The 276872-nt window shown below is 45.9% G+C and overlaps 22 protein-coding genes, 2 long non-coding RNA genes and 1 pseudogene across 40 annotated transcripts in view; 10 read left to right on the forward strand and 15 right to left on the reverse strand.

Moving 5' to 3' along the window:
- Positions 1 to 1719: 1719 nt before the first annotated feature.
- On the reverse strand, positions 1720 to 8204 carry LOC101168462 (protein FAM57B). 2 transcript variants are annotated; one of them, XM_020705004.2, is made up of 6 exons: positions 7768 to 8204; positions 7342 to 7425; positions 6327 to 6552; positions 5865 to 5960; positions 3660 to 3764; positions 1720 to 2743 (listed from the first exon to the last, which is right to left on the reverse strand). In XM_020705004.2, the coding sequence occupies exons 1-6, from the start codon at positions 7884 to 7886 to the stop codon at positions 2504 to 2506; spliced, it is 870 nt and encodes a 289-aa protein (XP_020560663.1). In that variant the 5' UTR covers positions 7887 to 8204; the 3' UTR covers positions 1720 to 2503. The 2 variants fall into 2 exon arrangements, with proteins under 2 accessions (XP_020560663.1, XP_011476009.1); XM_011477707.3 differs by having other exon boundaries at positions 3660 to 3769; positions 7768 to 8200.
- Positions 8205 to 10059: 1855 nt separating this feature from the next.
- Positions 10060 to 18459, reverse strand: LOC101168711 (serine/threonine-protein kinase NLK2). The gene is made up of 12 exons (XM_023957238.1): positions 17712 to 18459; positions 16584 to 16979; positions 15076 to 15205; positions 14937 to 14992; positions 14654 to 14760; positions 14470 to 14555; positions 14190 to 14399; positions 13783 to 13884; positions 13598 to 13684; positions 13313 to 13511; positions 13151 to 13244; positions 10060 to 12486 (listed from the first exon to the last, which is right to left on the reverse strand). The coding sequence occupies exons 2-12, from the start codon at positions 16889 to 16891 to the stop codon at positions 12438 to 12440; spliced, it is 1428 nt and encodes a 475-aa protein (XP_023813006.1). The 5' UTR covers positions 16892 to 16979; positions 17712 to 18459; the 3' UTR covers positions 10060 to 12437.
- Positions 18460 to 18669: 210 nt separating this feature from the next.
- Positions 18670 to 23938, reverse strand: LOC101168955 (myc-associated zinc finger protein). The gene is made up of 8 exons (XM_023957239.1): positions 23342 to 23938; positions 21974 to 22124; positions 21278 to 21648; positions 20946 to 21202; positions 20810 to 20873; positions 20457 to 20628; positions 19820 to 20254; positions 18670 to 19449 (listed from the first exon to the last, which is right to left on the reverse strand). Exons 1-7 carry the CDS (start codon positions 23372 to 23374, stop codon positions 19929 to 19931), a joined length of 1374 nt encoding a protein of 457 aa, XP_023813007.1. The 5' UTR covers positions 23375 to 23938; the 3' UTR covers positions 18670 to 19449; positions 19820 to 19928.
- An 821-nt stretch (positions 23939 to 24759) lies between these two features.
- Positions 24760 to 27972, reverse strand: cdipt (CDP-diacylglycerol--inositol 3-phosphatidyltransferase). Its single transcript, XM_004071085.4, has 6 exons — positions 27799 to 27972; positions 26909 to 27043; positions 26679 to 26832; positions 26523 to 26604; positions 26372 to 26453; positions 24760 to 25932 (listed from the first exon to the last, which is right to left on the reverse strand). Exons 1-6 carry the CDS (start codon positions 27839 to 27841, stop codon positions 25790 to 25792), a joined length of 639 nt encoding a protein of 212 aa, XP_004071133.1. The 5' UTR covers positions 27842 to 27972; the 3' UTR covers positions 24760 to 25789.
- Positions 27973 to 28176: 204 nt separating this feature from the next.
- Positions 28177 to 53682, reverse strand: LOC101169206 (serine/threonine-protein kinase TAO2). Of its 2 annotated transcripts, none has more exons than XM_023957234.1 (20): positions 53235 to 53682; positions 48732 to 48872; positions 46710 to 46781; positions 46536 to 46637; positions 46100 to 46145; positions 45938 to 46034; positions 45624 to 45737; positions 36085 to 36176; positions 35922 to 36015; positions 35754 to 35835; positions 35507 to 35677; positions 35012 to 35221; positions 34815 to 34943; positions 34391 to 34627; positions 34186 to 34314; positions 33917 to 34120; positions 33602 to 33841; positions 33303 to 33524; positions 32448 to 32630; positions 28177 to 32377 (listed from the first exon to the last, which is right to left on the reverse strand). In XM_023957234.1, the coding sequence occupies exons 2-20, from the start codon at positions 48861 to 48863 to the stop codon at positions 31514 to 31516; spliced, it is 3420 nt and encodes a 1139-aa protein (XP_023813002.1). In that variant the 5' UTR covers positions 48864 to 48872; positions 53235 to 53682; the 3' UTR covers positions 28177 to 31513. The 2 variants fall into 2 exon arrangements, with proteins under 2 accessions (XP_023813002.1, XP_023813003.1); XM_023957235.1 differs by lacking the exon at positions 53235 to 53682 and adding an exon at positions 48955 to 49182.
- Positions 53683 to 54908: 1226 nt separating this feature from the next.
- On the reverse strand, positions 54909 to 57823 carry LOC101169455 (heat shock 70 kDa protein 1-like). Its single transcript, XM_023957237.1, has 2 exons — positions 57694 to 57823; positions 54909 to 57162 (listed from the first exon to the last, which is right to left on the reverse strand). The coding sequence occupies exon 2, from the start codon at positions 57140 to 57142 to the stop codon at positions 55223 to 55225; it is 1920 nt and encodes a 639-aa protein (XP_023813005.1). The 5' UTR covers positions 57143 to 57162; positions 57694 to 57823; the 3' UTR covers positions 54909 to 55222.
- A 6966-nt stretch (positions 57824 to 64789) lies between these two features.
- On the reverse strand, positions 64790 to 67421 carry LOC111947725 (heat shock 70 kDa protein 1). The gene is made up of 2 exons (XM_023957236.1): positions 67245 to 67421; positions 64790 to 66765 (listed from the first exon to the last, which is right to left on the reverse strand). Exon 2 carries the CDS (start codon positions 66743 to 66745, stop codon positions 64826 to 64828), a length of 1920 nt encoding a protein of 639 aa, XP_023813004.1. The 5' UTR covers positions 66746 to 66765; positions 67245 to 67421; the 3' UTR covers positions 64790 to 64825.
- A 9225-nt stretch (positions 67422 to 76646) lies between these two features.
- LOC101170186 (prostasin) lies at positions 76647 to 84664 on the forward strand. The gene is made up of 6 exons (XM_004071096.4): positions 76647 to 76848; positions 78298 to 78318; positions 80540 to 80723; positions 80790 to 81055; positions 81642 to 81772; positions 83536 to 84664. The coding sequence occupies exons 1-6, from the start codon at positions 76800 to 76802 to the stop codon at positions 83803 to 83805; spliced, it is 921 nt and encodes a 306-aa protein (XP_004071144.1). The 5' UTR covers positions 76647 to 76799; the 3' UTR covers positions 83806 to 84664.
- Positions 84665 to 104184: 19520 nt separating this feature from the next.
- Positions 104185 to 129871, forward strand: LOC101156412 (transmembrane protease serine 11D-like). 2 transcript variants are annotated; one of them, XM_023957241.1, is made up of 6 exons: positions 104185 to 104254; positions 122344 to 122364; positions 122554 to 122737; positions 122818 to 123083; positions 123580 to 123722; positions 129424 to 129871. In XM_023957241.1, the coding sequence occupies exons 1-6, from the start codon at positions 104200 to 104202 to the stop codon at positions 129685 to 129687; spliced, it is 933 nt and encodes a 310-aa protein (XP_023813009.1). In that variant the 5' UTR covers positions 104185 to 104199; the 3' UTR covers positions 129688 to 129871. The 2 variants fall into 2 exon arrangements, with proteins under 2 accessions (XP_023813009.1, XP_023813008.1); XM_023957240.1 differs by lacking the exon at positions 104185 to 104254 and adding an exon at positions 107361 to 107457.
- Positions 129872 to 130980: 1109 nt separating this feature from the next.
- Positions 130981 to 135378, forward strand: LOC101156657 (serine protease 27-like). Its single transcript, XM_004071121.4, has 6 exons — positions 130981 to 131263; positions 132072 to 132092; positions 132282 to 132465; positions 132546 to 132808; positions 134042 to 134175; positions 134625 to 135378. Exons 1-6 carry the CDS (start codon positions 131209 to 131211, stop codon positions 134877 to 134879), a joined length of 912 nt encoding a protein of 303 aa, XP_004071169.1. The 5' UTR covers positions 130981 to 131208; the 3' UTR covers positions 134880 to 135378.
- A 1434-nt stretch (positions 135379 to 136812) lies between these two features.
- On the reverse strand, positions 136813 to 148288 carry LOC110015441. Of its 2 annotated transcripts, none has more exons than XR_002290626.2 (2): positions 148196 to 148288; positions 136813 to 137411 (listed from the first exon to the last, which is right to left on the reverse strand). It is a non-coding gene; the product is annotated as an uncharacterized LOC110015441 (long non-coding RNA). The 2 variants fall into 2 exon arrangements; XR_002873620.1 differs by lacking the exon at positions 148196 to 148288 and adding an exon at positions 139886 to 143574.
- LOC101170432 (trypsin-1) lies at positions 143733 to 150641 on the forward strand. The gene is made up of 6 exons (XM_004071097.4): positions 143733 to 143917; positions 148025 to 148045; positions 148234 to 148405; positions 148480 to 148745; positions 149788 to 149921; positions 149997 to 150641. The coding sequence occupies exons 1-6, from the start codon at positions 143863 to 143865 to the stop codon at positions 150225 to 150227; spliced, it is 879 nt and encodes a 292-aa protein (XP_004071145.1). The 5' UTR covers positions 143733 to 143862; the 3' UTR covers positions 150228 to 150641.
- A 2678-nt stretch (positions 150642 to 153319) lies between these two features.
- Positions 153320 to 165063, forward strand: LOC101156896 (tryptase). Its single transcript, XM_023957242.1, has 6 exons — positions 153320 to 153620; positions 157840 to 157860; positions 160995 to 161187; positions 161261 to 161529; positions 162042 to 162175; positions 163691 to 165063. The coding sequence occupies exons 1-6, from the start codon at positions 153566 to 153568 to the stop codon at positions 163985 to 163987; spliced, it is 969 nt and encodes a 322-aa protein (XP_023813010.1). The 5' UTR covers positions 153320 to 153565; the 3' UTR covers positions 163988 to 165063.
- Positions 165064 to 166653: 1590 nt separating this feature from the next.
- Positions 166654 to 170462, forward strand: jmjd8 (jumonji domain containing 8). 2 transcript variants are annotated; one of them, XM_004071098.4, is made up of 9 exons: positions 166654 to 166874; positions 167427 to 167522; positions 167868 to 167916; positions 168142 to 168238; positions 168307 to 168375; positions 168887 to 169006; positions 169225 to 169292; positions 170049 to 170183; positions 170256 to 170460. In XM_004071098.4, exons 1-9 carry the CDS (start codon positions 166783 to 166785, stop codon positions 170334 to 170336), a joined length of 807 nt encoding a protein of 268 aa, XP_004071146.1. In that variant the 5' UTR covers positions 166654 to 166782; the 3' UTR covers positions 170337 to 170460. The 2 variants fall into 2 exon arrangements, with proteins under 2 accessions (XP_004071146.1, XP_011476023.1); XM_011477721.3 differs by lacking the exon at positions 169225 to 169292 and having other exon boundaries at positions 170256 to 170462.
- On the reverse strand, positions 166744 to 167894 carry LOC110015442. Of its 2 annotated transcripts, XR_002290627.1 has the most exons (3): positions 167782 to 167894; positions 167389 to 167590; positions 166744 to 166894 (listed from the first exon to the last, which is right to left on the reverse strand). It is a non-coding gene; the product is annotated as an uncharacterized LOC110015442 (long non-coding RNA). The 2 variants fall into 2 exon arrangements; XR_002873621.1 differs by having other exon boundaries at positions 166744 to 167590.
- A 31-nt stretch (positions 170463 to 170493) lies between the features above and the next one.
- On the reverse strand, positions 170494 to 172486 carry LOC101170927 (annotated as a pseudogene).
- Positions 172487 to 174820: 2334 nt separating this feature from the next.
- On the reverse strand, positions 174821 to 189208 carry LOC101157134 (calpain-15). 8 transcript variants are annotated; one of them, XM_023957244.1, is made up of 14 exons: positions 188257 to 189192; positions 188136 to 188168; positions 187873 to 188057; positions 183733 to 184723; positions 182102 to 182310; positions 181848 to 182031; positions 181529 to 181752; positions 178950 to 179075; positions 178709 to 178861; positions 178302 to 178463; positions 178001 to 178221; positions 177768 to 177913; positions 177176 to 177354; positions 174821 to 176369 (listed from the first exon to the last, which is right to left on the reverse strand). In XM_023957244.1, exons 3-14 carry the CDS (start codon positions 188028 to 188030, stop codon positions 176192 to 176194), a joined length of 2931 nt encoding a protein of 976 aa, XP_023813012.1. In that variant the 5' UTR covers positions 188031 to 188057; positions 188136 to 188168; positions 188257 to 189192; the 3' UTR covers positions 174821 to 176191. The 8 variants fall into 8 exon arrangements, with proteins under 8 accessions (XP_023813012.1, XP_023813015.1, XP_023813014.1 ...); XM_023957247.1 differs by lacking the exon at positions 188136 to 188168 and having other exon boundaries at positions 189015 to 189192; XM_023957246.1 differs by lacking the exon at positions 188136 to 188168 and having other exon boundaries at positions 188578 to 189192.
- A 35-nt stretch (positions 189209 to 189243) lies between these two features.
- On the reverse strand, positions 189244 to 193395 carry LOC101157370 (NACHT, LRR and PYD domains-containing protein 12-like). 2 transcript variants are annotated; one of them, XM_023957251.1, is made up of 8 exons: positions 192875 to 193395; positions 192587 to 192763; positions 192149 to 192322; positions 191784 to 191960; positions 191518 to 191691; positions 191191 to 191367; positions 190731 to 190904; positions 189244 to 190559 (listed from the first exon to the last, which is right to left on the reverse strand). In XM_023957251.1, the coding sequence occupies exons 1-8, from the start codon at positions 193003 to 193005 to the stop codon at positions 190550 to 190552; spliced, it is 1194 nt and encodes a 397-aa protein (XP_023813019.1). In that variant the 5' UTR covers positions 193006 to 193395; the 3' UTR covers positions 189244 to 190549. The 2 variants fall into 2 exon arrangements, with proteins under 2 accessions (XP_023813019.1, XP_023813020.1); XM_023957252.1 differs by having other exon boundaries at positions 192587 to 192760; positions 192875 to 193390.
- Positions 193396 to 196533: 3138 nt separating this feature from the next.
- pigq (phosphatidylinositol glycan anchor biosynthesis class Q) lies at positions 196534 to 207511 on the reverse strand. Of its 2 annotated transcripts, none has more exons than XM_011477723.2 (16): positions 207407 to 207511; positions 205678 to 205858; positions 205354 to 205540; positions 204684 to 204859; positions 204411 to 204607; positions 203505 to 203636; positions 203321 to 203441; positions 203117 to 203243; positions 202897 to 203050; positions 201761 to 201872; positions 201609 to 201689; positions 201415 to 201529; positions 200586 to 200647; positions 199314 to 200511; positions 196954 to 197118; positions 196534 to 196596 (listed from the first exon to the last, which is right to left on the reverse strand). In XM_011477723.2, exons 2-14 carry the CDS (start codon positions 205828 to 205830, stop codon positions 200359 to 200361), a joined length of 1770 nt encoding a protein of 589 aa, XP_011476025.1. In that variant the 5' UTR covers positions 205831 to 205858; positions 207407 to 207511; the 3' UTR covers positions 196534 to 196596; positions 196954 to 197118; positions 199314 to 200358. The 2 variants fall into 2 exon arrangements, with proteins under 2 accessions (XP_011476025.1, XP_004071147.1); XM_004071099.4 differs by lacking the exon at positions 207407 to 207511 and adding an exon at positions 206642 to 206736.
- A 701-nt stretch (positions 207512 to 208212) lies between these two features.
- On the forward strand, positions 208213 to 210384 carry eef2kmt (eukaryotic elongation factor 2 lysine methyltransferase). Its single transcript, XM_004071100.4, has 8 exons — positions 208213 to 208368; positions 208642 to 208704; positions 208780 to 208860; positions 208939 to 209040; positions 209129 to 209262; positions 209350 to 209594; positions 210041 to 210190; positions 210261 to 210384. The coding sequence occupies exons 1-8, from the start codon at positions 208276 to 208278 to the stop codon at positions 210359 to 210361; spliced, it is 969 nt and encodes a 322-aa protein (XP_004071148.3). The 5' UTR covers positions 208213 to 208275; the 3' UTR covers positions 210362 to 210384.
- Positions 210385 to 216685, reverse strand: alg1 (ALG1, chitobiosyldiphosphodolichol beta-mannosyltransferase). Its single transcript, XM_023957253.1, has 13 exons — positions 216369 to 216685; positions 214419 to 214496; positions 214249 to 214349; positions 213711 to 213859; positions 213524 to 213613; positions 212255 to 212362; positions 212072 to 212184; positions 211762 to 211800; positions 211628 to 211687; positions 211442 to 211552; positions 211234 to 211348; positions 210941 to 211016; positions 210385 to 210779 (listed from the first exon to the last, which is right to left on the reverse strand). The coding sequence occupies exons 1-13, from the start codon at positions 216652 to 216654 to the stop codon at positions 210648 to 210650; spliced, it is 1458 nt and encodes a 485-aa protein (XP_023813021.1). The 5' UTR covers positions 216655 to 216685; the 3' UTR covers positions 210385 to 210647.
- Positions 216686 to 217855: 1170 nt separating this feature from the next.
- c8h16orf89 (chromosome 8 C16orf89 homolog) lies at positions 217856 to 222660 on the forward strand. The gene is made up of 8 exons (XM_004071102.3): positions 217856 to 218113; positions 219392 to 219544; positions 219644 to 219794; positions 219876 to 219993; positions 220077 to 220239; positions 220322 to 220426; positions 221590 to 221679; positions 222150 to 222660. The coding sequence occupies exons 1-8, from the start codon at positions 217927 to 217929 to the stop codon at positions 222251 to 222253; spliced, it is 1071 nt and encodes a 356-aa protein (XP_004071150.1). The 5' UTR covers positions 217856 to 217926; the 3' UTR covers positions 222254 to 222660.
- On the reverse strand, positions 222055 to 232235 carry LOC101171914 (tetratricopeptide repeat protein 30A). Its single transcript, XM_004071101.3, has 19 exons — positions 232033 to 232235; positions 231601 to 231666; positions 230381 to 230590; positions 229408 to 229464; positions 229198 to 229333; positions 227681 to 227785; positions 227475 to 227603; positions 226756 to 226805; positions 226042 to 226194; positions 225580 to 225645; positions 225456 to 225509; positions 225312 to 225377; positions 224675 to 224751; positions 224257 to 224464; positions 223897 to 223968; positions 223500 to 223603; positions 223320 to 223398; positions 222966 to 223095; positions 222055 to 222891 (listed from the first exon to the last, which is right to left on the reverse strand). The coding sequence occupies exons 1-19, from the start codon at positions 232078 to 232080 to the stop codon at positions 222755 to 222757; spliced, it is 1947 nt and encodes a 648-aa protein (XP_004071149.1). The 5' UTR covers positions 232081 to 232235; the 3' UTR covers positions 222055 to 222754.
- Positions 232236 to 234274: 2039 nt separating this feature from the next.
- LOC101172412 lies at positions 234275 to 238548 on the forward strand. The gene is made up of 4 exons (XM_004071103.4): positions 234275 to 234430; positions 235967 to 236098; positions 236315 to 236444; positions 237745 to 238548. The coding sequence occupies exons 2-4, from the start codon at positions 235981 to 235983 to the stop codon at positions 237977 to 237979; spliced, it is 483 nt and encodes a 160-aa protein (XP_004071151.1). The 5' UTR covers positions 234275 to 234430; positions 235967 to 235980; the 3' UTR covers positions 237980 to 238548.
- A 29206-nt stretch (positions 238549 to 267754) lies between these two features.
- LOC101157861 (germ cell-specific gene 1-like protein) overlaps positions 267755 to 276872 on the forward strand; it is a 19375-nt gene continuing 10257 nt past the window's right edge. For both annotated transcript variants that reach the window (XM_023957254.1, XM_023957255.1), the window contains exons 1-2: positions 267755 to 268304; positions 274355 to 274402. In XM_023957254.1, coding sequence (XP_023813022.1) covers positions 268016 to 268304; positions 274355 to 274402 — 337 coding nt within the window. In that variant the 5' untranslated portion in view covers positions 267755 to 268015. The remainder of the gene's footprint in view (positions 268305 to 274354; positions 274403 to 276872) is intronic.

A 276872-nucleotide genomic window follows, 5' to 3' on the forward strand; every position in this document is an offset into this window, starting at 1 on the left:
AGAGTTTACATATGATTGGAAGGTCAGAGTTTAACAAACTTCTTGCTCTAAAATGTTCACATTTAAGGTTTTTCTGTATTAGGTCGTAGAATTATGATTGATGGGAGGAGCTTGACGTGACGTCTGACCTTTAAAAGCTTCCGTCTGACGTTTGCAATGTTTATGATGAAGAACTCATCAATATGTTTTCCTATATACTTGATCAATTCTTTGTCCTGTAACCATTTATGCTGAAAATGTCTTTAATAGGATTTTTATCCAAAAACATGGAGCTCCAGATCACAACAGAGTCCTGAAAACATCAAAATACACATTCTAGGACAGAATTCTAGAGAGATTCGGAAATAATCCTGGAAAATGTCTCGTATTTGACTTTAATCCTCTCCATAATCAGTTCAGTTCTGGGATGTTCCTCTGGGTAACCAAGAACTTGTAATTATGGGATGGAATTTCCCTGTAGATCTATGTGTTCTAGAGTTAAAGTCAGCGGCTCCAATCTACTGTCCTGTGAGTCCTGCCTTTGTCAGAAATACGTCTCCTAGAGCCGTAAACCGAATCTTGATTCATGTAGAAACGTCTTCAGTTCTGGTATCAGCTGATTCCCGGGTTCTGGTTCTGGGTGACAGGTCTCCCACAAAAACACAAACAAAACATCAGTTTTGATGTCATTTCCTGTAGTTTTAACAGAAAAACTGTTCAATCTAATTTTTTACGTCCATAAAACGTAATTAGTGTTTATACAACTCAAACTTCTTATTTTATTTATATATTATTTACATTTTTTAACAGAAACGTGGACGACTTTGTGATGAAAAACGGAAAAGACAGAAATTCTGATTTTTGTGAAGAAACTTTTTTTCCGTTCTCAGAAAAAAAGCAAAAGACTAAAACTGAAAATCCTGGATTTCATCTCCAACCAGAAAATGTCGACTCTTTAAAATCTGAAAGTATTTTCATGTTTTCTCTGTTTATAATAAAAGACGAGAACTCAGCAGTCGCCCCGGTAACGGGGCGGGGTGGTGGAGTGGCTTTAAAGCCCGGGACAAAAAAAAACTTTATTGATCCTGATGTTGAGATGAGCGGACAGATGTTCTCGTCAGTGTAAAAGTACCCCCCCCCCCCCCCCCCAGCTTCAGATCGTTGCGCTCCATGTGGGTCGGCTCTTCATCTCCAAAAACCTCCTACTCCTCATCCTCAGACCAGCTCTGATCCGCATCCAAACCTAAAACCACCTCCTTACGACAGCTGAGGCCGGACTCCTCACCATCCTCTTCCTTTTGACCTGAAGGCGACCTTTGACCCCGCCTGTCATCATTCCTTCAGGCGTTCCGCAGGGTTCCGTCCTGGAGCCTCTTCTCTTCATTTCTGTGATGACGCCCAGCTCTTCATCACCACCGAAGTTCTCAGCAGTGAAATCCTGTTTCTCCTCCAACTTTCTCAGACGACCAGAACCTGCGGTTCCTCTGTTATCTAGAACCACACCTCGTCTTTTCCCTCACTTCCTCCGTTCCTCGTCCCCTCGGTCCAGGTCTCAGATCAGAACCATCTCCTGACCCCCCCCCCCCAAAGTGCTGCAGTCTGGTCTCCTCTCTTTTCTGTTTTGTGTGATTTTGTTGTACGGTGTCCCTGAAGACCAAAAGGCATCTCCATCTAACATTTAATATTTATTATGACTGTAGAGAAAGATTTGAACTTTGTTTAAAAATGTTAAAAGATAAAACAAGTTGTTGCTGCTTTTATTTTGAAAATATCCCAATAAAGGTTCTTTCAAAGCTTCGGTGCTTTTAGTTTTTCAATCAAAGCTCCACAGAATAAAAAGTTTCAAGTTTTACTGAATCAGAGACGTTTTTCAGAATAAACCTGATGGAGTCCTTCACATTCACCTGAGTTCAACCTAAAGCTCAAAGACAGCAGGTGAGGTATCACAAAAGGGGCGGGGCATCATCAGGTCAATGAAGAGAGCCTCAAACTGCAGGTTTGACAAACACTGAAAGCCACAATCAGGAAGCGTTGATGCCACATCTTCATCACGCAGGCGCTGTGGTCCACGGCCGGGTCCCCCCTCCCCCGGGGGTTCCTGCGGGTCCTTTTTGGGTCTGGGTCGGGTCTGTACCGACTAGATTCTGAATGAATCTGGATCCCAGAAGCTTTAAAAACAGACGTCTGCTTTACGGCGTTTCTCCTTCAGGGAAAGAATCAAAATCAAAGATCTTCAGTCCGACTTTCAGGACTGCAGGAAGTGGCCAGCGGGGGGCGCCAGCGCCGCAGGAAGTTCTGCTCAGAGAGGAGCTTCAGGCATGAAAGCAGTAAGAAAGGAGTGGGTCATCTAGACCCACTAAACAGAGCTCTGAACCTTTTTTCTTCAATGATCTTCACTGGTGTCCATGGATTACATGAAATCTTTGTCATGGTAGGGAGAACACGTCAATGGATGGGGGGGGGGGTCATCTGGACCCCATAGGGCAGCACAAGGGTTAACAAACAAACCGATCGATCAATAAACCTAAACTTGGGAAAACGCTGTGACCCCCTCCTGTGCGATAAGCCCCTCCTCCTCAGTCCGTGTCAGCCTGCTTGATTGGTCGCTGCCTCGTCTGTGTGTGGGCGTGGCCTCATCTGCCGCAGGGCCCCCCTGCAGATCAGAGAGAACCAATAGAGCTGCAGGGGCCACAGCAGAGCCGCCCCCAGGTTGCACTGCCAGGGGGCCACCAGGGGGACCTGGTGGAGCGGGATGGAGGCGTACCTGCAGACAGAGAGGAGAAGACCCGATCTTCAGAACCTCAGAGGTTCTGGACCGTCTGTGGAGTCGTCCCAAACATGGATGTAAAGTGAGCAGCTCCAGGGCCGGTCCCAGAGGTTTAAATGTTTAAATATTACAATATCTACCTCATAGTACTTTCTTTTTATTATTTATCCTCTCCTGTCTTACTCCTTTAAACTTTTTTATAGCTTTCTAGTTTGGATGAAAAGACACCAACCAGTTTTTACCAACAGTAAAAACTGACGTTTGCGTTCAGAAAACAAATGATGTTTATATTAATATCCAGAAGTGAAAAACATGAAATGTATAAAAAAATATTAAAAAGATCTAGAATGTAAAATAATAATCATTATTATTACTGAGTAAACTAAAGAACCATCAGCCTGACTTCACTCAGGATTACGTAATATCTGGTGCAGCAGAACCCACAGCCTGATTCTCATCCAGAACCGGCCCAAATGATGTCCATCCACCTAAAGCAACATTTACCCGCAAAGTCAGAAAAAAGCCGCCCTAATGAGCGGGAAACCCCCCCCCCTTCTGCTCGCTAACCTGCTGTTGACTGGAATGTACCATTGCTGCAGAAGGACGGGGGGACCAAAGACTCTACATGATCATTCTATTATGCTAGTTCACTATTTCTTTGTTTTTTATGAGTTATGGGTGTAAAATTCATTATGGAAACTTTTATGAAGCGTTTAGCTTGGGGCCCCTAGAGTGTTGGGGCCCCGAGTCTGAGGGTAACTCCGCCCCTGGCTGGTTCTAACCTTCATGAGGCCAGAGGCCCCCGGGCCCCCCCATATAGCATCTGTTCTGCAGTCAGACCCTGATCTGCTGAGACCCAAACCCGGTTCTCCTCCTTCAGCTCAGTGGACCCGCAGGCGGACAGGCGGCTCACCTGCTGTAGGCGTAGTACAGGTACGGGAAGAGCAGCACGCGGCAGCAGAAGAAGGACAGCAGCATGAAGACGCCGTTGGCCCTGTGCAGCAGCGTCCGCTGCTTCCTGTACTGAAGACACAAACACCTTCAGCTGCTGCTGAGGAAGAGGAGGAGCACCTGAACACATCGGCCAATCAGATCAAAGCTCCAGGAAACCTTCAGCTTCACCAGAAAGACTGAAGCTTCTGGTTCTGATCCGATCACCTGATGCAGATTCTTCTCCAGAACAAAAGCCCGTCAGCTTCTCAGCTTAACATTTTAGCCTGGACTCAGACGTGCACGCTCATCAGCCGGTCACGTGCACGCACATTAGCAAGTCACGTGCACATTCATCAGCCGGTCACGTGCACGCACATTAGCAGGTCACGTGCACGCTCATCAGACAGTCACGTGCACGCTCATCAGACAGTCACGTGCACACTCATCAGCCGGTCACGTGCACGCTCATCAGACAGTCACGGGCACGCTCATCAGAAAGTCACGTGTACACTCATCAGTCACGTGCACACTAATCAGCCGGTCACGTGCACGCACATTAGCAGGTCACGTGCACGCTCATCAGACAGTCACGTGCACACTCATCAGCCGGTCACGTGCACGCTCATCAGACAGTCACAGGCACGCTCATCAGACAGTCACATGCACGCTCAACAGACGGTCACGTGTACACTCATCAGACAGTCACGTGCACACTAATCAGCCGGTCACGTGCACGCACATTAGCAGGTCACGTGCACGCTCATCAGGCAGTCACGTGCACACTCATCAGCCGGTCACGTGCACGCTCATCAGACAGTCACGTGCACGCTCATCAGACAGTCACGTACACACTCATCAGGCGGTCACGTGCACGCACATTAGCAGGTCACGTGCACATTCATCAGCCGGTCACGGGCACGCTCATCAGACAGTCACGTGCACGCTCATCAGACAGTCACGTGCACACTCATCAGACAGTCACGTTCACACTCATCAGCCGGTCACGTGCACGCTCATCAGACAGTCACGTGCACTCTCATCAGACGGTCACGTGCAAACTCATCAGACGGTCACGTGCACGCACATTAGCAGGTCACGTGCTCGCTCATCAGCAGGTCACGTGCACGCTCATCAGACAGTCACGTGCACACTCATCAGGCGGTCACGTGCACGCACATTAGCAGGTCACGTGCACATTCATCAGCCGGTCACGGGCACGCTCATCAGACAGTCACGTGCACGCTCATCAGACAGTCACGTTCACACTCATCAGCCGGTCACGTGCACGCTCATCAGACGGTCACGTGCACGCACATTAGCAGGTCACGTGCACGCTCATCAGACAGTCACGTGCACACTCATCAGGCGGTCACGTGCACGCACATTAGCAGGTCACGTGCACATTCATCAGCCGGTCACGGGCACGCTCATCAGACAGTCACGTGCACGCTCATCAGACAGTCACGTGCACACTCATCAGACAGTCACGTTCACACTCATCAGCCGGTCACGTGCACGCTCATCAGACAGTCACGTGCACTCTCATCAGACGGTCACGTGCACATTCATCAGCCGGTCAAGGGCACACTCAACAGACAGTCACGTGCACACTCATCAGACAGTCACGTGCACACTCAACAGACAGTCACGTGCACACTCATCAGCCGGTCACGTGCACGCACATTAGCAGGTCACGTGCTCGCTCATGAGCAGGTCACGTGCACGCTCATCAGACAGTCACGTGCACACTCATCAGGCAGTCACGTGCACGCACATTAGCAGGTCACGTGCACATTCATCAGCCGGTCACGGGCACGCTCATCAGATAGTCACGTGCACACTCATCAGGCAGTCACGTGCACGCACATTAGCAGGTCACGTGCACATTCATCAGCCGGTCACATGCACGCTCATCAGACAGTCACGTGCACTCTCATCAGACGGTCACATGCACACTCATCAGACAGTCACGTGCACTCTCATCAGACGGTCACGTGCACTCTCATCAGACGGTCACGTGCACGCTCATCAGACAGTCACGTGCACGCTCATCGGCTGCTCCAGAACATGAATAGTTATTCCAAAATCTCAGCAGATCACAGACGAGTCCACTTCCTTTTCGAGCACAAAGCTCCAGGAAGTCACATGATGCACAGCAAGTAATCTGATTACTGCACTGGATTACCTGGATCAAGACTTTTCCCAAACAGACAGACGGCGTGCTGAGCTCGGCCAGAAAGAGAACGCCTTGGAAGTAATCACCTTTACCCCGCCGCCACAGCTGACACACACACACACAACAGAGACACAGAGACACACACACAGAGAGACACACACACAGAGGAGGGAGAAAAGGTTTCAGATTACATAACCGGGTCGACAGATGGTCTCATTGCAGAATTTCCAGAATCTGGATTAAACCGTTCAGACAGAAACCGGTGCAGCATCAGGCTGCCTCCAGAACTGGATCTTGCCTGTTTACACTGAGCAGAGATCAACTGCAGGATAATTCAGAACCTTTTAACTTTGCTCATATGGGTTTGGTTCTGGTACTGGCTGCTCTGGTTTCTGGCTCTAGAACCGGTTCTGGACCGGTTCCAGCATCCAGTCAGTGGCTGAACTCCTCCTATGGCGTTGTCATGGTTACCAGGGATGCGGGGAAGCAGAAGGCCACCATGAAGACGTGATGCAGAACCATCAGGATCTCCCGGCGGAGGTAACCCGGCAGCGCGGCCCGCATGGAGAGACCGCCGCGCCCCGCCTCCTCGTGACCTTTGACCTGCATTTTGTGCCAGTAACACACAAACATAGCGTAGATGTCGTACAGGAAGTATGGCGTTGCAAACAGGATGTAGTTGTTGGTCAGCCAGTGTCTGAGGAGCAAACAGAAGGTTTGGATTCATGTTCCTCCGTTTTCTGTCTTCATGCATAAACGAACGTTTCCTCTAAACGGCGGGAAAACAAACATTTCTAATAAACTGGATCATCACTTTAATGTTTTTCTGATTTCTGATTCTAATAAAAATCTTGAAACTCTGAAGTCTTTTCGGTTTTTTTTTCAAACGTTTCTGGAGATGAACCGAAAAAACGGCTCAAAAAGACAAAACTCCAGTTTCTGCATCTTCAAAGCAGGAAGAATCTGGAAAAAATCATCTGGAATAAATCCAGATGTCAAACAGAATTCATGCAGGAGAATTTTGTTTCTGCTCTGGGGAAATGTGGACTTTTCCAACGTTAGACGCTTAAACCAAACTTTTCATGTTGTGGTTACCAACTGACTTGTGGGAGGGGCTTATAAGATTTAAATAATCTCTGCTTTGAGTGTCTACAGTGAATCTTTGCGGTGGAAAGCTCCCAGAATTCCCTGCAGCTGATGGATTTGTTAATCAAACAAGTGGAGGCTCCGCTTTGACTGTAAAATCAGGGAAGACGCCGCCTCCTCCCATCATGCAGTGCAGCAGGATTAGCCACTGAAATAACGCGGCTCAGCAGACAAACTAATCTGAGACGATAATGAGATTAGAGAAAATCAGAGTCTTCTGATTGGAAGCATTTCAATATTCTGACCTTCAAAGAAACATTTTCATAGAATTTATGGATTTAAAAACCGGTTCTGAAGATCGTGAGGCTCTGGGACAGGAACCAAGGGGGCGGGGCCTCACCCGTCCTCCAGGATGTCCCTGCAGGACGAGGCGATGACGCACCCGGCAGACGACGCCATGATGGCCTGCAGGGACGACACTAGGCTGCAGACGCACACAGGAGGCAAACATCAGTGTACAGAAGGCCAAAGTCATCAGGAGACAAAAACACACAACGACAAACACAGAAGAAATGACACAAAAGTACAATAAAAAAAACCAGAAGACAAAGACAGAAGTAAGACAAAAAAACAGATGAGGTGGACAAAATAGGGGTGCAAATAAACAACAACATGACCACAGACACACACCACAATCGTGGAGACACAACTTTATGACATGTGATTCAAAAACCACAACAAAAACAGAAGAGAAACACACACAAACGTGAGGCTGCAGGTTGTGGTTGTGTCATCAGTAGATGCAGTTGTGTGTGTGTGTTGTTACCGTGAAGACACAATCACAGCGTCGCCCTCGCTCCATCCCAGAAGGCACTGCAGCGTCCGCCTGGAGACCAGGAAGAGTCCTGGGAAGAAGACAGAGCCGGCTGCCAGCAGGGCCAGCATGTCGGTGTGAGTGTGTGTGTGTGTGTGTGTGTGAGAGGAGCTGGCGGGTCAGGAGCCGGGGGCGGGGCCTGCCGCGTCACACCGTCACAGGAGGAGCTCTACAGAAGACTTTTGGATGCAGTTTCCAGTAAAAGTAGATGGAAATCAGAGCCACTTAACGTTAAAGCACTAAAGAAAGGATGCTGCAGCGCCCCCTGCTGGGGGGTCACTGCCACTGCAGCCCCCTTTGCACAAACTCCAGCTGTTTTTGAGTTTTGGGGGGGTATTCCAGAAAGCAGGTTCTGCTAGCTCCCACGATAAGTTTGAGGCTAAGGAAGTTAATAACCTCAGCTTTCTGTTCCAGAAATGGAGGTATGTTTCAGGGTATGTCAAGTTGCCATAGCAACTCATGCTCTGAACATAACCTGGTCTGGAGCAGGTTTAGTTGAAGGTTAGTTTGTTTTCAGAGAGGTGCAGCAGCATGGCGTGTCCATTTGAAGATGATTTAGTGGATGAAGAAGCTCAGATAATACTTTTTCCACCGTGAGAGGATGATAAGACCACATATGGATGTTGGAAAGAGAAACTTTTTTACATTGTTGATCTGACTTAATTATTTGCTTCAGTTAAGATTTTTTTTGTTAAGTCAGTTTAAAAATAACACGTAGTTTTCAGACAGTTATTTTTTTTCATTCAAATTAATTCAATTAAGTAGGTGTAACTTTGGTGCTGCTGTTAGATCGGCACCGCAAGGAATTGTGGGATACCATTCCCTTTGCCTGTCTGGACGGATTTGGGTTTAAGTGTGGGTTTTTGACCAAATGTGTTTAGTTGTTTAGCTGTTTTACTGTGTTTTGTCTAGTTATTTGTAGTGTTATGTTTAATTCTTTCTGCACCATGAGTGAGAGGGAGGAAGAGGAGGATGAGGATATTTAGCAGCACTAGTGCAACAGTATGGAAGAAGAACTGAAGTTAAAGTCAGAGTCATGATAATCAAATGTCAGGTATATATTATTGACCATATTGTATCATTTATTTTAATGTTGTAAAAATGAGCAAATCTGCAGCCTCTAACTATGAGAGTTCAAGAATTATTATACATTAAGATGGAAAAACTTTAATTGAATTGGAGTAAAATGACATTTAGTCAGATAAATATGCAAATTTGAGTTGTAGAAACAACTATTGAGTTTTATAGACGTAAGAAATTGGGTTGAATAAATTATACTCAATTACTTGTTACCAATAGAAGTAATTCATTTAAGTTGGATAAGTTATTTATAAATATATATATATATATATATATAAGCGTCACAATGGAAATAAGATCAGAAACTCGTACGTTTACTTTGTTCTTCTACTACAAGCAGAAACTCTTTCTTTTGCTGATGATGCAGCCGTGTTACTTTTTTAAGGACGTATAATCTTCATAGCCGTCATTAAAATCTCAGCCTCTTCAAACATGCTTTAAATTAATTGGGGGGTAGTTTAAAGCACGTTTGAACTTAACTGGATTGGAGGCGTCTGTGTCTCCCGGTTCTGTGGTCATCCATCCCTTCAGAACGTCTCCATGGTGACGCGGCTGCAGAAACTGGTCTCTGCCGTGTTGGAACATTGACACAGAACCTCTGGAGGACGGTTGTTTGGATCATTAATGTTCTGCTCCTCAGCGGGTCAGAACGAAGCAGCTGAAGTTCTGTTTGTGTAAAACGCCCAGAAAACAAGGATCTGCTGCTCTCAGATTATCAGACGTTTCTGCAGATTATCCACAGAAACGTGACTTCAGCAAACTGAAGCAGTTTGAGGAGAAGATTCTGAATCTGAGACCCAGAGGATGTGCAAACATGACATCATCAATAACGGGGGTCTGTCCCACCTCCTTTAAGCAAACTAGGAAACAAACTAATAGATTCAATCTGTCCTGTGTTTATTCATAAACACGTCTAAATCCTTCTCAAGCATCTGTAGATGTGCTGCGTAGGATTGAACTTTGACGTCAACACATCCATTTTCTTTAGTCTGTCTCCATGTTTCCGTCTGACACTCAGCTTCCTGTTTGTTTTTTGGGGTCTTGAGGTTGAAACTCCTTCGGTCTGCTTCACGTCAGGACTGAAGGAGACCACCGGATTCTGGCTTTCAGTGACGGCGTTTCTCTGAAGCTGAGGAAAGATCAAAGATTACCTGAAAGCGCGGCGAGGCTGTGGTCCAGTGTCCGTTCCTTTATTTAGTCATTCACTACTTCAACTAAACATTTGATAAGAAATTCAAGTATTTTCTGGGAACACGAGTCCAAAACCCTTGGAGCTAAAACAGACACAGAAACATCGAATTCAGAAGAAGAAACATCAACAGTTTGCTGCAGGAAACCATCTAATCTCTACAGACGGGGGCCGCCGCCTCGCTCTGCTCGAGCGCACGCCGCGGCCCGTCCCGGGACTGCAGCGGGGAGACGAGACGGGTCGACCGGGTCCAGCAGCAGCCGCTGACCTGAAAGGACCTCATGACGAGGGGGCGGAGCCTGGAGAGCCGAGGGCCTCGACATCATCCGGCGCTCTAGAAAACGATCATTGACGTCTAACCTGATCACAACAGAACTAAAAACCAGCTCCGGGTCAAAGGAACCCATCGCCACTGGAACCAAAGTACAGGAGCGCGGGACCCGCCTGCTGGGGGTCCAGACTGACCCGCCTGCTGGGAGTCCAGACTGACCCGCCTGCTGGGAGTCCAGACTGACCCGGCAGCTCCAGAAGCTAAAGGTTCCTCCAGAACCTTCCTCCAACCTGAAGACTTGGGTTGTGAAAAGGTTTTTGACTGAAACGACTGAGATCCAGTTCTCTCCAAAGCGGGTCAGCAGAGACCCGGTCAGGTTTGGCTCTTTTTCCAAACGTTTGTGAACGTTCAGGACTCAGGATCACCAACACTGGAATAGATCAGAACCAGACTCGCGTCCACAGTTTCAGATCCTGACCCATCTGGAACCCGACCAGAACCCTCACTGTTCAGCTGGGTTCAACACTGTGATAACTTGGAGCTGGATTTCTGAAACCTGCTCCAGAGTGAAGCCAGAGTCTCAAACCAGAGTCGAACAGCGGCCATCTTTGTTTTGACCCAGAAGCAGCTACATTTATGCTAGCAAAGCTGCCGCCGCTACTTCCTGTTAGCTCGACGAAGTTTTACGCTGCAAAGACTGAATCTGAAGAAAGAAAATAAACCTTGTTCTGTATTATGTGAAGAAAATATTAAAGTTTTTCAGTAGCAAAATAATCTTAGTTTGAGAAAAACGTCTTAGTGACTTAAAGGAAGAATTCTGTCTGAATCTGAATTTAGGGCCATTTTAAGCTAAAGCTAATAGTTTAGCTAGAGCAGCTAACTTAACGACGTGGTTGGGAAACATGTGATTGACTGCTGGTTAAACCCGATCAGAACCGGGTTCTGGGTCACGTCCTGCAGTAACGATTGGTTTGAGCTCAAGTTCAGAACACAAAGTTCTGCTCTTCAGTGGAACCGGATCCTTGGAGGACGGGCTGGAGGAACCTTCAGTCCTCGGGCCAAAGCCTTCAGTTCTCCTGGTTTGGAACCACCAGAACCAGAGCTTTACAGTTTCTACAGTTCTACAGCGGGACACCTGAGCCTTGAACTAAACACAATCAGCAGCAGCATTTCACCCACAACCTCCTTCGGTCAGACGCCCGGCGGGCCGAGGCCCGGAGCCACTTTGAGGTAAGTAGAGTCTGGAGGAATGGCGTTACAGATGCAGGGGCGCGTTCGGGGCAGACGCTCCCTGGGGAGCCCCGTGTCTTTATTACAGAGGGTTTGAGGTAACCGAACCGGCAGAGGAGGAGCGTCAGAGGTGAAGGGGGCGGGTCCGGGACCGCTGCAGGTAAAGGAGCTGAGCGGAAAACCAAAACGCCGCCAATCCGGCAGAAAATCGTCGAGCTTAAAGCGCAGAAGAAGCCGCCGCAGGTCGACTTGGCTGCGGAGCAAAACCCGCTTTTCCTGTTAGGATTTTCAAAATAAAACTGCAGGATCCTGGACCACAAAATGAGGAGGAACACCAGCTGCTCTAGGCTGCTACATCTGTCGTCTAGGCAACCCTTAGGAACGCCGCCATGGCGAGAACACAGTGAGTTGAATACTCTGAGAAAACAAAACAAAGAAAAAAAAACTTTGTGGCGTTTGGGTGGTCACATGATCAAAAACATGTTGGCAACAGAGCGCGCTCAGAGCGTTGACTCCGCCCATGGGGGGCGTGTACTGCAGCTGGAACCACTTCAACACCGACGCAGAACAGAAAAGTGTCAGAGTTTCTGCTCGCTGATGGAAGTGCGGTCCGGTCCGGTCCGGAGTCCTGCAGAGTCCAGTCCTTTAACGAATCCATTCCTTCAAGCAGCTGAACTGCTGAGAACCTGGGATCCCGTCAAACAGTTTCACTCAACTAAATCATAAATTAGAGAGAGGGGGGGGGGGGGGTGTTCAGGAGGCGGGGCTTGTTGGGCGTGTCATTTCCCCTCTGGACAAAGGAGGAACAAAAACAAAACAGCCCAGAGTCTTCCTGGTGGATGGGCTCCTTCCTCATCTCTCCTCCTTCCGGGACACCTTGGAGGAGTGCCACGCCGTGGACCTGAGGACAGAACCAGAACCACCTTCATTCTCAGCTGAAGAGTCTGAGATCCACAGCCGCCCCCCTCCCCCGTTTGTCCACAAACCCAGTCAGCTGTTGGTAAACCGTCAGCACTTTAAATAAAGTTGCATGTCACACATGAAAGGCGTTTGTGTTCTGAGGAGCATTTACGGAACAATAAAGTTTATTCGTAGTTCTAGTTTACTCTACTCTCCGTTTACATCTTAACAGTAAACTACAAGTAATCGAGTATCTGTGGAAATGGCATCATAAGGGCGGGGCCACTAGCTGATTTATGTAGGAAAACATCTGTGAATTCCTCAGACAGACATGGGATGAAGGCAGATCCGGTCTGGAGGGAATGAACGTTTCTACAGGAAGTCATCTTTCTCTTCACCGCATATCTGCTGTTCTGAGGTCACAGAGGTCAGACCACCCCGTCTGTGACCTCCATCCCAGCACTCCGTGTTGATGTGGACGTAAACCACCTTTTCTTCTGTCTTTCAGCGTTTGCACTTTATTCTGAAAGGTCGCTTTACCTTAAAAGGCCGTCTAGAGTTTCAGCCGTTAATGTCGGAGCATCTCTGCTGCAGATAAGGAGGTGGTGAAACTGCCGTCACTCCCCCATAGAGGGGGGCAGCATGGCGGCACTCCTCTGCCTCACCTGATGAAGGTCTTGAAGGCGGCGCTCTGAGGGTTGATGCAGAGCGGCACTCTCTTGCCCTGCTGATGCTCTGTGATGAAGCGATGGATCAGCTCTGCGGCAGAAGAGCGGAGCAGCTGAGCCTCAAAGCCCCTCAAAGCTCAGACGTGCGTGCGGCTCTACCTTTGCCCTGCCACACGGACAGCAGGCTGTTCTCGTAGCTGTGGCTGAACGGCCGCTCTGCCACCGGCTCGAAGTCCCGCGTGTAGACCCGCCCACTGGGAACGGAGTAGCAGCACTGACACATGCAGGTGTGGTACCGCAGCCGGCCTTCGTCCAGGTAGGGGTGGGACAGCGCGTCGCTGCCCGAAATCCTCTTGGCCTGAACGGGGAACAGAAGAGCGGCGGAGGCGTCACGGCCACGCCCCTCCACAACAGATCACCTGACCTGCAGGGGCGGGGACTGACCGGGTCGAAGACCAGCATGCGGCAGAGCAGGTGCACGGCCTCGTGCGTGGCCCCGTCCGACAGCATGTACAGCACCGACAGGGACGGCTGAGGAGCAGAGTCAGGGTCAGTGGGCGGAGCTTCCATCCGTTCACAGAAGGGCTGCAGACGTCCAGCTGGAGACACTCAGGAAGGACCTTACGTACCGGTTTGTGGGGCCCCCTCAGGATGTGGGCTCGGGCCCCCTCACAGGCTGACGCCAGCGCCGACAGGGGCGGGGTCCCCAGCAGGTCCGTGATCAGGTCGAGCTGCGGCAGACACATCAGCAGTTCACAGAACCGCCCCAGACCACAAATCTGAACGTCCAACAGAACCGAACCCAGAACGAAGCAGTTCTGACATGTCAACAACAACGGCTGTGAGGTCAGAGCCCGAAGCTCCGCCCCCACAGGGCGTCCAGTCAGACGCTGAGCAGCAGCAGCGCCCTTATGGTCAATCATGTCCAAACTGTTCTGCTTCTCCGTGAATCATAGGAGACACCTGCAGGGTGGAGGTGGGGGTGGGGGGTTCTGGCCTCGCCTACACCTGCACAGAGTTGGGGGCGGGGTCTCACCTGCTGAATGGGGCTCTGAGCCTGGAAGAGGATTCTCCGTCCCAGCAGCTCTGCAAAGATGCAGCCCACCGACCAGACGTCGATGGCCGAGCCGTAATGCCGGCAGCCCATCAGCACCTCCGGCGCCCGGTAGTACTGGGTCACCACCTCCTGGGTCATGTGCCGCGACTGATCGGGCTCCTCCACGCGCGCCAACCCGAAATCGCAGATCTGAGCGGAGACAGAAGAAGGTGGAGCAAAGTGTTCCTGCCAGGAAAGCAGGGGCAGAGGGGAGCGTCACCTTCAGCAGGCAGTTGCTGTTGACCAGCAGGTTTCCGGGTTTGATGTCTCGGTGCAGAATCCCCGCCGAGTGCAGGTACTTCAGACCTGAACACACAAACACACTGGGAGCTCACACCTCCACACAGCTCCAGAACATTTTTAAAAACTCCTCGGGTCTGGAAGGCCTCCAGGAATCTGCTGACCTCGGAGGATCTGGTACAGGAAGACCTTGATGTGGTCGGTGGTGAGCGGCTGAGGAGACACGATGACTTTGTGGAGGTCGCTCTGCATCAGCTCTGTGATCACGTATCTGCGAGGAGGTCAAGCAAAACAAAACCACGACTCCGCCTACGGAGGAAGCTGTGAGGGCAGCCGTGTGATCCGCCCACCTCAGCCAGCAGACTGACCCATCAGAGCACTTCCAGTCCGCCATGGCGCCGAAGACACAGACAGATCAGCGGATCGTCTGATGGTTGGAAAGGATACATCTCCTCAAAGCAGTCGATCTGTGGAGGCTGCAGGATATCCAGAGCCGACAGAACCTGCAGAGATCCACAAACAGCGGGGGCTCAGTCCCCATTCAGCATCAAACACGGGTCGTTCCAGAACTTCTCTGCCGTCTTACGTTGTCGTGTTTGAAAAAGCAGAGCATCCTCAGCTCTCTGAAGACCCTCTTACAGGAGACCAGGTTCTGGAAGACGTTGGGCATCTTCTTCAAAGCCACCTTCCGGCCGTCACGAGGATCCGTCACAGACCTGCAAACCAGAACCAGCTTCATCTGGGACGCCCCACAGACCCAGGTGTGAGATCTGGCCCCCACTTTCACTATAACAGGATGTAGTGTGAACCATCATTGCTGGAAGGTCTGACCAGGCCCAAACTGCTTCAAACATTTGACCCGCTCATGTATTTCAGTGGAGCTAATGCACCCACAGGTGAAACAGATTTGGGTAAGGTGAGAGGCTACCATGCAGGAATCCAGGGTTCGATTCCTGGAGGGGAAGAAACAATGGTACTGGGGGCAATTACCATATCAATGGCGAGCAGTTAACATCACTCAGTGAGGGTCCTTAGGCAAGACCCTTAACGCTACCGCCTCCCGAGTGCAGTTCAGCTGCAGCTCACCGCTCCCCAAGGGGATGGGTCAAATGCAAAAGAATTTCCCCATTGAGGGATAAATAAAGTATCCGAAAAAATGTCAAAGATCTGGTCAATCTTTTTCTGTCTCAGCACTGTTCCAATATATGAAAGACTTGGCGTTGTAGAATACCAGCCAATCACAAACCACGATTATTAATTTCTCCTCCATGATCAATATTCTAACGGTTAGTGACGCCGTCAACACGTAAACACCAAACCTGAGTCCCTGATTGGTCAGAGTTCAACTGGTTTAACTGAAGACTAGGCCTGCACAATACATCGCTAATTTATTGTTATTTTCAATCTGTGCAATGTACATATCGCAAAAGTCAGCAAAGATCGCAATAGATGGTTAACCTTAAGAGTGCTAAAACAATCTAATGGCAGCTTGAAGTATTTAACAAATGGAATAATCCCTTTGAGCATTTGACCAATCAGAAAGAGCTCCTCACGTTGTTGACCAATCGGATGGAGCTTTTATTTATGTCTCCCTCTTAATTAGACGAGGGTCGTTTGGAGAATAATTTAAGGTATTTTGATTCTTTTTAAATTCAACTTTTGCAATGAAATGGAAATGTTTTTGGTTTTTTTGCTATTTGTTTATGTATCGCAAGTTTTATCGTCATCGCACTATTGATCACTAATATCGCGCGTTTTCCTCATTTCGTGCAGCCCTACTGAAGACGGTCCTATAAACTTGGTAGGGTTTTGAACGCAGAAGCACGTGAGTTTCCACAGACCGTTTATTGGAAGTGGTCACTTGAAGAAGCAACAAAAACTACAACGCCAGATACTGATCTATGCCAATATGCCCATGTCAATAAAGTTTCACCTGTACAGGTACACCGTCTGTTATTGACAGACTCACCAGTCCATCCAATAATAGTTTCAGCAGTTCTGCGTCCCACGTGAAGACTTTACACACATTTGACGTTGTTGTTTTCAGAGAAAGCGTGACCGCAACGTCTGAGATTTTCCCGGGAGGAGTCTTACCAAACGACACCGAACGCGCCGTATCCAATGGGTCGGTCCGGTTCCATCTCGGCGGGGCTGGGCACCTCGCTCGCCGGGTTGCTGAAGGGCTGCGGTACCGCCGCTCCTCCGCCGGCGCTTCCTCCCAGAGCGGTGGGGTGCCGCGGGGTCCCCGCCGGGGCGGTGGGTCCGGTCAGGCACGGCGTGGCGCTGAGGCCCGTGGACGGAGCCCCGCAGGAGGAGCTGACGCAGAAATACTTGTGACCGAGCTCAGAGCCCGGAAACAGGTCTCCACAGACGGTCTGCCTGCCGGCGCCGTGAAACGTCATCCTCCCGCCGTACCGAACCCCGAACCGGACCACCGAGCTCCTGCTGCTGGCGAGCCGCGCTCCTCACTCAGCAGGACCCATCAGCTTCCTGCGGGACGGACACCGAACACTTTCATCGCTGCGGAGCGGACATCCCCCCGCAGGAGGTGCAACACCGAACCCAGCACATGTGACCCATTACTACAAAATAAGAGCACTGCCATCACCGCTTTTAATCTGAAAACTCCAGTTCACGGACAACGTTACACAACGAATCACAAAGGAAAAAAACAAACATGTCGGACATGTTCGAGAAATCCACGAAAAATAAAAGTAGCGCTGCGTTACAAAGGAAACGCCGAAAAACGGCTGAATATTCGCATCCGGTCCAGAAATCTGAAGCGATCCAGAATCTGTCGGAACACCGAAGCAAACAAAGCTCGGTGGTTCCTTCTGTGTTATGAAACCCAGAAAACACAACGACCGAGCCGCAAATAAACTCAAACTATTGAAATAAACAGGTTAACTAGTCATAATAATAGTTAGCTTTGTTACGGGGAAAACAAACAAACTCAGCTAATTTATATTGTTTAGCTAACGCTGACGAAAAGAATTACACACGACTCTCGATGAAAACCTTAAAACTGTCGATTAAAATTAACATTTAACTGCGTTTTTATGGACAGGATGAGGAGTAAAACTGTCCGAGACGTAATCCAGCAGTTTTAACTACTTAACGCACCGATATCTGTGACCCACATAGCAGCGCCTGAGCTGACCTAAATAATTTTTTTTTAAACCGGAAAGCCGTCGTTACCGTTCATGACAACCGTGCACCAACCTGGCTCCGTGAAACAGCTGCTGACATGGCACGAAAACGGACTTGAGCGGGGAAACCGGCCGAACTGGACCCTCGACGAGCCGGAGCTAGCCGGATAGCAGCTAGCTCAGACTCAGAGATTTAGCCAGGCAGCTAGCTGCTCTTTAGCCGGCCATCGCGCCATTTTTGTTTCCAATTTCAGGTTTAGTCTCCCTCTAACAGAAAAACAGGATGGGAGCTCGCCCAGCGAGCTCTAAATATTCATATTCTATTCAGCCAAACGGCGGTTCTGGCCATTATTTCCCCCCACCAGCGACGGCTAAAGCTAGCGGAAAGGGAGGAGGAGTCTCGGTGCCAGTGGGGGAGGGGCGCACTGTAAACAACGTCAACGAACTCTGCAGCTTCCGAACCGTTGGACCGGGAGCGCGCCTGTCGGGACCACAACTGGGACCCGGCAAATCAGAAGGTTCCGCTCGGGTTCTGTAACAGCCGAACAAAAGATCGAAATACGGCACAATGCAAATGAGCACCGCGTCATCCAACCATGAGACAAAGCGACACCTGCGGACTGCAGACAAGAGGAGGCACGCGGGGACGGCACGCGCCACACAGGGCCGAGAGGGAAAGCTGATTATTAAACAACGGAGACGGAATTGTAATGCGTTTGTTTCTAGTATTATATAAACATTTTTGAGACAAGATGACAAAGTCATTAAAATGCAATAAAACACATTCATTTGGGTTGAAAATAAATGTATATGTTATAAAACTGAACTTTCTGGAGTTTTTATGTCAAAACTGTAGCTTCTCTCATTTTACTGCTAGTTGCACCAATGGGTTGCCTCCCCTCAGGGAAAACTGCGTGAAATGTGTTCATTGGGGGGGGGGGGGGTTATACTGATCAGAAACTAACCTGGAAAACACACAAACGTTAAAAACAGGTCATCTTCCAACACCACATGAATGTCAAGTAACTTACTGCACTTAAACAAAGGTCAGTTTATTTGTAGGGACACAGAAAATAAAACATTATAATTAGGGTTATCAATGGATTCCAGTTGGTCGGGTTAGATTCAATAGTTCGACTCCTGGGCCAAAGTTTGGCTCGCCGGTCCAACACAACTGAAGGAAAATGAAACAGTCGGCTGCACGGCCAGCAGGCGGCGCTGTTTGGAAACTCACCTGTTTCCTCTGCTTCTGTGGATCCCAGACACACAAAGCTCTCGCTGGCATCCTGCATGCATGTCACTGCCTTTAAATACGGTCACTATGCATCAAAGTACAATCAGAACGCACAGAAGAGTCACCGAGGAACGGACGACACAGCCCGTCCCGGGTCAGACTGACACCGGCGTCCAGAACCAGAAGCAGTCCCGCAGCGACGCACCGACGGCGGTCCGTCCACAGGAAAGCGCCCTCTGAGAAACACGCTGCTGCGTCCAAAGTCCCGCCAAAATAAAGACAACAAATCCGGACGGCTTCATGATGGTAAACAAACATGGATATCGTGGCGTGTGGAGAACAGATGGCTTCACCAAACTACCAGAGAAACACAACATAGCAGCTACAGGGATGGAAACACTCCGGGTCTCCAGAATCCCACAAAGTTCCTCATCATGGAGTCCGGGAGGCCGTGCAGTTCTGACCATGTTCCAGGCGGATCCGGTCCAGAAATGGGTCCGTGGCCCAGAGGCTGGCTGCCTCCGCCCCATCTTCCAGTCAGAAGATCCCTGCAGGACCACAAACGCCATCGCCGCTCCTGTTGGAGAACCACACGGGTCAAACATTTACCTGCAGCAGAACAAGCCCACATGACCAGCCCTCCACCTCTGTGCCTCAACAAACAATGCGGTCTGCATCAGAACAAACGCTTAGCTGTTTGGACCTTTAGCTGCTGCTGGACGGGCCAGCAGAACCTGATGGAGAACAGGAAAACTTCCTGTGCTCCCACGTCTTCCTGCCTCTCCAATACCATCCGGTTGGATGCTTCCCCGTCCAACCAGCAGGTGGCAGTCCACTGGCTTCATTGGTTTACTGTCCACCTAAGCGTGTTTTCCGGTTCCCTCTATGCTTGTCGGATCACAGAACCATCACGACCAACCGGACTCCCGGTTACCTGGTTTCCTCACCTGGACCTCCCGCCGTGTCCCTCTTCTTCTCTTCATGTTCCATTCGTTGTTCCCTCAGCCTCCGTCCCGAGCCCCACCCCACCCCACCCCAGCTGCCCCCCCCAGCGTGCTAGCTGTGAGGCTGGGGGGCAATACTGGAGCAGTCAGTAACCAGCAGTCCCACTGCGCTGGTGCTGGACACGGTGACCGCCACGCTGGTGGATCCCGTGGGCGCCGCGCTGGTCGGGTCAGGGTCGGGGTCGCCTTGTTGGGCGTGGGTGCCCATGTGACCCTGCAGCTGAGTGGCCGTCTTGCACTGGACGCCACACAGCTGGCAGAGTAACACCCCTCCAGCCCCGGTCCCACCGAAGCCGCCGCGAGCCCCGCCGCTCTCCTTCCACTCCTGTCCGTGGTGCTTCTGCGCGTGGACCCGCAGGTAGGTGAGCGTGGTGAAGCCTGAAACAAGGACACACCTATGACGGAGGCTCTGATTGGACCAACCGCTGCAGGGAATGACGCAGCTTTGACATCAAAGGATGAGAGTGGGACAAGACTGAAACTCAATGATGGAGGATCCCAGCAGCTGTGGGTAATGTGACCCGTCATGTGACCCGTCATGTGATCCGTCATGTGACCCGTCACGTGACTGCATTCTTACTGCGGTTGCAAAGGTGGCAGGAGTGATGCTGCGACTGGTTGTGGACCCTCATGTGGTCGGTGATGTACGCCGCCGACAGCAGCTTCCCACATATGTGACACGGCACCTTCTCCTCGTGACGGATCAGGTGTGCACGGAGGCGGTCCCGCGTGGCAAACGCCGACGTGCACGTCTGCGGAGGACAAGAGGAGGAGCTTTAGTGGAGGCGATTGGAGTGGTGTTTCTTTTGTCTCCTCTTTCTACGGACCAACAGACTCTCAGCGTTTTAGGAAAGACCTGACGGAGCTTCTCTGCTCCTCCAGGTGGACATGACCCACGTTACCGTGGAAAGAGGTGGACATGAACCACGTTACCGTGCATTTGAAGGGTCGCTCCGTGGAGTGGACCTGCCGTACGTGGCTGTTCAGATGATCCGGCCTGCAAAAAGAGCACAGATTAAATCGGACGCTGGAGCCGGTAAAGCGGGCGACAGGTGAGCGGCTCTGGGACCTGGAGAAGGCCTTGGCGCAGTGCGGACAGATGTAGGGCTTCTCCACGCCGCCCTGGTGCGAGCGCACGTGGTAACTCATGCGGTCTTTCCTCTTGAAGCGCTGCTGGCAGATGGGGCAGGAGTACGGCTTCTCGTCTGAGTGGGACAGCCGGTGGCGGTTCAGGTGGTACACGTCCCTGAAGGCCTTCCCGCAGGCCTCACAGGCGTGGTTCTTCCTCACCTGGTTGGCGTTGGGGAGGGGGCTGGGGTTGGGGTTCTGGGGGAGAACTGAAGTTTAGGTCGTCACGTCTTTAACCCTCAACCCTGCAGCGGCATCTCAGGCGTGACCCACCTGCTCCATGGACCCCACCACCACCACCGCTTGAATGGGCTGGGGCGCTGCCATGGTAACAGTTGCCGGGGCGATGGACACGGCGATGTGCTGGCCGTCCTGGGTGGCGAGCTGCCCGGGCTGGGACAGGGCCTCCGGGGCGGCAGGGGGGGGCTGTGTGGGCAGGGTGAGCTGCAGGAGGGACAGCGGGATGGAGGGCTTCTCCAAGCGCGCCGCCTTGGCCACGTCCTCCTTCTCCCGCGCCGCGCGGTCCTTCATCTTGATGCCCGTGTGGACGGACTGGTGGCGCCGCAGGTTGTAGCTGTTCTTGAACTCCTTGTTGCAGGTGGCGCAGATGTGGGCGGGCCGAAGGGGTTTGGCGAGCGGCTTGACTGGTGGACGCAGCAGAGATGGCGAGTCATGTTTAAATATTACAGAAACTTTCTAAAGAAAACAGCAGAATTTCATTTTCCAGACATTTTTGCTGTTTTCCGTCTTCACAGACTCAGCAGCGAGTCATCAGTAAAACCCTCCAGACCCCGGCAGCAGTGCACCCTCGCCCTCTGTGGGCCCCCCCACACCCTTCATCCACAGGACGTCTGCACTGTCGTGGTCAAACTCAAACAGAAGCCGTCAGAACCGGTTTTATTCTAAACCCGTGTCTGTGCCACCTCCATCCTTTGTGTTTCAGGACCGACAAACGTGTTCGGCGCTCACCCTGCAGAGGCTCCTCGCTCAGGGCGGCCGTGTCCACCGTGGACGGCGGCGCGATGATTTGCTCCTCCGGGGGACTCTGGGCCGGGCCGCTCAGCTCCGGCAGCAGCTCGGCCTGCAGCTGCGTCTCCGGCTGGTTGGGAGTCGGCGCCGTCTGTGACGTTCAGCAGAAGAACAGACAGACCGGTTGAAAGCACGCGGCGCTGCAGCAAAACCCATCACACCTGGGTTCCAGCTGAACCGCACAGAACCTCAGAGTCGGGATCTGAGCCTCATTCTGTGATCTGCGGCCTAAAGGAGGCAGGAGTGGCCCCCCCCCCAGGACGGACTGAAGAACTGGTTCATGCATTCATCTGCAGCTCATGCAGCTGCGCTCCAGATCCTCTTCCTCCCCGTTTATGAAACCCGATCCCTGAAACGACCCGTTGGAGGGTCAATGTGACACCAACAGCAGCGATGAGGACGATGGCGTCCCCCAAACCATCTGATGGGAACGCCGGGAGGCTTCTCCCTGAGGTCCTGTCACCTCAAACGGAATAAAGCTCAGCAACAGGAACAAAGACCAACAGGAGCATCTGCAGGATTCTGAGTCTGCGTTCTGCATCGGGGAAAAGAGACGGTCTTTATTCTGGAACGTGGGTACCGGAGAACTGGACTGAGTGGCCCCGCCCCCCTGGCGTTCCATGCAGGAAGTGGCTCTAGGAAGCCAAAACCCCGTAGACTTCCATAGAGAACCAAGCAGCTGTCAGTCATTCTATTGGTCAGAAGAACCGATCTGGATCTGACATTTTTCGTAGTTCAAGTTATAAACTGACCAATCAGATGCCTCCATAAAAGTAGGCGGAGCCTGCTGGCCCCCAAGTTAACATATTTGATTGACAGATTTGGTGTAGCCTCCCAACAAGCTCAATTCTGATTGGTGAGAGTGGTTGCCATAGAAACAGACCATCACTTCTTACTGACGACGTCTAACATGGCGGCATCTGTATCACACAAAAAGGGACAGAATTGATTTCCCTTGATCAGATCAGATCAGTCTTGGGGGGTGGGGGGGTCCACACTAAGTGGGTCCAGGTCTCTGATCCAGTCTTGGTTTTGGCCTCGGCTCCTCCTCTTTAACCTCCCATCAAGGCGTTTTCTGCTCCTTCCAGCTTCTCCGTTTGAACCTCCCAGCAGCTGGGGGGCCAAACCAACGACCCTCCCCCGTGTGCTCTGTAAACAACCAGCAGGCTCCCCCACCCGTGGAGAATGGAGCCCCAGAACAGCTGATGTCTTGCCCCCTCCCTCCCCACCGTGAAGATGCAATAACCCGACCGACAGCTTCACCCTGAACCCTCCGTGACCCCCCCCCCCCCCTCCTTGAAAGCTCACCTGAAAGAGGAAATTGCTCCAGGAGGTGTCCATCCCGCCCGGGCCCGCAGAGGGGGAGGGAGGAGGACCGCTGAGAAGCGCTGCCCGAGGCCCGCGGCAGCCGCGCACCTGCTCGGTTCGGTCGGTGTGGAAAGGCGCGAACTCCCGCTCCAATTAAACTCGCTTTGATGTGCCGCCGAGTGGACGCTTGTGGAAACGCGACAAACGGCTCGGCGCCATGGCGGCCATCATTTTAACACAACTTAACGAGGAGGACTGTCATGAAAACTGGTGGCCGGCGTGAGGCGGACTCGGGCTTTTGGTGCGGTTGGGGGGGTCGGGACGTGCAGTCATGTCCCGCTGCGGTCCCGGGCGCGTGCATTCGCGTTGGCTGCCGAAAGGCCGCAGGAGGAGTCAAAGCCTCGGTGTTGCGTGGAGCGCTTCCCCTCGCTAGAGGGCCCCCGGCCGGCCGCGGTCCGTGGCTCCGCCTCGGCGTTTGAATCGGCGGGATGACATCTTTCTGTTTTTTTCAAAATCGCTCCTCTCGCCCTCCCTCCCCGAGTCTTTTCTTTTTTTAACTCCTCTTCGCCCCCTCTGTCCCTCTCCGCTTTAAAGGGAAAGTATTTGGCGCGTGCTCCCTCCTCGCAGGCCCGCGCGGCGCCGTCCCTCTCGCCCCCGCGCCTCCTCTCGGTGGGCCGACAGAAAATGGAATCCCTCCGTTCAACAGTCAACCCCCCCCTCACCGCGAGGACCCCCAACCGGACCGAACCGCGACGGCGGAGCTGTGGGCTAAAATGGTGTCGGGTTCGTGTATAGCGAGGCTTTATCCCGGAGCATCTTAAAGGCAACGATCCGCGCAGGTGCAACAGCTGGATCACGGAGCCGAACCGAACGTGACGTCCGAACCGAACCGAACCTCCCAGCAGCGGCGGCCGCTGGGAGCGAAGGAGAGCCAAAAGAAAAACGTTCAAATGTCTTTTTTATCACAATTAAGTGGACATTTCTAATTTTCAAAAATCAAACGATAAAAAGAACCGCAACGTGACGTCATCGCAAAGGTCTTTTGTGTTTTTGTATATTAGGGTTTTGTGTCTTTAAAACACAACCATGAAAAACAGACTTTGAATTGTTTAATTCCTGGACTCCACACTTCTAAAATGTAAAACAGTTATTAGAAAACATGGCTGTAATCTTTATTACAAACGGATCAGTCACTGAGGTTTCTGCTTCTCTTTGGAAAAAGGTTTCAACTTTTAAAACAGTTTATAGATCAATTGACTCACATGAACTGAAGTGCGTCTCGTTCATAACCCAGAGACGTCAGTCGACCGCCTTTACAGCCTCAGCTCTTCTGGGACGGCCGTCCACGAGGTTCTAGGAGTTCTGGACCGTTCTGTTTTCCATTTTTACCTTAAAAGCAACATTTCAGCAAACAAACGTTTCACGGCTGAAGTCCATTTATTTGCTTCACAGAAACTTCAAACCCACAAAACGTCAACATTTCTGGGGCAAACGGCCGAGCGCTGATGGACAATAAAGTTTTACACATTCAAACAGGCTTCATCACATACAGTAAAGAGGTCTTCCTCAGGTGAACGGAGCCCACAGCATCCCATGAAGAAAACCACCAAAGGGCTTCTGTTCAGAGGATTCTGGGTTTTCCTCAGCAGCGGATCCGTTTGTCAGAACCAGAACCCGCCTCCTATGAAAGCTCACCTGGATCCGGCCGCAGGAGGTTCTACTAGACATGATGTCATGGCGGCAATAAATTAGAGGTGAAGAGGATTACGATCAAATCTTCAAATAAAATCAGGCTTCCTATGACGCGTGGAGGAGGGTTCTCCTCAGGAGAAGCTGCCTGGTTCTGCCGAGGAACTTCCTAAAAGCTAGTGTCCCATCTAACAGATCCCCCCGTTTCCATGGAAACCAGGCTGACAGAGCTCAATGGCTGCAAATGACAACAATGCAAGCAAGAGAACAGGCAAGAACCTTTAGATGAAGGAACGCAGGAAGTCGGCTTCAGATTCACAGCTGCGGTTTAACGGACCGGAAGGTTCTGAGGAAGTTCCTCCATAAACCCACAGAGAAGTGTACGGAAAGAAAGATGCATTCTCAAAGCTCTTATTCTGAAAAGTTCCTCAGTAATTATCCTTCACGGGTTCCCTTAAAGTCAGAGGCTGTGAATCAGAACCGGCGCCGGCGTGTTCTTCCATCTGCATGTTCTCCGTTCTAGTTTGAGCCTTCTCAGCCGCCGTAGGAAACCTCGCTCCTCAGCGGGTCCAGCAGCAGAGGAGGGGGGGGGTTTCTTGGACCTGCAGGAATGTGGAGGAAGTGTGCAGAGCTGTCACTCAGCAGGGGGTCACGCCCCCTGGTGGATGGCAGAACAGGAAGCAGACGTTCTTCGTTTATGCTGGAAAATATTTGGCCAGGAACCTTCAGAGCACTGGAAGCGACCGTCCTCCCGACGCCTCACTGCTGCTTGGCCGCCTTCTCGCGCTCGGCGGCGTCCAGGGCGGCCATGTTCTGGGAGGCGGTGACCAGGTGCAGGACGCTGATGGCGGACTTGAGCAGGCAGATGAGGCCGCAGAGCCCCTGCAGCCACAGGAGCCAGCCTGAAACACAGGAGCGACAGACGTGAAGGAGAGAGGCAGCAGGCTGCAGAGTTTAGCCCCGCCCCCTGTGTGGAAAAAAGACGGCTTTGGTTTTTCTGTTGACCTCACTCCCCGTGAGCGGGTTCTGTCGGCGTGTTTCACGGCGCCTCCTGGGTTCAGCTCCTCCTCTTCTTCACCTCCTTTTCCTTATTTGGAATCGACCTTCTTTCCAAACGCGGCGCCGCTTTGGGGCCGCTTCACTCACATCTATTTCTGCTCTCCATCTGAGCACGCTCAGAAAAGATCAGTGATGTCACCGACTTAAAAAAAAAAAAAGGTGGCCGTCCTCTGAGCGCAGATCCAGGTTCTCCTTCTGATGGACCGAAGGAGGACCTGAGAACCTCCAGGAGCTCTGACCTCAGAGGACGCCGCCAGGCGGGCGGGAGCGGCGAGGACTCACCAGCAGGCTCCTGGATGTGATGAAGAAGGTAGAGCAGGCAGAAGAAGAGCTCGTTCCCGGCGCACATCACGAACAGAACGGGCTGCGGGAGACAGGGGCATTACGGCCTCGCCGCCTTAACGCCACGGCGGTTCTGCTCTGGTGTTCTCACCTTGGAGGTGTAGTAGATCCGCAGGACGGGGTTCCCCGACAGGTCGATGCTCTTATGGCTCGCCGAGCCTTTGATGGTGGAGCTGGAGACCACAGCAGAGGTCACGTGACAGCCGGGAGGACGCGGGGAGGATGCGGCGAGGCCCCGCCCTCTCACCTGTGCAGGTGCAGCCAGTGGCTGGCGACGTCCAGACACATGCTGAGCTGGAACAGGAAGGCGTAGGCGGGGTAGAGCAGCGACAGGTTGACCAGCAGACACATGGTGGCGCAGCGGTCCGTCAGCATGTCCAGCATGGCTCCAAACTTGGTGGCTGGAAGAGACGCAGAAACCACGTCAGGAGGCGACGCCGGCCCCTGGAGGCCACGCCCACCACTGCGCACGCCTACACTGGTTCAGCGCCCGCGCCGCGTGGCCGTCGAAGGCGTCCAGGAGGCCGCTGAGCAGGTAGAAGAAGATGGCGGGCCACGGCCAGATGGGCATCAGGAAGAAGGAGAGCAGCGCCAGCAGCACGCGGGCGTAACCTGCGGACGCACAAAATCAACGTTAAAAGTAATCGAGTATTTCAAGGCTGTTTGTTACTTGGAGGGAAAGTTTCACAGAGAAATTCGCTGTGAAAACAAACAAAAGTATATATGAAGTATACATATACATGTACTAATTATGTCTCATTTAGTGTCCATGATGCACACAGCGGTCATCTCAGGTCAAAGCTGCCGAAATCACGGAGGTACGGAAGCCTGAAGGGAAAGGCGGCCAAACCGCAAAATACTGCAGATATTCAAGAATCCGTTTAATTTGTGATTTTCGTGAAGTTTCAGCCGCAGTTTGGCAGAAACTGTTGTTTATATTCAACTCAGCGGAGTGAAAAATATATATACAATTTATTATTACGACAATCTTTTAAAAAAACAAACGACAACAAAAATCATCTATTTGTCTCTCGAGGCTTCAGCTGAAACAATTAGGTTTAAATTTATATATATTTTAATTTGAATCTAAACCAAATTCTTGACATCTGACAGCAAATAATGATCGTTTATGATCGGAGGTTTTTACGAGAAAACGGAAACAGATCAGAATAGATCTTTACATTAATAAAAAACATTAGCCGAAATGTTCATTTTACTGGATTTTGACTCAAAATCTTTTTGGTAAAGGTAGTCGGGCTAAATTTCAGAGAAAACCAGATTTATTTATTTATTTTTTTTGAACGGAGTTCATTCCTTCCCGGCTAACGCTAAGCTAACACGGCTTTAGCGGAAACGGAGAAACTCACCGATTAAATTCGGAACAAAAAGGAAAATATTTTCCTGCGACATCCTGGAAATCTGCGAGAAAAGGGTTCAAAGGTGAGTCTGAGTGGGTCAGCTCCGGAACGAAACCCAAGAAGAACGTTCGGAGGTAAAGTTCGGGATGGAGTGAACCGGAAACGCGAACCGGAAACACCGGTTCTTTTCAAAATAAAAGTAGTGAGGTTTGGATCCCAATCCTCAATCCTTGTCTTTGTCTGGCCAAAAATGAAACTAATGCACATAGATTACAACTAACTTTGTGAGTATTGTTTCAGTTTCTTAAATTGATATTTCATAATTTAAAAATTAAAATTCTTTCTTAAAATTTCTAAGAAAGAGAACGGAAGACAAAAAGACACAAATCTGTTTTTGTTTTTTATTTCTTCAAAAGTATTTTCTTATGTTTCTGTACATTTCAACTTTCAACAGCTTCCAACTAAATGTCTGCAGCTCTGTGGAACAGACCAGCATCCATCCTCCTCACCCTCCTCATCCTCACAGCAGCCTCTGTCAGTTCTGTCCTGCCGGCCTCAAACATGAACACGATTTCCGTCAAAGCTGCACCAGGACACAGAAACCGGAAAGTGGGGAGTAGATTCACGATAATTAATAATCTCTTTTCCACGCATGTGTGACTAAACCAACAGAGTTCTTTCCTGTTATTGTTTGGATTTCCATCAAACGTTCCCGCATTTCCCTTTTTATGGCAAATAAGCTTTTGGGCCACTTTAACATTTCAAACATGAGTTTGGTTTTTAACTGCTGAACATGTTAAAGAACTGAAATGTTCGACTCCTCTGGAAGCTATAAAACACTGGAGAAAATAAACCAAAATCTGAAATAGAAAAATATTTTAGTGAGTTCTACAAAACAACAAGTGTCTCTGGGAATCATTTTAGGAACTTTTATGAATGGAGTTCTTTGAAACAAATGAGCCGATATGATCCAGATTTAAGGGTGAAAATCATGAAGCTGTAGCAGAAAGTGCTGGATGGCTTCATGAGAACCCGCCTCAGAGCAGAACCCGCTCCAGAGCAGAACCCATCCGTCTCCCGGTGCAGCTTCCACCAGCAGGAACCATAAAACGTTGGCAAAATGAAATCTCACAAAGAGGAACCAAAGTCTTCCTTCAAAGGCCAGCAGGTTCCAAGCAAACATTAGAAAAGGAACCCGAAAGAACGTGAACCGAATCTGTTCTTGAAGCATCCCCAAGTCCCAAACTTTTGCCCCCCGGTGTCCTCGTCCCGCCCACATTTGCACACGATTTGAAAAGAAAGAAAGAAACCACGAAAAAGCTTCATTTCTAAAGTTGACCAAACATTCGTTCACCATCAGTGCAAATGAGGTAGACAGACAGCTGCAGACGCGCAAACATACTACTGCGGATGCGCAGACTACTGCAGATGCGCAGACAGACTACTGCAGATGCGCAGACAGATGAGTGTGGATGCGCAGAAAGACAGCTGCAGATGCCCAAACTGACTACTGCGGATGGACAGAAAGATATTCAGCTGTGGATGTGCAGACAAACTGCTGTATATCCACTGTCAGATAACTGCAGATGCGCAGACAGCCTTCTACATATCCGCAGACAGACTGCTGCAGACGTGCAGATGGCTTCCAGTCAGACAGCAAAGCAAACCGCAGGAACATTAAGTTTTTTAATCAGACAAACTCAGGAAAGGAGGCAACAATAATCAGATGAATAAACTGCATTAAAAATTACGGCTTAAATATGTTTCAGTAAAAATGTGATATTTTTTCTGGTTTCTCTTTAAAAATGGAGGAATTTTGGAACATTTTGTAAAACTAATGTATTAAAAAATCCTTTTTACAGCCAAACTTTACTTTCAAATGACGGCTAAATATTTTAAATTAAAGTTTTAAAGTGACTTCAGTCGAATAGGTTTGCTTTCACAATTGAAATGTTTCTAATGAAATAAATTGCACTTCATTCTTTTGATGTAAACTTTAAATCATCTGAGAGTAAAACAGTTTTAAAATGTGATCAAATAAACTTAATCAAAGTTGAGCTTAAACTCTAATTATCCTCAGACTCAAAAGTTAGAATCACACAAGAGTTTTCCTTTTCCTCACTTCATGTTTTTAAAACTTGTTTTTTTCTCAGACTAACAGACAAGTTATGGAGAATTTTCTAGAACTTCTTTAATAACAGTATAAACCTTAAACACAGTTTGTTCATGTGATTATTTCTGGCTTTTGTTCTGCTGTAACCCTAAAGACTCCAAAGAACCGACGTCTGAACTCCTAAAGTAACACAAAAAAACAAAACATGGCACAAATGTCATGACGGAAAAGTGAAAACGTGTCCGACGCTTAGCTCCGCCTCCAATGCTCAGCGCTTTAATACTGGCTCCAGAGAAAAAAAGATGTTGCAACGCAGCCCTGCCCAGAAAAGAGGTCCCCCACCCCCCCGAAACCACGCTGGGAATGCTGGGAAAGGTAGTCCTCTAAAGAAACATTATTTTAAAAACAGACGATCACAGTAACATTGCGATTCTTCCCCACCTAGTGGTCAAAATTGGCATCAACATCTTAAAAACGTAAAAATACAACATAAATATTCCAACTGCAGCAGTAGAAATAATGATGATGGCGTCTATTCGTCTGAACTCACGGACAAAAGAATCATTTTACTCTAACACAGTCTGATAGTTAGTGCTTCTATGTACACTGGTAAGTACAATGCCAGTCAAAGTGTTGGACAGGGAACAATCTTCATACCTGCTCCGCCCGCAGGTATCTTACATTTATATGCATTTATATAAATAGGTAGAGTGCAGGATTATTCATACAAGCGCTGCCTGTACACCGGCTCCGCCCACTGGACCCGACTCGTCTCTACAGACCGCTGGGCCGATGGAGCGGCGTGCCGCTGGGTTTCCCCTCGGTTGGAGGTTCAGCACAGGAGGGGAGGAGAAAGCAGATGCAGCGTTTCCACGACTGAACCGGGACTTCCTCCTCCGCCTCTTTTAGCCGCCGGTAGCAGCTTCATGGCGTGATGCTCTTCCCTAGTGAAGCCTTTTAAAGCCGCAAACGGAGAATAAAACTGAATGAAAAATCATCTTTGATGAAAAAAAAAGTTGAAATATCCGCGTCTGTTCAGTGAAGAAAGGATTCCTGCCTCAGTGCCTCTGAGCTTAAAGCTGCAGCGGTTCTAAACGGAACCAGACGCTGGACTTTGACTTCCGCCCAGCAGGGGGCAGTGGCGCACACGGGTCAGCCCTGCCAGCAGATGGCAGTGTTTCTACTCTCACTTATCACTACAAAAACCAGGAAACCAGAGTCGACTTGACGAGTATTTACAGTTACAGTGGTTCTGAAAGCACCACCGCTGGAGTGGAAGCTCTGCGACCGTCGCTCAACGCAACGGAACAAAATGTCTGAAATGCCGACGCGCCCACGGCGCCGAGCTCAGGGCCTCCGTCTACGCGTCACAAAACCAACAGGCGGACGCCGGCCTGGGTTTTGTGGAAGAGACGAGGCGGCTCCACGCGTTCGCTTTGTGACACGGCACTCTGAGTCAAATGTGACTCCGCCCCTTTCCGACACACTTCAGGAGACGAGAACCTAAAACCCAAAATGTAAAATGTGGAAAAAGAATGAAATAGTTAGAAACGAAAGCCCGCCTCCCTGAACCGTGGCCACGCCTCCCTCATCCTTGGCTCGCCGAATGATTCACGAGTAGGAGAGGTGGGAGCTGTTGGAGATGTGGGAGGTGACGGAAGTGCTGCGGCTAAGTCCGCCGTCACTTCCTGCCCCTCCCCCCGGCCCCCCGGAGGCGGTCCTCCTGAGAGGCTGCGGGCTGTTCCTGAGCGCCATCATGCCGGGGCCCCGGACACTCAGGCCGCCGTAGCCTCCCTGAGACGATGAGGACGAAGAGGCGGAGGACGGGGGCGAGGAGGACGAGAGGGAGATGGGGGGCGGCGGTGGAGGCGGGGGCAGGAGAGCCAGCGACTGGGAGGAGCCGTGGGAGGAGAGGTGGTGCCCCTGGGGGTGATGGGAGTAGTGGCCCGCGCTGCCCCCCCAGTCCCGCCCGCGCTCCCGGGGGTCGCGGTCGTCCCGGTACAGTTGGGGGGTGCTCTGGTGGTGCTGGTAGTGCTGGGGGAGGTAGTGCTGCTGCTGCTGCTGCTGGTGGTGGTGGTGGTGGTGGTGGGAGGAGGCGTGGCCTCTACGGTTCACGTCATCGTCCCTGCTGTAGCCTTGAGAGTACGCCACCGACTCGGCGCGGCCGAAGCCCCCCCCGCCGTCGTTCTTACTGCGCCAGGAGGGCGTGGCCACCGAGTTCTGCACGCTGTGGGTCCAGTGGCTGCCGGAGCGCGGGACTGGCCGCGACGGCCAGCCGCCGGCGCCCGAGGCCGGGCTCGGGGTGGGGTAGCCCTGGTTGTAGGCCTCGGCGGGGATGCCGGTCAGCGCCATGTTGCTGAAGCCCAGACGCATGCTCTCCGAGTCAAAGGCCTCGATCTCGTGAGCCTGGCGCTCCAGCAGCGTCCGGATCCGCTCGGAGCGCTCGTTCTGCAGCGACAGCATCTCCTCCTCGATCTGAAACACAGCCACAGGTCAGTGCACGGGCGGCGCGGCGGCGGCGGCGTGGCGCCCCGCGGTCGCTCACCCTCTGCTCCAGCAGCGCCCGGCGGATGGACACCCGCTGCTCCAGGTCCTTGATCTCGCGCTCGTGCTGCGTGTCGGTGTGCATCTTGATCTTGCTCTGGTAGGCGTTGAGCAGCTCCAGCTCCTGCTGCAGCTGCATGTTCAGAACCTGCTCCTCGGCCTCCTGCGTCTCGTTCAGCCGCAGCTGCAGAACCAACAGAACCACAATCAGGACTTTGGGGTGAGGAGAGACCGGATCCAGGAGCAGCTTCTCACTCGGCTAGACTTGTAGCGGTTTTAGGCAGTAATTTTCACAGTAACAGGTTTTCTCTGATCTGTTTCACAAAGACACTGAACGTCACACACCAAGAAATGAACTTAGTGCTAAAATGATGCAGGAGTCCAGCTGTAAAAAATGATAATAGAGCAAAGAAAACGTTATGACACCATAAGTTCTTTCTGATTATGAATGTTTCCAGGCTCTCTTTGTTTTGTTAAGCAGCATCTTCATATTTGTATAGTTTTGACAGAGAGCAAAATATTATTTGCTAATAAAGGTTTAAGTTATTCTGGATTCATGTTCCTGTTTTTATTCATACTTATGTTCCAAAAGTTCAGTTTTAAGGTTTTAAAGTTCAGCTGTAGTGTGTTCAGTTAATGTTTATCTTGTTCGGCCCAAAACCTAAAGCGTGTTCTGGATTTAGTGGGACCGAGTTTGACCCCCCCTGTAAGACGAGTTTATAAAAATTCCTGCATTTTTGGTGTAGAACGGCCAAATAAAGACGGATGGGGAACACTAGAGGATGAGGGGTCATGGGGTCACTGGCCCGGGGAGGGGTGAGTGTAGAACACGTTAACCACAGGGGGCGGGGCTTGCCTTGGTCACGGCCTGCGTGGACAGCATGTCGTTGATGGAGTGGTTGTACTGCTCGGACAGGATGGCCAGCTTGCGCGTCTGCTCCTCCTTCAGCCGTTTCAGGATGTTCTTGTGCTCAGACTTGGGCGTGCTCTCCAGCAGGTGGTTCTTCAGGGCTTTGTACTGTCGGGTCTGGATCTTGCCCGTCTCCTGGAACTGACGCTTGATCTGCAGCTCTTTGGACTGGAAGCGGGACGAAGGAACCAGGTCAGGTGTTTGGACCGAGTTCAGCTGCGTGTAGAACCAGAACCGCCTCCTACCTTCAGGCTCTTGGGCTGCTGGCGGGCCTCGGTGGCGTGTTTCTGCTGCAGCTCTTGCTTGCGGCGCTCGTTGTACTCCTTCTGGTTGGTGAGCTCGGTCTGGTGCTGCGTTCGGATCAGCTCGGCCCGGGTCCGCTGCACCAGGCTGAGCTGCCTGAACTCCAGCTCCTGAGTGGACTCGTGGTGCCGCAGCAGCATGGCGCACTCCAGGTCCTTCTGGGTCTGCTTCTTGTTCAGCTCCTGGAAAAGAGGGCAAAGGTCGTCTGAGGATGCCCGGACCCCTGCCGCCGGGCTCTCGGGGCGGCGGGCCGGTACCTCCCGCAGCAGGTCCTGCTCCAGGTTGTGGTGGGCCAGCAGCATCTTCCTCCTGTACTGCCGACACTGCAGCTCGTAGTACTGCCTCTGCCTCCTCAGCAGGCTGGCCTCCTCCTCCGCCTGCATCTGCTGCAGACACTCCTTCTGGCGGACCAGCCACTCCTGCTTCTCCCGCTTCGGCGTCAGCTGGTTCTCGCTCAGCTCCTGTCAGAGCACAGACCGTCAGCCCCTCTGGTTCTGAGGACCTCCTCCGCGCTCCGCTCCGGTACCTCTTTCAGCTGCTCCTTGCGCTGACGATACTGCCGTTTCTGGGAGTCCAGTAAGCCGGTCAGCTCCTTCTTCTGCTGACCCAGGATATGCTGCTGGAACTTCTTCTCCTCTGCCAAAGCTGCTTTGGTCTGCGGGACACGCAGAGGCTCAGAGGCTGAGGCCGCACACCGTTCTGCTCACCGGATGGACGGACGGAGGACGTACCTCTTTCTCCAGGATGGCCTGGTGCTTCTTCACCAGCTTGTCTGCTTCTGTGGAGAAACTGTTCCTCTGGTTCTCCAGCTCCTTGTCCAGCTTCAGCTGATGCTCGTCCATCTCCGCCTTCAGCTTGTTCTCCAGGCCCATCAGCTGCTTCTGGTGCTGCCGTCTCATCCGCTTGTATCCGGACATCTGCTCCCGCAGCGCCGAGCCCTGCTCGTGCTCCTGGATTTGACGGGTCACCTGCAGGAGAGGAACCCGTCAAGAGATGCAGCTACCTGGAGAACCTGGTCTGTGACCCCTGACCCTAGGACATGTCTATGGTCCTCCTAAAGTCTGACGTTTCCGGGGCTCTACTGCTCAGTACAGACCCCCTGGGGTCAGGAACCTGGTCCAGCTCCGCTGAGCTCAGCACTGAGGCCGGCCGTACCAGCGAGGCGGTGCGAATCGTGGCGAAGTGGTCTCTGTTGCGATAGTAAGCCCGGCGGCGTCCAGCAGAGGGCGCCTGCGGCTGCTCCATCTCTGGCTGGTAGGGGTCGTCATAGATGTTGTCCTGGCCCTGAGGACAGAAGGACAAAGTTCAGAGACGGACTCTGGCTCCCAGAAGAGCGGCGGGGGCGGACTCACTGGGGGTCGGTGGATGATGGAGCTGTTGGAGGTGACGGTGTGCTCGCCCTCCTGCATCATGGCCATCTCGCCGCTGCTGTCGTCGGAGGCGTCGGCCAGGCTGTTGACGGAGCTGCTCTGGGAGCTGGCGGAGATGGACATGCTGGGGACGGACTGGGAGCTCTCCATGCTGTTGACGGTCCCCATCTGCTGCAGGTACTGATCCACGTCCTGAAACAGCCACAGTCCTGTCAGCTTCAAGCATTTACCAGGAGACTCAAACGATCACTGGATCTGCTGGGTTTCCTCAGCAGAACCTCTGCGGTTCCATCACTGGGGTCCCTCAGGGCTCTGCTCTGGGTCTACATCAGAACCTGCGTCTCTCTACAGCTGACCTTCATCCTCACAGAGGACGTCTGTTGGCGTTTCTGCAGACTTTGGTCTAATTCCACTAAAGCTGAGGGTTTGTCCACCACCTCCTCTTTAATCTCTCTTCACCTCCACCTTCCCCCTCACCTCCTCCTCCTCCCCCCCCTCAGACACGGGGCCGTTCTGCTGGGTCTCCTGGAAGAGGATCTTCTTCATCTTGCGGTACTGCAGGTTGTCCAGCTCCCTGACGGCATCCTTAGTCCGCGCGATCAAGTCCATGACCACGGTGAGCGGACGCTCGCGGCACAGGAAACGATGCTGCGGGGGGGAACAGAAGGTGAGTGCGGAGCAGAGCGGGCTCAGGGGCGTGGTCTGCACCGGGGGCGGGGCTCACGTTCAGCAGCACGTCCGAGGTAGGCCGGTCCTGGGGAATCTTCTGAAGGCAGGAATCAACAAAGTTACGGAAGGAGTCGGACCTGCAGAGAAGGAGGGAAGCGTCAGGAGATCCGGTGGGAAGAACGCCGGCGTTTCCAAGCTCCCCGTCAGGAGGCGTGGCTCTCACCAGTGGTTGGACTGCAGGATGGGGCTTTCATTCTGCGCTATGTGGTATAAGGCACTCATAGCATTCATGTTGAACAGGGGGGGCTTCCTCTCCGCTGCAGAGACAGAGTCTGTCAGAGCTCCGAACGCGACGGAAACGCGGCGCACAGGTGAGCCGGTCTTACCCAGCTCGATGCAGGTGATGCCCAGAGACCAGACGTCCACCTTCCCGTCGTACTGACCCTCGTCCATGGCCAGAATCACCTCCGGAGCCATCCTGGAGAAGAGGAGGAGAAGAGGAGGACATGAGGACATGAGGAGGACATGAGGAAGACAGGAGGAAGACAGGAGGACATGAGGAGGACATGAGGACATGAGGACAGGAGGAGGACATCAGGAGGACAGGAGGAGGACAAGAGGAGGACAGAAGGAGGACATGAGGAGGACAGGAAGACAGGAGGAGGACATGAAGAGGACATGAGGAGGACATGAAGAGGACATGAGGAGGACAGGAGGAGGACAGGAGGAGGACATGAGGAAGACAGGAGGAGGACATGAGGAGGACATGAGGACATGAGGACATGAGGAAGACAGGAGGACATGAGGACATGAGGAAGACAGGAGGAAGACAGGAGGACAGGAGGAGGACATCAGGAGGACAGGAGGACATGAGGAGGACATGAAGACATGAGGAAGACAGGAGGAAGACAGGAGGAAGACAGGAGGACATGAGGAGGACATGAAGACATGAGGAAGACAGGAGGAAGACAGGAGGACAGGAGGAGGACATCAGGAGGACAGGAGGAGGACATGAGGAGGACAGGAGGGGGACAGGAGGAGGACAGGAAGACAGGAGGAGGACATGAAGAGGACAGGAGGAGGACATGAAGAGGACATGAGGAGGACATGAAGAGGACATGAGGAGGACAGGAGGGGGACAGGAGGACATGAGGAAGACAGGAGGACAAGAGGAGGACAGGAAGACAGGAGGAGGACATGAAGAGGACAGGAGGAGGACATGAAGAGGACATGAGGAGGACATGAAGAGGACATGAAGAGGACATGAGGAGGACAGGAGGAGGACATGAGGAAGACAGGAGGAGGACATGAGGAAGACAGGAGGCCAGGAGGAGGACATGAGGAGGACATGAGGAAGACAGGAGGACAGGAGGACATGAGGAGGACATGACGAGGACATGAGGACATGAGGAGGACATGATGACGGGAGGAGGACAGGAGGACATGAGGAAGACAGGAGGACAAGAGGAGGACAGGAAGACAGGAGGAGGACATGAAGAGGACATGAGGAGGACATGAAGAGGACATGAGGAGGACAGGAGGAAGACAGGAGGAGGACATGAGGAAGACAGGAGGACAGGAGGACATGAGGAGGACAGGAGGACATGACGAAAACATGAGGACATGAGGAGGACATGAAGAGGACAGGAGGACATGAGCAGGACAGGAGGAGGACAGGAGGAGTCTGAACTGAAGGATCCTCAATCTTGCCCGCCATCTTGGTAGCAAGATGGCGGGCAAGATGGCTGACGCGCCGGGAGCTCTCGTATGTGAAGACTGCAAGTCAGATCACTGCCACCTTCTAGCCACTATTCAAAGGCTAAGATCTGAGCTTAAGGAAAAATACAACCTGATTGATAAAATACTCTCAGTTTCCGCCTCACAGTCAAACTATATTACATACCTCCAGCAATCAGTCATCGTGGACCAAGCCAGTCGCTCCCTGTCACAGACTCTTCCATGGTCTGGAGGAAAGCCTGCTGAGGCGGACGCTCATTCCACCTGCTCCGACAGCAATATTGTTCAGCTCCGTGGCGTGACAGACGGATTGGAGCCGACCGATGAGATCCGAGGCCCAGGCAACCCCAACTCTGGAGAGTCAGGTCGGTTTCCAGCTGACCTCAAGCAGGAGAAGGCCGATGCGGGTCTCAGGGACCCGGCTCTCAGCTCTACACCCAAGCTGTCATGGGCAGAGGTGACACGCCGCAGCCGGAGGAGCCACGGGCCGAAAACCGATCCTTCCTGCTCGGCTAAATTGGCGCTTTCCAACCGCTATGCCCCGCTGGCTGAAGATCCGGGACCCACTGTTTCACCAACAAACCAACAGGATCCACCGGGTTTGGGGTTGTGTCAGCGTCGTCCTCCTGCACTCCCATCTCCCACGGCTGGTGCCGGATGTGTTCGGAGGGAGCCTCCTGTCTCTCATCCCTCGGCTACGACCAGGGTTCGGAATCGGGGAGCGAAGTCCACTGCTGCCTCCGGGCCCGCTTCGAATGAGCCTGACCGGTCCACTGCCTCCGGGCACGCCTCGCGGGAGCCACGCCAGAGCACATTCTCTCCAGGAGCTGCAGCGCCGGTCCCGTTGCCTGACGCCGCCGCTATCCCTTCCTTCTCCGCCGCAGGAGTGAAGTGCCGCCGGCTGCTACGTGACGCGGTATCCCGGCGCTCGGGCGAGCCCTTCCGGGGTTTGGAGAACATCCTGCCCGATCATCCTCTGCCAGATCTTCCTCCTAAGCTTCACCCGGGATCGCTGTCTGTCAGGCATTCTGCGGCCTCGCAAAACCCGGCTGTCAGTGATGGGAGCCCCGCACCGGATCCGGGATCAGCGCCCCGTCCAGTTCTCATCCTGGGAGACTCTATGATCCGGCAAGTCGGCATCAAGAGGTGCCACACACACTCCATCTCAGGGGCATCAGTAAAGGACATCCACAATCATCTCACCAGTCAACCCCCCACTGCCTGAACCATCATAATCCACGCAGGTACCAATGACATTAAATTCCAGCAATCTGAGACTTTGAAAGCGGACTTCATCCACCTAATTCATCACATCCAGCAGTTAAATTTACAATGCATTATATCTGGACCACTACCTTCACCCCGTTACAGAGACACAAAATTCTCTCGAATCCGTCAGCTCCATATCTGGTTAATAAGTTACTGTCACTCCCTAAATATCCTTTACGTTGACAATTTCACCACATTTTACAATAGACCAAACCTTTTCAAACCAGACGGCTTACACCCAAACCATAAAGGCTCCCATCTTCTGGGGATGAACATAGAAATCACCCTCCTCTCCTGCACTGCTCCTTCCAGCTGACGGTTCGATCAAACCACACACATTCCCTCCATATCCTTTATTCCAGTACACATCACGAGCAGAGATCACAAACGTTCACATTCAAAGTCAACCATTCCTTCTGTCAGATGTCTCCGTCCTATTCACATAGCACCAAATACAGAATCAAAATTAACTGCAAAATCACTGGTTTCACCTGCCACACTGAACATGGCTGTTTTTAACATCAGATCTCTTTCTAACAAGTCTTTTATAATTAATGATCTGATTGTTGACCATGATTTAAAATGCTTGCTTTTAACTGAAACCTGGCTTGGTACTGATGCTCCAGCTACTCTCACTGAGGCCTCTCCACCTAATTTTAATTTTTTATTCTCTGTAAGGGAAGGTAAAAGAGGTGGTGGAACAGCATCAATTGCTCAACAAGGTTTAAAAATGGAAACCATTATTTTAACTGATTATCCTTCATTTGAGCATCATTCCTTCCTGTTCAGCAATCCACCTATTTTAGCAGTGACTGTTTACAGACCACCAAGTCCTCCCTCTGGTTTTTTACAAGATTTTTCTGAACTTTTATCTGTCATTCTTCTGAGGCACAATAGGATTTTAATAACTGGAGATTTTAATATTCATATTGACAACACGAATGATCCTTTTGCCTCTGAATTTTTAAATCTTTTAAATAGTATGGATTTTACCCAGCATGTGGCACAGCCGACTCACAATAGAGGACACACCCTGGACTTGGTCATCACCTACGGCCTGTCTGCTGGTGTGTCCTCTGTTGTTGACTTGGCTGTGTCAGATCATTATTGTGTGTTTTTTAAGGTGACTGGTTTTATCCAGCAAGAGGCCTCAGTGAGAACTGTGATGAAGCGATATATAACTCCTGAAGTGGCAGAAAATTTTATTGACATTTTAAAACAAACTCCTGCTCAGATTTTACCTTTGTCCTGCGATTCTCTGACTGATGATTTTAATGACAGACTTAAGTCTGCCATTGATTCAGCCGCTCCAATGAAAACTAAAATCTTGACACATAAACCGAAGATGCCTTGGAGAAACGGTGATATTTTAAATCTGAAGAGAATTTGTAGGAGAGCAGAGAGAAAATTTAGAAAAACTAATTTAACAGTCGACTATGACTTTTTAAAAGATCAACTAAAAACCTACAACCACGCTGTTAAACAGGCAAGGACACTTTATTTTTCAAATCTCATCTCAAACAATAAACACAACCCCCGGTTTCTTTTTAAGACTATTGATTTTTTACTAAACAAAGATTTTAATAAATCTATCATGCCTCACTCACAAACTGCATGTGAGGACTTTGCTGACCACTTCAGGAGTAAAGTCAATGCTATTAGATCCAACCTTCAACCGGTACATGACAGTAATCCTAGCAGGTCAGTGGCATTGTCTTTACCTGAGGAAACACTGGAGAGTTTTGTCCTGGTTGATGCAGAGATGCTTGGTGGAGTTTTTTCCCAAGCAAACACTACAACCTGCCTTTTAGACCCTATTCCTACTTCTCTTTTTAAAGCATTTTATAAATTCTTTGAGTCAGAGATTTTAAACATAGCTAACTGCTCTCTTCAGACGGGGGTCTTCCCCTCTGCCTGTAAGACGGCCGTGGTGAGGCCCCTTCTGAAGAAGAGTAACTTGGACCCAAAGATCATGGACAATTACAGACCTGTATCCAACTTACCATTTTTAGGAAAAATTATTGAAAAACTTGTTTTTATTCAATTACATGATTTTTTAAATGAACATAATGTTCTTGAAAAGTGTCAATCTGGTTTTAGGACAAATCACAGTACTGAGACGGCCCTTTTAAAAATTTTAAATGATCTCAGACATAATTATGACTCGCAGAAACTTTCTGTTCTGGTGCTGCTGGATCTGAGTGCCGCCTTTGATACAGTGGATCACCAGATTTTAATTGACAGACTTAGGAGTCGGGTCGGCCTCTCAGGAACTGCTCTTAACTGGTTTCGCTCCTATCTCACAGATAGACACTTTTTTGTAAGTATGGATACTCGTTCCTCAGGAGTCCATGAAATAAGTTGTGGGGTTCCCCAGGGTTCAATCTTGGGTCCAATACTTTTTAACTTGTATATGTTGCCTCTTGGGGATGTCATCAGGAGACATGGCGTTGACTTTCACAGCTATGCTGATGATACACAGCTTTACATCGCCGTGTCTCCTGATGACCTTGAACCTGTCAACACTCTTTTAAACTGCATTTTAGATATAAAGCTGTGGATGGCAGAAAACTTCTTGCAGCTCAACCAGGACAAAACTGAAGTTTTAATCATTGGTCCTGAAGACAAGAGAGAGATGATTTTACCCAAACTTAGGAATTTTAAATCTTCTCAGTGTGTGAGAAACCTGGGCGTTCTTTTTGACTCTGAGCTGAATTTTACTCCTCACATCAGAAACATTGTGAAAATAGGATTTTACCATCTCAAAAACATTGCCAGAGTCCGCCCGTTCCTCTCTCTTGCCAGCACAGAGGTGCTATTGCATGCTTTTATTTTTAGTCGTTTAGATTACTGTAATGCCCTGCTCTCTGGTTTACCCCAAAAGTCGATCTCAAATCTACAACTTCTACAGAACTCAGCGGCGCGAGTTCTGACGAGGACCAGGGGGCGGGAACACATCACACCGATTTTAAGATCGCTGCATTGGCTCCCTGTGCGTTTCAGGATTGATTTTAAAATTCTTTTAATGGTTTATAAATGTTTTTATGGTCTTGGGCCCTCTTATTTAAATGATATTATTTTAAAATATGAGCCCTCGCGGACCCTGAGGTCCTCTGGCACTGGCCTCTTAGTTGTCCCTAAGGTAAGGACCAAGACACATGGTGAGGCTTCATTCTGCCATTATGGTCCTCGCCTGTGGAACAGCCTGCCGGAGAACCTCAGGGCCGCAGAGACTGTAGAGGTTTTTAAGAAGAGGCTCAAGACCCACCTTTTTAGTCTGGCTTTTATATGACTTTGATCATTCCTTATGTCTTTTATTATTCATCTATTTATTAATTGAGGTATTTATTTACATATTTAATTATTTATTTTCTTGTAAGGACTATTATTATCTTTGTTTCTAATATGCAATTCTTTTTATTGTTATTTTACTACGGTGGCCGACAGGGCTCACACTACATACAAATGGAAAAACGCAACGGCATTACCCGAAGCAAGACGAAATTACCCGAAGCACAACGGCATTAAGAGACAGCGCAACGGCATTACCCGAAGCGCGACGACATAACATAACCGCAGCATTAGCATTAAGCTCAGCACAACGGAAGTGAGGACTTTTTTTCCGGGGAAAAAATAAAAGCCTGGCAGATTCAAACTATTCGGTACGACAGAATTTTAGGGCCACCAAAAAAAGTAAAATTATGAAATTTTAAACCGTAAATTTATGAGAAAAAAATTGTATTTTTACGAGATTAAAGTGGAAGTGAGCATACAGGGCAGCAGCAGCAACAAGTGAACGCTGCAAAGCAGCAAAGCAGACTGACTAAACTTAGTTGAACAGGTGAGCTGAATGTTTATTGATAACGTTCCAAATGTCTGGAAGTTTAGTTGTTTGATTTATGATTTATTAATGTTTTATTTTTTGATTGGTGGTTTGGAGGATCTCTGCAGCCCGATGAAGCCGACGGCGACAGTTATGGAGTGTGAAAAATAAAATAAAAGCTGCAGCGGTTCTCTACACCCAAACGTGTCTCTGAGCTCCTTATTTTATATATGAAACTCCGCTTTACTGACACCGAACCCCGGAAAACCGGTTTACACTGAAAATTATCTGATTTGTGTGTAACATTTGGGTGTAGAGAACCGCTGCAGCTTTTATTTTTCCTTTTCATTCACATATCCTGAAGTTCATCTGTCACCTTACGACATGAACCTGTCATCCGAACACCAATGCAGAAGTAAACAGTGTTACATACGCCCCCTCCTCCAGATGAAACGTCCCGTTATAACATATAACAATAAAGAGGAATGAAAATAGTCTGTTATATTAGCATTAGAACGTTGAAAATGCCAGAAAGTGCTCCTCCTCAGACAGAAGTGTCACACAAACGTAGAGATCTGATCTTTAATGGAGGAAGAAAGGATTCAGGTGGACAGCTGCAGGGATACTGTTGAACCTGCGCGATAACTTCTCTTTTTTTCTCTCTGACTGTGGTCGGAAACGCAGGGGAGATTTTCTCCAGGGCCGAAGGCGGATCCTCGTTTGGGATTCACTTTCCCGCTCGGATCGTCAGCCTCCAGAGCGAGTTAATAAGACAAAATACTTCTTCTGGGGAGGGACATCATCTTTTTATTAAGGTTCTCAGTCTCGATCACACAATATAGACGCAAACTCTCCCGCTCCGCGCTCTCACCCCCCTCTTTCGCCCGTGCTCTCACACATGCACGCGGGGTCTCCAACACACACACAGGCACGCACACACACGCGCGCGCGCGCACACTCCATAACTGTCGCCGTCGGCTTCATCGGGCTGCAGAGATCCTCCAAACCACCAATCAAAAAATAAAACATTAATAAATCATAAATCAAACAACTAAACTTCCAGACATTTGGAACGTTATCAATAAACATTCAGCTCACCTGTTCAACTAAGTTTAGTCAGTCTGCTCTGCTGCTTTGCAGCGTTCACTTGTTGCTGCTGCTGCCCTGTATGCTCACTTCCACTTTAATCTCGTAAAAATACAATTTTTTTCTCATAAATTTACGGTTTAAAATTTCATAATTTTACTTTTTTTGGTGGCCCTAAAATTCTGTCGTACCGAATAGTTTGAATCTGCCAGGCTTTTATTTTTTCCCCGGAAAAAAAGTCCTCACTTCCGTTGTGCTGAGCTTAATGCTAATGCTGCGGTTATGTCGTCGCGCTTCGGGTAATGCCGTTGCGCTGTCTCTTAATGCCGTTGTGCTTCGGGTAATTTCGTCTTGCTTCGGGTAATGCCGTTGCGTTTTTCCATTTGTATGTAGTGTGAGCCCTGTCGGCCACCGTATTTTACCAATGATTCTTAGGTTATGTTTTAATCACTGACATTTTTATTTTTTTTATTTTTTAATTACTAACATTCTTATATCTTATTTTATTTTTTATCTTTTTCTATTTTTATTGTTGTTATTTTATGATCATTTTTATTTTTTATTCTGATGTTTTTTTTACTCCAGTGTTTCCTCTGGGGGATCCATCGTTCTTGGGCACCACCAGCTTGACCTGTAGGGCGTGCCGTTGCTGTGGTGCCCGTTCTGGTTGGGCGGGCTGGGGTCCCACTCTGTGGTCTAATAGCCATGGATGGGGCCCTGGGCTGCCCTGTGTTGGGCGGGCGCTGCGGTAATGGCCCCTGTGGTCCGGCTGGGCCTTGGAATGAATGGATCCCCATGATATCGTTTCCTCGCAGCAGTACCAAGCCAGACCTTCTTCAACTGCAGTTCTTTTTCTGTTCACGGTTCTACTGCGGTAACTGGGTGGGTGGGGGTGGGGGCGGGGGGTGGTGAGGGAGGGGTACCTTCTTTGTGTGATTGTCCTTTGTTTTCTGTTTTTAATAACTTTCACTTTTTATGACTGTTTTATCTGTTTTTATGTTAAGCGCTTTGTGTTTTTAACCAAAATGAAAGGCGCTATATAAATAAATAAAGTTTGAGTTTGAGTTCAAACCCGCTGAGCAGCAGATCACAAACATGAACATCTTCAAACTCTTTGCTAAAGTTCAGATATTTGAATTCTAGCCTCTGAATTTTTGTCGTGCTTCTTTGCCGTTTGGAACACGCCGTCACTGGAAAACTGCGCCCAACGTTCAAAACGCCCCGCTGGACCTCTGATGGCGCCTGTACTGGACCCTGAAAATGGCCCCCTCTGCTGCGTGATCGGCGCGCGGCGTGAAGGCAGCTTCATGTTCAGATGTAGGGCTGCACGATATGAGGAAAACTTGCGATATGCGATATTAGTGATCAATATTGCGATAACGATAAATTTGCGGTAAATAAACAAATAGAAAAATAAACAAAAACATCTTTCCCATTTGATTGCAACAGTTTAAAAATTATACTCCAAATGACCCTCATCGACATGGGGGACAAACGTCAGGGTGGCTAACCCTGGTCCTCAAGAGCCTCAACCCTGTCTGTTTTCCAATTCTCCCTAGACTGCTCGATAATGATAACCAAAATCAGGTGTGTTCAGTCAATCAGGATGTGAAATCACTTGAGTCAGCCAATCAACAGCAAGCTGGTTAAGGAGAGCTGGAAAACAGGCAGGGTTGAGGCTCTTCAGGACCAGGGTTAACATAATAGGCCTCCATCTGATTGGTCAACAATGGGAAGGCGTCCATCTGATTGGTCAAAGCATAAAGGGATTTATTTAATTCGTTAAATGCTTCAAGCTGCTAGAAGATTGTTTTAACACATTTTGGGTTTGCGATTTATTGCGATATTCGCCGTCTTTTGCGATATGCATATTGCAGAGCTGGATATTTCGATAACGATAAATTTGCGGTATATTGTGCAGGCCTATTCAGATGGTTGTAAATGTTTGACCGTTTCAGGCTGAAACCCTCCAGCTGCGTCTGAGGAAGATCGATGAAGACGAAGACTCACCAGTACGGCGTCCCCACAAAGGAGTTGGCCGGCGCCACAATGGAGGCGGAGCCAAAGTCCCCCAGTTTGACCTGACCCGGCTCAGTCAGCAGGATGTTGCCTGCTTTGACATCCCTACAAAGTAAAAGTCAGAGGTTGAAGATCTGCTGACATTCAGGACTGGAACAGGCAACCAGGGAAAGGAAGCTAAACACGTGGAAATGTCTTCTAGGACGTATAGCTGTATCATAAACGTCACCAGCAGAGGGCGCCACACAGCGTCTGATAGAGATTTGTAACTATGGTCTCCAGTGAGGTGAGGAGGTAGAAGTTACCTGTGAATCATGTTGTGAGAGTGCAGATATGCTAATCCCTGCAGTGCACCATGGGTAATGGCAGCTATTTCAACCTCCTGGAGGGGCTTCTTGTGGACTGCAGAGGAAAAAAAGGAGTCAGAGGAGGAAAGAGACAGAAGTGATGAGTTGGACTAAACTGACCTTCCAGGAGGTCGGAGGCTGAACCCAGACAGTACTCCATCACCAGCTGAGGGCAGGAGAGGAGACGGCGTTAGCTCACCAACACATTTCAAACACAGACGTTTATCTGACTCATCTGTGAAATGGATCCAGCAACAACGGAAATCACAAAACCTAAAAGGAATCTGGACAGAGTCCTCTTTGAATTTTGAAAAATCAGACGTTTCCTTTCATCAAAGGAAAAACATGTTCAGGAAATTTTAGTCAAAGGAAGTTTCTGGATTTTGGTCAGGAGAAGAAATCAACGTTTAAACGTAGGTTCTTGTCATCTGTTAGAGATGATAAATAAACAGATTTTATTCTGAATTCCTCCATGACAAACGACCAAAGTGTTGAGGTGACAACGTCTCGTCATCTTTGAAGTGAGGGCTAAAGCCCCTGTGGGGGGGGGGCATACCCATGCGGTGTGCTCCTTCAGGTAACAGCCCCGGTACTCGATGGTGTTGGGGTGACGGAGTTTCTGCAGGAACTTCACCTCCTTGATGATGTCCTGCCATTTCTGCAGAGCAGCACAGAGACGCTCAGTCGGCCGGCAGAACGACAGGCGGGGGGCTGGGGGGGGGGGGCTCACCTCGTTGGTCTGCTTGCCGCTGTAGGACATCTTCTTGATGGCCACCACCTCGTTGTTCCGCACATCACGGGCCTGATGGGTAAAAACTAGTTTCACCGGCAGGAAGACTTTGATAGAAACTCAAAAACAAACTTTGGTGCTAAACGCTAGAATGAAACGACTGAAGGAGGCCCCGCCCCCTTTGTGTTTCTCAGGTAAGACTGATCAGGTTCATCATACAAATAATTACAATTGTTTCCAACAGAAACATCAAACGGAGCTCTAATGAAAACGTTTGAAGGGAACCAACATTTTCAAGACTCCTCTTTCAGTATTTTCAAAATAAAAGCAGAGCTGTGACCGTTTAGCTGAGTCATCTAAAATGACTCAGCTTTAGTGACACGAGGAACACGGATCACCTCAGCTCCAACCGTTAACAGAGCTTCACGCTGCTTTCCTGGAGCTTCTTTTTCAAGCTGAACATCTTCATCCAGAGTCTTCATCGGTGTGTGAAGGTCACATGAGTCCACAGCAGCGTCTTTGGATCCGACACATCCTCGTCACAGATCCGTGGATGGATCAGAACAAAGCTGCTTTCCTTTGACATCCAAACCATCCCAGATGTTGCTGCAGCGCCACATCTGCCATGGAGATGCTTCTGGAGCGCGTAGATTAGGGGGAGGGTTCTGCTGGACTGAGGATCCGGGAATCATCTGCTGCCAGATTCAAACCAGATTGCGGCTTGTTTGGGTAAATTGGCAGTCTGGGTCATCAGAGCAGCAGAAAGTGTGTTCCTCTAATCCAGATTACACACAACTCCTGGTTTTTCATTCCCTTTGTGTTCAGGAGATCAGCTTACAGCAGAAAGCCGCCCGTGACCCTGAAAAACACTGAACCTTCACCTCTGACCCTTTTCAAGGACCCCACCTATTAAATCAGGAACCTTTGATTGTTCTGCAGACCCGGACCGTCCGGATGTTCCTCAGGAATGGCTGAGGAAAGAGGAGTGTTGGAGAACCGCAGACTCAGCAGCTTTTGTGGTCATGTTTTCCAGGATAAAGTCTCGTTTAGACAATCAGACCTTCTGACCTGACTGGGATCATCAACCAGCATCAGAGGGGTTTTTAGGTCAAAGGTGGTTCAGTTCGGCGGAGCTCAGCCAGAATAAACGGATGCTTTTATTGTGAAAAGTTTCTGCCTCGATGTGAACATTTTAATGTTTCTAAAAGAGTTTTTCTGTTAGATCTGCATCACAGATGTCAGTGTGGACCCTCCTGGACTCATGACAGACTTTTTCTTTGGCAAACCTTTAGCTTTATTAACCTCTTGGGGGGGGGTCTGCTGCTCTTCTTCCAGGCTTTTCTGTCCCTGCAGATCCTGGCAGTGAAGAACGTTGAACGCAGAGAGCAGACGGAGGCTTTAGAGGAGAACCAACCGCTGTTCCAGGCAGGTTGTTCATCCGTTCACCTCTTGATCTGAAACGCTTAAGGAGCTCCTCGTCTGAATCCCACACAGGAAGCTGAAGCGGTGCTCCTCTGCTCAGCGCGCTCTCCAGCAAAGCCACTGTTTTTGGAGGCGAGACCTTTCCGGAGCGGCGCCGCATGAATCACTAACAGACCCCCGCCGACCCATAAAAGCTGCTCCTCTGCTGACATCCCCCCCGCTGCCTCCATCAGCAGATCTTCTCAGCGGGACCAGACTCTTCACTGGTTTGATCAGCAAGCTGCTGCTGTTAGTGACTCGGGGAGGGCAGAACCCCCCCACCCCCACAGGTTAACAACTGCCCCTTCAAACTGGAATACGAGGAAGACGTCCAGAAGACGGAGCTCCTCCCCTCTGCCTGTCTGAAGCAGCAGCTACTGCTGTTTGTCTACAGACAGGAGGACACGTTCTTCCTGAACTCATTTCCAGACTTTAATCACAAAGTTCTGGCTCGGATGAGTGACAGCTGTGGGTCCAGAGACCCTCGTGTTCAGGGCGTCCAAGCATGGCTCTCACACGGACCACCGTTCGACCACGCCGGTCTGACGGACTCGTACTCACAAAGTAGACGGCTCCGAAGCTGCCGTGGCCGATCTCCCGGAGGTCGGCGAACAGCTTCTCCGGATCATCCTTGCAGAACAGCTCCGCCGCGTCTGGGTCCTTCTGATTGCCCGTCCGTGCATTGGAGGGCATGGCCAGCTCCTGCCGGCACAAACACAGCCGTCAGTTTTTACCGTCTTTCACAGAAACCCCGCCGTCTCCAGGCCCAGCGTCAAGTGAAGACCTGAAAAACATTTTCAAGTCGAGCCTGGTTCCTTGGATCAACTCGCCGGCTGCAACGATGAATGCATTCTCCGGCACGCTCGGTTTAGCCGCGATCGTAAAGAGCCGACAAGTCGAGACACGAAGACGTTCCCAGGGAAAGCAGGAAGCTCCTCGGCCAGGAACCAGCAAGCGCTCGTGTCTCAGCACTAAAACACAACAGTGGTTCAAAAACCTCATGTCTACCAATAAAATGCTGAAAAAACTGAAAATGAATCTGTCCTCTGGAGACGGACCCCCCCCCCCATGAATCAGAGCAGGAACATGAGATCAACCAAGAACATACGTGACCTAAACGCTGCAGAGACCATGAACGCTCAGACACAGACGTACGGTTGACAAAATGAGATTAAACTTTAAGAAGCTCAAAATGATAAAAAAAAAGGGGAAATGAACAGTTGGTTTGAAAACTTGTAAACGGAAGCAGGAATTTCCTGCAGGAGCTGAAGAAACCACTGATCCCACAGAACAGGAAGACCAGGAGCACAGAGACCAGGAGCACAGAGACCAGGAGCCCGAAGACCAGGAGCACAGAGACCAGGAGCCCGAAGACCAGGAGCACAGAGACCAGGAGCACAGAGACCAGGAGCACAGAGACCAGGAGCACAGAGACCAGGAGCCCGAAGACCAGGAGCACAGAGACCAGGAGCCCGAAGACCAGGAGCACAGAGACCAGGAGCCCGAAGACCAGGAGCACAGAGACCAGGAGAAGGAAGACCAGGAGCACAGAGAGACCAGGAGCACAGAGACGTCTATATCAGCCTTTTCTCACATGGACGGTTAATGATCTGGGATCTACAGGTGGAGCTAACGGTTTCAAACGGTCTTTTCCTCAGGAGTAGTTTGCTTTTTCTCTTTGACCCCATTTCTTGTATTTTCAATTAGAGAAATAAACATTTGGACGTTTTCCTAACTTGGGTAGAAATGTATTCCAGACAAAACTATTCCAATCTGACCTGAATCCATTCAGATTGATGCTGCTGTGGTCACGAAGAAAGAAATATCGTCCTTAAAACAGTTTAAACTGAATACTTGACTGAAAAAGTGACATTTTCTGAAGAACAAGCAGGAAGCAGCGTCTCTGAGCAGAATCTGAATGTCTCCGTCTGATCGTGAGGGTCTGCAGCTTGAAGCGGAGACCTTCACGCTTCTGACAAACCTGCGCAGGAGGAGGATTTGCCGACACGGTTTCAGACAAAGACTGGTTCAATAAACACCAAAGACTTTCTAAAGACAAGCGGTAAAGCTGGAGTCCAAAGGTTTGTTTGGCATCTGCAGATCAGAGCAGCTAAACGCCAGCGAGGACGTCACTGACGGCTCAAATCAAGGACAGATTTAAATAAATCCGTGAAATCCAGAGGGGGGCGGAGCTCCGCATCAAATCATCTGCCGGCATCAGTAATCTGGGCTGCATAAAGGGGTTAATGGGGCTGCTCGGCCTCCGAGGAGGGCCGCTGACATAACGGGGCCTCTGTCAGTCTGTGAATGCACTCGGCCCCGGGGCCCCTGGTTAATGCAGCACCGCCACCTTTGTTCCTGTTGAAGCCCCGCTGTGCCAGGGCACATCAGACGAGGGGGCAGACTTTACACCGTCCCACCCCCAATATTTGACCCAAAGCTTGTTTAAAACTCACTGAACCCATTTCCCATGATGCTTCATGTTCATCCCAGACCTGACGGTCTGGAGCGGCGGGTAAATCAAACACAGAAATCCTCTCAGCCGCTTTCCGTCCTTCAGATATCAAACTACTGACACACAAACCTGCAGCTTCTGCTGCTGCTGCAGGTTTTTTTGCATTTTCTAATGCAAACCTAATGAAACCGAGAAGCTGCAGCAGCCGAACGGCGTGGAGGCGGAGCTTGTTACCCCCATGAAAACATCTAATAAAGCAGACAGACTTCCCTCATTCAGAGAAATTACCAACCTTCACTGACTTTAGTGGTAAAAGCATCCACACCCAGAACCTGCAGGTTGGTTTGAGTCTGATAGAAGAAACGTTTCAGACTAAAGTGAGAAGAATTGAAATCAGAATCAAATCCACACGACTCCAGCAGGAACAACAGAGTTCATGGGAAATTATCAAGAACTCCCATCATTCCTCCTCCTCCTTATCATTTTTAAGTCTCTTCATGCATAATTGTTCTGGTTAAACAGAAGCACAAATATAAATCTGATTCATGTCAACTTAATTAACTTCTATTGAAAGAAACCAGATTAAAGCAGCCTGACGGTTGCCTGTGGGCCTGTGGTTCAGCGTCTGACTGGAAACTACCGTTCCAGGTGATTTATAAATCTGTTTTCTGTGATTTTCCACGGAAAAACATGTTTGTTTTACTTCCTCTGCAGAAGAAAAGAGGAACCTGGATGGATTCAGTCACGTGTCTTCAGTCTGAATCCAGTTTGGTTCATGTTTTCTATGTGAATCTTTATTTAACAGGTTTCCATTTAAAACCACTTTAGTCGTGAAAAACACACAAACGTTGAACTTTCATTATAAAATGATGAATTCTTACGATAAAAACTAACGGAAAGAAAGAAAACCAGTTCACAGATTTGACTATAATAACTCCTGTAGAAGTAAAGGTGGATAAGACAAGCAGTTTCCTTTGAAAGTCAAAAATTTAAGCTTCTAAATTTCCAAACTTGTTTTAAAGAAGTGATGTGATTTTCTGAGGAAATCCCACATTAATTGTTCTTGGCAACAAGCCCCCCATGTCTGCGAGCAAACATCCAACCGCTTTCCCAGTAATTTCCATGATCGGCTGCAGGCGGAGAGCCAGACATGTGATGAAGGAAAACCTCAAACGTCCATTCAGATGTATGCAAACACATGATGTCATCACCGTCTACTGTATGCAGTCCATCTACATCTACAGGAGTCAGGGGTTCTCCATGTGCAGGTGAGCAAACCGCTTTAGCAGACGATCCCAGCAGAGTTCAGACCAATAAAAGGTTCTTGAAGGAGGAAGAACACCGTTCAGACAGCAGCTGATTCTAAAGAAATCTCCAATAAGAAAATTAAAATGTGTTTTTTCACACTTTAGCAACCAAAACAGAACCAAAGATTTTCACCAAAATAAAGACCTATTTTCACACTTTCAACAGAATGTATGAAAATGAATATTATTACTAATAAAATAAACCAAAATATTAAAAATGTTATTAGGTTGACCTAAACTGAAAAGGTGTGGAGGATAAAAGCATCATGTGACTCGGTTTGTGGTTCAGGCTCATAAAGTGTTTCAACAGAAGCAAAAGCTGAAACGCTGGAAAGGTTTGTTCCTCCTGCAGCCAAAGAAAAGCTGCTGCAGACAAGCAGAGAGACAGACAGAGAGAGAGACAGACAGACAAGCAGAGAGACAGACAGAGAGACAGACAGACAGACAAGCAGAGAGACAGACAGACAGAGAGACAGACAGAGAGAGAGACAGACAGACAAGCAGACAGACAGACAGAGAGACAGACAGACAGACAAGCAGAGAGACAGACAGACAGAGAGACAGACAGAGAGAGAGACAGACAGACAAGCAGACAGACAGACAGAGAGAGAGACAGACAGACAAGCAGAGAGACAGACAGAGAGACAGACAGACAGACAAGCAGAGAGACAGACAGACAGAGAGACAGACAGAGAGAGAGACAGACAGAGAGACAGACAGAGAGAGAGACAGACAGACAAGCAGACAGACAGACAGAGAGAGAGACAGACAGACAAGCAGACAGACAGACAGAGAGACAGACAGACAGACAAGCAGAGAGAGAGACAGACAGACAAGCAGACAGACAGACAGAGAGAGAGACAGACAGACAGACAGACTGCAGACCAAATGACAGCAGAGCCTTCAGTTCCTGTTAAACACAAGCGTCATCTCTTTATGACTGTTGTTATGATCAGAATATTAACTAGTAACAGATTAAGTCCGTTTTCAGGTAACATTTTAGCCTGAGTTTGTCCTGCTTTAGAAAAGATTTTGTCCTCCTTTCATAATAATTCCGATTTATTTGTTAATGAAGATGATAAAAACCGTTGATTCTTCCTAACGGGGGCTGTAAACCGTTTCTGGGACGAACTAACAGCTCCTGATCGACATCCAGCAGACTAAAAACCGGAAGCTGGGGTTTGAGGCAAGTTTGGAAGCCAGTGGAGAAGCTAACTAGGTTAGTTAGCGTCCCGTTAGCCGCCGAGCTAACGGGGGTTAGCACAGCAGCCAGGCAAACGGGGCGCAACGTCACTGACTCACCGCGGCTGATCGAGGCTCCGCTCTGGGACGAAAAACAGGCGTTATAGCGGCAGAGCTAGCGGCGAGCGGCGCTCCTCATAGCGCGCGTTGGCCGTCAATGCCGATGCATTCCCCCCGCGGAGCCCTCCGAGATGTGGCGCTCGGTCTGTCGCCTCAGCCTCTCCGCTCTTTCTGGGTGACCAGCCGGAGCTAATCGGCTAGCTTAGCCTAACGGTGGAGCTAAGGTTAGCCGGTGAGCGGGGTGGGGCGGGAGTTTATCCGCGGGGCGGGACCACAAGTCATAATGTCCCGGTGCAGAACCGAAAAGCCGCCCCCAAACTCGTCCCTAAAAGCAGCACCCCATCCTCAAAGTCTAGACCGGTTCTGTCCCCGTTTTGTTTCGGCTAAGCACAAGATGGCCCGGGATTTTGGGGAGGGACTCAAACTGTAACAGGAAACAGAATCGCGCTACTTCCGGTGAAGCTTCCCTCAGAAATAAGACGTTATAAATAAATCGACCTACATTTGGTTAATGATCGCTCCGAGGCGTCACTCGCAGATTATTCCTGTCATACGATTATTTCCAGAACCTGTCGTGTTAATATAATCAAAAATAAAATAAGGAAATCGTTAAAAATATACATAGCAGTATCTTGATTTTTAGGTGAGGATTATATAAAAGCGGCGTTAAACCGTCCAGCAAACTTCGTCTGTCAGCGTGTACCGACAATAACGGACACCGAAAACTGCATTTCTATAATAAATCCTATATGACACGCCTGAGCCTCACTGCTGCCGTAAAGAAACCTTCAGCTTCATATAAGGCTGCACAAATGATGGTGTTACATTACATAAGTGTACTGATTATTTTCCCTCATCTAAATTACATAACCTTATTTTTCTCTTAAACTTTTTTTGCGGTTGGAAGAAAAATCTTCCAAATATTTTTGAGAATACAAACTTCAAATATAGATGTAACTACAGTGATAATCGGACTGTGCTGAAACGCGAATACGTTCAAATGTGACGGTGATTTTGATGTGTTTATTCATCGGTTGGCTGTTTTTATGAAAGTCTGTTTATTTTCGATCGAAATGGCTCAAAGGCGACATCTAGCGGTTGGTTTTAGTCCTGCAACTGAAGATTCCAACAGACTTTTTGCATCAAATGAACCGTTCCCTCATAATTACTGCTTAAGAAAGACATTTCAATTACAAACTAACACAAAAGCCAATGTCAGAAACCTTTGAGTTAATAAACCCTACGATAAGAGAAGCTGTAAATACGTCATTGAAAATTAACATTAAAATTGATTCTATTGACTTCAGTTTTGAAGGTAAAATTATCTTAAATTAACAAATATGTCGTAACCTTTCTTAGCAGAAAAGTTTATTTTAATGCTAACTTGACCATCTGTTTTTTTTAGAGTGACACCCACCTTTAACACTGACTATGATGTGATTATGAGGGAGAAGTCCTGAAACCTTGAGAGTATGATTAAAGAACTTTAACTGAAGGAATTCAGTGTAGTTACACCAAAACGTTTTAAAAAGTCATAAACACAACATCGGATTAGGACTGTTTATGTAATAGTGTTTTAATTAACGGTTGACTCACTGACAGAAGACAAATAACAGTAAAGAAATAAGTTAAACTGTGTTCTAGTCTAAATGCAAGACAAAGAGAAAGAAAAGAGTGATTTTATCTTCTTTTTATTAAAAACAAGTTACAAACATGTAAACATATTCAACAACAATAATTTTCATGACAGGAACAAATAAATAAATGAAAAAGTTAGTATTTTCCATTCAAACACAGGATTTTAGCAGCTGAGGTTCCAAACGTGTCGGACAGAAATGACATCACAGCTTTTTCTTACTTCCCTCAAACATCTCAGTTCAGGTTTTCTTGCAATGTCCAGCAGAGCAAAGTCTGAGTAAAGTTTGACACTTGACAATATTTCCATGTTCACGTCTGTCCAGTCAAGCGGGTCCAGAACCAGGGCCCCTTCAGTCCACCTCCTCAATAGTGGGCCCCTGGCTGTCGGCCCGCGCCTGCTCTCTGCAGGAGCCGCTGGGCATCCCTCCCTGATACAGCTTGCTGATGATGGGGTTGCAGACCTTCTCCAGCTCTTTCTGCTTGTGCTGGAACTCGTCTTTGTCGGCCAGCTGGTTGTTCTCCAGCCAGGCGATGGTCTCGTCGCACTTCTCCACCACCCTCTTCCTGTCTTCCTGGCTGATTTTGTCCTTCAAGCTGTCGTCCTGCGCGCTGCTCTTCAGGTTGAAGGCCAAGGACTCCAGGGAGTTCTTGGCGGCGATCTTGTCCCTCTGCTGCTCGTCCTCGGCTTTGTACTTCTCCGCCTCCTGCACCATCCTCTCGATGTCCTCTTTGCTGAGGCGGCCCTTGTCGTTGGTGATGGTGATCTTGTTCTCCTTGCCGGTGCTTTTGTCCACCGCCGACACGTTCAAGATGCCGTTGGCGTCGATGTCGAAGGTGACCTCGATCTGCGGGACCCCTCGGGGAGCCGGCGGGATTCCCGTCAGATCAAACTTGCCCAGCAGGTTGTTGTCCTTGGTCATGGCTCTCTCGCCTTCGTAGACCTGGATCAGGACCCCGGGCTGGTTGTCGGCGTAGGTGCTGAACACCTGGGTCTGCTTGGTGGGGATGGTGGTGTTGCGTTTGATCAGGGCCGTCATGACTCCTCCGGCCGTCTCGATGCCCAAGGACAGAGGCAACACGTCCAGCAGCAGCAGGTCCTGGACGTTGCCCGAGGTGTCGCCCGACAGGATGGCGGCCTGCACGGCGGCGCCGTAAGCCACCGCCTCGTCCGGGTTGATGCTCTTGTTCAGCTCTCGGCCGTTGAAGAAGTCCTGCAGGAGCTTCTGGATTTTGGGGATCCGGGTGGAGCCTCCCACCAGGACCACGTCGTGGATCTGCCCCTTGTCCATCTTGGCGTCCCTCAGGGCTTTCTCCACCGGTTCCAGCGTTCCCCTGAACAGGTCGGAGCACAGCTCCTCAAAGCGAGCTCTGGTGACGGAGGTGTAGAAGTCGATGCCCTCAAACAGAGAGTCGATCTCGATGCTGGCCTGGGAGCTGGAGGACAGGGTCCTCTTGGCCCTCTCGCAAGCGGTGCGCAGCCTCCTCAAGGCCCTCTTGTTCTGGCTGATGTCCTTCTTGTGTTTCCTCTTGAACTCCTCCACAAAGTGGTTGACCATGCGGTTGTCAAAGTCCTCTCCGCCCAGGTGAGTGTCTCCGGCCGTGGCCTTCACCTCAAAGATGCCGTCTTCGATGGTCAGGATGGACACGTCGAAGGTGCCTCCTCCCAAGTCAAAGATCAGCACGTTTCTCTCTCCCGACTTGCCCTTGTCCAGTCCGTAGGCGATGGCGGCCGCCGTGGGCTCGTTGATGATCCTCTGGACGTTGAGTCCCGCGATGACGCCCGCGTCTTTGGTGGCCTGTCGTTGGGAGTCGTTGAAGTACGCCGGCACTGTGATGACGGCGTTGGACACCTTGTGGCCCAGGTAGGCCTCGGCGATCTCCTTCATCTTCACCAGGACCATGGAGGAAATCTCCTCGGGGAAGAAGGTCTTGTTCTCTCCTTTGTAGTCCACCTGGATTTTGGGCTTCCCTCCTTCTGAAACCACCTTGAAGGGCCAGTGCTTCATGTCGGCCTGCACCACCGGCTCGTCGAACCTCCGCCCAATCAGCCTCTTGGCGTCAAACACGGTGTTGCTGGGGTTCAGAGCCACCTGGTTCTTGGCCGCGTCTCCAATCAGCCTCTCCGTGTCGGTGAAGGCCACATAGCTGGGGGTGGTCCTGTTGCCCTGGTCGTTGGCGATGATTTCCACTTTTCCGTGCTGGAAGACGCCCACACAAGAGTAGGTGGTGCCCAGGTCGATGCCGATGGACACGCTCTTGGCCGCAGACATGTTTGCTGGATGACTTTGTGCTGTAAAGACGCGCAGACACAAACGGGAGGAAACGTTACAAACATGAACTTCTGCAGCCGCTCTGACAGAGTCTAGAAAGAACCCAGTCCAGCATCAGAGCTCGGATTCCTCTAGAAGGAGGATTCAGGCGGTTCTGGCTCACGCTCATCTGCTCTGGTCTCTACTCGGTAAAGTTAGCACATCAAGGCTTCAGGTTTCTACTTCAACCAACCAAACATCTCCAAAGCTTCTGTCGTTCAGACTAAAGCAATAAAGTTTGATTGGCATGAAAAAAAGGTTTCTAATCCAATCTAACAAAAATAAATAAATAAATTTAAAATAGAAAAAGGTTTCTTATCCAATCTAATAAAAGTAAATAAATAAAAAAATAGAAAAAAGGTTTCTAATCCAGTTTAATAAAAGTAAATAATTAAATTAAAACAAAGTAAAAGGTTTCTAATCAAATCTGCCTTTTCCTCCCGATAGTCTGGATCAAAGCTTTTCCTCCACTTTCCTGCCTTTTCTCTAGAAAGAATGAAGGAAATACTTACAGCTGAGTGATGATGGAGTGATCTGTGAAGAGGAAGGATCTTCTTCTCTTTCTTCTCCTCTGGATCTTCTCTGCGCTCTGCTCTCTTTCTCTAACTGTCTCTGCTCTCGGATCAGCCGCTTTATATCTGCGGAAGCTCACAGCCTGGCTGCTTCTAGACGCTTCACGAACAAAACCGTCGAGTCTGCGGAACGCTCCACAGCCGTTTCCGGTTTTGACCCTTCAAAATAAGACGTTTCCTGTTGGACGCGCGTTTCCGTCAGTGAGGCTCAACATTCAGGCGTCTTATTGTGAAACTGGATCGGGACCACGTGACGCAGCTTCATGAGAACTTTCTGGAGTCAACGAGAGGAGAAGAGAAGCTTCTCGTTCACTTTCATTCCAACTAAAGTTCTGCCGGAACAACCGAAAAGACTCAAATCCATCTAAGTTTATTATAAAAATGAGCAGCTGAAGCTGGAATTTGATTGTTTAGTGAACATTATTATATTTTTGTTTCTCAAAATAATCTTTAAAAAACAAAGAAAATCAGGCAGAAAACAAAAACACAGAAACTGGGTTGAAGTGTAACTAATCCTCTAAATTATTATTATTATTATTTTTTTTTTTTAACACAATGTAGTTTATTCTAAAGTGTACTTTGATATTCCAGAAACAAAATGATGAAATATTTCAACAGTCAGTTCAAAGTATCTACAATAACTACCTTAAAGTTTTAATAAAGTAAAAGTAGCCTGAAAAGAAAAGCCTCCGAGATTTCCTTCTGTCAGTCCCAGCTTTGCTTTGCCTCAGCTGCTCTACGTTCAACTGCAGGTCTTTACTCTGAGGAATCATCATCTCACACCAAGAGGATCCGTTCCAAATGAAACAAAGGAGTGCTAACGGTGACGGAAGGAGGAAGGTCACAAAGGTCTTCAGAGAAAAAGATCAGCTCAGAGAAGTAAAGGGAGAAACAGCTGTTTGGGATCAAAGACTGAATATGGGGATTTAGGTTGTTTGGTTTGGATTGTTGTTTACTGTAAACATTCTTTGATGTTTGTCAGCTTCTGGGGCCTGTTTCAGAAAGGAGGTTAAGTGTAAACTCTGAAGGCCCGTACACACCGGGACGAATATCCGCCAGGCGTTATTCGCCAGCGTTTTTCGCCACGTTTTTTGTGTTCACACCCAGGCGATTTTCGCTGACGATGAGCCGAGCGAACATGCAATTTCCTTCCCTGACATTAGATGGCGCTTAATGTAAACAGAAATACTCCTGTACACAAGGTGGCGCTGCGCAACTTTACGATTCTTAAAGTCGCTTTTCACTCAGAAGAAGAGAGCAAGTATTTACGCGCTTGTCAGAATCATACAAAGAAAACATGAATATTTCAAGCACCAGTAGCTCCAACTGGTGCTTGGTTCGGGGATATTTTAGAATGTCCGTCATTATTGCTTCGCGGCTGTGTGTAGACGCTACTTGGCGTCTATCTTCTTCGCTGGTATGTGTGCTCAGCAAGGCAGTTTTGTGTTTGAGCGCCCCCAAGTTGTGTTTTACTGTAACTTCAGAAGCTCCAGACACGTGTGCAAAAGCGCCATTCTTATTGGTCGAATAGATTTCGACGCGACGCGTCGGAAAAAAAAAACGAACCCGAGGCGTTTTTTTTTTTTTGACGCTTTGGCGCTTGGCGTTTTTTCGCCTCGGTGTGCACACTCTCATTGGTGCCCTTTGTTTAGTCACGAGGCGTTAAACGAAATTCGTCCCGGTGTGAACAGGCCTTGAGTGCGTTAACCCTGAAATCAGGGAAACCCTGGGTTTTCCGTTTCAGAATGGGAGGTTTGTTAAACCAGAGAAAGCAGAGTAAGTCAAATCCGTTTCTGAAAGAGAGGTAACTTTTACTCGGAGTCAGAATCCATGGTTACTTATGCTGTGAACCTAACCTGGTCGGGAGCAGGTTTTATTCTCTAAACTCAAGGTTTCTGCCGGTCCCCTCCCCTTTTTAAAGACGAAGCGGCATGTTTCGCTTTAACCTTCATTGCCCACATTTCCGTCACACAGAGACGGTCTAAGTGACAAGAATGGCTTGTCCTGTTTTGGAGGACCCAATAGACGAGGAGGCTGCATTAATTCCTAGAGAATTACATTTACGTCGTGCGAGGATTTTGAGACCTAGACTCGATTTTTTGTCATTTCCCCATACGTTTTTGTTTGAGCGTTACCGTTTTTCGTTGCAGTCAATTACATATATACAATGAAAACAACATTAGATATGTATTGCTATGTAGATGTTTCATATGTCAAATATTGTCAACAAAGCTTACATCCATGACATGCTCACATTTGACCTGATTGAATTATGTTTTTATACTTCATTTTTAGCTGCTGCCATGTTCTTTTAATTCCTGCAGGATTGCATCTACATGAAAATGAAATCAGGGACATTGAATTAGATTAATGTAACAATTACTTTTTGGAAGCACAATTTGCTAGCACTGCTTACTTTCTTAATCCCATATAAACTTATACCACTTGATCAGTACAAAGGTAGACAAAAGTTCACTTTTAAAAACACAATTGCATGGATTAATATTAAACTGAGCAACGTTTGCAAGAGGGGGAGGTTAACAAAAAACTCCTCTAAACATTACCGACGTTAAATGCATTTTCCCCCAGATTGGTTCTGTACACTATGCAGCATTTCATGCATTTACACCAGGAATAACACTTAAAAAGTACACCTAAATATAGCCATTTTTTATTTCACACCTTACGCTTTTTAAAAAGTTATTACAGCCAATATTTTATAACAATGATTTAAATGCAAACTTGCGCATTAACTTGAGCAGCTATGTTTTCCACGCTAACTGTCTCTGTTTTGCAGATGCAGCGGTGTTGCTTTTCTTCTGGAATATCTGCTCATATTCACTGTAACTCTGCAGCAGCACGTCAAGTTCAGCTGGCGAAAAATACGCAGACCTCTTTTTTTCCACGGTTGCCATGGTGACTCGTAATATCTGCGCTCCATTGATAGTGGCTTCTTATAGTCGCGGTGTGGACGCTAAACTCCGAATCAGTCCACTCAGAGTTGATTGACCTAACTCCGATCAGCTTCTCTGAAACAGAAAACTCAGAGTTGTTAATCTCCCGATTGACCAACTCAGAGTTCAAGTTTAACCTCAGAGTTGGTTGAACCTCCTTTCTGAAACAGGGGCCTGTTTCAGAAAGGAGGTTAAGTGTAAACTCTGAGTGCATTAACCCTGAAATCAGGGAAACCCTGGGTTTTCCGTTTCAGAATGGGAGGTTTGTTAAACCAGAGAAAGCAGAGTAAGTCAAACCCGTTTCTGAAAGAGAGGTAACTTATACTCAGAGTCAGTGTCCATGGTTACTTATGCTGTGAACCTAACCTGGTTGGGAGCAGGTTTTATTCTCCAAACTCGAAGTTTCTGCCGGTCCCCTCCCCTTTTTAAAGACGAACGACGTATTTTTCGCTTTAACCTTCATTGCCCACATTTCCGTCACACAGACAGAGACGGTCTAAGTGACAAGAATGGCTTGTCCTTTTTTGGAGGACCCAATAGACGAGGAGGCTGCATTAATTCATAGAGAATTATATTTACCTCGTACGAGGATTTTGAGAAGACTCGATTTTTTTTCACTTTTAGCTGCTGCCATGTTCTTTTAATTCCTGCAGGATTGCATCTACGTGAAAATGAAATCAGGGACATTGAATTAGATTAATGTAACAATTATTTTATGGAAACACAATTTGCTAGCACTGCTTACTTTCTTAATCCCGTATAAACCTATACCACTTGATCAATACAAGGGTAGTGTTGCAGCGTGTGTGCTGAGCGGGGTGCGATCCACGAGAGACAAGGGGACAAGGGGAGGGGCGATTGCAGGTGCAGATGGGGGGGGGGTGAGCACGGAGCAGAGGTGTGTGCGGGGAATATATTGTGTGTTCGGAGGACGGAGCACTTAGTTAAATAAAGATAAGGTGTCATTCCCAGAATAACTGTTTTGGAGTCATTCTTAATCCGCTCTGGAGGTTGAGGGTTTCCAACGGGAAGTGAACCCCGAAGGAGAATTCCCTTCAGCCCTGAAGGAAATCTCCCCTGAGCTTCTGACCACGGTCGGTCGGAAAGACGAGAGAAAAGAAAGGAGAAGTCTTCGCGCAGCGAAAGGTTCAACAGTAGACAAAAGTTCACTTTTAAAAACACAATTGCATGTATTAATATTAAACTGACCAACGTTTGCAAGAGGGGAAGGTTAACAAAAAACTCCTCTAAACATTACCGACGTTAAATGCATTTCCCCCCAGATTGGTTCTGTCACTATGCAGCATTTCATGCATTTACACCAGGAATAACACTTCAAAAGTACACCTAAATATCACCATTTTTTATTTCACTCCTTACGCTATTTAAAAAGTTATTACAGCCAATATTTTATAACAATGATTTAAATGCAAACTTGCGCATTAACTTGAGCAGCTATGTTTTCCACGCTAACTGTCTCTGTTTTGCAGATGCAGCGGTGTTGCTTTTCTTCCGGAATATGTGCTCATATTCACTGTAACTCTGCAGCAGCACGTCAAGTTCAGCTGGCGAAAAATACGCAGACCTCTTTTTTTCCACGGTTGCCATGGTGACTCGTAATATCTGCGCTCCATTGATAGTGGCTTCTTATAGTCGCGGTGCGGACGCTAAACTCCGAATCAGTCCACTCAGAGTTGATTGACCTAACTCCGATCAGCTTCTCTGAAACAGAAAACTCAGAGTTGTTAATCTCCCGATTGACCAACTCAGAGTTCAAGTTCAACCTCAGAGTTGGTCGAACCTCCTTTCTGAAACAGGCCCCTGGTCTCCAAAACAGCAAAACAAACAAAATGATCCCATCAGATTAAATCGGTTTCTTGAAAACATAATTCCACGTTTGACCACAAATTCCTCTGCGTTACAACAAACCAATTCAAAGCTTTTTTTTGCTCCTTAATGCGGCTGTTCGTGACGCTTTCTCTGTTCTTGACCTTCTGAGGATGATCAGCAACAAGAACCAAGGAAACATCCAGTGGAAGTATTTGATCTCTGCTGATTTAGGAAGTTTGCAGTCTGTCATCTTGATGTTGGTTCATTTGAACAGTGAGACGGAAAATCACAAAGAAAATCCTGAAACCCACTTCAAGAATTTATGTACATTTTCCTTTCTTAGAGGGAAATCAGCTTTTGATCCCAGAGTAACCATTCAGAGTTCTGGTTCCCACAGACCAGTTATAGACTCTCCTTATCCACCTGTCACCTGACCTGAAGACACCTGTCTTTTCCTCAGTTGATCACCTGTGAAAAAGACACCTGTCCACACAGTCAGTCCATCCGTCCACCTCCAAACTCTCCAACATGGACAGACTAGAGCGCTTTCAGTGGATCGAAGGGAGAGGATTGTAGACCTGCATAAGACCAGAATGGACTGGCAGGAATTGTGAGTTCTTCTACCTAATTTCCCAGGAGTCTACACAAGAGTGTCCCCATACCAGACCTGGACCAGGACCAGGATGGACCAGGATGGGTGGTGTTCTGGAGCTCCACTGACTACAAATGTCACCACTATTAGTACCACCACTACAAGAACTACATCCACCACAGCCAAGGGTCACCGTTAGTTATGAAAAGCTATATCTAGCCTTTTTTAATTTCTACTAAAAATAAAACTTTGACATAATCACATAAAATACATGTATAGGAAATACCTCTCTGTGTACACATTAGGAGTCCTTAGTGTTTTTAGTGACTAAAACACTGATTTGGTTTGTCTGAATGAGTCCTAACGGCTAATAATGAAAGCAAAGTGGGTGTTTAACGTTGTCTGGTCTGCTGCTGTCTGGACGGGCCGTCCTGAACTCCCGTGGTTTTAACGGCAGTTTGGTGGTCACCGCATGTCAGTGGATGGCGAGTCTACAGAAGAATGGACACCACGTGTGTGGAGGGACACCAGGTTCTCTGGACTGGGTGCAGCGATGCTGGCGGCTTCTCCAGGCGAGTCTCATCCACAGAGGACGGCTTCATGCAGACTTTAGGTCAGTGGGACGGGCCGACGACTTGGACAAACAAGTCTTTCCAGATGGACAACTGTCAGGAACCAGAAAAAAGGTTTCCTACAAGGATGAACTGAAAAGCCTTAAAAACCCTCAGCACCATCAATTTAGAGAGCCACTCCAATGATGTTTTAACATCTTTTTTCATAATGAAGGACATATATAGAAACATTCAGGATAAAATAGCATCCTGAGTATTTCCTTAGTTCAATTGTTGTACATCAGGAGGAGATAAAAAAATCTCGGTGGAAAAACATTGTAGTTGTTATGAATTAACTACAATGGGCGGGGCCACAAACTAGATGAAAGCATTTTTTATTTCTCTAAGAGGACATGGACTTTGGTTTGAAAGAACCTAAAACTTGTATTTCTGTTTTTGTAAACCGCTATGACGTCCTACAGAAACCTCTGTGGGGAAACCTTCGTCTTTATGGAGGTCCGTCTGCATGTGAGAAGAGAAGATGGGCGTAACCTTTGGTATGCGGCATCAGGAAGTCTGATGTCACAGATACAAACTGAAGGCAGCACGAAGCAAAAGGAACGACCAGACTGGTTCTGCTTTGATCCACCAGTTTCTGACCAACAGCCCAGAAGGTTCAGACCTTCGTTTACTCAGAAAACCTGAAGTTCTGAAGAACTTTTGATTGAAAAACCGCGACAGCGTTAAGAGTCTATTCAAACAAATTTTAAAGTTAGATCTGAAAAAAGAACTGTGTTCTACTCTAAATGCAAGACAAAGAGACAGAAAAGAGTGATTTTTTCTTCTTTTTATTAAAAACAAGTTACAAAGATGTAAACATATTCAACATCAATAATTTTCATGAAAGGAACAAATAAATAAATGAAAAAGTTAGTATTTTCCATTCAAACACAGGATTTTAGCAGCTGAGGTTCCAAACGTGTCGGACAGAAATGACATCACAGCTTTTTCTTACTTCCCTCAAACATCTCAGTTCAGGTTTTCTTGCAATGTCCAGCAGAGCAAAGTCTGAGTAAAGTTTGACACTTGACAATATTTCCATGTTCACGTCTGTCCAGTCAAGCGGGTCCAGAACCAGGGCCCCTTCAGTCCACCTCCTCAATAGTGGGCCCCTGGCTGTCGGCCCGCGCCTGCTCTCTGCAGGAGCCGCTGGGCATCCCTCCCTGATACAGCTTGCTGATGATGGGGTTGCAGACCTTCTCCAGCTCTTTCTGCTTGTGCTGGAACTCGTCTTTGTCGGCCAGCTGGTTGTTCTCCAGCCAGGCGATGGTCTCGTCGCACTTCTCCACCACCCTCTTCCTGTCTTCCTGGCTGATTTTGTCCTTCAAGCTGTCGTCCTGCGCGCTGCTCTTCAGGTTGAAGGCCAAGGACTCCAGGGAGTTCTTGGCGGCGATCTTGTCCCTCTGCTGCTCGTCCTCGGCTTTGTACTTCTCCGCCTCCTGCACCATCCTCTCGATGTCCTCTTTGCTGAGGCGGCCCTTGTCGTTGGTGATGGTGATCTTGTTCTCCTTGCCAGTGCTTTTGTCCACCGCCGACACGTTCAAGATGCCGTTGGCGTCGATGTCGAAGGTGACCTCGATCTGCGGGACCCCTCGGGGAGCCGGCGGGATTCCCGTCAGATCAAACTTGCCCAGCAGGTTGTTGTCCTTGGTCATGGCTCTCTCGCCTTCGTAGACCTGGATCAGGACCCCGGGCTGGTTGTCGGCGTAGGTGCTGAACACCTGGGTCTGCTTGGTGGGGATGGTGGTGTTGCGTTTGATCAGGGCCGTCATGACTCCACCGGCTGTCTCGATGCCCAAGGACAGAGGCGCCACGTCCAGCAGCAGCAGGTCCTGGACGTTGCCCGAGGTGTCGCCCGACAGGATGGCGGCCTGCACGGCGGCGCCGTAAGCCACCGCCTCGTCCGGGTTGATGCTCTTGTTCAGCTCTCGGCCGTTGAAGAAGTCCTGCAGGAGCTTCTGGATTTTGGGGATCCGGGTGGAGCCTCCCACCAGGACCACGTCGTGGATCTGCCCCTTGTCCATCTTGGCGTCCCTCAGGGCTTTCTCCACCGGTTCCAGCGTTCCCCTGAACAGGTCGGAGCACAGCTCCTCAAAGCGAGCTCTGGTGACGGAGGTGTAGAAGTCGATGCCCTCAAACAGAGAGTCGATCTCGATGCTGGCCTGGGAGCTGGAGGACAGGGTCCTCTTGGCCCTCTCGCAAGCGGTGCGCAGCCTCCTCAAGGCCCTCTTGTTCTGGCTGATGTCCTTCTTGTGTTTCCTCTTGAACTCCTCCACAAAGTGGTTGACCATGCGGTTGTCAAAGTCCTCTCCGCCCAGGTGAGTGTCTCCGGCCGTGGCCTTCACCTCAAAGATGCCGTCTTCGATGGTCAGGATGGACACGTCGAAGGTGCCTCCTCCCAAGTCAAAGATCAGCACGTTTCTCTCTCCCGACTTGCCCTTGTCCAGTCCGTAGGCGATGGCGGCCGCCGTGGGCTCGTTGATGATCCTCTGGACGTTGAGTCCCGCGATGACGCCCGCGTCTTTGGTGGCCTGTCGTTGGGAGTCGTTGAAGTACGCCGGCACTGTGATGACGGCGTTGGACACCTTGTGGCCCAGGTAGGCCTCGGCGATCTCCTTCATCTTCACCAGGACCATGGAGGAAATCTCCTCGGGGAAGAAGGTCTTGTTCTCTCCTTTGTAGTCCACCTGGATTTTGGGCTTCCCTCCTTCTGAAACCACCTTGAAGGGCCAGTGCTTCATGTCGGCCTGCACCACCGGCTCGTCGAACCTCCGCCCAATCAGCCTCTTGGCGTCAAACACGGTGTTGCTGGGGTTCAGAGCCACCTGGTTCTTGGCCGCGTCTCCAATCAGCCTCTCCGTGTCGGTGAAGGCCACATAGCTGGGGGTGGTCCTGTTGCCCTGGTCGTTGGCGATGATTTCCACTTTTCCGTGCTGGAAGACGCCCACACAAGAGTAGGTGGTGCCCAGGTCGATGCCGATGGACACGCTCTTGGCCGCAGACATGTTTGCTGGATGACTTTGTGCTGTAAAGACGCGCAGACACAGACGGGAGGAAACGTTACAAACATGAACTTCTGCAGCCGCTCTGACAGAGTCTCGAAAGAACCCAGTCCAGCATCAGAGCTCGGATTCCTCTAGAAGGAGGATTCAGGCGGTTCTGGCTCACGCTCATCTGCTCTGGTCTCTACTCGGTAAAGTTAGCACATCAAGGCTTCAGGTTTCTACTTCAACCAACCAAACATCTCCAAAGCTTCTGTCGTTCCGACTAAAGCAATAAAGTTTGATTGGCATGCAAAAAGGTTTCTATCCAATCTAACAAAAATAAATAAATAAATTTAAAATAGAAAAAGGTTTCTAATTCAGTTTAATAAAAGTAAATAATTAAATTAAAACAAAGTAAAAGGTTTCTAATCAAATCTGCCTTTTCCTCCCGATAGTCTGGATCAAAGCTTTTCCTCCACTTTCCTGCCTTTTCTCTAGAAAGAATGAAGGAAATACTTACAGCTGAGTGATGATGGAGTGATCTGTGAAGAGGAAGGATCTTCTTCTCTTTCTTCTCCTCTGGATCTTCTCTGCGCTCTGCTCTCTTTCTCTAACTGTCTCTGCTCTCGGATCAGCCGCTTTATATCTGCGGAAGCTCACAGCCTGGCTGCTTCTAGACGCTTCACGAACAAAACCGTCGAGTCTGCGGAACGCTCCACAGCCGTTTCCGGTTTGACCCTTCAAAATAAGACGTTTCCTGTTGGACGCGCGTTTCCGTCAGTGAGGCTCAACATTCAGGCGTCTTATTGTGAAACTGGCTCGGGACCACGTGACGCAGCTTCATGAGAACTTTCTGGAGTCAACGAGAGGAGAAGAGAAGCTTCTCGTTCACTTTCATTCCAACTAAAGTTCTGCCGGAACAACCGAAAAGACTCAAATCCATCTAAGTTTATTATAAAAATGAGCAGCTGAAGCTGGAATTTGATTGTTTAGTGAACATTATTATATTTTTGTTTCTCAAAATAATCTTTAAAAAACAAAGAAAATCAGGCAGAAAACAAAAACACAGAAACTGGGTTGAAGTGTAACTAATCCTCTAAATTATTTACATACAGATAGAAAGATACTCTCAGGTTTATTTAGCATTGATTTGTTAAATATGTGTTTGGTTTCTACGCTCACATTTATTTTTATAACATTTTTCTTAAATTGATTGAGTTCCAAACAGAGAAACACAATAATATTAAACAGACATGATAACACAATGTAGTTTATTCTAAAGTGTACTTTGATATTCCAGAAACAAAATGATGAAATATTTCAACAGTCAGTTCAAAGTATCTACAATAACTACCTTAAAGTTTTAATAAAGTAAAAGTACAAACAGGAAAAACTGAACTGAGTGTAAATCTTTAACTCCAAATCTTTAGTTCATCATCCACAAAGTTTCCAGTTTCCACAGTCTGCTGCAGTACCGCGCTCTTCCAGCAGGGGGGCACCAAACCACAGGCAGAGACTTCCAGCAGCTCAGAAGGAGTCAGCCTGAAAAGAAAAGCCTCTGAGATTTCCTTCTGTCAGTCCCAGCTTTGCTTTGCCTCAGCTGCTCTACGTTCAACTGCAGGTCTTTACTCTGAGGAATCATCATCTCACACCAAGAGGATCCGTTCCAAATGAAACAAAGGAGTGCTAACGGTGGCGGAAGGAGGAAGGTCACAAAGGTCTTCAGAGAAAAAGATCAGCTCAGAGGAGAAGTAAAGGGAGTCAAGTGAACACTTGTGTTGTTTAATTTGGATTGTTGGTTTTATTTCTTGGTTCTTTTTTTGTCTGGGTTCCATTTAGAAGAAGAAAGGAGACGTGGAAAGAAACTACAGAGGGATCAAGCTGAGGAGTCACAATGGATTTATGGGAAAGAGGGGAGGAGCTAGACTTCAGAGAAAGCAGGACCCAACGTTCAGATAGTCTGGAGCCCGTCCTCATGTTTCCAGTAGACCATCACAGAGACTTTCTATCTGCTTTTCTGAGGGTGGATTCAGCTGCAGTGACCCTTGTGCTATCCTAGGCACTTAACACTGGGAGTTGGGTCATCTAGACCAGTGTTTTTCAACCAGCGAGATGGTCAGGTGTGCCGTGGGAAATTTCCCTCATTAACTGATCTAAAAACATTTACCATCTCCAGGATTTCAGCTCTTTGTTCATCCAAACAGGCCCTGATAAAACACTGAGAAATTAGGAATATGAAAGATCGTAAAACACCTTTTTCTTTGTATTTATTTAATTCTATTAAAGACATTTTGATAAGAATGATGGTACCGCGATTTATCCGCGATTTAGCCTTTTGTCCCGCCCCTTCAACTGTCTCCACCAATCATTTTTGAAGGTTTAATCACATGTCATCAGTCTGACCAATCAGAAGTGGTTAAAGTCTTAACTTCCTTGTTCCAATTTAGCTCGTAAAGTCTCTCAGTTCCAACATAAATACCAGCTAAAGCTCGTCTTTAGCGGTGTAGCTTTCCACAGAATCCGGTGTCAGACCGTGGAACAAGTGGACAATGAAGCTCAGAGACGCGAGTCTTTCTGCCCTTTTGCGGCAGTTTACACTACATCTCCCATAATGCATTTGGTTAAAGGGACAGCGCCTCGACGCGCAATGAGTCGTCCTTGTTAAATGTCTTGAAACCACAACGAACACACATAAAACCGTTTTTTAATTTCTAACTTAACTTTTATTTCATCTTCTAGAAAAAACAGCTGCAACTTCCTGTTTTTTCTGCCACAATTATAAGAAAAATGCATGTGAGATTGCGGGGTGGATCAATACAGACTATGAATCTCTGCTTTTGTTTATTTTTTTTTGGATGCTGGTGTGCCGCGGGATTTTTGTCAAGGTAAAAGTGTGCCGTGGCTCAAAAAAGGTTGAAAAACACTGATCTAGACCCACTAGACAGTTGGGTCATCTAGACCCACTAGACCAGTGTTTTTCAACCAGTGTGCCGCGGCACACTAGTGTGCCGTGGGAGATGGTCAAGTGTGCCGTGAGAAATTGCCCTCATTAACTGATCTAAAAGCAATTACCATCTCCAGGAAATCAGCTCTTTGTTCATCCAAACAGGCCCTGATAAAACACTGAGAAGTTAAGAATATGAAATATAATAAAATTATTTTTTCTTTGTGTTTATTTGATTCTATTAAAGACATTTTGATAAGAATAAGGGGATACCGCGATTTAGCTGCAGCTATAACTGTGTAAGGAAAGTCCCGGCCCTTTAATTGTCTCCACCAATCATTCTTGAAGGCTTAATCACATGTCATCAGTCTGACCAATCAGAAGTGGTTAAAGTATTCACTTCCTTGTTTCGATTTAGCGCAAAAAAGTCTCTCTGTTCTAACAAAAATACCAGCTAAAGCTCGTCTTTAGCGGTGTAGCTTTCCACAGAATCTGGTATCAGACTGGAACAAGTGAACAAAGCCATGAAGCTCAAAGACGCTGGTCTTTCCGCGGTCGGCGGATTACAGGCACTACATCTCCCATGATGCAGTAAAGTGACTGTCTTAGCGCACAATGAGTCTCTCCTCTTAACGTCTTAAAACAACGAACACACATCAGTTTTTGAATCTTTTGACTGTATTTTTAATACATCTTTTAGAAAAAACACGGCTGTAGAGCGGCTGTAGATCAATACAGACTGAGCTTTTTCTTTTTTTTTATTTATCTATTTTTTTTGGATGCTGGTGTGCCGCGGGATTTTTGTCAAGGTTAAAGTGTGCCGTGGCTCAAAAAAGGTTGAAAAACACTGCAATAGACAGTGCTCTGAATTTTTTTTCTTCAATGATTTGTGATCTTCACTGGTGTCCATGGATTACATGAAATCTTTCCACCTTTATCCACCTTTGTCATGGTAGGGAGAACACCTTAATGGAAGGGGTGGGGGGGGGGTCATCTAAGATAGCCCAAGGGTTAAGGAGCCAAAACACACAGAAAATTTAATCTTGTTTTCTAGAAACAGATTTAATCTGATGGGAATGTTTTCTTTGTTTTGCTGTTTTGGATTTTCAGAGGCGAGACGCAGATAAATATCAAAGAATGTTTACCAGAGAACGACTGAAGAATGCACCGTTGACCGTAAAAGCAAACAAACCAAGGTTTCTGTCACACGGTTCAGCTGGTGAACAGATGACCCCAAGATGCATGATGGGAAAGGGATAAGCCAGCAGAGACAGTGATGGGCCTTCTGGACACACTTTGGTAGAAAATCTTGGAAGTGAAGGTTTTCTTTCATCCAGGTGACGCGGTCTAGTCTTCCAGAGAACTTGGAGTGGACACGAACAGACAGGGAAAGTCTTCAATCCCAGAAGGCACTCGTTATGAAGATGAGGGGGAGGCAGACGCAGGAAGTTCATGACGAAAACCGCCTGATGTCAGACGGACCCACACATCAAGACTGTTTCAGCAGGACGAGGCTTCCTTCCGGTTCAGGAGGGGTTTACAGCAGCAGCTGGAGGCGTTAACCCAGTGCTTCTCAGTTATTTTTTGCAAGGCCCCCCCTAGGAAAAAGAAAACGCCCCCCCCCCCCAACACACACACACACATTTGCTGCAGTGACAATATATTGGGTTAGTTTCTATATAAATGTTGTAAGTATAACTAAAATCTTTTAACATTAACAAAAGAAAAAAACAATTTAAATCCACTTTCAACAAATATTAACTTTATTTTGCCACAGAAACCCTGTTCTAGTCTAAAACAGAAAAGAAGCTTAAAGTGCCTGAAATAAAAAAATCTATCAGTATTTATTTAAACTAAAAACATTTTGACCAACTGAACCATTTGATGCAGAGAAAAATAATTCAATCAATAAATAACATTAAATTTAAATTGATCTGAAACATGAAAACAGCAGCACCAATAACATTTTTAGTCTGAAGAAATAGGTAAATACATTGTTCTGATTTATTTTCTAAATATTATTAAAATTAAATATTATATTATTTTTTTATGATGTCATAGAGTGCAGCTGTTTTCCTGCATCACCTGCTGTCTGTATGTCAAATACTGACACCAACTAAACCACAGACAGACAAAGAAAACATTGATGGAAAATAAAGACGTCATCAAAATGTCTACAATAGATCATAAAGAATGACATTATTAGCATGAGCTGAGGAAACTGAAGGCCCAGAATGATCCTGGTGTTGCGCAATAGAGGCATCTCTCCGCGTGCCCGTTCCACCTCTCTGCCTGAGCCCACTACCCCTCCCCTCTCCTTCTCGCACACGCGTGTGACGGGAGCAGCTGCAGGGACGGCAGTCCACAGTTTCAGGCTGTTACAAACTCTGTGATATAAGAGATAAGAGGAAAACAACAGTGGAGCAGATTTTTTTCCAAGCACTGAGCCGCTGGCACAGCAGCCCCCCTTTTACGCCCTGAGCAACTGCCCGTATGACCTGTGCCTAAAACCGCTACTGCTGCACGCCCCCCCTTGCATCGCATCCCCTCAGGGGGGGGCGCGCCCCACTATTTGACATAACTGCGTCAACCTGACCTTCAGTTGAGGATTCGTTGGAGTGCTGGTCCGACACACATGGTTTTTTCGATAATCTGGTTCTACAGTAGCTCTGATTGAGATCCTGGATGTGGTCTCAGGTGAGGGACAGTCCCCTGATGCTCCGTTCACACCACCCTTGCCAACGGGTGTTCAAGTGACCACTTCCAAATTCCACGTAAACGCACGCAAACGTGCACTTCAGGCTTCCACGTTCAAAACTCTCGCGTTCACACGTTGCTACGCCAGTTTTTATGACCTTTTTTGGACTTTGAGAACAAAACACACGGCCTTTCATCAGGTGTTGAAAGTTTAACCAGTTGAACCTTGACCAATCAGAAACTAAGATTTGGTAGTGATGTATAGATGCCGTCCTTTTATTTCGTGGAAGGGCCGACTCTTTAAAACTGATCATTGAGGAGAAATGAATAATTGCGGTTTGTGTCCGGCTGGAATTCTTCGACACCGAGTCTTTCACGTTTTGGAATAGAGCTGTGAAAGAAAAAGCCTGGAGGCAGATTCACCAGATTTGCACCGCTTTGACATTTGACCCCCAAGCCTCTTCCAACTGTGAGGTCAAGCGCTGGTATGTGCTAAATGCTGACAGAGCGCTCAGGAACGCACAGCACATGTCGGGTGTGTTCTGGGTCCCTGTTGACCAGACAGGGTCCCAGCCTGACCTCCATCGGAGCTGCAGCAGGAAGCTGAAAGCTGGTGAGCAGCCTTTCTCCCTTGAGGAAGAGGAGGATGGACAGTCACCAGGATCCTCTGAGTCTCCAGCTGGAACTGCCTCTCAGGACGACTCGTCCCACTGCTGGAGGGCATTCCAGTCCACCTGGTTGCTGGTGGGACACCGGTCTTAGTATAAAGGGTCCAAGTGTGGTTGGGTGGAGCTGGTGTGTGCACGGGGAGGGGCTTGGGGGTGGAATTAGAGGGGAGGGGCTTGGGCTGGACTTTGTCATCTGTGGTTTTTTAGTGAGAGGCGTTTTGAACTGATGGGCCCCGCCCATCAGGTGTTCCAAACAGGTCAAACAGGAAGTGGCTCCAAGAAGCTAAAATCCCCCAGACATCTATAGAGAAATAAACTTCAGTCATTCTGTTGGTCAGATGAACCGTTCTAGATCTGGTACCTTTTTGTAAACATTTTCTAGATAATCTTCATTTTTTTCATGATATTTCTCTGTAGTTTCAGTGATAAACTGACCAATCAGATGCCTCACTATAAGTGGGTGGAGCCTGCTGGCCGCACGTCCAACACTCAATACATTTGATTGATATATTTGACGTAGCCCGCTTCATGGGTAGGGGTGTGGCCTTCCAACAAGCTCACTCCTGATTGGTGAGAGTGGTTACCATGGAAACTCAAACTGACTTCTCTTGTTGTCTGGGTCTGACTAGCGGTGTACGGATCGTGAAAAAATGGCGACTAGATTGGCTTCATTTGGTTGGAGCTGGAATAAACCATTTCTATGAGGGGGGTGTCACACTCAGTCCAGTTCTCTGGTTCAGTCGGTGGTTCTGAATCTTCTGTGTGAGCCGGATGCTCTGTGTGTTTGAACGTTTTTCATTGAACTATTTTTTTGCAAATCTGAACTAAAGAGAGTTTTTTTTGGGAACGTATTTCCTCTTGACGTCTCCTGTGAGTAGAGGAGGGTCAGAACTCACTGGTTGGTGGAACCACCAGGTTCTATGAGGAACAAGGAAATCTGGTTCTTGAAGGTCATCTGAGGTAATCGGGTTTCTAATCTGAAGACAGATGTCTTCTTTGAGTTTCTATTGATCTGATCAGACGGTTCAGTTATTTGCTGTGTGGCTCTGAGGGGTTCAAACGCAGGACGCTTGTCTCTCTGAAGTGGAAATCACGGTCAGAACAGGAATCAAATGGATCCTGTAAATCATAAATTTGGATTCAAAACATACATTTATGTTTCAACATAAACATAAAAAATGACGTATTGGTTTATTCTTGAAACATGTTTCATCTTCACATGAGTGGATTTTTCTGTTTCTGTTTGTTTGGCTTCTCCCTCCTCCAAAGCGGCCACAGGAGAGGCGTTTAAAGACCAGAAGGTGGGTGCGATTTTTGGGTTGCACCGTCATTTTTTGGTTCTGATCCAAATGTTTATTCACTGGAAGTTTGTATCGTGTTCTGAAGGAAACCATCTCTCCTTCCTCTAAAGGAAGATTTGTGACATTTACCACGATTCTGCAATTCACCTGCAAGGAGAACATGGCGCCATAAATACACAAAGACGACCTAAAAACACGCCTTCACTCATAAATCAGGACAGTACAGTGGTGGATAAAACACCAAAGGTAAAGAACTAAAGGTTTTTGTAGTTTTTCGCTGCTTCCTGTCATGCTGTGAGTCTGAATCTCTGCAGCTTTTGGACCAAATCCCAGTCGTAGATGTTTTTACCTCAGCGGTCACATCTGCATTCCGCTGTTTCTTACAGGACAGGTTGTGACCTCACCTGTCCGACTGCCACATCAGCCACGGCAGCCGCCTCACCTGTGACGCCACAGGTGGAACCAGTTGACCCGCACACCTAAATGACCTCAGCGCCTCAGCGTGTGAGATCTTCCCTCCGAGCACCTTCAGGTCTCCTGCAGCAGCTTCTCCTCTTCAGGCAGATCAAACGGGAAGAAACTTTGTAGATTTTCCATCTTCCCGCCATTTTGGAGTCAGATCCGAGCAGAAGATCCGTCAGCAGAGGCATGAAGCTGCAGGGCTGCAGGCAGGAGTGCGGCGGGGGCAAAAAGACTGCTGACGGGAGGAACCCAGGACAAAACAGGGCTGGGGGGCCGTTCTCAGAGTACTGAGGAGAAAAAAAGTGCTAAACACACAAAAACAATAAATCATCAATCAGCTGATTAGACGCAGGAAAGAAACCATTTGGAGCTTCAGTTACAGCCCTCCCTCCTGAAGGCAGCATGGGGGGGGGGTAGACCTGGGTGGGTGTCAAATTTGTCCGAGAGGACAGGAGGAGCTGAAAACCACCGTTCTGCATCAGAATGAGACTTTCATGAGGCCAGAGGAACCTGGACTGACGGCTGGAACTCAGTTGCTTTTCTCAGAGTCCTGTGGTTTTCTAGGAATGCCGCTCGGGAACAATTCAGGAGGTTTTACGAACTTATTACGGAATAACAAGAAACATCTATGCTGCTGGAATAACAGCCACGCCACGCCGCCATGACTCTGACAGGGCGGGGCCGGAGGAATGCCGAGGAGCAGATGGCCCACATGATGGTTCACGGATGAACCGGGTCACACAGACCCAGACAAAAACATCTGGTCTTATATGTGACTTTTTTTTCTGAGGGCGATGTGTGTTTCTTTTTTTTGTTAATGTTTTTGTTTTGGTTTCCAGATTGTAACGTTGTTTTTGTTGTGAAGCATTTTGTGTTCCAAATGTGTGAAAAGTGTTGCATACTTGACATCAAATCTTACTCCTTCTATATTTGTATTTATACAACACATGTATTCATTCAAACTGAATCAAAGTCCATAACATGTGAAGTGAAAATCATTCAAATATCTTAAATAAAAAGTTTTAAGTTTTTTTTCCCAAACACGATTTCAGGAAACAGTGCTGTAAAGCAGTGTGTCGTCAGCATAGCTATGAAAACAAAGGCCACGCCTCCTGATGATGACCATAAGTGGCAGCCCACGTGTATATTCATTAAAAAAAATTGATCCCTTGACCTATAAGAAGAACATATTCATAATCAATTTAAAGGTCTGGACTGTGATTTGTAATCCTCTTGTTGTTTACTATTACCTCCTTGTGACATCATCAAAGGGTGTGACAGAAAGCGGGTTGTTCACGTTTAGCTGCGTATTGCTACACCTGGATGTGTGCATCATACATATATATGTCCTGAACTCAGACAGGTTACTCCAGTGTTCTGCATTTCTGGGTTTTTGTGCACAATAAACATCTTTTTCGGCTGTAACAGCCCCCTGAAACAGCAGCTTGGACTAGAAAAGCCACAACCTTAACCTCAACCCTGAAGACGGATGAGAAGGTTGTCAAGGGAAGTCCAACCACCAAAACTGACTGACAGTGAGAGGATCTCAGTGACAGCAGACTCCTCCAAGTCTGGACGTCCTTCAGGTCGTCAGAAAGGTCACCAGCGTCCAGCCCAACACGGATGGCAGCAACACAAGCTAACACAAGTTCTTTCACCCAGAAAGAGAAATGAAGCTACAAAATACTTTGGGAGCTGTTTGGTTGGCTGTGGGCACCTGACCTCTAGGCTGTAACACTTTGATCTATCTGTGAAATGGAGGTAGAACCAGTCCAGAACCGAACAGATCCGGAAACATCAGGACAGACAGAAGATTCCTCATCTGCTTGTTTTCCTCTTTGCTCTCTGAGCAGAGGAGCTGATTCTTCCAGACTCTAGTGGCGAACCGGCGTCTGAATGTGCTGCAGGATAAGGGCGGGAACAGTTTAAGGTGTGTTGTCTCATGTGTCTGACAGGAGCTGATAAAAGGGCCGGTCGGCAGCAGGTGGACTCACCACAACATCATGAGCTTCCTCACCTGCGGAGTCCTGCTGCTGGCCCTCACAGCTCCAGGTGAGTCATTGAACGCATCAGAGCTTTATTCTGACGATGGCCGGAAAACCCTTCAGTGTCTGTCGTGTTGCTGTTGTTGTTTATTAGAACTAAAGGTGACAGACACAACAATTAGTTGATTTGTTGAATCTATTAATAAAAACCCTGATGTGGCAGTTTGACCTTTTAATCCAGACTGAGTCACGGACCAGAACACGCTAACCAGAACTGGTTCCTCCTCTCCTGAAGAAGAGACCTGATCCAGCATCAGGGTTTCACCCGAAAACATTCAGCCGCATGTGACTTTGTCTCTTTTACAGTTTTCTTCCTTTGTTCACAAAAGGAAGGGTTTTCAGTAATGAAGGAGCAGACGGTTTGTTTGCTCAGATTCAGAAGATTTATGTCTGAAAAAATCCTGAAAAAACCTTTTCATTCATACTTTTGTTGATTCAGATTTCTGTGGCAATCTTCCAGCTGTTTCAGGTTGAGTCCATATCACTGAGCGTGTAAATGGTAAATGTTGTGTTCTTGTGTGACTGGAACGGTGACTGGAAAGCGCTTTGGGCCTTTGAGGAAAAGCGTCACACAAGTAAAGATGATTGAACATCAGTAGAACGTGACGATGGAGGCGGCTTCCACCTCTCTGTACTGGTGGTGGAAAACAAATATTTTTTCTAAAATCTCAACATAAAAAAAGGAGAACTGTTTTATTTTGTCAAAATGTTCTTGTTTATTTGCTGGAGATTTGTTGAAAACATTTATTGTGTTGAGAGATTTTTGGAAAGTAGAAATGTTTTTCATTTTGAGGGACGTTCATGTTAGCAACGATCCTCTGTGGCCGACGGAAACTTTGCATTGTGGTCAGATTTGCTTGCGGGCGTTTTCTGGTTTGTGTCTTTCGCCATGGGCCAGTCCCACCCTGCTCCTGGGGGGTGGGGGGTGGGTGTTTGCAGAAACACCTCTGAGGAATCTACTGTAGGTGGGTCACATGAACAGAGTGTGGTTTCCGTTGCCGTTGTTGACCGGCTGAACTAGAAAAGTAGGAAGACCCAACTTTACGGGATTAATGATCACCCAAACCTATAGGCCACATGGGGGGGGGGGGGCAGGGATGACAACATTTACAGGAGGACTTTGGTGTTTCCTGGATCAGAGTCCACTTTGATCTTTAGGCGTCGCCGTTTCTGAAGTTCAGCAGAAAAACTTCCACCAGATTCCCGATTCATGTAAAACTAGCAGAGTGTCATCGACATAGAAAAAAGCTGAATCATGCAGACGAGTCAGCTGATGCTCACAGCAATGCATGGATCGTGATCCACATCAGCGTCATCATTAGTCTGTTTCACAAACAAACACAGGCTGCCGCCCTCATCTTAGCCCCAAATGTTCGGCTCATTCCTGGAGGCGGAGAACCCGTCTGACAGGTTCCACCGAGTGGACAAACATCTCACCTCTCTGTTCTCTCTGCAGGGGGACGTGCACAGATCGATGGTGAGTTTGCTTTCCTGTTCACTCCTTCTTTGATTTTCTCTGAACCAATCAGATTCAGCCTCTGTGGATCCGGTTTAGACTGTGTGTGAACACCAGAACAGAGATCAGCAGCACTTTGGCTCAAATCCTGCAGAAACGACCAGAGATAAGATAAGACAGGAATTTATTGATCCCCAGAGGGAAATTGAGTCGTTTCAGCTGCCAAACGAGAAATAGAAGAGTTAGAAAACAAATAGCAAGAATAAGAATAAAATAGTAGTAGATCATGGTAGTAAAGGTACACATAAGTAAGTAGGTAAATACACAGCAGTCCCATGTGGTGTCAGTGTCAGTCTACCTGCTGTCCGGTGGTATTCCTGTTTGCACTGAGGGTGCAGCCGTCTGCGGCTGAACGAGCTCCTCAGGGTCCTCGCCGTCTCATACCGAGGGTGGGAGGGGTCGTTCCAGAGGCTGGACAGCTTGGTCAGCACCTCCTCTCAGCGACAGAGTCCACTGAGTCCAGGGGACAGTCCAGGACAGGGCGAGCCCTCTGGACCAGCTTGTCCAGTTTCCACATGTCCCTGTCTGTCATCCCACCCCTCCAGCAGACCGCTGCACAGAAAAACTGCAACCACAGTTTGATAAAAGCAGCAGAGAGGCAGACGCTGAACCACAGCAGCATCACTGACGGCTCTTTAGGACCTAGAGTGTTCTCAGCTTCTTCCAGGGGAGAAAAAAAGAGACATTTTACTGATGGGAGGTCAGAGATCAGACCTTCAGTTCATGTCAATCACGTCTGCTGCTTCAGACCGATTCTATGGAAACGCAGAAAAGCTCGTCTGAATCCCAGCTTTCATTTGAAACGGAAAACTCCCTTTTCCTCCGCTGTCCTTCCTTCTTGCTGCTGAATCGTCTGAACTCCAAACCTCAAAAACCTGCTCATCCTCATCTCGTCTGCTCTTTCCTGTAATCGGGTTTGGGGATTTTCTTCTTCTCTTCTGAGTCTCAACTCACACCAAATTATTTTCTAACAATGTCTGATGGAGGTCGTCACGATGACGTGCGTCAGGTTTAAAGGAAAGAACAGGTTCTGCGGTTGAATCTGTCAATCACTCTCTGGGGGGTTTCTCTACAACCACGGAGTCAAACTTTGATTCTCATGGTTTCATCAACACATTTCTGAAATGTTTGTTTCCTGGAAAAATGTGGAAATATTTTCTGTTTTCTTTTTGTCTCTTAGTCAGAATGTTTTAAAAAGTCGCTCTGAGGTGGAATCTGGATCAGCTTGAAATGAACAAAACCAGATTTTCCATTTGAAAACAGCTTAACATTTATAACAAACAATAATTGTGGTGAGGACAACACCATTAGGGTGGAACATGGCTACGTTGTTGCTATGGCGATGGGCCAGCATTTGTCTTATTTTTAACATTGAATTTAGTTGTGATTTTGCTATTAAATACAGATTTTAAGTTTGAGTGGCTCATTTAACCTGAATGTGGCACTGTCAGGGTTCTGACTTTTTCCTTAATAAAGAGAAGAACCACACAGGAGATGAGAACTTTTGCTAGACGTCTGCAGAAGGAGAATCGTTCTGTGACAGCAGGAACAGAGGAGTTCTGCCTGCAGTGGATCCAGTTTGGTTTTATTGGTGGCCGGGGTTGATAACATAAAAGTAGGTCATTCAGTCAGGCAGTACAGAACATCATATTCTTGTATAATCAGAACTTTTCAGGTCATTGTTTTCTTACTGAAAGATAGAACTCAGACAATCATATTATGGTGATAATAGCGTGTAAGCAAATGAGAATCACATAACCCTAACAGGCACATCTCAAAAATGCAGAACAGCTGATGTCTCAATAACTGAAGCGTTCTAACGATAATTTTTATCCCATAAATTCAACACAAAAACATTAATAACAATTATTATTAATATCAGGAACACAAACAAATGTTATAAATGTTTTTTTCTCAGCTTCCTAAGCGAAACAAAACAAAACTTGGCCCAGTTTAGCTGATCTCACTTTACTTTTATGTTCACGTTTAAAGAAAAGTTTTCTCCAAATCAAAATGTCTATTTCTCTACTTTACAATCTGGCGGCTCTTTCACGCCATCAGCAAACACAGACGCAGCGCCACGCCGAGTCCTTTGTCTGCTGTTTGCTGAAGGTTTCGTGTCACAAATGTTCCGTGTGAAGCAGCCAGAAACAGATCCTGCAGCTTCTCCTGTCTCCTGCAGTCTGCGGTAAAGCTGCCCTCAACACCAAGGCGGAGTCCAGGATCGTTGGAGGCCAGGCCGCTGCTGCGGGGGCGTGGCCCTGGCAGGTCAGGCTGCATATACCGGTGTCCGGAGGGGCGGCTCTCTGTGGGGGGTCTCTGATAAACAGCCAATGGATCCTGAGCGCCGCTCACTGTTTCAGCAGGTGAGCTGAGCTCTGGTCACATGACCTCACCTGCCTGCAGCTTTATTTACATGTTTGTCTTTTCAGCACCAGCACTGCAGGTGTGGTCGTTTACCTGGGAGAGACAGAGATAAACAACAGTCCTAACTCTGTGAGCAAGACGGTGTCCCAGATTATTGTCCATGAGAACTACAACAAGCAAACTCAGGACAACGACGTCTCTCTGCTGAAGCTGACCTCACCTGTGACCTTCAACGACTACATCAGCCCCGTTTGTTTGGCAGAACAGGGCAGCAACTTCCCCGGCGGGACCACCGTCTGGGTCACCGGCTTTGGGACGCTTTCATCGGGAGGTCAGGAGGTCACCTGGTTACTTTGTCACCTCTGAAAGTCTGGAAGAATAAACACTTCATTAAAAAGCTTAATTTTTAAATAAATGTTCCTATCAACATTGTCACAAGAACAGGCAGACGGCTGGATCCAAATGCAGCAGGTTTATTAGCTCAGCTTAAAACCCACAAAGATAAATCAGGGTCAGGCTGGCAGAGGTCAATACCAGACATGAAACCATCAGAGGAGAGACGGGATGGTCCATTTCCAGGCGAGGGTCAGGGCAGGCAGCAGGCAAACAGGGTCTGGGTCAGGAAACAGAAGATCAGGTCCAGATATAGCACTCGGTAAGGAAGGTGGAGTGGCACAACCAATACTTCGCACTGATCTCAGCTCAGTGCAGTGCTTCAGGCTGCTGTGGTTGATTGGGTGAAGGAGAGTCAGGTGTGCAGCATCCAGGAAGTGTGGTTAGAACTCTGGAGATGGTTCCTGATGGTGACCAAAGGGGGAGACAGAGACGTCTGAGAAAAGCTGAACTGATCAAATGACCTGATGGGTTTCTGCTGCCCTTCTAAAGGTTCTTATCTTCATTCTTCTCTTCTCGTTCAGGTTCTACGTCTTCCAGTCTGCAGGAAGTGAGCGTTCCCATCGTGTCCAACTCCCAGTGTAGCTCCTCTTACAGTTTAACCAGCAACATGATGTGTGCTGGTCTGACACAGGGAGGGAAGGATTCCTGTCAGGTGAGTCCCGCCCACCAACATGACCCTCAGATTCACTCAGAGGGTCCTTCAGTCCCCCTTAAAAGGTCCTTAACAGTTCAAAAGACTCTGATATGACCTGAGAAAACCCGTGAGGCAAATAAATACTTTCACTTCTTCCAATCATCGTTTGAATGACATGTTAAAGAGGATCTGCGTGCTTTTGGTTGACAGGAGTGAGGGGAGGAGCAGACAGGTTGATGAGATCTTGTTCAGATGTTATCTAGAAAAGATAAGCGAGTCCATTCATTAGCAAATGGAATGAGGAACAGAAAGTAACTTTTAGGATATTTGTCAACCCAAATCCTGAGCTACATGGCAATCCAAGAGCTGATTTGTTTCAGGTCTGCATTAAAACTTCCTGTTAGTTTCAGACTGTTGCTGCAAAAGACAGAATGATGTCACTGAACAGAGTTACTGCTGTTTTGGTTTGTTCTAAGGGAAAAAATGGCCGTTGCCTTGGAGACGTCACACTGCTCTGGGGTCTCATGTGACTTCTGTCTCCTGCATTTCTGCACACATTCACTGATGTGAAACTAGAACAAACCAGGTTGTTCCTGTAGTTTAGAGACTCCTACTGATGGAGGCTAGCAACCGTCTGTGATGTCACACAGGAATCCATCCAGACCGGAAAAACATCCATGATCCAGAAACCCATGTGAGACACAGAGACGGGTCAGAGAAAACCCAACGGGGCTAAAGCTTCAGTCCCAACGGGCCTTACGGCTGGATACCCCTGTCTGCGGGTGAAAAATGGTCAAACCGAGGCAGCTGTGGTTACCTGGACAAAAGTGATCGGAATAAACGCCTCATCAGAATAAAAATACATCGGAGTACTGCGATCCGATCAGACTCATTCTGTCATGTGCGGGGGGTGGCTCGAGAGCCGGTAGGACCCAGATGCAGAGGCACGAGGATCAGGGACTAGTGGTTTTAATAAACAAAACCGAACACAAAGCGCTGCAGAGCAGGTTTTCAGAACAAAACAAAACTTACTTGATGTGGCGAGGAACAAGGAACTAGACAGCATGACATGAACACCAACACAGAGTTAATGGACCAGCGCAGGAGGAAGGCAGAGACAAGACTTAAATACAGACAGGGCAGACAAGACACAGGTGAACACGATCAGGGCAGATGGGGACCAAAGGAAGTAAAACTCAAGAAACAAGACAAGACAGGAAACCTTTCAAAATAAAACAGGAAACAGAACCAAACAAGACAGAACAAGAACTAAAACGAAAAACAAGACATAACAAACTCAAAACAGGACTCATTCGGATCATTTGGATCATAATTTCTTTCCGATGGAGATAGGTCATGCCGATTGTTGATCCGATCGTGGTGCATAGAAGCAGTTTTTTCCAACCGTGGGTGGGTCACTACTGCTCTGGTTGACGTCGAGCGTAGACGGTGTGGCGCTTTGGAGCGCGAACGGGACCGGCCGGCTGCTCCACGCGGACTCGTAGATTCCTGATTTTGGGTAGTGGAGGGTTCTTTGTTACGGTGTGGCGCTCCAGACGAGGCTTCGGACCGCAGTCCGTCTGGCCCCTCTGTGTGATCGAGCAGCTGGACTCAGGAAAACCGGGTCTCCGAGCTAACGGAGGCGGCTTTTCAACGCAGAACTGCCGGCGCCAAAGAACTGCAGAAATGTTATCTAGTTGGGATTGTCACAGAAATCCCAACTTTCTGACTTTGATTGCAAACAGTTTGGAGCTCATAACTAACATGTCTGCTGTCTGCAGGGAGACTCCGGTGGTCCTCTGGTCAGTAAAAATAATGACACCAGGTGGATCCAGGCCGGAGTGGTGAGCTTTGGAGATGGATGTGCCAAGCCAAACACCCCAGGAGTCTACGCCCGGGTCTCAGAGTACCAGACCTGGATCAGCAGCCGGGTCAGTGGGACCCAGCCGGGGTTCGTCAGCTTCGTCAGCGGCTCCTCCAGCATCTCAGCAGCTCACTTCATCTCCATGGCTGTGCTGCCCGTCCTCTTCTCCGTCTTTGTCCTCTTCTGAGAGCTTTAAAGAAGCTCTCCAGGACGCACAGAAACTCTGGGTCAGAACCTGCAAAGAAGTTCACTTTAGATGAAAAACCCTTGAAAAAGCTTAGTGTCACATTTTCGTCTTATTCTGTAGTTTGGTTCCAGAACATTCAGAGACTTATTTTCTATGAAAGAAAACCAGAAGACGGGAGAGCAGAAGACAAATCTGACCAACAGAAAACATCCTCCAGTCCATGTTTCAGGATTGTCCTGTAAAGTCAATCCAACTATGTTCCAGATGTCTAACAGGGTTCTGGGTTCAGTTCTGGATAACCAAACACCTTAGAAATGTTAAAACGATTGTAATTCCTCAGAGATCTTTGATTGAGGCTGAAGGCTTCACATTATTATCTGAATATCTAAAAACAGGAACTTTAATAGAATCACAGTGAATTCAGTTTGGTTTTAATTTTTCTAATGAACTACATTTTAATTACAAAAATTCTTATTCGTTTCCAGAAACCTGTTGTGTTCAGTTTGTCCCTCTTGAGCTTCTGTACAGAAATGAATCCTACTTTTCTCTGATGTGGGTGTAAATGAAGGGAATGTGCTTTTAGCAGGAATGTCTGCACTGATGAAGTCTGTGAACTCAGGAGCAGCTTTGCTGATCCATGAAACTTTCTGCTCTTTCACTTTGTTTTTCTGCTTATAATTTTAGTTCTGGATGTTTTACTTTTATGATTTATTCCTAAGGAATTTCAGTCATCGCTGCAAACGTGTCATCTCTTGGACTTAAAGATGTTTGTGGTTGAAGGACCAAACTCTGTTTCTTATTTCTTCCTGTATTGATTTTAAAGACAAAACATTCAAATAAATCCAGTTTTTGAACTTCTGGGGCTTTGATGGAAAGTTCTTCTGAGAGTGAGTCATGTTTAGGAGAGGACAACCCAAACCCATCTCAGCAGTGCATTATGGGAGTTTGGGGTCTGGGGAGACTTACTGTCCAGACAGAACTCAGGCTGGACTCAGATGCAGAGTTTAGAGCTTTTAATTCCAGGTAAAGGCTTTTGCTGTGGCACGGGATAAAGGAACACTCAGACTATTTAAGACACAACAGAAGGCTGACAAGACATGACGCTTACTGAGGGCTGTCCGGTCTCTGTATGACCAGCAGGAGATGGTTTGCATTGCTGGCAGTAAGTCGGTTCCTGGTGGATGTTGGATTCTGACAGGGCTGCCTCTTATCCCCAGTTCTGTTCATGGTCTTTACTGAAAGAGTTTCTTGGTGCAGCCAAAGGCTGGAGGGGGTCTGGATGGGGTTAGGGTTACAGAGCCCTACCAGCCCTGGGAACGCCCCAGGGTCCCCTGAGAGGAATTGGATGGAGAGAGGGACGTGTTAAACATGGTTTGATACCAAAACGGAGCAAAGGCACAGACTGGGAGGCAGTCTGCAGTCAGAACATACCATCTCTTGTTAATTGGTGCAGCTGCAGTTTCAATAGGCAATGAATGGGGAGAACACCCATTGGACAATCAATCTGTTAACATCCCCAGTTGCTCACATATTATTTACAATCATCATGGAAACCAAAACTGCATCACATCTTGGTTTAACTATGACCAAAAAAAGAATGTTTTAAAGGTAAGTAGCTTTAGTTTAGTAGCTGGTTTAGTCATCAAATCAGCAACCATCTGATCTGTTGGACAATACTGCAAAAACACTTCACCATTGTTTACAGTTGATCTCACAAAATGATATTTCATATCAACATGCTTGCATGTCTGTCTATTTACAGGATACTTTTTTATTTCTATATATTTATTTCTTATTTTTTTGGACGAGTGAAAACAAGTGTAGAATAACAAAATAAGACAAAAACAAGAAAATTATAAAGACAAAAAAAAATTATAGAAACAACACAAGTCAAAAAGGGAGTGAGAAGAAGAAAAATGCTATTAACTCTCACCCCCTTTACCTTAAGTCCTTACTTTCCTACTAAACCCAGAAAGTCCACCATCAAAGTCCACGGCCCTACCCAAGTGTAGATACGGTTACAGCTGCACATGCAGTTCTTATTTCCAAAAAACACACAAATTAATAACAAAACATATTTTATAAGTATGCAGATTTACAAATGCTGATGTTCTGTATTGTTTTGTATTTGTACATATTTATCAATGATCATATTTATGTATTTATACTTAAATTCTGTTATGTTGGACATTGTTTCAAGTATTTACTGGTTCTGTTCCACAACTTCACTCCACAAACTGAAACACAAAATCTTTTTTTATTTGTATGAGAAATGTTTTTTTCCCCACAAAAGTGTATTTTGTCGTCTCTTTCTAATCTAATAAATAACCTTCCTCGGTAATAACTTGTTTTCAGCCTTGAATATTATTTGAGCTTTACAGTACTCTACTAGATCATAGAATTTAAGTACTTTTGATTGAATGAATAATTTGTGTGCTCAAGGTAACTGACTGTGTGTGATTCATATTGCTCTCTTCTGAAGTATTGAAAGTGAATGTAACGTTGTTAGTGGTTCCCCCAAACCTACACAATAAGAAAAACATGTTAAGACCAACGTACAGAATACCATGTGGAGTGATTTGTGGTCCAGAACCAGTTTAGCTTTATTCATCACAGAAATACTTCTGGATAGTTTAGTTTGTAAGTACCGAATACGTGGTTTCCAGGCTAGTTTTTCATCAATTATGACCCCAAGAAATTTATTTTCATAAATTCTTTCAAGTTTTACACCAAGTATGTGCATGTCAATGTTAATGTTTTTACAATTATGTTGACCAAAAACATCTTTTTTTTTTAACCCTTGTGCTATCCTAGATGACCCCCCCCCCCCCCCCCCCTTCCATTGAGGTGTTCTCCCTACCATGACAAAGGTGGATAAAGGTGGAAAGATTTCATGTAATCCATGGACACCAGTGAAGATCACAAATCATTGAAGAAAAAAGGTTCAGAGCACTGTCTAGTGGGTCTAGATGACCCAACTCCCAATGGTAAAGTGCCTATAGGCACTTTACTTTACCAAATTTAGTGAAAGTTTATTTACATCAAACCACAGCTTCAGTTTTTCCATCTCCTTCTTAACAATTTCTATGAGTTGCTGCAGATCATCCCCATCACAAAAACATTTGTGTCGTCAGCAAATAAAACCAACCATAATGTATTAGAAACCTTAAATAAATCATTTATATATAAAATAAATAATATTGGTCCCAGAAATAACCCCTGAGGGACACCACAAACAATGTCCAAACATTTGGAACAAGCACCTTCAACCTTTACAAACTGCTTTCTGTCGCTCCAATAGGTTCTGATCCAGTCTAACATTAACCCCCTAGTGCCATACCGTTCCAATGTATTAATTAATAGACAGTGGTTAATTGTGTCGAAAGCTTTTTTTAAATCAATAAATACACCGATTACATGTTTTTTCGTATCAATTTCATTTGTTATATTTTCTATTACATTCATCAGGGCCAGTGATGTTGATCTATTTGATCTGAACCCATTCTGTCCTTCGTCCAGTATCTTGTGCTTTTCGATGAAAGAGTTTAATCGGCTTATGAACATTTTTTCTACTATCTTCGATAACTGTGGTAACATAGAACCTGGCCTATATATCAATGCCATTAACATCAGTAGAGAGTTTACCCTTCATTCCTCTCACTGTCAATAATATTTAATTTTCAGTTACTGCGTCAAGAACCACTGAACTGGGATTTCTGTCAATTAATATTTGCACATCCTTTCCAAATGTTCTTTGATCCGGGATTAATTTTTTCTAATTCAGGTCCCACGTTTACAAAAAAATCATTAAATCTTTTAGCAATATCCTCCATTTGATCTATTTCTTTGTACTTACTAATAAAATACTTTGGATAGGAGTCTTCCTTGTTAGAATATTATTAAGTATTCCCCATGTTTTTTTTAAAGTACTTTTGTTTTCCTCTAAATGTTTTCCATAATATTCCTTCTTCCATGTTCTTATGATCTGCGTTAATTTATTTTTGTATTTTTTATATTTAATTTCAACCCCCTTTGGTTCTTTTTTTAAGTAGTTTTTATAAAGGGTAATCTTTTATTTGCATGCAATTTGCAATCCTTTTGTAATCTATGGACAATGGAAATACTTTAACTGGACAATGTTTTTCAAACAACGAACCAAATATCAGTAAAAAATACTCATAAGCCTCATCAACAGTTTCTTTCTGATAAATTGCATCCCAATTATGCTCAAGTAGTTCAGCTTTAAATGTATTGATGAATGTTTCTGTTTTAATTCTTCTGTATCCCATTGAGAAATGCAACCTGTGGTTGACATAAATACTGTCATTTACTGTGAAAACTGGAAGATGGCCACTGATTTCATTAATTAGCAACCCATTAACCGTTTTATTTTCAATATCATTGGAGAATATATTATCAATTGATGTTGCACAACTTGCAGTTATCCTACTTGGTTTTGTAATTCTTGGAAATAAGCAAATACTGTACATGGTATTAATAAATTCCTCAACTGCTTTAATCTTATGAGGATTCAAAAGGTCAATGTTAAAATCCCCACATATAAACATTACCTTATTTTTATCCACAAACATTTTCTCCATCTAGCCTGTAAACATATCCATATTTGAGCCAGGTGTTCTGTAAATACAACTGACATATATTTTTGATTTTCTTGAGATTTCAATTGTTAAACATTCAAGCATATTGTCAACAACAGCCGTCATGCTGGTCACTACTCTGAAATGCAGAGTTTGATTCACATATAGAGCAACTCCTCCACCACCTTTGTTTAGTCTATTGGAATATCTGAGTTCATAACCCTCCAAATTAAAGTTTTCAACTCCCTTCTCTGCATCATGTTTCTGAAATTGCTTTCACACTAAATCGTTGTGAAAAATTACACAAGTATTCCTTAATGTTGTCAACATTTGCATTCATGTTCCTGCTATTGAAATAAACAAGTGAAAACTTATCTTTACATTCAATGTTCAAGTTATATTGCACGTCAGTGTAGTAAGTGCAATAATCTGTGATGGCAGAAAAGAAATGCTTGATTGGGTCAATGTCATTTTCCATGTCCTGTAAATTGTGATCAGTGAAATTCCATTCTTAATCGGTCAGAATAAGAACTTCTGTTTTGGGTATGGGATTACATTTCTGCAATTAATTAAAGGGCGTAAAGACAACTGAGCAGGCGTATTTAGGAACTGAGTGAGTGAACCTCACAACCGCGCTGGCGCAATTCTAACTAAGCGACTCCGTATTTCACAATTGCACGGCTGCAATCCTAACTGAGCAATGATCCTGCTCGGTCAATTCTCTTTTGCGCGCTCACCTGGATTTACGCCCAGTGTTAAGGGGGCTTTTTTGTCACTTGGGGGCAGGAACCTTTCTGGTTGATCTGATTGGCTAAAATTTGCATGCCAAGCAGCGGGGCGGGACTTTCATTTTGGGTCTTTAATAGAAATCGAACGGCTATGACGTGGATTAAAAGCATTAAAACGGTAACAAATGCAGTGAATTTCACATGAGAAAAACTTACAGCACAAAAAAACCCGCTGCACTTTTTTACCTTAGTTTTGGGTTGTTGGTTAATGTTTTAATTCACGTCACATCCGCGTTTTTTTCTATGAATGCCTCTAACAGGTGAGAGGGGGGGCGAACAAGTTTGACACAATGAGCTGACATTTCTAACTGTGATAGTCTAAGAGCCACACCACACACTGAGCTGCCAGACACACACACACACAAACACACAATTAAAGCCATGTTATTTCCCATAACCCCTCCTCTCCTTAAAATACAACAGCACTGGATTAAACGGGGCCGTTTCAGTTTAGTGTTTTTTCTGTATTTAACGTTAACACACATACCAGTGAAACGTGCACGCTGGTGTGTGTTTAAAAAGCCAGCGAGCGCAAAACTGAGTTGGTTGTGATTTATTTTTTCAGTCATCAATCAGTATTTAAAATCCATCAACGTCCTCATCTTCTGCATCTGAAACAGCTGGACTACATCTCTATCAAACCCGCCGGCTTCCCTTTCCTCATCATCAGCGTCCGTCTCTTTGCTTTACGGCTCCAAGGAACAGTGACAGCAGACACTTCAGGCCAAGTTTAAGTCCTGCAGTCCCAAAGTGTGGCGTAACTCGCCCGTTGCTGCGTCCCGGTAAGGGGGGAGGATGGACAGGTTTTCACGGTCATCTGCTGGAGGTAGCAGCGCTCAGCCTCAAGTCGATCTTCCAACACAGGCCTTTCCTTATCCGCGGAAACTCAGCTGCTGCTGCGTCTTCTTGTCTTGTCGGAGTTGGTTTTCCAGCGTTCTCACTTGTGAACCATGGATTCATCATTTTAAATTATCTGGCAGCTGAGGTTCGATAAGTAGAATGATCTTCACAGATTCGGACTTCCTGCTTCAATAACTCTTCTGATAAACATTCAAATGTGTCAGCAAGTATCTCAGTCCTTTTGTATTAACACAGAGAGTGAACCACAAATGCATTTCAAAGGAAAAAGATAGTTGTTTTGCCTTTTAATCTGAATTGTTCGCCTGAATGCAGACGTGCAGCAGCCGGCTGCCAAGGGACCGTCAACAAAGTGCAACCTCTGTGAACTGTGAAACACCATTCTGTAAAAATCAATAATCAATAATCACAAGATCACTGCTCAGTTAGGATTGCAGCCGTGCAATTGTGAAATACAGGGTCGCTTAGTTAGAATTGCGCCAGCGCGGTTGTGAGGTTCACTCACTCAGTTCCTAAATATGCCCGCTCAGTTGTCTTTACGCCCTTTAATTAATGGCAGAAATGTAATCCCATATTTGTGTTCTTGGTGTTGACGGTTGAGGTTGTGTTGACATTTGTCCTGAGGAATAGTGCAGTGTCAGTGTGTTACCTCATTTTCCAGAAGGTTCAGAAATATCAGATGACATTTAGTATTTGTCCAGATCCTTGATGTTCCTGATCAAAACCACCTTAGCTTCCTCTGGGCTCCCATTCAGCTTGATGAACACTTTACAGTTAGTTGTCCAGGTGTTTGTATTTTTCTGCTTTTCTTCAGGTAAGGTGCTTGTTTAGTGATGTCAGCATTGTGTTTTGTAAGATGCTCGTTTACAGAAACGTCTGTTCCTCTCAGCTTTCTGCCTTGTTTGAGCAGAGCAGTCTTTTGCTTTCTGTTGACTAACCTCTTGATAATGGCTGGTTTATCCTTCGCACTTTTTCTAGGCAAAGTATGGCAAACCTCGACGCCGTCACAGTCCAGCTGGATTCCTTTCTTCCATAGAAAACCCACAACAATCCACAACAATCCTCTGGTCTTGCTCTGGCTTCTGGACCCGCCAAACCTTCACCTCCTCGATGGAGTCCAGAATGCCTTTTTGCTGTGACCTGACAGCAGAAATATCCTCTGCAAGGAAATCAAATCAATCGGTTATAGCCTTCTTCGGCTGTCTGGGTTTTTTGGGGACCCATTTGCGTCAGCCTCTGGTGGACGCCACGCCGGGCTGTGGTGAATGCCGCGCCGGGCATTCTTTGCCAGTGCAATTGTACTTTGATTGTCTTCATAGATCAAAGGTTCGTCATACTGATAATCATCTAAATGTTCAATCATCTGAATCAAATGCAAACATGTTGACAGTGCTACAGTTGGCTGCTGTTTGGTCTTCCAGGAAATCAGGGACCATTTTTGCATAGACTAATACGATAACCAGAAGTACTACGTCTGTCATTTATGTCATCAGCCCAGTCTGCATCACTGGAAGCCACCAGCCTTAATCCTTCATCACTTTCATGTAACAAAGTCTCTCATCGTTTGTGCCTTTCAGATATTTCAGAACATGCTTTAAAGTTGTCCACTGTTCTTCTGTTGACTCACTGAAATACTGAGACAATCTGCTAACAGCATAACTCAGATCAGGTCTAGTTAATGAGGATAGGTCTAGGCTCCCTACGACATGGTCACTTCACCATGACTGTACAGAGGACTTCAGTCTTTACTGTGGGTTCTGGATGTTGATGATCACAGAGAGCACGGTCTAGTGTGTGTATAATCCCCAAGCAATGACAGACCAGGGGCCTCATTTCTAAAGGTTGCGTACGCACAAAAGAAGGCGTACGCCACTCTCTACGCAATAGTTGAGATTTATAAAAAGCAAACTTGACGGGAAAATGTGCGGTCCTTCAAGCTCTGACCCAGGCGTACGCACAAAAACGGGTGAAAGGAGAAACGGCGACACCGTCGGCAGATGGAAGAAACACGTGAAAGTGAAAATGACAATACTGCCTCTCAGAAATAACATGAAGACTTCACAAAGCAAGTCTGACAATTAACAGCTACAAAAAAATCAAACGAAAATTACAACAGAAATTCAAATGAACACATATTTGCAGAAAGAAAAGTGAAATATGTTCTGCAATATTGGCATGTTGTGCAATTCATCCTCATAAATAATATAGTTAACAGAATGAAATAATGTGCAAAACTGATATTCTCGTTAATGTGTCCGTCTGGAGGAGCAGATAGAGGTGCGGACGTTCGGACGGATGGACAGACGCACTAATTGTCCACTGGGGAAAGTTGTTTTCATAGTAAAACATTTCTTCATAAGCTATGGAATTATGGTATTCATGCATTTGCCTTTAGTTTTTTTATTTTTGATAAAACAATGTATGGCGTATGTCTCAACCATTCAGAAAGCAACAAGAAATTACATTTGCGCTGATCAATTTCCCATTTCCACGTGGATTATTACCGACATCTGCAGCTTGTCAGATGTAATTAAATGGAGGGAAATAAAATGCCCCATCACAATGCGTAATGACACACAATGGCTGATCTTGCGCTCTTAGAAGATGTGGCAAATGGAAGAATTCAGAGTGAACGCATCTTTAGACAGCAAGAAGACTTGGCGGCAAACGAGGACGAGTGGCTTAGGAGCCGGTTCCCACTTCCTCAAACCGTCCTGTTGGAGCTTTTGGGGGGGTGTCACCCGGTGCATCTGGCGCGTCGGTGTTCCCCCTGCGCCTAAGTCATCACTCCACTTAAAAGGGATTCCCCAATAATTGGCGCCAGTCTCTCATCAAGGGGGTCAGCTCCCCCCCCCCCGTAGCAGACACACTCTGGCGATGGAGCACTAGACGTTTACGCCGATCCAGAGCATCCCAAACATGCTTAATGGGTGACATGTCCGCTGAGTATGATGGCCATGCAAGAACTGGGATGTTTTCAGCTTCCAAGACTTGTGTACAGATCCTTCAACATGGGGCCGTGCATTACCATGCTGCAACATGAGGTGATGTTGTTGGATGTACGGCACACAATGGGCCCCAGGATCTCGTCACGGTATCTCTGTGCATTCAAAATGCCATCAATGAAATGCACCAGTGTTCGTCGCCCATAACATATGCCTGCCCATACCATAACCCCACCACCACCATGGGCTACTCCATCCACAACATTGACATCAGAAAACCGCTCACCCACACAACGCCACACACGCTGTCTGCCATCTGCCCTGAACAGTGTAAACCGGGATTCATCCGTGAAGAGAACACCTCTCCAACGTGCCAGACGCCATCGCATGTGAGCATTTGCCCACTCAAGTCGGTCACGACGACGAACTGGATCGAGGTCGAGACCTCGATGAGGACGACGAGCATGCAGATGAGCTTCCCTGAGACGGTTTCTGACAATTTGTGCAGACATTCTGTGGTTATGCAAACCGATTGTTTCAGCATCTGTCCGAGCGGCTGGTCTCAGACGATCTTGGAGGGACATGCTGGATGTGGAGGTCTTGGGCTGGGGTGGTTACACGTGGTCTGCGGTTGTGAGGCCGGTTGGATGTGCTGCCAAATTCTGGGAAACGCCTTTGGAGACGGCTTATGGTGGAGAAATGGACATTCAATTCCCTAGCAACAGCTCTGGTGGACATTCCTGCTATCAGCATGCCAATTTCACGCTCCCTCAAAACTTGCGGCATCTGTGGCATTGTGCTGTGTGATACAACTGAAGATTTCAGAGTGGCCTTTTCTTGTGGCCAGTCTAAGGCCCCCCTGTGCAATAATCATGCTGTCTGATCAGCATCTTGATATGGCACACCTGTGAGGTGGGATGGATTGTCTTGGCAAAGGAGAAGTGCTCACGATCACAGATTTAGACAGATTTGTGAACAATATTTCAGAGAACTGGTTATTTTGTGTATGTGGAAAATGTTTCACATCTTTGAGTTCATACCATAAAAAGTGGGAGCAATAACAAGTGTTGCGTTTATATTTTTGGTCAGTGTATATACACACACAACTTATAAAACTTAAAAGGAAATCATTCAATTGGTAACAAGTCTTCTTTCTCTTTCGGCTTTTCCCATCAGGGGTCGCCACAGCGAATCATCCTTTTCCACCTCACTCTATCATGGACATCTTCTACCCTAACATTAGCCAACTTCATGTCCTCTTTTAAGACATCCATGTATCTCCTCTTTGGCCGTCCTCTTGCCCTCCGGCCAGGCAGCTCCATCTCCAACATCCTTCTACCAATATATCCACTATCCCTCCTCTGAACATGTCCAAACCATCTCAGTCTGGCTTCTCTGACTTTGTCGCTAACACAGGCAACATGAGCCGTCCCTCTGATGTACTCGTTCCTTATCCTGTCTAACCTGGTCACTCCTAAGGAGAACCTCAACATCTTCATCTCTGCTACCTCCATCTCAGCCTCTTGTCTCTGTCTCACTGCTACCGTCTCTAACCCATAGAGCAGAGCTGGTCTCACCACTGTCTTGTACACCTTTCCTTTGAGTCTTGCTGACACTCTTCTGTCACACAACACTCCTGACACTTTCCTCCAACCGCTCCAACCTGCCTGCACTCGCCTCTTCACCTCTTTTCCACACTCCCCATCACACTGAACTGTTGACCCCAAGTACTTAAACTCCTGCACCTTCTTCACCTCAGCCCCCTGTAACCTAACGCTTCTACCTTGATCCCTCTGTTTCAGACACATGTATTCTGTCTTACTACGACTGACCTTCATGCCTCTTCTTTCCAGAGCAAACCTCCACCTCTCTAGCTGTTCCTCCACCTGCTCTCTACTCTCACTGCAAATTACGATGTCATCCGCAAACATCATTGTCCAGGGAGATTCCTGTCTTACCTCGTCTGTCAGCCTGTCCATCAGCATAGCAAACAAAAAAGGACTCAAAGCTGATCCTTGGTGTAGTCCCACCTCCACCTTGAACTCCTCTGTCTGACCTACAGCACATCTCACCACCGTCATACTTCTCTCATACATGTCCTGAACTACTCTGACATACTTCTCTGCCACTCCAGACGACCTCATACAGTACCACAGCTCCTCCCTCGGCACCCTGTCATACGCCTTCTCTAAATCTACGAACACACAATGCAGCTCCTTCTGACCTTCTCTGTACTTTTCCATCAACATTCTCAAAGCAAAAATGGCATCAGTGGTGCTCTTACGGGGCATGAAACCATACTGCTGCTCACAGATCTCCACCTTCTTCCTAAGCCTGGCTTCCACTACTCTTTCCCACAGCTTCATTGTGTGGCTCATCAACTTTATTCCTCTATAGTTGCTGCAGTTCTGCGTGTCACCCTTGTTCTTAAAGATCGGGACCAGAACGCTTCTCCTCCATTCCTCAGGCATCTTCTCACTCTCTAAAATCCTATTGAACAACCTTGTTAGAAATTCCACTGCTGTCTCTCCTAGGCACTTCCATACCTCCACAGGTACGTCATCAGGACCAACGGCCTTTCCGCTCTTCATCCTTTTCAGAGCCTTCCTAAACTCATCCTTTCCAATCTCTGCTACTTCCTGCTCCACAACAACCACATCTTCCTCCGTTCATTCCCTGTCATTTTCCTCGTTCATCAGCTCCTCAAAATACTCCTTCCATCTTTTCTGTACACTCTCCTGGGTTGTTAGCACCTTTCCATCTCTGTCCTTAATCACCCTTATCTGTTGCACGTCCTTCCCATCTCTGTCTCTCTGTCTGGCTAGTCTGTACAAGTCCTTCTCTCCTTCCTTTGTGTCTAACCTGTCAGTTGGTAACAAGTAATTGAGTTAAATTTATTCAACCTAATTTCTTATGTCTAACCAACTCAATATAAATGTCATATTATTCCAATTCAATTAAATGTTTTCCATCTTAATTTATTGTACTTCTTGAACTCTTGAAGGTTAGAGACTGCAGATATTCTCATTTTTATAACAATAAAATGAATGACACAGTGTGGTTTTACAATATGTAACTCCTAATCAGTTATCATGACTCTGATTCTAAATTGTGATTTTCCACAATCTCAGATTACGAGTGGCGCTAAATAAACTTATCCCTCTATCCTTCCCTCTCACTCATGGTGCAGAAAGTTTTAAACAAATCCGTCCAGACAGGCAAAGGGAATGGTATCCCATAATTCCTAGCGGTGCCGATCTAACAGCAGCACCAAAGTTACAACTACTTAATTGTATTAATTTGAATGAAAGTGAAATAAATGTCTGATAACTACGTGTTATTTTTAGGTTGACTGAACTCAAAAAACATATTCAGCGTAACTGAAGCAAATATTTAAGTCAGATCAAAGTATAAAGTTTCTCTTTCCAACATCCATATGTGGTCTTATCAGCCTCTCACAGTGGAAAAAGTATTATCTGAGCTTCTTCATCCACTAAATCATCTTCAAATGGACACGCCATGCTGCTTCACCTCTCTGTAAACAAACTAACCTTCAACTAAACCTGCTCCAGACCAGGTCATGTTCAGAGCATGAGTTGCCATGGCAACTTCACGTACCCTGAAACATACCTCCATTTCTGGAACCGAAAGCTGAGGTTATCAACTTCCTTAGCCTCAAACTTACCGTGGGAGCTAGCAGAACCTGCTTTCTGGAATGCCGCCTGAACTGCTCATGACATGTTGCCGTTTGTTGCTCTTTTTTATTACTTCTGTTTTCAATTTCTAGCTGTATCTAGTCAGAAAACGGCCGCGCCATCTAGTGGCGAACCTCTGAACAATGCCTCAGTCCACTCTTCAGAACAATCACACTGATCAAAGGTGATACCCCCAGAAATCTTCAGCCTACCCAGGTCTTTCATCTGAAAGTTCCCAGCAAGCATTTCTTTGACATTTTTGAAAACCCTTTCCTCACTGGCAGCTATGACCAAGTCATCAACCCATTTCAATATTATTACTTACTTCACGTTTTAAAAAAAAGGTTTTTCCCCCTCCAAAATAAAATGTCTATTTTTCTACTTTACAATCTGGTTTGTGATCCTGAGCCCAGAGCTCTGGCGGCTCTTTCACGCCATCAGCAAACACAAACTCAGACCTGAACGCCACACCGAGTCCTTTGTGTGCTGTTTGCTGAAGGTCGCCTTTCGGGACACAAATGTGGCGTGTAAAGCAGCCGGAAACAGATCCTGCAGGTTCTCCTGTCTCCTGCAGTCTGCGGTAAAACTCCCCTCAACACCAAGGTGGAGTCCAGGATCGTTGGAGGCCAGGCCGCTGCTGCGGGAATGACGGTTAGGCCAGACGAGAAAATATGAAGGTAAAACTGTTCCAAAATAGACGAGCTTGTAGATTTGATGTGAGAACTTGTAAAATAGAATGGGAGAACTTTTGCACCCAAAATCTGCATCTGTCTGTAAAAATCTTCTGCTGTAAAGTCTGACAAACAAAATCACAACTGACAAATTCCCATTTGCATGTGTTCATTTAGAGTTACAACTTCAAATCTGTGATTCCAACTGCTCAAATGTGCTTCTGCGTGTGCTAGAATGTGCTGGCGCAAATCACAAGTGCGCTACAGCTGAGCTCTGAATTCTGACACATTACTTGCGAAAAACTTGTATCAAAACTGATTTGTGTCCGATAATGGATGGGGGGGGGGGGGGGGTGTCAACCAATCAGAGTGTAGGACTCAGAGAACTTGGTAAAGTTAGAAAGAGCTTCACAGATTCCGACTTCCTGCTTCAATGACTCTTCTGATAAACGTTGAAATGTGACAGAGTATCTCAATCCTTTTGTATTAACACAGAGAGTGAACTACAAATGCATTTCTAAAGGAAAAAGTCAGTTTTTTCCTGCATTTTAATGAAAAATTCTTCTCTTCAAGCTGTAAATGCAGACACAGCAGCGAGACGGCTGCCAAGGGACCGTCAACAAAGTGCAACATCAATCTGTAAAAATCAATCTCTCAAAAATGAATAATGTCTACATTTACATGAGTTGGCAATGAAGACATCTGACAAAGAAAAAACTCAACTGATCAAATAACTTGATGGGTTTCTGCTGCTCTTCTAAAGGTTCTTATCTTCATTCTTCTCTTCTCGTTCAGGTTCTACGGCTTCCAGTCTGCAGGAAGTGAGCGTTCCCATTGTGTCCAACTCTCAGTGTAGCTCCTCTTACAGTTTAACCAGCAACATGATGTGTGCTGGTCTGACACAGGAAGGATAGGATTGCTGTCAGCTCGTTTGCCCACTCTCAATCACCCAGATCCCCCCTTTTGTCTGTGTTGTGTCCAGAGATGGTTTTCAGGCCTCTCCAGACCTCCTTTGCATTCCTTTGCTGTTGTTGCTGCTCCACCTTTCTTCGGTAGCTTTTTACTTTTAGTTCTTTCTGCACCTTCCTCAGCTCCTCTTTGCTCCTTGCTCTTGTTCAGATGTTATCTGGAACAAGCCCCGTTAGCTGTCACGCATGTAGGTGTGGGACATTTATTCTCCTCAGTGGCCCATCTCCCATAGGAGCGGTGAGCTGCAGTAACAGCTGCGCACAAGAACAGGTTGGTCGGGGTTAATACGCAGCCGCGCGCCTAACTGTAACCACAACCTTAACCCTCCTCTAGATCCGTGCAGCCCAGAGAAAAGTTCAGCTCTGACTGCATGTATTTAAAAAATTACATGTGAATAAATATGTTCTAAAAAGGAAAGTAAGGAACTCCTAAATGTGGTCCGGGGAGGGGGCTGTCACGTTTCCTGCCTTAAATGTTTCCCTGCTTTCAAGCCCGGTCAATGTCACGCCCCCAAGAGTCATTTACCCCACTGTGGTTGGTTTGTCAGCTCCGTGCAAGACACTGGAAAAGTGTCATTCATACAAACTGGCGGGACGCACTAAGATTAAACTTTCATGTTAAGGCGGGGGCCGCAAAATATCATCTTGGGGGCCGCAAATAGCCCACGGGCCGTGGGTTTGTGACCCCTGAACTAGAAAAAACCGGGTTGCTCCTGTAGTTTTTAGAAACTCCTACTCATGGATGCTAAAAACCGTCTGTGATGTCACACAGGAATCCATCCAGACCAGAAAAACATCCAACATCCATGATCCAGAAACCCATGTGATACACAGAGACGGGTCAGAGAAAACCCAACGGGGCTAAAGCTTCAGTCCCAACGGTCCTTACGGCTGGATACGGCTGTCTGCGGGTGAAAAATGGTAAAACTGAGGTCATAGACCCCCCCCCCAGTGAACCTGTAGAGAGAATACGTTCATGCACAGCTTTTCTACGTTCATGCCGCAGGCGGCAGGTTGTAGAGACAACACATAAGGCGTGTGGTTCAGATTTTTTTTCAACCCCCCTCAAATCCTGTGGACTGTACAAGGAGCCCGTTAGAGCTGTTCACGTGATACGTGCACGCTCCTCGCTGCAGCCTGACTGTTAGAAATGAAGAAGTTAGACGGTCAGAGTGTAAGCAGACGTCCACACAAACCGTCAGTAAAGAGCCAGAACTCAATCTCATCAACAACTAGAGTGAGACGTAAGGAAACCGTATGACATCATCACCGGTATGTCATAAGTGCATGAAATTCCATTGCCCTTAATGAATAAGGGGAGGGTGGGTGAGGGGGTGGGGGCAGGTTTGTGACTCAGGGAAGACACAGCCTCAGGGTCCCCTGAGAGGAACCGGATGGGGAGAGGGACGTGTTAAACATGGTTTGATACCAATAGGGAGCAAAAGCACAGACTGGGAGGCAGTCTGCAGTCAGAACATACCATCTCTTGTTAATTGGTGCAGCTGCAGTTTCAATAGGCAGTGAATGGGGAGAACACCCATTGGACAATCAATCTGTTAACATCCCCAGTTGCTCACATATTATTTACAATCATCATGGAAACCAAAACTGCATCACATCTTGGTTTAACTATGACCCAAACAAGAATGTTTTAAAGGTAAGTAGCTTTAGTTTAGTAGCTGGTTTAGTCATCAGATCAGCAACCATCTGATCTGTTGGACAATACTGCAAAAACACTTCACCATTGTTTACAGTTGATCTCACAAAATGATATTTCATATCAACATGCTTGCATGTCTGTCTATTTACAGGATACTTTGCCAGTGCAATTGTACTTTGATTGTCTTCAAAGATCAAAGGTTCGTCATACTGATAATCATCTAAATGTTCAATCATCTGAATCAAATGCAAACATGTTGACAGTGCTACAGTTGGCTGCTGTTTGGTCTTCCAGGAAATCAGGGACCATTTTTGCATAGACTAATACGATAACCAGAAGTACTACGTCTGTCATTTATGTCATCAGCCCAGTCTGCATCACTGGAAGCCACCAGCCTTAATCCTTCATCACTTTCATGTAACAAAGTCTCTCATCGTTTGTGCCTTTCAGATATTTCAGAACATGCTTTAAAGTTGTCCACTGTTCTTCTGTTGGCTCACTGAAATACTGAGACAATCTGCTAACAGCATTACTCAGATCAGGTCTAGTCCATGAGGAAAGATCTATTAGGCTCTCTCTGTACTTCCTGGGGTCACTCATCTTTTCACCACCATCAGTGTAATAGAACTCTGACTCCGTAGGTGTCGACCTGGCTTTACAATCTTGCCCGTTAAACCTGTCCAGCAGTTTATCAATATAACTCTGCTGTGAGATGATCACTTCACCATCACACTGATCAAAGGTGACCTAAACAATCTTCAGCCTGCCCAGATCTTTCATCTGAAATTTCCCAGCAAGCATTTCTTTGACAGTTTTCTCTTTCATCACTGGCAGCTATGACCAAGTCATCAACCCATATCAATATCATTACTTTCTCATTTCCTGATTCTCTCTTGTAAACACAAAGATCAAGTGGATTTTGTACAAAGTTGTTTTCACACAGGTAATCATGTAACATTTTGCTCCAATTTCTACCTGATTGTTTTAGCCCATACAATGATTTTTCCAGTTTACACACAATTTTCTCATTTGCCTGAGATTTTACATCATGTCCTTCTGGCTGTTCCATGTAAATTTCAAAGTCAATTGGAGCATGTAGGTAGGCTGTCTTAACATCCATCTGGTGGAGGATCAAGCTTTCCTGGACAGCTTTCTGCATTAACACTCTCACACTGGTTAGGTTAAGGGTAGGAGAAAAAGTTTCTTCATAATTTACTCCCATTTCCTGACTATATGTCTTGGCGACATACCTTGCCTTAAATTTGTCAGACCCATCAACATTAAATTTGATTGCATAGATCCACCCACCCTCCACTGCTTTCTTACCCTCATGCAGAGTGGTCAGAGTAAAAGTGTTGTTCTCCTGCAGTGATTTCATCTCCTCATCCATTGCATCTATCCACTCTCTTGAGTTGGATAAAGTCACGGCCTCTCTGAAAGTTTGAGGCACATCACGCTCTACCCCATAAAACTCTAGTCTTCTATCTTCTATCTCTACTAGGATATCTAATTTCTCCACTCAGAGTATCTGAAGAAAGTGATTCTACTTTGACCTCTACTGACGGCATTTATCTGACTTGGGCTTAACCCAGTCTCTGCAATGTCACAATGCTTGGTTTTGTCTGGGTCAAGTTGGGTTGTACTATGTGGCAGACCAACTTCATCATCATCATCATCAGATGCATAGTCAGTCCCACATTTTTTAAAATTAGGAATGAATTAGATCAGTCTGTATTTCATCACTTTCTTACTGTCAGGATAGTAGACCATATATGCTGGACTGTTCTTATCATACCCAACAAAAATGCTATTGTCAGATCTAGAATCTAATTTCTTTGTGTCCTGTCTATGAGCATAACACACAATACCAAATGTCTGCATCCTAGACACATTGGGTCTCCTTCCTGTCTACATAAAGTAAGGTGTCTGTCAAGTGTGTTTCTTGTGACACCACCCTGCACCGGCATACAGCCATAGTTCCTCGGGTAACTGGCCTTCCAAGAGCATACATCTAGCCATGTCAAAGAGAGTCCTCCAATTGCGTTCAGCAGTACAATTCTGGTGTTTCTAGTATGGTGCTGATGTTTCATCCCTAATCCTATTCCTGCAGAGTAGTGCTTGGCAACCTTGTCCCGTAAGTTGAGTACCATTATCAGATCTGATGCATTTAACTTTACCATATGGAGCTATGTCAGCTAGGAATCTCTCTGTAGCTTTCATGGTGTCACTTGTGTGCTTTAAAAAGTACACAAACACTGCACTGGAGTAGTCATCGGAAAAGGAAAGTGCATACCTGTAACCTTCTCTGGACTCTGGGTTAATGGGGCCTGCCAAGTCAGTATGTACCAACTCTAATGCCAACTTTGCCCTCACATCAGACTTCCTGTTCCTACGTTGAAGGAATTTACCGTGTTCACACACTTCACACCACTTCACATCTGGTGATGTCGCTCCCTGGCTGATAATCGGTACCAAGAAGGCAAAGGTGTTATCCTGTCGCTGCTGCTTCCGACCTCCTCGCCGTGTGTTGCTTTGGCCTTGGCTGTACCACTGCTGACCACGCTGACACTGTCTTGCCTTGTGTCCTCTCTGGCCCAACAGAAACACTCAATGTCTCTGTTCTCTACATTTTTGTTGGGTCTAAACTAAACTAACACTTCTCAACTATATTTGAGCAGGAAGAAAGGACACGGACTCACTTAAAATCTTTTCTCGAGAGAGAGCAGACAGGAACACACTCATGCAATTCTCTGTTTGCTCTGAGCTTATTAAGGTCTGCCTCCTCGTTTTTATTCAAAATTAGGGTGTTTCCCTACATACGGATAATTCTAAAAGGTAGGGGGAAAACAAAGTAGCCCACACAGATAAAAAAAACTAATCTAAACAAACATCTTCAAAGAAACATTTGCTCCTTTGGGACACAGCTTCATTGTTGACCCCTGTGGTTTGTGGCAGTCATATCCTGCAGAGCAAAGGTGACCATCTGTCACCGGGTCAAATGCAGGACAGCTGTGCTGGCTCACGTCCTTCGTTCCCGTAACCCGTTTCGCATAGAAAAGTAATATACATACAATAGTTAAAAGTTCAGAGTAAATATGAGATAACTTATGTACAATTATTCCAACAATTTTTGCATCCTTGCGCCAGACAGGGCACTAGTTTTCTGTGCCTGGACGCCCATGACATTGTTCTTGGCCACAGCTGTGCGCATACATTCAGTGTTCTCATAACTTTGTGTTTTGGTCTTAAAAACTGCAAAAGTGACAAAAATTGAAAAAGGCTTGAATGGTTCTGGCAACCCCTTTAAGACCATTGCAACCAGTAGTCCATCGCTCCAAACGTCTCCAGCATTCCTCAGCGCTGTGATTGAGGTCTCAGCACGTATGAGGTAATCAGTCACACTCACCACTTAACTTTTGCAGGGAAGTTAATTCAGTGTAGAGACTCACAATTGGGGTCTTCCCCTTGCCAGCATTATAGACCTGCAATGTCTTGAGAACGCCACGCCTATCATCTGCAGCCTCTCGAATGACCAGAGAAAAACTTTTGTCATCTAGGAATTGAATCAGTTCAGCAAATGCTTCAGCATTTTGACTGCATCCTCAGCCAGTGTGACAGTGAGAGTGACAGGCAGCCTAACACAAGACGAGACCAACGTGAACTTGTCCTTTCACTCATTCTGCTGGCACTCCAAAAGTTTAAAACAGTAGTTTATCAAACTGTTTTGCTACTCACACCATGTCTGTGCAAACATCAGCGCATCTGGGCCCATAACCTGTTAAACATGGTTCGATAGCAAAATGGAGCAAAATCCCACACTGGAGACAGTCTGCAGTCAGAACAGACTATCAACTGTTTGTTGGTGCAGGTAGTGTTTAAATAGGAAGTGACATGACATGATCAGAGGGAAACCACCTTAGAAGAATTCTCAATAATTGGGAGATCACCCATTGGATAATCAATCTGTTAACAGGAAGTCTGGACATCTTTGCTTAGACTCCTCTGACTCGAGAGGAAGAAGAGAGATGGATCTTCTCTAAAGTCCTCCTATGTTTGTAAAGGTGACATCTGGACACGGCTGAAGAAAACAGTAAGGAAGAGGAAGAAGAGGTGTGGTTTGGTTTTTGTGGTGTTTGAACAGCTGACTGTTCAGGTGTCATCATCGTTTGCTGAAGGTGAACTTGACACTTTCAGTTCAGACAAACAGCAGCATGAAGCTCAGCGGTTTCACCTGTGGACTGCTCCTCCTGGTCTTCTCCTCCACAGGTGAGTCTGATCGTCTCACATCTTTAAATTAGATTTTTCTAAATGAATTTTGCTAAGCATTTACCAAATACCTTTTTGAAAATGAAAAGTCAAATACCATTTACATTATCATTTTAATTAAGTGACAGAATAAGCGGTGTTGAAGAAGAAAATGAAAAAGCGGTTTGGTGGATTGAGTTTTCATTTTAGTTGAGTCAACAAGCGCAACTTTATTGTGAAAATGAAAAAGCATTTCTGGTGTTGATTTTAATCTTTCATTATAAAATAGAAATACTTCCATAGCACACAGGAATGGACCAGAAATGTGCTTTTTATTTAAACATCCTTATCATTTTTACTCTTCATGAGTGGGCCAGATTAAACCGTCTGGTGGGCCTTAGGTTTGACACCCCTGGTCTAGAGGCTTGGAACAAGAGCAAAGAGGAGGTCCAAGGATGAGGTGAAGGACAACATTAGGAGGGTGTATTGGAGGAGGATGCAGATGGTCAGAGGGTTGCACTTTGGCGCCCCCTGCAGGGAGCAGCTGGAGGCCAAAGAGAAAGAGGAGGACCTGCTCTAACCTTCTGTCTGCTGTCTGCAGGGAGACTCCGGTGGTCCGCTGGTCAGTAAAAACAATGACAGCAGGTGGGTCCAGGCTGGAGTGGTGAGCTTCGGATATGGATGTGCTCAGCCAAACTTCCCGGGAGTCTATGCCCGGGTCTCAGAGTACCAGACCTGGATCAGCAGCCGGGTCAGGGGCTCCCAGCCGGGATTCGTCACCTTCAGCAGCTCCTCCAGCATCTCAGCAGCTCACTTCATCTCCATGGCTGTGCTGCCCGTCCTCTTCTCCATCTTTGTCCTCTTCTGAGAGCCTTGAAGAAGTTCTTCAGGACGCACAGAAACTCAGGGTCAGAACCTGCAAATTTTTATTTATTTATTTTTTTTTTTTTAGAAGAACATCACCTGTAACCCTTGTGCTATAGGCTCTTTAACATTGGGAGTTGGGTCATCTAGACCCACTAGACAGTGCTCTGAACCTTTTTTCTTCAATGATTTGTGATCTTCACTGGTGTCCATGGATTACATGAAATCTTTCCACCTTTATCCACCTTTGTCATGGTAGGGGGAACACGTGAATGTCAGGGTGGGGGGGTCATCTAAGATAGCACAAGGGTTAAAATGCCGGGTAGGGAGGGCTGGTGAGCATGAAGGACCCGGAATGCAGAAACGGGAGGCACACAGTTCCAGGGCAAGGGGTTTATTACTTAACAAAAAACGCTATAGAGGAGGAAAACAGAACTAAACTCACTGTGGGTTAACATTAAAACATGGCAGAAGACAGTCAGGAAGAGACGGTATGGAACAGCACAAGAGGAAGAAGAGACAAGACTTAAATACAAACAGGACTGACAAGACACAGGTGAACACCATCAGGAGAGAGTGGGACAAAGGAAGTAAAACTCAAAACCTAACATTACAGTAAACCTTTCAAAATAAAACCGGAAACAGAACATGACAGAAACAAAACTGGAGCAAAAACTAAGGCAAAGACATCCAAAACATGACATAATAAATCTCAAGACGTATTCAGTTTGTCCCTCTTGAGCTTCTGTACAGAAATGAATCCTACTTTTCTCTGATGTGGGTGTAAATGAAGGGAATGTGCTTTTAGCAGGAATGTCTGCACTGATGAAGTCTGTGAACTCAGGAGCAGCTTTGCTGATCCATGAAACTTTCTGCTCTTTCACTTTGTTTTTCTGCTTATAATTTTAGTTCTGGATGTTTTACTTTTATGATTTATTCCTAAGGAATTTCAGTCATCGCTGCAAACGTGTCATCTCTTGGACTTAAAGATGTTTGTGGTTGAAGGACCAAACTCTGTTTCTTATTTCTTCCTGTATTGATTTTAAAGACAAAACATTCAAATAAATCCAGTTTTTGAACTTCTGGGGCTTGGATGGAAAGTTCTTCTGAGAGTGAGTCATGTTTAGGAGAGGACAACCCAAACCCATCTCAGCAGTGCATTATGGGAGTTTGGGGTCTGGGTAGCCTTACTGTCCAGACAGAACTCAGGGCTGGACTCAGATGCAGAGTTCAGAGCTTTTAATCTCAGGTAAAGGCTTTTGCTGTGGCACGGGATAAAGGAACACTCAGACTATTAAGACATAACAGAAGGCTGACGAGACATGACACTTACTGAGGGCTGTCCGGTCTCTGTATGACCAGAGCAAGAGCTTGGCTCCCATAGCCGGCGGTAAGTCAGACCTGTTCCCGGTCCACGTTGGACTCTGGCAGGGCTGCCTTTTATCACCGGTTCTGTTTATAGTTTTTATGGACAGAATTTCTAGGCGCAGCCAGGGACCGGAGGGGGTCTGGGTTGGGGACCACAGGATTTCCTCTCTGCTTTTTGCAGATGATGTTGTCCTGTTGGCTTCATCGAGCCAGGACCTCCAGCATGGATTGGGGCGTTTTGCGGCTGAGTGTGAACGCCTCGAGGTTCCTCCTGAGGGGCTGGAGGAAGTGGGGGGAGCACCTTTGCTTAGACTGCTGCCCCACGACCTGGAAAAGTGGAAGAAGAAAATGGATGGATGGATGGATGGACATGACACCTACTGAGGACTGTCTGGTCTCTCTATGACCAGCAGGAGATGGTTAGCATCGCCGGCAGTAAGTTGGACCGGTTCCTGGTGGACACTTGATTCCAGCAGGGCTTCCTCTTATCCCCAGTTCCGTTCATAGTCTTACTGAAAGAATTTCTAGGTGCAGCCAGGGACCAGGAGGGGATCTACACAAGACCTACCAGCCTTGGGAACGCCTCAGGGTCCTGGAACTGGAGGAAATGGCAGAGGAAAGGGAAGTCTGGACATCTTTGCTTAGATTCCTCCTCTGACCCAAAAGGAAGAAGATGGATGGATCTTCTCTAAAGTCCTCTTGATGTTTGTAAAGATGACGTCTGGACAGAAAACAGCAGGGACGTTCACTTTCTCAACTTCTTTAAATCCTCGCAGAACTTCCTGCAATTCTTTTAGAGTTGTTTCCTTTGTGAAAAGATAAAGAAACTTGAATGTTGAGGGAGAAGAGGTGTGGTTTGGTGTTTGAACAGCTAATTGGTCGACCAGTTTCTCAACTTCAGGTGAACTTGACACTTTCAGTTCAGACAAACAGCAGCATGAAGCTCAGCGGTTTCACCTGTGGACTGCTCCTCCTGGTCTTCTCCTCCACAGGTGAGTCTGATCATCTCACATCTTTGGTTCAGATTCAAACCGTCCTTCATGTCCAGCTAATGAGCTTTCAGGATTCAGACCAACAGTCAAACCAGACGCTTCTCTTCTTGGTTTACGGTCTGGACGCTCCGCTCAGCTCAGACGGGTTTTTCAGGTCTGGTTCTCCATTTGACTCAGTGTCTGTGATTCACTTCTGGAAACTAAAAGTAATAAACTAAAAGTAATAAAATAAAAGTTTAAAAAGTTTAGAAATATTTGAAGAGTTACATTAGGATCTACAGAAAAAGGATTTTATCTGGATAATCTTAAAACTTAGTTTGAAAGAGGTAAAAAATGTAGTTGTTTGAAGATCATAAAGATGAACACAATTATAAAGAAGTGGAATTAATGTTGAAAGGAAAACACAACAACAGAGGTGTTAAGTCAAAGCCTTCATTATAAAATCTAAGATAGTTCAAACTGATTCTGAAGTGCCTGTCTGAATGCTGGCAGAACCGGTGATCAGGAGTGAAACGGCAGATCCAGCAGATTACAGATCAACCAGGAAACACTGAAAATAACAACAGTAAAGAGAAACTCTGAAGGCTCAGACTTTAGAGGAGAAAACCTCCATGAGACTAAAGGCCAGAGCATAAATGTAGTTAAAAATTATTAAATTATTAATATACAACAGTAAAAGTACTGAAATTATGTAAAAGATAAAAGCTGAGTTCTGAACTAACTGCAACCAGGAAAGTGCATTGTGGGAAATCCCAGTGGGAAGTGCGTTGCTGTAGTCCAGTCGAGAAAAGATAAAAGCGTGCACGACCTGCTCAAAAATATTAAAAGAAAGAAAGGGTTTAACTTTAGATAAAAATGAAAAAGAGGACAAAAACTCGATTTTAAAACGAGTTTTTCTTAAAATCTTTGTCCACTATGACGCCAAGGTTGGTGACTGTGGGCCAAGATGGGCCCTGGGTCCAAATACTATGACCTCTGGTTTTTCCTCATTACATTTTAAAAAGTTTCATGGCCAACCAAACTCTGACGTCAGAGTTACAGAATTACGAGATTCTGTGGTTAAATAAAGATCACTAAAAAGTTTAAAAAGAGCAGATTCTGTGCTATAAAATGCCTTGTAGCCTGACTGAAAAGTGTCCAAAATCCCACTTTCATCCAAGAAAAACCTAAAACTAACCCTAACCCTAAACTTTATTTATATAGCACTTTTCAAAATCGAGATTACAAAGTGCTGTACAATTAATGAGACAAAATCCAGATTAAAAACAGTTTACAGTATGCCGTAATAAAACCCAGCACACACACGAAACAGTGATAGCGGTTAAAATCAATAAAAACAATGAAATCAATGAAATCTTATGTTTATATTTAAGAACCAGTAAAATCATTAAAAGCACTCCTATAGAGGCAGGTTTTTAAAAGAGATTTAAATACTGGTAGCGACTCAGCGAGCCCGATCTCTTCAGGGAGACTGTTCCAGAGTGTGGGGGCTCTTACAGCAAAGGTCCCGTCTCCCCTGGTCTTCAATCTACTTTGTGGGATTGTTAAAAGGCCTTTTGCCGAAGATCTAAGATTGCGACCAGGTACATAAGGAGTGAAGGGATCAGCTATATATTTAGGGGCCAGACCACAGAGTGCTTTAAATGCAATCATTCAAATTTCAAAATCTATTCTAAAATGGACTGGGAGCCAGTGTGGGTTGCAGCTGTGCCATAACACACTTTTCCAAAGTTTTAGACACAAATGGCAGCTTTGAAATCGGTCAAAGTTAGCCGGGCATGTTGGATCCAGACCTGTTTTTTAAGTAGGGGTTCAACAACAACTTTTATATTGATGACAGGCTGCCGTTAATGATCTCCCTGACTGGAGAGCCAAGAGTTCAAACCTGTTTAAAATAGCGAGGTGCAACTGGATCCAAGAGAGAAGAAGATGCTTTTAATTTATTATCAATCCCAGTCAGTTCAGACTCTGACACCGACTTAAACTGGGTGAAACCAACAGAGTCCTGCACCAGAGCAGATTTTAAGAAGGAAGTGCCTGAGGAAATATTTGCCCTAATAGCAGCTACCTTGTTGTTAAAAAAGAATAAAAAACATTCACACATCTCATTTGTCATCTGTAGAGTGGAAGAAGGATCAGGGTTACAAACAGAACCAATCGTTTTAAACAGAATGTGGGGCTTGTGTACATTTTCTAAACTAGGCTGGATAAATACTTTCTTTTTTCTGCCTTGACGGTATCTTGGTATTTCCTCCAACAACCTGCAGATGATCCTGTTTCCATTTGCGCTCTGCTCCACGGCACAGACACCGAGCGTCCCGCGTGATTTCATTGAGCCAAGGCTCCTGCCTCCGTTTCTGACGAGTGGCTTTTAACGGAACAACAAAATCTAGAACTTCACTGGATGTTGAAATAAAAGAATTCATCAGCTCTTCTGTGCCTCTGACTGCATGAGGACAATCGTGAGACGGCATCAAAGCATCAAAGAGAGGAGGGAAAATGGCAGCGGTCTCCGTCCTAATGGGGCGACTCACTTTTACATTGTGGTCAGACTATGGTCAGATAATTCATTAGCGCCCACTGAGACATCGTCCATCAGAAAACCATACGATAACACAAGGTCCAAAGTATGTCCACATGTGTGAGTGGGATCAGTGACATGCTGTGTTCAATGAAAAGCCTGGACTGAGTCTTGAAAGTCTTTGACCATTGGCTTCAAAGAACAGCAAACATGCACATTCAGGTCCCCAATAACCAACAGTTTGTCATATTGAGTCAAAAAATGAGCCAAAAAGTTTGAAAATTCACAGATGAAGTTCATGTTGGCCTTCGGTGGCATGACAGTGAGAATATTGGATCTGCCTGCCGTAGGTTAAAACAGCTCAGTTCAAATGAGGAGAAAGACACTGGTGACAAAACCTTGAGATAAAAACAGTTCTTCAGGACCGCGGCTAGGCCTCCACGACCTGTGGTTCATGGAGCATTAAGAAATGTACAGTCAGGGGGTAAAAGCTCAGAAAAGGCGGCTCAGTGCCAGAGGCGTGTCCCCCAAAATTTATTAAATTCACCAATTAGAAAAATGATGCTAAACAATAACTGGACGGCTGCACTGGACTTGGTGCCACTAATTTTATTATTTGTTAGCCGTGGTGTTACATTCTCTGGGATCACCAGCGCCCTCTGCCTTCAGGCAGGTGTACTGCATGCCTCACCTCGTGTATTTCTAATGTGCATTTTTAGTGGATAAAAAATACTAAAGGAAAACACAAACTGGGACCAATGGAGTCAGACAAAATGATAGGAAAATGAAGTTATTAAAAATAAAGTGTCTTTTGTGATAGCAGAAAGACCAAAACAGTAAAGTGCATGCACCAGCTGCAGCTCAGTCAGTGTGTGCGGTGCAGTGTGGCTGCAGCTGTTGCCTCACAAGAAAATTTGTAAATATTTTATTTTTTATTATTACCAAAGAAACATTAAAAAATCATTAGTCATTGTTTATACAACTAATAATCTTCATGTCATTGTTTGCATCATTTTGAAATATTTTAATTGTGTTTTCATGAAAATGTCCACAAATTTTATTTATTCCTTTAACCTTTATTTAACCAGGAAAGTCCCACTGAGATTAAAAACCTCTTTTCCAAGGGAGTCCTGGCCCAGAGGCAGCACATTTCAATACAAAAAATACATATAAACAAACATCATTACTTCCAGTACAACTCAGAGTCTTGCCATCTTCAGAAGTTCTCTGATGACTCTGCTGTTGTTGGCTGCATTAATGGTGGGCGGGAGGAGGAGTACAGGGATCTTGTGGATGAATTTGTGAGATGGTCTGGAGAAAACAACCTGCTGCTGAATGTGGAAAAGACCAGAGAGATGGTGATGGACTTCAGGAAGAAACCACCAGCTTCCCAGCCTCTCAGCATCCTTGGCAGAGAGGTGGCAGAGGTAGAGGAGTACAAGTACTTGGGAGTAATCATCGACAACAGACTGAGCTGGAAGAGCAACAGCACTGCTGTGTATAAGAAGGCCAGCAGCAGACTCCATTTCCTGAGGAGGCTGAGGTCCTTCAACGTGTGCAGCAAGATGCTTGAAATATTCTACCAGTCTGTTGTGGCCAGCACTCTGTTCTTCTCGGTGGTCTGCTGGGGGGGCAGCATACCTGCTAGGGACAGCAATAGACTGAACAAACTGATCCGAAGAGCGGGCTCTGTAATTGGTTGCAAAATGGACACGTTTGAATCTGTGATGGAGAGGAGGACTCTAAATAAACTGGTATCCATCATGGATAATCCTGTGCATCCTCTCCATCCTGTACTGGATGGTCAGCGGAGCTCCTTCTCCAACAGACTAAGGCAGCTTCGCTGTCACACAAACTGCTTCAGGAGATCTTTCATTCCTCACTCCATTGGACTCTATAACTTGTCATCCATGTGCAATAGATAAAGTCATTTATGGTCCGTCTATTTTCTCTCTCCTGATGTGGCATGCAATACGCCGACGCTGCAACAACTGAATTTCCCAAGCTGGGATCAATAAAGTATCTTTATCTTTATCTTATCTTATCTTATTAAAACCACATACATCATAAAAAGCAGTTGCACATCATTGTTTCAGTCTCTGATGCTTTGAGCTTGTTCTTAAAAACATTTAAAGATACCAGATCAGTTAGGCTACGTTCACACTGCAGAGCTTAATGCTCCATTCCGATTTTTTAAAAAAGATTCTATTTTTTTGCAAGGCCGTTCACATTTCCAATTAAATGTGAACTTTAGTGATCTCCTGTGTGAACGTGAAATGACCCAGAAGTGACCCGCATGCAGAAGAGTCCTCAACGATGAACAACATCACTGGTTGTTTGTGGAAGTAGCTAACGTTAACAATGGATGTCGTCAACAGTGTTGTCAACAGCGGAGCTCTTTTTGCATCATTACATTTATTTTCACAAAGAAGCCAGCACAATTACAATCTTCTCATTTTAGGGAGGGCAATGGAGCCAGGATCGACTGTACCCACTGTTGTGGAATGGAGATGTGTATGTGCTGGGGCCGTGCACGTGTGTAATAGAGAGGAGAGAGCGCGTATAGCGCAGGAGGGAGTGACGGGGGGCAGTGGGGGCGCTTTCATGTAGTGTGTTAGGGAGGAAGGAAAACAGTAATAAAAGAAGGTTTCCCCCAGAATAAATGCTATTGACTCTTTATTAACCCGCTCTGGAGAATCTAAGGGTCCGAACGGGGAAGTGAACCCCGGAGGAGGATCCGCCTCCCCCTGCGTTTGGCCTGAATAGAGCTGTCACCCCAAATATGAATCCAATCGGTGACTGACTGGTCTCAGCAGCATCGTCCGCCATGGTTGATGTTTATGTTCTCGTTCCCGCCTACTTTAATGCAGACTGATGACGTTTGTAGCGTATCAATGACGTACGGGTCGGATTCATGTGGCCTGGCCGGTCAGACGGAGGTCGCATTTGAAAAGATCGGATACGTATCGGATTCAGGGCCACATTTCAAAAGATCGGATCTGTGTCATTCAGACTGTCATAAAAAGATCAGATACAGGTCGCATAGGGGCAAAAAATTCGGAATTGGGTCGTTTAGCCTTCAGGGTGAACGTAGCCTTAGTTTCCAGTCATTCTGCAGCATTTTTCAAGCAAAAGGAGCAGAGTGGACAAAGGCTTTTTTCCAGCTCTGTGCAGCAAATTGAACAGAAAGCAACAACTTCAGACTTTAGATCTTAAGGAGTGAGATTCCACACTTCTCCTTGTGATTAAAGAACAAATGTAGGGAGGCAGTGATCCAAGCAAGGCCTTGGAAATAAACGTGTACCAATGTCCCTGCCTCCTATTGGCCAGAGACGGCCACTGTACTCTGGAATACAAGTCACAATGATGCATCATGGATCTACAGTTGGTAAGATTAGATTAAATTAGATTTGCTTTATTGTCATTGTCTGTTGTACAATGAGATTGAAGCATCACCATCAGTGCAAGAATAGCAAGGAAGGAACATTGTAATACAATATCAAACAAACAAACAGAATATACAACTGTGCAAATATAAAACTGTAATGAAGAGTGCCGAAATTATTGTGCAAAATAGAGTGAGCAGTTTGTCCCAGAGTCTGTCCGGGATTATTGTAATGAAACTGTAATCCACAAAGAGCATCCGGACGGTGCTCTGCTGCTGCTCCAGGTGGTTCAGCGTGGAGTGGAGAGCCATGGCTACGGCGTCCTCTGTGGATCTGTTCTTGCGGTATGCAAACTGGTGGGAGTCCAAGTCTGTTAGGAGGTGGTTCCTGATGTGCAGGAGGATTAGCCTTTCAAAGCACTTCATTATTACCGGAGTGAGGCCACTGGCCGATGGTCATTAAGGCTGGTGGTAGGAGACGTCTTTGGCACAGGGATTATGGTTGCTGATTTCAGGCAGGGTGGGATTACTGCCTGGCCCATGGAGAAGTAAAAGATATTGGTAAAGGTCCCTCTCAGGACGGCACGCCCTGAGCACTTTGCCTGGTCCGTCGGGGCCAACGGCCTTCTTCGGGTTCACTGCAAGGAGAACCTCAGGGAAGCATGATACATGGTGTCAACCTTTTTGAGACATGAATATGAGGCATTTATGTACAGAATATCACCATTATCCAACACAGATAGAAAAGTTGCAGCAACAAGATGCTTTTTTACTTCAAAAGAAAAACTTATTACGGAAGAAAAAGCCAAGTTTAAGTTTGAGGGTTTTTTTTACAAGTTTTTCTATATGAGGTTTAAAGGTGAGTCGTCAATCAGGACACCAAAGTACTTGTACTCATGAACCACCTCTATGACATTTCCATCCAAGGTGGACACCATTACAATTGTTTCAGGGACCTTCTTTGAGTTTGAAAACAACATTAGTTTTGTCTTATCAGCATTGAGAACCAATTTTACCTGAATAAGTGAATGCTGGACAGCAACAAAAGCTTTCTGCAGGGTTTCAATGGCCTGAGCAAGAGATGATCCATTACAGTAAATGACTGTGTCATCAGCATAAAAATGTAGATTAGCGTCAGAGGCATTTTCACCCAAGTCATTAATGTACAAAATAAATAGAAGGGGGGCTAGAACTGAGCCCTGTGGCACCCCCCTGTGTACAGTAACAAAAACAGACCGTCATGTTTAATGCATTGGGTCCTGTTATTCAGGTAATTGGAGAACCACACAACTGCATCTCAGACAATCCACGGCTGAGTAATCTTCTTTTTATGGTTAACAGGGTCAAAAGCTTTGGACAGATCTATAGAAAGTGATGCACAGTACAGTTTTTTATCAAGGGTCATTTATCACCTAAATAGTAGCGGTGTTGACACTGTCCTTTTTTTTTTAAAGCCGGTTGAAATATAGAAAGAATGTTATTAGAGTAAAGGAACGAGTTTTGGATAAAACACATAAATGTGATATTGGCCTGTAGTTAGTCACGGATGGATCACCTCCTTCTAATAAATACGGTGGCCCTGAAGTGCAAAGCATTCAACAAATCACTCGATACAAAAACATTTTTAAGATCACAACAACAATTAAAAAAAAAAAAAAAAATTTTAAAAAGCAGCGTTACATTTTAGAAAACAAAACAAAATTTCAGAAACCAAAACTTGAAAAACAAAAATGACAAAAAAAAAACATTTCAGAAAACAAAATTAATTTCCAGGAAAAAAAGAAATATTAAATAATGAAAACATTTCAGAAAAAAAAAAAATTCCAGAAAAAAATGAAATATTAAAAAATGAAAAACATTTCAGAAAAAAAAAATTCCAGAAAAAAAATGAAATATTAAAAAATGAAAAACATTTCAGAACACAGAATGAATTTCCAGAAAACAAAACGAAATCTTCAAAAATGAAAAACATTTCCAAACCGGAAGAGGCAGCTACTATGGGACAACGCTGATTGGATGATGATTTTTGTCAATCATTTGAACTGAAAAGTATTTTAAATGAAGCGATGCCGGATTTTATCGTCCAAACAACAATGTACCATAATAATCCACGTATTTCCTATTTATATATCAAATAAAAAATGCAGCAAACTGTTAATGAACTTTAAAATTATTTTTTTAACATTTCGCCTGACACACGGTCACCCGGAAGTAGTTTGTGAGCACTTTTACTTTGAACGCTGTGCGCTAATGTCTACGGCTGCGAGGTTCACGCTGTCAATCATCTTTAGGTAAGAATCAATTCTGTGGTCTTTTCTTTTGTCAGTCACATGTCTCTAAGAATGTTAATTTTAGGATGTTAAAGTGCTGCTTTGAAAAGATAATTTCTTTTTATCTTGCGCATGCGCAAAAAGAACCGGATGGAGACGAACCGTCTTCACATGATAGCCGTTCCCGTTTTCGGTGACAACATGAGAGAAAAAGCTCCGAGCCAACCTGATTCTGTGATTTATACAGTAATTACAGTAATTATATGGCATCAGTGTTGCTAAAAATCGACTTTAAGACTGAAATCAGTAAACAAGTTCTTATGGGAAATAATATTTAAGTGCATTGTATATTTTAGAACCATGCATATACACATATACTGAAACTTAAAAATGAACTTTAAAGTTTATAAAATACTTAATTGAATTAACCTGATATTTCTGCAGGTGAAGTTTCTCAAAGCGAAGTTCCAGAAAGGTTTGTGCTGCAGAAGAACAGATGGCAGCTCTACATGGGAATACAAAAAGACTAAAGTCATTCATATCATTGTGCAGTGTACAGGCAAGTCACCATGATTTATGTGCAATGTAATCAATAAATATTATTTAACCTTAATATCTAATTTTTTTTTTAAGTTGCAGGTCCTTTAAAAAACGTCTTTAACCTGCTGCATAAGCCTGATTAGTTGTAAATGATGCAGTGGGGAGTGAAAAACGAAGCACAATTCCTGGCTTTAGTGTCCGGCTGATGATCTGGAAATCACATCTGAGGAATCGCATCAAACACTTGTACAACTCCAAACAACTTAATGTTCCTTTAAGCAAAACTCCAGTTTAAAATGTTCATATTAGGCTTGCTTCATTTAGGAGTTTTTCCATGTTTACCATTTTAGGTTTTAAAGCTTTATTAACAAAGATGATGTTTGATTTTCAAAGCTGTTGTTTAGAAATGTATTTTTGTCAATGAAAAAACTGAATGCTGATGTGAGGATTGTAATAATGGATATAAAAATAAACAAATTTGTTTCATAGCAATGCAGTATATTTATTGAAAACTTAACATGAATACGTTATTCAGTAACAGAAACGGTTGTGGATTTTCCTTTATGGGCTTCTTCATGCAGTCAATCAAATGTTGCGCTTACAATCAGCATTTACTCAGCGTACCTGTCAGTCACATTTATTAGAGGAAAAAATGCATCTGGGAAAAGTCTGTTTGTGCTTAACTATATCAAAAAGAGTCATGTCAGGGAAGTTTTGTCCACATTGCTGCTCAGCATCACATCCAGAGGAAGATGCACAGGTAAGGGACGCCAGTTCCTGCTCGTACATGCTTGCAGCTTCCTCTGCACTGGACTCCAGCTCCATTGAAATCCCTGACAGAGATAAATTAATAAATTAAAAATCCCTGACAGAAAAACATCAGCTGCCGTTCATCTTTCATTCAGGAAAAAGTTGAGTTCATCAAAATGAGGAGAAAATGGGTTAAACCAGAAATTCATTAGGGAGGGGTCAAAACACCAAACTCAGAATAAAATACATTATTTCAGTCTTATAAAAAATACATTCTAAAACAATTTGGTATTCCTCCTCTGCCTGAAAGACTAAAACGTTTTTTTTAAAGATTTATTTTACACTACAGACTTTGCCACCTTTAGTTACACACCTGGACGTGTCTGATGATGTGCACATCCAGTCATTTACTGTCATGTTTCTGTGCACTGACACACTCTAAAGTCACAGATCTTAATAGTGTGAATAAGAAGCATTCATAAATGTTATTCTGAGACACAAACTGCTGCAGTTTACCTGACAGCTTTGCTGATTTATGCTGCTGGTACACCTGTCTGAGAATCCTGCCCACGTGACCCCCCCCTCTCCAGGTGATGAGGTAACCTGTCATTAACGTATGACTGAAGGATCTTGGATCTGTCTGTAAACACCCACCTAGAAATCACGTTTAACGCTACATTTATTAGATCAAACAAATGTGCCTCCATACCTTATCTGTGGATGGCGGGACTGCATTTCCTGATGTGCGCCGTCTTTAACACCCGTTTCTTCGCAGCTGCTGCTTTAGACAGAATCCTCTCACGACATTTTGAAACATTTGTAAACCTGGTTGGTGTTGATATTTCTGGGTGCGTTCTGTCATCACATCCGCTAAATATTCAAAGATTAACGTTTATGTTAACGTTTTACCGTCCCTTTCTTTGTTTACCTGCAGAACGGACGTCATCTACACAAACTACTTCCGGGTGACCGTTCTGCTTCAGACGAAATATTCAAAAAATAATTTAAACCTTCATTATCTGTTTGCTGCATTTTTGATTTAATATGTAAATGGGAAATACGGGAATTATCATGGTACATTGTTGTTTGGACGATAAAATCCGTCGTCGCTTCATTTAAAATACTTTTCAGTTCAAATGATTGACAAACATCATCATCCAATCAGCGTTGTCCCATAGTACCTGCTTCTTCCGGTTTGGAAATGTTTTTCATTTTTGAAGATTTCGTTTTGTTTTCTAGAAATTCATTCTGTGTTCTGAAATGTTTTTCATTTTTTAATATTTCATTTTTTTTCTGAAATGTTTTTCATTTTTTAATATTTCATTTTGTTTTTCTGAAATGTTTTCATTTTTTTATTTCATTTTGTTTTCTGGAAATTAATTTTTTTTCTGAAATGTTTTCATTTTGTAATATTTCTTTTTTTTTCTGGAAATTAATTTTGTTTTCTGAAATCTTTTTTTCTTTTTTTTCTTTTTTCTTTTTTATGTTTTGGTTTCTGAAATTTTGTTTTGTTTTCTAAAATGTAATACGCTTTTTAAATTGTTGCTGTGATCTTAAAAATGTTTTTGTATCGAGTGATTTGTTGAATGGTTTGCACTTCAGGGCCACCGTAAATAAAGGCAAAAGTAAAACTGATTTCCAAAATGATGGAATTTCTATAATTTTGATTGAAGGATTAAAAAGAATTGTAAGTGGTTCTGCAGTAAAAGCTGCTGCCAGTTTAAAAAAGTAAGGCTCCATTAAGTCTGGCCCAGGAGTCCAAGGCCCAATGCCTTTAAAGCTTTATGCACTTCATGCACAGTAAAAGGTACAAAGTTAAATGGGTCCCCAGAAAACAGCGGATTCTTTGCAAGAGTTTGTTGCATTTTTGCAGAATCAAACCAGGAACCTGATGATAAAAAATGATAATTGAAGCAATTCAGGACTTCAGTTTTATCATTAACTACGACAGAATCTTTAACAGAAGTAGGAAGTACTTGATCATTTTCCAGAATTTCTGTGGGTCCTTAAGGTTCTCAGTAGTGACAGAGAAAAAATTGTCAGATTTGGCATTTTTATAAGAGAAGTACACTTATTCCTAAACTGTTTGAAAACAGACCAATCAGAGGAAGAATCAGTCTGTCTTTCCTTTTTCCATGCTTTACAATGCTCATGTATAATATCTGCAAGTTCATGTGAAAACCAGCGATTTTCACGTCCCTTAATTCTACATTTTTGCAAAGGAGCATGTTTATTTACGATTTGTAAAAAATGTCCAAGCTAGCTCTACATCTGGCAGTAGACCAATATTTACCCAATGAACTAATGACAAATCATGATAAAAAGCTTGCACATTAAAATGTTTAAGATTCCTCTTACAGACTATACGTGGTTTACATTTAGGAATTTTTGTGTTTCTGCAAACCGCAACAACACAATGATCACTGAAATCATTACAAAAGATACCAAGAGAAGAGAATTTATGCGGCACATTTGTTAAAACCAAATCAGTGATTGTGGACTTTTCTGGACATTTGAGATTTGGCCTGGTAGGTAGATTCACTAACTGAATCACAGAATACTTTAAATTCACTAGAAATTGCATTTAACCAGTTTCAGTCTAAATCACCAGCCATAAGTAATTCAGTGTAATTGACTTTAGTCAAAAGCTGCTGTAGTGAAAACAATGCCTCTGTTGAAGCAGATGGAGGTCTGGAACATCCAACAACAGCAATAGAAAGAGATTTTACTATTTCTACACTCAAAGCCAAAAACTTCATTGTTTGCAGATCAATTGGGACAAAATAACAGAAGCATTGAATCCTGCTTTGACATAGATAACAACACCGCCTCCTTTTTTTGGCCTGTCAGTGCGATAAACATTGTACCGAGAAATGTTGATATCTTCATTAGTAATAGATTTAGTTAACCAAGTTTCAGAAATTATAACAACATCTGCACCTGTAGATTGAACCCAACTGAACCCTGGTTTCCTGCATGTCAGTCCTTCACCTTACCAACCGAGCTACCCAGCCACCTAATAAGTAATGCCATCGTCCACAAATGTAAACACTTATCAGAAGTGAAGAGTACAGACCTCAGAATAAAAACAAACTTCACTGGAGTAAAGTGCAGGCTCAGGCCTGTTAGCTCCAGGAGGATGCAGTCGTCAAATTTCAACCGCATTCATAGATAATAATAATAATAATAATGGATTGGATTTATCTGCGCTCTTTCTTGTTGCTCAAAGCTCTTACAATGTGTCCATTATTTATTATTCATTCACTCCTCATTCATACTTGGTGATGGTAGCTACTCTTTAGCCTCAGCTGCCCTGGGGCAGACTCACAGAGGTGGGGCTGCCGGTTTGTGCCTACGGCCCCTCTGACCATCACGGGACATTCATGCACATTCACACACCAGTGAAGCCACACTGGAGGCCACAACGACAGCTGGCTGGGGGGAGCGGGGATCGATCGCTGACCCATCGGTCATTGGACGACCTACCACCTGAGCCACTGCCGCCCCCACGTAGATCCACGTGTATACAATCCATAAAATATTGACTGCCAAGTTTAAACAGATAAAATGATAAAAAAGATGCAGTAAAAAATGTTAAAAACGGCAAAAACACAGACAGACACTTAACAGACAGAAGAACATGCTGCCATCTTGGATTTGTATGGACTGTTTTATAACTTTTCTTAGGTGAACCTCATACTCTGATGAAAAATAGTATATGGACTATTAGTTACCCCGATGATCAGCCTCTCCTTCACTGTCACAGTGGAACCACATGAACCCCCACTTTACAAGCATGTATAAACCAGGTGTATGCAGAAAACTGCAGTGCAGGGAAGGTCAGCCTCATGCCAGAGGGGTGAGGATGGGTGGAAGAAGTGCCCTACCAGATAGAGAGATTGCTGATTAAATCAGGGCAACCCCTGCAGGTCATGTGGTAAATAATGGCCTCACAATGGCTGTGGGGTCAAAGGGTACAGCCAAATGTTGGGAGAACCATCGTCAGGTCTATTAGTCAGATATTTCATTGTGAGATCAGGGGATCAAACTCTCTACGTAGAAAAAGTGTTGTTCTTTGCATGAAATTTTCACAGATGCATCATGAATCATGTATCACGTTAAAATCACTGAAGAAGTCGGAATAAACCACGCGAAGAACACGTAAACCGGCGCCTCATTGAATTTCTTCACTTTGACTTTCAGAGCACTGAGCAGAAATCAGAAGGCGTCAGCACCACGGTCAGCTCCTGCCAGGCCCCCCCCACATGCCTTGTTTTAAATAAACAGTGGAATTCCCCTGATCCACGTATGAAATGTCTGTGTCTGGTGATCCATGCGTGATATACGTCATCCATACGTGTTTCCTGCGTTCGTCAGTCGTCGATGTGCACAGATGTCCGTCGGGTTTCAGCTGACAGCTCTTTACGGGAATTCGGTTTTGAGTTGTTAAAAATTTGTGGTTGGTTGAGAATTACACTGTTCATGTATAGGTTACATAATTTCTACGCAGTTATTCTGTGAGTCTTACGAAATTGTGTGTGATTTTTGTGAGATGCACACGTAAATTTGTGTCTTTCTACGACCGTTCCACGTTTGTCTAACAGACTTTTCACACATGAACCACCGATGTTTGACTTCTATATCACGTATACGGCGCACATTTCACGTTCTAATTATGTAATTGATGCATGAATCACTAATGAGTTGCATGTAAACAGCACAATTATCACTCACGACTCATGCATGTGAGGAGTAGTGTTTATGAAACGGCCAATCTGTCACTCCTCCAGCAGTCTATGCCGAGTGGGGGTCTCCTGCTCCCCCTGTCCCGTCTCTCATGGGGCGTTGTCTGGTGCAGCGCAGAAGGAGACCAGGTGGTGTGTGGTGGTGGTAGAGTGGGTGTGGATGCGCCGGGCCTTTTCTTGCTGATCTCCCCAGCTGCGGATCGTCTTGGCGTCTCGTGAGGGCCGTGGCAGGAACCAACGACTCAAACACTTTCACTGATAACATTTGATTTCAAAGATCAAATGATCCATCTTGCTTTAGGGATTTGAATCATGAATTACACATTTAGAGCTTCTGACTCGCTTCAGTCATAAAGTGAGTCGCTTTTGCTGGTCATCCACCACGACTTGCAGTTTACAGTTTTGAGAAACGCCTCAGCAGTGATGCAAACTTTAATACTGTTGTGAGAAGTGATCCAAGAAGACTGAGAAAAACTGAAAGGAAGAACCAGGATGGAGAGCATGAGTCAGTTCAAACTGGAGGAACTTCAACGTCTGAACCAGATCTGAGGTCCAACGGCAGAACTGTGTGGTTCTGCTGAATCTGCAGAACTTCCTGGATCTGAATGAATCCCTGAGCTGAGTCTGGACCCCCACCAGGAAAGGCTTTTTCTAAACTGTCTGTTCTCTCCACAGGAGCAGAGGCGCAGACAGACGGTGAGTTCTGTTCACTTCATCCAAACTAACAGCAGCATTTGGTTTTAGACTCTGAATGGACCTGGACCCAGTCCTCTCAGGACGGCAGCAAATGCATAGAAACTATCTGTAGACACAGACATTCAGACAGAAACCTGCTGTGATCCGTTACCATGCATGAGCTCCTGCAGGTTCTCCTGTCTCCTGCAGTCTGCGGTAAACCCCCCCTCAACACCAAGGTGGGGTCCAGGATCGTTGGAGGCCAGGCCGCTGCTGCGGGGGCGTGGCCCTGGCAGGTCAGGATGCTGTTACCAGTAATCGGGGGGACGGCTCTCTGTGGGGGGTCTCTGATCAACAGCCAGTGGATCCTGAGTGCCGCTCACTGTTTCAGCAGGTGAGCTGAGCTCTGGTCACATGACCTCACCTGTCTGCAGCTTAGTTTTTATTCAAATATATAAATGTTTGTCTTTTCAGCACCAGCACTTCAGGTGTGGTCGTTTACCTGGGAGAGACAGGAATATACAACAGTCCTAACTCTGTGAGCAGGACGGTGTCCCGGATTATCGTACATCCAAACTACGACAAGCTAACTCAGGACAACGACATTTCCCTGGTGGAGATGGCCTCACCTGTGACCTTCAACGACTACATCAGCCCCGTTTGTTTGGCGGCACAGGGCAGCGACTTCCCCGGTGGGACCACCGCCTGGGTCACCGGCTTTGGGCAGCTTTCATTTGAAGGTCAGGAGGTCACCTTGTTACTTTGTCAACTCTGAAAGACAAATCTAGATGTTAACAAAAGGTTACTCAAAGCTTGTTTGTAGAGAAAAGCTGCTTCACCTTCAGCAGTTTTAATGTTTTTTAAAAGATTTTTTGTATTTGGTCAAATTTTCTAAAACAAACCTTTAATCCTGAATATTTTAGTGGCTTTAAGAATCATTAAACCGGAATATTTGTCTTTTATCTGGTCCTGCCATCGCCTGGAGACTCATCTAGATTCAACCACAATCCACGTCACACAGCAGTTAAATCGTTCATCTTGGTTATGGTTAATATTGGTTATTTTGGTTTTGACTGCATCCTTCAAATTCTAAAGAGGAATTCAAAGGTTTGTTTGTTTGAATCTGAATGACAGAAGTTCCACTTAGGGCACGTTGGATGGACTTTTACCAGCTGACTAAAATTCTGATTTGGCAGTCCTCACCTGCAGTGTTACAGAGTTTCTCTTCTTTTCCAGGAAGTACGTCTTCCACTCTACAGGAAGTGAGCGTTCCCATCGTGTCCAACACTCAGTGTAGCGCTAATTATGCTGAGATCATGGCGATCACCAGCAACATGATGTGTGCTGGTCTGACAGAGGGAGGGAAGGATTCCTGTCAGGTGAGTCCTGACACTTTCACCATTTGATAACAACATTCAGAAAACCATCAGGACTTATCCACTGGTCCCTTTAGGGTCAGAGTGTGTTTGTGTTTCCTGTAACGAGATAATCATGAATACAAGTACAATGCTGAAGTAAAGGTTGTTGTATTGTATGGAATTACGTTTCTGCCATAAACCGAAAGGGCGTAAAGACAACTAAGTGGGCGTATTTAGGAACTGAGTGAGTGAACCTTAAAACCGTGCAGGCGCAATTCTAACTGAGAAGTGATCTTGCGCGGTCAATTCCTTTTTGCGCGCTCATCTGGATTTACGCTCAGTGTTACGGGGGCGTTTTTGTCACTTTTGGGGCAGGAACCTTTCTGGTTGATCTGATTGGCTGAAATTTGCATGGCCTATCGGCGAGGCAGAGGGGCGGGACCTTCATTTTACAGTGCGGGGGGGGGGGGGGGGGTAACAGGCGGCTCTTGAGCTGCATGCAGCTTTCTGCCTTTTATCATATTTTCTATATTCACTACTTTCACAACCATAAGGTGAAAGTCTTACATTTTCTCCAAAATGTACAGAGCGGCCCTAATGTGTTATTGTGTGACTTCAGTAAAGAGGATCTAGGAGAGAACAGCATGATGACGGTACGGAGAGAGGAGAGGACGTGAAAGAAGACACCCCCCCTCCCCCCCCATAGTACACAGGAGCAGATATGAGCATAATGCAGAACTACTTCGTTTTGGAAACCCTGGAAATGCAAAGAGACACGATTATGAGGCATAGTTTAAACTGCAGCTATCAGCTACGAGGAGGAACACGGGAATAGAGCAGCTGTGGTTCGGTTAAATTAGATCTTCACAGATTCGGACTTCCTGCTTCAATAACTCTTCTGATCAACGTTCCAATGTGTCAGCAAGTATTTCACTCATTTTGTATTAACACAGAGAGTGAACTACAAAAGCATTTTTAAAGAAAAAAGATCGTTTTTATTGCCTTTTAATCAGAATTGTTCGTTTTAAGCTGTGAATGCAAACAGAGCAGCGAGCCGGCTGCCAAGAGACCGTCAACAAAGTGCAACCTCTGTGAAACAGCATTCTGTCAAAATCAGTGAACTTTTAAAAAGGGAATAAATGTCTATATTTATATGAACTGGTAATGAAGACTCGTCAGCATAGTCATGCTACATTATTATTTATTATACTACATTTTGTTAGAAAGTCAACCTCTATTTTATTTCTTATAGTTCTTAAAATTTAATAGAGATATGAATCATAACATAAATGCACTATAGCTCTGAAGATACTAAAGCTTCTGTCACCAAACCTCCTGTACTGACTAATCATGACCTTATTTTCCTACTAAAATAAAGATTATGCAAAAAAAAAAAATTCTAGCATCTTCAGAGCTTTTCAGGATTTTTTACCACATCTGATCCATTTGTAATTATGAAAAATTCCTATAAATAAACAAAGTGAACTATTGACATTCTTTATTTTAGTATGACAATAAGGTCATGTCAAGTTACTGATAACTTTAGTCATGATTCATATCTATTAAAATTTGAAAAAGTATATGAAACAAGATAAAATAAAGATGGCCTTTCCTACAGAATATGTATTGTAACAAGAATATGCTTTATAATATTTTTGTAAAATTATTGATTTTTACACAGTAGTGTTTCACAGTTCACAGAGGTTGCACTTTGTTGACGCTCCCTTGGCAGCCGGCTGCTGCATGTCTGCATTCAAGCGAACAATTCTGATTAAAATGCAATAAAAACGATCTTTTTTCTTCAGAAATGCATTTGTGGTTCACTCTCTGTGTTAATACAAAAGGATTGAGATACTTGCTGACACATTTGAACGTTGATCAGAAGAGTTATTGAAGCAGGAAGTCTGAATCTGTGGAGATCTTTCTAACTTATCGAACCTCAGCTGCCAGAGAATTTAAAATGATGAATCCATGGTTTCCAAGTAAGAACGCTGGAAAACCAACTCCGACAAGACAAGAAGACGCAGCAGCAGCTGAGTTTCCGCGGATAAGGAAAGGCCTGTGTTGGAAGATCGACTCGAGGCTGAGCGCTGCTACTCCAGCAGATGACCGTGAAAAGCTGTCCATCCTCCCCCGGCTTACCGGGACGCAGCGCCGGCGAGTTACTTTGGGACTGCAGGACTTAAACTTGGCCTGAGGTGTCTGCTGTCACTGTTCTTTGGAGCCGCATAGCAAAGAGACGGACGCTGATGATGAGGAAAGGGAAGCCGGCGGGTTTGATAGAGATGTAGTCCAGCTGTTTCAGATGCAGAAGATGAGGACTTTGATGGATTAGAAATGCTGATTGATGACTGAAAAAATAAATCACAACCAACTCGGTTTTGCGCTCGCTGCCTTTTTTAAACACACACCAGCATGCACGTTTCACCGGTATGTGTGTTAACGTTAAACACAGAAAAACACTCAAAACTGAAACGGCGCCGTTGTAATGATAGGAGGGGGTTATGGCACATAACATGGATTTAATTGTGTGTTTGTCTGGCAGGTCAGTGTGTGTTGTGGCTCATTAAATATCACAGTTAGAAATGTCAGCTCTTTGTGTCAAACTTGTTTGTCCCCCCCCCCCCCCCCTGTTAGAGGCAATCATAGAAAAAAAAAACGCGGATGTAACGTGGATTAAAACATTAACCAACGACCCAAAACTAAGGTAAGAAAGTGCAGCGGGTTTTTTTGTGCTGAAAGTTTTTCTCATGTGAAATTCACTGCATTTGTTACCGTTTTAATGCTTTTAATCCACGTTACAGCCACCGTTCCTTTTCTATTAAAGCCCCAAAATGAAAGTCCCGCCCCGCTGCTTGACATGCAAATTTCAGCCAATCAGATCAACCAGAAATGTTCCTGCCCCTAAGTGACAAACACACCCCTGAATACCGCCCCCAAGTGACAAAAACGCCCCCTTAACACTGAGCGTAAATCCAGGTGAGGGCGCAAAAGAGAATTGACCGAGCAGGATCACTGCTCAGTTAGGATTTCAGCCGTTCAGTTGTAAAATACGGGGTCGCTTGGTTAGAATTGCGCCATCACAGTTTTAAGGTTCACTCACTCAGTTTCTAAATACGCCCGCTTAGTTGTCTTTACGCCCTTTCAATTTTTGGCATTTATGTAATTCGATAGTATTGCTGTTTATGTCTGTGAAAATATACATGAATGTACTCAGACGAGAAGGTTGAAGAAGGTTTCCATGTGGGAACAGTTGAACATGGATCAGTGACCCCCACGGTCTGGCTGCGCCTTGGAATAAATGGATCCCCATGTTATCGTTTCCTCACAGCAGAACCGAGCCAGACCTTCTTTAAGCTGCAGTTCTTTGTTTGTTCAGGGTTCTACTGGGGGAACTGGATGGGTGGAGGGAGGAATCTGGTGAGGGAGGGGTCCCATCTGTGTGTGATTGTCCTGTGGTTTCTGTTTAAAATAATTTTCATTTTTTATGATTATTTTATCTGCTTTTATTTGTGTTTTTTTAACTGAAATGAGAGGCACTATATAAATAAATAAAGTTTGAGTTAATCACTTATTAATCATTCATTCACAGAGGTCAATGGATCTAAATAAAATGCACTTCACTTTTTTTTATTTGTTTATTCAATTCTAAACAGACTGAATATTTTACATCTGACACTGATAATAAACTCAAGAGGGGCTACGGAAAAAAAAGAAACAACTGCTTAAAATGTAAATTTGCAAATTTATGAAAACTTAAACTAAATTGAACTTGCAAACATTTGTGAAAATAAGAATTTGGAGTTAACTTCCTTTCTCTCCTGAAACGTCAACATCAATGTCAGGATTCAGCTCCTATGCAGAAACACATTTACTGTCATTCAAGTGAGCAAAACAATGAAGAGTCCAAGAATCTTTTCCTGGTTTCTGCCAAACAACACCTGTCTTCTTCCTGACCTTTGATGGGCGCCATCAGTGACCAGTTCACTCCAACATTGTCCAGCACAGTAACTAGAGAGCTGACTGTGTCATCAGCAGCTGTTGTGTCCATCATAGGAACAAACTCTATAAACTCTGCTGTGACGGTCTCTTTAACACTTCTAATAAATATGCACAGCTGTATTTACCTGTGATGTCGGGACAATTATCAATAGTGACCGAAAATGCAATCAATGACTAGATTTCTTCATTTGGCGCCCAAGTCTCCTCAGAGATGATGAATCTGTAGTCCTAATCCTTGACACACTTATGCTAGCAAAGATCGACGGCTTTTTGGGAACAAGGGGAGGGTGCTTTGTTACGGTGTGTGTTCCGGAAGAGGCTTCGGACTGCAGTCCGTCTGGAGAACCCTGTCTCCCGGGGAAACTGTCTCCAAACAGATGAGCAGCTTTGGGATGGTGTGTGGTGGTTTTTAAATGCGGAACTGCCACTTTGGGCAATCCTGAGCAACCGTGTAAACAATCATGTGAATTTATGTTTCCAGTCAAGCCCAGACAAAATAAAGGCTGATGTTATTTCCATATACTTGCATCCAAAGTGCTCATTTCCCGCACACAGTTTAAGTTTATCCACAGCTAAATGTTGTTAGCACATGTTAGCCTAATGCTAACCCTTCTTCTGGGTACATTCCGCCATAGAATAAAGCACCGGCTGCACGGATTAAGAAAATTATAAGCAAACAGGCCCTTAATTGTCAGGACAAGGGCTGGTGAGCATGAAGGACACAAAATGCAGAGACGGGAGGCACATGGTTCCAAAGTAAGGGGTTTATATCAAACAGAAAGCACTGCCAAAACCCCAAAACAAAAACTCAGTGTGGTAAAGAAGACGAGCAGGGAAAAGAAGGTATGGACCAGCACAAGAGGAAGCAGAGACAAAACTTAAATACAAACAGGACTGACAAGACACAGGTGAACACCATCAGGAGAGACTGGAACCCGGGAAGTAAAACTCAAAACCATGACATGACAGGCAACCTTTCAAAATAAAACAGGAAACAGAACCCAAACATGACAGAAACAAAAAGGAAGTAAAAACCCAAACCATGACACTTAAGAATCATAACAGTAATAAAAGCTGCAGTCCCATCAACACGTCTAGCACGTATTTCGCCGTGCTAAACCTTTGTCGTTGGCTGGTTGGACCAACAACGCAGAAGAAGAGCACTGACATCATCGCCCCGCCTCCCTCCTGGAAATGGTGACTGGAAGTGAATTATGCAACACTTTTCACACGTTGGATGTGAAAACTAAAATGCAATACCCCCTTTGCATTTTCACTTTAATTTAGTAACAGAGAAAATGATGTTGAAGTAGAAATAGAAGAAGCTATTTGGAGGATACATTTTTAATTTTAGTTTTTGGCCAATTGGTGCAGTTATATTGTGAAAACGAAAAAGCATTTCTGGTGTTGATTTTTATCTTTAATTATCCAACAAAAAGGCTTCCATACCCCACAGGAATGGACTGGAAATGTGCTTTTTATTTAAACATCCTTATCATTTTTACTCTTCATGAGTGGGCCAGATTAAACCGTCTGGTTGGCCGGATGCGGCCCGTGGGCCTTGGGTTTGACACTCCTGGTCTAGAGGCTTGGAACAAGAGCAAAGAGGAGGAGGGAGCAGATGGTCAGAGGGTTGCACTTTGGTGCCCCCTACAGGGAACAGCTGGAGGCCAAAGAGAAAGAGGAGGAACTGCTCTAACCTTCTGTTTACTGTCTGCAGGGAGACTCAGGTGGTCCACTGGTCAGTAAAGACCAAAGCAGGTGGGTCCAGGCTGGAGTGGTGAGCTTCGGAGAAGGATGTGCTCAGCCAAACTTCCCGGGAGTCTACACCCGGGTCTCAGAGTACCAGACCTGGATCCGCAGCCAGGTCAGGGGCTCCCAGCCGGGATTCGTCACCTCCATCCGCTCCTCCAGCATCTCAGCAGCTCACTTCATCTCCATGGCTGTGCTGCCCGCCCTCTTCTCCATCTTTGTCCTCTTCTGAGAGCTTTGAAGAAGTTCTTCAGGACGCACAGAAACTCTGGGTCAGAACCTGCAAAGAAGTTCACTTTAGAAAATCTCAAGACGTGTTCAGTTTGTCCCTCTTGAGCTTCTGTACAGAAATGAATCCTACTTTGATTTGATTTGGGTGTAAATGAAGGGATAAAACTGGTTATTATGTACCCTAAGCACTTGGTTGAGTCTTTCATGTTGCACCCACCGAGGCTGGATATAACAGTCAAGTTTAGGAGAGGACAACCCAAACCCATCTCAGCAGGGGATTATGGGAGTTTGGGGTCCAGGGAGACTTACTGTCCAGACAGAACTCAGGGCTGGACTCAGATGCAGAGTTTAGAGCTTTTAATCTCAGGTAAAGACTTTTGCTTTGGCACGGGATAAGACCAAACACACTGGCACGGGACAAAGGGACACTCAGTCTATTTAAAACATGAATGAGGGAATCACAGGTGGAAACAATCAGGAAGGATTAGACAGCCACACCTGTGTGGAAACACCAGGGCAGGAAGTAACAAGGCCTGAAACGAGAGGATAGTTGGTGTTTCAAAATAAAACAGGAAGTCCAGCACGAGAAAACACAGGTGACAGACATTGACCAAAAGTGCACAACTCAGGACAAAATATAAGACTGACGAGACATGACACCTACTGAGGTCTGTCTGGTCTCTGTATGACCAGCAGGAGATGGTTCACATAGCCGGCAGTAAGTTGGGCCGGTTCCTGGTGGACATTGGATTCCAGCAGGGGTTCCTCTTATCCCCAGTTCTGTTCATAGTCTTTACTGAAAGAATTTCTAGGTGCAGCCAGGGACCGGAAGGGGGTCTACACAAGACCTACCAGCCCTGGGAACGCCTCAGGGTCCCCTGAGAGGAACTGGAGGAAGTGACCGGGTAGAGGGAAATCTGGATATCTTTGCTTGGATTCCTTCTGCGACCCAAGAGGAAGAAGATGGATGGATCTTCTCAAAAGCCCTCTTGATGTTTGTAAAGGTGACATTTGTGGCTGGGTAGCTCGGTTGGTAAGGTGGAAGGCTGCCACGCAGAAATTCAAGGTTCAATTTAAGGTTCAGGAATGAACAATGGTAATTACCATATCAATGGCGAGCAATTAACGTCACCCAGGGCCCTTGGGCAAGACCCTTATTGCTACAGCCTCCCTAGCGCAGTTTGTCTGCAGCTTGCCGCTCGCCGCTCCCCCAGGGGATGGGTCAAATGGGAGAACAAATTTCACACACCTAGGTGTATGACAGATACTGGGACTTTATCTGGACAGAAAACAGCAGGGACTTTCACTTTCTCTACTTCTTTAAATCCTTGCAGAACTTCCTGCAATTATTTCAGAGTTGTTTCCTTTGGTGAAAACAGATTTCAAAAAAACCTGAATGTTGAGGAAGAAGAGGTGTGGTTTTTGTGGTGTTTGAACAGCTGATTGGTCGACCAGTTTGTTCAGGTGTAATCATTATTTCCTGAAGGTGAACTTGACCGTTTCAGTTCAGACAAACAGCAGCATGAAGCTCAGCGGTTTCACCTGTGGACTGCTCCTCCTGGTCTTCTCCTCCACAGGTGAGTCTGATCATCTCACATCTTTAGTTCAGATTCAAACCGTCCTTCATGTCCAGCTAATGAGCTTTCAGGATTCAGACCAACAGTCAAACCAGACGCTTCCCTTCTTGGTTTGAGGTCTGGACGCTCCGCTCAGCTCAGACGTGTTTTTCAGGTCTGGTTCTCCATTTGACTCAGTGTCTTAGTGTCTGTCAGTCTGAGAGACAGTGAATGTGTTTTTATCATGATGCTACCACTGCCGTGCTTTACTGTGAGGAAGAACACAGAAATTTCTTTTAGATTTAATCAAAGTAACTGTAAACAGAGAATATTAAAGTGATTTTAATGAGTTCGCTTCAGTGTAAAACATCAACAGTAACTGATTTTTCAACATTATTACCAGAAGTCTCAAAAAGGTAAAAATGTTTTCAAATTTTTTGTAAAGAGCAGAAAGACAATCAGTAGTGATAAAAAAGTGGAATTACTTTTTAAAGGAGAACACCTAAACAGTTGATGGAGGAAGTCAAAGGCCTCATTATTAAAGGTGTTTTATGAAAATCTCTGAAAGTTCAAACCGATTCTGAAGTTCCTGTTAGAACACTGACAGAACCTGAAATCAAGACTCAAACCGCAGATCCACCACATTAAAGAACAACCAGGACACTGAAAGAAAGTGAAAACGGTAACAACGGTAATGTCCAACGGTCCAACGGCAGAACTGTGTGGTTCTGCTGAATCTGCAGAACTTCCTGGATCTGAATGAATCCCTGAGCTGAGTCTGGACCCCCACCAGGAAAGGCTTTTTCTAAACTGTCTGTTCTCTCCACAGGAGCAGAGGCGCAGACAGACGGTGAGTTCTGTTCACTTCATCCAAACTAACAGCAGCATTTGGTTTTAGACTCTGAATGGACCTGGACCCAGTCCTCTCAGGACGGCAGCAAATGCATAGAAACTATCTGTAGACACAGACATTCAGACAGAAACCTGCTGTGATCCGTTACCATGCATGAGCTGCTGCAGGTTCTCCTGTCTCCTGCAGTCTGCGGTAAACCCCCCCTCAACACCAAGGTGGGGTCCAGGATCGTTGGAGGCCAGGCCGCTGCTGCGGGGGCGTGGCCCTGGCAGGTCAGGATGCTGTTACCAGTAATCGGGGGGACAGCTCTCTGTGGGGGGTCTCTGATCAACAGCCAGTGGATCCTGAGCGCCGCTCACTGTTTCAGCAGGTGAGCTGAGCTCTGGTCACATGACCTCACCTACCTGCAGTTTAGTTTTTATTCAAATATATAAATGTTTGTCTTTTCAGCACCAGCACTTCAGGTGTGGTCGTTTACCTGGGAGAGACACAGAGAAAAGGTCCTAACTCTGTGAGCAGGACGGTGTCCCGGATTATCGTACATCCAAACTACGACAAGCTAACTCAGGACAACGACATTTCCCTGGTGGAGATGACCTCACCTGTGACCTTCAACGACTACATCAGCCCCGTTTGTTTGGCGGCAAAGGGAAGCAACTTCCCGGCCGGGACCACCGCCTGGGTCACCGGCTTTGGGACGCTTTCATCTGGAGGTCAGGAGGTCACCTTGTTACTTTGTAACCTCTGAAAGACAAATCTAGATGTTAACAAAATGTTATTACAGAGCTTTTTTGTGAAGAAAAGCTGCTTCACCTTAAGCAGTTTTAATGTTTTTAAAAAGTTTTTTTGTATTTGGTAAAAATTCTCTAAAACAAACCTTAAATCCTGAATATTTTAGTGGCTTTAATAATCATTAAACCTGAATATTTGTCTTTAATCTGGTCCTGCCATCGCCTGGAGACTCAACTACACTCTAAAAAGAGTGTTTGGTCTGTTGTTGGAAACTTTTTTACATTTATCTAACTTAATTATTTAGTTTGGTGAAAACATATCTTTTTTTTTAGTTCATTCAACTTAAAAATAAAACATAGTTGTCTGACATAGTTATTTTACTTTCAATCAACTTAATTCAATAAGTTGGTGTAACTTTGGTGTCAATGCGTCATGACGTCATAACGTAAGGCAGCCCAAGGAATTGTGGGATACCATTTTCTTTGCCTATCTGGGCAGATTGGGGTTTGAGTGTGAGTTTTTGTCCTTGTGTTTTGTTGTCTAGCTGTTTTACTCTGTTTTAACTAGTAATTTAAACTATTATGTTCATTTATTTCTGAACTATGAGTTAGAGTTTGGGGGAGGAGGATGATAAACCCCCTTGGGGGTAAAAGCACTATGTCCCAATATTAAAGACAGAACTCACGATATTTGAGCTCCTGCCCTGTAGTGCATGACATTGCTGGGTCATTTATGTGTTTGATTTGGAAATTACAAGGCCTGTTGGCCAAAACTTTAATGTATATAAAATCAATCAAATCATAGTAAAAAAATCAAATTCAGAAATAAGGACCAATACTAGATGTACATTATATTTAAGTTGTATAAATAGAAAAATGAAGTTAAATCAACATATTAAATTGAGTGGGATAAACTTAATTAAATTATGTGTTACTAATTGAAGTAATTCATTTAAATTGGATCAACTTTGGGTTTTTTTTAGAGCGAAGAGTGAACCACAATCCACGTCACTCAGCAGTTAAATCGTTCATCATGGTTATGGTTATGGTTAATATTGGTTATTTTGGTTTTGACTGGATCTTTAAAATTCTATATAGGAATTCAAATGTTTGTTTGTTTGAATCTGAATGACAGAAGTTCCACTTCTGGGCTGACTAAAGTTCTGATTTGGCAGTCCTCAACTGCAGTGTTACAGCGTTTCTCTTCTTTTCCAGGAAGTACCTCTTCCACTCTACAGGAAGTGAGCGTTCCCATCGTGTCCAACACTCAGTGTAGGGACTCTTACAGTTCACTCACCAGCAACATGATGTGTGCTGGTCTGACAGAGGGAGGGAAGGATTCCTGTCAGGTGAGTCCTGACACTTTCACCATTTGATAACAACATTCAGAAAACCATCAGGACTTATCCACTGGTCCCTTTAGGGTCAGAGTGTGTTTGTGTTTCCTGTAACAAGACAATCATGAGTACAAGTACAATACTGAAGTAAAGGTTGTTGTATTGCTGTTCATGAGTCTGTGAAAATATACATGAATGTACTCAGACGAGAAGTTTGAAGGTTGAAGAAGATTTCCATGTGGGAACAGTTGAACATGGATCAGTGTGTCCTAAGGGTCTAGAGGCTTGGAGCAAGACCAAAGAGGAGGTCCAAGGATGAGGTGAAGGACAACATTAGGAGGGTGTGGAGGAGGAGGATGCAGATGGTCAGAGGGTTGCACTTTGGCGCCCCCTAAAGGGAGCAGCTGGAGGCCAAAGAAAAAGAGGAGGACCTGCTCTAACCATCTGTCTGCTGTCTGCAGGGAGACTCCGGTGGTCCACTGGTGAGTAAAAACGACACCAGGTGGGTCCAGGCTGGAGTGGTGAGCTTCGGATATGAATGTGCTCAGCCAAACTTCCCGGGAGTCTACACCCGGGTCTCAGAGTACCAGACCTGGATCAGCAGCCAGGTCAGGGGCTCCCAGCCGGGATTCGTCCGCTCCTCCAGCATCTCAGCAGCTCACTTCATCTCCATGGCTGTGTTGCCCGTCCTCTTCTCCATCTTTGTCCTCTTCTGAGAGCCTTGAAGAAGTTCTTCAGGACGCACAGAAACTCAGGGTCAGAACCTGCAAAGAAGTTCACTTTAGAAGAACGTCACCCCTGAAAAATCTTAAGACGCGTTCAGTTTGTCCCTCTTGAGCTTCTGTACAGAAATGAATCCTACTTTTCTTTGATGTGGGTGTAAATGAAGGGAATGTGCTTTTAGCAGGAATGTCTGCACTGATGAAGTCTGTGAACTCAGGAGCAGCTTTGCTGATCCATGGAACTTTGTGGTCTTTCACTTTGTTTTTCTGGTTATAATTTTATTTCTGGATGTTTTACTTTTATGATTTATTCCTAAGGAATTTCAGTCGTTGGTGCAAACGTGTCATCACTAAGACTTAAAGATGTTTGTGATTGAAGGACCAAACTCTGTTTCTTATTTCTTCCTGTATTGATTTTAAAGACAAAACTGTCAGATAAATGCATCTAGACAATAAAGAAAAACACAAAAAGAAACCACAACAAGTCTGTTTCTTATGCACAAGGGAGAAAAATCAAATGACGGAGGTCTTCCAGCATCCTTCTCTTTCTCAAAGGACTGCTCCACTCGTGCTCTTTTCATTAAGAATCCAGGTGGGTTACAATTTCCAAGCAGAGACACAAACTGAAAAGTTCATTAGTGGTGTCGTGTAATGATCCATTTGGGAGGGTTTTCAGTGCAAACATCTTTCTCTCCTTATCAGCTAAGGACAGTGCGTTGTAATCCCCCCCCCCCCCCAGCTGGGGGAAGAGCTGGCAATAAAACACAGAACTGTTTCTAAAAAGGTAAAATGCTCAATTTGAGTTCACATTTAAAAATACATTTAAACAATGATAATAATAAAAAACAATTTCTTTCACATCATTCCCTCCTGTTTATCACTGATAAATGTTCAAGTCTCACATCCAATATCACGTCTCTTTTCAGTTTTCTGGGACATCTTCATTTTCATAACACGTTTATCAATTTACACTCAGATGAGAAGATTTTTTTTACATAGTAATTACAGTTTCAAAATCATCACAGTCATCTTGTTCTCGTTGTAATAACAAGTTGTATTCTTTCCTCATTGGTTGTTCTTCCTGCAGATGGATAAGGATTCTAAAAGAACCAAATCCATGTGGCGGCTCCTGTCAGGAGTAGCAGGAACAGTCGACCAAAGAAGCTGTTTCTAAGCCTGGATGGACACCCTATGGTGGAAATGTGCCTATTTTCAGGAGGGAGAGCTTACTAGCACTTTACCTCCTCAAGTCCTCTAACAGTGTCTATTGCAAAAGAGACCTGGTGGGCTTCTTCGCTAAAACTAGGTGGATCTCCGTGCTTCATTGACATTGAGACAAACAGCTTTCATACAGCGGCTTCCCTCCCATTCCCTTTAGATTTTTCACCTAAAACCTAATGAGGTGAAATCTTGTTCTACTTGAATTGATCAGCAGCTTTGTGTTAACGCTGCAAGGTTTCCAGCTGCCCGCTGCTTCCAACAAGTTCACTCCATTTACACCACAAAAAGATTTTTTTCTTTTGACAGTTTTAAAACAGTTCTCAAACCTGTATTCTCTTTTTGAATTCTAGGCCTTTTCGGGACTTGAACCCTTACACAAGTTTTAGGCTACATGACCTTTTAATGTACCTTTTTCAGAATTCTGGGCCACTTTGGGGACTTGAACCCCTAAATAAGCACTTTTATACTTGTTGTGGTCCAACTGGTTCACAGATCACGTCAATCCCGACTCCACGATTGGACCAGTTGATTGGCAGGCGTAGAATTCCCTACGATGGACTTTCTTCCAAAGACCTATTATCATGGGCTGTGCACAGAATTCTATCTCGATGGTCCTCTCCCAGGGACACAGACATGTTGTAATCCGGCACGAATGGACCAAAGAATGTTAGATAAATGAATGTAGACAATAAAGAAAAACACAACAACAAGTAGGTTTAGTGTAATGGTGTTCAATCTGATATTCAAAACACAGGGAGGCCAGTTTATCCAGATCCGTGTCTCTGTTTATTCCCCCTTGTTCATTCTCTTCTAAATACATGCAACAACTGAACCATACTAAACAGACTCCCCCTAGTGGTCGGAGTCAAGCAAGCACCATGCATCACAACCCTCACCCTAGTTGGGGTAAGAACTGGCAAAAAATAATGAAAAAGTATTTCGCAAAAACACTCTAACATCGTGTTTAGGAGACCACGACCCAAACCCATCTCAGCAGTGATATTTACTGAATTCAGAGATAACAGAACCAAAAAAGCTAAGGAAACCTGAACTTCACTAGGGAACCTGGCACCATAAGAGAGAACATGGAAGAAACTGTTTAAAGTCTTAATCAACATGGAGCCTTGAGTTTTGACTTCAAAATGAAAAGCAGCAGAAATCCAGGACAGAAGAATGGTCCTCTGTACTCCGTCCTGAGGGGAGCCGTCCAATAAACCCAGAGGAAACAGAATCCTGGGTTTCACTGAGAGGATGCGTGTATCCACGCTTGCTTTATTCAGGGTGATGGGCCAAACTTGATGACGTCTGAAATAAATAAAATAAAAAAATTAAAAGTGAAGTAACAAAAACAGGGGAGGGATTATCGAAGTTCACTTCAACCCTTTCAAGGATAAATTCCTTTAGAAAAACTTTATATTTAATAGTCTCATTGTTTTATTTTTTGTATGCATAAGAGGTAATGTGCCCGTTTATGATGAAGAGTAACCACTGAACTATGTACAAGTGTATGTGGATTTATAAGTGCTTTCCAATCAATGTCACGATCAAGTTTGATGAATCTGTGTGGATGAGTGTACCACATGTGTATATATATATATATATATATATATATAAACGCCCCTCTCACCCTCCGCAGGTGGTTTCTCCTCCAAGCTCGGGTCCTCCACCAGAGGCATGGAAGCTTGAGGGTCCTGCAGTATTTTAGCTGTTCCTAGCACTACACCCATCTGGACTGAGAGGTCTGAGGTCTTTCCAGGTATCTGTTGTAGCCACTCCTCCAGCTTGGGGGTTACTGCCCCAAGTGCTCTAATTACAACAGTCACCGCTGTCACCTTCACTTTCCATGCTTTCTCCAGTTCTGTATATTATTCCAGCCACTTGATTGTGGCGCTCCATGTATGCTTTCCCTGCCAGCATCTTACACCCTGCAGTTATGTGCTGGATTGTTTCAGGCGCCTCTTTGAACAGCCTACACCTTGGGTCTTGTCTGGTGTGGTAGATCTACACCTTGCGTCTTGTCTGCTGTCACTGACACTGACACTGTCAGTTGGGGCCTTGAGCTTGATGTACTCATGCATCTTGGATGTTTCATCCTGGATAGTGGCTTCCACGCTCACTAGTCCTCGGCCTCCTTCCTTGCGGCTAGCATACAGTCTCAGGTTGCTGGATTTGGGATGGAACCCTCCATGCATGGTGAGGAGCTTTCGTGTCTTCACATCCGTGGTCTGTATCTCCTCCTTTGGCCATCTTATTATTCCTGCAGGGTATATGATAACTGGCAGTGCGTAGCTGTCTTATTTTTGCCAATGAGCTGGCTTCTCAGGACTTGCCTTACTCGTTGGAGGTATTTAGCTGTTGCAGATTTCCTTGTTGCCTGCTCCAGGTCACCATTTGCCTGCGGAATTCCAAGGTACTTGTTACTGTCCTCGATGTCTGCTATTGTTCCTTCTGAGACCCCTCCTGTGTGGACTACCTTGTCTCTTTGTCACCATCTGGTTGTATTTCTCGAGCCCGAATGACATCCCAATCTCAGTACTGTAGACGTCATTGGATTAGCTGAGAAAACTCTCCTAGTGATTTTTTGTCTCAATTGGACAATATTAACCCCTCCCTCAGTGACCTTGAAGTTTTCCCCTTCGGCCCCTATGAGTGCGCATTGTCAAGGAATAAAAACAACATAACAATTAAAATTAGAATTAGAATGAAAGTTTTAACATCAAAACTGATCTCAAACAACTTAATCTACAATTCTATATGTATGAAAAAGAACAAATATCAATGATGATGAAAATTGTAAACATTCAAAACATCCATTATATAACTGAGTATGCTTGTATTCCTGTTTCTTCTAAATTTGAAACAATTCTAAAAAAAGGCAATATTCATATTCCATATCCAATCTACAGTCTCTGTCCCAAATATTTGTTAGTGTTCACTTTGAGACTGCTAAGCCCATCTATTGGCATCCATCTTAGTTCTCCTTAGTCTTCTGCTGAGGCACCATATCAGTCTCATTGAGGGAGGGGTAAATGTTGTCCTGCTGTCCTTCATGTGTCAAAGTTGGCTGTCTTGAGTTTGAGGATTAAAAATGACAGGCTCTCAGGTGTGCTGCTAGCCCAGCACGGGATCTTTATAACGTAGTTCCTCTCCACCGCGGCTCCTTTTTCCTTGAGAAAGTTCAGAGTAGAATACTGCTTTTGGGCAATCTATTTTTGGGCATCCGACATACATGCCCTGCCCATCGAAGGTGTGACGAAGTTATTAGGGCATGAACACTAACTATGTAGGCACGTCTCAAAACCTCAACATCTGGGATACTGTCTTGCCACTTGATGTTGAGAATGAAGCGAAGGTGGCAAAGCTGAAGTCTTGTTAGAGCCTTGATGTGTCTGTGGTAGAGAGTGGAGAGAGTGGTACACCATAGGCCTTAGTGGTAGATAGTATTCTCCGTTCCACTTCCAGATCAGCTGAGTTTGAGTTAGTTAAGGTACTGCCCAGGTAAGTAAAACTCTCTGTTGACTTCAGTGGTTCATCATGGACCATAATCGCCTCTGGGTGTTCATTGGATAATGTGGGAGGCTGATACAGTAGTTCGGTTTTGGAGATTTTAATCTTCAATCCAAACATCTCAAATGCAGAGGAAAAGCAACCTACAATCTGTTGCATATCAGATGCATTACTAGCTACAAGGGCCGAGTCTTCAGCATAAAGTAGTTATTTGACACACATCTCCTGTGTCTTAGTGTGGGAACGAAGACGGGCGAGGTTGAAAAGTTTACCATCAGTTCTTGTGCGGATGAAGACACCCTTGTTTGGGCCTTCTTTCATAGTCTCCAGTACAGCTGTAAGATAAAGAGAGAAGAAAGTTGGTCCCAGTACACAGCCTTGCTTCACACCAGTGTTAACCAGAAAGGTGTCACTGTGTTCACTACCAACTAAAACCTGTGCCCTCATTCCATCGTGAAATTGCCTAATAATGCTGACACGCTTGTCTGGGCAACCATAGGTTTCAAGGACCTTCCATAGAGTTGTACGATTGACTGTATCGAAAGCCTTTGTAAAATCTACAAAGACTATATAAAGTTGTTGGTGCTGCTCTGCTGCCTTCTCTTGCAGCTGTCTCAGAGTGAAACTCATGTCTAAAGTGGAACGACCAGCCCGAAAACCACACTGAGACTCAGGAAGTACTTCCTTACCAATGATCTTTAATCTATTCAGGACAATCTTTGCAAGCACAGTTCCAGCAATGGCCAGTAGTAGATTTACCCCGATGGTTTCCGCAATCTGCACAGTCGCCCTTTCTTTTGTAGATGGTGATAATTAAAGCATCTCGGAAGTCTTGTGGCACAGTACCAGAGATAAGATATCTGTTAAGTAGATCTTACAGAGATTCACACAACTTCTCGCCACCATATTTCAGAATCTCTGATGGGATGCCATCAAGACCAGGTGTTTTACCACTTGCTGTTGATTTCAGAGGGTACTTGAGTTCTTCCATACTGAATTGTCTACGGCTACACAGTTCGTTCTTTTTTGGTTTATTTTCCAGGTTCTGACATGCATTTGACTTTACTGCATCTTCTTGATTTAGCAGCTTATAAAAGTGCTCCTTCCATCTGGATCTGATGTCTTGAAGATCTGTGAATAGCTTATGTCATGGTATGACTATAATTGGGAGTGACCCAGATGCTGTAACCCAGAAGGAGACTCGGACATTAAGGTGAGTTTAGAAGTTTTTATATTGGAAGGTGAGTTTTGGCTTATTTCCAACAGAGGCGCGGCGGCTGGCTGGAGGAAAGCAGTTGCAGGATTCCAGAGGTGAGACGGCGTGGAACCAGAGGACTGTGACCAGGTGAGATCCAGAGTAGATTATTCCTGAGGCAAAGACGAGAGGAGCAATAAGTAACACAGAACTTGGTAAACAGAACAAGAACATGAGCGAGCCTGACTAAGCACCGTGGGAGGTAAAACGAACTGGCACCGACTGAAGATTCAGAAGATCCTTAAGAAGGCAGCGGTGATGAGGTAAGTGGTGGCAGCTGGTCGCGTCCAGAACAGAGCAGACGGGAGAGGGGGAGAGTAGCTGGCAGAGGCACCATGTCAGCTTACTTCCATCTGCTGATCTTACTGGTGCAACAGCGGTGCTTCTTGGGCCATAGAGAGACTTCAGACCGGCAAACAGTCCATGATAATTATGATTATCAGCCATGCTCTGCAATTCCTCTGCTTTCTTCTGCCACCAGTTGTTTTTCAAAATGTTTCAGCTCCTTCTGTTCCTTAGTCTTGATTTCAGAAGGTGCACTCTTGCTCTTAGAATTTCTTATGTAGATGTCTAAGATGTATACGCTTCTTTTCCTCCAGGAGTTTCTCGATTTCACCACCATGTTCACAAAACCAAAACTGAGCCTTTCCTTAAACGGGACCTAGGGTGTTCATACTTGTAGAATAAACTGTTTCTTTCAAATCTTTCCAGTGCTGTTCAATATCCATCTCTCTAGTCAAATTTACATTCTCCAGAGCAGCTACAATTTTTCTTTCATAGCTTATCACAACACGTTTTGTTTAGCAGCTTATTGGTATCCAGTTTCTTGGGCTTGGTACTTGCAGAAGTTTTTCTACGAGGTAACACAATTTTCATTCTAAGTTGACATCTCGCAAGGTAATGGCGAGTAGAGCACTCTGGTCCACGCATTGCCTTTGTACATACATACATCTGCTAAGTCTGATTTTCTGGTAATGACACAGTCAAGCAAGTGGAAGTGACCTGAGCGAGGGTGCTTCCATGTGAAGAAATTCTTATCGGGCTGATAGAAGAATGTGTTGGTGATGGTTAGGTTAAGTTGAGCACAAAGGTTTGAAGAAAATCTCCATTGGAGTTCTTTTTCATCTTTCCAAATTTGCCAATGACACCCAAGTAGGTTTCCTAAGTATGTTACAACTCGAGCATTGAAGTCACCTAATATCAGGAGCTTGTCTTCTTTGGGAACTTTGAGGATTACATGAGTAAGTTCTTGGTAGAATGTTTCTTTTTCGTCATCAGTGTAAGTCATAGTTGGGGCATACACGTTCACCAGAGTTAAATAGCAACCTTTCTCAATAGGGACTCTTAGAGACTTAAGTCTAGGGGAAATTGCTGTGGGTAGTAATACTAACTTCTTAGCAATTGTGTTGTGGATTGCGAAGGCAACTCCAGCTTCTCTAGGTGCTGTGGTCTTACCAACCCAGAAGAAAGTGTACTCTGTTTCGTGGAGCTGTCCCTGAGCCTCAAGACATGTCTCCTGTAGGGCTACTCTCTCAATGCTGCTTAAGGTTCCTTTGCAATCAGAGCTGTTATACGTTCAGGTCGGTTATCATTATCTAGCATAATTCGTTTGTTCAATGTTGCGACAGTCATCTTCTTCGATTTTGAGGTTCTACTGCATTAAAGGAAGTCCAGCTGAATGTGGTTAGCCAGCCAGGTATGGATCTGAGTACACTTTTTTTACCCCACCTTTTCTAGGTGAGCTGCCTGCGTGCAGACATTCTGCTAACAGCTCCCAGCTACTTAGGCCTGCTGTCGACACATGTACTCTATCGCCACAAGTCTTAACACTCAAAACAATCAAAACCCTCAAAACCCAAAACAACTTGCACAAAACCAAAGCCAGTTGGTGTTGTGCCTCCACCAGACTGCCTCTCTGGTCCTCAAACGGCACATACAATGTGGTACACAAGTGTGCAACGTACATTGCTGACGAAGAGGTCGCCCCGCAGGACCAAAACACTTACTAGCTGATGCCATCCTTTGGCCTCAGCTTTTTGAGGCTCACCAGCATGCCATCAGGTGTTAACGCCATTGACTTTTGGCTCATCTGCCATTTCCACCACGAGACATCCTGCTGCCAACGCCTGAACCTGTGACCCTAGGTAGGGAGGCTAGAGGGTGCTATCACTTGCCTAAGGTGAACCCTCAGACTAGTGGAGGGAAGGAGTCGTCTCACTTCTCCATTTTAGACTGGCTCCAAGCTAAGTCTAACCACTGCCCATCACATAAAAGTCACATAGCAACAAAGCAACAAAGACTAAAACAACAGTGGTAACCGTAAAAACTGTTTCTTTGTCTTTCATAAAGTATTCCTGATGTCAGATAGAGTGACGTCTGGAGGGAATTTCACTTTCTCAACTTGATGAAATCCTTGCATAACTTCCTACAATTCTTTCAGCGTGTCACGGGGGGAATGGGAAGTACCCAGGCGCAGAGAGGAGAGGAGGCAGGAGGATGCAGGGAATAGGGTTTAATAACATAAACTAAAGACAAAAACAAAACCACTGCATACGGCAGGCTAGAATCTCGAAACACTACAAAAACACTCAGCTCGAAAAACCGGGGAAGAATACAATATGGACCAGCACAGGAGGAAGGGAAAGACAGGACTTAAATACATACAAGGCAACAAGACACAGGTGGAAACACTCAGGACTGATGGGGCAAGGTCAAACTCGAAACAACAACGGAACAGGAAATACTACAAAATAAAACAGGAAGTGAAACTCAAAACATCACAGAACAAAAGGAAACAAACCACAAGGGCAAAGAAACAGAAACCGTAACATCGCGTTGGTTCCATGGTTGAAAGATAATGAAACCTGAATGTTGAGGAAAAAGAGGTGTGGTGTTTGTGGTGTTTGAACAGCTGATTGGTTGACCAGTTTGTTCAGGTGTCATCATCGTTTGCTGAAGGTGAACCTGACCGTTTCAGTTCAGACAAACAGCAGCATGAAGCTCAGCGGTTTCACCTGTGGACTGCTCCTCCTGGTCTTCTCCTCCACAGGTGAGTCTGATCATCTCACATCTTTAGTTCAGATTCAAACCGTCCTTCATGTCCAGCTAATGAGCTTTCAGGATTCAGACCAACAGTCAAACCAGACGCTTCTCTTCTTGGTTTACGGTCTGGACGCTCCGCTCAGCTCAGACGTGTTTTTCAGGTCTGGTTCTCCATTTGACTCAATGTCTTAGTGTCCGTCAGTCTGAGAGACAGTGAATGTGTTTTTATCATGATGCTGCCACTGCCGTTTAGAAGTTTGAAAAGTTTAGAATTATTTGAAGAGTTACATTGGGATTTAAACAAAAATATTTTATCTGGATAAACTTAAAACTTAGCTGCAAAAGATGAAAATGTGTTTTTTAAAGACCATAAAGATAAACAGCATTCATAAAAAAGTGGAATTAATGTTTAAAGGACAACACAACTACAGAGGTGTTGAAGTCAAAGACCTCATTATAAAATCTCTGACAGCTGAAACCGATTCTGAAGTGCCTGTCTGACTGCTGGCAGAACCGGTAATCAGAAGTGAAACGGCAGATCCAGCAGATTACAGACCAACCAGTAAACACTAAAAATAACAACAGTAAAGAGAAACTCTGAAGGCTCAGACTTTAGAGGAGAAAACCTCCATGAGGATGACGAGGCAGCTGCAGTGTTCACCGTGTCAATCAAAGACACCAGAGTCACAAACTGCGGATCAAACAGGGTCTGAATCCAGATCGCTCTGGGTCCTGGAAGCTATAACTGCTGTCCAGCTGCTGCAGGAAACTGGACCAGAGGGGGAGGAGTCTGTGGATGACGAGGAAGATGAAGGGGAAAGATGTAGGACTGAGGAGAAAGACACATATTTGGAAAATCTCAGAAGAAACTGGAGACTTTCAGATGCTGTGCTTCATTTCTCACAACAGTTAGTCGACCTCCACAACATTTAGACGTTTGTGCGTCATGGTGGCAGTTTCATGGTTAATACATCCAATAGCTAATGCTTTGGGACACAATAGGTTAAGTACAAATATAAAAAATGATCCATTCTGACTTACTTTAGATCATTATTCATGTGACATCATCACTCAGCTTTACCAACAACAGTGAAAGTGTGTCGTTTACAGTTTTATTTGAACAATTTCTTCCGTTTACTAACTGTAACATAGAAAATAAAATTACAAAAATTGTTTTTATTGACTTCCTTTTACTTCTAAATGAAGTCTGTGCGCTGGTCCTTCTGAAGGAACTCACGAATAACCTGTTTGTATAGGTTTTCCTTTCAACAGTTTTAAAAGTCACTCTGTCTCCATGGCGATCACTGCCAGAGGCGTGTCTCCACGAATTCCTGAGATTAGACACGTAATCTTCCATTTAAAAACTGATGCTTAATAATAACTGGACGGCTGCACCTGACTTGCTGCCACTAATTCTATTATTCTTTAGCCGCGGTGTCACATCCTCTGAGATCACCAGCGCCCTCTGTCTTCAGGTGGGTGCAACGCGGGTCTGGTTTATTTCTTTAGTGGACAAAATAGACTAAATAGCCGCGGTTACATGGGCAGAATATCTTGATGGGATCAATGGTCGGGTTAAAATTCACCCGTGCACATGGGATCAGAAACCTTTTTCCGATTAGAACAAACGTTCCCATGGCTCACACTTTCGGTCGGAATGAATCATTTGGGCATGTGCAGTAGTGTTAAAAACTCCCGGATGAGGAAGTAGGTCCCGTTCTAAACAAACAGCTGACACAGACATTTATTTTATGCAGCAGTTCTATAATATACGAGACGATCTTCCAAACGTGCTTTTATTAATGTCATGAATAGTATGAAGCGCCTGTTCGCTCATCGTTTTATTTAATCCGTGTGATCAGTGCTGGAAGAAGGGTTAGGACAGGCTATAAACCCGGGCTAACAACAATTGCCTGATGGACACAAAATCCAGGACCATAAAATGCTGCAATCTGCATCTTGGCTGCACGTAAATGTCTGGGATTAACATCAGCCTTTATTTTGTCGGGACACAACTGGAAACACAAATCCACGTGAGTGTTTGAACAGTTTCTAAGGTCTGAGCGACATTTAATTCTGCTTCCCCAAACTCGCTGTGTGAGCTGGCGGCTCTCCTGAGTCCTGGAGCCGCTAACCCCGAGCGGCGGGACGGTTCGCAGTCTGAATTCTCCCACACATAAAACAAAGAAAAACGCACACGTAAAAAAGCATTCTCCTCCCATCAGACGCGAAGTTATTAATCCAGCTGTTTTGCTCACTCGGGTGCCAGTGGATCGAGTGAGCGTCGGGGGGCAAGCGCTCCTTCCCCGCAACTCCCTCATGAGGGGTGTAAGAGAGGGGACAGCCAGCGGGGCGAGAGCGGAGCGGCGCTTTTCACGGGGCGTCAGCAGAGCAGCTGGTCGGTCCCGTTTGAGCTCCAAAGCTTTATCTCAGTGAAACACCATCTATGCATGACGTAACCCAGAGCAGTAGTGACACACGATCAGAATGACCGTTTACATGCTCCACGATCGGATAAACGATCGGTATAACCCACCTATCTCGATCGGAAAGAAATTCTGATCCGAACGAGTCTGACCGGGGCAGAGTATTCCGAATGGCGCGTTTACATGACGCATTTTCTTTCTGATCAGGCGTTCATTCCGATTACTTTTGCCCATGTAAACGCGGCTAGTGAGTCACAAACTGGCACCAATGGAGTCAGACAGTTGGCAAGATATAGGAAAAGGAAGTTATTAAATATAAAGCATTTTTTGTGATAACAGAAAGACAGAAACAGTCAGGGTGTAATATTAATAAATTATAATAATAATAATATTAATGTACGGTGCAGTCTGGATGCAGGGGCGACATGGGTGGCTAAATAGTCATTGATTTACAACTAATGATCTTCATGTCATTGTTTGCATTACAATATGCTGAACATGTTGTCAAACATTTTGTACATTCATTTTAGAATATTTGTGTCCAGCAGCAGCATCACTGACTGCAAGGACCAGATTGTTTTCGCAGTTAGATTTCTGCGCATTTGAGTGAAAATGCGGGGGGCCACATGTGGGAAAAGTCACCAAAACATGCACACGCCTAAGGACCCGGTGAAAAGGAATTTTCAGTATAGTAAACGAAACCCCACCCATGACGATGACATCACACCGAGCGATAACGTAAAAAAAAATGAATGGGTCGAAATACACGTCATGTCAAAAATCAGTAACCAAACCAGACCACACATGTCGAGGATGTCCCAAAGAAGTTTTGAAATAATTATGGGATGGCAACACGACCTTTGGCTTGGTGGCGATTTTGTGGATTTTCTTTCTTTTCGACAATATGGGAAAAAAACCTTTTTGTTCAAGCGATTTTCGCAAAATTGCACACACATGCCGCCAGCTCGAGTCCACATCTTCCACAGAAGTTTCATCGACCTTTCACCTTGGGAAGAGGCCGCCATCTTAATTTTCCTCCCCAAAAAAACACCTTTACTTCCAGATACAAATGAAAACTCGTCGTTGTGATTTTTATCGATCATCTCCTAACTTCTCTGGTATCAATAGCAAGTGGAAAAAGGAAAAAATGTTGGAATTAGTAATTGTAGATTTTGAACGGCCTTTTCTTGCTGATCTCCCCAGCTGCGGATCGTCTCGGCGTCTCATGAGGGCCACGGCGGGAACCAACCACTCAGACACTTTCACTAATGTAAATGTTTGACTTCAAAGACCAAATGATCCATCTTGCTTTAGGGATTTGAATCATGAATTACACATTTAGAGCTTCTGACTCGCTTCAGTCATAAAGTGAGTCGCTTTTGCTGGTCATCCACCACGACTTGCAGTTTACAGTTTTGAGAAACGCCTCAGCAGTGATGCAAACTTTAATACTGTTGTGAGAAATGATCCAAAAAGACTGAGAAAAACTGAAAGGAAGAACCAGGATGGAGAGCATGAGTCAGTTCAAACTGGAGGAACTTCAACGTCTGAAACAGATCTGAGGTCCAACGGCAGAACTGTGTGGTTCTGCTGAATCTGCAGAACTTCCTGGATCTGAATGAATCCCTGAGCTGAGTCTGGACCCCCACCAGGAAAGGCTTTTTCTAAACTGTCTGTTCTCTCCACAGGAGCAGAGGCGCAGACAGACGGTGAGTTCTGTTCACTTCATCCAAACTAACAGCAGCATTTGGTTTTAGACTCTGAATGGACCTGGACCCAGTCCTCTCAGGACGGCAGCAAATGCATAGAAACTATCTGTAGACACAGACATTCAGACAGAAACCTGTGTGATCCGTTACCATGCATGAGCTGCTGCAGCTTCTCCTGTCTCCTGCAGTCTGCGGTAAACCCCCCCTCAACACCAAGGTGGGGACCAGGATCGTTGGAGGCCAAGCTGCTGCTGCGGGGGCGTGGCCCTGGCAGGTCAGGCTGGATATAAACGGGGCTCTCTGTGGGGGGTCTCTGATCAACAACCAGTGGATCCTGAGTGCTGCTCACTGTTTCAGCAGGTGAGCTGAGCTCTGGTCACATGAACTCACCTACCTGCAGCTTTATTTACATGTAGACATGTTTGTCTTTTCAGCACCAGCACTGCAGGTGTGGTCGTTTACCTGGGAGAGACAGAGATAAACAACAGTCCTAACTCTGTGAGCAGGACGGTGTCCCGGATTATTGTACATCCAAACTACAACAGCGACACTCACAACAACGACGTTGCTCTGCTGAAGATGGCCTCGTCTGTAACCTTCACTGACTACATCAGCCCCGTTTGTTTGGCGGCACAGGGCAGTGACTTCCCCGGCGGGACCACCGCCTGGGTCACCGGCTTTGGGACGCTTTCATCTGGAGGTCAGGAGGTCACCTATTTGGTCAGATATCAAAGTCCTTGTAGGAAGAAAAACAGTTTGTCAAAAAGACTGTTGGAAAGATTTCTCCGTCTTTGAGCAAAAATTTGACCCCCGCCACATGCGGGAAAAATCACCAAAATTTGCACCCAGGACCTGGCGAAACTGAATTTTCGACAGGGTGAACGACACCCCCCCCAGGACAATGTCATGGCAGCGAGCGATAACGTAAAGAAATGAATGGGCCAAAAATTGCTAATAGAGTAAAAAAAAAATAAAAAAAAAAATCAAATACAGTTCCGAACTAAAATACACGTGTCTGGGATATATAAAGAAAGTTTTCAATTTATTATGGGATGGCGACACGTTCTGCGGTTGGGGGCCATTTTGTGCCATAATATGAGATTTAGCGATTTTTGCGTTTTTCCACAATGAACAACGGAAAAATGAACTTTTTTTTGAGTGATTTTCACAAAATTTCACAAACATGCTGCTAGCTTGAGTCTGCATACAGACCTGGAGTTTCGTTGACCTTTGACCTTGAGAAGAGGCCGCCATCTTGAATTAAAAAATTAAAACCAAAACTTGTCCTAGAGGTTTTTATCGATCATCTCGTAACGTCTCGGGCATCAATGGCAAGCTACTGTGGAAATGAAATTGTAATTAGGAGTTGTAGATTTTGAACGTGTGCGTAGCGAGCTCGCTTATTGTCGTGACTTGCATGCTTATCAATGGAACACTGAAAATTGAATGCATGCATCCATGCATGAACATATTGACATTGGTTATGAACATATAAGGAATGTGGCTGGGGTTTTAAAAAAAAAAAGTTTGTCTGCATTACATTTTTAAGATAGTCCAGATATTTAAATTTAAACTTTAAAATTTAATAAAGAGTTTCAAATACTATAATGGCTATAATGACAACAGTCTAAACCTATTTTTTTCTCCTTTCTGTGTTGTATTTCATTGTAACCATCGGTAAACTGATGGGTTTCTGCTGCACTTCTGAAGGTTCTCATCTTCATTCTTCTCTTCTCGTTCAGGTTCTGCGCCTTCCACTCTGCAGGAAGTGAGCGTTCCCGTTGTGAACAACACTCAGTGTAACTCTTCTTATAGTATAATCACCAGCAACATGATCTGCGCTGGTCTGACAGAGGGAGGGAAGGATTCCTGTCAGGTGAGTCCTGACACTTTCTGGCTGTAACATTCAAAGAAGACAGACCTGCTCTAACCGTCTGTCTGCTGTCTGCAGGGAGACTCTGGTGGTCCGCTGGTGACTAAAAACGGCACCACGTGGATCCAGGCTGGAGTGGTGAGCTTTGGAAACAAATGTGCTCTGCCAAACTTCCCGGGAGTCTACGCCCGGGTCTCAGAGTACCAGACCTGGATCAGCAGCCTCGTCAGCTCCTCCAGCATCTCTGCAGCTCACTTCATCTCCATGACTGGTCTTTCCGTCCTCTTCTCTGTCTTTGTCCTCTTCTGAGAGCCTTGAAGAAGTTCTTCAGGATCCACAGAAACAAAGAAGAACTTCACATTAAACTGGAACACCTCATGGAGGCACTGAATAATTTTATGTACTCTCTTTTCTGCAATGTGTTAATAATATTTTAACAGACTTTTCTTGGATGAACTAAATTATACTAAACATCTACAGTTGAACCTAACTATTATTTACAGGCTCCTAAAAAACCCCAAACGTTCACTGTTATTCTTACGTCTCAGTAAATAAGAACAAATCTGAGCAAATGAATGAAGGGAAAATGAAGAGACTCTGCTTTTTAACAAGTTGTGATTTCTACTGTTGTCTTTGTTTTTAACTCATGAAGGCTGAAAACCTTTTCCTGGATTTACTCGGTAACTCTGATTAAATGAAGATGTTTTTGATTGAAGGACCAAACTCTGTGTTTTGTGATTCTTCCTGTTTCTCCAAAGGAAGTGAACTCTCTGCTTTCAGCGGCAGATTTCTGCTGAAGAAGAGACGACTCATCGTGGAGGATCTCCGTCTTTGGTTCACTGTCATCAGTGTGTCACCAAAAACATGCCGGGCCGGATTATTGTTGTGTTTATTCGTTTCATTACATTTTTTTTTATAAACTTACTTTACTTGACTTGACTTGAAGATTTTGGAGCATCTGCATTTTAACGTCAATCAGTTATGAAGGAGCAAAACTCCTTAAACTTGAAATGTTTCCATTCATAATCGACAAAAACCAAATGTGACAGAGTCCAGGATTCAGGAACACTTTACAATCAGGGTCCTTTACTGACGTTAGTTAATTAAGCCTCCATTTACAATTATCCCTTGTGCTGTCTTAGATGACCCCCCCCCCCCTTCCATTGAGGTGTTCTCCCTACCATGACAAAGGTGGATAAAGGTGGAAAGATTTCATGTAATCCATGGACACCAGTGAAGATCACAAATCATTGAAGAAAAAGGTTCAGAGCACTGTCTAGTGGGTCTAGATGACCCCACTCCCAACGTTAAAGTGCCTAGCATAGCACAAGGGTTAGATACATTTTTAACAGCCACTTTTATGCATTACTTTGCATTTCTAAGTGTAGTGGTTAACTAATGTTAATTATTCAGCCTTACTTAATGCATTAAGCAGCATTTATGACAGCTGTTTATGCATTCATTACAAGTTAGTTAACATATTTGTAAAGCTATAATAAATTCTACAGGAATGATTTTCTATGGTTGTTATTTTCTGAGTTAGGAAGCAATCAGTTGGTTCGGTTTTCCGTGAGGTTTTAAGCCTGACCTGACCTTAACAAACGCTTAACAAATGCATTATTTAAGCATTACTTAACCATAGTTATTCATTCTGAATGGATGACTGGAGGCTGTCAAGTGGGAACTAGTATCACTTTGGATTTTCAACATGCAGGAACCCTGATGCCCTCCAGGGATTTGACTGATCCCAGAGTTAAACCAAAAACCCGAAGCAGCTCTACACATCACTGTCTTTCCACCTCCATGCTTCGGTGTTCCTGTGATGAAACTCTTGGCGTATCTGACCACATGACCTTCTGCCAATCCTCCTCTGGCTCTTCCAGATGGTCTCTAGAGAACTTATCATGTTCTGGACATGTGCTGGTTCAAGTAGGAAGTCCTTTGGAGCTCTGCAGGATCTGAATCCACAGTAACCATGGTAACCGTTGTTCCTGTGGCCCCAGCGCTCGTCAGGTCATTGACCAGTCCCCCAGTTAGTTCTGGGCTGGTTCCTCAACGTTCTCCAGATAATTTGTTCCACCAGGTGAGATGTTTCATGGAGTTCCGGGTGGAGGGAGGTTGTCAGTGATCTTCTTCCATTTTCCAAGAATTATTCAAACAGCTGATCTTCTCTTTCCGAGCTGTTGCTTTTTGTGAAATGGGTCTTCCCAGCCCGGTACAGGTCTACGGTCTTGTCTCTGGTGTCCTTCGACAGCTCTTTGGTCTTGGTCATGGTGGAGAGGTTACAGTCTGGCTGTTGAAGGGTGTAGACAGGTGTATTTTATACAGGTAACCATTTCAAACATGTGACATCAGGACAGGTAACAGGTGGAGGAGAGAAGAAGTAGGTTGGGGAAGAAACAGAATTATTTTGAGGATCCACTACTTTTGTCCAGAGTCGTCTCACTGTCAGCATCATCAAACTGGCGTGTTTGCTGAGTCAGCGTTGGCCTGAACGAGTCTCGGGGTTTTAAGGAGCGACGTTTCCACGCTGTGGTGCGGTGGAGTTGGTGGTGGAGTTGACCTGGATGTAATCTTCAGTAGAAGGATGGTTCATCAGGGCCCAAACTGGTTGGCAGTGTAACCTGCTGGTTGATCGTTTTTGCCAACTTTGATCAGGGTTTGGATCAGAACCGGGTTCAGGTTTGGTTTGGTTTCCCTCTTGACTGTCAGAAATGCAAATGTCTGTGTAGAGAACATCTGTAAACCTAAATATCTCCAAAGCACTGCAGACTACTGAATAAACTCCTTCTGGTTTCTACAGAGGATGTTTGGGGCATTTCAATGACACCAATGTGAAGGGGCGGGGCTCTGGGAATTGTAGTTTTTGGTGGATTAAAAATTGTGACTGGAAAACATTTTTTGTCTGGTCATCAACATCTCTGTTTTATTGTGCTTTGACCTGCACTTCAGTCAACCACTGGGGGTCTTTGCAGTCTGTAAAACAGTGTAAGTGGTGGTGCACAGGTGGCTTCTGGGTAACGGCGTTTTCATGCTTCATTTTGGGTAAATTAACACACTTCAATTTTAACAATTGTATGTTCCTAAATTTGTCACTTCAGGGCATAAATGCCACCCTGGATTTAGTCCCGCCAATCATCATCCTCATCATCATCATCATCATCATCATCATCATCATCATCATCATCATCATCGCCTGTTCAGACTTGAGTCAGTTCCTTGACTGAGAACAGGACTGGATAATCCAGACCCCTCTAGTCCATTAAACTCTGTGACCCCTCTGCCCCCCCCCCCCCCCCCCCCCCCCCCGCCCCCAGAGTCACATGACCAACCAGGACACCAGCTTGGCAGGACTGCGTGGTTCATGAGGCGTTTCCACAGGTGACCCTCCTGTATTTGGATGACTGACAGTCAAATGAGACAGACATGGACTCAGATCTTTTACCTGAGCAGATACAGCAGAACCTGACTCACCTGTTTCACCTTCTCACTTTCTGAGAGAACTGCATTTTTCCAGAATCGTGCTTCTCCGTCCCACCTGTGTTTCCCAAGAGGAGCGTCCCCTCAGCTGATTGGACCACAGCTCTGTGGAGTTGCGCTGCAGCTGCATACCTGCAGTCACCCACTTAGTGCAGACACACAACGACATGACAGTCAGAGGCTTCGTCTGTGGGCTCCTGCTGCTGACCTTCACCTCTACAGGTGAGTCTCTGGAGAACATTTTCCTCAGGAATGAGTTAATGTGGACAGCTGCTTCCTCGTCCATCACGCCAAGACGTTAATGTTTCATTGCTCCCGTCGTAAAAACCAGCAGTGGATTAGGAAGGAGCTGCATCTGTTCTGGACAGGGGAGATTCAGTTTGGTTGGCTCTGGTTCTGCGTCTGTTTTATTGAGACTCAGAGCAGCAAAACGCTTCTGACTGGTCCTCCATCTGACCCAAAAGGACAAGAACGTCATCATACCATGATGCTGCCACCGCCGTGCTTCGTGTTATGGAGGATGACCGTCAGACATTCGTCTGGAAGTCAAACATCCAGATGAAGCAAACTTCAATGGGATGTGAGGATGACCTCTTCACCCTGAAGACCAAAAAACTAATCTACATGAAGTTTCTACAACCAAAAACACTAAGACGCTCCAAATATAGAACATTTAGATTTTTGAGTTTTCAGAGAGAAAATCCAAAAATTCTGTTCAGTCAATCAACATTTGTTTGTGTTCTGTACCTTTAAAGTTGAGTCTTTTTGTCGATCTTCAACTGGTCACAAACCAGGACTGAAGTACAGAGATGAAAACGTTCTGATCCATCAGTGAAACTTAAAAAACCTCCAGGATAAAAAGAGACAGCAGAGAAAGGAGGTGATGCTGTTCGGTCCAGACGGCCCCGGTCAGATTGCTCTCTCCACCCCCCTACATGGATAAATGGAGGTTTGGGATCACCATAGGAGTTTCTTTACCCTGGAGCTGCTGGTGAGGCTGCTTTAATCCTGGCTTTGAGGTGCTGTCATCGCGCTGCAGATGACCTCCTTCCTTCAGGAGGAATCCAGCTGAAAACCCAACATCTGAGCTGCTTCGTCCTTCCTGTTCAAATGAGCTGTCAGTTGTTTTTGGAAATCTATTCAAACCGACGTCAGCGGATCAGCAGAGCTAAATCTTACAGTCGCATTAGGAGCTGAAGTTTATTTAATTTGTTTTTTCAATCTGGCTGAGACGTGCAGAACATTTCAGAGGTTCTGTTGAAGCAGAGAAAGTTCAGACGATCATGGAAACCAGACAGACACAAAGAGGGAAAAAAAACAGCAGAAACTATGTGGAAACTGCAAACAAGTGTGAACATGACCAGAGGAAGACGCTCCGATTCTTCTCTCTGTTTGTTTTTCACACGCTTTTTCAGTTTTCAGGGAACCAGAAAAGAAACATGAAAAAACATGAAGGGAGAACAAAAACAGAGTCGGATTCTGTTTGTCCCTGAAAAAAAATCAGCAGCTTTTAATTTCTAATCTTTTTGTTGAATCTTTGCTTTGAAAGTTTTAACTTTAAAACTCAAAGGACTAAAATAAGCTTTTTCTGCTCCAAAGCTGCTTCTGTTTCTGTTAGAAAGTTCATTCCAATGTGCATTTCCTCCTGACTGGTTCTGCTTTGTAGTTCTCTGAAAAACCCAGACTCATCATTGAACTGGTAATCTGTGCAGATTAGGATTAAGCGGAAAGAAAAAAATCAAGATTTTCCCCTTTTAACCTCCCCATAGTGATAATTTACCATGACATCAGCAACAAAAGCTGCTGCTGGCTGTTTTCCCTCCATCAGACAGAAAGAAATCACTGAGAACTTGAAGGAAATAAAATTTCAAAATAAAAGGAAAAGTTCTGAAAAATTCAACTGGACAAAGTTTCTGGTTTTGCGGCGTTTGGCCTCTCATCCGAGCGGCTTCTTCAGTTCTGTCTGTCTGTCCAGTGGCGGTTCTACCCTGAATTACTCCCCGGGCGAGACCCTCCCCAGGCGCCCCCCCCCCCCCCCCCCCCCCCCATGGTCAAAACAGAACTATGTCTTTGTCAACTAACATGTTTTCCGACATGCTCATGTTTTCCGTCTTCAATCCTTTGATTGGCACATTTTTAGTTATGACCTGTTACATTATGTTTTGTCCCCATAGAGTTGCAGTAAATGGTAAATATTCATTTTTAAAACTACCTACAGATTTATGGAAATTCTATTGGCTAAAAATATAACCCAACATTTGTAAAACAAATAAAAAATAAACTTCATATGCAGGCTCAAAATTAACCCCTAAATCCCCAGTTAAATGTCAAAAACACATTGTGAAAACGTTTAGGCTGCCACAAATGATTATTAAATTAATGACCAATCTCAAATTATTTGCCCCATTAGCATCTTATGGCAGCAGCAGCAGCATGCTGTGTAACCATCACAGCTTTTTTAACATTATGAACTAGTATACAACAGCAAAACACAACAAAACCGTTGTGTTACAGCACAGCAGACAGACACATGAATCATAACTAATGTTACAAGTTAAGGCAGAGCAAATTTTTAAGAATAAAATCTAAAAAAATCAATAAAAAATGACACTATTTGCAACATTTGGGCTTGATAGAACGGGCTTGATGCATGTTTTAGAAAAAACATGCATCAAGCTTTGAGGGCTTCCCCTTTTCTTTATCTCTTTTCTCCTCTTCTTCTTTTCTTTTCTTTCTAAATTGGGCACCAGATGGCTTTGACCTTTCTTTCTCCATATTTTAGATGTTTTTGGCGTTTGTTTGGCATAAATGTCCTCACGTCACGAAGAAGGCATCAAGTCCGTCGACTGAACCACCTGTCACCTTAGTGACAGCATTGTTTTGTGTTGCCATTTTTTCATTTGGGCATTTCACATAAAATTAACCCAAAAAAGAAGAATATATTTTTTATACCTTTATTAAAATGTAGGTTATAGAATGTCACCTTATGACTGACTTATAAAAAGGTTTTATAAAGTAGATTCAAACCCCTGCCCTTGTCCCCACCTAGCCTCTTAATTTGGAAGCGTCCCACAATTGAACTGATTCCCCGCAGCCCCCCCCCCCCCCCCCCCCTTTCTTCACACATTTTCAGCAGGAGCGCGTGCAGCTACAGCCAGGGGCGCTGATTCGCTACATTACTTTTATTTTTTTTATCAAGCCCGCGACCGTCGCCTCCTCTGAAAGATGAGCCAGCCAGGGTTTGCGCATGCGCAAACGCGGCGGCGCTCCGTGCTCACCCCGCGCCCCCTCCCTTCTCCTTCACACACATTTGTGTCTACTTCTCAAAGACAGGAGAGCGCAGCTGCGGGGCGGCGGCGCGGCCAGGTTCAGGCTGTTACAAACTCACAAACTGTGACATAAGAAAACCAATAGTGGTGCATATAATATTTTACAAGGGCTGAGCTGCCGGTGCCGCCCCCTTCAGTTTTCCGCCCCAGGCCACCGCCCGGACGGCCCGTGCCTAGAACCGCTACTGTGTCTGTCCCTTCATGGCCAACAGAGTCCTCTAACGGGTCGTTGACCCCGTGTCTCTGCGTTTCATCACCTGTCCTCGGTTTTACCTCTGGACAACGATGGCCTGTTGTTTCAAAACCAATGTGGAGCGTGTGCTGTGAACGTGCACGTCAGAAAAAAACCAGGAACGAGCTGCAGAGAACACAGAAGAGCAGAGCCTGTTTGGTTCTGACCCGGTTCTGCCAGCTGATCTCAGAGCTGCTGGCTTTAGAACCACAGACCCGTTTTCTGGAGAGCAGCAGCTTTCACATCACTTCCATGAGGAACTGGATGCAGAAGAAGGACCTGAGAGCAGGAATGATGCCACGACTAATGAATAAAAGCATCTGAAAAACTCAATGTGTGAAAGAACCAAACATGTTTAAACTGGGCTTTGAGTGATTTGATTGACAGCTGATAATTGGCGTTCTCATGGTCATGGTCTTCTGAGGCACCAAAGAAGATCTTTGCTCTCCAAGAGAAGAAAGTGTTTCGCTGGTTTCACTGAACCAAAAGAAGGAGCAGAACCTCCTGAAGGAGCTGAAAGGAGCTGAACATCAGACGTTTATCATGAAAATTCAGACGTAGATCAGCTGTTTCAGATCTGCTCAGGGCTTCTCTCCACGTCAACACAACCAAGGAGGAGTCTTCATCTGAACAGATCAGTGATGCAATGACCTGCTGGTCTGCTGACTCATGTTCAGTCCTGCTCAAAGGCTGCGTCATGCGCTAAAATTAGCTCTTCAGAACACAGCAACACGCCGAAGGTAGTTAATTCTGAGAATCTGAAGCCCCGCCCCACGTGACGCGTGGAGTGATGCCATTCAGACCGAAACCAAACCAGTCGGGTCGGTTCTGGTAGCTGAGAGAACTTCTCTGAACTCATGTCTGTTTGTTTTCTCTGCAGGAGCTGATGGACAGATTGATGGTGAGTTTTTCTGTCAACACAACCTCCAAAAAAAGAAACAATTAAAATGAAACAGGTTTTATCAATCTGCCTCGCCTCAATGCTGAAAGGAGGAGCTTACAGCCTTCTGTTCTCCAAACAGCATGAGAGCTCTCTGTTTACATCACATTCAAATGTTTTCAGTTGTGCAACAGAAAATGGAACTTTCCAACACCGTGCTTCTCCCTCAGCAGTTTCAGTGTTCAGCCCTAAAACATTCAGCCAAACATGAGGATGACGATGGACCTGTAGAATCAGACATGACTGATTCTCTGTACTGAAGGCAGATGACGCCCCCTCTCACAGAGGACTGGCAGGGGGGTCAGGGCGGGGCTTTGCAGCTGGCATTTCTGATTGTTAGACTGACGATTGATGCATAAAAAAAGATGAGGTTCAAATGTTTCAAGATGTTCAGAGTTCTTCCAAAAGAAAGCTAGCTTCCTCAGAAGGAAGAGTTTACCTGCAGAAACAGACAGGGTGGAGTGTGAGGCTGAGACACAGAATGAGGGGGCTGGGGTGTAGGTCCCAGGATCTGAAGCTGCTGATACCTGACTTCGTTTGGACATTTGAATGTGTGCATGAAGGCCAGAACAATCATCTTCTAGGCTTTCATGCTGAAGAACGGGTCTAAATGCTTCTCTTTACATTCTTTTAACTTGTCCAGCAGCTGAGCAGACAGATGAGAGCTGAAGGCCTCTATCTAGTGTTGGACAGATTTTACTGTCACAACAGGAGTTATGAATCTTCTGACACACGAGGTGCATATTTGAATAAACCCCTTTTGTAATTTAGACTAAACTTTATTCACATTAGTTATATTTGTAACTGTTTTTTGTTGGACCGATGGAAAAGAAGAGAGAGGGATGTTAGAGGGGGGGGCGTGTAGGAGGGTGACTATAGAGGGGGGGGGGTACAATTATAGAGCAGCATAAAGCAACATGTTTATATGGATGTTTATAATCATTACGATCAGGTTCAGATTTATAACGGATCTAAAGGGGCGGGGCCTGTCCAAATACACTCCGATGTTACAAACATACCTGTTGGCTCCAATAATGTTCACATACAGACAGGTAAACACGGACATAAAACAACTGCTGTTCACACACGCATGCTTATGTATTCAGACTAACACGTAAAACATTTCATTCGGTCACGCTTCTCGTTCCATTTCAAACAAAGGAGTGACAAGAATAAACCAAAGCTGTCAAAGGTTTCACGCTGAGTCAGTGGAAAGGTTTGTGAAAATCTTCCCCTTGGCTGCTCACGTCCTGGTTTCTCTGCCACACCTGAACGTCATGCCTGCTGATGACAGAATGTCTCAACCGTGAGGAACTTCCAGTTCTCCGTTCAGCTGACATTTGCTCACACTTCTCCTCAGAGGTGAACTGTTTTCAGATTGTTTTAGAGTTTTATTTCTAAATCCTGCAGAGATTCTTCCTGAAACCGCACGAGGATCCAGTCTGTGTCTCCACCAGCTTCACACAGAGCAGGACTCTGGTTTCCTGAACCTTTTTCCCGTTGAACAATGGTTCAGGTTAATGTTTGTCCTTCTGCAAACACTGAGGCGGGAACGAGTCCTGACCTCTGCGGGACAAAACCAGTGAACCCAAACGGGTCGCTCCAAGTCCAAGGCTTGCAGTTCAGGCCATGTGGAGACGCTGGTGCACAGCCGTTAACAGGAAGAGTCCATAGAAGGTTTGATTTCAAAACTTCACGAACAGCAGCAGCTGAACAGGATCTCACTGATCCACATTCTGTAGAAACTCTTGGATCATTTTCAGTCGTTATTCCTTCCTTTAACCTGCTTTGGTGGTAAAAACGATCAAGAATGCTGATCAGTGAGATTCTGCAGGATGGATGACGGTGAAAAACAGAACAAAACAATCAGAGGAAAGTCAAGGCGGCGCTCTGACGTCATCAAGTAACATTGAAAACCATTTTAGTTAGGACATTTATTCATGTTACAGAAATGTGGGCACAAAATGAGGCCACAGTCTTTGGCTGTGGGCTGCGCTGTGGTGTAGTGGTTAGCGCTCCCATCTAACAGTGAGAAGGTCCTGGTTCAAGTCCTTTCTGCTTGGAGTCTGCGTGTTCTCCTGGTGCATGAGTGGGTTTTCTCCGGCTTCCTCCCACAGTCCCAAAACCTTCTCAGGTTCACTAGTGACTCTAGATTGCCCCAGTGTGCATGTGAGTGTGTAACCTGATGCCACCCAACAGAAGCTGGGATAGGCTCCAGCAACACCATGACCCTTTGGAAGATGGATTGATGGATTGACAGATGGACAAAAACAGATTTTTGAAACTCAATGAGGTCTTGAGATGAACATGGACCGCAGAAGAGTCTAGATGCTGATGGTGGTTAGAGGCTGGACCATGCTAAAGCATCGCTCCAGGTGGAGAACAGGGTGGAGGAGGGCCAGCAAACTGTCCAGGATGCAGAGAGATAAAGTGACTGTGATTGGCTAAGAAGAAAGGCAGCCATTGGTTCAAAGTAAAGAGGTCTGACGTGTAGAAACATGATGAAGCTCCAGGGTCCGAAGCTGCTGATTCCCGAGTTTGTTGAGACACTTGAATGCATCGTTGTAGTTGATGAAGATCACATCAATCATCTTCAAGGACTTCATGCTTGAACACAGGTCTGAATGCTTCTCACTGCATTTCAAACTGATAAGAAGAGAAGACCAAACAACATGTTATTTGCTGAGTCATTGGAAAGGCTCGGTTTGCCTGTGAAAGGTGGGATTTATGATGACGTGTAGAGTCACGTAACGACCAAACGTTCCTGGAAGGGAGGCAGATCTTCCTCTCTAAGCCAAAAGGTCACTGTAGGAAAACCACGAGGATTTAGAGAGGCGTGAAGCGGCCGAGCGTCGACTGAAGCTCCAGGGGTTTGAACGTTCACGCTGAGAGTTTACAAAAACATTCAGCTCTCACGGAGAACAAAGTCTTTAAAGGTGATACATTCTTTTAGAGCAGAAGACACTTGAACGTTTCAAACCCACCAAAGAGCAAAACCAGAAGGACAAGCAGGAACCTAAAAGCTGAGGTTCTTCCTCAGACGGGTTTGGGTTTTGGTGAAGCTCAGAACCCAAACAGATTCTCTCCTCCTGCAGTCTGCGGCACGGCTCCTCTCAACTCTCGGAAGGCCGTAACGGAGTCCAGGATCGTTGGGGGCCAGGACGCTGCTGCGGGGCAGTGGCCCTGGCAGGCCATGCTGCAGATACCGGTGGCCGGGGGCACGGCTCTGTGTGGGGGGTCTCTGATCAACAGCCAGTGGATCCTGAGCGCCGCTCACTGTTTCAAAAGGTGAGCTCTGCTCCGGTCACATGACCTCACCTGCTGCAGGACGTCTCCGTCACTCATGTTCATGTTTTCCCAGCACCAGCACGTCCAATGTGGTCGTTTCTCTGGGACGCATCACTGAGCAGGGCTCCAACCCCCACCAGGTGAGCCTGTCGGTGTCCAAGATCATCGTTCATCCAAACTACGACAGCCGCACCAACAACAACGACCTTACGCTGCTGAAGCTGGCCTCACCTGTGACCTTCAACGACTACATCAGCCCCGTTTGTCTGGCAGCAGCAGGCAGCGACTTCCCAGGCGGAACCAGCTCCTGGGTCACCGGCTTTGGGACTCTTTCATCTGGAGGTCAGGGTTCACTTCAGGTTCCCAGGTTCTCTTTTTAAATTTTAGAACCAGAAAAAGGAGAAAGACAAACAGGAGGTTTTGTCTTTTTATGATCCTCCAAACGACTGAGCTCCTGGTTTCTGTTCCTAATGTTTATAGAAACTCAAAGGCACCAAATGCTGCAGTTCCTCAAATGACCACCAGAGGGTGGCTTTCAGATCAAGTAGTTTCCTGAAGACTCCCCCTGTAGAAAAAGCCAAGCCAGGCTACAGAACACAGTGGGATACGCGCTGCTTCATCCTCCATTTTCATTCAGAATCCTGTGGACGATAGCAGAGATGATCAGAGGATCAGTCCTTGTTTGCTTGTGCCTAAATAAAATTCCATCAAATACTGACATCTAGTGGTCAAATGAAGCATTGCATTTTTATGAACGGGTGGAGTAAACCCATCATTTCGTCTCTTTTTTGTTTTTTTCACATGCGTTTACTTGAAAATAAATGATAAATGAGTATTTTTCTCTTCTTCTTCAGGGCCTCTGGCTTCAACACTCCAGGAAGTGAACATCCCCATCGTGTCCAACACTCAGTGCAACTCTGCCTACGGTGGGATCACCAACCAGATGATCTGTGCTGGTCTGACCACTGGAGGACTGGACTCCTGTCAGGTAAAAAACAAACTGCTCCCTGTGACCTCCTACTGTTGGAGAACTGTCAGGATGAAAGCGGAAGGAAGCTGCTCGGTGAAGATAAAACAGTTTACCGTTTGAGAGGTGGAGACGTCCAGAACTGTTATGAATGGTTGAGGTGGTGTCCAGAAGATGAAGGTTGTTCAGGAGTACAGCTCGGACCAGGAAACCAAAGAGACAACTGGAAGTAAAAGGAGATTTGGAGATCCACCGCGATGAAAATTGGGTTTTTGTGGCATTTTTCTGAAGAAAATTGAGCTCAAATTTGCATTTCTGAGTATTTCTTTATTGAAATTGTTGTGAATCAGGAGCAGACGTAAAGAAGCTGTTGGAAAAAGCTTGTAGCAGTTCAGAGGGTCACAAGCGTCCTGCTCTGCTCCATTCTGATCATCCACCTACAGACCAACAGATCCATGAACGTCCTAGTCTTCCTGGTCTGAGCTGGAATCTGGATCAGAACTGGACGGACGGACATAGCTACGATGTTGCTGCCATTTCTGTGGCAGCGCTAATGTTAGGTTGGGGGTGTGAGGGGCTGTAAGCTAGCAGGAGAACATGTAAAAAAAAGGATGATGGGAAATTGACCTCCTGCTGCTCTGCAGAAACTACATCCCAGAAAACGACACCGGTCTTTGGATTTTGTCTAAAAACGGCATCATCATCATAAAAAGAAACAATTTGAAAATAGATCAGAGGATGATTCAAGATTCAAGATTCAAGAGGTTTTTATTGCCATATTCTGTGTAGCTACACAGAGTAGGAATTTGTTTCGGTGCAAATGTGCAACATAAAACAGAAGAACAGTAAACAACAAAATTTTTACGCAATGGACATAACAAAAAATATAAATAGAGTCAGTAGTGCAAGGAGTGTCAAAACAGTGCAAACTGAGAATGTTCAAGGTGCAGGTAGTGGGCTGGTGACTGATTGGACATTGAAGTGAAATTTGGGGGGGGGGGGGTTACAGGGCGTTTAAGAGTCTGACTGCAGAGGGAAAGAAACTGTTCTTGTGTCTGGAGGTTCTGGTCCTGATGGACCTTAGCCTCCTGCCTGAAGGGAGTAGTTCCAGTAGGTCATGTCCAGGGTGGGAAGGGTCGGCAGCTATCCGGCCTGCACGTCCCCGGGTTCTGGAGACATATAGTTCCTGGACAGATGGGAGGCTGCAGCCGATCACCTTCTCTGCTGAGCGCACAATACGCTGTAGCCTGTTAATGTCCCTGGTTGTGGTACTAGTGTACCACACGGTGATGGAGGAGGTGAGGATGGACTCAATGATGGCCGTGTAGAACTGCACCATCATCTGGGCCGGCAGCCGGGCTTTCTTCAACTTGGGACTTTAAGTCCAGAGCATGTCTTTGAACTTCTGTGAGCAGAATCTGAATTGACCCGACACCAAAACCTGATTTAGCCAAAAAGGGGAACACAGTCTCCGCTGACTGAAATGTGACTTCATGGCAACCGGGTGTGACGAGTGACCCGTTGGGATGTGTGCAGGGGGACTCTGGCGGCCCGTTGGTCATCAAGAACAGCACCAGGTGGGTCCAGGCCGGAGTGGTGAGCTTTGGAGAGGGCTGTGCGAAGCCGAACTTCCCGGGAGTCTACGCCCGGGTCTCAGAGTTCCAGTCATGGATCAGCAGCCAGGTGGACGGTCCCACGCCGGGATTCGTCGATTTCGGGAGTTATTCCAACATCACTTCAACCAGTGGGCCCAAAGGCGGAGTTTCTGCCACCAAAGCAGCGGTGGTCCTGGTGGTGCTGCCCGTCTTCTTCTCCTCCTTCATCCTCTCATGAGTCCAGACTCAATCGCCTGCACAGAAACCTCACTTCCGGGATGAAGCCCTTTCAGGAGACTTTTCTTCTCAAGACTCTTTCAGGTTTTGATTAACAGATGCTGAAAGTCTGTGAAGTTCAGACAAAAGGATTTCCTCTGTAAAATGGAGGAATCTGTTTATTTGAAGAAATTCTTATTGTTTAAATATAAAAACATTCATCTATAATGAAACAACAATTTGTCAGCGATCCGAACCAAAATAAATCCTGTTTTTACGTATTTTAAACACTTTTAAATATTTTTCAAAATATTATCGACTAAAAAAACAAACTAGGGAGAAATGGTTCAAATTAACAGACACTTTTGTTTTTATACATTTAAATTTAAAAATGTATCGTTTCATTAATTTATTGAAAACCAAACATAAAAGTGTCAAAAATACTGAAGTGTTCCTTAAAACTGAAACTGTGACTTTACTGGAATAAAAATGTAACTCGGTTACTGACATCAATGACTTATAAAACTTCTGTGAATATTTACTTTTTTTAAAGAATTTTACTGCAAACACGTTTTCCATTAATTGTGTGTTCGGAGGCGGAGTTTAACCGGAAACCTCAGGAAGAGTTTAGAGGATTTCAAGTTTACATTTCTGAGAAAAAACCTGACATTTGAATTAAAGCCATGAAGTTAGTAAAGTTTAACATTTGACCTGAAAGACGTGACGATGAAGTTTCTGTTCTTTTAAACCTCCTCACCTTTTGATCTTCTTTCATTTCTTTCAAGCACTAAATGAAATGTTTTGGGGGAAATTTATTTGTATTTATTGCATACAAACTATAAGCTCTGTCTTTGGGTCTTTATTACAATGAAAGAAATAAATGGCGTTTTCCTAATCTGTGTAGAGTTCATGGTGTGTTCAGGGTCACGCAGAATATTGGAAATCAGCACGACATTCAGCCTGAAGGCGGATTTGATGCTCAGGTTAACCAGAACAGACGGGCCTCAGCCTGACAGCAAGAACAACAAAGTCATCAAAACGTTCAAACATCTGTGAAAACTGATTCGTTTTAACCAGAAATAAATGTATGGATGATGCAGTTTCACAGCACCATGGACTTTTTTATTTCCACCTTAACGTAGAGTCAGGGTCGGCCCCCAGACCCGTGATGATTCCTTTCCAAAGATAAGGTGTCAGCCTGCTGTGGAGGAAAGCTGCAGGAATGAGGAACTCAGTCCAAATGTTGACTCTTCACAGACCGCTGAGGGTCAGCAAAGCCGTGCAGGAACGCTTTGACAGACGCCGCAAGCTTTCAGCGTTAGCCCCAAATATACCGGACCGAAAAAAATTAAGAGTTCTGCAGGTTCTTCAAACTCTTAAAAAAGACTGACTGATGAGTTCTGCAGGCGGCAGGAAGAACCAAAGGGCTTCATGTAAATCCTCCAGTGCTGTGAGGCAGTGAACCCTGCCGACCCCTAAAACACACGACCTGAACATGAAAAACACAACAACACACATTCCAACTCTGCTGTTTCACCGTCTGTCCGTTTACGGTGGCCGAGAGGTGCAACCAGAGGGACATTTGGATCCGTGGTCAGAAAAAAGAACACAATCTGGAAGACATCCCATCTGCTTCCCTTTTTGCAATCTTGTGTTTTCCTCGTTCTGTCGGACTGCAGACATCAGGCTGAACGTTTTGACCCCCACATCAAACATCTTCCAGACAACAGGGACAGACGTCGCTGCCCCCTTGTTGGAAAGCCACGCCCCCAACCTGTGAGCGGGCTACACAAATCCTGTCAATCAATCTTTTTGGTGAACAAGCTCCACCTACTTCTAATTGAGGCATTTGATTGGTCACTTTATAACTTTATTAACTTGAACTGCAGAAAAATATGAAAAACAATGAGGATTATCAAGAATATGTTTTTAAAAAAAGTACCGTATCCAGAACAGTTCTTCTGGAGTAGGTTGGCGTCGGTGTTCGGCAGTGTAGCCGCCATCAGTGTGTTGATGTGTGTGTGACTGGATGAAAGGGTCTGTGACTGTAAAGCACTTTGGGCCTTGAAGAAGGTAGAAAAACGCTACATAAGTATTCGCCATTTACCATTCTGACCAATAGAACAGCTGTTTATCTCTCTATCCCTTGTGCTATCTTAGATGACCCCCCCCCCTTCCATTGAGGTGTTCTCCCTACCATGACAAAGGTGGATAAAGGTGGAAAGATTTCATGTAATCCATGGACACCAGTGAAGATCACAAATCATTGAAGAAAAAAGGTTCAGAGCACTGTCTAGTGGGTCTAGATGACCCCACTCCCAACGTTAACGTGCCTAGGATAGAACAAGGGTTAATGAAGTCTATGGGATTTTGGATTCTGGGAGCCGCTTCCTGTTTGGAACGCTACGGGGGGCGGAGTCACTCATTCCAGTTCTCATTTACAATCACTGGTCCAACAACAACATGAGACATTTGTAATGTCCAGACAACAGACTATAGTTTAACAGACAGTCAGAACTTATTTCATGATTCTTTTCTCAAAGATCATTTTATTGACAGCGGCATGAAGGAAAGTTCTGGATCGAATTTGACTTCATATTTCCTCAGAACTTTCGATCCCGTTTGGATCCCCGGATCGATCTCTGGAGGAAGTTCCGGGTTGGCTTTGAACGCGGCGTCGTTGTGAATCACGTGGTGGGTTCTGATTGGCTGCTCAGCAGGAAGTGTCTCTGGGAGAGATGCGGGCTGAAAGCGCCCGGTTCCGGTCATTCCGGTTTCCTGGGTTTGCTTCGGTCCGTGTTCCCGCATCACTTGTGGATGGAAACCAGAACCGCGGCGGGGGTCCGGTTCTGGGTTCTGCTGGGTCTGGTTTCCCGCTTCGCTGGTCTGAAGGATGACGGAGGGGGTTGGTGAGTAGTTCACGGTCCATCTGGAAACAAGAGGTTTCATCTGCTTCTCCGTTAGTTTGAACAGAATATGTTAATATTTTGTCTAAGATGTAATTATTAACAATCTTTATAATTACATTTCCTGACCATAAATATCAGTAAACTAGCAGCTGCATGTTTACAGTTATCAGTTATGTTCTCCACTTATTACAAAGGTTTTCTTAGTTACTAAAATATACATAAAGACCTAATAAAACTTTCACCTTTAAAATGTAAAACAAAAAAAGAAGCTGTCTTTTAAAATACTAAATATATCTGTGTATCTATATATAAATATATCTATATCTATATATATAGATATAGATATAAATATGTATATAGTTATTATAAAGGCTAGACTACTACTATGTATAAACATCTTCTTTTCGTTTTTAAATAGAAACAGTGACATAGTTTAAACTGAGCCGAGTGATTTTGGTTTAAAACACTAAGTTTGGTGCGGAGGAACCTCCAAGCAGCCTGTTGCCATGGTTACCGGCACACCAGGAGACGCCGTGACGTGTCTGTGTTCAGGTACGGCGAGTCCGACTTCAGGCTGGAGGACGAGGGGCCCTGCAACCTGGACGTTCTGGACGCCTCTGAGCTGTCACACCAGCAGTTCCTGGACAGGTGAGTCTGTCAGACGCAGGTAAACAGCTGATCGTCCCTTTGTAACAACATGGAGCTCATTCCTGTTCCTGTAGGGATCACATACAGGGAGTTTCATACAGAGGAATACTTTTAAAATGGTAACTAAACATTTATAATCCTAAATTAGGAAATGTTGTTTGACCTAAAAACTCTTAATTTGAAGTTTTCCTCTTAAATCTTAGTTTTCTAAATAAATGTGTATATTTTAGATGGAGTTTTAATGATGACCGCTGTTTACCGTCAGCGTTGTGTTGCTGCTGCAGCACAAACGGTTCAGAATGAGGAGAGCGTCCTGCGTTCCTGACTGATGGTTTGTTCCTGCAGGTACGCCTTCAGCCGCCCGCTCGTCCTCAGAGGACTCACGGATAACACGGTACGCCCTCGGTGTGGCGATGACGCTCTGAGCTGCGGTTAGGTGGAGGCGGTCAGCCTCCAACACGGTTCCCCTGGTCTGTGTTCGATTCCTGCTGTCGGTCAGGTCCTTCGGTGGTTCTGGGGAGGACCTTGCCCGTCCTTCTTCCGCGGTCCTGTTCTAGTGAAGCCCGTTGGGGTCCAGGCGCGTTCCTGCTGACGGACGGCGGTGGTTTCTGTGTTCCAGAGGTTCCGGCTGCTGTGCTCCAGGTCCAGCCTGCTCCGAGACTACGGCTCCCGCAGGGTGAAGCTGAGCACGGCGAACACCCACTCCTACAGGAAAGGTAGGCCGGCCCAGCTGCTGCTCCAGCAGGAGGTCCTGCAGAACCCGTCAGCCTCTCCTCTGTTCTAGTGGAGGTTCCCTTCCAGGAGTACGTGGACGTCCACCTGCGGCCGCAGTCGGCAGACGCCCTCGGCAGCGGTGAGCTCATCTGAAATAGTGATATTCTGTGTTCCTGATGAGTCATGCAGGTGAACAGTAGGGGGCGCTGTTGGAACACAAAACAGAAATCCTTCATCCTGTTTAAGCTGAAGTACAGAAAATAAATGAAAGTAAAACGGCTTTAAAGTCAACAGATCAAAACTGATCAAGACGATGACGTAAAAATATTCACCCGGAGGTTTTATGTCACTACAAGTTCATCAAAAAGTCAGAAACTTTCTGGACGAATCAGCTGCTGGAACATCTGAACCGACTGTGGAGGTCCTGGAAAACTTTGAAAACATTAAAGGTCCATCCATGAGTGGTCCGTCTAAGCAGGAGGAAGCAGAACCTCCGTCTGACCCGACACCTGCAGACCTTCACGTCCACACGCTGAAAAGCAGAGACGCTGCAGCCTGGTTGCCATGGTTACCGTCCTTTTGGTTCTGTTGCTCCCGCTGTGACCCGCATGGAACCGTCCAGCTCTGACGTTCTCCGTCTTCTCCTGCAGACACGCTCTACTTCTTTGGAGACAACAACTTCACGGAGTGGCAGAGTCTGTTCCAGCAGTACGAGCCGCCGCCGTACGTCCTGCCTCACACCAGCGGCGCCTACAGCTTCGGGATCGCAGGTCAGCATGTGCGCACATGCATATCTGCGTGCAAGTTTACTTACATGTACACACACCTGTGCTCACACACATGATGCGCTCACACAAACGCACGTGAACAAGCACACACATTCGTTAGCATACATACAGGTGCACACAAATGAATGCACACACACACACACATGCAGGAGCAGCAGCTCTGTTGCCATGGAGACGACCGGCATCCCCGTTTTCTTCAGGTGCAGGAACCGGCGTGCCCTTCCACTGGCATGGTGCGGGTTTCTCAGAGGTCATCTACGGTAGGAAGGTACGTTCACAACCCGCCGTCACGCTGGAGGTGGAGCGTGTGACGGTGGCGTCATTAGATTAAGAAAACGCATAGAAACAGAATCAGATTGGTCAAAAAACGGTGGAACGTGGCAAAGCGTTCCACCTGAAACCGTAAACTCCTCCGGTCCTGAACCTGACGTTTGGGCTTTAACGCTCGACCTTCAGGCGGTTCCTCCAGTCGGGTTCTGGTTTAGGCGCCGTTTCAAACACATGAATGTGAATCTGGTGGATCTAGGCAGATCTGCGGAACATCCTCCTCTTCTGCTCCGCTGACGCACAAACGAAGCTCTGTGTTTGTCTCTGGTTTCCATGGAGACATCAGGGCGGAGCTCCGGCTGCAGAGAAAACTGCGTAAAAGTTCGGCTTCCTGAAGGCGGAGGAGCGTCGCCATGGCGACGGACCGATGCTGGAGGCCTGATGGGCTGCAGGGTTTGAGGGGAGACCGGAGCGTTTCCAGGCTTTTTTCCTGTTTGTTGGGTTTCTGGATGTTTCTGTGGGAGCAGAAGCTTCACTTTACGGCTTTTATCATTTCAGGCTCTTTGAAAACAAACTGAAGCTTCCAAACGTTCATGAATGGGAACTTTAGCAGCAGCTGTTTTCCGTGTGTGTGGACGTTTTAGCCGTTATAAGAAGACTTTATTTCTGTGTTTCATTTACAATGGAAGCAGTGATTCAGTGATTCATTGAGGTTCTGTTAAACACAGCAGACCTTTAAACCGGTTCTTCCACACAGCGCTGGTTCCTCTACCCGCCGGAAAGCCGGCCTCACTTCCACCCAAACCGCACCACCCTGTCCTGGCTGACGGAGACCTACCCCCACCTGCCGGAGGACGAGGCTCCGCTGGAGTGCACCATCCGGCCTGGAGAGGTGGGGCCGAAGGTGAAGTTCTGCTGTGAGAACGCAGCCGGATGATCCTCAGCTGGGCTGCTGTTTCCTCAGGTGCTGTTCTTCCCCGACCGATGGTGGCACGCCACCCTCAACCTGGACACCAGCGTCTTCATCTCCACCTTCCTCGGCTGAGCTCCGCCCCCTCTGACGCTGCTGACTGAAGCGAGCGCTTTCCCAGCTGTGACCTTTGACCTGACAGCCTGTTTGACCTCATGAATGTCGTGTGAAAAATAAAATTGAACAGGAAGTCTGGTGGAATCCAGAAGTTTCACTTTTATAGGTTTAGATTTGTGTTTTAATTCTCAGAAAGCTGTTTTTTGGTTCCTCATGGCGTCACAGACGGCCCTCAGAAGACAAGCGCCATGGCGGCCAGCAGTGAGAACATGGCGATGAAGGGAGAGGTTCTGCTGGCAGAGCTCCAGAAGTAGACGTACCCCGGCTGCTCCTCTCCGGTGTGATAGTTGATCCAGGTCTGGTACCTGGACACTCGAGTGTAGACTCCTGGGTAATCTGGATACCCGCAACCGGTGACGAAGCTCGCCACTCCGGCCTGGATCCACCTGTTGCCGTAAGAAACCACCAGAGGGCCTCCGAAGTCTCCCTGCACACAGACGTGTTTGTTAGACAGCTGAGGATGTGGCTGCAGCTGCGCCTGCAGCAGCTCATGTTCCTGCGCCTGCAGCAGCTCATGTCCCTGCACCTGCCCCTCTCACCTCGCAGAAGCCTTTGCCCCTGAAGTCCGGCCCGGCACACATCATCCTGGTTGGTGACCTTGCCGGTGCCGTAGGCGGCGTTACACTGAATGTTGGACACGATCGGGACGCTGACCTGCTGCAGCCGCTGAGGGGGGGGCAGAGGCGCTGGAGAAGGAAACACCATCAGTGAAGACTCCGACAGGTGGAGATGCTCAGGTGTGAAAGGTTGAAAAAAGAAGAATGAAGTTACAAAACATGACATTTCCGCTGGATACGGTTGAAAACCCCAAATATTTCTCTCAAAAGCTGCTCAGGAGACGCAAACCTGCCGTCACAGAAAAATCTGATTCATCTCAGAGCTGCTAAATCTACACAGAGAAATGAAAGTGTTTTCATTTAAAAAAAAAAAAGTTGGTTTAAAGAGCCCCCCCCCATGTTTTCATCCACTATCAATTTTTCAAAAGCTTAGAAATGCAGCTGTAATAATAAGTTTATGGATTTCCTCCATCATCAGAAAAATGCCACCAGAAAACGCTAAAAACACCCAAAACCTTTCTTCAGGTGGATCTTCAGTCGGGTTTGGAGCATCGATTTGGACTGAGGATGGTTCTGGAACCTGAACTGCTTTCTGCTCAACTCCTGCAGCTTTGTGTTAAATCAAACTTTGTTTTAAATGTTATTTTAAATTCCTCTCTTCCTCTGAAAGGAGAAAGAAATGTCTTTCTTCTTAGTCGCACGGCTCCCCCTGCTGGTCATTGTGGGGAATGCAGCGCGCCAGCAGCTGCAGTTTTCACACCAGTTTGATTTTTCTATTGACAAAGATCTGTCAGATCAGCTGTTTCCGGGACAGGAGCGGGGCGTTTTTCCTCACCGTTGGTCTGGGGGGCCCCCCACCCGGTGACCCAGCAGCTCAGCCCGTCCACGAAGAAGCTTCTCTTGGCCGCCAGACACACGGGTCTGATGTAATCGGTGAAATTCACCGGGGATGACAGCCTCAGCAGCGCCAGGTCGTTCTTGTGCGTTCCTGGGTCGTAGTCGGGGTGTTTGATGACCTTTGACACCCAGCGCATCACCTCATGCAGGTTTGGGCCCATCTGGGTGTCTCGCCCGAGGAAGACGACCACGTCTGCGTCACTGGAAGCCAAACATGCAGACTTCAGACACCAGAGGAGGCTCCACACGGCCTTCACCTGTGCGGCGGCTGTCTGCTGACCTGGACAAACACCTGGCGGCGGTCAGGACCCACCGCCTGCTGATCAGGGAGCCCCCACACAGGGTAGAGTTGTTGTGCACGCTGGCCTGCCAGGGCCACACCCCCGCAGGAGCATCCTCGCCTCCTATGATCCTGGTGTGAGGCTTCCTGAGCGGCGCCGTGCCGCACACTGCAGGCCAGACACGAGGACAAGCTTACAGCAGGGCCCCGCCCCCAAACGTTTGCAAACAAGAAGAGAAGAAGAAACCGACCGTCCGTCTGAGCCAGGCATCCTGAGGAAGAAAACACGCCTTCAGGTCAGATCTGACAGGTGAAGAAGACTCTGCTGTCTCTCTGTTGGACCGTGAGGCTCACCTGAGAGCGAGAACCACAGCAAGACCAGCGGCGCCGCCTTCATCCTGTCAGAAAAGGAGGAGCTTTTTACCTCACTGAGTTCTTGTCAACTCCACATAGTTTCAGTACTTTCACGCACAGACTGTTGAAAGGATCTATACTGTGCAAAATCAACTTTTTGAGCGTCTAAGCCGTATTTTGATCCATTTCTGAGTTTTCCTCTAAAACGCTGCTCTCTGAGCACCAGCCCCTCCCAATCCATGAGAACCGCCCCTTCCAGGAAGAGTCCGCACTGCCAGCTCCGCCCCCAGGCTAATAGACACGCCCGCTTTCTCTGTGGAGCTAGTGGGGATCGGCTAAGCAGTTTCCTTTTTTTATGAACATCCATCTTTGCAAAAGTTCATACGTATGTTTTGGTGGGAGAACCTCAGACACGCTGCTGAGGCCGGTTCTAGGATGACGTCATGGAATGGGCGGCACCCACACGGAGAGGAAGGCGGAGCCTCAGAGATCGAGGCGTCTTACTCCCGGGTAGAGAAAGGTTTAAGAAAAGCAGGATTTAGACTGCAATATGGAGGTCACCACTAGAGGGAGTCTCAGAGATGCTAATGTGCTGGTTGGGCAGAACCGGGTCAGGTGTGTGAACCGGGTCGGTGTTTCCTGCCATCACATCAGTCACAAACCTGTCTTCTGTGTGTGAACCCAAAGGCTGAGCTGACGGCGCCCCCTTCTGGATTAAGACCAGGGATTAGGATTCCGCTGTGAAGGTTCAGATCAGTCCAGATTATGGCGGGAAAACTGCAAAAAGAAAGACACAGAAAATGTTAGCCTTTAAAGGGGCGGGGCTTAACTCACCCTCAGCTCCTGTTGGCTCCAGACTCCAGACTCCTCGCTGCGTTTTCAGAGCCAGCATGACGGTTGTGTTTTCAGACAAAACCACCAGAACAGCAGCTTGTTGTCTGTTTAAACAGAAGAACAGAGGCGGACTGCGACTCTGTTTCTGTGCGGACGACCTCGACTTCAACTCAGTTTTTACTGAAAAAGTTTCATTCCTGTTTGAAGTTTCAGACAAACCTGCTGCTGGAAAAGAGAGGAAAACAATCAAACTCCTTCAGGAAAGATCAAAACTGTTCAGTTCAGCCAAATGTGCTGAGAAACTCTGTGTTTTCTAGAATATTTGACAGAACAAAATGTAGATTTTTTTATAATAGAATTCAGTTTTCCTTTTCTTCTAACTTTTCTACCAAGACAAAACATGACAGGACGAGCATCTGTCGTCATCGCTCTTCCTCTGATGAAGATCAAACGCACAAAAAATACTTTGTCACGGCAAAAAGGGAGAAGTTTGGACTCACCTGCAGACAGTTTTCACCCAAACACCTGAAGGCTCTGCGAGAGGCGGGAACACGAGACCACCTGACGTCAGGGGGCAGAAACACACTGAGCATGCTCAGTGCACCTGAAAGGACAGAGGGCTGAAGTGACCCCAACGGGGGGGGTCACTGATTGGACAGTTTGTGGTTATACAGACGCACAACAAACTATAGAGGAGAAAGAGGAACAAAGTTCATTTCAAGTCTTTTATCTCATTTTCAGCCGTTTTAACTGAAACCTGAAGAACACAAACACACATGATCATTTTTTTTCTTTTTCGTTTACTTTATTTATCCCTCAATGGGGAAATTCTTCTCCGCATTTGACCCATCCCCTGGGGGAGCGGTGAGCTGCAACTGAACTGCGCTCGGTAGGCAGTGGCATTAAGGGCCTTGCCTAAGGACCCTCAAATCCTTAGGCAAGACCCTCATTTTCATCCAACAACAAACACACACCTGATGACACACCGGTTACACACATGACACTCCTGGAAAATCTGCTTTTTTCCTTAAACCTCGGGATTAAAACACATTCAGGTCTAAACAGAGGAGAAAACCGGGTGTTTTCCTTTCATCGGCCACAAACAACAGGGGGCTTTTATTTTGGCAGGGAGCCTGCGTGACCTTTACTCTGAAAGGGCAACCCAAACAACAACAGAAGTGTTCACTGTCTCACTGCAGCATATCTGTGGTGAACACTGGATCATGAGGTCAAAGGTTAAACAGGTAAACCAGCAGCTGCAGGCTGCGCACGTGTCCACCAGAGGGCGCTAGAAGAGACTTCCATTCAGAAAACAATGGATTGACAGGGGAACAGTTAAACTTTAATGTGCATCTCATTTTCTTAACAAATTGCATTTGATATATTTTTGTCTTTTTGCTGAACTTAATTTCCGAATTCATCATTTTAACAAACAAAAACTATTAGCTGCTGTTGTTCTGACCTCAGCGACCAAACAAAAACCCAGAAAATACTTCATAAAAAATGAAAACAAACGACAGTTTCTGATAAAAGTGTAAATTTTAATTAGTTCTACATCCTCAGGCTAACATGTGATGAACAGGATTCCCGTGAATCCAGTTGATTAAAGAGAAACCCTCTGAAGGCAGATCTGCTGTGGTGACGGACAGCTCTCCGGTTTGCATAGTTTGATCCCCAGAGGTTCCGTTACCCCGCTGGGTTTGTGAAAGTGCAAACCGCTCCGGGACCTCCAGCCTCAGCGGGGAACATGAGCGCCACCATGAGGCGCTGCGTCACGGTTCTGTGGACCCGAAGGTGTTTATGAGGCTCCGCCTCCAAAGACAGCAGGACATGAAGTATGGCAGCCCTAAAAGTCCAAAACTATGGGGGAAATATAACTGGAACTAAAGGGGAAAATTCAAATGTAATTCTTTTAAACTAATATCTAAATGTAAAATGTGAAAGATGTAAAGTTTGTAACCTAATTATCTTAGACATGTTGTTTTTATAGTGATCTTTTTAAAATTCAATGTATATTAAGACTTTTGTCTTTTTATTTTATTTTTCAAACATTTTTTAAACATTTACTATTTTTGATGCCGTTTTGTTTCCTGGTTGTTTGACTGAGTTTCCTGCTGAATCCCTAAATGACTGCAGACGTCTGAACAGGAAGTGGATGGATTTGGGTTTGAGCAAAGGAGCTGAAGCTGCAGAGGAGCCGGCGGCGCCGGCGGCGGCGGGCTGCTCCGCTTCACGCCTCATCCAACGTGATGAATTAAGCACCACAGCTGTAGAAAGTGGTTAGAAATTCAAAAAGCCTTTTGGAAGTTTAGGTGTTTGTGTGAGAATCCGTGTTTTCTGTTTGTCAGATTTAAACGTCATTTTCAATTCTTTGTTTCAGTTTAATGGATTTATTTTTGAATTTTAGTTCATTTTGTCATTTATCACCATTTTAAATGTTAGAGTTTTTCTTCCTTCGTCTTAGAAATGTTTTCAGTTTTATTTATTTTTTAAACTTTCTGATGATTTTTCAGCTGATTGTGATTTTTGTGTGTTTGTGTGCATCTATATGTCTGTGTGTGTGTGTGTTTGTGTGTTTTACACTCCATTGGGGTCTCAGTAGAGAAAGCGTTCAGACTGTGTGAAGCAGAGGTGATGAAGATGAGACGCTGGCCTTCATCTTTTCTCTAAACTGAAAAATGGCCGACATGGAGGCCGATCCATAAAGGAGCTCTGGGACAAACAAACAAACAAACAAACAAACAAACAAACAAACGTTTTCCAACAATGACGCTGAGTCCCAATCTCAGAATACTGTTGTGAGGTTTCCTGGGAGGACTCTTCATCTTCATCCTCATCTCCTTCACAGAGCAGCTGCCTCCTCTCTGGCCCGGTTCTGTGGTCTCTGGACCTCATAGGGGTCTGGGCTGATGCAGACCTGCGGTCTCTGGGATCAGAGCGGGACAGTGGGTCGCCTTGGAGGGACTCCAGTTCCCCAGAGACGGCAGGACGGCCTTCCTGTGAGCCAGTCTGTGGGTGATGGAGAAGCCGGCGTTTCCCTCCAGCTGGGACAGAACCACCAGCACCTGCCTGAGACACAGAGACGCTCCTGAAACCTGTGGAGCTGCTTCACCTGCAGCTCAGTCTGACGGCGTCTGGACCAGACCACGAGCACGGTCCTTCACTTCAGCGTCTGCAGCCGAAAGGAGGAAAAAAGCCGCTGAAGACGTGGAAGTGAGAAGATCTGCTGAACGTCTTAAAGAAACCTGAACGAAGGTGAGAAGTTCTACAAACACCAAACCTGCATGAAAAACTCCATGAAGCTTTTATTGTTAAAAAATGTAAATATTAGTGAAAGTAAAAGATGAAAAATGAACCAAAAACCAAAAAAAGATCATTTAAAAATGAATAATTGATGAATTTACATTTAGAAAAAGAAATACTGATTCATCAAAGACGAGTTTTGTGGTTTTATGTCAGAATTTAGGCTTTTATTGTTGAAAGTTTCAAAGCTGCTTAGTTTATGTTAAAACTTTGAAACAAACATTTAAAAAAGAAGTTTGAGAAATCAAATCAATATTTCTTCTAGTTGTGTTCAATCAAAAAGGGAATCAGAGCTTTTGAATCTGATTCTTATGAGTTGTCTGGAAAGCTACGCTTTATTCTGAAGGGTTTGGATCATTTCCTGTTTGATTAAATCTCTATTTCCATCACTTTTCACTTAAATATGTTTGAAAAACCATAAAATCCAATCGGAATGAACATGAATGTGTTATTGTTTGCTGATGTTCTCAGCGGTTAAAGAAGGCTCTCAGAGCGCAGTGGGCGTGGCCTTCAGAAACTCGCCGTTCCTCATAACTGTGGACTGTGTGTGTGTTTGTTTGTGGGGGGGGGACCTGTGCAGGGGAGGGATGCTGTCCACCGTTTTGAGGCTGCCGCGCGTCGACACCACGTTGAAGCTCTCGCTGCAGTCGCAGGACACGTGCAGGTGATGTCTGGGGTGCCTGTTTTCCACCATCACGATAAGCCCCGCCCACCCATGCGTCAGGTAGTAGCAGGTCATCCCCTCTCGACCCTGATCCAGCAGAAAGTCAGAATGTTAATTCATTGGAAGCAAAAAAATGAAAAAAAGCTTTTACATGAACAGATAGCTTTAAAAACTGTTACCAAAAATATAAAACCAGGAAATTTATTTTTGAAAAACAGCTACAACGTTTTTTTCTGTCGTCAAAAAAAGTTGGAAAAATAATTAAAATTAAAAAAAGTAAAAAGCAGAGGCATCGAATAACAAAAGCTTTTACTTTGAAAAACTGTCATTACAGAGTAAAAGCCTCCCAAACGCGGGTCGTTTAAGGTCTAATCTGGATTTTCTTGTTTTACTGAAAGCAGAGATTTTCTACAGAAATATGTCAAATAGATCCTGAGCCGACGTGACTCGTGTGTGAACGCGCTGGCGTGTCTCACGAGAGACGCCAGAACGAGTCTCACCTCGTGCCGCTCTCCTTTGGTCTCCGCCAGCTGCATGATGGCGTCGGCCATGGCGGTGCTGGAGGCGGCGACCCGCCCCACCGTCAGCAGTCTGGAGCTGTAGACCGCAAGCGTGAAGCGCGGCGCCTCCGCTCTGCTGCAGCCCGCTGAAACACAGGGCGGAGCCGTCAGGCGTTGGTGTGCTCCAGTTCTACCTTTAGGTTCTACACTTTAGCAGTGGGTGGAGCTCTCACCGGCGCCCTCGCCGTCCCAGCTCTGCCAGTGGTTGAAGGCGAGGCAGAGCACGCCGTACTCGCCCGGTTCCAGCATGACGTCGCAGCCCACGAACCTCCTCACCGAGCGCCGGCTGTGCGCCAGCAGGCGGCCCAGCGTCAGCGCGCCGCAGCCGTCGTACGCCACGCGGAACACCAGCACGCACAGGTCCAGGAGGTGGCTCTCCGCCGTGTCCCAGCGCCTGCAGGGGCCGAGTCCACGGAGGAACAACTGGGTCAGAGAGAACCGTCAGAACCCGCAGAACCGCAGGGCTCAGGTCACCTGCTGCCTCGCTGGAACAAGGCCAGCTCCACCGCCGTCCTCTCCTGCACCGTCACGGCCAAAACCGGCACCGGACCGTCCGCTCCACAGGGGAAAACGCCCGGAACTCGAACCTCCTGCCAGTCCGGATGAATCTTACAGAGATCCACCGAGTCAAAGAACCTGCCAGAACCACGGGCCCCAAAAAGTTCCTTCTGTTTTAGATCTTTATCTCAATCTGACACTTTACAGGAAACATAAGTGAGTCCCCTCTAGGAGGACCAAAAGAGAACGTCTAGAACGTTACACAGAACCAGGAGAACCTCTCCAGGCTTCACCGTGTTTCTTCTCCTCAGCCTGAAATTCTTCCAGCTGCACATTTTTCCTGAAGCTGAATCCGTTTGGATCCTTTGCTGCTTCTCACCCACCTGGTGAAATCCTCAAAGTCCATCCAGAACAGGCCGTCCTCGCCGCGGTTGGTGCACAGCGCCCTCTTCAGGTGTGGAGGCCAGTCGGGCCAGTCATCCGCCCAGGCTCCGGTCCAGGAGAACCGACCCCACGGGTTCCTGAGCTGCACCAGCCTGGACCACACGGTGACGGCAAACACCTGAGCAAGCTGCCGGACCCCCCAGGAGGTCGGGTCCTGAGCCCCGCGGCCCCCCGCCTCACCTGTGCCCCTCGACGTCCTGTACGTCCAGGACGGAGTACGCGTGTCGAGGTCGCAAACCCAGAGACTCGTACTCGCTGTCGTCCACCCGCATGTTGCCCCCCCCGCAGGAAGCCCCCATCAGGAAGCTGGAGAAGGAAAACAAGTATGACTGCAGAGGCAGAACCATCCATCCATCATCCATCCATCCATGATCCATCCATGATCCATCCATCCATCATCCATCCATCCATGATCCATCCATGATCCATCCATCCATTCATCATCCATCTATCTGTCATCCATCCATCCATGCATCATCCATCCCTCCTCCATCCATCCATCCATCCATCATTCATCCATCCGTCATCCATCCATCATCCATCCATCCATCCATCATCCATCCATCCTCCATCCACCCATCCATTCATCATCCATCCATCATCCATCCATCCATCATTCATCCATCCGTCATCCATCATCCATCCCTCCTCCATCCATCCATCCATCCATCCATCCATCCATCCATCCATCCATCATTCATCCATCCTCCATCCACCCATCATCCATCCATCCTCCATCCACCCATCCATTCATCATCCATCCATCATCCATCTATCTGTCATCCATCCATCATCCATCCATCCATCATCCATCCATCCATCATCCATCCCTCCTCCATCCATCCATCCATCCATCCATCCATCCATCCATCCATCCATCCATCATCCATCCATTATCCATCCATCCATCATCCATCCATCCTCCATCCACCCATCCATTCATCATCCATCCATCATCCATCTATCTGTCATCCATCCATCATCCATTCATCATCAATCCATCCTCCATCCATCCATCAATTCATCATCCATCCATCATCCATCCATCCATCCATGCATCATCCATCCCTCCTCCATCCATCCATCCATCCATCCATCATTCATCCATCCGTCATCCATCATCCATCATCCATCCATCCTCCATCCACCCATCCATTCATCATCCATCCATCATCCATCCATGCATCATCCATCCCTCCTCCATCCATCCATCCATCCATCCATCCATCCATCCATCATTCATCCATTCGTCATCCATCCATCATCCATCCATTATCCATCCATCCATCATCCATCCATCCATCCATTCATCATGCATCCATCATCCATCCATGCATCATCCATCCATCCATCCATCCATCCATCCATCCATCCATCATTCATCCATCCGTCATCCATCCATCATCCATCCATCATCCATCCATCCATTCATCATCCATCCATCCATTCATCATCCATCTATCTGTCATCCATCCATCCATCCATCATTCATCCATCCGTCATCCATCCATCATCCATCCATTATCCATCCATCCATCATCCATCCATCCTCCATCCACCCATCCATTCATCATCCATCCATCATCCATCCATGCATCATCCATCCATCATCCATCCATCCATCCATCCATCCATCCATCCATCATTCATCCATCCGTCATCCATCCATCATCCATCCATCATCCATCCATCCATTCATCATCCATCCATCCATCCATCATCCATCTATCTGTCATCCATCCATCATCCATTCATCATCAATCCATCCTCCATCCATCCATCATCCATTCATCATCCATCCATCATCCATCCATCCATCCATGCATCATCCATCCCTCCTCCATCCATCCATCCATCCATCCGTCATTCATCCATCCGTCATCCATCCATCATCCATCCATCATCCATCCATCCGTCATCCATCCATCATCCATCCATGCATCATCCATCCATCCATCATCCATCCATCCATTCATCCTCCATCCATCATCCATCCATGCATCATCCATCCATCATCCATCCATGCATCATCCATCCCTCCTCCATTCATCCATCCATCATCCATCCATCCGTCTTCCATCCATCCGTCATCCATCCATCATCCATCCATCCGTCATCCATCCATCATCCATTCATCCATCATCCATCCATTATCCATCCATCCATCATCCATCCATCCTCCATCCACCCATCCATCCGTCATCCATCCGTCATCCATCCATCCGTCATCCATCCATCATCCATCCATCCATCATCCATCCATTATCCATCCATCCATCCATCCATCCATCCATCCGTCCATCATCCATCCATCCGTCATCCATCCACCCATCCATTCATCCATCCATCCGTCATCCATCCATCCGTCATCCATCCATCATCCATCCATCCATCATCCATCCATCCATCCATCCATCCATTATCCATCCATCCATCATCTATCCATCCTCCATCCACCCATCCATTCATCCATCCATCCGTCATCCATCCATCATCCATCCATCCATCATCCATCCATGCATCATCCATCCATCATCCATCCATGCATCATCCATCCCTCCTCCATCCATCCATCCATCCATCCGTCATTCATCCATCCGTCATCCATCCATCATCCATCCATCATCCATCCATCCGTCATCCATCCATCATCCATTCATGCATCATCCATCCATCCATCCACCATCCATCCATCCATCCATCCACCATCCATCATCATCCATCCATCCATCATCTATCCATCCATCCATACCCCTCACCCCGCCTCTTTTGAGCTCAGCATTTTGGCCCAGATCAGGTCCGTATCGATGGGGTCCTCTTTAGGGTTGGTGGTGCTGACCTGGAGGGCCAACGACTCGCAGGGCGCCCCCGTCAGCGTGGAAAGGCCCTCGATGGCGCGGCCCGCCTGCAAGGAGAAGTAGGAGCCGTGGAGCTTCGCCAGAGCTTTTTCGATCAGAGCCACCCAGAGCTGCTTCCTCTGGGCCTGCGGGGGAAAGAGGGTCCAGGATTCAGACGCAAATGTGACCCAAAACTCTGGAAGGCCTTTATGAGATCCCGCCTCCATGGACGCCGTCTCACCTGGGAGAAGAGGAGGTGTCCGCTCTCGTCACACGGCAGCATGTCATCCACCAGCACCGTGGTCCAGGACCCGTCTTTGCAGAGGCGGACCTGGTAGGCCCCTTCGGGACACAGCGAGCGGGTCACCATCACCCTCTCCACCAGCTCGGGCCGCTCAGCCAGAACCGCCAGCGCGCTCAGGAACCTGGACAAAGCGGCGTTTACCAACAGCTTCTGCAGGAGTTCAGGCCCCCGCAGGCAGAACGTTCTCTCACCAGCAGTTACCCAGAAGCCCTTGCAGGATGTCAGACGGCCTCACTGAGTGGAAAACGGACCACCTGAGCCCGCGCTCCCTGAAGCCGCAGCAGCTGATTTCTTCAGGTCGGAGCCACTTCTTGACGCGCTGCTGGACGCCATCGTCCGGCGGAAAGCCCACGGACTTTGGGTTTGGAGGGAAGCTGTCATCCACAAACACCACTGAGTTCTGTAAGAACAAACCACAACTCACAACAATGTTCAGCACCAGATTTAAACAGGTTCTGTCCGTCCTCTGCTTTTCTTCCTTTCTCTTCTCCACAGGTGCACAGGTTTATGGGCGGGGCTTTCTGCTACACCTGAAATTCCTCATCACTGTTAGTTAGTTCCATCCTGTTCTGACCGTTCTTGTTCCTAACTTTCAGTCTGCTCCCTGACCTCCATCAATCGCTCCTTCTAATCCCTCTGCAGCCTGAAGGGAAGCGGTTTGAACAGAAAACCGGTGAACATCTGCTTTGCAAAGCTGTTCACTTTTCTGTGACGTAATCATGAAAATGGTTCTACTGTTACTGATGACCTCACAAACCTGAAATCTCCTAGAAAAAACAAATATTGTAACAAAAAAAAAAGATTAGATGGAAAGAAAGTATAACAAAGAAACAGGACCTTCCAGGACGGTCCAGGACGGTCCAAGACAGTCCAGGACAGTCCAGGTCAGTCCAGGTCAGTCCAGGACGGTCCAGGATGTTCCAGGACGGTCTAGGATGTTCCAGGACGCTCCAGGACGCTCCAGGACAGTCCAGGACGGTCCAAGATGGTCCAGGATGGTCCAGGTCAGTCCAGGCCGGTCCAGAATATTCCAGGACGGTCCAGGACAGTCCAGGACGGTCTAGGATGTTCCAGGACGGTCCAGGATGTTCCAGGATGGTCCAGGACAGTCCAGGACGGTCCAGGACGGTCCAGGACAGTCCAGGACGGTCCAGGATCTTCCAGGACGGTCCAGGACGGTCCAGGATGGTCCAGGTCAGTCCAGGCCAGTCCAGGATCTTCCAGGACGGTCCAGGACTTTCTAGGATGTTCCAGGACGGTGAACAGACTCGTAAAACATCAAGTCTGGTTCTGCTGGAGGACTTCCATAACCTCTGCACCATCACATTCTGCATGTTCAGAATGTGGATGACACCCACTGACTGTATATGAGAACTGGACTGAGTGACTCCTCCCCCCAGGCTTTCCAAACAGGAAGTAGCTCTAAGAAGCCAAAACTCGAGAGACATCTATAGAGAGATAAACAGCTGTTCCTCAGTCCTTCTATTGGCCAGAAGAACTGTTCGAGACCTTTTTTTAACATCTTCTTCATAATCCTCATTTTCCATGATAATTTAAATTTATAAACTGACCAATCAGATGCTTCAATGAAAGTAGGCGGAGCCTGTTGTCCCCAACGACCATTGTGCAAAGCGTTTTATTGACAGATTTGGTGTAGCCCACTAGGGGTGTGGCCTTAAAACAGACTAAGATGACTTCAATAGGTTGGAGTTGGAATAAACCATTTCCTATGGGGGGGGGGTCCAGTTGTCATAAAGAGTCTATAGTGACGCTGAAACCTTCCGGTTGCGTTCTCAGCCATGCAGGAGTAAAAAGGAGGAACCTGTCTGCAGAAGCTGACGATGTCCTCCCACAGGCCTCGCGCCTCCCCCTCGTCGCTCTGCCGCAGCGCCTCCACCGGCCGGCTCTCCTGCCTCGCCGAGGTCGCCGGTGGTTTCAGCTGTTGGGGGCTGCAGCACGCCAGGCAGTGTTTGGCTTTGATCTGGTTGATGAGGGTGCACGCCGGACAGGACCACTCCCGGCCGTCTGCAGGGGGGGGGTCCAACCCTGATGAGCGTGACGCAGGCGGCAGAGGAGACGCCTCCTCCTTGAGGACGCTGAGCCTCCTGGTATTAAGCAGGTCCGCCTGTGGGGGGGGCTGTAGGGCTGTCAGAGTCTGAGGAGATGTTGGTCTCTGCCTCAGGCCAGTTTCTGAGGGGGGGACCTCTCTGCGGCTGCAGGGGACCACATTATTGTGGCCTGGGGGGGGGCTTGCGTTTGGATGTGAAGCTCCCAGCAGTGAGCTCTCCCCCCACATGGAGAGAGAGAGTGCCCCCGCTGCCTCGTCCTGCTGGTTGCAGACGTCTGGCATGAGCAGCGCCTCTGCTGGGACCTGCGGCAGAGACAGCTTGCGGGGGCCCCCACAAGCGGAGCAGGACATGGAGGTGGGGGTGTTCTGCAGCGTGCACCTCAGGCAGTCCCAGGACCTGCTGCTTTTCTCCGCCTTTGTCCTGCTCTGTTCGACGGACGGCGCCCTCAGCAGGCCAGAGCAGCTGCTGGAGCGCTGGGGTCGGGGCTGCTCGCCGGGGGGGTCCAGAGGTTTGCAGTGACTGCACAGTGAGCAGGTGAGGCTGCTGGGGGAGTTGGTGAGTGTGCAGCGGGGGCAGGACCATCCAGAATCGGCTTTGCCGGTGCCGGGTCTCAGCCAGCGGGGCACGGATCCCCGCCGGGGGGCTTCACAGATGGAGCAGCGGGGGGCGCCGGCGGCGTTTAGGAAAGTACAGCAGCCGCAGGTCCACTGAGTCCGGAGAGCCGGCATGGAACCAGAGGAGAAACTGCAGACAAACACAGAGGTCAAGGGTCAAATCCTGCTTCAGCTCCTGCAGCTCTAAGCGCTGCCATGCCCCCCCCCCAAACCCCCCAAACCCCCACATGAATCCATGTTCAAAACAAATCAAACTTTATTTATAAATAGCTTCTCAAACGCACACAGATGGAACCGCTTCATTTACCTTAAAAAGTGGATAAAGCTGCTCTGAAAGAAAATCCAGTTTAAATCCCCAAAACAGGCTCAGAACTGCTTCAAACCCAGGTCTGAAACCAGTTCAGAACCAGGAAAAGGTCCGGTTTCTGATCAATAAAAAACAGTCTTGGTAAGCTTAATGCAAAGGGGGGAGGGGGGTAACCTGCAGAGAGAACATGAACCTAAAAATAACAGACAGGACTTTGTCTGAGTCTCGGGTGGAAGCATTAAAATACACAAACATGGAATCCAGACTAGAAGCTGATTGGCTGCAGCGTCAGAAGCTGTTTTGATCGGTTTTCATCAGGGAAAAAACAAACTAACCGTCTGATGCTCCAAACAGGAAGATCGTTTCCACTGAGGCCTCCAGCAGAAAAACTCCACATTTTCCTGCAGACCTGGAGGAGGAGCTGCAGCAGAAACGCTCTCTGATGAAGAAGAGGAGCCGCTTTCATGAAAAAGTCCATTTTTATTCTGAAAACGTGGCTTCCTTCTCATCACTCCCTGATACATTGAATACGGTCATAAGATTAAAAAAAACTACAAATGAATCTGATTTTCTGAAAACAGACGTTTTTTAAACCAACCTTTAGAAACATAAATGGTTAAACAATCAGCGGTGAAACATTCAGACAAGCCTGCCTATGCAAACAGGTCAGAGCAGACGGTATTTGCAGACGGGTCAGAGCAGACAGTTTGTGCAGACTGGTCAGAGCAGGCGGTCTGTGGAGATGGGTCAGAGCAGACGGTTTGTGCAGACGGATCAGAGCAGACGGCTTGTGCAGACGGGTCAGAGCAGACGGTTTGTGCAGACGGGTCAGAGCAGACAGTTTGTGCAGACTGGTCAGAGCAGGCGGTCTGTGGAGATGGGTCAGAGCAGACGGTTTGTGCAGACGGGTCAGAGCAGACGGTTTGTGCAGACGGGTCAGAGCAGACGGGTCAGAGCAGACGGTCCGTGCAGACTGGTCTGAGCAGGCGGTCTGTGGAGATGGGTCAGAGCAGACGGTTTGTGCAGACGGATCAGAGCAGACGGTTTGTGCAGACGGGTCAGAGCAGGTGGTCTTTGCAGACGGGTCAGAGCAGACGGTCAGTGCAGACTGGTCAGAGCAGGTGGTCTTTGCAGACGGGTCAGAGCAGGTGGTCTTTGCAGACGGGTCAGAGCAGGTGGTCTTTGCAGACGGGTCAGAGCAGGCGGTTTGTGCAGACAGGTCAGAGCAGACGGTACTTGCAGACGGGTCAGAGCAGACGGTTTGTGCAGACGGGTCAGATCAGACAGTATTTGCAGACGGGTCAGAGCAGACGGTATGTGCAGACGGGTCAGAGCAGACGGTATTTGCAGACAGGTCAGAGCAGACGGTATTTGCAGACGGGTCAGAGCAGACGGTTTGTGCAGACGGGTCAGATCAGACAGTATTTGCAGACGGGTCAGAGCAGACGGTATGTGCAGACGGGTCAGAGCAGACGGTTTGTGCAGACAGGTCAGAGCAGACGGTATTTGCAGACGGGTCAGAGCAGACGGTTTGTGCAGACGGGTCAGATCAGACAGTATTTGCAGACGGGTCAGAGCAGACGGTATGTGCAGACGGGTCAGAGCAGACAGTTTGTGCAGACAGGTCAGAGCAGACGGTATTTGCAGACGGGTCAGAGCAGACGGTTTGTGCAGACGGGTCAGAGCAGGTGGTATTTGCAGACGGGTCAGAGCAGACGGTTCGTGCAGACTGGTCAGAGCAGACGGCTAATGCAGACGGGTCAGAGCAGGTGGTCTTTGCAGACGGGTCAGAGCAGACGGCTAATGCAGACTGGTCAGAGCAGACGGCTGATGCAGACAGGTCACAATTGTGTAAAATTGGTAAGCAGTGCTTATTTCAGTCTTGGGAACTTTTGTCTTTCATCGTCTGGCAGAAGGTTAGGATTGGTTGTGATCTCCGTTTCTTCTCAGAAAGTACTGCATGCTTGACAAACATCTGTACAGATGCTGGTTGGTCTGTCTGTTCGTGTTCACCTGGATCCAACGTGTGATGCTTCCACGACTTCCTTCCAGCTGCAGCTCCGAGGTGCTAAAACATGAGCGTGATGAAATATTAAAAAGAGAGATGTGGGTTTGGGAGGAAGTGACCCGTTAACAGCTGCTGCAGAGACTTTCCTCACGACAAACATGTGGACGACGTCCCAGCAAACTGCACAGAAGAGACCTCCGCCATCAACACAGCAGCTGTTCTGCAGAATTCATTCACAGCTTCAAGAAGAAGAAAGACAGACGATCTGAGACAAACTCGTCTTCCTTCTGCTCAGTTTCATGCAGCTCCAGATGTGTCGGCTGCCCTTTGTCTTCCTGTTTGAAAATTCATGAGCTGCATTCGGATCCCCCTGCCTTCCAAAGGGAAGTTTGTGTGTGCGTCTCCAGATCATCGGCGGTTTCTTCTGCATCGCTGCATTTCCTGTCAGCGCGTAACCCGACTCCCCGACTTGGCCCGGAGGACGAGTGGAGTCTCACTCTGACTGGAATGCAGTCTCACGTAATCCCAGCGCTGGTTTTAGTCGATCAGTGCAGAGATTCAGCTTTTAGCAGCAAAGCCTTCAGAACAAACGACGATTGACCCAAAGAAAGCTTCTCTGAAGTCTTTGAAGAACCGCTCTGAAGAAACCAAAAAATGAGCTAATTGTTTTTCAGATTCCAGTCAAACTGAACAAAATACATAAACTGACCAATAAATACACAGTTGTATTTATTGCTGTGTTAATATCCAATAATGATTATTTATTCTTTATATTCTTCAGAAAAAAACACTTTTGCAGATTCTTTCACAAGAATGTAAATGGCAGCAGGAAGAAGGAACGTCCTGCCGATCTGATGGAAACATTCCTAATCCCCTCTTCCTGTTCTAGAACAAGCCCCGCCCCCTCTGTGATGAAGAACAGACTCCGCCTCTCTGTGTTGTAGAACAGAAGCCCCTCCCTCACCTGCGCTCTCGTTGGCGCCCGGCTATCTGTCGTGGGATGAAGGTGCTCTGGCTGCTCCTCAGACATCCCATGTTGGGGGAGGGGGGCAGAGCTCCACCCCGAGGACGACCATCACCGTCAGGCTCGTCAACCAGGAAGGAGGACGAAGAGCTTCCCATAATGCAGCAGGCTCATGTGGCGGGGCCCTGAAACACAGACATGCAGACCGGTTTGGACTGATGCATCTTCACGTTCACATCGGTTCTCTTTAGACAGAAACAAACCGTTTTTGGAGGATTAGTTTAGTTAGCAGAACCCTGGAAGATGAAGAGAAGATAACGGTCATCAAGAATGATTTTTTTCTAACAGCTGATGCAGAATTTTGTGAAGATCCAGATTGTCTACCTGAAAATGTCCTGATTTGCCTGCAGTTCAGTTTTTGAAATCCTGAGAGAAAAGCAGAATTTCTCTAAAACTGAAGATAAAAACTTAAAAGTCATGAAATGAAAAGGTTTCTTTGTTGGTGACCTGGATTTCAGAGAAGATCCTAACTAAAAAGTTCTTTCAAAGCAGAGAAACTTTCTTCTGAGAAACAAAACGAGAGTCCAGCATTTGCTGGATGGACCTGGACCTTCATCGGTTCTGCACTCCAGGCTCCAAGCTTCTCCCTGGATGGACTTCCTGCTGTCACTCGTCACACACAGTTGTCAGGTGAGGTTCCGGTACCTGCAGCTTCACGCTTCAGAGGAGGAACCGTGGAGCTGCAGAAGCTGCATCAGAGGCGATGAAGGTCTCCTGCAGTTCTCCTCCTCCTCCTCCTCCTCCTCTGTTGTCCCATCTCTCCCTCTGGAGGAGGTTTTGTCCTTGAACAGGGATCTGGGAACCACGGCACCTTCTCCCTCACAGCTCCATCCAGACCCTGACCGTAAACGTCACGTTTCGACCCCGATATTTGTGTGGAAGTAGACGCTCGTGCCGAGAACCGGGGGACAAACCGGCTGGATGAGTGTCCGCGCGCGCGGCAGCACCGCTCTGCGCCTCACTGCGGATGCTGAACTGAAGTGCTGATGCTGAACTTCAGACTCCACGCAGGTACCCCGCGCACCTGCAGTCCCGCTGCGGGATGCATGCGCGCGGACACCGCAGAGGACACGCGGACTCACCTGAGCGCGCGGAGGACGGCTCGTGCGGCGGGGAGGACAGCGTCCGTGCGCGCTGTCATGATGCAGCCGTGCGCGAGCACCGAGGACCACAGCTGAGCCGCGAGGCTGCGGGCGTGCAAGCAGCATCACTTCCTGTCCGGGACTTCAAAATAAAACCTCTGCTGTGATTGAAATGTGAGCAGCGTTGAAGCATTTTCTGTCAGAAAAGTTTCGACATTAAACAGTCAGATTTACCCCAAAACACATTTTAATGTCATTTTCAATTCTTTGTTGGTGAAATACAAATGGAAATTAGGAAAAGAGTTGATAAAGGAGGAAATCTTCACTTCTGTTTTCTTTTATAACAAACTAACTGGTGAAAATTGTGTTCCTTGTGTTTTTATCGTGTTCTTGTGGCATTTTTCTTATGCAGTACATATAAAACGTAAATGAATCTTTAAACCACCTTTCTAATTTTTTTATTTAAATCATTGTGAATAAGGACCAGATAAAAATACAGATTGAAAAAGGTTGTATTTGTGACGTAGAAAATACGCCTGGCTGTATAAATCTGTGTCAATTTACAAACGACACAATATTAGTTCCCTGCTCTGACAGCAGTGGTACCCGCTGTGGTCTTCTGCTGCTGTAGTCCATCCGCCTCCAGGTTGGACGTGTTGTGTGTTCAGAGATGCTCTCCTGCAGAGCTCTGTTGGAACCCGTGGTTCTTTTAGTTCCTGTTATCTTTCTATCAGCTGGAATCAGTCTGACCTCTGACATCAACAAGGCATTTCCATCCACAGAACTGCTGCTCAATATTTTCTCTTTTTGGACCATTCTCTGTAAACCCTAAAGATGGTTGTGGGTGAAAATCCCAGTAGATCAGCAGTTTCTGAAATCCTCAGACCAGCCCGTCTGGAACCAACAACCACGTTCAGAGTCACTTCAGTCACCTTTCTTCCTCATTCTGATGCTGGTTGGAGCTGCAGCAGGTCGTCTGGACCGTGTCTACATGCTGAAATGCATTTAGTTGTTGTCATACGATTGGCTGATTAGGACTTTGTGTTAATGAGCAGTTGGACAGGTGTGCCTATGGCCAGTGACTGTAAGTCTTCATTTCTGGTATTTGCATTGAATACAACATCACAAGTCTTAGTTCTAAATAAAATATCTTCAACATTCTTGATTGAACTAAAAACGTGATGATTTGATCAGCAGCTTTTCTAAGATCAAAAGCTGGAAAACCTCATCGTGATGCTTCAGCAGGATTCAGACTCACACCCAGAGAGGAACAGAAATGAAGAAAATCGCACAAAACAACACAAATGAAGTCTGACCATCACTCACATAAAGACCAAAGCACCAACTCCCATGATGCACTTCACCCACTGCGTATCCTGCAGTATGTGAGTGTTTTTTTTTACTATGGCTGCTCTGCATCCTGTGAGTGCCACGTTAAAGAGAATCACATTCACCGATTGTAATTCATGCTCATGCAGCGTCCTGCCAGTGCGCCTGGTCAACACTCAGATGTCCGTATGGTTGATCCCAAGAAATCACTTCCATCTGTGAAGAACAGGAAGAGAAGGTTGTGAGAAGAAGAGCATCCTCATCCTCAGCCTGTGATGCAGCAGGGAGAGCAGCTTCCTGTCACGGGTGGACTTGGCTCAGTGAGCCAATGAAGCTGCAGCTCTACAGGAAACTCTTTTTGGGTTGGCAGGTAGCAGCCGGACTGACCTCAGAGTCTGCAGGTGGAAGTCTGGACTCTCCATCAGTTCATTCAGCTCATAAACATCTGCATCTTCCAGATTGTTGAATCTCAGGTCCAGTTCTGTCAGGTGGGACGGATTGGACTTCAGAGCCCAGACCAGAGCAGCACAGCTGAGCTCAGACAGACCACAGCTCCACAACCTGAATGTAGAGAGAACAGGAAATGAGTCACCAACACCAGGGATCCGTGAAATTAGAACAAGGTCAAAGTTGTGCAACTATTTCATCATCAGAGGATCTTCTGAACTCATATTAACACAGGACACTTCTGCAGGTTATGGATCTACAAAGACATTTATGAGAGAAAACAGCAAAGATGGACTGAAGGACAGTTCCAGCTCTGCTGAGGGAAGGTCTTTCTGAACATCAATGAGCTTCTGCTGCTCCTGAAACATAGAAAAGCTCCAGCATTAAGCAGGACAGTGACCTCAGAGTCTGCAGCCTGCAGTCTGGACTCTGCAGAAACCCACACAGGTGCTGAACTCCTGAGTCCTGCAGGTCGTTGTTACCCCGCAGGTCCAGTTCTGTCAGGTGGGACGGGTTGGACTTCAGGGCCCAGACCAGAGCAGCACAGCTGAGCTCTGACAGACTGCAGGCGTTTAACCTGAAACCAGCATAAACAGATTTAAGGTTAGACTTCAGACTGGAAACAGTGAACTGGAACAGTGCAGCGTTCAGATGGGACCAGAACCACACTCTGATGTTTCAGGACAAACCAAGGCTGCGTGAGCATCAGCTCCTGAGAGCAGCTCACCTCAGAGTCTGCAGCCGGCAGTCTGGACTCTGCAGAAAACCACACAGGTGCTGAACTCCTGGATCCTGCAGCTCGTTCCCACTCAGGTCCAGTTCTGTCAGGTGGGACGGGTTGGACTTTAGAGCTGAGGTCAGAGCAGCACAGCTGAGCTCTGACAGACTGCAGTTCTTCAGCCTGAGTCCAGAACACAGCAGGCGGTCAGATGATTTTATCAAGTGGATCAGTGAAGGTTCTGTCTGAAGATCTACATCCAACACAGAACTGACCTCAGAGTCTGCAGCTGACAGTCTGGATGCTGCAGAAAACCACACAGGTGCTGAACTCCTGGATCCTGTAGATCCCAGTTGTAGCTTAGGTCCAGTTCGGTCAGAGGGGTCGAGTTTGACATCAGAGCCAAGGCCAGGGCAGAAAGGCTGGTCTCTGACAGACTGCATTCATCCAGTCTAGATTCAAGAGGACGGAAATGAGCCGAATGTTGTTTGAGCAGACCATCTCACAGAGCAGCAACTCGTGACCCCAAACCTGCAGCTTCTGTGAGTCCACTTAATGCTGCAGCCAGAGTCATACTGAGCAGAAGTTCTGAAAACCACAGAAGAAGACAATGTCCTTCCCTTCAGAGCTGGAGTCTGACCTGAGAGTCTGCAGCCGGCAGTCTGGAATCTGCAGAAGCCCGCACAGGTGCTGAACTCCTGGATCCTGCAGCTTGTTCGCCCCCAGGTCCAGTTCTGTCAGGTGGGCCGGGTTGGACTTTAGAGCTGAGGTCAGAGCAGAACAGCCGAGCTCTGACAGACTGCAGTTCTTCAGCCTGAGTCCAGAAGAAAACAGATGCAGGTGTTCGTTCATAAATGTGTCTGCAGGACATTAGAGTCCTGATGGTTTAGTGAGGATGTCTGTCCTCTTCCACTGACACCAGAGGCATTCTGGGATTTGAAGGACTCTTCCTCTTCCTCCAGATCAGGAGCTCAAAAAGGTGAAAGCTAACATTATCAGCAGTCTGCACTTTCACTGGACCCAAGAAGAGAATGGTTCAGACACGTGAAAAACATGTGAGTTATGTTTGGGTTCTGACCTCAGAACCTGCAGTTTGCAGTTTGGACTCTGCAGTCCAGAAGACAGAAGCTTCACTGACTGATCCTGCATCTTGTTGTCACTCAGGTCCAGTTCTGTCAGGTAGGAGGGATTGGACGTCAGAGCTGAGGCCACCTCCTCCCAGTCAGTCTCAGAGAGGACACAGCCACCCAGTCTGCTAACAGAAACATTCATGTGGGGGGGTTGCAGTGCAGCTGTAGGGGCGGTTGATTTCACAACCACCCTTGTGTAACATGAGCCCAGAAGAACAGACCAAACATCTCCTCACCGAGCCTTCTTGCACCTCCTGACAGCTGGGATCAGTCTCTGCCGACCCTCTGCAGTGGATTCGAGTCTGTACAGGTCCAGATCATCCAGAACCTCCTCTGACATCAGCAGATCAGAGCCTGAAGCGTTCATCGTCAGTGACGCCGGAGAAATGAGACTACACTCGGGTCAAAGTCCAAAGTTTCCCCAACAGCTCGTAAAATGAGGAAAAGGTGGTTTGGCCCGGGAGAGAGCAGAACCCAGAACCTCTGGATGTTCTTTCCTCTGGAAATATAAACTCACTGAAGGGTTCCTTTCTCTGCAGCCCCGCCCCCAAAGAGGAAGTCATGTGACTTCCTCTGTAATCTGTGCATGTGAAACGTGCAGAAGAGATTCCATTCATGAACATGCCTGAAGAAATTCAAAGGAATTAAAAAGGTTTATGAACTTTAAAAAAAATAGAAACTGTTTCAAACATTAAAATACAATCTATAAGATACAAATCTATAAATAACAATAATGGAAAACACGTTTAAAAGCGGCCTTTAAAACATTTATATTTATATATATACATATACTAGTATTTATGACATATTCGAGTATCGTTTTTGTGAGTCTGATGTGTTTTTTCCATGATAGTTTACGGTCACTTATGAATCCTAAAAATGTGTTTTCTTGTACTTTTTCAGTTAAAGCTATTTTGTGTTTTGTTGTTCAAAGTTTCCTTTATGTGTTACCAAATATCACAGGTTTTGTTTGGTATAGATTTAGTCATAATTTGTTGCAAAGATTTAGAATAAACTCAAAAATGTCCTGTCTTTTACACAATTGTTCAGAACTAAATAAATTAAATCCAGATAATGAAAAACAGAACCGTCTGTAGAGCTGCTGGGACGTCCCAGCATCCTCCATCCTTCTCTCCACTGGAGAACATCAGCATCTTTGATCATCAGCATCATAGCAGTCAATGAGGGAATTCTTTCAACCTGACAGATTTCTGCTTTTTCTCAGGAGTTTCAGACAAATCAACAAACTGGTAACGTTTTTTCATTGAACCTTTATTTAAAGTAAGTTACCGTAAGTACATTTTATTTATATAGCACCTTTCACAGCACATAAGGTGCTTTACAGGTTAAAAAATATATATAAATATATACCGGTATATAAAAAACATGAAAACATAAAAGACAAAAAGCACATTTCACGTAAAACAATCATCCCATAAAAACAGTTTAACCAAAGACCCACTGAGATCCAGATCTGTTCCAGGGGGGACCCGGCTCAGAAGTTACCAGAACACCCCCATCAAACAGACAATAGCAGAAACACAAAGAAAAATACAATAAAAAGTACAACTATAGAGAAATTAAATATCGTACAATAAATAAAAAAGCTGCAGATCCCTAAAGCTCACAAACACAAACGATGGCTCACTTTGTGTCGTTTTCTGTGAACGTTTCCTGTTTTCCCTTTTTCTCTTTTGCCACCGTTGTCTTTTTCACATCAAATTCAACCCACTGCAACTGTTCTTGAAATAAAGAAGAGTAAACTCACTTGAGTAACTGAGTAAACTCAAGCTGAACACGACCAAGGAGGCGGTGGTTCTGCAGAACACTGGGACCGTGAACGGTAAAGCGGGGTGTAACGAGGGAACGCAAGGAGCATAAAAATAGAGAAATGAACATTCACTCCCACATCCACAGCCGTTTTGGCAGCAGTGGGCGGGGCCTAGACTTTTCTCTTTAAGTCCGGTGGTGGAGGTTCTGATTTCTGAAATCATCATCATCTTCCTCCCACTCAAAGTCCAAATACTCTTCCTCCAGACCTTGCAGCTGATTCCTGCAAACAAGTGTGATGAGGGGGGGGGTCACCATCCTACTGCTCCCCACAGAAATGATGGGGGGGAGGGGGGGGGTGTTGATCGTTAGGTTTAAAACAGACCGGTGAAAAAAAGCCGACTTACTTTGTGCTTGGCGGCTCGCAGTCAGCGCTGAAGTTTGGCCGCAGTCGGCTGGACTGGTCGCTTCTCTGAGAGTCGTAACTCGATTCCAAAGAAGAGCAGCTTTTCTCGCTGTCCAGAAACAGCTAGTGGTTAGTTACTAGTTAGTCGGTGGTTAGTCAAAAGTTAGTCTGTGGTTAGTCACGAGTTATTTTGTGGTTAGTTGGTGGTTGGCCAGTTATTAGTCAATAGTCTGTGGTTAGATAGTGGTTAGTAACTACTTAGCTAGTGGTAAGTCACTAGTTAGTCAGCAGTTAGCAAGTGGTTAGTTACTATTTAGCCAGTGGTTAGTCACTAGTTAGCCTGTGGTTAGTTACTACTTAGATAGTGGTTAGTCACAAGTTAGTCTGTGGTTAGCTAGAAGGTTAGTCTCCATTTTGTCTGTGGTAAGCTAGTGGTTAGTCACTATTTTGTCTGTGGTTATCTAGTGGTTAGCCACTAGTTAGTCTGTAGTTAGCTTGTGGTTAGTTACTAGTCAGCTAGTGGTTGCTCAGCTAGTGGTTAGTCACTGGTTAGTCTGTGGTAAGCCACTAGTTAGTCTGTGGGTAACTAGTGGTTATTCTCTAGTTAGTCAGTAGTTAGATTGTGGTTAGTTACTAGTTAGTCCGTAGTTATTTTGTGGTTAGTAACTAGTCAGTTAGTGGTTGCTTAGCTAGTGGTTAGCCACTAATTAGTCTGTGGTTAGCTAGTGATTAGTCACTAGTTAGTCTGTGGTTATCAAGTGGTTACTCACTAGTTAATGCCACTATTTATTCTGTGGTTAGTTTGTGGTTAGTCACTAGTTAGACAGTGGTTAGTGAGTAAGTGAGCTAATTACTAGTAAGTTGGTACTTAACTAGTGGTTAGTAATTTATTTGTTGGTGGTTAGCTAGTGGTTAGTCACTAATTAGTCTGTAGTTAGTAAGTGGTTAGCCACTAGTAAGCTGGTGGTTAGCTAAGTGTTAGTCACTAGTTATCTGGTGTTTATCTAGTGGCAAGTCACTAGTTAGTCGGCGGTAAGTGAGTACGTTTGTTAATAGTAAGTCGGTAGTTAGCTAGTGGTTAGTCATTAGTTAGTTGGTGGTTAGCAAGTGGGTAATAAATGAGTTCATCACTAGTTTGTGGTTAGTGAGAAAGTCACTAATCACATACTAGCTAGTAGGTTAGTTACCTAATTGTTAGTAATGCGTTATTTAATTTGCTGATCAGTTGTTATTTACTAGTAAGTGGCTGTAATGGGGGTGTGTCACTAGCTATTGGTTAGTTTTTAGTCAGCTAGTTGATGGAGTTAGTCAACCAACTAACTAGGTAGTCACTAGTTAGTTGGTTAGTAGTAACTTTTTATTTTAGTTGGTTTGTTGATAGTTAATAATCGACGAGTTGGGCGGTCAATAGTTAGTTGGCTGATTTTTTGTCACTAATAAGGTAGTTAGTTATAGCCTAATTGTTAACTAGTAATTAGTTGGTTGGTTCATTTTTAGACACTATATGGTCACAAAAGAGGAAACATCAAGTGGTTAATAAGTCACTGGTTGGTTTATTAGTTTGTTATTCCTTGTTAGTTGTTAGGCACTTTCTATTCGCTGGTTAATAAGTCAGTGGTCAATGATTAAGTCATTCACTATTAAGTTGATTGGTAGGTTAGTTGATAGTCAGTTGTTAGTTAATTACTAGTTAGTCCTTTCAGAAAGGTCAACACTCACTTTGTTCTGGAGTTTTCCGGTTTGGGCTGCAAGTCTTTCAGGAAGCCCTTTACAGAACGCCACCTGCAAACACGGAGACGCTCGGCTGTCACTGCCGCCGCCGTACTTTAGCGTTCAGCACAAAAACGCTCTGACATTAGAGGAAACTTTATTTTCACAACAGGCCGAAGCCCATAAACAGGCAAGTTCACAAACTAAAATCACATAATTTCCATGGAAATGTACCAAATAAGGATAATAAAACAGTAAATATAAAATAACATTTTTAAGAACCTTTGACAGATGATTTTAGAGTGAAGGAGTCAGCAGTGGACAGGAAAAGATAAAAGCATTTGGCTAAATGCAAATTCCTCTAAATGTTCCACATTTTGCTGTTAAACACGAGCTAAAGGGACGTGGAATAAACAGATGACAACTTACAGATGCCAAAACCAGGACAACTGTTCGGGTTTTGTACCGACGTCTCCCTGTGGCTCCCTACGACTCCCACAGGCTGGAAACTCCTCTTCATCTTCAGCCCAAGTCATCTCCGTTTAACAGCTTCTCAGAAAAGGAAACGTCTGAATCCTGGAGTTTATGATTTCCCTTCAAACACAGACCATGTTTACTGCCAGGATGAAATTTATGCTAAAACCACAAAATAAAAGCCGCTCCATCTTTTGCCAGAAGCTCTTTGAGTAAAACCAGTTTTTCTTTTGGATTCTGGAGAAAGGCTTTGTGTGAAACATTCCCTCCTCATAGCCTCTTCATGGCAGCGTGGGGGTCCTGCTGGGGTCACGCCGGGTCACCTGAGACCATCGGTTTAGTCGATTAGCTTTAAAGGCCACTTCTGGGTAAAGACGGCCCGTTCCAACCAGACTTTACCGTGGCTTCAATCCAGATTACAGGTATAATTTACCTTTTATGTTTTTGTTTTTCCTCCAACATAAACGATAAATCATTTAGTTAAAAACAGTTCTGGGAACATAATAATAATAAACTTAATAATCAACTTTATTTGTAAAGCACCTTTCAAGATAACATTTTTACAAAGTGCTTCACAGTAAAACACAGAATACAGAGAGAATTAACAAAAAGCAATTTAAAAAAGATAAGTTTTTAGCTGTTTTTTAAAAGAAAACACTGAGTCAGCAGATCTGAGGCTGGGAGGAAGAGAGTTCCAGAGGGATGGAGCCTCTGCTGCAAAGACTCTGTCACCTTTAGTTTTTAACCGGGTTCTCTTAACTACCAGCAGACCCTGGTCACATGACCTCAGGGACCTGCTGGTCACATGACCTCAGGGACCTGCTGGTCACATGACCTCAGGGACCTGCTGGTCACATGACCTCAGGGACCTGCTGGTCACATGACCTCAGGGACCTGCTGGTCACATGACCTCAGGGACCTGCTGGTCACATGACCTCAGGGACCTGCTGGGAGTGGACGGCTGCAAAAGGTCTTTTGTAGACCGGTGCTTGGTTATTAGGAGCTGTGTGTGTTAAAACCAGGATTTTAAATGCAGTCGGTAGCGGATGGGAGCATGGCCAGCTGGATTAACAACAGAGAGACGCGTGAAAACTTAGATGAATTAGTCAAAAGCCTTGCAGCAGCGTTCTGGACATCCTGGAGCCGTTCTAGAGGTTTTATGCTCAATCATGTGAAGATGGAGTTGCAATAATCAAGACTAGATGAAATAATAGCGTGGATGAGAATCTCCAACTCAGAACACAATTGGACTCAGTTTTGCAATGTTTTTAAGATGATAAAAACAAGAACGTACAAGTGACCCGACATGAGAGTCAAGGGATAAAACCGGGTCTATAGTAACCCCGAGGTTCCTGACAGACGGCTTGATAGAGGAAGCAAGTGGACCGAACCACTGGACTATCTGGAGGGGGCAGCTGTGAGGAGGACAGACTAGAACCTCAGTTTTAGCTTCATTTAGTTGGAGAAAATTATCCTTCATCCAACTGTTGACTGAATCCAGACACCTGCAAAATCTGGATTTTCAAAACATAATTGGGTTTAAAGACACATAAAACTTAACTAAAAAGAATTGATTTATCTTAACTGAAGCAAATAATGACGTTAGATCAAAGTATAAAGTTTCTCTTTCCAACATCCATATGTGGTCTTATCAGCCTCTCATGGTGGAAAAAGTATTATCTGAGCTTCTTCATCCACTAAATCATCTTCAAATGGACACGCCATGCTGCTTCACCTCTCTGAAAACAAACTAACCTTCAACTAAACCTGCAGACCAGGTTATGTTCAGAGCATGAGTTGCTATAGCAACTTGACCTACCCTGAAACATACCTCCATTTCTGGAACCGAAAGCTGAGGTTATCAACTTCCTTAGCCTCAAACTTATCGTGGGAGCTAGCAGAACCTGCTTCTTGGAACACCCCCCTGACATTCAAAATGGCTGCCAAGCAGATAAACAAACATTTGTCCAAACGGTTCCTGGTGAGAAAACAGGTGAGCAGAAAAACAGGTACAATCAGGTGGACACAAGTTGACACGCACAAGTAACAAATGCCACTTCGTTACAGGTTACAAACTGATTCAGTCTGCGTGCTTTCGCTACTTTGTGCACCTGGATCACCTGAACACCCCCCCCCCCCCCCACACACACACACACACACACACACTTTCTGCTCAGAGGCCAAAGTTTCAGGATTTAGTCAGAAAAAACAACATTTGAAGTTAAAAGCCAAAGTAAAAGAACTTGAAGCACAAAACTCCAGTTTTTTAAAGAAACCAAAAATCCTCCAGGAAAAAAGGATTAAATTAAACTCACCTTTCGCGTCTCGTGTCCCTCAAGAGTCTGATCACCTGAACCTGCCCACCTGCTCAAAGCTCCTCCCCCCTTTCAAAATAAAAGCGCTGTGGCGCAGATCGGCTTCAACCAGTGATTGATTTTATTGATTTAATTCATCATAAAAAATATACAAGAAAGAAAAAAAGGAAGAAAATAACTTTCATTATTTTTCACAGACCTGTAAGGTCAAAACTAAACAACCTAAAACATTTAAACATTTTTAAATCAACAAACTTCCCCAAAATTTGGACTGCGTCCGGAATCCCTCACTACTCAGAGCTCCGCTTTGCCTTTAGGGCCTTCACCGTTCTCTGCTGGTTTCCACAACTGTATGTAGAGCAGTTCTCATTCGGTCAAAGGTCAAAAACCACTATTCTAAAATCCAAAGCCCAGGAAATTTCCCATAAGTCTCTGCAAAAACCAGTCAGCATCCGTGCCGATCTGTGACAGTTCAGAGAGGAGCGGAGAGCGAATGATCAGCATTAGATTAGCAGATATGGACCACAATGCATTGTGTCTGGACCTTTGATATTTAAAAAAAGTATTTTTTATAATTCAGCCAAGTTTTCCTCATCAGAACACAGTGGAGTCATAAATAAAATGTTTCTATTTGAGGTTTTACTTTGGGAAATGGTTGGCGTCACATTTGGTGTTTAAAAGATCAACAACAGTTTCCGTGGAAACGCAGTAAAATCTCTAGTGTTTTAGGGTTCCAGGTAAATGTGAGCGAACTGAGACAGCTTTAAACTGGATTAAACTTACAGGTAAAAAATTATTCAAAAAAGTTAAGTTTTCATTTTTTATTATTTAAAAACATTTTTTTCTAATGATTCAACCTTTGGGGGGAAGAGTTTTCTAAATTAAAAGATAAAATCTTTTTAATTATGTTACATTTTTAGGTGAAGTCTAATAAAACAGGTGTGTTTTTTAAAACCAAAGCTGTTGGAATGAATGAAATCTGAGAATGTCAGTAGTTTTCTGCAGCGGTTCATGGTTCAGCAGCCTGTGGCTCTCGGCTCCGTCCTCAGTCGGCTTTGGAGCTCTTGCGTCTCCATGGATACACCAGCTCGCCGACAAACAGCTTTCTGACCAGCGCGGCCCACGAGTCTCTGGGGTAGCAGCTGGAGGCGGGGGTCCGGTACGTCTGGACCACGGCGCTGCAGCTCAGAGGGTTGATCTGTGGAGGAAGACGCAGCCTCGTGATGAAGGCGGCCAGAGGAGGGGGAGGAGGAGGAGGGAATGCGAGCTGACCTCCATCAGCAGGTGGAGGGCGGAGCCTGGCTCCTCACACAGGACCCGGAACTTCACTCCCTCTGAAACACAAACGTCAGGAACTGAACCTCCGGGTTAGCTTTGATCGATCTGACATCCCGCCTGACGCCTGCAGGAAAAACTTCTTCCCGACCTCCAGCTTTCTGCTGCAGCTGCAGCTAGGATTGGAACCAGCACCTTCAGGATGAGACACGGGAGATGGAGGCCGTCCTGCAGGAGGATTCCGGTGATGGGTGATCCCCCACGGTGTTAGAAAGCTGGTTGGTGACAGCAGAGCAGCTGCTGACCCAAACTCCGTCACTGACAGCCTCCTCTGCTCTACCGAGTCATGCCTTTTATTTTGAAAATCCAATGTTCTTTAGAGAAGTGGATCCCGCCCCGGTCCTTTGATACTGACCGTCGGTGGCGTGTTTGGGTGGAGCCGGATGGAACATGTATCCGAGCCAAACTGCGGCCCTGAACCTGACAGAGACCCTCTGTGGACTTGGCTCCTCCCAACCTAAAGCAGCTTTGATGCTGCCTTAGTGTGGGAGGAGCCGATTTGGCTCCTCCCACACTAAGGCAGCATCATGCTTTCATGCTGAAATACTCTCCAAACTAAAGAGATCAGGACTAAAGTTCACTCAAGTCTTCCTCGTCTGTTTCAGCTTTCCTGCTTCCTGTTCTGACGGTTTCAGGTCTGGTGGTTCTGGCTGCCTGTTTGGACCCAGACCAGAACCCTGGAGGGTCAGGCTGCCTGTCCAGGGTTCAGCAGGTAAAACAGGCGGTTAGGGTGTGTGTAGTCCCAGTTAAAGGGGGGGGGTGGTACCTGCCAGTCTGTAGGGCTGACAGATGCGCTGGCCCAAAGCGAACAGCGGGAAGGAGTTGATGAAGTCCACGCTGAGGTGGAGGACGCCCTGGAACAGCACCACCACCAGGCGCAGCTGCACAGCGACATGCGGGGGTCAAAAACAAACATCCCAGCTTTTCTTTGTGGGGGGTGTCATAAGGGGTTCGTCTCACCAGCGTGAAGACCAGGTAGTAGAGCGCTGTGGTGGGCAGGAGGAAGAGCAGGATGGTGAAGAGCAGCATCCCGATGAAGAGCTGCAGACACGGACCTTCGTTTTAGGTTTTTCAGCTGAGAACAGGGAACTACCTGACCAAACTGGACTCACCTGGTCCAGGTCGTAGGAGCAGGAGTCCACCCTCTGCCGCAGGACGTTCCACTTCTTCCCCCTGAAGAGCCTCCAGAGGGACGACAGGCCGTAGACCTTCATGCAGTAGAGCCTGACAAACACAAACACAACAGTCTGCTGGGTGGAGGAACGTCTCTGAACTGATGGATCATCGCTTTGCACTGGAGACGGAAAACATCTGATACCTGAATCAGGAACGACTCGTCTTAGAGTCCCACTCTGATCGTCTTCTGATCTGTTTTCAAAGCGTTCCCAGTGGTGTTTATGATGACGTTTTTAGTCAAAATCTAATCTCGTTTTCTAGGACATAGTTTCGGCAGAGCGGCAGGAGTTCAGCAGAAATTCCCCTCTGAGTTGTGGGTGAAGCAACCCCGCCACTCTTCCCGTCACCCATAACTGAGAGCTCTCTGTTTCTCGCCCACTAGCTTACAGCCCCTAAGAACATACATTAACGGAGAAACAGAAATGGCAGCAACTTCAGAACCGATCCAGATTCCAGGTCAGACCAGGAAAACAAAGACCTTCATGGATCTATTGGTCTGCAGGTGGATGATCAGAAAGGGGCGGAGCTGGGAGCTTGTGGCTCCGCCCAGCACATGTTCATCACAAGAAAAAAGCCACAAGAACACATTAAAATCTCCAAAAACACAATGTTCATCAGAGTGGCTCTTCAAAGTCTGACAGGTTGGAAAAGGCTCCACTTTATACGGCTGCTATGATTCAAGAATAAACTTATCAGAAAAATTGCTAAAATAATAAAACGTTTCCCAAAGGAAGCATGAGTTCACCTTGTGTGGCCCCGCCCATTTTCCAATTTCTTCTTTGAGTTTTTTGTGTTTTATGAGGTCTAGTTCAGTTTAAAGCACACACTTGTATTCAGAATTCTCTGTCTTCTCGGATCAGTCAGCCTCTGCTGGTTTGTGTCAAAGGTGGCGACGTCCTCCGACTGCAGATTCATCCAGCATCAAAGCTTCTGATCGGACCTCTACCTCTCTTTGAGAATTATGCCCCAAAACAGAGGAATGCTGGTCCAAAGTCAGACCTGTTTTGGATCCTTAATCCTGAGAAAAGTTCTAGAAATGAAGCAGAGGCTGCAGCATGTCAGGGGGGAGTACCTGGCTCCGTACACGTAGAAGCAGTAGATGTGGAAGGTGAGCAGCGCCACCATGTCGGACAGCAGCGAGAGCGCGAAGGTGAGGCCCAGGCCGGCGGACAGGCCGCCGTACCACAGGATCTGCTCCACGGACGGGGACAGCAGGTGGATGTAACCTGCAGGGAGACGCGGCGCTCTGAGCAGCAGAACCACACAACCACAACGTCTGAGCTGCTACTCACTGATCCACAGGTGGATGTGGTAAAGGAAGAAGCGGCCCAGAACCTGGTCCAGGGCCCGGTTCATTTTGAGTCCCGCTGGAGCTCCCATCAGCCACTGCAGCAGCTGCTCCAGCTCTGTGGCCACGCGCTGAGGAACAGGAGACAGCGATGAAGAACGCCGGACGCTAACGTGGAGGTTCTGGGGTCGGTTCTGGCCTCACTCACGTCGGCTGCAGGCACGAGTGCGCTGGCCAGCGTGGCCACGTGCTCGTCTCTGTAGAGCCAGGTCATGAGGAGGATGCCGAGCGCCACGTCCACCAGCACAGACACCACCGTGTTGGCTTTCCTGTGGACGAGGAGGCGTCACTTCAGGAGGTTCTGCCCCGGCTCAGGGCGGCGCCGAACTCACCTCGTGAACTCAATGTGACTGCTGGCGGCGCCGGGAGCGCTGATCGACCGCATGTGCTCGCTCCTGTGGCTGAGCTGGATGCAGGTGGACAGTTTGGAGGACAGGACGCTCAGCGGGAAGATCCTGAAGATCCTGCCGGACAAACAGAAGATCAGAACTTTCCAGAATGATTTGAGTTCACTTTGCAGGGATTCCAGATCACACAGAACCAGCAAATGGATCTCCTCACAGCCAAGAGGTTTTTACTGACATCAGTGTCTAGTTTGAAGGGGTTGTTGAATGAATGAATGAATGAATGAATGAATGAATGAATGAATGAATGAATGAATGAATGAATGAATGAATGAATGAAGGGACAGATATAAAAGCAGTTGTCCCAGGACCATAGCATAATGATTAAATAAGTGAGTTTGCAGCACTTGTCCTTAAACAGGCTTTGAACACAGGACAAAAGAACAATAATAACATTCCTGCAAAGAAAAATAGTTCATTTAAGAGAAGGACAACGACATAAAAGCAGATCAAAGTAACCTGATAAACGTGAGTTTAGTGCTGCTGCTGGTACAACCGGGACTTGGTTTGTTTGCTAAAAAGCTAAAACTGCTTCACAGACTTCAGGAAGTGAATTCCAGAGTCCCGTTCCAGATTCAGCAGGGAGGGACACCGTGCAGCTCCCACCTGAGACGGCTCTGGTGGATCTACGGCGACTCTCCAGCTTATAAATAAAAGTCCATCCTGGCTGCAATAGTAGCAGCTGCAGCCGGGGGACGGACACACAACCCGTTGGACCTCAGTTCTTCATGACTGCGGCACAAACAGTTCTCCAAAAGCAGCTAGATCCGGAAAAATGAAGCGGACTGGCCCATGATGGGTCCTGCTGAGCGACCCGAAGCGGCATGCTCTCACCGAAGGCGGCAAAACCGCGTCCAGATGGACATCGGCCAGCTGAGGAGCAGGCAGAGCGGCACTGACGCCCGCTTCAGCAGCTCCACCAGGATGCTGCCCTCCCGGCCCTCCGTCTGCCAGTGGGTCGACCTGAGCGGCCCGTCGTCGTACCGGTCCAGGAGGAAGAGCGGCTGGCTGCGGGCCACCGTCTGGAACACCTGCGGCGGAGGAGGAGGAGGAAGAGGAGCGGCTTACAGCAGGATGAAGGTGGCGGGACTGCGGCTCTGACCGTACCTGTCTCAGCTCAGAGGCAGCTGCCGTTTGGGTGTCCTCCATGTGGACGGGGTGAAGCCGGGACAGCATCACCTTCTTCTGGTCATAGTGAACAAAGACAACCTTCTCCTTCTCCTCCTCTTCCTCACCATCTTCCTCTGACCTGCTCTGCTTTTCCCTCTCCTCCCCAGCAGCTCCTGCAAAGGAAAGACAAGATTCCCACTTTGGTTCTTATTACTTTGGGAAAAAATGTTTGAACTTTGGGATTTAAATGGAGACATTTTATTTTGAAAATCCAGAAAGAAACAACAGCAGATGAACCAAAGTGACAAAAAGAGCAGAGAGAAAAGATTAGAAAAAACTGGAGGACAACTATTGAACACAAATAAATGAGACGTGAGAACAATATTCATCTTAATTCAGTCCTTTATGTTTGATCTGCATCTTCATCGACGCATCAAACATTTTCTTTCTTTTTTTTCAGTTATATCATGGAAGCGTCTCCATGTTTTTCCAGATCAGCTTGTCTTAAAGAGACACAGACCTTCATACAATCAGGATGTTTAGCTACACTTTAACGTTCACTTCTGGCTGAGGAGTAACTCTGGACTTGAACAGAGTTTTCATGTAAAGTATTCATTTGACAGACGTTCTGCTCCGATCAGATCAGAGTTTCAGGAGAAGGACTGACTCTGACTCCGGCTGAGGATCTGACAGGTGAAGCCCATTTTGCCCATCTTGCGGCTGATCTGGAGCCAGCGTTCCTGTGGGAAGATGGTGCTGAGATCCCTGAGGAAGCTCTCCATGCCCTCTTGACTTTCTTTAGGTAAACTCCAGGAGCCCAGCACCGCCAGCTCCTCCCCGCTCTGCCTCTGGATCTGTCGGGATGAGGAGAAGACTAGTTTGGAGGTTTCTTATTTACCGTCTTTATTCAGGTGATTATTTCAAACTCACCCCTAAGGCTTCAAACCTTCACAACACTCTGACACTAGAGGGGTTCTGCAGCCTCACCCACCTGCTGGATGTACTGTTTGACCTGAGCGGGGATGAACGGGTAGTGAATGACCGCCAGAACCACCGCCGAGTCGTGTCCGGGGATCCAGCGACCCACCAGCAGCCCGCTGTCCGCCAGGTTACAGCACTGCGGGAAGAAGATCTTCAGCACCATGGCGCCTGCAGACCAGCATCCAGCAGCTCTGCAGTCACAGGAAGTGAAGCGTCATCACAACAATGTTATTTCAGACATTTTGGTTCTAATTTATACAGACGTTATACTTTTAAAACAGACCAAAGAAAGGCCACAATGGCAAAGATATTGCTCAAAATAACAATAAAAAGCAAAAACAGGAACTCAATAAACTGACAATATTCTGTTTTTAATCATCTTTAGTAAAGTTTACAGACAGAATCCAACAGAATAAAATCTGATCAGATCAATGTATGAATTCATCTGTTGTCATTTAGTTTCTCTACATTTATCAATATATTAAATTACAAAAATAAAATTCGTATTTTTCAAAAGAAAAGGGGATTTGTATTAAAAAATGAACAAAGCACTATCAAAGACGACTTTTTATTAAATATTTTCGCTTTTAAAGTGTGATGGGGAGAGCGGCCTGCTGCCATGCCCTTCAAATATCGAGTCCGGGCTCTGTTGCCATGGGAACGAGAGGAACGGCATTGATTTGAGCTTAAATCGATAACAACTGGAGGATAAACTGGGTTATGTGTGATGGGGAATGTCAGCGAAACACAACAAAAAGTCACTTTAAAGGGAAAAAAATGACAGAAAGGAAATGAAGTTAAAATCAAGTTTATAATAAAAGAACTCGAGCCAAAAACTGGTCTGTTCAGTTTCACGATTATCGTTTTTCCCGAATAAAACTTTACAAAAACGCAACGAAATAAAGATTTTTGATGTTCAGTGGGAATAAAATCACCAGAATGTTTCAACAAAGAGATATGAACTATGCATTTACCTGAAAAAATAGGAATTTATGTGAAAGTCTTCGTTGTAACGACTCCGGGCTAACAACAGGCGGGCGCCATTTTTTTTGTTGATGGTCCGTTTATGTAAGTGGTCCGACAACAAACGTGGAAGCTGCGAGTTCCGCGTCAATCAAAAACCGATATTTAATTTATATTATTTTTATTTGTTCTTTTGCTTTTTGTTAAAAAGAAAAAGATAAAGTAAAAAAAAATGAATCGCCTTTTGTTTTGGTAACTCCTAAAAGAATTATTTTGTTTATTAAAAATCCAAACTTCTTGCCTTGATCATTCTCTTTTCTCTGATTGAACGTTTATTAGGGTTTTTGCTATAGGAGATATTTATGTTTCTTCATATTTGTGGGTTTTTCCAATTCCAGCACTTCAATATGTTCATATTTTTGGAAAATGAAAATAAATAAATAAAAAATAGTGTTGATATAATGGTATTGAACTTTATGAAACATTTATTACTATACCGTAAAAGATTTATATAATGTATAAATATGTTTATGTGAACCCTAATTTATTACTTTATTGTACCCGAAACCCACAAAACCTTTTTTAATTCTGTAACTAAATCAATAATTTTTGTTTAAATTGAACATCTGACCCTTTTATTCTAGTTTAGGGCAAACACCCTTTTATTATGAGATATGCCCAAATATTTTCAAAAGAATTTCACAATAGCCACGTCTCATTCTTTAAATTTATGCAAAACTAAGGGAAAATATTGGCAGAAGGTTCTTTTGACTCACCAGAGCGGCTCAGAAACTCCCTGCTGCTCAGGAGGAGTCGGCCCAACTGTCAGGAGGTTATCTCCTCCTGCAGGGACACGGCCTGAAAAGAGCGGGAGGAAAACCTGCAGCCAAAACAATCAGCACCAGTTATCTGCTTTACAAAAAACATTTGAAATTTCCAACCAGTAGAAACAATATCACCCCAGTGACATTCTGAATTTTCAGCAGAATGTGTGCTAATAGTGTAAACGTGAAAACATTATTAATTCTTGGATGAACTTCTAACTTAAGATCGTAGTATGAAAAAAAGGTCACCTATTTTTACATCTTTTCAAGGAAATTAATTAAACCCCTTTTAAAACTTAATGTTTAATGATTTCAATGTGTCAGATTCTTAATGTATAAGAGCTTATATGTCTATTTCTGGTTAAAGGTAATTATAATTGAATTATCTCCATGCATATATGGATGTATATAAATGTGAATAGAATTTCCAGTCAATTCTTGATTAATTATCCTAAGTTGTTTTGAATAGATATATATTTTTTCTTTTAGATTTTTCTATTGTTTTGATTGCTTAAATTAAAGCACTGTTTTAATTTTACTCTAAAAAGTAGACGCAGGATTTCCCTGGAGGAAAGGAGAAGTTTAAATGTATTAGAAAACGTTCAGAAAATTCTTTCAGGTGCATTAATGATTCCCAGAGTTCACACTATAACCATTTATTCCAAATATACTAATATTTACTCAGATTTTGAGGTTTCTTTCTCCTTGTTTTACAAAGACAAGGATTCTGGAGTTTATAAACTGCATTACCCATGAGCATTAGCGAGAGATGTGCGCGGTGGATTGTGGGTATAGTGGAGGTAAACAAATGCTCGCCGAGGATGGCGCACAGATTGGCGGAAACCGCGGAAATCTTAAAAGAATTCAGCGTTCTGTTCTTTGCCATGAGGCGCGTGGCGGCTCTGCCCTGGACTGTGAGTGAGAGCACGCGCGCACGCCGACCCGCGACTACGCGCGCGTGCCTTTGATTAACGCGTCCACCGAATCCACGTGCGCTCAGGGACCAACAGAGAAATAACTTATGTTGGTGAATCCCGGTCACGTGATTAACAGGAAGTTTTCTTTAGAGGAAATGACAGAAAACATTTTCATGAAAACATATTTATTATTATTGGACAAGTTTGTTTGGGGAGAAATGTGGGCGGAGCCTGACCTGCTGACGCCTCTCTCATCCTGTGCGCTTCCAGGCTGTGGAGGAGGAGCTGCAGAACTCCAGATCTCCGGGGTTCATCTCAGAGCTCCTGGCTCAGGTCAGTTAGCCTCTGCAGACCGGGTCAGCCCGAATCGGGATCCAAAATCCACAGGGACGTGTTTTCTCCCCACAGACCTGCCTCCATCCTCTGTGCCAGAAGTTTCCCCCCTCCGTCAGATACAGGAGGCTGTTCCTCTCTGAACTCATCAAACGGGTTGGTTTGGTTTAACTCAGGAATGGTCAAACCAGGGGGGGGCTATGGAATGACCCGGTCCCGTGTTTTTGCGTGCAGCAGGAAGCGGCGGGCTGCGACCCCCTGGACGAGCTGTACGACGCTCTGGCTGAGGTGGTGGGGGCTGAGGAGAGCAGCGAGAGCTTCAGGAGCTACAGGCTGGTATGAAGCCGCTTCTGGATCCATAAATTCAGTCTAGAAAAGGAGTGAAGATACTCTATCAGGACCGCGTTCTGTTGTGGTTCTGCAGCCCTGCGGCGCCTTCGTCAGCCTGCTGGAGAACGCCGCCCTGATCTCCGTGGGAACCACGGGCCTGGTGACCTGGGAAGCTGCTCTGTACCTGGCAGAGTGGGCTCTGGATCACCCGCAGCTCTTCGCTGGCAGGTGCCTCCTCATCCTCACTCGTTCAGATCTCAGAGATCTGAAGACCAGAACCAGAACTCTGCAGTGACGGGTCCGTTCTTCCGGCAGGACGGTTCTGGAGCTGGGAAGTGGGGTTGGGATGAGCGGCATCAGCATCTGCCGCAGCTGCAGCCCGCGCCGCTTCGTCTTCAGCGACTGCCACCCCGCCGTGCTGCAGAAGCTCAGGCAGAACGTGCGTCTGAACGGCCTCGGCTCGGACTCGCGTCCCGCCGTCCGTGTGGACCAGCTGGACTGGACCACGGCCACGGGGGAGGAGCTGCGGGCCATCGGAGCGGACGCCGTCGTCGCTGCAGGTCAAGGAAACCTCCTCTCAGTCTTCTGCAGCAAAGGTGTTTGTAGTGGGCGTGGCCCAGCTCTATCAGACTCCGCCCCCTCCTGCAAACATCAGAGGTCTCCTTTGAGTTGAGAACATTTTCTCAGATCCAAGCAGCTGCAGCTTTGACTGAAAAAATGTACAGATTTCTGGGAGAAACCAAAAAGGAGACGTAGTCTTGGAATCAAAGTGGATCGGTCCAAAGGTCACATGACCTGATGGTCAGCACTGATCCCTCTTTTCTGGATGGACAGCTCGCCTGTCCGTCATTTGAACGTCTCAGAGCAGGTGTTTGATGAGGACAAACGGTCTCAGCTGTTGTGACACACATCTTAAAAACCAGAACTCGTTTTATTTTGAAGTCCTGTCAGGCTTTAAAGCAGGCTCTTGTTCTGAAAGCCTCCTTCCTGGGTCTCTCCCTGACAGACGTGGTGTTTGACCCCGACCTCACAGGAAGTCTGGTGCAGCTTCTGTCAAAGCTCCTCCAGCGTCCGTCCACTGAGGCACAGCCGCTGGTGCTGATCTGCTCCACCATCAGGAACCCACAGACGTACGGCGGCTTCAAGCTGCAGCTGGGTAAACCCCTCTGTCCTGCGCGCGGCGCCATGAAGCTGACCGTGACCTCACGGCGTGTGTTTGTGCACAGAAAAGGCGGGCCTCGGCCACGAGGTGATGAGCGAACCGGTGCGTCACGTCTTTCCCTACGACAGAGTGACTCCCATAGAGCTGCTGAAGGTCTTCAGGTGACAAATAAAGGTTTTCTTCACAAACATGTGTGACGGTTTTTATTTACATTCAAAGGAAAGAGGAATGAAGGAAGGGAACCGCAGCCTGCAAACTCTTGAAGTCTCTGATGAGGATTCAAGTCCGCCTTCATCAGGAAAGTTCTTCCATCTTCTGGTCCTGCCCCTCTTTCCTTAAAGCAGCTGCCCCTCGGTGTCGTCCCCTCACTAACAGTCCAGCGCAGTACCCGGACTGACCACCGGGAGGCAGTGTGGAGTGATGCTGTTCCAGGCTCCTCAGCATCCTGACCTCATCCCTGGTTTGTGATCAGAGGCAGAACATTCTGGTCCCAGTTCTCGTCCCAGCTCTGCCCCCTGGTGGTCTGCAGGTTCCTCCTGAAGGCTCCCAGTCTGCCGGGACGAGGAAACTCTGAGAGGAGAGACTGAGAGAGAAGAAGCATCACAAATCCATTTAGTGGTTTTTATTGATGGGTTTAAAATAAACGGATCCTGAAAGCAGCCGAGCGTGTCTGCAGTGCAGCTCCGTTCAGTACCAGAAAAGCCCAGACGGCGTGGATGGCTGCTCTGCAGGAGCTCCTCTCACCTTCAGCTGCTCTGCCAGCTCTGCAGAGTCTGTGAAGATCAGGCCGTTCTCCTCGTGCTTCACCAGCTCCTGCAGGCTGCAGAGGAGGAAGAGCAACGTGAGACGAAGGTGCAGGCAGAGAGGGCAGCTCCACTTTTAGGTGGGTGAAGTTCCCGAACCATCCTAGGAGAACCCTGCCTTCGCTGGGATAGGCTCCAGCAACCCCGTGACCCCAAAGGGGGCGGAGTTGATCCGAAAAACAGAGAAGGTGGGGGGATTTTACCCCGTTTGTCGCCTGACAGGAGAGCTCTCACCAGCGGAAGCGGATGGCGCAGACAGGAAGACAGCATCCGAACATGTCCACCACCTTCATGGGCAGATCCAGACCGCTGGACGACTTGTGGAGACAAACTCCCACATCTGCTGAGCCTGCAGACAGAAAAACAGAGTTTGTGAAAAAACTTTGACCGTCTTTGTCTTCCGGACTTTCTAACAGGACCTTCTGATGGAGAGCAAACTGACCTAAGAGCAGCGGGTAGTCCTCCGCCTCCAGCCAGGGCGTGCAGATCTTAACGTGCTGCAGACGCAGAGCCCCCATCAGCTTCCTGTAGTGTTCCTTCTGGGGGCCTTTACCTGCACAGGTGCACACAGCCGTTAGCAAACAGGATTTGCTTGGACGCTCTGCAGGCGGACTTCACTCTGCTGGACCTGTGATGACGCAGACCACATCCGGCAGCGGCGCTCCGCCTCCAACGAAGCCTTCGTACTCTGAGGAGACGGAGAGGACAGAGCTGCAGGGGGGGCCTTCAGTTAGCATGTCTGTGAGGGGTGGGGGGGCTTACCTTCCAGAGCCTTCAGCAGGATGGAGAAGTCCTCGTCCTCTGTGGACGGACAGACGGACAAGAGTCAACCGGATTCTTCTTGTGAGCTCCTGCTGTGGAGCGGCAGCCGTGATCCACAGCAGGACGTGGATCGAACAAGAAGACACCCAAAATCCTGATTCTAGATATCTGGAACCTTCATCAAACTGAACAAAAGGAGATCCTAACCAGCTGAAATGTTCCCTTTTTAAAAAAAAAAAAATATGTTCCAGTTCTTCAATAAAGTGGATAAATCTGCTTCTCAAACTGGGACCAGAGTTTCTTCCTCCACCTGTCCAGCTGGTGCTGCTCAGCAGGAGCGCCGGGCGCTTCGTCCTCAGACTCACGGCGCCGCCTGTCGGCTCTCGAACGGTGAAGACGGAGCTCTCCTCGTCCTCCTCGGACCTGAGACGAAGCATTAGATCAGGGGGCGCAGCGGGCAGCCGTCACGGGGCGCCTCTGCGTCACCGCTCACCCCTGAAACTGAGGATGAGTGCGAGCCAGCCTGACGAAGAGCTGGTGCTGCAGCTGCAGTGGAGTCTCCCTGAAGATGGAGGCGGGCCGGTCGTACAGCGTCCTCGCCCTGGAAGAGACGGCCGCCGTCAGTCGCAGGTTTCAGATCAGCCTCGTAATCAATAATGTCCCAAAAAAATCTGTCAAGTTTTGTTAGAGGCTGCTGGAGCCTAAACGCTGCACAAAAACAACTAGAACCTGGTTCCACAGAGCAGACAGAACCACATGCATCAGCAGGTCAGGCCTCATCCTAGAACCCGCTCTAGAAGAACAGAACAGTTCTGCTGTGTGCAGAGAAACACAAACACTCCACTCAGGAAAAGATTGACTTCATGGATTCAAAATCTGGATCGGTTCATTTGCAAAAACGTTTTCTACAAGAAAATGTTTAAAAATCACAAAACCGGATGAAAGCAGAACCGAGAACCGCTAAAAGAATCCAGTGATCTCAAAAACCATCTACAGATTATTCCACAACAAAACAACATCATTAAAACGTCAAACAAAACCCAAAAGAACCTGAATGAACCCGGATGAACCCAAAAGAACCCAATGAACCCAATGAACCAGAATGAACCCAATGAACCCGAATGAACCCAATGAACCCGACTGAACCCGACTGAACCCAAAAGAACCCGACTGAACCCAAAAGGACCCAACTAAACCTGAATGAACAAAAAAGAACCAAACAGAACCCAAAAGAACCCGACTGAACCCAATGAACCAGAATGAACCCAATGAACCCGACTGAACCCAATGAACCCGACTGAACCCAAAAGAACCCGACTGAACCCAATGAACCCGACTGAACCCGACTGAACCCAATGAACCCGACTGAACCCAATGAACCCGACTGAACCCAATGAACCCGACTGAACCCAAAAGAACCCGACTGAACCCAATGAACCAGAATGAACCCAATGAACCAGAATGAACCCAATGAACCAGAATGAACCCAATGAACCCGAATGACCCCAATGAACCCGAATGAACCCAATGAACCCGAATGAACCCAATGAACCCGACTGAACCCAATGAACCCGACTGAACCCGACTGAACCCAAAAGGACCCAACTAAACCTGAATGAACAAAAAAGAACCAAACAGAACCCAAAAGAACCCGACTGAACCCAATGAACCCGACTGAACCCAATGAACCCGACTGAACCCAATGAACCCGACTGAACCCAAAAGAACCCGACTGAACCCACATGAACAGCAAGTCTCTCACTTGATGCCCCAGTTCCTCTGGAGGTCGTCCTTCATGGCGTTGGTGACGCAGAGGTGATGGGTCGCCAGAGGCCCAAAGAAATGTTCGTACCTGCAAGACGGAACACTTTAGTTCTGTTCAAAGGAAAAAATGAAGAGGAAACCAAAAACTACAGAGAGCAAGAACACGGGGGGGGGGGGGGACAGACCACTTTGCCAGGCGGACCACAGGATGCCCCGCCCCGTGGCTCAGAGCCATGATGGTGTAACCATAGTTGTGCCAGTCGATGATGAAGTTGCTGCCGCGGAGGACGCACACCAACCACGCCACTGCAATCCCAGGCAGCCCAGGAGGATTCTGGGAAAACGCAGAAATGCTAGTCATGAAAGGGTTAAACTAAACCTTCCTGAGGCAAAAAAACAGGATTTACCTTACAGAAAATATTGGATTTTAGCAAAACAAATTCAAATATATTGAAATATTTCATATATTTCTAAATATTTTTATAATATATTACATAAATATTTCAGCTGTTGCAGCTAGAAAAGATGGAGACTTTGATGGAAGAAACGATGGAAAGCTCCAGGATAGCTCTATGTGACTGCAGCCGTCTGCTTTATTTCAGAGAAAAAACAGACTTTATACTGAAAAGGAGTCCAGAAAAAACAGGAACGCTGGAGAGGCGGAGCCTTTAGATCAATGTGCTGAACTGTAAACCCGACGTGCTTCTTTTCTCCCTGCTTCACCTGCATGAGGACGTGGGCCTGGAGCTCCATCCTCAGCAGCACCCAGAGCAGCTGCACAGACTGCAGGACCACCTTCATGGCGTACGAGAAGAGCTTGGGTCCTGCAGGGACAGCAGCAGGACATCAGAGGCAGAGAAGACGTTAGCCCCCCACAGAGGCGGCACCTCTACCTCCAGCAGCCTTCACTTCAGCCATGGAGACCATCCGGATCTTCTCCTCCTTCATCACGTCCGGATGAGGTTTGCTGTCTGGACACAAACCAAGATTCACAAACGGACGTTAGAGATCTCAGTCAGTCGCTGTTGGACAAAAAGGCAGATTTCCTTTAACAGCTCCTCAAAAATCTGGAACTTTTTTCTGTTTTGGTCAAAAATGTCGTTTATTAAAACTTCAGTATTAAACTAATGAGTCGCTATAATCCAAAACAGATTCTCTATAATCTATTGATGATCACAGCAATGAATGAATGAAGGAGTCTTTATTTATAAAGCACTTACGGCTTACAACAAACAAAAAATGCAGCTAATTTCTAATTAAATTTGCATTGAAACAGCAGTAAAATCCATGAAAGAAGGATTTTAAATATAAAAATAAAATGAATAAATGACGACAAGATCCCATCAGATACTGAGGATTAAAGCCATTCAAGAAAATGAAAACCTTCAAACGTGAAAATGTTTAGGTCTGACATCATGGAGGAATATTCTTCTGTAACTGGGAACGGGAAAAGCATGAACACCTCGGCGTTTCCATGGTTACTGGGCAAATGAACCTGGTTGGCAGACTTTAAACTAACAGATTTATGTTCAAAGCGTTCCCAGTTTTTTTTTTTTTGTAAATTATGATGTTTTAGCCAAAATCTAAGAACCTGTGTCGTTTCCTAGGACATAGTTTCTGCAGAGCGGCAGGAGTTCAAACCCCTCACAGCCCCCACGGCGAGCAGTATCTGACCCAGTTCTGATCCAGATTCCTGCTCAGACCGGGAAAAAAAAGACGTTCGTGGGTCCGTTTGTCTGCAGGTGGACGCATCCGAAAGGGGCGGAGCTGAGAGACTTTGGCCCAGCCCATTACATTTTATATTTAACAACTACGATCTTTTTCTAGCGACATTTTTTCATCTGCTCCCAATTCAAACAGTTAGAATAAAGGAATCCTCAGTCATTTTAATCTGAAGTTTCTTTATCTTTGTCCTCCATCGTTAGAAAAATGCTACTAGAAAACGTAAAAAAACATGATTTTCCTCAGAGTGGGTCTTTAAAACAGGAACAGCGGGAAAGTTTGGATTGAAGTCCCACTAAAAGACCAGAATCCAAGAGTCGGTGAAGGGAGACTGGACTGGTGTGTGCAGTCTGGATGTGAGGTTCCCGTCTCTCACTGTATGCGACCCTAAGGCTGCACCATATGAGGAAAACCTGCCATTTCCAACATTAGTGATCAATATTGCGATGACGATTTAACTTGCGAGAAATGAACAAAGATGAAAACAACCAAAAACATTATTTCCATTAACTGCAATAGTTTAACCCGCTTCCCCCCTAAAACAGTGAACAGAGCTCAGAGGATCACACCAACGACTCTTCTCATCTGTCAAACCGGTTTCTGGACCTAAAAACTGACATCTTTTTGGGACTGAAACCTGAATGAAACCAAACTGTCTGAACTGACGTGGATTCACATCCGTTTCTGATCATTTTAGTGGGAAAAGGTTAACGTGATCAGAAATGTCTCTGCGGTTTGTGATGAGTTTAAATGTAGTATCACATCAAAGAGTGAGAGGGTTAAGTTTGGCTTAAAAAGATGTAAGGGAAGACTTTCCAAACCAGAGATGGTCACATTTAAGGCCCGTGAGGCGTTCACTGACCCACAGGACAAAACCAACGCAGGTTTACACCCTCCGGTTTAAGCTCTGAAAATGCCTGATAAATGTTAATTTACTTTTAAAATCTACAAAAGGGCTTTCAATAGTTTTAAAAAATATATTCTATGAAACTTTTCTGCATTTGAGAATGTTAGAAGTCCTACTTTTTAACCTCTGAACCGGCGAATCGGAAGCTAACGTTCAGCCTCATTTCCGTTAATCTTTCTTTAAACTCTCTGCAAGAGGAACTAAAACGTCTCACCTAAAAATCCCACGAAGGAAACCCGGTATCCGTGTCTGCTCAGGGACAGAGCGTGATACTGCATGCGGGGGCTCCGTCCGATGTCCCCGAGTACCAGCACGCACACCCGCCGGTCCGTCCTGGCGTCCCGCCGCCGCAGCCGCCGGACCCACAGCAGCAGCAGGACGGCGGGCAGCGTCAGACACACCGCCGGACACGTTCCGCTCGGGAGGGCGACGAAAAGCGGCGCCAGAAGCGCAGCAACTACCGCGGAAACAGTCAGAACCGCCGCCACACTCGGCGCCATGTTTGTTTGAGTTTGTTGTGATGACGCGGCTTTGAACGAGGGGGCGGGGCCTCTGATTTAAAGGGACCGCCGTGTTTTTCTGAGACGATTCATGTTTAGGTTTAAAGAAACCTTTAAATTCGGCTGCTGAGTCACAACAATTTGCATAAAGAAATACTCAGAACGGCGGTTTCAACCTTTATTATATTTGAATAAGTCCCCCTTTATGAAAAAAATGACACAAGAACATGTTAAAAATATTAAAAACAGCTTTCATCAATTAATAATTAGTGTAAACAATAAAAAGAAAAATGATAAATAATTAGGAAATAGCATTCACTACCATAAGGCGTTTGTATCTGAGCAAGTTATTAAATGCTGGGTTTTTTTATAGTTGAAAAGAGATCAAACATTTAGGAAACCCATTCATTTGTTGTCACTTTCATTTTGTTTGCTGCAGTGAATAAATGAACAAGTCCTGCATCCCAGCTTCATTGAAAAAAGAAATCACGTCGTGCCAGCACCATGGACAGCTCCCGCCATTTCTCCTCCAGGAAAAGCCCTGAGAAGACTTCAGCAGAACGCGGGTTTGTTGCAACTGGATCTACTCTGGACCTGTTTGCTTCTTTGGTCACTTTACCCCAAAACCTGTGTTGTTTTTTTAGGACATAGTTTCTGCAGAGCGGATTTAGTTCATTAGAAATTACCCTCTGAGTAGTGGACAGAGCATTGGCACTGAGCAACCCCCCGTCACCCATAACTGAGAGCCCCTTTACCCTTTACCTGCCCTCCAACTAAATTAATGCCCCTCACACCCCCAACCTAACGTTAACGGATCAACAAAGACGGTAATCAGTATCAGATCTACCCATCCGTCCAGTTCTGATCCAGATTCCAGCTCAGACCAGGAAAACGGAGACGTTCATGGATCTGTGTGTCTGCAGGTGGATGAACAGAAAGGGGCGGAGCATGGATACTTAGGCTTCTACATCACAAATACAATCTTTTTCAGTCTGCATTTTTTCATCAGCTCCTGATTCACAACGATTTGAGTAAATACTCAGAAATGAATTTTTAATCTTAATTTTCTTTATCCATGTTAAAGCATGTTAAAAAAATATCCAAAACAGGATTTTCATCAGTGGCTCTTTAAAAACCTCTTCTGAGGTCCAGTTAAGTCATGAATCACTAGAGCTGGGAGGGAGGGGGGGACGCTCCTGCTGCGTCACAGACGTCCCTCCCCCCGGAGAAAGGTCTGTCCTCCGCCGCTGCTCCTCGCCTGTCTCCTCCCGGATGAAGATGCGGGCTGCGCGGATGCGTCTCGCCGCCGCGCTCGCGCTTTTCGTGGCGTCCGCGTGCAGCTCGCGCGCGGAGGTGATTGATGACGTCCTCAGCAGCCTGTCTCTTGGCGTGTCCTTCCTCGAGAGGCAGCACGAGCACATCAACCTAGACGGGGGGGTGGGCTTCGTCCTGCTGCAGGGTAGGTGCAGGCGGGACGCATCCCGCAAAAAGTTACTGCGCGCGCGGCTTAGGGGGGGGGCGGATCGGTTCAAGCTTTGACTCAACTCTCAAGTCAAATTCAGAGAGAAAATGTTCGTTTTCTTTACTTTTAGTCGTCAAAGCTCCACTTAGAAACGCGGGATCTGTTGGAGTCGCAGGAAAAACCGCAGCTGCGGCGGGCGCGTGCTCGTCAGGTTTCACGCAGAAATCTTCAGACTGGCACGCAAAAGCACGAGGGACCGACAAGTACTGCGGGCCCCCAAAGACGGGGCTCTTCAAGGTCAGCGCGCGTTTGAGGGCACGTGGACTGATGACGCCTTAAATCCCGCAGTGAAAATATACAAATACTTTTACATAATAAATAAAAAAAATCAATAGAAAAAGAATAAACGAGTCAAACTATCAGAGAAAATTAAAGTTTGTTTACTTTGTCTATTTTCTAAAATTTCTTATCACTAAAAGAATTGTTCTAATCTCATTTTTGATGGAAATGGGCTCATTTCCTTTGAATGACATCAGTAAAAAGTCACTTTTTGTTATTATGATTATTAACTATTATTAATACAATTATTGCTATAATGCCCCTGGATTTAGCAGCTGCATTCGTCTGGAGGAGAACATTGGTCACATATCCCACAATGCCGCAATTCCAATTTGCGTTTAACGCGCGGCAGCACATGAGGGAAAAGTGAGAGAGAGAGAGAGCGCCAAATGCAACAACGACATCAACACAAAAACGTAAAGAAATGAGTGACACTGGAAAAAGAAACAAAATCAAGAAATATTTGACTTTTGTTGGTAACACAAAGGAAGAGTTTAGAGTCTGCAGGAATAGAATTCCATCTAGAACCGGCACCAGAACCACCCAGCACCAGAACCACCCAGCACCAGAACCACCCGGCACAGGAACCATTGAGAACCTTCTTCTAAATGACAAACCTTTCCATGAATAAGCATATTTTCCGGGTTTTGCACATTTGAATCTGCATTTTGTGTTGTAGTGTTTTCAGATGCTTCACTTCAAAACTGATCATGTTTACGGTTAAAGGTTGAATTGTAAATGAGGGGATTCGTCTTTTATTTATTCTGTACGTTTTATCTGGAAGGAATAAATAACATCGGAAACATCAGAGCTGCTCCGCCTCTTCGTCAATGCGGAGAAGAACGGACGTCATTGTTTGTGTTGTTCTTTGATCATAACTGAAGTGTTTTTAACGTCAGGAAGTGTTACTGGGTGATGTTTTTCTGCCCCCCCCAGCGGAGCTGAAAGAGGCCGTTGGGACGTGGCCTCACACCGACCCGGTCAGCTGGGCCCAGAGGACCTCCGCGGTGGCTCTGCTGAGGCGTCTGGACCAAGCGCTGGACAAGGCCTTCATCGCCCTGAAGCGGAACGACCCCAAATACTACAAAGGTGAGCCGCTGCTGAAACTCTGACGCTTCGTGGATGAGGGGGACCCTGACGCTGGATGTGACCCGGGATCCTGACCTCAGAGGCTCTTGTTTCTTCCAGAGTTTGAGCCTCTGCTGTCCTGGACCTTCTGGAAGATTCCTCTGGAGGGGGACTCCACGGATCCCAGTCTGGTGTATCCCTCCACCATCAGCGCGGAGTGTTACGACGAGCAGCTCAGCGACAAGTGTCTGACGCTGCTGCTGGGCACCTGGTATGAGTCCGGAGCTGAGCCTTCAGGCTTTGCCGCGCTTCTTCCCGCTCTGACTCCCCCGTCTCCCTCCCGCTGGAACAGGAAGGAGAACGGGACGCCCTGCATCGTGACCAAACCCTGCCTGGACACCATGACTCGCTTCGGATGCCCCCACTACTCCCTGTCCCACCAGCTGCTCTACTTCCTGGTGGGAAGGATGGTGAGGAGCTGCAGTTGGTGAAGAGCGGTGATGGCGGTTCGCCGCCGCCGCAGAGCTCTGAGCTGTTTCTGCTTCCCCCTCAGGGGGGGTGCAGCAACCTGCTGAAGGGCGACACCAGAGCCTCCAGAGCCAACGTGACGGAGCAGCAGTACCAGAACATTTTCTGCTCCAACATGATGAAGACCAACCAGGACGTGGTGGCGGCCGGTTTGACCGAGCAGACGGTGGACATCTTCACGGAGAACAGTGAGTGGCGCTCGGGTTTGGACCTCGCCTCACGTCAGCCGGTCATTCGCCTGACGATGGCCGCTCTCTCCTCCTCCTCCAGTCTTGATCTGTGGATTGGCTGGTTTCTCAGACTTCTTCAAAGCTGATTGGCTGCAGCACATCCTCGGCCTGCAGGACAAGGAGGTGGGCTGCTTCGGGAGGGACCGTAAGTGACACCCTGACCCCCCCTGAGCACGCCGTCTGTTTCTACAGGATCATCGTCAAACACAAGTGGGATGCAAACACTTTATTTCTCAGATTCTTTCAAGTAATAACGTCCTGTGGTGGCCTTCTTTTCAGCAGAAATTGAAAAACTTGAGATCAGAATTTTTAGATAAAATAAAAATGTAGACCCCCCCCCCCAAAAAAAAAAAAAAAAAAACAAGGTAAAAAAATGCATAAAAACCCATCTGGGGCGTCTTCAGCTGCACTTTGCTGTTCTTGAACGCATGAAAACGTTTAGCAAATCCCCGCTAGCTCGTCTGAGAAAGTGGGCGTGTCTGGTAGCTTGGGGGGGGGTGGGGGGGTTGGCAGCGCAGACTCTTCCTGGAAGGGGCGGTTCCTCACTTTGTGATGTCACAATGTGATTTTCAGATACGTGTGAATGGATCAGTACCACTTTGGGGTTGTTTTTGGTCAGAAATGAACATTAAAAAACACTTTTTTCATCATTTTCATCATCAATATCATCATTTCATGATGATATTCTCAGATCTGCTGCATCTACAGTTCCATCATTACAGAAACACAACTGAGTTTCTACTCTGGTGTAAAAACAGAACACAGGCTGAACTTGTAATAAGGATTCTTCAAGTTTAGACAATGTTGTTTTTATTGATTAGAAATCAGAGTTAATTCAAACTAGAATCTGTAAATCTGATCCAAACCCCTTCGTACTTTGGCTGGCTCTCATTCCAAAGGCTGCTGTCGTCACCACACGGCAGTGCTGAAATAACAAGAATTCCTCGGTTCCTATTGGACGATTATCGTCTTCTTCTGCACCACAAAAGAGGACGAGGACGTCTCTCTCAGCCTGTAGAGCCAAAGTTGACAGTCGCACATTTTCTGACATTTAAATTTGAAGCACCTTGTCTATCATGTGTCGTAATTCCTCTGTTTATTTGAAACCAAACAAAAACTTTGTGAAACTTTCACGTTATGCTTTGACTTACTAATGAGGGATGGGGGTGCGATTCCTGATTGGCAAACACACTGATGCGACTCCTGAAGGTTAAACAGAGTTTGTTGGTTTGTTTCTGAAATGAAATGTTGGTTTTTGTAACCGCCGTGGGTCTGCACTAATGCGCAGATTCTGCTGCGTGTCTGCAGACAGCATCCTCTCTCAGATCATCGGAGACGAGCTGCTGGAGCAGCTGCAGCCTCACAGGAGGGTGAAGAGGAGGGAGAAGATTCTGCCAGGTCTCTTCGTCTTTCCTTCGCTCTAAACATTCCCAGACCTGCAGGAACTTTAGGCGGAAGCTCAGAGAACTGTGCTTGAAAGGATTCAATGAAGGCTTTAATTCTGAAATTCCACGTCCAGATGAGAATAAAATCACGTTGAGATGTTTCCCATCATCTAGCCTGAGGCTTGTAGCTAACAGCAGAGCAGTCAAAGGTCGCTCCAGGAACCGAACGCAACAAACCGCAGAACGTTTGAAAGGAGACGGAATATTCTGGAAAACTGTCGTCAGGCTTAACGTGGTCGGACATTTGGTTTGTTCTGAAGAAAATTGACACAAATTTGAAGGCTTTTATATCAACTTTTTCTGTAAAAAACCCGATTAGTAGTGATGTTGTAAAGTTCTGCAGGTTCTGGTGACTCCTGCTGTTGTTCTGTCCTTCACCTTTGTGTGGTGGACCTGCACCTTCACCTGTCTGTCTCCTGGCAGATGGATGCTCCAGTCACATGACGGCGGTGGCGGTGGGCGCTCTGGGAGGGTACCTGAACTTCTACCTGACGGAGCAGGACATAACCAAGAGGCCGCTGTCCTGAGCGCGCTCGGCTGGAATCTGTCCCGCTGGGAAACGCACATTCACCTGAGGAGGGGGTCTCGCCTGCCGCTCCCGCTGGCCGTGTTCTCCAACGCATGTTTTTAGTCTCCTGAAAAGCTCCGAAGCCTTTTTATTTAAGCTCATTTCTTTATTATCCTTTCATAAAAATATTTTTGAAGTCAAAAAAGCTGAAAAGATTCTCTGAGATTCATTCCTGAATTTTAGAGTCTTTGAAGCTGCATTAGAATGCTTTTATTTTGAAAATACATTCATCTAGTATTTACAGGTAGGGGCCAATCAGATCATGTGATTCTCCTGCATTAATGCTGAATTACCTGCAGCAGAACGGAGGAGCTGCATGAAAGTTGACATCATGTTAGTGGAATAAAGAAAGCTTCTGAAACCGTCTGCCGGGTCCGTGTGAACCCTTCCGTGTCGGATCAGAGCCGGTCTGCTGAACACACAGCAGCAGGGTCTGTTCTCCTCCGTGTCCCGCCGTCCCTCACTTGGTCCAGCCCGTCACCGCGTAGAACAGAGCCTTCAGCACCCGGGCCTCGTAGGTGACGGTGTTCTTCCCCAGGTGAACCGGGTTCTCCTCCAGAGGCTGCTCGATGAGGGCCGGCACCTCCTTCCCGTACGCTGCAGGAGGAGCAGGCAGACGGGGCTCAGACCGGAACCTGGAGGAGGCGTACCTGCACAGGTGTGTCACTCACTCTCGCAGTGCTCCAGGAACTGGACGCACTCCTGGACCATGGCGTCCCGCAGCGGCACCATGTCTTTGGACATGTTCTCCAGCAGGGACAGGAAGCAGCGTTTGGCGTAGAACCAGGTGTCGGTTCCCAGCTGGACACAGATGGAACGGCTCTTTAGCGATGTTCCCCTCAGCTCTCACGTCATCTACAAATCCTCATCAAACGCTAAACCCGGAAAAAGCTCAGATTCTCCAAGTTCTTGGATTTTAGCTTCAGACATAAATCCCTGACAGTTTCAGGTCCAAAGCTGCTGCTCTGCAGGAACCGCAGCCTCCTGTGAGCGTGCTCAGACCCCCCCCCCAGACGGTTCCCCACCTTCTTGCTGTACGGCTCCAGGCTCTTGATGACTCGGGAGATGCCGAAGTCGTAGTTCCCTTTGGCGCAGTACAGAGTCCTGCAGGACACGGAGCGTCAGTCATGGCCTCACAGGACGGTCCCGTCCAAACGCCGCGGCGTCTAAACTGTGGCCCCTCCCTCCACGCTAAGCGCTCTCACCCGATCACCAGGTTGACGATGCAGAGGTGGAACACCTTCTTGTCTGGGTCGTCGTAGGAGATCTGCTCCTCCTCTTTCTCGATCTTCCTCATCAGCTCTTCAGCCTGGTAGATGCAGGGAAGAGGAGTTTCTGAGAAGGAACGTGGGTTCTGACCCTGTTCTGCTGGGTTCTGACCCAATGTAGCAGGGTTCAGGCAGGAGGTGTGCTATGAGAGAGGATCCTCCGACCGCCAGGGCCCCCACAGGGTGCTCTTGAAAATGGCTTCGGGGCCGCAGTCTCTGCCTTCTGACTATGGGCTAATAATCAGAGGCCCCTCCAGCCCTCCCCCTCTAACACTCCCCCCTCCAGCCCTCCCCCCTCCAGCCCTCCCCCCTAGGTACAGTTGGGTGGGCGTACCTCCTCGTTCTGGTTGGTCATGATGTAGGACACGCACAGGTTGGCCAGGACCACCGCGCTGACGCTCAGGATCTGCAGACACACGGCCTCATCAGCAAACAGACCAACACGGCGCTATAGAAGGTCTGATTCCGTCCCGTCTGGTGACTCCCGGGTCAGAACAGAACCTCACACCCAGGGCGCAGCAGGAGTCATGCACAGAGGTGAGACGTTCACTGCACACCAGCGGAAAGGATTTTACCGAAGGTCTGCACCTGCAGGGACCCTCCTGAATGCTACACTGCCTTACCTGGACAGAGAGGCAGACCCGCGGCGGTCGCCTGTGCTGACCGCCGCCCCCCAGAGGTCATCAGAACTCACGTTGTCGTAGTGCTTCTTGACGATGGGCTCGTAGAAGCCGATGGCCTCCTTGTACTTGTTCTGCATGAAGAGCACGTGGGCCACGTTCAGCTTCCAGGTGTCGCAGTCTTTGCAGGCGTCCAGAGAACCGCGGAAAAGCTTCTCCACCATCTGGAAGTTTTCGTGGTTCCAGTAGATCTTGGCCTGGCCCATGAGGACCACGATGTACCTGCCATCAGAACCAGAACCGGTTCGTCAGCAAAGTCATCATAGGATGGAAGCAGACTTCTTGCTCCTGCTGGAACAGGGAGGAGCTCCCCCTGCTGTCATGCATGAGGCGTGCACACGGAGGAGCAGCGTCTGCTCCCGCTCGCCCAGAACGCTCAGGGTCTCACGCCGCCTCCTCTGAAACCTTCCCTGCGTGTTTGTGAGCGCTCACCTCTCCACCATCAGGTCGTACTCCTGCAGCGCTTTCTTCTGCGCCTCCTCGTCTCGGGACAGGCGGGCGTCCTGCACCTGAGAGGAGACGACAGAGCGTCAAAGCTGCTCCTGGCTGCCAGAGAAGTCCTTTCATGACTGGGGAGTGACTGGGGGGTGGGATGTTGTGTGGCGTCTTAGGCCTGTTTGCCTTTAACTCATACGGTTTGGCGAGGCCGTGAGGTCAGAGGTCATATTCTCTAGCCTTTTGCCTTGGAAAGAGGGTAGAAAGGGCTATATAAGTCTACGCCATTTACCGTGTGGTGCGTTCAAGAGCGCGCTGAGCGCAGCCTCTTCAGGGCGCTCTTAGCATGCAGTGTTGACACGGGGCTGTGGCTGCCCCGTGTTAGCGCCCGTAGCCACAGCTGGAGGGGGTTTGGCGTGAAACGGGGAAGAGGTGAATCTTCCTCCAGCCTTTTCCTTTCACAGCTCTATTCTGACTCATGAGACATGTGTTGTCACAGAAATATTGACTTCTACTTTATGAACATTTTCTCTCTCACTGAGCCTCTAAGCCCACATGTTCCCTGCTGGCCCCCACAGGTCTGAGCGTTTTTCACCCACATCCACCCGTTTGTGAGGGAGGACAGGAGGATGACCTGCTTCGTCAGCTTCCGATGCTGCTCCGTCAGTTTCCCGCTCATCTCTTCAAACTTCCTTAACGCCTGACAAAGAAAAACCAGGAGAGAGAGGAATGATGGGGAGGCTGTGATGAAAAGGGGGGGCTGCTCTGTGAAAGTTACCTCCTCCGGGGCCGTCTGGCTGGTCAGCGAAGCGTCCAGATACTCGTACATGTACTGCAGAGCACACAGAAACCCGTGAGGACACATCCTCGCTCAGAGCGCCGCTCCTGAGGAGGAAACTCACCGGAGACAGGAACTTGTAGGTGAGATGAGCGTTTTCTGCCAGAACGTCGGCCGCCAGGTCGAAATACTGCGAAGAATCCAGGAGACGTTAATGCTATGGGAATGGAGGATCCGGAGCTCTGGTGCCTTTGAGGCTCCGGCTCCCCAAAACACTTCCTTAAACGGGGGGGGGGGGGGGGGGGGGGGGGGAGGGGGGCTCAGACACGTCTGGACTCTCATTAAAGCTTTCCTGAGAACATTTCCATCCCCCTTCATCAGAAACCATTCAATCCGTTCTGACTCAAGTGTTGGAATCAGAACGTTTCTGGAGAAGCTTGGAATTGTGGGAATTCTAGGTTGAATCTTTACAGGCAGATCGTTTTCAGCTGCAGATGGTCTGGAACAGCTTCTGCACGTTGTCTGGTGCCAATGGCGAGCAGACCACCCAGAGCCCCCCCTCGCCGTACAGGCTCTGCAGGCGTACCTCGTTTTTGCAGTAAAGCAGCAGCAGGTTTCCGAAGCAGACAGGAGGAAAGGCGGGCTGCTGGACGAGGAAGGAGAGCTTCTCGAAGCCTTCAGAGGGCCGGGGGTCCATGTTCATGAGGGCCTGGTTGTGCAAGGTCACCGGGTCAAGCTCCTGTGGGGGAGACACCACAGCTCACCCAAGTGGCGCCGAAGCAGCCGCTCTGTGCTGAGATGGAGAACCTTTCCTGCAGGATGCAGAGCTGGAGACGAATCCAGCAGTTTATTTTGAAAATCTCCACTTTAAACCAGTTCCATCCGATTACTAAAAGCATTAATTAATGATTTAAACTGATTAAAGGTGGAACTTTATTATTAAAAGGATTTTCTACAGTGAGAACTTATGAGCCGTTTTTACCTCGAATAAACAAATAAATAATTTTGAAGAAAAATCCATAGATTTGATAAACAAACATTAATTTCTTCGTTCTTCCACCAGGGGGCAGCACATCCCAACAATCAGCTGCAGTGAAAAGGATTTCTGAGAATAAAAAACTTATTTGGATTTTTTTAAACTTCAGGCACAAACACGCACACTTACACATTCCTAAACACACACAAATACACACATCAATACACAGAGACACACTAAGACACACCCACATGTCCGCACTTAGTCATAACCAGACTGGAAGGAAACATGGATTCTAACAGATCGCAGCAGACTGGGGGTTACCTCCTCTGATCGGGGGGGCATGTCAGTCAGGGCCTCCTGCGCTGCTTTCACTGTGGGCAGAGCAAAGAGGAAGCTGGTTAAGCCGCCGCAGCACAAACTCCACACAGCAGACGGTTTGAATCCGACCAGAGCATCAACGGTTCTGCTGCTGGGGGGTGTCTGCTCATCCTTCCTCCCCCCAGAATCTCCCTGGTGAACTCATGTCTTCACAGGGTTAGCCCCTCTCTCCTCCGTCTGCCCTCATGGCTGAATGTTCGGGTCATCGTTTAAATCAGCTCAGCGGCCTAGTGGTAGAGCGTCCTGACGCGGTTCTGTGAACGGCTGCTTCAACATGAACGTTCAGTGCTTCAGTGGTTCCTCTGACTCAGACTAGAGCGTCATGGAGATGTCTGCAGGAATTCGTCTCAGATCCAGAGGATTATGGGATGTCCGTTTGCTCCAAATGGAGGCGGAAGAAGCTTTTTCCAAGTGAAGCAGCTCTTTTCATCTCAAACACGGCTGGTGAAGCCTGACTGTTCTGTGTTTTTCTCAGGAGACTCCTCAACAATGATCTGAACTCTGTGGAAAACATGGAAGGTGTGCGTTTCATAAAGAAAAGCTGAATATTTCTGAACCTGCTGTGCTCATTTTCAGCTTTTGTGTGTTTCTTAATGGGGGGGGGGTGAAGGTCTGTGTGTAAAACATTACGACGCCTGAGGAGCTGCAGGCGGAGATCTTACGGTTCTTCAGCTGGAATTCGATGGCAGCCTTCAGGTTGAAGGCCTCGATCAGGGCCGACTGATGCAGCAACAGGGTGTTCCCCACGCTGTGCACGTCTGCCCCCTCCGTGGAAACTCCCACACTCAGCTCTGGGGCGGAGAAAAGGCACAGCCTGTCAGGAGGAAGAAGGGATGGGAGGAGACGTGCTGCTCCTCCAGGTTCTCACCCGGATGCTCCTTGATCCCTCGCTCGATGATCTCTGCGATGTATTTGAGCGCCTGGGGGTAGTTCTTCAGGCTGTAGAAGGTCAGCGCCACGTTGTAGTACAGAGCTGAGGAGCAGAGGCACAACGCTGCTGTGTCCCCGTCTGCAGGTCATTTCAACCACGCTTTGTAAAGTTTGGTTTAAGTTTCAACCAGATCAGAGGTTTACTCCTCATCTGCTGCTTTAGATTCTCAAAATTTAGAGCACATGTGTCAAACTCAAGGCCCGGGGGCCAAATGTGGCCCTCCACGTCATTTTATGTGGCCCGCGAGAGCAGAAAAGTTATTAAGTAATCATAAAAATGTGTGTGTAATTATTCATATCTAGGGGGAATCAGACTTGAAATATGGGATTGGTCAACTATACATTAGGACTTAAACACTGTCCATAAAACCTAACCTGACAGAATCAAATGTAAAAGGATTTATGCTAAAGTAACAAGCAAACATATGTTTCTATGCAGCTGGAATTGTCACTTTAAAAAGTTATAATAAATAAATAAATGAGTTATTTAACAGTAAGGAGTAGTTAGATTTATTTTTCATTCCATTTAGTTACATGTATAAGTTACATCTGGCCCTTTGAGGACAGACACTATGCTGATGTGGCCCCCAGTGAAATGAGTTTGACCCCCCTGATCTAAGGGCATTTTCCAAATATGAGTTTTTACCTTCTAAATACTTGGTAGTGAAGGAAATATTCCTGCTGCTAGTCCGCAGATACTTTCAATTAACTCCTAACTTTTCATCTTCCTAAAGGTTTTACTCGTCGAGGTCAGTTTTTAATAATTAATAATTATGTCCACGTAATAAAAAGCTGCTTGTCGATAAAGTTTTACACAATGTGCATAAAAAACATTAAAGTCCTGCTCCAATCGCCTCTTGATTCATTTTCAAAGTGTTGGCAGTGGTCTTTTTCTTTATGCTCATGTTGTTTTCAGCCAAGATCTAAAAACCTGTGTCGTTTTCCAGGACATAGTTTCTGCAGAGCGGCAGGAAATAATTGGAAATTCCCCTCATAGTTGTGGGCGGGGCTGTTGGTGTTGAGTAAGCCTGTCCTCATGTCCCATCATGAGATCAGAGATGAGGCGTTTTTCCGCCTGGATTTGTTTGCTGCTATTTTCATGGATTTGAAGGTCAAATGAGGTCGATCTGGAGTTGGATGAAGTTCTCAGATGCAGCGACTGCTCTGAACCTGGACTCACACAGTCTGGCCTTTCCTGCTTTAAGGAATGAAATAAACTACTGTAATGAAGGGCGGGGCAGCAGGTAAGACATTAGTTTTTTGTGTTTTGATGCAACATCCATTTATAAAATAGGTTTATTATTTGTCTTTTTCTTTCTCTTAGTTCTAATGAAAGAATAAACTATTTTAAAGCTAATTTTAACTTCAAATCCGCCGTCCAGTTGTTTTTGAGCTGAAGCTGCTCAGACCGTCACAGACAGACGGGTGTCCCTGGATCTGCTGCGGTGGACTCACCGGGGACGAATCCCAGCACCTGAACGGCAGACATGAAGCTCCGGCAGGCGTCCTCGTACTTGCCCTCCTGGTAGAGCAGGCAGCCCGTGTTGTAGACGTAGTCAGAGTCTTCCTGCGGCAGCAGCTCCAGCAGCGACTGCAGACAAAGTAGCGGCAGAACGTCAGCGTGTCGTTCTGACGGTGGGCTCAGGACGGCGGGGCGCTGGGTACCTTGGCAGCGGCGTGATCCTCCTCGCAGTACTTGATGCAGGCCTGCAGCTTGACCATCTGGGGCAGACAGAAGACATCGTTTTCCGTTTATTCAAGCAAAAGACGCTGAAGGACCAGAGATAAAGAAGAAAACCTAAACTCCACAACAACAAACAGAAAGGTCACAGCTTCTTTGGTTTCCACGTTATTTTCATGAATCTAAAGAGATGCACGGTGGTGGAGTGGTTAGCGCTCTTGCCTCACAGCAAGAAGGCCCCTGGTTCAAGTCCTGGCTGGGGGACCGGAAAACAGAACATGAATGGGGGGCCTTTCTGTGTGGAGTTTGCATGTTCTCCTGTGCATGTGTGGGTTTTCTCCGGGGACTCCGGCCTCCTCCCACCGTCCAAAAACATGCCTAATAGGTTCATTGGTTAATCTAAATTGTAGGTGTGTGTGTGTGTGTGTGAGAGAGTGTGTGATTGTGGACACTCTACCCTGAGACAGACTGGTAAACTGTCCAGGGCGCCCTCTGCCTTCACCCATAAGTGGCCAGGATAGGCTCCAGCAGCGTAAGAAGATGAATGAATGAATGAATCTTCTCATCAATAATGAAAGAATGCATTTCTTTCATCTTTCTACGACTTTGGAAATCAGGAACATCTTTTCTCAGGAGAAGAAACGACTGAGGGGAATTTGTGGATGTTTTCCTAGTGGATGATTCTGGAGTCATTTCAGATTTCATCCTAAACTTCTCTGGAAACCTGATCCAAACGGCTGCAGATGACGGGATCAGATTCCTGAAGTTTGGCTTCTTCTCACTGGTTTAAAGCAAAGTTTTGGCTGGAAAGCAGGACGTTGACATGTTGGGTTCTCATTGCCACAGCAGTTCATTCTGTTGACTGTGTGTGTGTGTGTGTGTGTGTGTGTGGAGGGTCAGCTCATGGATTAGCTTAAAGGGACCGTCGTCCAGCTCACAGACGGCGTGCTGTCGCACCTTCAGGTGGGAGGCGGGGTTGTCCAGAGCGAAAGAGGCCTTCGTGGCTTCAGCATAAGCTCCAGCTTTGTACAGGGACTGGGCGTAGTAGAGCTTGTACTCCTCCACCTCTGGGTGCAGCTGCGTGAGCTGCTCGTAGCATTCTGCCGCGGCGGGGAAGTCCTGCAGGTGGTAGTAGCAGAACCCCAGCAGAGACAGCGCCGCTCTGGACTGAACAGAGGAAGAAGCAGAACCCAACGTCACTTCCATCAGAACAACAACCAACCACGCCACAGAGACACGAAGACACTTTAACAGGGGTCCCCCCCCCTCTTAGGAATGAAGCCTGAGGCTCTACATCCTGTCAATCACCAGCTTGGTTCATGAAGACTGCATTTTTTTTTAAGGTAAAACAAGCCGAGGATTCCCAGATGAACAAACAGAGAATTATTAGTGAAACTACAAACTAAAACTTCCTGAAACATTTTTATAAACTCCAAAATGTGACACCAACACGCTGCTAAAGCCTGAACTTCTCAGCGTGCAGAGGAGTATTGGACAAACAAATCTGATGAATGGCGTCTTTTTATGAAGGTCAGACAGAGATGGCCCCCCCCATCAGGCACAATATTTAGACTTTTTATTATTGCTTTAGTTCAGATTTTCATTTGGTTGAATGTTCGATGATTTTAGTGCACTTTAATCTCTAATTCACGGCGACATGTGACCGTTCTTTGTTATTCAATCATGTTTTGGGGTTTTTCTGCAGAGTTCTGGATGTTCAACAGAACACAGACCGCATGGAGAGAGCAGCTTTTAAGAAACCTCTTCACTTTCACCAGCGTTTAAATCTTTCACATCCTGGAGGTTGGATTCTAAAAAACATTTCTGTAAAACGTTGATGATATTTTACAGAAAGTGACACATTCTCAGGCTCATAAAAATCCCTAAAAATAGGAAATGTGATCAGGAACTTCTATGTATCTTTGAAGAAATTTGAAATTAGACAGTTATAATCATCATCTGTAACCTAGTTTTATGATTCTAATGACTGTCTGTTTTATTGTGGTTTGCTGGTTTTTCTGTTTATGTGTCTTTTGCCAGGCCACTGTTGAAAAGATGAATTTAGTTTTCTTAAGCCTGGATAATAAAGGCTAAATAAATGATGAGACTAACAAACAAATAATGAACACGTCTAATCCCTAAAAAGCCTCAGTTTGAGGGTTTGTGTGGAGACTCACCTTGTTGTGTTTGTGCAGTTGTGTGTTTAGGATGTGACAAGCTTCTCCGTACTGACAGTCCTGGATCTAAAACAGAGACAATCAGCAAAGATCATGCTGCTAAAAAAACAACACTTTTTATCCGCTGACTAAGAATCCTCCCACATCTACTAATGTAGTTATTCAGAATTGGTAAAGTAAAGTCATACAGAAGTATAATGATGGTCAAAGGAAGAAAATATAATAAATATTTACGTGTAAAACACGTTCACACGCGGAGATGACGGTTTTATATGAAACGAGGAAACATGAAAACTTGTTCAAAGTCTTTATATTTTTGAAGAAGTGAAATTTACATTAGAATTTACATAAAACAAATTTACATTAAAAAAAGGCTAGGGCCGCCGTTAGCTAGCTAGGATGCTAATGTTTAAATAAAGTTTTTTCTCTCACCAGTTTGTAGACAGTCGCCGTATAATCGCCATCTTTAATGACGTTCATTGTCTTTAAACAACACAATTCACGGACAACAACGAACACGCGTCAGCGCATTCACCGACACTGGAAGCTAACTTTTAGCTAGCATTTACGACCGAGGAGGAGACGAGCATTCTGGCCGTTACTTAGCAACCATTTACCGGAAGTAGAATTATTGTCTCACGTTATAAGCAACCAATCACGTGAGAGGAAAGGGACGCAGGATCTTTCTTTCTTTCTTTCTTTCTTTCTTTCTTTCTTTCTTTCTTTCTTTCTTTCTTTCTTTCTTTCTTTCTTTCTTTCTTTCTTTCTTTCTTTCTATTCTATTCTATTCTATTCTATACTATTCTATTCTAGCCCAAAAGAGAAACAAATAATTAGGGGTTTCTGATTTAAAAGTAATAAACCTAAAGGTTCTACATGTTTTAATTGCTTTTGATAATTTTGGATTCCACATTTGTATTATTTCTATGAAGACAAAATCTGTTTTTAAGTCTATTTCTACAAAATATTCTATAATATCTTACCAAATTTCTGATTAGATTTATTGTATGTTTCATTGGAATAGAAGATTAAATTATTAAATCTAAAATAATATCATTTATATTTAGTAGTTCTTTTTAGCCTTTTGGGTTGGGTCTGATTCATTAAGTATGTTGTCATTTTTAGTCAATGGTTTGATGTTATTTTGCTTTTTGGGCAGCTTAGTTTTTACAGCCTCACAAATACACTTGTTGACACTTAAGTGTAAAAATGTGAATATTCTTTGGTGCTATTTTTTAAGTAGAAATTGTTTTTTTGTTTTTGTGTTTTTTTGTTTATGTAAATATTAAATTTGCATAATGATTTTTTTCTTTCATTAGACTACATTTTTCAAAATTAATTTAGTTTTTTCAATCCAATAAACATGATTTTTAATAACAATAACAATGGATTGGATTTATCTGAGATTTCCAGACTCTCAAAGCACTTACACTCAGAAGCATTATTCATTCACTCCTCATTCATACTTGGTGATGGGAACTACAGATGTCGCCACAGCGGCATCAGTAGTCTGACTGACAGACGTTTGGCTGCCAGAACGCGCCTACGGCCCCTCTGACCATCACCAGAACATTCAGACGCATTCACACATCAGTGGGGCCTCACTGGAGCCAGGGAGGGTGTAATGTTCTTGTTCGTGTTCATTGAGAGGTATATCTGGTTATCATCAGTATAAAATGAAAAGAAACTCCTTGTTTCCTTATGACCAAACTCAGAGGAAGTAGATGTAGCGAAAACAGAAGTGGTCCTAAAATTGAGCCCTGTGGGACACCAGAAGACAGTGGAGCTCGTGGTTCGGTCTGTCAGGTGTGACTTAAACCAGGTGAGAGCTTTGCCAACAACCCCCACCGCGTTTTGGAGCCTTGACAGCAGGATTTGTGGTCTACTGTTTCAAAAGCAGCAGATAAATTAAGTAAAACAAGGAAAACATGATCTTGATTAAAAACTCTCAAGAGAGCAGATTCTGTACTGTAAAGACCCCGATTAAAAAAACCTCCAACACATTGTTTCTGACCAGGAAAGATTTCCCTAAGGTTGTGGATAACAAAGGAAGTTATTTATTTAAAATAATCTCTCTTTTTTAAATTGTTGAATGTATTTCTTTATGTAATGTTTTGTTTGTTAAATAGTTTTTTGTGTGTGTTGCTCTGACTTTTCTTCTTTACAGTCTGTTGATGCTTTTATTCATGTCATGTAGAAGTCTTTATGTCACTGTCAGTTCTTTATCCTCTAGAGTAATTTATTCTCTTTATTTTTGTGTATCTGTAAAGATGCCTGTGATATTTTCACTCAGCAGGCATCTGCATGTCTTTTTTGCTGTACTCTTTGCTCAAACATACGTGTCCTAAAGTGTCTGTTTTTCTAGTCTTTCATCTGCTAAACTCTTTTTTTTGTCAGGGTTGTTTTTCGCTTTTTGTTCTCCCGTCTTCCATCCCGCTGTCACGTTTTTCTGTTCTCTGTCTCCTCGCCATCCAGCCAAATACAAGCATGGACTAGTAAAGAATGATCTCATATTGGAAGGATGTACAATGTCACTTCATCCCAAACCTCCAGAGAAAGTAGAGCCCAGACACAAACACACATGTGGACACAGAGCCCCGCCTCCCTCCCACACCCCTCTGCTGACCACTGGGCCTCACACGGATGTGTCTGGAAGCTTGAGGTTGCATTTTTGTGTGTATTTCTTTCACGTGCGTGCATGCATGCTTGCGTGCTGCAGGGGTGTGTGCTTCTTTACGTCTTTTTCCAGCTCCCTGCAGCTCCTACACGCCTGTCTTTGGCTGGTGGAGTGAGCGGGAAGCTGTGCGGCAGAGGATCTGCAGAAGAACGGGTAGGAGATCAGAAGTTTGCCTTAACTAGAGCAGCCTTTTGACCACTGCAGTGTGTCACAGGACGTAGTTTCTACTCTCATGCGGTTTTGCTTTGTTAGAAGTTTGCCACCTAAATGAAGCTCCGTTGTTGCCGCCGTGTTTTCACGCTGCATGAAAGCTTCATCAGAGCCTGTTAGAGATGAAACCGAATGACAGCCTTTTGAGCAAAGTCATGAATTTGAATGCGGTTTCTGAGAAAATGTGACCCTTTGTGGAATTCTTCCATCTTCCAGTTTCTGCTCATTTCACCAGAGTGAGGCCAGGTGCAGATGGCCGCGTTTTTGGATGTTCATGAGGGATCCCGGAGCAGAAAATGTGGGAAAAGTTTGGATTTTTGTGCTGAACTTTCCCTTTTTGTCAGCTGTTCCTTAATTTATATGGAAAAGGCTGCAATAAACTCACAGGGATGTTCAAATTCCAGATTTGACCATTTCCAACAAGTTACAGTTGATTGTCAAACCCTCAGTGAGTGCTCTCAGATCTGGATTAGCCCTGGATCAGTTCTGGATCAGTTCTGGATCAGACCTGGATCAGATCAGGATCAAATCTGGATCAGACCTGGGTTAGATATGGATCAGATCTGGAACAAACTTGTCAGTGTGAATTTGCTCACAGGTCTAGAGTTTCATCCTAACTTGATGAAGGTGCAGACACAGGACTCCTCCTCTTCACTCTCCTTCAGCCCCCCTACCTCGGTGGCTTCCTGAACATGTGTGTTCAGGCCGGTCTGCTGTTTATTTTGGTAGGCGAACCCGGAGCTGTTTGGGCTCAGCCTGCCTCTGGAGCTCCATGTTCTCCATCCGTTCAGGCTTGTGTCGCCGCTGGCAGCTGAAGCTGAACGGCTTCCAAAGCTGGATTTTCCGGTTCCACTGCTGCACAGAGTCCAGACGAAACGTGAAACAAGCAGCTTCTGCCCACAGTTCTTAAATCAAACAGGGGCTGAGAGGAATATTCAGAGGAAATGATTGAGTTTTAGAGACATAAACGAACAGAAAAAAAACACAAACATGACATGACAGACAGCAGGGAGACATTCCAGACGGAAAAGACGCTTTCATTTAAGCTGCAAGCAGCCTTTTTACTCAGAGTACATTTTCAGCCCACTTTGCTAAGTTTTGCACTGTTGCCACGGCAACATTGTGTGATGGGAGGAGCCAGAGCAGGTTTGTGTTGAGTTTTTCCTGGATGTCAATTGGGAAACATTCTGGAAAGTTTCCTTGGAAATGAAAAACCAAATAATAAAACTACGAAGAAAAATAATTAATAAAAGATTCTTTTTCTGGGTTTATTATTAAGATAAAATTCCAATTTATAATCTGTTTATGTATATTTGGGCCCTTTGGTTCGCCGTAGACTCAGGGTTGAGGACATTGGCAGACGCGCTCTCCTCTCATCTTTTCTTTGCGAATCCAAACGGAGAGCAGAAGATGTCAGTACTTCTGGTATGTCGGTCACGCTCGTATGAAGGTCCAAAGCCCGGCTGTGTGTCCCCGCAGGTTCTAGTCTCACCATGGCCTTCAAACTCAGCGTGCTGGTGCTGTTACTGGCTGTCGCCATGGCAACAGTGGTGGCCCAGAGGCGGCGGCTAAATCCAAAGGTGTCTGATGAATGGAACTACAGGGATGGATGTGAGTACTCAGATTACTCAGGGAAGAAGGTAGAGAGAAACCAGCTAGCATACATTCACAGAAGTATGATCTATCTGACGCAGATCCAAAGAACCTGCAGCGTTACGGAGTACAAACGCTTGCAGGAACATTTCCAAGACAAACGCACGAGATAAAAAAAGATCGTAAACATACGACCTCTACATGAATCCATCTGTCTTTGTTCTGATCATGCAGCTGAACAGGTCAACATTCGCGGCGTGGCCAACCTGACGCAGGTCCTGGACGACTGGAGGTTCGATATTCTCAGACAGATGAGAGGTCTGTTGGAGAACGACCACCAGTCGCTGCTGCCCGACTACGCCAGGTGAACCGCGTGCACGCCGTTCCTACAAACACAGACGCTCCACACGAGTCTCTGATTTAAGAGGCAGCAGCTCTGCCGCAAATCCAGAGTCAGGCAGAGTTTATTTATGAACCTCTAAACCTTAAAAAGTCCAAACTAAAGTCAGTGGATGTGTTTGGAATTAAACTGTATCCACTGCTGCCTTGTAAAAGCATTTTTCTGCTGCTCTTTGTCCTCAACGACAGAACCTTCAGGATCCCAGAGGTCATGATCAAAGTCTAGGAAGGGCAGCAGAGGCTGTGAATTATAGCCAAGTGGATGCTGCTGCAGGTAACCTGCTGCTGCTGCAGGTAACCTGCTGCAGGTAACCTGCTGCTGCTGCAGGCAACCTGCTGCCGCTGCAAGTGACCTGCTGCTGCTGCGGGTGACCTGCTGCTGCTGCGGGTGACCTGCTGCCGCTGCGGGTGACCTGGTGCCGCTGCAGGTGACCTGCTGCTGTTGCAGGCAACCTGCAGCAGCAGCAGCATTCCACTGAGCTTCGTCTGGGAGAAAAACTGAAACCAGAGGAATTAGTCTTTTCCACAAACTCAGACCTTCAGGCTTCGTCCCATGAAAGCATTTAACAGTTTAGCAAAATGTTGAGCTCCAAAACACAGAAAGGTGTGGATGCTTTAGTCTTCTGTTATGGCTGAAAACATGAGAAGCTGCTGCTGCTGCTCACGTGCCTGAATGGAAGCAGCTATGTTACGTTTGGACCGAGCAGCCCTCTCTGTGGGAGGGAAACCAGGCGGCTGTGCTCTCCGTGACCACAGGAATCTGGGTCCGGGTGTCGAGCACGCCCTGCAGCCCAACAGAGTGTGGATCCCACCCTGCTATTAGAGAGAGAAAAATAGAAATGAGCTCATGTTTTCCAGCTGGAGCTCCAACCAAACAGAGGAGAAGTTTTTCTTCTGTTTCTGCGGCTAAACCTTTGCTGTTAAATTCTATTGTTTGATAGAAAATGCCGGATAATTCTGCTTATTTTCTTTAATAGGAACTGAGAGTTTTGGACATAATACATAGTGTTGTTGTCAGAAACGGGCATTTATAAGTCCTCTTGAGGTGAATATTCAGTGTCATCTTCTTGAATCCTGAAGCTGTAGAGTCTCCAGGGTTTGAGTCCGCTGCTGCTCTCTGAACCCGTCTGTCCGGCCTGTTAGACAGCAGAGGTTCTTCCAGAGAAGATGAAGTCAATAATTCTCTCTTGGTGCAGACCTGCTGTCCACCAGTCTGTTTCCTCGTGTGGTTTCTCTCCCCCCTGACCTCTGACCTCTGGGTTCAGGATCCAGCCACTGTCGGAGGCCTTGGACGACCTCTACAAGGAGTTCAACGCCCTCAAGGCTCACCTAGGCGATCTGTCCGAGAAGTTCGCCGCCATGGAGACGTTCATAGACGAGCTCAAGGCCAGTGGTGCCAACAACCCGAGCCCTGCAGGGGGCGCTGCGGCCAGTCCTGCAGCGGCCCCCAGGCTCCCTGGGAGGAGGGTGATGAGGAAGAAAACCAGCACCCCCACTTAAGGAGCATCCGCTGCTCTGTCTCTTTCCTGCCTGACAGGTCATCCTGTCTCTGTTCTGAAGCCCACCCCTCCAGAAGTTTTGCAATGATCCAGGATTTTCCAGCTGTAAGCGTTCCCACGGGTCTTTAGGTTGTAACGGCGCCATTTTATAGCCAAAATCCAAACCCTGTGTTATGTTATCTGACATAGTTTCTGCAGAGCGACAGCAGTTCAAATTTACCTCTGAGTTGTGGGCGGGAATGTTGGCTCGAAACCCGCCTTCTTCCCATCATTCCTTTGTTTACATGCTCTCTAAGCTTACAGCCCCCCACACCCCCAGCCCAACATTAGCAGTGCAACAAAAAGGGCAGCAGTGTCGTAGCTATCCATCCGTCCAGTTCTGATCCAGATTCCAGCTCAGACCAGGAAAACAGATGTTCACGGATCCGTTGGTCTGCAGGTGGATGTCAGAAAGGGGCGGAGCTTGGAGCTAACGGCCCTCTGACTGTAGTTCTGCTTCACAAATAAGATCATTTTCAAACTGCCTTTTTTTTCATCTGCGCCTGATTCAGAACAATTTGAGGAAAGAAATATTCAGAAATGCAGTTTTAAGCTTAATAATTCTTCCATTTGTTCTCCATCATCAACAAAATGTCAAGAAAAAACTCATCAGAGTGCGTCTCTGTCAGATAAATGCATCTAGACATTAAAGAAAAACACAATTATAAACAACAAACCACAACAAGAATCAAGTTTCTCATGCACGAGGGAGAGGAGCAAATGTGTTGGAAAAGGTCCACCACGTTTCTCTTCTCCAAGGTCTGCCTCTCCTCGTGATGCTTTTATTAAGAACACAAGAAGGAGGTAACATTTTCAAGACAATGAGGAAAAGTTCATTAGGGGGTGTCGTATAATGACCCATTTGGTTGGATTCTAACTTCAAACAGTATCCCTTATCAGCTCAGGACAGTGTGTCGTAAACCCCTCATCCTGGGTGGGAGATGAGAAGCAGATGAACAAACACACAACTGTTTTCAGAAGAGGTAAAAAGGTCAATCTGAGTTAACATTTAAACATACATTTAACCAAATACATTTAAGCAATGATAATAATAAAACAAATTCCTTCACATACTCCCTCCTTTTTATCATTGATAAATATTAAAATCTCACATCCAATATCACATCTCTTTTCAGTTTTCTGTGACATCTTAATTTTCATAACACTTTCAATTTACACTCAGATGAGAAGTTCTTTTTTTTTTTTTTCAAGTCATTTCAGTTTCAAAATCATTACAGTCATCTTGTTCTCCCTTTAAAAACAAGTTGTATTCTTGACTCAAAAGAACACTTTGTACTCAACCATTCACTGCTCTGGAAATCATAGATTGGATACAAGGAAAAATGCACATAGTGAACACACAACATATGATCAGTACCATAAGAATAGGTGTCACTATTTTTAACAAAAGTTGCCACCAGGAACCAAAAGCAAACCAGGAGAAGAAATCCCAAGATTGGGGTTTCCTGTCATCCTGCATTGCCTGCTGAACCTTTTCAAGTTGATGTAATGCTTCAGTGATGCTGTGACCTTCATCGGTGTTGTCAGGAATAAATGTACAACAGGTGTCATTTAACATTTTACAAACACCTCCCTCCTGAGCAACCAATAAGTCCAAAACCAATCTGTTCTGTGGAACCATAAGTCTCATGCTTGACATTTCTTCATTATAGGCTTTAAATGCTTTAATTCAGCGTTCAAAAATAAACCTAATCTATAATCAATGGTCTCAATTCTGAGAGCGTTTTAGCATTTCCCACCTAGGGAAACAATGCCATAGTTACCTTTTCCCCAGTATTCCAGTGTTTATGGTCTCCAGGAACATCTGATCCCCAAATGGAATCATGTGGCTTGACATCAATAAGGTTACGTCTGTGACGCAGGTGAGGCTCATGGACTGCAGAAACTATGAAAGTGTGACCTGTGACCTTTACAGAAGCACAAATCCCACTCCAGTCTCTAGGCAGACTGAGGTAGAGGGCCTGCCCACATAACCAAAACATTTGATGAACCACATAAGTACCATTGTTACCTGGAATTAAATCTGGATTAGATCCAACACAACGTCCTCTGGGGCAGGGAACAGCATAACCATGGGAAACTCTGTCATTGATTATCTGGACTGTGAAGGGAACAAGAAGTTCATGACACATCTTTGTCGGCAAAGTTCCTAAAAACTCTGTGCCATTTTTAGTTACGCAATGTGGAAACACAGTTCCTGGTTCCACACTAACATATGGAGCTAATGATTTTGTCAATTTCAGTTTTTTAAACTGATACAAACTCTTACAACTCGGTCTTACAAGAGTTCCATTTGAAGTGGTGACGGCTCCAGTACTAATATACCCTCTGGTACTATATTCAATAACACAGTCGCTTTTCCACTCAGAAAATTGCTTTGCCTGCAAATTAGGATGTAGGGATGAAGCTTCAATTACAGAACAAACATAGCAATCCGATCTATTCTTTTCCTTAGCCAGTAACATAACATACCTATACCAAGAATTTGTCATATACAGGTGAGTTATGTTCATTTTTGGACTATTCAAAACATCATGTTCATCAATACTCAGCCATCGTCGAGAAATGTTTCTTTCCTCGTTGGTGGTTCTTCTTGTAGGTGGATAATGATTCCAAAAGAACCAAATCCTTGTGGTGGCTCCTGTCAGGAATAGCAGGAACAGTAAACAAAATAAACTGTCTCTTAGCCCAGTTGGACACGCCATGGTGGATATGTACCTATCTTCGGGAGGGAGAGGTTACTAGCACATCACCTCCTCAAGTCCTCTAACAGTGTAGGATCCGTGTAGTGCAAAAGAGATCTGGTGTGCTTTCTTCCCTAAGACTAGGTGGATGTCTCGGCTTCGCTGACGTTGAGACAAGCAGCTTCTATACAGCTGCCTCCCTTTGTAGTCAGACTTCCCCACCTAGCAGTTGGAATTAGCCTCACCCAGATGCTTTTTCTTGCAGTGTGACAGGTGGATCCAAAACGTCCTTTCAGCAATCTTTACAGCTGTTGGTGTAGTCAGCAGGACTTGGAATGGGCCTTCCCGCCGTGGGCTGGACCAACACTTCCTTTTTATGGCCTTCACAAACACCCAGTCACCAACCTGCACTGGTGAAGTGTCCTGTGGAGATAAGAAGGAATCTGGCACTTGATTTGTCCTTTGCACATCTTTAGTGGTAAACATTCTTCTCAAATAATCCACTAAATTTGCATCATCATCTGGAGAATGTTGCTGTGTAGGATCAAGGTCTGGTAACCTATAAGAACGTCCATACAACATTTCAAAAGGCGTTAAAGGTTGACCTGCTGTGCGTGTGATACGCATGCTTATCTGAACTAAGTCTATGCAGTCAGGCCACTGTCTGTTTGTCTCTTCCATGCATTTCTTTAACTTTGATTTGATAGTGCCATTAGTTCTCTCAACTAATCCTGCACTCTGTGGGTGATAACTACAATGTCTCTTTAGATCAATGCAAAGATGTTGAACCATTTTGTCTATCACTTGATTTACAAAATGTGTACCATTATCACTTCTTATCACTTGTGGTATGCCAAAAGTTGGGATTATTCTTTTACAAATACCTTTAGCTACTGTAATAGCGTCTTGTGTTGCACATGGAAAAATTTCAACCCATTTGGAAAATGCATTAATAATCACTAAACAATATTTCAATCCTTTACTTTAATTCAATTCAATAAAATCCATATGGATTGTATGGAAAGGAAAAGTTCGTTCAGGAAATTTTCCTCTCTTAAATTTAACATTGCCTTGGGGATTATGATGCATACATGTAACACATTGTTTAAAAAATTTTTTTATAGAACAAAAAATTTTTTTATAGAGTTTATAGAGCATAAATCCATAAGTTGTATAATACTTCTCTAATAAATTCATCCTCCCCCCTGTTGAATCATGGCAAAGCCCATGACTCAAAATTGCTGCCCATTTGTACATGGATTTTGGTAAAATAGGTTTACCTTCTGTGCTGATATAAAGACCTTGTTCAACTTTGCTCCTTTTTCAACCATAAATCTTTTTCTTGTTTCGGTGCACTGGGTGGCATTTCTGTTAAAACATCAGCGGTTGCATCTGCAGTCACATCCTCATTCGTGCATATTTCTACATCTTTTGTTGCAGCTTGCTTTTCTGTTGCATCTGCAAAGGCATTTCCTTAAGAATTATGATCTGTTCTTCGTGTGTGTCCCTCACATTTACATATTGCCACTTTAGATGGTAACATTACAGCAGTCAATAATTCTTTCAGTAAGTCTACATGCGTTACTGGTTTTCCTGTTGATGTTTTAAACCCTCAGTTCTTCCACTGTTGACAAAATAAAATGCACTATAGCAAACGCATATTGGCTATCAGTATAGATTGTAACTGGCTTATCTTTAAAAAGTTTGCATGCTTCAGTTAAAGCTGTCAACTCTGCTGATTGTGCTGAGGAATTTCCACACAGGGGTCCTGCCTTCAGAACCTTGTCTTGAGTTACAACAGCTAAACCCCACTTTGTTTCTGCCTGTTTCATCTTTCTTTGCTGACCCATCAACAAAAACTATTTCTCCTTCAGTGAGATCTAAAAATTCATCACTAATTGGTTGAATTTCTAGTTCTGATTCATCTTTTATCTTGTCATTTCTTTTACCATCTAATCAATCTGATTTCTTCCTTTCAGGACCTGTCTACAAATCCAACATCCATCATCAACCTGCTCTGACCCTCTGTTGCTACTTCCTCTAGACCTTCTTCTAAAATTTTCTTTAAAATTTCCTTTTCCACGACCACAATTTCTTCCTCTGTTCACATTCCTTCCAAAAAACACATCACTACTTTCCTCCTGCCAAAATGTATGTTCACTTTGATTCTTAAATTTCTTTTTATTCACCATCACTTTTTCTGCATGAACAGCAAAATTCATAAACTGTTGTAGTGCTCCTGTAGGTAGATCAATGTAATGCTTCCTTATCCAGTCTGCAATCTCTGGTCTCATAGCTTGCAGTAAAGCTTGTTTCAGCTGCTGCCTATAGGGACTTTCATCATTATCATCATCTCTGAGTCCACTATTAGCTTTAAAACTTCTTCAAATTTGACTCTAAAATCAAACACTACCTCTCCATCTTTTTGTTTAGTTTGACTAATCTTTCCATAATCAGGTCTCATTGGAAAGGCTTCTCTAATTCTTTGTCCTAAAAGTGTAAGACTTTGAATTGACTCTTAGACTGTTATGCGGAAGAGGTCTGGGTGGATTGTCATCATTCATAGGATTCCTTTTTCCCTTTACTTTTGCCCAGTCTGCTTTCATAGCAGTCATACATGCCTGCTGACATTTAATGCCATTCAGATGATAAGCTCTCTGAACTTCCATCATTTGCCCGTGAGAGATAACTCCCCTCACTGCCTTCCTAACATCCTCTAATGTCCAGGTCCTAAACACAAGAAGTGTAGGCCTCTGGCCATTTTCTCCAGCTCTGGGATTGGGCACTTCAATGATTGGAAATGTCTATGCAACTTTAGATGACTCCCAGCTTCTTCCAAACCAACCCCCAAAGTTTTACTCCATTCAAGTTTTTTCCCTTTTCCTCCTAACATTATTTTTTCTTTTTCTGGTTTATTTAAATCAGTCACTGGTGGGTAAAAACCCGTCAACAGAGGAGCATTTGTCCCCTGGTAGGGAGGAGGTGAGAAATCAGCTGGTTTCTGCTCTCCCCCCTTTCATCCTGCTCCTGCTCGGTCTGCAGCCTGCTGCAGCCTGCTGTTGCAGGGGTCTGAGTCTCACATCCGATTTATCTCTAGTTTTACTTTTCTGAATGCCATTCTTTATTTTTCGTTGCTTCATTTAAGCACAGTTTTGCACAAATTAATTCTTCACTATTTTTTTTGTTTCTTTTTTAGGTTTTATTCTGGTTTGAATTGGTAACTGTTGAACTAATTCTGTACATTAGTGTACTCCAAGATTCCCCTTAAAATTGTAATTTTTATCCCAGTTTCTCAAAAATGTAGTTGAAGCTGGATGAACTCTTCACACATATTTTTAATCTCATTTTAATTCAACCTTTCCATTTGAATTCCCCCATTTTTTTTCTTTTTTCTTTTATTTATGTTAGTCACAGAGTGTGATCAGAACCAACAGAGAATTTCTCTCAGGACCGAATTTCACTCCCCGTGCAACAAGCTTCTAGGTCAGACCTATTGTCTGATCCGGTCACACGTTTAGGGTCCTCCCAGGAGCAAAACCCGTTTTAGACTCTGGGTTCTTTCCACCTAAAGCCTAATGAGATGAAATCTTGTTCTACTCCAACAAGCAGCCTTGTGTTAACACCGCAAGGTTTCCAGCTGCTCACTGCTTCGAACAAGTTCACTCCTTTCACACATGCACACACATTCACACCAAAAAAAACTTTTTTTATTTTATTTTTGTTGTTATTCTAGGCCTTTTAGGGACTTGAACCCTCTTACGCGTTTTAGGCTGCAGGACTCGAACCTACACCTTTATTTAGAATTCTGGACTTTTCCGGGACTCCAAACCCACACGTGTTTTAGGCAACAGGACTTGAACCTGTCCCTCAGAATTCTGGGCCACTTCGGGGACTTGAACCCCTGAAAAAGCGCTTTACTTGCCTTGTCGTTGTGGTCTGACTGGTTAACGAATAACGTCAATCCGGACCCAGGGATCAGACCAGTCGATTGGCCGGCGTAGAATTCACTACGACGGACTTTCCTCCGGAGACCTAGTCTCACGGGCTGTGCACAGACTTCAATCGGCATGATCCTCCCCCAAGGACGCAGATATGTTGTCATCCGGCTCGAATGGACCAAAGAATGTCAGATAAATGCATCTAGACATTAAAGAAAAACACAATTATAAACAACAAACCACAACAAGAATCAAGTTTCTCATGCACGAGGGAGAGGAGCAAATGTGTTGGAAAAGGTCCACCACGTTTCTCTTCTCCAAGGTCTGCCTCTCCTCGTGATGCTTTTATTAAGAACACAAGAAGGAGGTAACATTTTCAAGACAATGAGGAAAAGTTCATTAGGGGGTGTCGTATAATGACCCATTTGGTTGGATTCTAACTTCAAACAGTATCCCTTATCAGCTCAGGACAGTGTGTCGTAAACCCCTCATCCTGGGTGGGAGATGAGAAGCAGATGAACAAACACACAACTGTTTTCAGAAGAGGTAAAAAGGTCAATCTGAGTTAACATTTAAACATACATTTAACCAAATACATTTAAGCAATGATAATAATAAAACAAATTCCTTCACAGTCTCCAACAAATGTGGTGAATCTGAAATTCCCCGTTGAGTCACATTTTACTGAACTGATCTTTTGAGAAAAACCCATTTCTGTACTTTTGTTTAACAAAAGAAAAACTGGAGAAACCCTGTGATGATGTTCTTCCACAACGACAGCGTGAAGGCAAATCAACTCCAGCTGCTTGCATTTGAAATGTATTTGCTCTGTGCTGCTTCTGCTGCAAATAAACTTGTTTCTTGAAGTCAACCGTCGGCTCGGTCTCCTCTTCCTCAGATGTGTTTTCATCGTTCTGATAACTTTAGAGGAATTCTTCTGTCCGGAGGATTTAGACAAACTGGGGTTTCAGGCATAAATGAATCTCTACTGAAGATGAATGACACAAAAAACACAAAAACTGCTAAAAAATGACGAATTTAGGCGGAAATCTGGAGTTTCATCCAGAGATCTTCAGGTAGAGAATGTAAAATATATTCTTCTGCTCTTCTTCTCACTTCAACAACATTGATTGCTGATATTTACAGTTTTAAACTTTAGACCTTTGAATTTTATAGAATAAACTGGTCAAAAAAGACAAAACTTTCACCGTTTTGTTGCCAGCATTTTAATGATTAATATATGACAGTAAAAAGAGAGAAAAGATGACGGTGCATCAAAGTCATAACCATAGAAGTGTGGCTGCGTTTTATTATGAAAGGAACTCGTATGTGCCTCTGTCAAAAGTAAAAGTAGTCAAAAAGTAAAATACTACTGTGATGTAACTATTGTTAATACTTAAAAGCTACATGTTTTAAATAAATTACTTAACAAAAGCACAGATGAAGAGTATTTTTCTGAGTGGGGAGGTAGGACTTTGCGGCTCTGGCTGTTCTTTTGGGTTAAAGGTTGCAGAGTTCTGGGTTAAGGAGCAGTGAGGGAATCGTTGATGCTCTTTTCCTACTCTGCAGGTCTGTGGAGACACAAACACTGCAAAGGTGGTGGTTTTCCACGTTCACATCTTCTCCGGAGGATGTGAACATGAATGCAGTCATGAAGAGCTGAGCCTCGTTCTCATTCAGGAAAATGTCAAACTTCCTGGAGGAGCTGAAGAAGATTCAAATGAAGGAGTTCCTATCAAGATCTGTGCTGCTTGAGAAAACTCGGTGATGAACACAGATTTCATTGAGCAAGCGGTTACAGGGAACCTTTTGAGTGGTTTCTTCCAGTGGAGACTTTTATCCACAGTGAGGAAGACTTCAGAGATCTTCCTCTTTAATTTAGAAAACAAAAATGAAAATATTAGAAATGTTGAGAAGACGGGAAAAGCCTGAAATATTCTTTTTCTGATTAAATTTGTTTGAATCCGTTTTATTTTGATAGGAATGAGCAGGTATTTCCTGGATTCCTCTGTCTGTGTTCCAATACAAGAGTTTATAGTTTTTATTATTTGCATCCAAATGATTAAAATATTAGAGGTTTTCTTATGAATTACAGGTTCAAGAATGATCTTTTGTGCACCTAAAAGCTTCTAGAAGAAAGCTTCTTCTGTGTCGCAGTTGTAGAGACGAGCCAACGGAATCTGGAAGCACAAAGAGGGACAGTTCATGAATGACTGCACCAAACGGAGGGAAGGAGAACTAAATGATGAATAATGATCAAGAATAGAGGAGAGAAGGAGACTACTTGTTATTGTTAAGTTTAATTTAAACACATTAACATTAAGTTAAATAATCTCTGAATACTAACTAGTCTGACAATAAGCCTGTCCAAAGAGGAATGTTTTCAGTCTAGCTTTGAATGTAGAAACTGAGTCGGCCTCTCTTACATGAGCTGGGAGTTTATTCCATAAGACAGGGGCTTGGTGGCTAAACGCTCTACCTCCAACCGTACTTTTACTAATTCTAGGAACCACAAGCAGTCCTGCATTTAGTGAGTGAAGTGTTCTGATTGGTTGGTAAGGGACTATGAGGTCCTTAATATAGGACGGGGCCATTCCATGTAAGGCCTTATAGGTTAACAGGAGGATCTTGAACTTGATTCTGGAATCAACTGGGATCCAGTGAAGTGAAACTAACACAGGAGTGATGTGATCTCTTCTGCTAGTTCCTGCTAACAATCTAGCTGCTGCGTTCTGAACAAGCTGGAGACTTCTTAAGGAACTCTTAGGACACGCTGCTAACAAGGAGTTACAGTAATCCAGCCTCGACGTAACAAATGCATGGATGAGTTTTTCAGCATCACTCTTAGAAAGTATATTTCTGATCTTAGCAATATTCCACAGGTGAAAAAAGGCAGTTCTACATGCCTGAGATATGTGAGCCTTAAATGATAAATCCTGGTCAAGTAAAACCCCTGGAACTTCTGTCTTTCTGTAAATCAAACTTCAAACAATCGTTGACTAAGATGGAGAACCTAAAACCATTTATTTATTTTAAGTAAAAAAAATGTCAAAAACAGGGAAACCAAAAATTCTTTCTAGCTGTGACAGATAATGAGAAAATGAATCAACATTTTCAAACATTTTTGTCCGGTTTAGAATTATGCAGTTTATGCCTATTTTACGTATTTTTACAGTACTTATTACGTTAATCTTACGCAGTTGAGCGAGCTACCTCGGCCGGCGCCTGGCAGCTGAATTAAAACTGGAGCGGATCAGGAAAATCTGACGGTTTCATTAAAAGCAACACGAGGGCCAGAGGCGGAAGCTATGAAGTAAAAATGTGTCTAAATGGACGAGCTTGTAGAGAACTGACACACCAAAAATCTGCATCTGTGTGTAAAAATCTTCTGCTGTGAACTGACAAATTCCCATTTTCATGTGTTTATTTAGAGTTAAAGTCAAATCTGTGATTGTGACATAAATTCCCTTTGTTTATTTTTAAGAATTTTATATGGATCATATTTGCTCAAAAATGCTCAGTAAAGATACTTATCTTATAATCTTTGTTGTAGTAAAACAAAAGGGTCATGATTTATCAGTACAGAAAGTTTGGTGACATTAGCTTTAGTATCTTTAGAATTAATGAGCACCTTTATTATGAATCATATCTCTTAAAATGTGAAAAACTATATAAAATATATTAAAGATGGAATATCTCACAAAATAATAATTGTAGCACCAATAAGTCTAAATTACCAGCTCATATAACTGCAGACATTTATTCATTTTTGAGAGATTTAATTTTACAGAATGATGAGGTTGCACTTTGTGGACGGTCCCTTGGCAGCCGCCTCGCTGCTGCAGTGTCTGCATGTACAGCTCCACTTCTCATTGAAGTGCTGAAAAACTGACTTTTTTCTTTAGAAATGCATTTGTAGTTCACTCTCTGTGTTAAAACAAAATGATTGACATACTCTGACACATTTGAACGTTTATCAGAAGAGTCATTGAAGCAGGAAGTCCGAATCTGTGAAGCTCTTTCTAACTTTACCAAGTCCTCTGAGTCCTGCACTCTGATTGGCTGACTCCCCCCTTCTCTAACCCTCCCCCCTAGTTCCATTTTCGGACACAGCTCAGTTTTGACACAAGCGCAGTGTAGCGCACTTATGATTTGCAGCAGCAGCTTTGAGCAGTTGGAATCACTGATTGGAGGGTGTAGCTCTAAATGAACAAATGCTAATGGGAATTTGTCAGTTCACAGCAGATTTTTACATACAGATGCAGATTTTTGCTGCACAAGTTTTCACGTTCTATTTTACAAGTTCTCACATCAAATCTACAAGCTCGTCCATTTAGACACATTTTTACCTTCATAGGGAGCTGTCCATGGTCCTGATGTCACGTGATTCCTGCTCAATGCTCTGAAGTGAAGAAATTCAGTGTTCTTTGCGTGGTTTATTTGTACTTCCTCCGTGGTTTTAACGCGGTTCCTTCGTAAATATGTTGGAATAATATGCATAAGACAGTGGCTCAGGTGGTTGAGCGGGTCGTCCAATGACCGAAGGGTTGGCGGTTCGATCCCCGCTCCCACCAGCCATAAAATGTCGTTGTGTCCTTGGGCAAGACACTTCACCCTCCTTGCCTCCAGTGTGGCTCCACTGGTGTGTGCATGTGCATGAATGATCCTGGTGATGGTCAGAGGGGCCGTAGGCGCGAAATGGCAGCCACGCCTCTGTCAGTCTGCCCCAGGGCAGCTGTGGCTACAACCATAGCTACCATCACCAAGTATGAATGAGGAGTGAATGAGTAATGGACACAATGTAAGCGCTTTGAGTGTCTTGAAAAGCGCAGATAAATCCAATCCATTATTATTATTATTATAAGTTATCTCATATTTGCTTGTATGCATTACCTAGCTATATAAGGTTTTGTTTTACAGGAAGCTAAAGGTGAAACTCTTGGGAGAAGACCGTCTTTGTCAGCGTCTTCCCTGCACCAGCGTGAGAACTGTGTGTTATCTGTGTCAGGACAGGAACCGAAGGCCACTCTTTAGGAATTATGACGTGAGAAGACTCTTCTTTTCCGAGAGACTATGTGTGAAGACTGTGAGAAGATGGACATGTTTCAATCACTACTTCTGATAGCGCTGCAGCTGTGATTTGATCTGTTTCCCCCCTTAGAGCTCAGCGTAAATGTAAATGAGGGAAAACCCAAAAAACTCAAACGTTCGCTGTCCTCCTGAAGGTACCTTTGGTCTGTTGTCTTTCTTTCCTTATGATGTCATCTCTGATGTTGCAGGTGTTTTAACTCAACATCTGTGTAAATTTCACATAAAGACCCAAAACTTTTCTCCCTTTTCCACGTCTTTTCATGCATTTCTGACCAGTTTTCCCCTGTGCAAATGCAGGCAGCAGCAGCGTGACACGGCCTTCAGCTGAGCGCTGGAGCTCCGTGATGATGCCCACATGAGCAGACGCACACATGCGTCACGTGGGGGGGGTGTCACTGAGTTTTATTGGGCTCCGGGGTGTCAGCTTGAGGGCCGCCTCCCATCAGGACGACGTGTCAGTGACAGAAGGACAACAAGGTACTTTGATTAACAGGAAGGCAGCTTCCCTTTGACCCCCTCCTCTCTGTCCTGAAGGGCCTCATCTGTTTAATAATAATACAGCTGGGGGGGTTAATAAAACCTTTCAGTCCCCTGAAGGTGAACTGCTCATTTTAATTAAGAAAACATTTTAAGAGACTCAGAAAAGTCTGTTTTTTTTTGCAGAGAGACGACAAAAAAAACTAAATCTAAAGTTGGACATTTAATGGAAGCTCAGCCATTTTTTTCCAGAATCAACACCAAAACGGATTTCAGTTTATTAGAGTCTATTAGAAAAGCCAATAAAGCGCGCTGACACCGATGCAGCTTCGTCATAAATAAGTGCGTCTCTCTCGCCGTACTTTGTGTTGTGATTCACGTTGTGTGGAAGTGTGAACTCACAAGGTCAGCCTATAATTGACCTGCCAGGGATTCACCCTCTTTGATTTAGGACGGTCGCATCTGCGGCGCCCGCTCCTCTGCGGCGATACACGGTGGAAAGTAAATAATGCTGCAGCTGGAATAAAAATCCAATCATGCAAAAGAGGAGAACATAAACAAACTCCTTTCTGCATGTCAGAGGACCAGCAGAGGAGGAGGAGGAGGAGGAGGAGGAGGAGGAGGAGGAGGAGGAGGAGGAGGAGGAGGAGGAGGAGGAGGAGGAGGAGGAGGAGGAGGAGGAGGAGGAGGAGGAGGAGGAGGAAGAGGAGGAGGACCTTCATTCACAGCAGGTTTGGTTGTTTTTTTAAGGAACTGTGAATAAAAATAACAACAGCCTGATTAATTGAGGATGGATTTTTTTGTTTGAAATGAAACTGAGGTTTCTTCAAAAACCTTGCGGTCTTATAGAGTTAAATCCTGCAGCTACTTTCAGTCTCATCAGCGCATCTCTAGCATGAAAAAGCTGTGTTCTCCATTTGTCAGAGAACTCGGATGGATCAGAGACAACCTCCAGCCCGACGGTTTGATGGTCAGATTCAAGCTGAACCTGTCTTTGCTCTCAAATTGGGAGAGTGGGGAACAGCAGAAATCCTCGGCTCACATCAGTCAAATCCCTTTTTATCCAGTTAAGGGGGAAACTTGTTTAAGAAACACTCTGGTGACCGTTTTTTAGATGGACCAAAAATTCATTTTTTTTAATTAAAAGAGTTTTTTGTGGCCTTTTCAGCCCAAAAAGCTTTCAGTTTCAGCCTCACTGGACCTCTGAGCACAAACTAAGGGCAACATTTCAAATTCCTGGGATTCATTTAAAAGCAAACTAGCTGGAGGCAGGTGTAATGCACCAGATAACCACTAGGGGGCTAGTAATACTCGGAAGTCTTCTGCTCTGATTTGTGGTTCGAGTTTATGTCGAATGAAACAGTTCAGGGGTAGGAATTATTCTGAACTTAATGTTTGACATCAAACATTCACAGGGGCGTGGTCTATTGATTGACAGGTTGTTTTGGGTCCTCAGCTTCCCTTGTTCCAACTGACAGCTGGGTTTGTCCCACCTGTTTACTTATTTTTGGAAAGGTTGGGTTTACAGAAAAGACTGGATGGAAACCAGAGGATCATGTGACCACAGGGTTTAATTATTCACCTCAGGAATTTTGATGCTGTTGGACCCAAAGTGGAAGAAACTGGGCTCATCAGCAGAACTGAAACTTTCAGAACAAAACTTAAACATGACAAGACTGTAAAGAAACAAAGGTTATGACAGAAGACAAACTGAAAAACTTCAATAAACTAATCATGTAATCGGTAACACAGACACACGCAGCAGCAGCTCCTCTCCTCCAGCAGCATCTCTTGTTTTTATTTTTCTCCGTTTTTCAGCAGAAAACTTTAATTCGTCTCTCATTGAAAGTTTTTCAGTTTAAACGTTTGATTTTTGAAATGGAATGGATTCAGAGCTCTGACAAACAGGAAACTTTATGGCTTTGATCAGTCCAAAAGTAACATTTGGCGCTTTATATTTGTTAGTTGGTGAAGGTTTGATAACATTTCAAGGCTTTTTAGCTCAAAACCAACACATTTGAAGACACCTGTTTTTAAATGATGAGCAAAAGTATTAAGAGAATTAGGAAAAATGTTTTCCAGAATGGAACTTTCTGCTCCAGAAGGAAGTGAATGCAGTCATTTGCTGAGGAACAACCCCGTGCACACGGGGAGACATGTTCTGGACTTTTTTTGTTGTTTTTTTTTAAATCTCAGAGCATTTTTTGGAAAAGAAACTCTAATTTGGGGATGTCTTTGTTTTTGCTGGCATGGGTCGGCGTTCTAGTCTGGTCTTCATAACCAGAAGCTGTGGGGTTCGCTGCGTGTTCCCAGCCTCCATCTGGACTCTCCAGAAAGCGGATCATCCGTGGCTTTCATCAGCAGCAGCCCAGGCCGAGCTGTGGCTGCGGAGCGGCGCCGCACCCCTGATGCTGATGAGGAGCTTTCTGACGGGCAGCTGCAGTCCGCAGACGCACAACGGCGGCTTCCTGCACATAAAAGCCAACAAGTGCTTCCAAAAAAAGAGGGGAGAGCTTTGATGTGACCGTCCAACACAAACACAACCTCACTCAATTCATCCATAAAAGGATGCTTGGAGAGCGGCAGGTGGCCGGTGTCACGCTCCACCACCTGTCCCACCAGCTGCTTCCTTCTGCAGGCTGCAAACATGAGCGTGATGGAGGCCAGGAACTCCTCTCAGCGGGAGACGCTCTCCTCTTCATTACTGTCCCCTCGAGGAGTGGAAGTGTGAGCTCTCTCCCACCTCCAGAATTAAGGAGGTGTTTCATTATTGGGGATAACGGCACACTGAGAGAACCTGACCTTCACCTGCAGGAAGGACGGAGCGGCCGGATGAACTGAATCCATCCGGAGCTCCTGAACACAGCCAAGAACTTCACAAGTAAAATTCAAGACTTCAAAACCAAATAATAGAGTTTTCTGTAAAAATTCAGGTGTGAATGTGAAAGTCTTTCACTTAAGATGCTGAAGGAAACTCAAAAACTTTAATACAATTATTGCTAAAATGTTTGAATCACTTTATTTGTGCTTAATAAGCTGAAAAATCCAAAGCAAGCTGATTATGCAAACACTGAATATTGATGTCAATTGGTATATAAAATAGAACAAATTGGGTCGACAGACACTAGAGAACAAAAACCCTTTGAATGATCCATTTGCAGGGCAGAAAACTACATTTTAGAAGCTCTAAGCTGCTGAATTTTCAGTCATAAACTCAGAAATGATCTCAGCTCCATCTCTGTCCACGCAGACGTCTTTGGAGGCATCAGAGCAGTTTGGATCAGCTGTCTTCTCCTTTGTTGTCCCGTCACGCTTCCATGTTTCTGCTTCTGGGTTTGGAAAATATTGGCCTACTTTTTTCAGCTCTTTTCAAGTCTTTACACACAATTTCGAAAACCGGGTTCCATTTCTCAAAGTATAATCACAATTATCCAAACACAACACTCAGTTTGCAGAATTCCTGGATTATCTGCAAAACGACACAAAAACATTTACACACATTTGTAAAAATGCCGTTAGTTTTCATCTAACCAACTCAGTCCTCCATGATCAGACACTATTGCAGACAGTCTCACACTGCTGTGATAAATGAAGAACACAACTGTAAAAAAAGGATTTTTCGGAAATGGTGTGTGTGTGGAAGTTTTTCTAAACTTTTTAAACCTTTGAATTTCAAACAGCAACATTTTATGCCCCGAAACATTATTTTCTATCTGAAACATTTCAGTGTTTTAAATCAAATTAAAAAATTCAGTTTAAAATTCAATGGTTTAAAAAATGGAGAATCTGATGGAACAGAAAACCTTCCGTCCGTGTTACACATTTGTCCAGATGTTTTTCTGTGAGGGATCATTTCAATGACAAAACAAAATACCAACAAACACACAACATTCTTCATGATTAGTTTGAGATAAAGGGAGAATGTTGACAACTGTCATCAGTGTCATCCTCACTCTTCTTCTTCAGGTAAACTCACCTGCTGCCTTTTACAGCACACCTGAGTGCTGCGTGTTCAAACGAGCACACGTGTGCTTCCAGCTACACCTTGTGGATGTGAGAATCCAATCGTTCAATTGTGTGGTCATTGGCCATCCGAGGCTTTGCAATGACCAGGCTGTAACCTCACAATTCTTCTCTGCGTCTGAGGTGTCGACATGTTTGTGTACTTTCACACATTTCTGTGTGTTTGCAGAAAGAGCGATGCAGACGTTGTGTGTAATGTTGTGCAAATCTGTGGCGGTGTTTCGCACCTTGGAGTAGAATTTTGTAAATTGTGTTGAGATTTTTATTAAGCAATCGTAAAAAACTGTAAGTCCTAAAAAAAAATAAAAAAATGGGAGGGGGCTCGAAGCTCTTTGGGTCAACGGTCCAGAAGAGGAGAGGTGTGTGCAAGCAGGTTGGAACCAGTTATTGAGGTGAGACCAGGATGGACGGGATTAGGAATCCATCAGAGGAATGGCTCATGGTAGCAGATCAAAGTAGCTGGATGACTCTGTGGCGCCCCCTACAGGGAGCAGCAAAAAGGACAAGAAGGAGGTTCGGTTCTGACAAAGTTGTCCATGATTTCTAGTAAAAACATCTCATGAGTTGACGTCAAATGTCTGTGATAAATGTTCCCGTTTGAAGGCTCATGTCTTCAGAACCATTTCCTCTTTCACAGGAAGTCCCTCATGCCATCATGTGAGTTCGCTTCACGTCTCCAAATTCATGTATTTTCCTACAATCCTGAGGTCACTCAAATGTTTGGGACAGTTTAAGGTTTTGCGGTCACATGGCGTGTGCATGTGAGCGTGCATGTTCGTGTGATTGTGGCCTTGCGACAGACTGGCGACCTGTCCAGGGTGTCCCCTGCCCTCACCTGCAGGTGGCGGGATAGGCTCCAGCAGCCCCCTGACCCCGACAGGGAATAAACGGTTAGAAGATGAATGAAGGTTTCTCACAGACTGCAGACCCCTGAAGGTTTCAGGCCACAGCTTTGCCAGCTGGATCAAACCAGACGCATCGTCTCTAAAGTGTGAACACTTTAAAGGACAATGAATGTGAGCTGGAAGTGGTTGTTATTAATCATTAAAGGGAAGTGAGGATGTGCTCTGGAAAGTCACGGGGTGGGAGGCAAGTTTCATATCAGTTGCATCATAAAAGATACAACTGCAGAGAATTTAAAAAGAGGTGTTTAGGGGGAAACGTTTGTGTGTGTGTGTGTGTGTTTGTGTGTGTGTGGATGGTGTGTGTGTTTGTGGATGGTGTGTGTGTGTGGATGGTGTGTGTGTGTGTGTAGATGGTGTGTGTGTGTGTAGATGGTGTGTGTGTGTGTGTAGATGGTGTGTGTGTGTGTAGATGGTGTGTGTGTGTGTGTAGATGGTTTGTGTGTGTGGATGGTGTCTGTGTGTGTGTGTGTGTGGATGGTGTGTGTGTGTTGTGTGTGGTCGTCTGCACCGTGTCTACATGCCTACTTGCATTGAGTTGCTGCCACCTGATTGGCTGATCAGGAATTTGCCTTAATGAGCAGTTGTACAGGTGTGCCTGATGAAGTGACCAGTGAGCATTCACTAAAACTGAAAATGATCTATTTTAGTCTGAAGAAGTATTCAGTAACTATACTTCTACACCCCGTGTACACGTTCTACAGGACACTTCCTGTACTTCTACTCAAGTATTCTTGATCAAAGTACTTTTGTCATAGTGATCTCATGTGGATCTGTGAAGATGAATGAATGAAGAACCGACTGCTGCTGCTCTCAGGTCCAGATCCGCAGACAGAAGCAGCTGCAGTGGTTACAGTGTTTATGTGGCGCTGAGCGGGGGGGGGGGGGGGGGGGGGGGGGCACTCTCTCTGATTTCATTCATTTTGCCACTGTGACATATCAAGGTGTCCTCTCAACAAGGTGAACTGGAAGCGGTAAAGACCTGAAGGGGGCCAGCATGAATATGAATGACACCTGTGAGCGCAGGTGTCAGTCCTCCATCCGGACGATCCTTTCACATCTGTGCTGACGCAAGGAGGCGGACAATTACGCAACGCATTCCACTGACTCACTGAAGGTCAGCACCAAGGAGGAAAAGGTCACGTGTTCAGAAATGTGGCAGATTGATGCTCTTCATCCTGAGGTTCAGGCCTAGAGGTGGAAACTGCAACTGAGCTCCAGCCAGACTGGGATGGTTTGAAATCTTCTGATTGGGTTTTGTTTGGCTTCAGAACAGAAAGGGAGTCTGCAGACGGGACTCTAAACGTCTGTTTTTCTCTCCTCTCAGCTGTTGTCGTGTTTCTGTGATGGCATTTCAAAGCAGTTTTGCTGCATCTCGGTCGGACGTTCAAATGATTCCTTCGCTTTGTTTCTGCAGAACGTTCCTCCAAAATCCACCTAATCCATCTCTGTCTGGGCTGGAGGAATTCCATCTTTCCTGGGCCGGCTCGGTAATCGATAGGCAGGCCGGTGAGACTGTGGGCCGGGGGTGACTTATTCCTCCACACTGGTGCGGGGTGGGGGGTGATGGAGGGTGCTGCAGGCGGCTGGAGCTGCTGAATCTCCGGAGAGACGGACTGAATGATGCATGTGTGAAAGACGGAGTAGATGTTTGGAGTCCTGCAGGAGGAAAGGAACCGCTTCACCTGTGAGGAACATGTGGCACCATAGCTTCTAAATCCATGTTCTGAAACATTAGACACTCAGAGGGTGAATCCAGGAAGAGATGGACTCGGTCATGTGAGCAGCATCAACATGATAACAGAACAGATGTAGTGAACACAAACAAACATGTCTATAAAGACAACATTAATGAGCAGACACCAGGAGTTTCTTGCTTTCCTCATTGGTCAATGTGTGCAGAGGTATGTTGATACTTTCAGCCAACAGCCCTGGATCTGTTCAGACTTTTCTGTCGGTTCCAGTTCATAGGTCTATCGCAGGGGCGGTGTCGCTGCATGGAAAGTGGGTTGCCCAGGGTGGCCGAGACGGCGGGCGTGGATGCAACTCTGGACGCGCGGCGCCGGGCCCTTCTCGCGGATCCCCTCAGCTGCGGCTCCCGCCGGGGGTCCCAGTCTACGATTCTGACTTAGAAGTGGTTCGGATCAGGGAGATTCACCGTTTAATTCAAACAAAGCATGTGGAGCTGTCCATGGTGCTGACGTGATTTCTGCTCGGTGCTCTGAATGTCAAAGGGAAGAAATTCAATGTAGTGCCGAGGCAGCCCGCCTGCCGCTGCGCCTTCAGACTCGCATCCGCGTGCGCCATACAACCCGCCAAACACCGCCCCACGAGAGGCCGCTGAATTCTCAACTGACCAAAAACCGAGTTCACCTAAAGACTGGTCGACCAAAACCCGTAACGGACATCTGCGCACATTAGCGAATGAGGAACGCATGTATATCACGCAAGTCTCACAAAACACCAATATTCACGTGAAAAATGCTCAACATGTAAGTCCTGGCTGCGTGACTCGGCCTTCAGAACCTGAGGCGGTCCAGAGTGACCCGGCAACAAGAAAGTTCCGGGTTCTTTAGTGGTGGAAGTGTCTCTGCGACACGAAAACTCCAGTCTCACTTTAAATGGGGGTGATTGGCTGAGCTTCACAGTCTGGATATGAGTGTGTGTGTGTGTGTGGGGGGGGGGGGGGGTGAAGCAGAGCAGACAGTGGTCTCTGCATTTAACTTAAAGCGGGGAGGATCCGTTGGTCTCATCTGCATCCATGACAAGAACATGGATGTTTGACATGCTGGGTTCTTCATTAGAACACATGACCGGATGTAGTCAGGATGCTTTTACAGTCGCTGAGTCGTGTGGTTGAATCCAGCCTCCGTCTCCGTGCATTTATGTGGCTCCTGCCTCCTTCTGAGTGCTCCTCCTCCGTACTGCTGGGGGTGTTAGCTCCTAAATCACAGCAGCTTTCTGTCAGACACAAACAATCTTGTTCTCCTCTTGAGGAAGCAGCAGAGAGGGACGACGGCGACGCTGTAAACCAGGAAAAGCCAGAGTGAGCTGGGGCTCAGTTATTGATCCCTCACACAAACAAGCATTCGTCTTTTCCACTCGTGTCACACTTTGTTTGAGATCGCAGCAGATGGCCGGGTTTGACTCAGAGAAAAACGGAGATAAAAGAAGAAGAACTGACCTGTGACGAACCCGTCCAATCAGCTGCAGGAACCCAGCTCCCAGAAGAGGGGGGGTCTTTCACTGAAACTGACTAATGAGTCTTTGGAGGGGTTTAAATGTGGAGACACTAAAGTCACGGAGCAGAAAAGCTTCAGTTCTGTCTCTCTGTAGATATTTGCTTTTTCGCCGCATGGACACAGGTGTGGTGGATCAATCACACCTGTTTATAACCATCTCTGGACCTTTTTTATTTATTTATTCAAACTTCTGAGTTTAATGTCAGTGAGTGAAACATTTCTGTTTTCTGTCAGACAGAAAACCAGCAGAAAAAATTCCCAGTTTTCCTCTTAAACTCTTGGGAAAGTTCTGTCACCTGATCCTCTAAACATCATTGAACATCCATCAGATGATCTAAATGTCTGATTAGAAATGGGAGAACAGAAAGCTTTAAATGTTCTCTCTTCATCACAAATCCTCTCACGGTCGGTCGCTCACTTCTTTTGTCTTGGAACCGATGTTCCGGTGTTCCGTTTTTCTCTTTCCACTCCGAACCAACCGCTCACCGTAGATCCACAGGAAGTGGAGCAGCAAACCAGACGTCATCGCATCGAGTCTTTGTGGTTTGTGAGAAACCAACCCAGCAGAACTCTGGTGGTGCATTCAGAACCACAAATCTTCAAAGGCCTCAAGAAGATTATGGTTCCTAAAACCACTGGAGACGAATATGTGGAGATCCAGCAGTGACTGAACTGCTGAACGGGTTGTTTTTGTGTGTTTCTAGGGGGTTCTAACCATCAGAACCAGTTTGATTCTCAGTTGAGAACAACCTCTCGTGTTTCGGAACTGATCTTCTTTCTAGAGATGTGTCCTCGCCTCTCATTCTGTCAAAGTCTCAGATCTGCATCGAAGTTCTCTGATTTTCCACGAGTCACCGTCAGTTTCAAACTAGAGGAGCTTTTTCCTGCGTCGGATCTTTAACCCCATCCTGTTAAAATCTTTCAATCAGGGAGCCAATTTGGTCTATTCCTGAGGTTTCCTGTGAGGCAGAGTCTGCAGGCTGAGATGAAAAAGCTGCCTGTCATCTTTTAGCTGCAGGTGAAGCCCCATCCTGGCAGATCTGAAGCAGAGAGAACAGATGCTGTGAATAAAACATGGACTCATCCGACAGTTGGACCGGCACAGACCTGTTATCCTCCACGCCGCTCCCCAAAGCCCTGAATTTATGGTGCATCTCCTTCTTTTCACTTCCCTCCCTGACACTTTCATTACAAAGTAAAATATCAGGGAAATTGGACGTTTCCTCTCCTGGGAATCAGGTAGTCAAACGCTGGGGGAGTGAGATGGGCGAGACGGGCCGGCTTCTGAATAACAAGGTCCAACTCAACGCCTGACTGGCTCTGACACATGACAGACTGTCCAGGAGAGAGGGACGGCCTTGGTTCATACAGCGGCCCCGGTGGGGGGTTAGAGCCTGAGCTGGATGAAGTCTCCGGGTGGAACAGAGTCTGTGAATTTCAAAGAACAAGGATTCTCCTCTGACAGTCTTCATGGGAGGACGCAGAGCCACTTCCACGTTTGGCCTTCAATCAGCAGAATTCTCCAACACCGAGACAACGTGGTCTGAAATGATGACAAAAGCGGTATTGGAAATGTTTCCCGGACCGTTCTGAGAATCTCCATACAGGTGATTAATCAAAAGGTGAAGAAGCTGCTTCTGCACAAGAACATCTGGATCAACATCACGTCCAGGAACGCAACCAGCTAGAAAACAGCTCCAGAGGCAAAAACCATGAAATGTTTTCTCTTCCTGTGTAGAACAAAAGGAGCCATCGGCTCTGCAAAACGCATGAAGGGAGGTTAGCTCTCTAACACCTGAACAGCTGGTGGCTTTCACGTCCCTCCTCATGGAGACTCTGGAGAGACCGGCTCTGGATCTGCTGCAGTTCATCTACTAGACCAGGGGTCTGCAACCTGTGGCTCCTTTCTCCCTCATGTGGTATTTTTATAAACATTTAAAAGCTGGATGCAATAAATGAATGCCGTAGTGAGCACAAAAGTGTCTTTATCTAATTGGTGAAGTGGGTCTTCTGGGTTTTGGTCGGTAAGAAGCTGGTCCAAATGACTCCTACACAGTTAAAGGTTGCAGGCCGCTGTACCAGAGCGACATAAGGGTGGAGGACGCCGTCCCTGTTTTACACCCTTCACCCTGGGTTCACCCTTTAGGGGTCAAACTGGACCAGATTCTGACTGACAGAGTGGATCCTGGTCCACCTCACAGACCAGGGACTCTGTCTGGTCTCCTGAGCTGCAGTGCCCCCACCCCCCACCCCCCCCCCCCCCCACACACACACACACTTAGCAGACTTTAGATACAGGACAGAGGCGTGTTTTCGGCAGAAGTTCTCAGATTATTTTGTCAAGCTCATCTCTGACGAACACGAAGCAGAGAACAGAAACCTGACGTGGAGTGGAAAACCGCTGTGAGACAAACCAAAGGAAGGAGTCTATTTGAATTCCTCACCAAACCTACAGAGACTTTGAATTTGTGCATTTTGCTTCAACGTTATCAATGCTATAAAGCAAATATTGCTCTATGTCTGCGTGGAAGCTGACAGTCCGACCTGAGGGACAGTGGGCCGTCCCTCCTGCTGTCTGTCACTCTGCCTCTTCTGAGGAGGACCTCAGATTTACAGCTTCTGCTTTCCCCACAAACTCTCTCTGAGAGACCGTCTGCCTCAAGTCGGAGGTTTTTGGCTCCAGCAGATTCTTGAGTTAAGGTCATGACCTTTAAGGTGCTCTCCGTCTGGATGACGCAGAGCGTCCAGCTCCTGATGAGACCAACGAGATCCACATCATGGTTTGTTCTTCAAAGCTGACGACGGACATTTTTCTCCACCCGTCTGCTTCTTTCGGGTTTGTCTTTTTTTACACTAAGGGGGTCCCTTAGGGGTGCGGTTCTGAGCATGTGCAGCTCGGACCATCACCTGGACCTGACTGACAGGTTAAGGACTGACAAAAAATAAAGGAATGGGTGTAGATAGGCAGATAAGTGAGTATTACTCTAGAAAAGTCTGTATTTTCACATCCCTGTTGTCTTTTTATACCAAAGTGGGCGGGGCCAAAACGGAGTCAGAGGGCGCTTTCATGCCAGGCGTTATTCATATTATCCATGTTAACACAAGCCTGTAGTCTAACAAGTACGGAAAATTGCCTCATAAATATAGTATAAACTCTTAATTGGAAAAAATCCATCTTAGTCCAGAGTTTTAATTTAAAGTTCAGTTGAGGACATTAGACTAAACTTCTAATTTACATATTTCAGTGTGACGGTGTGAGAGTATGACTCCAATGTTACGCTCTCTTCACTGGCTGCCTGTGTCTTAGAATCATTTTTAAGATTTTACTTCTGGTTTTCAAATGTCTGAAGGGTCTGGCAGCTCAGTATCTTTCTGAGCTGTCACATGTTCATCGTCCACCTCGAGTCCTGAGACCTGCAAACCTTTTCAGGACTCGACTCGTGACTCGGGGAGGCGGAGCCTTTTCAGCTGCAGCTCCTGAACTCTGGAACATTGTCCCCTTTTCTGTGAGCTCTACCAGAACCGTCAGTAATTTGAAAACACTTTTTAAAACTCATCTTTTAGTCAGGTTTTTAACTCCAGTGAGCAGATCTAGTGGGCCAGCTTGTACATTTATTATGTTTTTCTTTTATTGTTCAATTTATTTTATTGTTTCTTTACATACATTTATGCCTCTGCTTTCATAAGTGCTATACAAATAACAAACTGATTGATTGATTAATAATTGATTGCTTTGAAAAACAGGAAACTTTGCTGAATGCCTGACTTCCATCTGACGGTTTGAGTCCGTCAGACCAGGTTTTGGCTCTGGTTCAGGTTTTGTGGGTTTGAGCAGCTTTTAACGGGAAATCTGATCATAAAAACGCTCAGTCATTCCTGGGTGATTAGAGATGATTAAATGTTTGCAGCTTTTACAATCTGTGTGTGAAACTTCATAAGCTGATTAAACTTTTGTAAATAGATTGAAGGCTCCACGCCATCTGTCTGTTTGTGGGGAGTTTTCTCTGGACCCACTACTTCATTTTTCAGAGAACTTTTTCAACTCGCACCCGCGGTGTCGTTCCACAGGCCTCCCCCTCAACCCCCACCCCCCCACCCCCCACCCCACAGGGGTTTTTATAATTTGGAGAATTTGGGGGAAAACAACCTGATAAGGATTTAATGAAAATACTGCGAGTGGCGTTCGGAATGACAGTCATTTTGCTGGAGACCTGCAGCGATTGGCTGCCAGGAGCAGATAGACGGAAAGCTCCATTAGATTAGCCGGGAAAGCAGAGGAGGCTCAGCCGAGGGGATAATAGGCTGCAGGTCAGCGTGCAGCCAAAGCTCTGCACTGAGGGAAACGCTGGGATGAGACTTTTTCACCAACTCACTGATTCTGCTTCTCACGTGGCTTTTTTCCTCTTCTGTGGGGAAATCTTCTATATTATTGGTGTTTGTTTGGGTTTGTGAACTGCTGGGATTATATTCTGATTGGGAATTTTGCAGAAGCTGAGTTTGTTCTCAGTTGTTTTCTGGTTAAACCTAATTTGATTTGACTGAAGACATTTCCAGTCCAGAAACTACGGTGGCCCTGAAGTGCAAATCACATCAACAAATCACTCAATGCAAAAAACAAAAATGAAAAAGGAGACCAAATAAAAAACAGCATTACATTTAAAAAATCAAAACAAAATTCCAAAAAACAAAACATTAAAAATATAGTTTCTGGTTAGAAAAGTAAATTCCAGTAATCAAAGTGAAAGTAAGAAAGCAGAAAAGGTCGGCGTTGTGTGACATCATCGACTGAACAATGACGTCTGAGATTTGAAGAGGAGGGGAAGCAGAAGAACTTTTAGCCTGAACAAAGAGCTGACGGATCAATCACTGAACCTTTGCAGTGGGCGGGGCCACAGGCTCCATGCTCCGCCCCTTTCTGATCATCCATCTGCAGACCAACAGATCCATGAACGTCTCTGTTTTCCTCATCTGAGCTGGAATCTGGATCAGAACTGGACGGATGGATGCCTTTAATGTTAGGTTGGGGGTGTGAACTCCTGCCGCTCTGCAGAAACTATGTCCTAGAAAACAACACAGGTTTTTAGATTTTGCTTGAAATGATGAAGACATTTGATATTCAGATCAAAACAGTATTTGGGGATTTTTTTTCCTTTATGTAATAAGGTTTTCCTTCTCATTGTCATTTTTTCCTCAACATAAAAAAAATATCAAAACTCCTTTGATGTCAATTTCTGGTTATTTAGGTTATTTAGACATCGTGCACTTATATGGTCAAATATAAAGAAAGCAGCCCTGAACCATCAATACGAGCTGCACTATAGTCAATTATTATATTTTTCTCTGTGACATTAAAATGTTTTTTTTTGAAGTAAAGAAAAAAAAAATCAGCTTTGATGGGACGTTTGGGTTTAATGAAGAGTAGCTCAGAAGTCACATGACCACAACAGGATTGCTGATGCCCCCCCACCTCGATGTTCCTCCTTCACCCACATCCAGACGCTAGAAGCCAATTTACATAAATGTCATCTATCAGTGAAGACCCCCCAACCCCACCCCCCTAATCCAGGTTTATAATTGGAAAAAGTGAAGCAGCTGAGATCTGCCTGGATTTGATTCTTGACGGCTGCTCTTGGGTTACCTGCTCCAGGAAGGGGCGGAGCCTGCTGCCCTCTAACCTGTCAGTTCCAGCAGATACCATCTTTAATTCAGACATGTTAATCCCATTTTCTCCAGCCTTAAATTCCAATTCCTGCAGAGTAAAAACAGGATTTCTTCCATCTTGGAGGAGTGATGACTCAGCTGAAGCCATGAAGGTCCTTCAACGTGTGCAGCAGGATGCTTGAGATGTTCTACCAGTCTGTTATGGTCAGCACTCTGTTCTTCTCGGTGGTCTGCTGGGGGGGCAGCATATCTGCCAGGGACACTAAACAAATTAATCAGAAGAGCTGGCACCGTAATCGGATGTAAAATGGACACGTTTGAAGCTGTGATGGAGAGGAGGACTTTAAATGAGCTCGTATCCATCATGGATATCCGGAGCATCCTCTCCATCCTGTTCTTGATGGTCAGCGGAGCTTCTTCTCCAAGAGGCTAAGGCAGCTTCACTGTCACACCAACCGCTACAGGAAACCATTCCTACCTCACTCCATTGGACTCTAGAACTCATCATCCATGTGCAATAGATAAACTCATTTAAGTCTGTTTTTCTCCAGAGCTGTCATGCAAACCAACTGTTTATCACTGATGTTTCTTCTGATTGATTGTTCTGTTCTCTGTTGTCGTCTATTGTTTGTGTGTTTGTATCTTTGAGCCTAACCTTGACGCTGCAACAACCCAATTTACCAAGCTGGGATCAATAAAGTATCTTTATCTTATCTTAATATGAACCTGGAGGTGACTCTGGATTTTGTTGATTTAGCCCTGAGTTTCCTGCAGCACGGTCACAGCGACAGAGCTGTTGTGTGTTGGATGTGCTTAAAATTCTTCCAAAACAATATTTCTGAGAGGCTTTCATTCTACTTTCATTCATGCACTCCTGCCTAAAAAAGATGAAATTTTCATTTGGGCACAGATTCAGCTCCAGTCATTCATGGGTTTACATTGAAGCTGTCATTTGTGTGACTTTCCTTTACATTTAACCTCTGCTGGCATCATTACACTTCCATAAACTGAACGTGGCTCCACCCCCTCAGCTGTGGGTTTTTTGTGGTCAGCCATAAAAGCCGGACTGGATTCAGATGAAAAGCAGCCTGAAAATCAAAATGATTAAAGGATAGTAAAAGAAAAGAAAAACAAGGCGTTTGCTGCAAAGTCAAATCCAACTTGAAATGTTTTTGCATTTAGAAATCTGAGTTTATGTTTTTTTCATTAGCTAGAATGAATTTTGACATATTTTTGAAGGACTGCTGACAGTTTTGAATCTGGTTGTGCATTGCATCATGGGTAACATTTTTAGAAATCTCTGTTAATCAAGTGTTTGACAGTTTTTATTGGATTCCACGTCCGTCTGTCAAACTCAAAACTGAAATCTGTTTTTTTTGTTGCATTTGAAGCATTTTTATGAGTTTGATCATCAAAACTGATTTGAATTCATTCAAATTCAGAATAAACAGATGCTGCATGAAGGAGTCATCTCTCCTTGATTAGTCTTGAACCTGAGCCAGAGTGGTGTTAGCTGCACTGATGAACGAGGATTAGCCGAGTGGCAGGCGAGGGCAAAGATTATATAATGTCTCTGTATGTCTTCTAAGAGAGACGTGGCGTCCTCCTCTGATGAGCGTGGGGGTTAAAAACCAACAGGACTGGAAGAACACATGGAGGAGATTCTCATGCAGACGTAAAGAACATGAACATCGAATCAGATGCCTTTGAGCCCGTTCAGACCTATGAAGGAAGGTTCTACATCTCCACAGCTGAATTAAGAGCTGCAGTCAAATTCTGCACTATGCAGATGATACTGTCATTTATCTGTCAATGGTATTTTTTTAATTTGTCTCCTACATTCTCTTGACCTGACTTATCTTTTATGAGCCAACAGAAACCTGCAGGGTGGATTTCTGCGCAGCAGAAAATCACCCACAGTTTATTTAGTCAGAACGTGAACAGATAAGACCGAAAAGAATTAAAGTGGTTTCCACATAACCTGCGGCTCAAACTAACACAGGTGGAACTGTCCTTCCTGAAATCCAATTCTCACTTTAAAAATGTTAAAAAATGCATTTTTGTCTGAAAAAATACAAACAAAATCTTCAAAGGAAAATTGATGTATGAATCCAGGCTAAAGACATCTGGCAGAAGCTCCTCCCACATACAGCAACATCTTCAAACAGGCGGCCAGCAGCATATTCGCCGTGGTCGATGGGAATTTGACGAGCGAATCCCGTTCAGTGTGAACGCATGACGGATGCATCAGGAGTAGGAAGGAACCAGATCAAGGCTCCATCTAAAGCCTTCAGACCACGAAGACGTCAGAATAAGACCGTTTCTGTCCGGACTAAGCTCCATGAAAAACACTTCTCTGCCGAATAACTGAATCCATTGTTGAGGGTTTGTAGGTTTCATAGAAACATTGAGTGAAGCTTAAGTTGATGTCTAAGTAAAGACGTTTTGTTTGTTTGTTAATAATCAATGATTAACAGGTGAAACCTTTGACAGCTGATGAATCCGACGGCATATCCTGGCATGTGAACCGTTTCATCCGTCTGGATCACACACATGCACATGCACGTGCACGGAGGCTGTATTGATTCTAAGGGTCGGATCATCAGGTGATGGATTCATGCAGAGCGCAGCTCCACCTCGCCACTTCTGATTTTTATTCCCCCCGGCTGATCGGTGAAGAACGGCTGGCTCTAACATCCTTCACTGACAATCTACTGTAATACTTTCAAATTTACAGAAACACAAAATGCTCTGAAAATTAGGAAAAAAATACATTTAGAAAATCAACAGAACCTCAGAATATGTTTAATTTTTCCTCTTAATTTCATTTATTGGCTGAACTGGATTTTCTAAGCGTTCCCAGTGGAATTTTAATGATGATGACGCCGTTTTTGGCGAGTTACCTCTGAATTGTGGGCGGGACTGTTGTCATGAAGCAACCCCGCCCCTTTGCGGTTGCTGACAGCTTGTAGCAGGGAGCCTGTGGCACGCCCAGAGTATTTTCGACGTCAAATAAGAACTTTTTCAAACTGCATTTTTCCGTCCGCTCCTGGTTCACATCGATTTGGGCAAAGAAATACTCAGAAAGGCAATTTGAGCTTATGGGACTTTTTTGTGTGGAGTTTGCATGTTGGCCCTGTGCGTGCGTTGGTTTTCTCCGGCTTCCTCCCACCGTCTAAAAATATACATCATAGGTTTGGTTGATCTATTGTCCCAGGTGTGAATGTGTGTGTGCATGGGTGTGTGATTGTTGCCCTGCGACAGACTGGCGACCTGTCCAGGACGTCCCCTGTCATCGCCCAACGGTGGCGGGGATAGGCTCCAGCAACCCCGTGACGCCGAAAGGGACAAAACGGGTTCAGGATGGGTGGAATTTAACGTGAATGTGGCAGTTATACTCCACTAGAATGGATTTTTAACAAAATAAACGTCCTAAAATCGTATTTTTGTAGCCAAAATGATCTATAAATAAAAACAGTTTTTGAATCAAACTGGTGAGGAATTTGTTGTCTGAAGACGCGGAACGAAGGACTTTCGGATGCGGCGCGTTTTTTCCTGGACCGGATAAAAAAAAAAGAAGAGGAGGGTGGATGAAGGTTGGAGGGTGGACTATGGCGAGTGATGACGCACGGGAGAGGGGGTGGGGGAGGGGGACTCCTGGTACCCCCACCACACAAACACACTCCGAGCGTCCTGCTCTCGGTAGAAAGGACCGCCTCTGAGTCCGGGGGTGTGGGGTCTGAATGTGACGCAGATTTAGAGTGCATCTGATCATTTTTGTTTGTGGCACGAGCCCCCTCACCCCCCATCCCCACCTCCCAACTGAGCCCAGAGACCAGCTGGAAGGAGGCGCGCGTAACTCCGCCGTGCGTCCTCTCCGTGCCATGCACCCCCTCTCCACCCTGAGGCCCCCGCTCGGATGAACGGACGAAGTTCCGCGGCTTCGCCTCCAGGACATCATGAAGACCACGCGGAAATGCCGCGCGCTGATGTCGGTGTCCCTCAACCTGCTCGCGCTCCTCTTCTCCACCACCGCCTTCATCACCACCCACTGGTGCGAGGGGACCCAGCGCGTGCCCAAGCCCAACTGCAGCAAGCAGCGGCGCCACAACTGCATCGACTACGGCGTGAACGAGACGGATCCAAGCAAAGTGCACTACAGCTGGGAGACCGGGGACGACCGCTTCCTGTTCCGCCGCTTCCATACCGGCATCTGGTACTCCTGTGAGGAGAACATCAACGAGGCAGGTGCGTGCGCGCGTCCGCGAAACCAAACCACGGCCCGGACCGAGATCAGAGAATGCGCAGGAAGTTGCTCCAAACGCCTCCCCAAGAACGCAGCCTCTGCCGCGCGCGTTTCTGAGGCGTGTCTAAGGTTCGAAAGAGTTCGGCATCAGTGAGCGGCAGAACTTTCTGTGAATCAGAGCATTGGCTCGCTTTTACGCGCGCAAGAGGTCTGTGCGTAAAAGCGCACAGAAGGCACTGGAAAAACGTATTTGATGTATAAATGTATTTAATGTCCAGAGGAGGCCAGCCCTTTTGGGAACACAACCGGACCCTCTTTTGGTTTGGAAAGTGGAATCTGAGTTCAAACTAAACGAGGAGTCAGGAAACCTCCACAGATAAACGTCCTTTTTTTCTTTCATTAAACGAAAGAAAAGATTCAAAGCAGTTTTTATTGTTAATATCTTAACATAAATGACCCTTAAAATCTTTAATTTGTGATTATCTTTTATCATCTGGGAGAAAACCAACAGTGTGTGCATCGTTTTAGCTGTCAAGACGCAGACTCAACTCATATTGAGCTTCTGTTAGTGCTGCCACCTACTGGACGAGCGCTGCTAGAGCGCGACAAGCCATTAGTTTGGAAACTGAAACAAAAAGAACTTTATATCATAAAAATCTGTTTTATTGGGCTTATTCTCATGAGAAATCCTAAGATTTCAAACCTTCCCTGGGGCCTCTTTGGTGTCAACGTCTTCATTGTCCAGAAACAGCCAGTAAAAGTGCAGCTTCATGAAGGTTTGCTTTCAAACTTTGGTTCAGTCCAACATTCAGTGGTTTCAGGGTGGAAGTCCATCCAGCCGTCCAACCTATTAACCCCGAAAGGGTGTTGCCCGGGTCTGTCCCAGCTACTATTGGGCGAAAGCGGGGTACACCCTGATCAGGTCACAAGTCTGTTGCAGGACCACACAATCACAGACACACATGCACACAAAGGTACAAATTAGAGTCTTCAATTAACGTATAAGCATGTTGTTTTGGACTTTTTCTGTTTGTAACTTTTACTGACACTTTAGCAGGTTTTTTTTAATTAAATTTGCCCAAAAAGCACCACAGCTCTGAGAAAAAGTCTTTCAAAAATCCAAGCTCTGCTATTTTTGAGCTTGACTCCCTGAAAACTGTGTCAGTGTGGAACTGGTGGAAACTTTGTGTTTATGTTGGATTTCTCCAAAAGCTTCTTCAATTTTATTTCCTTCCCAAAAAACTCTGAAGAAAATCTTTGAAATTTGGTGGTTGATTTTCCAGATTTGGTGGGAGATGTACTTTTGGTTAAAGTTGGACTACAGCAACTGAAAAAATACTGTTATCCTGTATAAATGACCAAAAACAATAACAAAGAAACGCTGGTCTGACTCAATCAGAAGTACCACTAAATGTTCTGCTGAGTCCGGATGGAGTTCAGAGTCCAGTTCATTTGCTGCGATTCCTTCGTTCCTAATCTGAACACAGTGAAGTGAACCGAGGTCTGGACCAGAGGACCCCCCCCCCCCCCCCAACACTAAAAACGTTAAGACTTGAATAGATCGGAATCAGAGCATCATCAGCATACATGTTGAGCTTCCAGAGTATTTTAAATGTAAATCAGTGGATCAGAACGTTCTGGTTATTTAGTGGAGAATTTGTGCAGCTTTTAATCCTCCAACAGTTTGAACATTTTTGTATTTTTAGGGGAAAATCTGAATCGTTTGCAACCGTCAGTCTCAGCTTTCTGCAGCTTCTGATGCTCCATCAGGTCCGTCTCATCCTCTCCACCCCCCTGATAGAGGCAGACCTGTGTGACCCGCTTCATTACATCAGCCGTTTGGCAGTGATTCTGACGGTGTCGTAATAAGAAGAGGATTTCTTAATCCAAGAAAAGACTTCAGTTCATTGGAATGATCAGCTGGTTTTTCTGTAAACTAGTAAACTTTGCTTAACCTCCTAAAGTCCGTCCACGTCTGCTTCAGTCGCTTTAAGATACAGAACTTTAGAAAAAACCTGGAAGAATTCTTCAGTAAAACGAGGCACCAAAGGCAGCAGAACCCAGTCCTGCAGCCGCATCGGGCCGTTAAAGAAAGAGCCGGAAGAGCCGGCAGCCGCTTTAGCCCCTGACCCAAACCCGGTTCATCAGGTCAGTGCTGTTCTGGACCCACAAACCTCCACTCTCTGTGTTTTTGAATCAATGTGGTTCTGGTTCAGTTCTTGTTCTGATGGTTCTGTGCAGCTTTGATGCTGCCAATCCCACGAGCAACAAGCAGAAGAACACAGTGCTGAAATCTACATGCAGACTTGAACACAGCACTGAAATCAATGAGTAACGTAGGCTAGAGTCGCTACGCTAGCTGGTTGCGTATGCAAAGTTGGACGCCATATTGGTTAGTTGGAGATGTCGGCTCACTGCGGTGCTACAATCTGACAAGCAGAGCAGAAAAACAAGAATTTGACTTTCCACTAGTAAATGAATAATGTCAGCTAATAAAGGAGAACGTCAGACAAGATCTGAGTGATTTCCTCTCACAATAGTGAATGGTTATGTGGATCTGCTAGTCTATTCGGAGTCAATAGTAACATTAGACTTCACACTTGAACACAGCACTGACATGAACACGCAGACTTGAACACAGCGCTGAAATCAACAGAAAGCCATGAACACAGCCCTGAAATCAACAGGCAGTCTTGAACACAGCACTGAAATCAACACACAGACTTGAACACAGCACTAAAATCAACACGCAGACTTGAACACAGCACTAAAATCAACACGCAGACTTGAACACAGCACTGAAATCAACACACAGACTTGAACACAGCACTGAAATCAATGAGTAACGTAGGCTAGAGTCGCTACGCTAGCTGGTTGCGTATACAAAGTTGGACGCCATATTGGTTAGTTGGAGATGTCGGCTCACTGCGGTGCTACAATCTGACAAGCAGAGCAGAAAAACAAGAATTTGACTTTCCACTAGTAAATGAATAATGTCAGCTAATAAAGGAGAACGTCAGACAAGATCTGAGTGATTTCCTCTCACAATAGTGAATGGTTATGTGGATCTGCTAGTCTATTCGGAGTCAATAGTAACATTAGACTTCACACTTGAACACAGCACTGACATGAACACGCAGACTTGAACACAGCGCTGAAATCAACAGAAAGCCATGAACACAGCCCTGAAATCAACAGGCAGTCTTGAACACAGCACTGAAATCAACACACAGACTTGAACACAGCACTAAAATCAACACGCAGACTTGAACACAGCACTAAAATCAACACGCAGACTTGAACACAGCACTGAAATCAACACACAGACTTGAACACAGCACTGAAATCAATGAGTAACGTAGGCTAGAGTCGCTACGCTAGCTGGTTGCTTATGCAAAGTTGGACGCCATATTGGTTAGTTGGAGATGTCGGCTCACTGCGGTGCTACAATCTGACAAGCAGAGCAGAAAAACAAGGATTTGACTTTCCACTTGTAAATGAATAATGTCAGCTAATAAAGGAGAACGTCAGACAAGATCTGAGTGATTTCCTCTCACAATAGTGAATGGTTATGTGGATCTGCTAGTCTATTCGGAGTCAATAGTAACATTAGACTTCACACTTGAACACAGCACTGACATGAACACACAGACTTGAACACAGCGCTGAAATCAACAGAAAGCCATGAACACAGCCCTGAAATCAACAGGCAGTCTTGAACACAGCACTGACATGAACACACAGACTTGAACACAGCACTGAAATCAACACGCAGACTTGAACACAGCACTAAAATCAACACGCAGACTTGAACACAGCACTAAAATCAACACGCAGACTTGAAATCAGCGCTGAAATTAACACGCAGACTTGAACACAGCATTAAAATCATCACACAGACTTGACTTGTGTTCAGTTTTGAGGATTTTAAAGGATTTGTTTTAGATCTCGTCACTTTTGACATGCTTTCCTGCTTTGAAAGTCGTTCTTCCATTTTTACAGTGTTGTGATCTTTCTACCTCATTGTTGCCTCCCTGTATTAAAAAACTGTAGATATAATATCAGCAACAGCTGTGAACGTTGAATCTGTTATGAAGGCTTAGGTGACGTGAAGGATCTCTGAGATCTCATATTTCAGGTCTGATCTGCAGAAGTGGGTCAAATGCAGTTTGACGAGAACATTCACGCTCATCAGAGCCGCAATTAACCTCCAAACGACATCGGATCCCTGATTAAACAGGCTGCCGAGCTGCAGGGGATTTCTGTTAAACACAGAAAAATCTTTGAAGGAACTAAAAGATGAAGCTGGGAGACAAAGCAGAAGGAAACCTGGCAGACGGGAAAGGGATTGTTTCTATTCGTCGTCAGACTTTTGGGGGGTGTATGTTCCAGAGCATGGTGCTGTGGATGTCAGAGAGGTTATAGGATGATGATGATGTCGGTCGTGTCATCAGGTCACAGATGCTCTAATTACATTTTTAATTCATGTCCTAATCAGAGCCGTTCACCTTTGTTTGACGAACTGTCATAGAAAATCTGCCTTTTTTTTGGTTTGTTTGATGCACAAAAACTCACATTTCTAAACGGTTTTAAAACCGAATGAAGACATTCTAAACGTTAGTGAAAATAAAATGTTTTCTCTGTGAAAATGTTGCTGCTGAGTCTCAGCTGTGTTCGTTTGGATGTAAACCGTCGTGGCGCCCCCTTCATGTATGGAGGACAGAAAAGGAGAACATAAATAACGAAAAAAGGACACATCCTACTTTTAATATTCCTATTTATTGCTGAATCATAAACCTTTGTTTTCTCACACTCAGTGAAATAGCTTTGGTCATTTTAGTTCAAATATGTAAATGAGGTGGGTGTGTCTTCTCTGAGTCTAAAGCGCGTCCTGACTGCTTCAGTAATATTATTTCTGTTGCTTCTCAGAGTAAAGTTTGTGTCTTCTGTGCAAAGACAAACATCTCCACTGATGTTTTGTGGTTTCGATCCTTTCAGTGTGGAGTGAACCACGTTCTCTGCATTCCTCAGACAAAGCTTCATTAGCAGGTTTGGTTCGGGAGCTCTGCCGGTGTGAGGGCGGCTCATTGGTTACTGATGGAGCCGCTCGTTGTCGATGACATGGCGCGGGCTGAGTTATGGCTCATGTTGCCGCTGCTGATCTGTGACCCTGCAGCTCCCACGAGCTCCTGAACTCTCTGCGCCGAAGAAACATAATGAAGCCAAGAGGAAGGAGGCTTTTCTGCTCCAGACCGGAGCGTTTGATGGCTCCACCGCAGGAAACCGCCATTAAATCTCTGCGCTGTGCATCTGATTAGATGAAGGCAGACTGTTTGGATTCTGAGCTGTGTGGGGGTGTGAGTTCTCTGCCGGCTGGACGCTCTCTCGTGCGTGACGAGACGCTTCAAGCACAAAGATGAGAGACTTGTTGAGGACTCGTTGACCACAGGAGAGTCCAGAATAGTTGAGCAGGCGACGGTGAAGCAAAGTTTAATGAAGAACTGAGTTTTGTGTCTGCAAAGCAAACCAGGACCTTTTAAGCACGTTTATGCAGGACTCAGCAGCAGAATGGGGGCTCGTCCGGGATTTTTAAAGGGGTTAAGTGGTCTGCTTGGATCAGTGGTTTTCTTGGGTGACACTTAAGCCAAGCAGTTTTTGTGTGTGTTATTGTGTCGTGTGTTTGTGCGCCAAATGCACATCAGTCTTTAGTTTGGAGCATTTTATTGCACCTTCCATATTTAACCAATCAGAGACGTACTAGTTACACTTCCATTATCAGAAGCGCCACATGATAGCACCTCCCCATGTTTACTGGTGGACATCCTCCAAACAAACCAATGCCGTGCCTCCATGAGGGGCGCCGTCTCAACCCAAAAAATCTGTTAACATTTTTTGTGTTTTCCAGTAAAGTTAAACTTTGATTCTCTTGTTCCGCCTTTTTTCCTCCGTTTTTCATTAGTTTTTTTCTCTTTCCTTGTTCTCCTCTGCCCCCCTCCTTTAAACTCACCCTCTTACCTTTGTTTCTCCCCCCCCCCCCCCACTCCCCTCTCAGGTGAGAAGTGTCGGAGCTTCATTGATCTGGCCCCGGCCTCAGAGAGAGGTGAGTAATGACGGTCGTTAGGCCCCGTCGCCGCTCCCCACCTGTTCCCCGCCAAACCCAAACACACATCCGAGTGTTTGTCAGGACCTCTCGGATGAGTGAGCCCGCAGAGAGGGAAATGAGATTTTTTGATTGAGTTCACATAAAGTTGGGGTTTTTTAACGCCTGAGAGCGAAGGTTCACTCCGGGGCCACGTCTTCCAGCCGCTGGAGCGGCGTTCACGTGAAGAATTGCACAGATTGTTTCCCTCCTTAAGTGAGCCGGCACAGTTTACGGGTCTGCAGCGGGGGAGAGTTTATGATGAGGAGAGAAGAGGATTGAAAGCCCAAAGAGAGCCGGTCACATGACCGGCGTGCAGCTCCGGGTTGGAGGGCCGACTAATGGATGGACTCAAACTACTGTGGAGGTCGCAGTGAAAGTGACCCGGAACCGGAGAAGGACCAGCGCTGGGCTTTTACCCAAAACATCAACAAAGGGGGGAGGGGGGGGTAAAAAAGGATGACAAGAAAGAAAAAACAGCACCAGCAGGAGCTGAAAAGGCTGCAGAGATGACGTATGTATCAGTGTGGAAACCTTCAGCCCTCAGGTTCCCTGACCAGACTAAACTAGAACACGTTTTTCTTATGATCAGACAGCAGAAGACATTTGGTCACATGACCTGCTGACCTGGCATCAGCAGATATTGAAGCCACTTTTTGATGGTTGCCGTCATCTCAGCCGGACATGAACTTACCAAACTTTCTGATCATTGGAGAAGCAGTCAATCAAACTCACACTTTGTTATATCTTCCTCCAACAAAAACTAAAAAGAAGTTTAAAAAAACAACAACATCCAGAACAGGTTAAAGACTTGAAGTTTAACCTCACAGGAAATACGGTTTTGGAGCTGACTTCCTGTGTGTTTACCTCTGTTCTAAGGTTGGTCCATGTCGTGTACTAAACCTCCTGGCTGGTTAATGCTGATCGTTTCTCTAAAGTGCTTCAATCTGGAAGTTGGGCTGTTGTTTCACACCCTGAAAGTTTTTACAGATTTTTATTTAAAATAGAGAAACAATGTTTCACACACAACAATAATCTCTAGGTTAGATGGAGGTGGGTGATCGGCTGTGGCGCCCCCTACAGGGAGCTGTTGAAAGACAAAAGTTCTCATTTTAACATGTTCAGTTCAGAACAACAGTTTGTTTTTTTACATTAGTGCAAATATGAATAAATGTGCTTTGATCCCTTTAGAAATCTGTAGGAATTCCCTGAAATGAGGCTGAAAATGTTTCCAGCCTCCTGAGAGAAAATGAGGCGGACTAATTGATCTGAAGCCAGCATGTTTTTTTTTCTGGCGCGCTGTCATTTTTGATTTATGGGGGTTATTGGAGCCTGCAGCTCAGAGAAAATGAGATGACACCTCATGTTCTCATCCAGGCTTCATGAGATGAAACCAGAACTCTGTGTTTTCCTTGATGTTTTTACCAACCAAAACATGAAAACACAACACTTACATCCCATCTGCATGTAGAAAACGGTTCCAGCGCTGAATGGAGGAACTTTGTGAGGAGCTTTTCACTAAGTGGAAGACAGAGGAGGTTCATTTATGTGTGTGGCCTCTGCGCCGACGTTTCATGGCGTCTGTTGATAAAAAAAAAAGTTCTCTGGTGGCTTCAGCTGCCATCTGTAGGAAGAGGAGTCCGGCTCAGGGGCGGAGCAGGTGATGGATGGAAGAGGGCGACCTTGCCTCGCACACAGGGATGCAATATGTCAGCCCGTTGTCCCGTGGGCAGGGGGGGCGGCTTTCCAAAAACAAAGGAAATGCTACAGATTTAGATCTTTTAGTTCCAGTCAGGATATGATATAAAACCACAGAAAACCTTTGATTTGGAGGATTATTTACCCTCAGGATGCAGATCAGCAGGAAGAGGCAGAAAACATTTTATACGTAGTGGTCAGGTTCAATCGATTTCAATTCAATTCAATTCCATTTTAATTGTATAGCCCAAAATCACAACAACAGTCGTCTCGATGGGCTTCGAAGTAAAACATGAAATCAAAAGGATCACGAATACAAAGAGTTCAATAGGAAAATACTAAAATGAACTAACAAACTGACTAAACTATACTGGCATCCCTGCCCTTAGACCCCCCTTCGCGGTAAGGAAAAACTCCCAAAAAAAACGGATTCCGGAAAAAACGAAGAAACCTCAGGGGTGTCCACATGAAGGAGGGATCCTCCCCCAGGACGGACAGGCGATTTACCAGAACTCTTAGAGAAGAATTAACTTATCTAAATCTACAACTACATATATAAAAGTCCAGCAGACGAGCTTCATCCAGCCGTGGTTGTGGGGACAGTCAAAGGCGCGAGTCAAGCCGGAGACAGGAACCACAGCCAGGTGTAGGAGCAGGAGCAGAGACGAGGTACTCGGTCAGGTACAGAGCAGAGACGAGCCAGAGATGAGCCAGAGGCAGGATCCACAGCCAG

Source organism: Oryzias latipes, chromosome 8 (genome assembly GCF_002234675.1).
Source record: "Oryzias latipes chromosome 8, ASM223467v1".
Taxonomy (NCBI): Eukaryota; Metazoa; Chordata; class Actinopteri; order Beloniformes; family Adrianichthyidae; genus Oryzias; species Oryzias latipes.

Excerpts from the sequence above, each read along its gene's own strand:
- LOC101170432 (XM_004071097.4), top strand. The coding sequence starts at position 143,863 with ATGAAGCTCAGCGGTTTCACCTGTGGACTGCTCCTCCTGGTCTTCTCC. Across the intron at positions 148,406-148,479 it reads GCTGCTCACTGTTTCAGCAG|CACCAGCACTGCAGGTGTGG; the intron begins GTGAGCTGAGCT and ends TTGTCTTTTCAG. Across the intron at positions 148,746-149,787 it reads TGGGACGCTTTCATCTGGAG|GTTCTGCGCCTTCCACTCTG; the intron begins GTCAGGAGGTCA and ends CTTCTCGTTCAG.
- LOC101172412 (XM_004071103.4), top strand. The coding sequence starts at position 235,981 with ATGGCCTTCAAACTCAGCGTGCTGGTGCTGTTACTGGCTGTCGCCATG. Across the intron at positions 236,099-236,314 it reads ATGGAACTACAGGGATGGAT|CTGAACAGGTCAACATTCGC; the intron begins GTGAGTACTCAG and ends CTGATCATGCAG. Across the intron at positions 236,445-237,744 it reads CTGCTGCCCGACTACGCCAG|GATCCAGCCACTGTCGGAGG; the intron begins GTGAACCGCGTG and ends CTCTGGGTTCAG.
- LOC101169206 (XM_023957234.1), bottom strand. The coding sequence starts at position 48,863 with ATGCCCTCCAATGCACGGACGGGCAATCAGAAGGACCCAGACGCGGCG. Across the intron at positions 35,222-35,506 it reads AGGGGGGGGAGGAGGAGGAG|GACGTGGATCAGTACCTGCA; the intron begins GTGAGGGGGAAG and ends TGGCTGTTTCAG. Across the intron at positions 32,378-32,447 it reads GGGCGCTGCTGGAGCAGAGG|ATCGAGGAGGAGATGCTGTC; the intron begins GTGAGCGACCGC and ends GCTGTGTTTCAG.
- LOC101170186 (XM_004071096.4), top strand. The coding sequence starts at position 76,800 with ATGAGCTTCCTCACCTGCGGAGTCCTGCTGCTGGCCCTCACAGCTCCA. Across the intron at positions 76,849-78,297 it reads GCTGGCCCTCACAGCTCCAG|GGGGACGTGCACAGATCGAT; the intron begins GTGAGTCATTGA and ends TTCTCTCTGCAG. Across the intron at positions 81,773-83,535 it reads GAGGGAAGGATTCCTGTCAG|GGAGACTCCGGTGGTCCTCT; the intron begins GTGAGTCCCGCC and ends TGCTGTCTGCAG.
- LOC101168955 (XM_023957239.1), bottom strand. The coding sequence starts at position 23,374 with ATGGACACCTCCTGGAGCAATTTCCTCTTTCAG. Across the intron at positions 21,649-21,973 it reads GAGCGAGGAGCCTCTGCAGG|TCAAGCCGCTCGCCAAACCC; the intron begins GTGAGCGCCGAA and ends TGCGTCCACCAG. Across the intron at positions 21,203-21,277 it reads TGGTGGGGTCCATGGAGCAG|AACCCCAACCCCAGCCCCCT; the intron begins GTGGGTCACGCC and ends GTTCTCCCCCAG.
- LOC101169455 (XM_023957237.1), bottom strand. The coding sequence starts at position 57,142 with ATGTCTGCGGCCAAGAGCGTGTCCATCGGCATCGACCTGGGCACCACC.
- LOC101157370 (XM_023957251.1), bottom strand. The coding sequence starts at position 193,005 with ATGAACGCTTCAGGCTCTGATCTGCTGATGTCAGAGGAGGTTCTGGAT. Across the intron at positions 192,764-192,874 it reads AGGAGGTGCAAGAAGGCTCG|CAGACTGGGTGGCTGTGTCC; the intron begins GTGAGGAGATGT and ends TGTTTCTGTTAG. Across the intron at positions 192,323-192,586 it reads TGCAAACTGCAGGTTCTGAG|GCTGAAGAACTGCAGTCTGT; the intron begins GTCAGAACCCAA and ends TTCTGGACTCAG.
- jmjd8 (XM_004071098.4), top strand. The coding sequence starts at position 166,783 with ATGGAAACCAGAACCGCGGCGGGGGTCCGGTTCTGGGTTCTGCTGGGT. Across the intron at positions 167,917-168,141 it reads GAGGACTCACGGATAACACG|AGGTTCCGGCTGCTGTGCTC; the intron begins GTACGCCCTCGG and ends TCTGTGTTCCAG. Across the intron at positions 170,184-170,255 it reads GCACCATCCGGCCTGGAGAG|GTGCTGTTCTTCCCCGACCG; the intron begins GTGGGGCCGAAG and ends CTGTTTCCTCAG.
- LOC101156657 (XM_004071121.4), top strand. The coding sequence starts at position 131,209 with ATGAAGCTCAGCGGTTTCACCTGTGGACTGCTCCTCCTGGTCTTCTCC. Across the intron at positions 132,093-132,281 it reads AGCAGAGGCGCAGACAGACG|TCTGCGGTAAACCCCCCCTC; the intron begins GTGAGTTCTGTT and ends TGTCTCCTGCAG. Across the intron at positions 132,466-132,545 it reads GCCGCTCACTGTTTCAGCAG|CACCAGCACTTCAGGTGTGG; the intron begins GTGAGCTGAGCT and ends TTGTCTTTTCAG.
- cdipt (XM_004071085.4), bottom strand. The coding sequence starts at position 27,841 with ATGTCGCAGGAAAATATTTTCCTTTTTGTTCCGAATTTAATCG. Across the intron at positions 27,044-27,798 it reads TTTTGTTCCGAATTTAATCG|GTTACGCCCGCGTGCTGCTG; the intron begins GTGAGTTTCTCC and ends GTGCGTCCGCAG. Across the intron at positions 25,933-26,371 it reads TCACATCCAGGAGCCTGCTG|GCTGGCTCCTGTGGCTGCAG; the intron begins GTGAGTCCTCGC and ends CCTGTGTTTCAG.
- alg1 (XM_023957253.1), bottom strand. The coding sequence starts at position 216,654 with ATGGCGCCGAGTGTGGCGGCGGTTCTGACTGTTTCCGCGGTAGTTGCT. Across the intron at positions 211,688-211,761 it reads CCTGCTGAAGGCTCTGGAAG|AGTACGAAGGCTTCGTTGGA; the intron begins GTAAGCCCCCCC and ends CCGTCTCCTCAG. Across the intron at positions 210,780-210,940 it reads AGCTGGCAGAGCAGCTGAAG|TCTCTCCTCTCAGAGTTTCC; the intron begins GTGAGAGGAGCT and ends CTTCTCTCTCAG.
- LOC101157134 (XM_023957247.1), bottom strand. The coding sequence starts at position 188,030 with ATGGGAAGCTCTTCGTCCTCCTTCCTGGTTGACGAGCCTGACGGTGAT. Across the intron at positions 178,862-178,949 it reads CAGGACGTCGAGGGGCACAG|GCTGGTGCAGCTCAGGAACC; the intron begins GTGAGGCGGGGG and ends CGTGTGGTCCAG. Across the intron at positions 177,355-177,767 it reads CCAAAGGAGAGCGGCACGAG|GGTCGAGAGGGGATGACCTG; the intron begins GTGAGACTCGTT and ends CTGCTGGATCAG.
- LOC101156896 (XM_023957242.1), top strand. The coding sequence starts at position 153,566 with ATGACAGTCAGAGGCTTCGTCTGTGGGCTCCTGCTGCTGACCTTCACC. Across the intron at positions 161,188-161,260 it reads GCCGCTCACTGTTTCAAAAG|CACCAGCACGTCCAATGTGG; the intron begins GTGAGCTCTGCT and ends ATGTTTTCCCAG. Across the intron at positions 161,530-162,041 it reads TGGGACTCTTTCATCTGGAG|GGCCTCTGGCTTCAACACTC; the intron begins GTCAGGGTTCAC and ends CTTCTTCTTCAG.
- pigq (XM_011477723.2), bottom strand. The coding sequence starts at position 205,830 with ATGGTGCTGAAGATCTTCTTCCCGCAGTGCTGTAACCTGGCGGACAGC. Across the intron at positions 205,541-205,677 it reads TCAAACAGTACATCCAGCAG|ATCCAGAGGCAGAGCGGGGA; the intron begins GTGGGTGAGGCT and ends TCATCCCGACAG. Across the intron at positions 200,512-200,585 it reads CCCTCCACCTGCTGATGGAG|ATCAACCCTCTGAGCTGCAG; the intron begins GTCAGCTCGCAT and ends CTTCCTCCACAG.
- LOC111947725 (XM_023957236.1), bottom strand. The coding sequence starts at position 66,745 with ATGTCTGCGGCCAAGAGCGTGTCCATCGGCATCGACCTGGGCACCACC.
- LOC101168462 (XM_020705004.2), bottom strand. The coding sequence starts at position 7,886 with ATGCTGGCCCTGCTGGCAGCCGGCTCTGTCTTCTTCCCAGGACTCTTC. Across the intron at positions 7,426-7,767 it reads GCTGTGATTGTGTCTTCACG|CCTAGTGTCGTCCCTGCAGG; the intron begins GTAACAACACAC and ends GTGCGTCTGCAG. Across the intron at positions 3,765-5,864 it reads TGGGAAAAGTCTTGATCCAG|GAAGCAGCGGACGCTGCTGC; the intron begins GTAATCCAGTGC and ends TCTTCAGTACAG.
- eef2kmt (XM_004071100.4), top strand. The coding sequence starts at position 208,276 with ATGGCGCACAGATTGGCGGAAACCGCGGAAATCTTAAAAGAATTCAGC. Across the intron at positions 208,705-208,779 it reads TCTCAGAGCTCCTGGCTCAG|ACCTGCCTCCATCCTCTGTG; the intron begins GTCAGTTAGCCT and ends TTCTCCCCACAG. Across the intron at positions 208,861-208,938 it reads TCTCTGAACTCATCAAACGG|CAGGAAGCGGCGGGCTGCGA; the intron begins GTTGGTTTGGTT and ends TTTTGCGTGCAG.
- LOC101168711 (XM_023957238.1), bottom strand. The coding sequence starts at position 16,891 with ATGACGTTTCACGGCGCCGGCAGGCAGACCGTCTGTGGAGACCTGTTT. Across the intron at positions 14,993-15,075 it reads GCTTTTTCAAACACGACAAC|GTTCTGTCGGCTCTGGATAT; the intron begins GTAAGACGGCAG and ends GGATCTCTGCAG. Across the intron at positions 14,761-14,936 it reads ATCGACTGCTTTGAGGAGAT|ATACGTGATCACAGAGCTGA; the intron begins GTATCCTTTCCA and ends ACCTCCTCGCAG.
- c8h16orf89 (XM_004071102.3), top strand. The coding sequence starts at position 217,927 with ATGAAGATGCGGGCTGCGCGGATGCGTCTCGCCGCCGCGCTCGCGCTT. Across the intron at positions 218,114-219,391 it reads GGGCTTCGTCCTGCTGCAGG|CGGAGCTGAAAGAGGCCGTT; the intron begins GTAGGTGCAGGC and ends TGCCCCCCCCAG. Across the intron at positions 220,427-221,589 it reads GGGCTGCTTCGGGAGGGACC|ACAGCATCCTCTCTCAGATC; the intron begins GTAAGTGACACC and ends GCGTGTCTGCAG.
- LOC101171914 (XM_004071101.3), bottom strand. The coding sequence starts at position 232,080 with ATGAACGTCATTAAAGATGGCGATTATACGGCGACTGTCTACAAACTG. Across the intron at positions 226,195-226,755 it reads TGCCCCCCCGATCAGAGGAG|GAGCTTGACCCGGTGACCTT; the intron begins GTAACCCCCAGT and ends TCTCCCCCACAG. Across the intron at positions 225,378-225,455 it reads GCCAGACGGCCCCGGAGGAG|GCGTTAAGGAAGTTTGAAGA; the intron begins GTAACTTTCACA and ends TTTCTTTGTCAG.
- LOC101156412 (XM_023957241.1), top strand. The coding sequence starts at position 104,200 with ATGAAGCTCAGCGGTTTCACCTGTGGACTGCTCCTCCTGGTCTTCTCC. Across the intron at positions 104,255-122,343 it reads CCTGGTCTTCTCCTCCACAG|GAGCAGAGGCGCAGACAGAC; the intron begins GTGAGTCTGATC and ends TTCTCTCCACAG. Across the intron at positions 123,723-129,423 it reads GAGGGAAGGATTCCTGTCAG|GGAGACTCAGGTGGTCCACT; the intron begins GTGAGTCCTGAC and ends TACTGTCTGCAG.